Below are 286,256 nucleotides of genomic sequence, written 5' to 3'. Positions count from 1 at the left end.
CTTCCTACTGGTCTAGCCAGTAGGCTTAACTACATACTCCGTGGTCTTTTCTCTGCCCATTTCGACTTCTCTTAGCAATGTTCTGCACTCAGGAAGCTTCCCCTACCATCTGTCTCTCCCCATGACTCCCAAATTTGCCCCAATCTTCTCGGAGGCCCAGGCTTATCTGTCAGGACCACCTCTAGCTGAGGGTCTTATTAGCACTCTAAGGGAAACAGGTCCCAAAGGGCATTTCTTAGCTTTCCTAAGCTTACCTGAATTTCTTCCCCCTTCCCCCTTCCTCCAGTACACTCTGAGGGCAGGCGCTACTTTTTGTTTTTACTTTGTATTTTTTTACATGATACACTATCTACACACACATTATATATAAGATACTTAATAAATGCATTGTGTAAAATAAAAGGACTTCTCCCCTTCTTCCAAAAAAACCAAAAAAAACCAAACCAACAACAACCTGCTTTCCCCTCTCACTTTCTTGACGGCCCCTTGGTTCCCACATTCATAACCAGAGCACTCCCTCACGTCTCATATCCCATCAGCTGCCAAGCATCCCTCTCCTGTATCTATCTCCATAGCTACCACCTTAGATGCTGACCCTCCTGAAGACCAACCACAGCCACAACCGACCATAACAGGTAGGTCTCCCGAATCCATCCTGTCCCCCTGCAGGTGATTCAGTCTGCCACCTGCTGTTGTAAACAGTCATCCACAATAGATCACTTTGCTTAAGAAAAAATGAAAATCCCCAAATGGCCGTGGGTCCTCCTTACCAGCTGAGTAAAAGGCCTTCTTCCTAATGCTAGGATTTTTCCTCCTTTGGTTACCTTCAATAGATGCTGTTGGACTTCATGTGTATGGAGTGGTTTGTTTGTTGTCTCCCCCATTAGGCAACTACTTTATTTTTTTATGTCCTGGGCTTGGCACCTAGTGGGTACTTAAGAAATCTTATTATAGGACTCTATTATCACCTTTCCAGGCTTATTTATGTCATTCTTTTGTGTGTGTTCTCAACTCCAACCAAACTGAATCCCACTCCACCCCTGTACATATATATATATATACACACATATATGGATACAGAACAGATACAAAGTAATGATTTGCAGGAAGGGAGATACTATACAAGTTGGGAGGATGAGGAAAGCCTCATTCAGAAGGTGGCACTTGACCTCAAGCTTAAAGGAAATCAGGGATTACAAATCTTAGTTCAGAAAGAAGCCCAAGGGGGCAGCTGGGTGGCGCAGTGGATAGAGCACCAGCCTTGAATTCAGGAGGACCCAAGTTCAAATCTGATCTCAGACACTTAACACTTCCTAGCTGTGTGACCCTGGGCAAGTCCCTTAACCCCAGCCTCACAGAAAAAATAAAAAAGTCCAGACCTTGGGTGAGGGGGGAGTTTGTAAAAAGGCAAGGAGGTGGTAGATGGACTGTCATCCAGACCCCTGGTTTTTTTTCATATAAACTGGTTTCCATCCTATACTTCTGCAATTAGTGTATGACCCTCAGGATCGAACTTGACATTCATCTCTTTTTAAATTTCAAATATTTAGGGCCCTTAGATCTTCTGAGCTCAGTGGGGCATTCATCTCTTTTTAAATTTCAAATATTTAGGGCCCTTAGATCTTCTGAGCTCAGTGGGGCATTACATTATTTATTTTTAATTTTTAAAAATTTTATATGTATATAACCTATATTAGATTGCTTGCTATCTTGGGGAGGGAGGAAGGAAGGGAAAGAGAAAGAGAGGAGCTCAAAATCTTTCAAAGATAAATGTTGAAAACTATCTTTACATGTAATTGGAAAAATAGTACTAAATAAAAAAATCATAAAAAGGAAAAGTTTAAAAAATTGAGTTCTAAAGTCTCTTCCCCTACTCATTGAAAAGGCAGGGAAAAAATCAAGTGTACATGTGAAGTCAAACAAAACATTTCCACACTAGCCATGTTATAACCACAACAATAACCAAGGCAAGAAAAAGAAAATAAGAAAAGTATGCCTCAGTCTGTACACAGTGTTTTAAAAAAACTTTTTAGAGGTGACTAGCTTTTTTTTATCATGGGTCTTTTGGAATTGTCTTGGATGATCATACTGATCAGAGTAGCCAAGTCTTTCACAGTTGATTATTGTTAGAATACTGCTGTTACTGTGCACAATATTCTAGTTCTCCTCTATCCACTTTGCATCAGTTCATGGAAGTTTTCCCAGGCTTTTGTTCTGCAATCATCCTGCTCATCATTTCTTAAAGCAATATATATATATATATATATATATATATATATATATATATATTTTTTTTTTTATTGAAGCTTTTAATTTTCAAAACATATGCAAGGATAATTTTTCACCATCAACCCTTGCAAAATCTTGCATTGCAATTTCCCCTCCTCTTCCCCTCCCCACCTCTCCTAGATGGCAGGTAGTCCAATACATGTTAAACATGGTAAAAAAAATATTTGTAAATCCAATATAGGCATACTAATTTATACAATTATCTTGCATAGTGCAAAAATATTCATAATCATATTCATCATTCATATGATTATTCATAATCATATACCATAACTTGTTTATCCATTTCCTAATTGATGAGCATTCCCTCAATATCTAATTCTTTGCTGCCATAAAAAGAGGTGCTAAAATATTTTTTTAAATTTTCTGTTTATTTAAAAAAAGAATAGACAAAAAAGATGAAAAGCAAAATAAAACAAAACAAAGTAGAACATGGTCACGTGAACATCATGGAGGATTCAAAATATATAACAAATTTCCAGTTCAAGAAAGGACATGTAATTATAGAAGAAATTATATCCATGAGTGTCCAACTTTTCTTTGCTTCCTCGTTGGTTGTTCTTTTGTCCTCTGCTGGGTACTTTTTTGAGTTTATTCTTTTTTTCCTCTTTCATCCCCCCCTTTCTCCCAAGCTATCTATAGTTAAGCACAGATATATGTAATAGACACACACACACACACACACACACACATTCACATCCATCCACAGATCCACACACACATACATATATCTATGTAGACACATCTAGAGCAACAAATATACAAATCTACATATACTCAGACACACACACACACATATAGACACATGCAGTTACCCATAAGTAAACATGCATCTAAAAATATTAGTATGGCTGACATATATAATGTAGATTTCTCTCTTGATTGAATCTTTGTCTAAGATGAATGATTACTAGCCCTATTTTTTCCCCTAATAAATTCAACTCCTGATCCTATCTTCTTTCCTATCCCTCCTACCTCTTCTACTTTAATTCTGCTCCTTAACTTGTTTTGGTTTTCCTTAATCTCCCACCACCCATGGATCCCTCCCTGGTCTTCTTCTCCACCCTTTGCATCCTCCTCTGCTTACCCCTCCCTCCTTATTGCTTTATAGATTTTAGAAGTGCTATACCCTTCATGGTATATAGGTAGTATTACCTATTGAACCCATTGGCGATGTGAGTTGGTTTTTCAAACTACGAGCGAGCCCTCCTCCCCCCTTTAATGCCTCTGTATCTATTTTTCTTCTGCGCCTCATTTGTACCAATCTTTCTTTTGAGTTACCCAGTTGCTGATGTCAATCTTAAACACATGGTAGACATTTCCATGTAAAAAATATAATTTGTCTATGTTAAGTTCCTTGAAGTCAGTCTTGGATCCTGGCTCTTATACGTTAAATTTTCTATTGAGTTCAGGTTTGGTTGCAAGTTCATTGAATGTCCCCTCCCCAGTTTCCTGCTTTCCTTCTAATTTGGGCTTCATTGCTTTTGTTTATGTGAAACCCTTTTAATTTCAGGTAATTAAAATTATCCATTTCACTTCCTCTATCTCTTGTTTGATTATAAACTCTTCCTTTATCCTTAGAGCTTACAGCTAAAAATTTCCCCATTCCCCCAATTTTAGCAGGGACTTTTAAAGAGGTCTGGCTCAGCCAGTTGGGCTTATTGCTCCTCAAATGGCAGTACTCTTGTGAGCTGTGCTGACGGGTTCTAGAGTCTCCCTTAGCTGCCTTCCAGGGCATTAGTGATTTCCGAGGTTTCAATTCTCCAAGTACAGGCTCCTGATCTGGGCAAGGGCAGGGATACTGGAGAGGGGAAAAGTGAGGGAATAGAAGTTTTAGAGCAAGAGACAGGGCAGAGGAAGGGATCTGGGTCAGTCAAGAAGCCCAGTGAGCTCTCGTCTGCCATATGTAGTCTTACCACTGGGTGGCATATGGAACTCAGTTATTTGCTCCATCTGCCCCTACCTAACACTTGGGTGCTCTTGATGGGCACTGAGTTAGTTCAGTTGGGATGGAGCTGGTGGGGACAGCTTCAGGGATAAGGGACAGCTTCAGGGACAGGGGATAACCTAGATAAGGAGGCAGGAGACATTTGTTTTTGGATCCTGGGACTTCTCCTTTCTGAAGTGGCAGCTTCTTTTCAAGGACCCTCTCCCTGCTGTCTCAGGTACTTTACAGGTGTGTGTGTGTGGGGGGCAGTTTAGGCTGCTAAGGGCTAAGCTCCTCCATCCTGACCTGAAGATAATAAAGCTGATGTTCTCTGAAGAGTCTGGTCCATTGGCTGAATAAATGAAGCAACAAATGCAAAAACATCATAAATGCAGAAGATACAAGGATGATCCCTACTGTCCATGACCTTCTGTGCTTACGAGAGAGAGAGAACATCCAGAAGGGAAACGAATGGGGGCCGAGGAAGGCACTTTGGTGGGGAGAGCCAAAGGAATCATGACTGGGGCCATGAAGGAGTGGGAGCATGGCCTCTCCAGGCAGCAACAATGATCAGGATTCCAGATCCTGGGATGGGGAGGAAGGAAGGAGAGAAGGGGAAGAAAAGGATACTCACAAAGGGGCAGATAGAGGAGGTGGTAGGAGAGTTAGGAGTAAAGCCAGGCCTTTTTTTTTTTTTTTTTTTTAAATTGTGGTCTAGGAGAGTCAGTGAGGAAAGCAGGGTCCCAGGGTGGTTGGTAAGGATCTAACTGGGGAGGGTGGGAAGTGGCTTAGTCTCTTTGAACCAGCCTCAGCCAAAGCCTTATCCCCACAAAGATGAGCAAGGAAACAGGTATTGAGATTTGAGGGCACTCTGTTTTCAGAAGAGAAGGAAGGAAACAAGCATTTATTAAGTACCTAGTATGTGCCAGGTATTATGCCAGTTACTTTCTAAATATAAGCTCATTTAATCTTCACAGCAACCCTGTGAAGTAGGTGCTATTACAATCCCCATTTTGCAGTTGAGAAAAGGGAGACAAACACATAAAGTGACTTGCTTAGGGTCACTCAACTAATAAATACCTGAGGTTGGATTTGAACTCAGGTCTTCCTAACTCCTTGCCAGCCTGTCTGTCCCTCGCTTAGCTCTGTCTCCTCTGACAGTAAGGGATACCCAGTTGTGGCTGCCTGATCCCCAAGCCTCAAGATGGGACTCCCAGAGGCCCCATTTCCTCCCTCCTCTCCATGTCTCTTCCTTATCCTCCACCCAGAGGGACTTGGTGGTTTCTGACTTTCCCTGACCTATAGTGAGACTTCCTGAGGGCCTATTTAAAGTCCCCACAACCTTAAGATAGTTGGCTGCTCCAGGCATGGGCGAGAAGAACTGAAGGAGGCTATGAGCATGGCTCCCCAGGAAGCCTCCAGAACAGGGCCCAGCTCCCTGGGGCTCAGCCTGCTCCTGCTTCTGCTGCATCCAAGCCCTGAAGGCATCAGTGGACACTCAGCCTCTCTGCCACCCGGCTGCCTGATGATGGTAAGGCTGACTCTTTCGTGCCCGTGGTCCCTGCCCTTCCTGGGTCAGCCAGGGATGGAAAACCAGGAGGATTGGGGTGAGGATCCCTTGGAGCACATACAGTGTAGGGGGAAATCTGCCTTGTAGCCCTTTGGAGAACAAGAATTCTGGGAAGAAGCCTTGTTTGCTCTGGGACTGGGGTGGGGTTCCTGCCTTAGGTGAAAAGTTAATCCCATCCTTGACAGATTACTTTCAAGTGTCCAAAGAGCATTACCTCATTCAAGTCTCACAACTTCCAGATGAGGAAACTGAGGCTCAAGGTATAGGAGTAACTTGCCCAGAGTCACAGTGAGTGTCAGAAGTGGAATCTGAAGTGACTCTAGTTTTAGCACTCCGGGCACTAGGTGGCACTACCTCTCCTAGGCCTGCTTCCTCTTGGGCCTCAGGAGGCTCCTACAGCAAACCTGGGTTCCTTCCTCCATCCTTCTTCCATTTCTCCTCCATCCTTCCTCCATCCTTCTTCCATTCCTCCTCCATTCCTCCTCTATCTCTCCTCCATTCCTCCTCTATCTCTCCTCCATTCCTCCTCCATCCTTCCTCCATTCCTCCTCTATCTCTCCTCCATTTCTCCTCCATCCCTCCTCCATTCCGGCAGTTGTTCACTAAGGTACTGGAAAACATCCCATTCATGAAACCTTTCTTATGGGAGAGAGCAACATGCATTTGCAGGGGGCTTTGAGATTTCCAAAACACTTCAAGTGTCTCCTTCAACCCGCCTGGCTCTGTGCTAGGCACTCAGGGGAGTAGAGGAAAAAAAAAATCAAAAATCTTCTTCCTGCCCTCAAGAAGTCTGTGATCTTGCTGGTGAGCCCAGGTACACACACAGAACCACCGAGTCAGTGTCAAATGGCAGGAGTCCTCGTAGAGGACATCTCAGAGAAGGACTGCTTTGAGCTGAGCTTTGAAGGACGTGTGGGACTTGGGAGCAGGGAGAGAGGGCCAACGTAGGGGCAAATAGTTGGGAAAGAGCTTGGTGGCCTCAAGGAGACCACCTTGGCAGAAGCAGAGCGTGGATGGCAGCAAAAGGGAAGGGCCGACCCCACGGTCAGCCTATTGAATTCTGGGCTGAGAATTTGACAGATGAGGCTTTGGGCCTCGTCCTGAGCAGAGGTGCCTCTGGTTCTTCTGAAGTTGGGCCAACTAAGCTAGGAAAGGCCCTAGCAGGCTGGCAAAACAGCCCCATGATGGCTAGAGGATTCACAGTCACCTTCCCACTGGCTTCCTTCTGGGGGGACTGCCCCAGCAACTCTCCCAGCCATCTCCTCAGCCAGAGCAGGGCTTCTTGAACTTTTTTATTCAATGACCCCTTTTCACCTAAGAATTTTTTCTGTGATCCTGGTTAGGTATGTGACCTTATGCTACCTCAGTTTCATAGCACTGACGTGCAAATCAAACATGCACTCGTAACAGATCGCAATTTCCTGACCCCCACGTTCAGGGGTCCCCCAGGATGGGGTCACAAACCATAGCAATTGGCTTGGGGGGGAGGGGGCCCATAGTCCATGTCAATGAAACTGTGGATCCTTGGAGGATCCTTGGGGAAACCAGAGGCCAGCCCCAAGGGGGCACCAGGGCTGCCCCCAAAGCTGGTTTCTGCTTCCACTGCCCTTCTCCCTCTAGCCGTCAAGGTCAACTGTCAAAGGGGGCAGCCTTTGTCCAGATGAGGTGGCAAGCAGTCACCAACCTGGGGGAGTCATCATGTTCAGCATGGCAGAAAAACTGGGCTCAGCAATTCATCTCCAGCTTCTGAACCACGCAAGGTCAAAGGGGAGCGCCAAAAGGAGGTTCTTGGGCAGTGATGAGAACTCATTCTTATCACACCAGCCCCCTCGATTAGGCCCCAAAGGCCGGCCCAGCCCCTTTCCCTCGGACCCGCAGTCTTGGACCCCTTCATCCAGTGCCCCATCCAGGTGGCCTTCCCTGGCTTTGCCAAGTCTGAACAGCAGCAACAGGACTGATAAGGCCAGCTCACATTTCTGAGCACGAGTATGTTTACAGATGAGGAAAGTGGGCTCTAAAAGCCGGCCTGGCTTGCCAGGGTTGCTCAGCTAGGGAGTGCCTCAGCCAGGCCTGCACCCCCAGCCTTTGGACTCCAGGCTCAGGGCCTTATCCATCGCTGCACATCCTCGGCTGGCCTGTGCTCAGCTCTGCCTCTTCTGAGCCAACTTGAGGGTCTGCCAGGAAGCAAGGGGACCAGGAGCAGCCTTGAAGTCCTTTCTCACCACTGGCCCTGCATAGAAGGAGGGAAAAGCTGACCCCCTGCCCCCTACCCCCCATCCCCGGCCCTGTCTCTATCCCCTCAGATCCTCAGGACTTCTTCTCTTCCAGGGCCTGCTGAAGGCATCCTGCCAGGGCCTGGGCCTTCGCACATTCCCAGCAGCATTGCCTTTAACCATAGCGCATCTTGACCTCTCTCACAACCACTTGCGAGTCCTACAGGACAATGCCACGAGAGAACAGCCAAATCTGCGTCACCTGGACCTCCGGGGGAACCAGCTAGAGGGGCTCACCCCGGACTCCCTGCTGCCCCTGCGCCGGCTCCACGCCCTCATTCTGGCGGGCAACTCCTTGAACCGGCGTTACATGTCCAACAGCCAGGCACTATGGCCTCTGCGCCACCTGCGGTTCTTGGACCTTTCCGCCAATCGCCTGGAGAGTGACATGATCTCCTCTTACGTGGCCAATCGCAGCTCCTTGTGGAGCCTGGATCTCTCCAACAATCTCATCACCCGCCTGGCACGCAGTACCTTCCTGGGCTCCCCCAAATTGCTGGACATTGACCTCAGTGACAACTACATCCTGCAAATAGAAGCTGGGGCTTTTGAAGGCTTGCTGCAGCTGCGGGAACTCTCCCTAGCTAGAAACTCCCTGCACTGCATCTCAGATTTCAGCCTCAGGGCCCTGCGGAGACTCAATCTGAGCTTCAATGCCCTGCAGTTCTTTGCCACTGACGAGGGAAATGGGAGCTACCAGCTCCAGGTGCTGGACCTGAGCCACAATCAGCTGAGGGCCATGCCGGCGCCTTTAGCCCTGCCCCATCTCCATCATCTCAACCTCTCAGACAACCACCTGTCCTCCCTAGGGCCTCACAGCCCGCCCTCACCTCAGGACGCCGGCCCTTGGGAGCCAGAGAGGGTGCCGAACCAGAGTGCCTCTGACCCAGCAGCCAACCTGCCTGAGCTCACTGACCTTGACCTCAGTAGGAACCAACTGGACAGGCTTCCAGTGGGCTTCCTTAGCCACCTGTCTGCTCTCCAGAGACTCAGCATGGCCTGGAACTGTCTCCAGAACATGTCAGTTCAGCAGCCCAGCCCTGGGCCACCTCTTCTGTCTCTGAGGTCTCTGGATCTCCAGGGGAATCAGATTCAAACTTTTCCAAGCTGGGTCTTTGAAATCCTGCCCAGTCTCAAAGCCTTGGATTTGGGAGACAATGAAGTGCAGCTATGCCCGAGGCCTGAGGCGGGCCAGGATGGGCCCTTCCAGAGGCTCCGGCAGCCCTTCGGCTCTGCCTTCCACCTGAAGCACCTGAGCCTGAGCAAAAATGGGCTGAGGCAGCTGTGTGCCACCCGGTTTGCCCCTGCACTCTTGTTCTCTCTCGATCTCTCGGGCAACACAGGACTAGCGCTGGGCCCCGGTGACTTCTGGGGCCTGCAGCATTCCTTGCACGAGCTCTCCCTTCGAGGGAACGGCATGGCAAGCGCCCATCTGGGGCTCCCCTGCCTTTGGGAACTGCAAGTCTTGGACCTCTCGGACAATCAGCTGGCTAGCCTGCCCCGGAGCCTCAACTGTTCCCCATCTCTGCATAGCTTGGACCTGCGCAGAAACCTCCTCCAGGCCTTGGACACGGAGGTCCTGGGTGCCCACCTTAGGTCTGTGTTCATTGCAGGCAACCCCTTTCTCTGCTGTAGCTTGGGCTGGCTGGCTACTTTGGCCAGTGCCAACGTGAGCGTACCAGACTCAGAGGAAGCCTGGTGTGTGTACCCAGGCGGGGAGCGGGGCTCCAGGGTGCCCCTGGCCAGGGATCACAGTCACCTCTGTAACCGGTGGCAGTGGCGGGGCACTCAGGCTGGGTGGGTGCTTCTGGCTGTCATTGGCCTGTTCCTCAGCAGCTGTGGAGCGACCACCCTGCTGCAAAATAGTCAGAGGCTGCCTTGGGCCTTGCAGCTTAGGAAGAGTTGGGCCCGCCCAAAGCCAGAGCCAGAAGATAAGCCCACTTTGGGTAGGGAGAGTGTGGTAGAGAGAAGGGAGCCAGAGCAGAAGTAGAGGCAGGCAGGAAAGGCTCATGAAGATCAGCAATACAGGCTGCTTCCTGTTCCTGTCCACACTTATTTATCTCCCTTGTCACACTGAAGGCCTCCAAGGGATCAAATTGGAGCCTTCATTTGAGCTCTTGTATATCCGGTGAGCCCCCTAACACAAATGCTTCTGGGAGGGCTGGGAGACCCTCTGGAGGATGACGTGAGTTCCCACTAAATCTAGCTGATCAGAAACCCTCTAGACCCATTCAGAAACTCATTCTTGCTTGGTTCTTTGGAGCGTTGCTTGGTTCTTGGGACCCTTACCACCGAAGCCAAGTTCAGTCTTGGAGAGAAGAGGGGTTCTCTTTGGTTCCTCCCCTCCCATCCCAGAAGCCTCAGAACGGGCTCAGTTTAGGGACTCTGCAGAAAAAACACACAAAACATTCCAAAGGGTCCTCGGCTCCCTCTAAGCACTCAGACTAATCGGACACCGAACACGAGATGACTGCAGATCACAAAAGCTTCCCAGGAGCCCCCAAAACGGGGCAATCTCTTCCTCCCTCCCTGACGAGTCTCACCCTGGCCAGAGTCCTATATGGTCTCACATTATACAGAGCTTCCTCAAAAGGGAAAAGCATATTGTCCCCCTTTCTGTACTCCTCCCACTTCAGAAAGCAGAAGTTGCTGGAGCTGCTGGAGAACTGAGGCTCCAGCTTGCAGTGAGCCCCAGATCTTGAGCCTAATAGTGCTTCTGTAAGTTTAAGGTTCCCCACACCCCAACTGAGAAGACTTTGTCCTTAGCGTTGCTCCAGTCTCCATAGCTGGTGGCAGGAGGGGAGAGGGGCCAAGTCAGAGGTTTTTTGCGTCTCTATATCATGGCTTTGTCCCTTGCTCCCCTTTCAGCTCCAGGATGACCCCCATGGTTATCCTATATCTTCTCTTGGTTCAAGTCAGTCAATCAGCATTTATTTACATATTGACAAGAAATAAAAATATTTACGTATTTACAATAAACATTTATTTATACCACTATTTCCATAGTGTCCATTATGTGTCAGAGAGATAAAACCAGCAGGCCTTGGATTGGATCGGGCAGATGAGAGAGAAGTGAGGAACTGAGGATGCTACCCGGGTTATGAGCCTGGGTGACCAAGGCAGCAGCCATGGAGAACTTAGGAAGAGAGAGGCAATGAGATCTGTTTGGGATAGGTTGAGTTTAAGATACCTATGGGTGAGGGCAGCTAGGTGGCGCAGTGGATGGAGCACCAGTCCTGAAGGCAGGAGGACCTGAGTTCAAATTTGACCTCAGACACTTAATACTTCCTGGCTCCATCTCTTCCCTCTCGAGAAAGAAGTACCCCCTTGGTCAGAAATACCCAGAAGCTTTGGGAGTTCTCTTCTCATTTAGCGGCTCCTCTGTTAGATGAAGTGGCTCCCCTTGCATTTCAGAGTCTCAGCTGCCAACTCTGGGGTAGAGATGCTTTTGAGGAGGAGTAGGGGAACCCAGTTACCAAATGGGTTCCCCACTGACCTTGGGAGTAGCCAAGGGGATTTGGTTTATGGAGATAAACAGACTGGCCTGTTAAAATCAATTAACTGCAAACATTTATTAGGCACCCATTGTATGCCATGCACTGTTTGAGGCACTGGCAAAAGAAACGGCACCTACAGCCAAGGAGCTGACATTCTAATGAGGGAGACAACAAGGGCATCAGGCAGCCCTCCATCCGCTCCTGTGAGCCCTGTCTCCCAGGATGTGTGTGTGTGCGTGCGTGTGTGTGCGTGTGTGTGCGTGTGCGCGTGCGTGCGTGTGTGTGTGTATCCATATCCAGTACACAGCCATATGTACATCTCTTCCATATACAGTGGCTGGGAGACTCCATGCCTCTGGTGCCCAGGCTGTGTCTCCACCCCATGGCTCCGAGCCACAGTCTTCATTTGCCAAGGAGAAAGAGGTCCGAGCTGCTCAGTTGTCCCTGTCTGTCTTCCTGCATTTGCACGTATTCCCACCTCTCTGTCTCTCCTCACCCCATCGATTCAGTCCAGACAAGTGAGGCGGCAGCTGCTGCCCCCATGCCTAGCCTCTTGGGGGTTCTCTGGTGCCCTTCTCATAGAATCACAGAACATCAGTTAGGGTTGGAAGGGACGTCGCCATCTGCCCGGAGCCTGACATTCTGGATGAGGGGGAAGCCTTCGGGCCAGTCTCAGACCTTAGGGCAGAGCAGAGATCTCTTAGTCACCCAAACCCACCTTGGACTTTTGATGGGCTCTCAGAGCTCATTGACGTCAGAAAATTCACACCAAAGGGGAGGCCGCGGGGAGCAAGGTAAATTTGTAATCCCACAGATTGTATACTGTGGCAGCTCTCCAGAAGGCTGAATGTTGCCAGGGATCTCATCTAGGTTCAGTGTCAGGAAAACTTGCTTAACAACAAGAGCTATGGCAAAGTAGAGGGGACTGCTGGGAAGGGGCTGGGGGTGGGGTCTTCCAGCAGAGAATGAATGCCATTTTGTTGGATATCGTTGGGTAAAGGGGATTCTTATTTGGGTCGGGACCGGACAAGATATGACCACCGAGGCTCTGCCAGCTCTGGGATTCAGGGATTGGCCAGTCTCGATTTAAAAAGACCTCTGGCAATGGAAGTGTAGACAAAACCCACATTTATGGTGATTGGGGAAGTGTCCACTGAAAACAGCAAGTCTTCTAGTTTCTGTGTGTGAATCTTAAAAGGGTTTAACATGGGCACCCTAGAGTCCTTGGTACCTCAAATTGGCTGTCCCCAGAATCATGGCCCCTTGTCCAGGATCATCTCTTTTACTTTTTTTTTTTTGCTGAGGCACTTGGGGTTAAGTGACTTGCCCAGGGTCACACCGCTAGGAAGTGTTAAATGTCTGAGACCAGATTTGAAGTCAGGGCCTCCTGACTTCAGGGCTGGTGCTCTATTCATTGAGCCACCTAGCTGCCCCATTTCTTTCCCTCTTAATTCAGGCTCAGGAAACTTTCAAGAGTCAGTAAGGCCTGACAGCCAGCAGTCTTTTTCCTCTTACGGAACTAGGCTCCTTGATGATGAAGCTCTGCTCCAGATCAAGTTCTCCCCCTCCCCCCCAGGATTAGTTGGCTGCTTCCTCTGGTTCTTTCCAGGCACGTTGGTCTTGCATGTCTGCAGCTGCCTTCAGATCCCCCTTCTCTTCCATTTTGTCATTTAGGTTGCCTCTTAAGGGGCCTTTGGGGAGGGCTCCACCCTTGAGAATAAGAAGTGACCTAGAAGGAAGGACACTGGAGCTGCCTTTCCCTATCATGAGCCTGTCTGGCCCCACCAACTGTGGGACCTCAATGCTTCCATGGCCTAAGATTTGCAAGCAGGGACCCCAGTGTGGGTGTTTCTGACCGAGACCTCCAGAGAGAAGAAGCGAAACCCTGGAGAATTCTAGCCTCTTAGAGGTCAACTATGGGGATGATTTGGGAATCTACTAGTCCAGCCCTCACCTCTCTCTTGATTTCCAGTCTCCCATCTCTGGCCATCTCACACTGCAGAGCTGCTGTGGTTCCCTGTTGCATATCAAGTCCCCGTGGAACATCTTTGTTGGGTGTTCCCCACCCTGTGCAGCAGCACCTTTTCCCATGCAGCTGCTCCATGGACTCCTGCTCCAGCTACATTGGACACCTCTGCCTCCTGCATTTGGCACTCCCCCCAGTCCCTTTCTGCTTAGTTCCCTGTGCCTGCAATAGATTTTTTTCCCTCCTCTGGTGAATCTGTCTCCCATCTTTGAGAGCTCCAGCAGGAAGGCTTCCCTCAGTCGCTATGGTCCGTAGCTCCCCCCGGCTCCTTCTGTGGCCCTCCTTAGCCTATGAAAGCATGTATTGGAGTGATTGCTGGCTCTCTTGGCTCCTCTGGGTGAGAAGAGATGCTGCCTTTCTTAGGATGGGATGTGGTTCTCTAGGCCATATAGGCTAGATTTGGAATTCTATATAACCTAGGCTATATAGGCCTTATAGGCTAGATCTGGAGATCTGTATAGCCTAGGCTATATAGGCCTTGTAGGCTAGATCTGGAGATCTGTATAGCCTAGGCTATATAGGCCTTATAGTCTAGATCTGGAGATCTGTATAGCCTAGGCTATATAGGCCGGATAGGCTAGATCTGGAGATCTGTATAGCCTAGGCTATATAGGCCGGATAGGCTAGATCTGGAGATCTGTATAGCCTAGGCTATATAGGCCTTATAGGCTAGATCTTGAGATCTGTATAGCCTAGGCTATATAGGCCGGATAGGCTAGATCTGGAGATCTGTATAGCCCAGGCTATATAGGCCGGATAGGCTAGATCTGGAGATCTGTATAGCCTAGGCTATATAGGCCTTATAGGCTAGATCTGGAGATCTGTATAGCCTAGGCTATATAGGCCTTATAGGCTAGATCTGGAGATCTACATAGCCTAGGCTATATAGGCCTTATAGGCTAGATCTGGAGATCTGTATAGCCTAGGCTATATAGGCCGGATAGGCTAGATCTGGAGATCTGTATAGCCTAGGCTATATAGGCCGGATAGGCTAGATCTGGAGATCTGTATAGCCTAGGCTATATAGGCCTTGTAGGCTAGATCTGGAGATCTGTATAGCCTAGGCTATATAGGCCTTGTAGGCTAGATCTGGAGATCTGTATAGCCTAGGCTATATAGGCCTTGTAGGCTAGATCTGGAGATCTACATAGCCTAGGCTATATAGGCCGGATAGGCTAGATCTGGAGATCTACATAGCCTAGGCTATATAGGCCGGATAGGCTAGATCTGGAGTTCTACATAGCCTAGGCTACATAGGCCTTATAGGCTAGATCTGGAGATCTGTATAGCCTAGGCTATATAGGCCGGATTGGCTAGATCTGGAGATGTACATAGCCTAGGCTATATAGGCCTTATAGTCTAGATCTGGAGATCTGTATAGCCTAGGCTATATAGGCCTTATAGGCTAGATCTGGAGATCTGTATAGCCTAGGCTATATAGGCCTTGTAGGCTAGATCTGGAGATCTACATAGCCTAGGCTATATAGGCCGGATAGGCTAGATCTGGAGATCTACATAGCCTAGGCTATATAGGCCGGATAGGCTAGATCTGGAGTTCTACATAGCCTAGGCTATATAGGCCTTATAGGCTAGACCTGGAGATCTGTATAGCCTAGGCTATATAGGCCGGATAGGCTAGATCTGGAGATCTGTATAGCCTAGGCTATATAGCCCTTATAGGCTAGATCTGGAGATCTGTATAGCCTAGGCTATATAGGCCTTATAGGCTAGATCTGGAGATCTGTATAGCCTAGGCTATATAGGCCTTGTAGGCTAGATATGGAGATCTGTATAGCCTAGGCTATATAGGCCTTATAGTCTAGATCTGGAGATCTGTATAGCCTAGGCTATATAGGCCGGATAGGCTAGATTTGGAGATCTGTATAGCCTAGGCTATATAGGCCGGATAGGCTAGATCTGGAGATCTGTATAGCCTAGGCTATATAGGCCTTATAGGCTAGATCTTGAGATCTGTATACCCTAGGCTATATAGGCCGGATAGGCTAGATCTGGAGATCTGTATAGCCTAGGCTATATAGGCCGGATAGGCTAGATCTGGAGATCTGTATAGCCTAGGCTATATAGGCCGGATAGGCTAGATCTGGAGATCTGTATAGCCTAGGCTATATAGGCCTTGTAGGCTAGATCTGGAGATCTGTATAGCCTAGGCTATATAGGCCTTGTAGGCTAGATCTGGAGATCTGTATAGCCTAGGCTATATAGGCCTTGTAGGCTAGATCTGGAGATCTACATAGCCTAGGCTATATAGGCCGGATAGGCTAGATCTGGAGATCTACATAGCCTAGGCTATATAGGCCTTATAGGCTAGATCTGGAGATCTGTATAGCCTAGGCTATATAGGCCGGATAGGATAGATCTGGAGATCTGTATAGCCTAGGCTATATAGGCCTTATAGTCTAGATCTGGAGATCTGTATAGCCTAGGCTATATCGGCTGGATAGGCTAGATCTGGAGATCTGTATAGCCTAGGCTATATAGGCCTTATAGGCTAGAACTTGAGATCTGTATAGCCTAGGCTATATAGGCCGGATAGGCTAGATCTGGAGATCTGTATAGCCTAGGCTATATAGGCCGGATAGGCTAGATCTGAAGATCTGTATAGCCTAGGCTATATAGGCCGGATAGGCTAGATCTGGAGATCTGTATAGCCTAGGCTATATAGGCCGGATAGGCTAGATCTGGAGATCTGTATAGCCTAGGCTATATAGGCCTTGTAGGCTAGATCTGGAGATCTGTATAGCCTAGGCTATATAGGCCTTGTAGGCTAGATCTGGAGATCTGTATAGCCTAGGCTATATAGGCCTTGTAGGCTAGATCTGGAGATCTACATAGCCTAGGCTATATAGGCCGGATAGGCTAGATCTGGAGATCTACATAGCCTAGGCTATATAGGCCTTATAGGCTAGATCTGGAGATCTGTATAGCCTAGGCTATATAGGCCGGATAGGCTAGATCTGGAGATCTGTATAGCCTAGGCTATATAGGCCTTATAGTCTAGATCTGGAGATCTGTATAGCCTAGGCTATATCGGCTGGATAGGCTAGATCTGGAGATATGTACAGCCTAGGCTATATAGGCCTTATAGGCTAGAACTTGAGATCTGTATAGCCTAGGCTATATAGGCCTTATAGGCTAGATCTGGAGATCTGTATAGCCTAGGGTATATCGGCCGGATAGGCTAGATCTGGAGATCTGTATAGCCTAGGCTATATAGGCCTTATAGGCTAGATCTTGAGATCTGTATAGCCTAGGCTATATAGGCCTTGTAGGCTAGATCTGGAGATCTGTAGAGCCTAGGCTATATAGGCCGGATAGGCTAGATCTGAAGATCTGTATAGCCTAGGCTATATAGGCCGGATAGGCTAGATCTGGAGATCTGTATAGCCTAGGCTATATAGGCCTTGTAGGCTAGATCTGGAGATCTGTATAGCCTAGGCTATATAGGCCTTGTAGGCTAGATCTGGAGATCTACATAGCCTAGGCTATATAGGCTGGATAGGCTAGATCTGGAGATCTACATAGCCTAGGCTATATAGGCCTTATAGGCTAGATCTGGAGATCTGTATAGCCTAGGCTATATAGGCCGGATAGGCTAGATCTGGAGTTCTACATAGCCTAGGCTATATAGGCCTTATAGGCTAGATCTGGAGATCTACATAGCCTAGGCTATATAGGCCTTATAGGCTAGATCTGGAGATCTATATAGCCTAGGCTATATAGGCCGGATAGGCTAGATCTGGAGATCTGTATAGCCTAGGCTATATAGGCCGGATAGGCTAGATCTGGAGATCTGTATAGCCTAGGCTATATAGGCCTTGTAGGCTAGATCTGGAGATCTACATAGCCTAGGCTATATAGGCCGGATAGGCTAGATCTGGAGATATACATAGCCTAGGCTATATAGGCCTTATAGGCTAGATCTGGAGATCTGTATAGCCTAGGCTATATAGGCCGGATAGGCTAGATCTGGAGTTCTACATAGCCTAGGCTATATAGGCCTTATAGGCTAGATCTGGAGATCTACATAGCCTAGGCTATATAGGCCTTATAGGCTAGATCTGGAGATCTACATAGCCTAGGCTATATAGGCCTTATAGGCTAGATCTGGAGATCTACATAGCCTAGGCTATATAGGCCGGATAGGCTAGATCTGGAGATCTGTATAGCCTAGGCTATATAGGCCGGATAGGCTAGATCTGGAGATCTGTATAGCCTAGGCTATATAGGCCTCGTAGGCTAGATCTGGAGATCTGTATAGCCTAGGCTATATAGGCCTCGTAGGCTAGATCTGGAGATCTGTATAGCCTAGGCTATATAGGCCTCGTAGGCTAGATCTGGAGATCTGTATAGCCTAGGCTATATAGGCCTCGTAGGCTAGATCTGGAGATCTGTATAGCCCAGGCTATATAGGCCTCGTAGGCTAGATCTGGAGATCTGTATAGCCCAGGCTATATAGGCCTTGTAGGCTAGATCTGGAGATCTGTATAGCCCAGGCTATATAGGCCGGATAGGCTAGATCTGGAGATCTGTATAGCCTAGGCTATATAGGCCTTGTAGGCTAGATCTGGAGATCTGTATAGCCTAGGCTATATAGGCCTTGTAGGCTAGATCTGGAGATCTGTATAGCCTAGGCTATATAGGCCTTGTAGGCTAGATCTGGAGATCTGTATAGCCTAGGCTATATAGGCCGGATAGGCTAGATCTGGAGATCTGTATAGCCTAGGCTATATAGGCCGGATAGGCTAGATCTGGAGATCTGTATAGCCTAGGCTATATAGGCCGGATAGGCTAGATCTGGAGATCTGTATAGCCTAGGCTATATAGGCCTTGTAGGCTAGATCTGGAGATCTGTAGAGCCTAGGCTATATAGGCCTTGTAGGCTAGATCTGGAGATCTGTATAGCCTAGGCTATATAGGCCTTGTAGGCTAGATCTGGAGATCTGTATAGCCTAGGCTATATAGGCCGGATAGGCTAGATCTGGAGATCTGTATAGCCTAGGCTATATAGGCCGGATAGGCTAGATCTGGAGATCTGTATAGCCTAGGCTATATAGGCCGGATAGGCTAGATCTGGAGATCTGTATAGCCTAGGCTATATAGGCCTTGTAGGCTAGATCTGGAGATCTGTAGAGCCTAGGCTATATAGGCCTTATAGGCTACATCTGGAGATCTGTATAGCCTAGGCTATATAGGCCGGATAGGCTAGATCTGGAGATCTACATAGCCTAGGCTATATAGGCCGGATAGGCTAGATCTCGAGATCTACATAGCCTAGGCTATATAGGCCGGATAGGCTAGATCTCGAGATCTGTATAGCCTAGGCTATATAGGCCGGATAGGCTAGATCTGGAGATCTGTAGAGCCTAGGCTATATAGGCCGGATAGGCTAGATCTGGAGATCTGTATAGCCTAGGCTATATAGGCCGGATAGGCTAGATCTGGAGATCTGTATAGCCTAGGCTATATAGGCCGGATAGGCTAGATCTGGAGATCTGTATAGCCTAGGCTATATAGGCCTTGTAGGCTAGATCTGGAGATCTGTATAACCTAGGCTATATAGGCCTTGTAGGCTAGATCTGGAGATCTGTATAGCCTAGGCTATATAGGCCTTGTAGGCTAGATCTGGAGATCTGTATAGCCTAGGCTATATAGGCCGGATAGGCTAGATCTGGAGATCTGTATAGCCTAGGCTATATAGGCCTTATAGGCTAGATCTGGAGATCTGTATAGCCTAGGCTATATAGGCTGTATAGGCTAGATCTGGAGACCTAGCCTTCCAGTGGCCAGCACAGGGCTCTGGAAACAGCTGGCACCTACTAAGTGTTTGTGGAATTGGCTTTTGTTGAAAGTCCCAGCCCCCAGCTCAGCTCTCCGAGACACCCGAGGCACCGAGGCTCTGAGAGCTTGTTCTCCTGCCCGCTTTTATGAGACAAGGCTGACAGCAGCTTCTGGAGTTTGGGGCTCTCTTTCCTGCACTAATTGGTAGAGTGCCACTGGGGGCTGCTTGAGAGACAATTTTCTGAAAAGCAGGCATCTCTAGCCTGTCAGCTCTTGCCTCCCACAGCCTGTTCTGTCTCTGCTATGGGTCTCCCTGGGGTGGGCTGCAGACATGGAAGGGAGGGTTCTACAACATTTGGAGTCATAATGAAGCACCTCAAAGACTGTTTCTCTTCCTCCTCAGTGTAACTCCTTCCTACTCAGCTTTCCACCCCCTTCATACAGTGTTTGTGTACCTGGAATCATTTCTTGGTTGGCAGATGCGACTGTAGAAAATACGGCGGCACAGTGGGCAGATAGCCTGAGACCTGGGATGGAATCGTTGCTCTGCTCCTGAGTTGTGGCTCTGGGACCTTGGGCAAACTGCTTAAACTTTCTGGCCTTCAGTTTCCCCATCTGTAAAATGGAGTTGAAATGACTTGTACCCCTAATCTCACAGGGGGGTTATGAACAAAGGGCCAGAAACAGGAAAACTGGCTTCCGGTGGGAACAAACACCTGGCGTCCAGGTCACTGCCCTGGATGACCCTGGCAAGTTTGTTTCTCTCCTTGTGCCTCAGTTGCCTTCTTTTTCACATGAAGGGCTTGGACTAAATGGCTTTAGAGCTGGAGAGCTGTAATCCTATGATCCCTGGCCACATATTTAGGGAAGCCGGTGGGAAATCTTCCTGAGGTTATTCCAGTCAAAGGGCATTTCTACAATCTCTCTCTACATATCCCAGTGTCTGGGGTTGAACATTTGTCCACTCCCAAGTTCCAGCTGTCTCTGGCTGCTCTGTCCCTGGCCCTTTGGGACTCTCAGGATGCAAAGGGGAGTGAGAGACCTGAGTTCACTCCTGCTCATCCCTGGTGTTTGCTGTGGACTTGGCAGAATGGACGGAGTCAGGAAGACCTGGGTCTGAATCCTGCCTCACATACTGACTAGCTGAGTGACTCTGGGCAAGGCAGTTAAGCTCTTTGGGCTGCCTCAGTTTCTTCCTATGGAAAATGAGGGATTGAGTTTGCTGTTCTCTAAGGTTCCATCTAGTTCTAAGTCTATGATCCTTTGCTCTCATGGGCTGGATGGCTTCTGGGCCACAGCATCACCAGATGGGTAGGTATCTGTCTGTCAGAGGGCATCCTGGGGCTGCTCTACCCACTGGGTGCCAGTGTCCAAGCTAGTTCTTTGCCCAGCTTCCCAGCCAGTCAACAGGCATTAATTAACCATTTGTCAAGAGCCGATGATACAAAGACAAAAGAAACCCCCCCTTGCTTAGGAACACAGAGAGCTAAGTACGTACAAGGTATAGACAGGGTGACTAGAAGGCAATTTCAAAGGAAAGGCCTGAGCAATGTAGCAGGAGGGGGTGGGGAGGTATAGTGCCAGGAAGGCCTCTGCACAAGGTGGGATTCGAACTGAGTCTTGAAGGAAGCCACAAAACTGAGGGGAGGGCTTGGAGAATGAGAGACAGCCAATTGAAAATGTACAGGCAGATTCTGAAGTGCATTTTGGAGTCATGTCCAAAGCACTCTCAAACTGGGCACACCTTTGAGCCGGCAGTTTCACTACTGGGCCTGTATCCCAAAGAGATCTTAAAGGAGGAAAAGGGACCCACACGTGCAAAAATGTCTGTAGCAGGCCTTTGTTTAGTGGCAAGGAACTGGAACCGGAGTGGATGCCCATCAGTTGGGGAATGGCTGAATAAGTGATGGCATACGAATGGAATGGAATATTATTGTTTTAGAAGAAAGAATGATTAGGTGGATTTCAGGAAAAAAAAAATCTTGAAAAGACTTACATAAGCTGATGCTCAATGCAGTGAGAAGACCCAGGAGATCATTGTACACGGCAACAGCAACAGTGTTCAGTGATCAACTTTGATGGACCTAGCTTTTCTCAGTGATCTAGTGATCCAAGACAATTGCAAAAGACTTGAGGTGGAAAATCCTGTCCACACCCAGAGAAAGAACTATGGAGTCTGAATGCAGATAGAAGCAGATTATTTCCATTTGTTTTTTTTTTCCTTTTTCATGGTTTTCTCCTTTTGTTCTGATTTTTTCCCCAACATAACTAATGTGGCGATATGTTTAATATGACTGTACGTGCATAATACTATCAGATTTGTTGCTGTCTTGGGGAGTGGAGAAGGGATGGAGGGAGGGAGAAAAAAATTTAGAACTCAAAATCTTATCAAAGTGGATGTTGACAACTATCTGTACGTGTAATTAGAAAAAAAATCAAATACTATTAAGTGGGGAAAAGAATGAAAAAAGAAGAAAATGCACAGGTAAGAGATGAAGGGTTGTGTTAAAGGAATGGCAAGGAAGTCAGCATCATTGGATTGTAGAATGGAAGTAGGATGCAAGAAGACTGAAAAAGTAGGCAAGGGTGAGGCTTTCAAAGCTCAGAGTCTTTTCTGTCTGAGCTTGAGTGAGAGGGAGCCCCTGCAGTGAACTCCTGTGCTTTAGGAAACTCTTGTTGACAGCTGAGTGGACAGTAGGCCTGGAGTGGGGAGAGACTTCAGGCAGGCCCACCGGTAGCTTGGAAGAGGGAAGAGGTTGGGAGCAGGAGGAGATCGGGAGTTGGGCTTTGTGGCCTGGAAGATCCCAAGGGGCTGTCTGGTCTGAGATGTCCAATAGATGGTTAGGAATACCAGACTGGAACTCAGCCATGAAGTTTGAGCTGCAGAGGTAGACAGGAAATGATCGGTAAATTCAAGGGAATGGACGAGATCACCAGCAAAAGTGTAGAGAGAGAAAAGAGGAGGGCACAGGATAGAACCTCCTTATTGGCCGTGACCTGGAAGAAGATCCAGCAGAGGAAAATGAGAAGGAATGGCCAGATGGGTAGGAGAATCAGGAGCCAGCAATAGAGACTGATTGGAGATGGGGACCTCACATTTAGCCATGAAAGGGAAATGGATAATAGAAGCCAACAGCTAACGGCGAGAGATCAAGTGTCCAACATTTTTTTTTTTTTAATTGTTCCTTGTTTTGGGACAACTCAGAATCCCGGAGGATCTCACTTTTACTTAACCCTGGAAAGACTAGGATGATTGCTAGATCTTTCCCACATCCCCCTGGTGCATTGATGGCTGAGGCTCATGTCCTCATTTTAATTGAAAAGACAGGAAGAGGGACATTCTTCAGGTCACAAGACTCTTGACCTCAAGATATTCTAAACCTCCCCTTGAGTCAAGCAGTCCTTCTGGTCAACTAGTCTTTGACCAGACTAATCAACTAACTAGTTGACCAACTGGTCAACTAATTTGGCCTGCCATTGATCCCTTTGGTGGGATTGTATGCCAATCAGTAGCCAAGGTCAGAGGAATCTAGAGATGGGGGCCACAATCAAGGTTGTGGCTCCAACTGAAGCTGGAATTAGGAAGAACTGGGTTCCAGTCTTGCCTCAGCTAGACTAGTTGTGTGATCCTGGGAAACCCTCAGTTTCCTCATCAGTAAAGTGGAGCTAACAAACAGTCCCTATCTCAGAGAGCCGAATGTGATGAGAGATAGAAAGTTCTTTCCAAACTTTATAGGACCTTGGGAGTGCTGGGAGAAGCAGCAGCAATAGCAGTAGCAACAGCAGCACTAGTAATCATGGCAGTAGTAGCAGTCCAGGCCTTCCTCACCTCTCGCCTCTATTATTGCAGAAACAGCTGCCACCACCAGTAGCAACAGTAACAACAACAGAGGAACAACAACAGGTAGCTGGGTGGTTCATTGATTAGAGCACTGGGCCTGGAGTCAGGAAGACCGGACTTCAAATCTAGCGCCAGGTTATGTCCTGATTGCTTGACCCAGGATAAACCAGTTAATGTGTTGACCTCAGTTTTCTCACCTGCAAAATGGGGCTAATCTCACCTACCTTCCTTGTGAGGATGAAATGAGATCATATTTATAAAAGGGCACCTGGCCTTAGCACATATAACTGCTTGTTTCCTCTCCCAATAACTTCTTCATTGAACTCCCTGCCTCAAATCTCTCTCCATTTCAGTCTATACATTTTCTTGCCAAAGGCATTTTCCTTTAGCACAGATCTGACCACAATGAAAGAGTGACTCTGAGTGAGGATGCAAACCTGAGTCTTGACTCCAATTCAGTGTCCTAACCACTGAACCACCTAGCTGCCCAAGTCATTTCCCTATTCAACCAACCCCAGTGACTCCCAATTGCACGAAGGACAAAATGGAAACTCTTCCGTTTAGCTCTCAAAGTCCTTCCCAACCTGGTCCCAAGCTCCCTTTCCAGTCTCCCCTCCTGTACACTGTGATGCATCCTCACGGGCCTGATCTGATCATAGCCTCCATCTCCCACCTCCATGCCTTTGCAGTGGCCATCCCCCCTGACTAGCATGGCCTCCCTCCTCCCCTCCTGGAATCCCTCTCTTCCTTAAGAGGCAGCTCAGGGACTATCCACTGCAGCAACACATAGCTAACTTGAGTCTAGCTGGATGACTGGGGCCAAGTCATTTTACTTTCTCTCAGCTTCAGTTCCCTTATTTGTAAAAAGGTGCAACGACAGCACTTACTTCCCACATTGTTGGTACTTTGCAAACCTTCAGGTACCATAGCAATACTCAGTATGACTTCCTGGAGTGCTTTGGGGCTCGCTCTGTGCCCTGATCCCCTGTGCAGGAAGAAACATTGTTGTCATCTCTTTGTTCTTTCCAACTTGGAAGGGGAGAAGCTCAGTATTATCTCTTTCAGAATTCCAGTTTTAATTTTTTTTTTTATTTTGATGAGCTTTTCAGATATATTGTCATAGTTATTGGATATCTTGTTCTCTGGATACACTTTTTTTCCCTCCAGATACACTTACTTGTTTTCTGGATACACTTGTTTGTTTTCTGGATACACTTATTTGTTTGACCGATACACTTATTTGTTTTCTGGATACACTGATTTGTTTTCTGGATACACTTATTTGTTTTACCGATACACTTATTTATTTTCTGGATATACTTTCCTTTCTGGCTTTTGGTAACAGTTTCTCTTGCTTCTTATCTTACTTTTTTTTTTAATAGCTTTTTATTTACCAGATATATGTATGGGTAATTTTTCAGCATTGACAATTGCCAAACCTTCTGTTCCAACTTTTCCCCTCCTTCCCTCCATCCCCTCCCCCAGATGGCAGATTGATCAATACATGTTAAATATGTTAAAGTATAAGTTAAAGATAATATATGTAGACATGTCCAAACAGTTATTTTGCTGCACAAGAAGAATTGGACTTTGAAATAAAGTAAAATTAACCTGAGAAGGAAATCCAAAATGCAGGCGGACAAAAATAGAGGGATTGGGAATGCTATACAGTGGTTCACACTCGTTTCCCAGAGTTCTTTTGCTGGGAGACCTCCTTGTTCTACTCCCTAATTATAGGCGTTTCTCAGAAGTTTTATCCTGCCAGCTTCTCTTCTCTCTGTGAATCAAGGCTTCTTAATCTGGAGTCCATGTACGTAAAAATATTTTTATAACTTGATTTCATTGCAGCAAGATAACTATAAATATGTATACATATATTGGCTTTAACATGTATTTCAATATATTTAACATGTATGGGACTCCCTGTCCATCTAGGGGAGGGAGTGGGGGGAAGGAGGGGAAATTTTGGAACAGGTTTTGGAAGGGTCAATGTTGGAAAATTACCCATGCATATGTTTTGTAAATAAAAAGCTATAATAAAAATAAATGTTTTATATTTTGAACATATTTAACCTGTATGGGACTACCTGCCATCTAGGGGAGGGAATGGGGGGAAGGAAGGGAAATTTTGGAACAGAAGGCTTTGCAAGGGTCAAGGTTGAAAAATTACCCATGTATATATCTTGTAAATAAAAATCGTAAATTAAAACAAACAAACAAACAAACAAACAAAACCAACTTGATTTCAATATACATAATCCTGTGTATTTTACTATCTCCATTTAAAATCATTGTTTTGAGAACGGGTTCATAACTTTCACCAAATGGCAGAAGGGGTCTAGGACATAACATACCCTCTCTCTACCATCTTTCCTGATAAGTTCTTCAGCTCCCAGTGGATTTAACTATGATAATTATGCAGATGACTCCCAGTTCTATATAACTTGTCCCAGAATATCTCCTGAGTTTAATCCTAGATCACCAGTTGCCTATTGGACATCTCAAACTAGATCCCCCCTCCCCCATCCTCCCTCTTCCAAACATCAGAGACACAACTTTCCTTCCAGGCTCCCAGAGGGTTAACCTCAGTATTGCCCTGGAGTCCTTGTTCTTCCCACCCCACATTTCCGGTCAGTTGCCCAAGCTTGCTGTGTCTAACTCTGCGATATCTTTCCATCTGCACCTTTCTCTCTATTCATGCAGCTCCCATCTTATTGCAGGCTCTCCACAACAGCCCCCTAATTAGGAGTCCTGCCAGCCTCAAGTTTGTCACTATTCCACTCCAGCTTACACAGTTCCACCAAAGTGATTTTCCTTGGTTCAGGTTTGACCATGTGACTCCCCTCCTCAATAAACTTCAGTGGCTTCTTATTGCCCTTGGGATAAAATATAAACTTCTCTAGCTTTTAAAGCCACCCTACAAGCTGGCCTCCACCAATCACGATGCTCCTCCTGCACAATTTGATCCAACCAAGCTGGCGATCTCTTTGTTCCTTACGTGTAAATCTCCCCGGTCCATTTCTGTGCCTTTGCACTGGTTCTTCCTTATCCCCTCCCCTTCACCACCAGCCCAGGGAGTCCCTCTGTCCTTCTGTAATGCAGCTCAAACCTCAGCTTTAGCATGATGGCTTTCCTGTTTCCCTCCAAATGTAGTTAGCTCCGATTTTGACCATCTTGCCTTTCTTTGCACTTATTTGCTTGACATTTATGCTGACTTCTTTGTGTATTTGCTGTCTCTTTTATTCAAATGTCAGCTCACTGTGAGGAGAGATTGCTTTCTTCTTCAGACTTGTATTCCAGTGTCTAGCACGGTGTCTGGTGCATGGTAGGAGCTTACTAAATGCTTATTATGTATACATATATTGTATTTAACATATACTTTAACACATTTAACATGTATGGGACTGCCTGCCATCTGGGGAGGGGGTGGAGGGAAGGATGGGAAAAGTTGGAATCGAAGTGTTTGCAAGGTTCAGTGTTGAAAAATTACCCTGCATATGTCTTGTCAATAAAAAGCTATAATTAAAAAAATGCTTATTGATTGATTGATTTTCTTGGTTCTGGTTATTTCTCTGTGCATCAGTTTAAATTCAAATCCAGATGTTCCTAGATTTCTACAAATTCTTCACATCCCTCATTTCTTATTTCACAACAACTTGACATTACATGTATACTATAATTTGTTCAACTGGGACCCAAGCAATGAACATTCACTTTGTTTTGTGTCAGGTTTGGTTTTTCTATCATGAAATGTCACTTTGAATATTTTGAATCACTCTTTGGAATCACTTTTGTTTCAGCCTTTCACCTGCAATCTGCCTATGTATCCATTTTCTCCTTAATACATTTTATGGCTAACTTTTGTTTTTATATGGACCAAATTTCCTCCTCTATTCCTCTACTCCCATTCCTAGAGCAAATACATTATTTTAAAGAAAGATAAAAAGGGAAAAAAGTAGAATTCGTTAATATATGTTTTTAAAAATCTAACAATATTTATATATGTTCCACATCTGGTTCTCTTCTCCCCATGTTTGCAAAGGAGTATTTAGGTGCGTGCGTGTGTGTGTGTGTGTGTGTGTGTGTGTGTGTGTGTTCTCATATATCCTCCTGGTGGATGGATTTATATTCTGTAGTCTTATAGCATTCATTTTGATGGCTTTATGGTGATCTTTCCATTTCTATTGTAGTCACTGTGGCTGCTGCTTTCTTGGCTCTGTTGTCTTCCCTTTGCATCAGTTCACAGAAGTGTTTTTATGATATTTGGTTCTTATAGCAGAGTTATATTCCATTACGTTCACGTACCACAATTTGTACTGCCATTCTTCAATCGATGGGAATATACTTTCTTTCCTGTTCTTTCTACTACAAAAAGTGCTGTTATAAATATATATATGGAACCTTCATTTTTTATTAATGACCTCCTTGGACTATGTGCCTTGCAGCAAAATTTCTGGGCCAAAGGGTCTGGGTATTTTTGCTACCCTTTTAAAATTTTTCTTTTTTATTATAGCTTTTTATGGACAACATATGCATGGGTAATTTTTCAACATTGACCCTTGCAAAAACTTCTGTTCCAACTTTTCCCCTCCTTCCCTTCACCCCCTCCCCTAGATTTGCCACACTTTTTATAATTTCATATTGCTTTCCAAAAATGGCTGTCCTGATTCGCAACTCTACAAACACTCTATCAGCCTATCTTTCTACAACCCTTCCAACACTGACTATTTCCATCTTTTGTCATCTTTGTCACCTTGCCGGCTTGGACATAAAACCTCAAGGTTGTCTTGATGTGTCCATTGGTGATTTCACTCTTCCTTTCACCTGATAAGAATTTGCAATTCTTCTTTTGACAAGTGTTTGTTCCTATCCTTTGACCACTGGTATATTGAGGAACGATTTATGGTCTTAAATATTTCCGTTAGGTGCTTCCACGTCTTAGATGCCAAATCTTTCATCGAGAGACTGTTCTAAATGTTCTTTTCCCTGCAACTTCTTCCTTCTTTACCTAAGATGCAGTAATTTTGTTTGTGCAGAAGCTGTTTCATTTCATATAATCAAAAAGATCTTTTCTCTTTTTCTAATTGCCTCAATTCCTTTTTTCGGTTGAACTTCATCTCCTGACCACAGTTCGGAAAGGTAGGTGGTTCGTTCCTTTTCTAACGTTTTCAGTCATATTGTCTTTATGATTCAGTGTGTGTATTCATTTTGAATTTGTCGTAGGATACGGCAGAAGCTATTGTTGCAAATCGAATTTCTGCCAGGCTGCTTTCCAGTTTTCCCAGTAATTCTTCTCAAATAGGGAATTCTTTCCTGAGTCACTTGTGTGTCTTTATTTCATTGACCCCTGGGTGATTAAGTTCCATTATTTCTGACTCTCTCCAGTCAAGAATATTCCATAACTGTACGTTTCGATTGTTTAACCAATACCAAAAGGTTTTGAAGACTGCTGCTTTAGAATATGATTGAGTCTAGAAATACTATTCTCTCTTTTCCCATCATTTCCATTGATATGTTTGATCTTTTATTCCTTCAAATGAATTTTGTGATTTTTTCATCAGGTTCTATAAATCATCCCTTGGACAGTTTGATGGATATAGCATTAAAACTCTAAGTTAACTTTGGGCGTTTGTTATTTTCATTATAGCTACATGGTCCAGTCGTGAGTACTGTACTCAGTATTTTCCCCCTCTAAACAAAGAATTGAGGCAATTAGAAAAAGAGAAAAGATCGTTTTGATTATAGGAAATGAAAAATTTTCATGGGAATTTTCAAAGTGCTTCCTTTTCAAGCTTATTTCATTCCCAGTAAACTCCTAGGAGATAGTTAGGACAGGGGCTAGAATGCCCATTTTATAGAGGAGACGACTGAAGCTCGGGGAGTCATGGGGAGCACAGAATTCTGCCTCTGGAAGGGATCTGGGACATCATTTTGGTCAGCAAGAATCAGAGCACCTGTTCTGAGTCAAAGTTCAAATAATCCCTCCTTGAATCGCGTTCTCTCAAGTGCCTAAACTTTCTCAAGTTAGTATGGTAAGGACTGTTCGATGTTGGATTAATTTTAGCTTTGCCACTATGGACCTACTGTGTGTCCAGAACTAGAGCACACCCGGTCTGAGGGATTTAAAGCCTGTACAACTCCTGCTCTGAAGTCCTCTGGCTCATTTGCTCTCAACAAGAATGGGGTGCAGGGGCAGTATGATTGCGGTGCGTTTGGAGGCTGAGGATTTGGCTTCAAGCGGGGGCCTGGTGGGGAGAGGCTTGACTAAGTTCTTCCAGCTTGTGTGAGCTTGGCCAAATCTCTTCCTCTCTCTGAGACTCAGTTTACTTATCTGAAAGCTGAGGAGAGTAACCTGATGGTTGCCTTAGTTTCCTTCCATCTGTGGCTCCTCTAGGGAGGGGAACAGAAAAGGGGCAGTCCCTTCCCCCCCCCCCGTACCCCCTCTGGTTTGTTCTTCTCAGACTTGTTGTTCTGACTAGTGAGTTCTGGAGCAAAGGCTCTGAGAAAAAGGCAGTGGGTACAAGTGTTAAGTCACCCAGTCTCTCACGATGGACTCGCCAAGGAACAGACTTTGGTTTCATCATCTGTGCTGAGGAGAGAATAATGCTGGCAGCCTCATGCTACAACGAGGCCACAGTGTGTGTGTGTGTGGGGGGGGGGGGGGCTGGCAGAGCATGTGACCTGCTTTCTAGTCCCCGCTCACTCTGCTGTCTTGGGCACATGACTCCATCAGCTACCTTGCCTGGGAAAGGAAGGAGTTGGATCAGCCGATTTCAAAAGGCCTTTCTGATCCCAGCGTCCCTTGGTTCTGTCAGATCCATAAGCTGCAGCTATCTCTTTGCCAGGAGTCACAGTCCCCCAGCTGCCCTGGCATTTCCACCCCCGTGGCTCAAGGCCTCAAATCTCACTCTTTCCTAACTCCTGCTGCTCTTGGAGGAGGGCCGAGGCAGCAACCTCTGGGGCCTGGGCTGAGCTTGGTCTCTTATCAGTCAGCCTCTGCTCCATTCACCTTTATTCTGGCCTGGCCGTGGGGTCTGTCCATGCCCTCTGGAACAGTCTACCCACTTCCAGTGCTGCTGTGGATGTGCAGTAGGTCACTAGAGACAGTCTTGCAGCTCGTGGCCCTCTTCCCTCCCTGCCTTCACCCGGTCTGCTCTAAGGCTCCATCCCATCAATGGAAATGGGCTGGAGTAGCCGAGATGCCATCTTCTGGACTCAAGGCCAGGTGCCCTCCCCCTTCCCTCCCCCATAATCTTTATACCAGCTGAGTGAGAAAGGAGGAAATGAAAAGGTCTGAGCTTGGAAAGGCGTTTGCTCTGTGGCTAGGACAGGCCAAGTGAAGACACTGCCAGGGGCTAACTAAATGGAACGTGGATGTTCCTGAAGCTGGATTTTCTCACAGATCGCCTCTCGGATTCATGCTGCCTCTCCCCCACCCCACTCTCAGTCTGGGGAGGGCCTCTCAGAGGTCTTGTCTTCTGGCCTGAATTATTTTCGTTGACTAATTCCCAGGGGAGTGATTCATCGCCGTGGGATGCTTTCCTTGGCCAAGGAACACTCCACCTCCGCATTCCTAGGGTTCCAGGCTCCCCTCCAAACCCAGCAGCCCTGATTTCATTCCCCTGTTTAGTGAATGGCAAAGGCCGGGTCTCTTGACAATGTTGGTGAGTCGGAATTTGCCTTCAGAAGAAGGAAGATCATCCCTGAGACTCTCCAATGGAAAGGGCCAGGGTGGGAGAATGGCCCTGGGGAGATGGGAAAAGGGAGCATGGCCCCCCCAGCTTTACCCACAAAGCTTCCTCCTTTTGCTGTCTATTGCTGATGGTCCTGGAGCACGTGGGGATGGCCCTTTACGTGAGGCTCCTTGTTGGGTCATCGCAACGGCCATGTGAGGAAAGTTGCACGTGCTGATGTGAAGCAGATGGGTGGCAGGGAGGGGCTTCGGCCCATGCCTTTCTGATTTCGGGCCCCCTTCGAAGCTGGCTTTACCCTCAGCAATCACTTGAAGAAGCCAGAGTAATTACAGGGCAACCCACTTGTCTTGGGCTTGAGTTTAATTCACATTTGGACCTTGGGGCCCTGCGAGGCCCCGGTTACCTAGTCACATTTGCAGTGGGGAGGGCATCCATGAAGAAAAACGTAGAGTTCCTGTCAAGTCCTGGAATAGCTGAGTGTAGTGACTGTTGGGGAGATGGAGGGGGCTCTCCACGGGGGGTAAACCTTCTTGGCTTGGCTCCTGAGGGGCAGGGCATGCCCTGGAAGCCCAGAACGGTCTGTGGCACATGGGAGCCAGAGTGCAAGTCTGCCAAATGACCTCTTGCGGGCCTGTGGCTGTGCTGTGGAACCACTGGTGCATAGAGATCTGGAAGAAGTCATGTAACTGAGCTAAGCTGGCCTACTGCAGGTTTCTGGCCCTTCTCCTCCCCCCCCTTCCCCAAATTATTTTTCCCAAACTGGTTCTCAGACCTACTTCCCATGGTCGCTGTTCCAAACTTCCATCTCCTCAAACTCCATCTTTATTCCCCCGCCCCATTCTCTCAGCTGAGGGGCTCTTCTCATGAGCCGATGAGCCAGTTCAGGCCATTTCCCATGAGTCCCTCTGCTTTCCTTTTCTATGTACCATAAGCTCTCTTTTTTTTTAAAAAAATTATTTTTTATTATAACTTTTTATTTACCAGATATATGCATGGGTAATTTTTCAGCATTTACCCTTGCAAAACCTTCTGTTCCAACTTTTCCTCTCCTTCCCCCCCCTCCCCTAGATGGCAGGCTGTCCCGTACATGTTAAACATGTTAAAGTAGATGTTAAATGCAATCTATACCATAAGCTCTTGACATCATCTCCCATTCTCTTCTCCTTGCCAGTCCAGTGAATTCAGACAGGGCTCTGAAGAAACAAGCCCGGCCCCTTCTGTCTTCTTCAGCGGATTGCCCCCACCCATCTCCCTCTCTGTGTCTCTCTCATCTTCGTTCCTCCCTGTGCTCTCGTTTCTTCTCTGATGTCTCTCCTGCTCTGAAAACAAAGCCTCCTTAGGCCCTGGCATCCCAAGAGTCACTCTGAGATTTCTGCTCTCACTTCCTAGAAAAAAAAAAAAAAAAAAAAAAAAAGAAAGCCTCCGGTGTTCTTCATTTTCCCAACTCCTTCATTTCCTACTGTCTCCTCCTCTCCCATCTGAGAGAAGTTTTTAAAGACCAAAAAAAGGTTCACTCCCAAACCTCTTAAGATTATAAGCAACATTCTCCCCCAGAGGCCTCCTGCTTTTGCAGAGAAGAGGCAGGAAGAGCCTACTCCTTTTTCTGCTTTAGGGCCAGAGTTCAGTTTCGATTGTTGTGTTGTTGTTCAGTCCCCCGGTATCATCGTGCCTGGTGTTTGCCTGGTCCACACCAGCTCCTGGCTTTCTCTGCTTCTACACGTTCATCACAACTATCGCTTCTTCCTTTTTCTGGCATTCCTCTTGCCTCTCCCCCCAGACTTACTCTGAAATACCCAGAACCCTCTCTACCTTGGAAGCTCCAGGGGCCCCTGCTTTTGATTAGCTGCTTCCTGCAGAAAGCTCCAGTTGAAGGAGGATGCCCAGGGCACATGTTCGTTCCTCTCTAAGCTACACTCTTCTCCCCCACTTTCTTCATCGGGCCCTAGACTAGTACCTCTAGTCCCCCCATCTTCCTTTTGGGTTGGCACCCCATTAAAATGCCAACTCCTTGAGGTCAGGGATCCTCGAGCTTAGCATGGGTGCCCGGCTCCTAGTAACCCTTTAATCACCACTTTTTGGATTCGCTGACTGGGTCTGGGCCAGAAATTAGCTAACCTGTCTCTCGTTGTTGGCCATCTCTTTTGCTCCCACAGAAAGTGCCAGGAGAAATATTACAGTGCTTTGTGGAGCTTTGCTTTGTGCCAAGCACATCTTACACGCCAGATCAGATGAACTTTGTGCAGTTCTCCCCTTTGCTGAGCTCTCTGCAGCCTTTGACCCCATCAATCACCTTCTTCTCCCAGAGACTGTTTTCCCTTTAGGTTTTTCTACCACTGCCTCTTGTTTGCCCCCCTCCTTGTCCAGCTGTTCCTTCTCCATCTTGTTTTTGGAACTTCATGTCCGTCTTGCCCACTGACTGTGGGAGTCCCTAAAGACTGGGTCTTGGGCCAGCTTTAAAAGCAGAACTGGGGAGTACCTGCTTGACAAGTATTCACTGAGAGGATTGCGAAAGTTGCTCTAATACCTTAAGGCCTTCAGGCTCTGAGCTTGGATAGGCCAAAAAGGTAAGTAACTCTTCTCTCTCCAGACCAAGAATAAAAAGTTGGCATTTAGACCATCAAAAGTTCAGATTACTCATAATCTTCTCTTGTCCCACTCTAAAAGGACTCCATGAACTTTCAGTTCTCATCCCTGTGCAAGCTAGCGTCCCTTCCGAGGGCCGGGCCTGCACCCCCCACTGCCTGGTGGCCATCTTGACCTGGGTGGACTGCAGCCATCTCAAACTCAACAAATTCAAACCCAAGCTCTTTTGCCTTTCCCAAACCCCTTCTGTCCCTAAATCGCCCCGCTCCTATTGAGGGTCCCACAATCTTCCCAGACCCTCAGGTTCATGACCTAGGGATCCTCCTTAACAGCTCACTGTCTTTCACCCACCATAGGCAATCGCAGTTTCATCTCTGCAGTACCTCCCAAATACGCCTCTTTCTCTCTCCAATGCTGCCGCTGCTCTGATACAAGCTCTTATCACGTCATATGGAGAATTTTGCCATAAGCTGCTGGGTGTGGGAGACTGCATTTGCTTCAGGTCTCTCTCCACCTCAGTCTGTAGAGCCTCCACTGGTCATCAGAGGGACCTTGCCATAGACTGCTGAGTGTGTGGGGGCTCCATTTGCTTCAGGTCTCTCTCCATTCCAGTCTGTAGAGCCTCCATCAGTCATCAAAGGGATCTTGCCGTGGACTGCCGAGTGTACGTGGGGTCCATTTGCTTCAGGTCTCTCTCCATCCCAGTCTGTAGAGCCTCCACTGGTCATCAGAGGGACCTTGCCATAGATTGCTGAATGTGGGGGGCTCCATTTGCTTCAGGTCTCTCTCTATCCCAGTCTGTAGAGCCTCCACTGGTCATCAGAGGGGCCTTGCCATAGACTGCTGAGTGTGGGGGGGGCTCCATTTGCTTCAGATCTCTCTCCACCCCAGTCTCCATCAGTCTTCAAAGTGATCTCCCAAAGTGACCGATTCTTCCTTACTCAGCAAACTCCAGTGTCTCCCTATTAGCTCCAGGATCACAGACTTTCCTTTTCTTTTGTTTTTTGGATTATAAAGCTTCCCCTAGCCTCCACATGTCTTTCTGGACTTACAGAGCCCACTCTCTGGACCCTTTCATATTCCCTATCATCTAGAGAGTCTGGCCTTCTTATTCCTGCTTGTTATTCCTCTTCCATTCTCACTGCGTCTTCTTAAATCCTTAGTCTACTTCAAGATGCTCAAGCGCTGCCTCCTTCTGTGAAGCCTTTTCCTCTTGGCCCTTCCCCACTCTGCTGTGGATCTGTAGACCTTCCGAATCCAGCTTTAGAGGGCTCTCTGCATACGCCATACTCAGATGGAAGCCCCGTTCCCCGCCCATCTTTGGAGCCCAGGGCTTAGGAAAGTGGCAGCCCAGAGGCAGATCTTCCCCAGATGCTTGATGTTCTTGTATGTTTGAAGAGCAATCTTCCTTCACTGAATAAGGAAATAAGGAAAAATTTGGAACACAAGGTTTTACAAGGGTCATTGTTGAAAAATTATCCACATATATGTCTTGAAAATAAAAAGTTTTAATAAAAATAAAAAAGAACTGCTTTGGCTACATCCCATAAAAAATAAAATAAAATACATTAAGAGAATATGTGTGTCCCAAGGCTTGGTCTGCTTTTGCTTCTTACTGGATTTCCAAATGAACAGCTTTGGGAATGGAATAGGATCACAGGATTGGGACTGGAGAAGGGCCCTTCGTAGTCACTCAGATCAAGACGTCACTCAGATCAAGGCCCTTGTTTTCCGGAGGCTCAAAGAAAGGAAGATTCGTCCGATGCCATTGGAGTTATCCGTCTCTCCATTCATCAGCAAGAACTTCAGAAGGGCTACCCATGTGCTAGGCGTTGTGCTCCTGTCTTTTTACTCCGGCACAGTGAGCCACCCTTTTTTGCTAACAGATTGAACATCCCACTCTCGCTCCCACGGCTATGGCAAACTTTCTTGTTTCTGCTCAATTGGGAGCAAATGCCATAGACTGAATTTCTCTTCTCCCTCCGTGTGCTCTCATGTGGTGACCTCCTCAGCTCTCCTGCGGTAGATTCTCCCCACTAAGCAAATGATTTCCAGGGCTACTTAGCCAGTCCTAACCTCTCTCGGAGCTCCAGTCTTGCATGTCCAACTGCCTGGCGGACATCTCGGAGTGAAAATCCTGCCAACATATGCAGGACCATAAACACGAAATGTCTTTTTCTTTTCTCCAAACCTTCCCTCTCATGATCCTCCCAATCACTGGAGCCCATAGCCTCACTGGGCCTCTTGATCCCTCTCTCTTCCTCTCCTTTCTCTATTCCTATAGCTGCCACACCGGGGCAGACCTTTATCAGTTCTCTGCTGGACTATTGTGGTCCAGTTGGTCTCTCCTGCACTCAGTTGCCAAAGAGCTTTTCTTAAAGGGCTGATGGGGTTCTTTCCCCCCTCACGGTGAGTTCCAGGGGCTCCCTGCCTCCCTCGGGAGATCTCCCGTCTTTGGGTCAGCCTCCAAAGCTCTTCACTATCACACCCCTTTGGACTTGTTCAATCTTCTTACACTTCCCTGCCCTCTAGGTATATGATGGGCTCGCTTGCTGTTCCATGTCTCCTTGCCTCACCTTTGCAATGACTGTGCCCTGTGCTTGACGTGCCCACTCTTCTCACCTCGACCTCTCAGCTTTCTTCTGTGGTTTGGCTCAAGTGCCACCTTGTGCAAGAGGCCTTTGCTAGTCCTTTGAGATCGCCTGCTTTGTACTCTGTATCTTGTACAGAACCAGTTATTTACACCCAGCCTCCAGTCTCACCCTACAATGTGAGCTTCTTGAGCATAAGGACTGTGTCTTTGCCGTTCTTTGTCTTTTCAGAAGCGAGCATAGTGCCTGGCACACAGTAGGTGTTTCACATGTGCTTAAAGACAGACAAAATGCTGTGGATACAAAGAAAGGCCCAGACTCTGGGGCTGGCCTCCTAATGGGGAATGTGGCATTCAGCCAAGTGGGTGAGCTCCCCAAACCTCTCCTGACTCAGAAAGGAGACTCGGCAAAAGACTGACGTGCGCAGGGAAGTCTCATTTGGTTCCCTCCTCCTCCCCTCCAGGGGAGTAGATGAGAAAAAGCACATCACACAGCTAGAACTCGCCATCTGGAACTCCCTTCTTTGTGGTCACCTGAGCTGGGGGAGAGGGCCACGAGGAGAATCTGCTTCCTCCTGCCCTGCACTGACACTCAGTCCCAGTGACCCTTCCCTTTGAACAAATAATTGTAGTGGAGCAAAACCAATTAGCCCATTGGCGGTGTGTGAAAAGATGTGCTTCTTGCCTGACCGAATTCAGAGGGCAGGAGCTCGCTCTGGGTGTCAGCGCCCTTGGTTGCTGCCCTGGTGAGAGCTCAGTACAATCCCCAGGTCCCCCCGGGGCCTCTGGGATCAAATATAGCCTTTTCTGCTCTGCAGGTAAAGCCCCTTCCAACATAGCTCAAAGCTGTCTTGCCAGACTTCCTTCCTTACTCTTTGCTCTAGTCAAACTGACCTTTTCTTTATTCCCTACACACTGTATCGCAAGCCTTGGCTCCCCTTTAAGAGCGATCGGAGAAAGTGGCACTGAGCCTGGCACTCTAAAACAGAGTGGCCCAAGACCGGAGCTATTTGTGGGGAGCAGTTCATTCTAGCTCACTAACCCTTTCCAAGATGGAGGAAAAGAGTGCCTGGTCTCCAGAAAGCCTCCTCCGGAGGCCTTTCTGGCCCTCTTTCCCCCTCCTTTCCTCACAGGCAAACCAGGTCACGGATCCTATCTCTTCTCCCACCCTTGCACCTTCTTTGAGAACTCTTGCGAACTTGTACATCTTACGGGTGGGCACCCCCCCCCCCCATACCTTATGCTTTGTATTTCTTTAGAGTTTCTATATACTTCGAGAGCCATAACCGGCTCTTCTTTGCCGGCGTAGATCATTCTCCTTGGAGCTGCCTCCACTATCTTCACTCCTTGTTGTCTCTGATGTTTTCTGCAAGGTGAGAGATCTGTTACGATCGTCATGGCCAATGGCGGGCCGGGGAGAATAAAGAAATCCCCTGATATACTCTGGGAGAGCTGCAAGAGAGACCCCAAAAGCTGACCGTCTCTTAGGAACCAGTTCCTTTCTCCTCTACACTCCCAGTCCTTCACGTTGTCTCCAGAACTGGTGGGTTAACAGGGATAATATAGCCAGGAATATAGCCCCCCAATCAGTATCCCTCAGTTTAGCGTGATTCCACAGGGGTAGTGATTAGAGTGATATATTTATCTATTAATATACATTTAGTCAACTACAATTACTTATATTGATACAGATTTGACACACTTTATATTTAGGGATAATTGCACAAGAGAGATTCTTTCTTATAATAGGCCCCAGACTTGAAACTCCAGGCCCAAAGTTCACTAGCTTGTTACGGTCAAGTTCACTTAGCTAACCACAAGAATAGGGGAGCTTTTGGCCTGTAAGACCAGTACCACTGTGGGGGAGAGGACCGCAGGACTTCAGCCCTCCACCCTCTTTTGCTTAATCTCTGTGACCTAGTCCAGTGTGGGTGACACAAAAAGTCCCTCCTTCCCCCAACCTATTTTTGTCCCTCTGGACCAGCCCCTTGGGGAGGGGCCATCTTATGATCACTTAGTCAGTGAGATGACCCTTACCTTGCTCATCTTGTGATCACCTGTGCCGATGCATCATGTTTGGCTCTCCAAGAGCAAGATCTATCAACTCATCTCATGTATTTTACTTTGCCCCTTCTGTATCCCTGGGTAGCAAACACTATAAAACTAAGACCTTAGAGGGAAGGGGGTATCTCAGAGCATGAGGAAGATCACTCTGTTAGAGGGAGCCATGGACCCTTTGGTAAAGTGACACTGGCTTGGAGCTCTGCCTTAGTTTCCTTTAGTGTAGTTTGGGACCTCTGGGTGGGATAAACCAAGAGGCTTCAGAGACCCAGAGAGAGCCCTTGGGAGGCAGGGAAGACAAAAGGAGGTCAGCCAACTCCAACCTGGAGACCGTGTGTGTCGAGCCCAGGGAGTCCCTGGCCCCGACTGGGCCACCAGACCCAGCCGGGCCCTGGCAGAGCTGGCGGGGCTCTCAGGATCTGGACCTCAAGCAGCCTGATGTCTTTGGTCTGTTCCCATCAGGCAACGGGTCCTTTGTTCTTATCTTTACAGTCATTTTGCAGCCCATTTTCTGAAATTCACTGTTGCTTTGTGCTGCAGCTAGCCTGCTGCTCCAGGAATCACCTAGATTTGTTCCTGGATTCATTTGCATATCAAAGGCTTCAACATGTTTTTCTTTTTCAGTGGAAATGTTTGGAAATGATGAGAAGGATAAAGACCATACACACACACACACACACACACACACACACACACACACACACACACACAGAGTTTTCTTTGTTCAAATATTCCTATTTTAGCTGGGTGGAAGATTCTGATATGAAACCTAATTTCTTTTGATTTTTGATAAACTACATTCTAGCCTTTTCTGTCTTTTCTTACATTCACTGAACAATATTTTGCAATTAAGATCAGGGTTCCTTGATAAGAGAGTTTTCATTTGTTTGCAAATCTTCCTAAGTCTAGCGTTGGAACACAATATGTCTGGATGCCTTGGACTGACACTTCCTCTGGCGGCATCTGATGAATTCTACCACTCTGTCCTCTGTCCTCTGAGTTTGTTTTTGGCCAGGCAATTGGGGTTAACTGACTCGCCCAGGGTCACACAGCTAAGAAGTGTCAAGGGTGCGAGGCTTGATTTGAACTCAGGAGCTCTCCTGACTTTAGGCTCCATCTACTGCACCATCTAGCTGCCCCCTGTTCCGTGTTCTTAATACTTCTGGGAAATTTCTCCTGGGCATAAGGAGCCTGCTTCTGGGAGATTAGCGATGATGTGTAATTAAAATGCCTCGGAGACACACTGGAGCAGGTGTAAACATTCCATGACTGGTTCAGATTTGCTAGCCAAAGGAAAGCCTTTTTGAGCAGCTTTGGAGTTGAGATTGGGGGTGACTTCACTAACGACCCACTCTTCAGAAATTCTGTTAGACTCCTTTGATTTTAGGTGCAGGGAGAGCAGCGAACCAGCTTCCCGATGGCTGGGTTTTATAGCCACTTCAACATCAATACCCCAAGGAACAAGGAATGACTTCTGAAACCCAGCCCAACAGTAGCTGGGAGAAGAAACTGACATCATCAGTGGCTGCAGTCGTGACAAGGGAGTCTCCTTGAAGGAGTTTTAGAGAGTATGGGGGCTCCCTTGTCATTTGGACGTAAACTTGGTGGAACAGATGCTTTGTAGGAACTGAGTCAAGCTTGGACCAGCTTTCCCCAGAGAACTAAGAGGGTTGGGGAGAGTGGGGCCCAGGTGCTGAGAAAGTGCTCGTATCTTGGTTTGGGTTGTACCTTCCCTGCAAATATCCCCGTGTAAAAATTAATTGATGTTAATGGAACCGAGCTGCTGGTTACTGACATCTGATGGCGAAAGGGGAGGTCAGGGGAAGAGGGAGAGCGCCAGCAGTTAGCGGCGGCATAGAAAGATTCCCACAGGGACCACGGTGAGGGCACATGGGAGCCAGGATTGACTTTGCTGAGTAAGATTTCCTGAAAAATGAGATTTGGACTCTATTTGTATGTTATTTGCACTCAATTCTTGGCTATCTCCTAATCAGCTTAGCCCCCAGACCAGAATCTAAACCCTCGCTGACTTAACCCTTTTTTGCCTAGAACTCTTGCCAGGGACCTGCTGTCCTGTGGGTGGCTGCCTCCATTGCTCATTCTGTCTAGACCTGGGCTTTCACTCTAGTTATTTTGTTTCCAACCAACAATCCATGTTCCTGTGGCCCTACTTCTTCAGATTTCCAGTTCTTTGAGCATAATCAAATTGCTTCTATCATTACTCATGGAAAGAGTGGAATAATCTTCTCCCTGGTGGTTCCCCTCACTCTACTAGCAACTTGCAAACCAAAACATTCCTCTGTGCCCACTTCTCCCCTCTGGGGGTCATGTTTCTCAATTAGAGTGTAAGCTCTCAGAGGCAGGGGTTGATCTGCTTTTCTATTTGTATCCCCCACCTTACCATCGTGTTTGGCTCTCAGTGAGAGGTAAAGAAAGCTTTTGGATTGATCCCTTCTACCGACCTTCTCTCCCAGGCTGTGCCTCCTAGTCCTATCGCGTTCATTTGGAAAATTGTCAAGACTTCAGTCGCCATCATTTTGAGTTTGGTTCACAACACATTTTCTCCCTTTGGATTGTGGGATTGTCAGCCTCCCATTTTCCTTTCTCTCTCCCGTGCCTTTGTTCTCCACCCCCACTCCAGTGCTATGGATTTTCACAGTAATATTGATGGGCTGTGGGAGGTGAATCCCCAAAACATATCGGGGTTTGGGGCTGGTTGTCATGAGGTGACTCAGAAAGAATTTGTAGGCTCAGACTATTTCTTAATCGAGAGGCAAAAATTCCAGTTCACGATTGGCAGTGGGACCAAAAAGGGAGTTAAGCCATTAGCAAGAGGAAAGACTCAGGCCAAGTTCCCTAGTGGAATTAATGACAATTAATCACAATGAACAAGGGGCATGACACTGAAAGGCGGGCAAAGTTCTTAGAGAACTTATTGTCATAAGGCAGGAAGTTCCCTGATGAAGCAGCCATTGTGATACTTAGTAAGTGGGCTAAGTTCCTAAAAGGAGTTGGCAAAGAAGGGTTCTTTTGTAGGAGAAAAATAACCTCCAGAGTTGCTATCTATGGCTTGGTCTTCTGACTGTGTTTAATTATGGGGTCATGATCATTTTCAAATGGAGGAAGGAGTTTGATAAGGAATCCAACAAGGGCTCACTGCCACAAAGGCCTGCTTAAGAGCAACAGAATCATTGCCCTTCCCTGCTAGCCTCCGAGAGTAGCTGTGAGAATTCATCTAGAGCCCCCTCACTTAAATTCAACGAAAGCCTTCTCCTCTCACTGGCCCCACCCCGGCCCCAAACCTAGTTTCCAAGATACTGGGATTTTATTCACCTCATCAATATCATACCATGTCATTTTGTACCCATGCTATCCATGGATGTCAGAAGACTTGGATTCAGATCCTACCTCTGCTACATAGTAGCTTAGTTTCTCCTGGGCAAGTCATTGAATCTCTTTGAGCCTCGGTTTCCCTGTCTATCAAACGGGAATCATAATACCTGTATAGTACCTGCTTCACAGGGCTCCAATTCTGTGAACTTTAAAGTTCTGAGTAGTTTCTGATGAGGGTGACGATGATGTAATGTCCCATCTGCCTTAATTTCCTTTAAAGTTGTTTTTTTTTTTTTTTTTTAATCCAATTGGATGTGTGGTGCTATATTCGCCTTCATTTTGGGGCTGTTGTTGAACGGAATTTATTTTTCTTTCTAGCCGCTTCTCTTTGGACCTTTTAATCCATCATCTAGGTCCATTGTGCTGGAGGGCTTTCTTTTCTGCTTACTCATTTCCTTGTCCTTTCCGCCTCCTTATCTGAGGAGATTCTCATTTGTGGTTCTTTGGTCGCTCCCATTCTTCTCTAGTTTCCTCCTTTTCTTTCTTTCTTTTTTTAAAACGGAGGGTCATTGATCTCTATTCTTGCAGAGGATATTGAGGGGCTAGGCTCTTATCTCGCCTCAAACTTCATCATCTCCCGGAACTTCACAAGCCTGCTCCTTTCATGGCCTTAGCTTTCTTAATTGCAACAGGAGAATGAATCTCCGAGCCAGCGCTGAGCATTGTGAGAGAGTCCCGGTTCCAATTTCTGGACCTCTGGGGATCTGAGGAACTATGCGATTTCACCTGGGCTTTCCCAGCCTGCCTCACATGGGGGAAAGGCTCTAGGCTACACGTGTGGGCCATCCCCTCTGGACAGTGGGTAGTGGCAGAGACGTGGGAAAGCCCCGGCAAGGGAGACACTTGCCCTTGGGACTAAATCTGAAGGGTGGAAAACAGCTGGAACCTATGCTCTAGCCAAGGTATCGGCACAGGGTGGAAAGAAAGTGGCAGTTTATCTAGTGGGAGTTGGTGGGACCTGGGCCTGGGCTCCAAGAAGTGGGATGAATGAATGCAGAGGTCTGCCAAAGCCTGGGCTTGAACCCATCAGAGGAAAGGGAGCCGAGCCCAGAAAATGACACAGGCGCTGGCTCCACCACTGCCACAAACCAACTAGCAGGGCATTCTGTGAAATGCCTCTGAAGCTTGGTCCCAGAGTAGAGTCAGGAGAAGAAAGTGGCTACTCCCTCTCCTTGGAGGAGCCGGGGTTGGGGGGGGGCATGTGTGGGGGAGGCCCATGTGTGTGTGTGGGAGGTCACTGTGGAGGAGCCCATGTGTGGAGGGGGGGCTACTGTGGAGGAGTCCATGTGCTGAGGGGGGCCACATCTGGACTTTGCTCCCATTTTTGGACTTTCTCGACATATTGATCAATTTTGCTGATTTTATTCTCTTTTTCTTGTTCTTTTTCCATTACAAGTACTGTTTGTTATATAGATGGCTCTCTGAGGGGGAGGGAGAAAGACACCTGGAGAAATTCTGATGATGTAAAAAAAAAAAATAAAAAAAGACCAAGCCAGCAAACAGTTCTTCAAAAAACTGAAAATCAGCCCTTATCATACTTGCCCTTAGATAGAGGGGGCTCCCAAACGATAGCACTGGGAGAAGAAAGCCCATTGTCTGCTTCTCAAATTTCTTCCCAGTGTTCCAGTGGCCGGCCTTTGGCTCCTCTCCTCAGCTGCCTACCCCCTGCCCCCACCCCGGCCCAGGCTCCTTTCAGAAACCCTGCCGGTTACTCTAACCCTGACCGGAAATGCTCAATTTGCACTGGGTCATTGACTTGCTCTGACCTTGAGCCAAGTCCTTCCCATTTCTGGGTCTTTGCCACCTTCTCTGAAACTCACCTCCGAGGTCATCTTCCTCTCTAATATTCCCTAAGTAGCTCAGAGGGAAGCACATCACTCAGGTCAGCTAATACACGCTGGGCCCAGCTCTGGCTCCAGGAGGTCAGTTGGTTAGAGGGAAGAAATACAGAAGAGGCGGCCAGCTGGGTGGGGACATGACACCTGTGGATGGAGTGGCTCAGCCCGGCCAACTAGTGTTCCTGTTGGGTACAGCTCAGTAAAAGCACAGGCCGTGGGGGCCGGGGGGATATTCCATAGAGGAATTAGGGCTAACCTAGCCCTAGCCACTAGCCACTGCTCAGAAGCCCTCTGGGATTGAGTCTCTATAGCCTACTTGCCTGGCAGTCCAGGCCTTCCACAAGCTCACCCAGATCCTCTCATCCCACTCTGTCTCCTATACAGGCCGATCTCTTTTTTGTCCCACAAGCTCTGTGGCCTTCCGAACCTTCGCTTTTGCCAACCCCCCCCCCCCAATACCCTCCTTCATCGACTTTACTGGTTTTAAGTCTGGCCTTTTCAGTGAAGGCCCAACTCAAGTCCCATGGCCTCCAGAGAGTCACCGATTTTTCAGGCCACAGTGGTTTTCCCCGTACTTCCTGTCTCCTCAAATGTGGTGAGGGCAGAAGTCATGCTTTACATGCTTCTGTGTGTTCTCATCAGGATAGCCTAAAACAGCAGCCCTCTGCACGCACACACATGGACACACACACACACCCAGATACACACAAACACCACACACAGACATACACATACACACAAACACCACACAGACACACAGATACACACCCAAACACATAAAGACACAGACACACACAAACACACAAAGACAGACACACACAGAGACACAGAGGAATGAACCTTCTGGTGTGGGTGTGGGCAGCACGCCAGCCTCAGGAACTCCTCTCGGGGAGCCATCTTCCTGATCTAGCCCTTCCCCACTCCTTCCCTGGCCCTTCCTGGAGCCCGCCCCTGGCGGGGCCCCTCCCAGAAGTCTCTCTCCATAGCCAAAGGTGAAGACAGGGGCTGTCACAATTCCCAGTGGGGTTAAGCCATGTGAGGGGCAATGTTCAAGTAGGTAAAAGAGCAGGTGGGTGGGCAGGGTGAGCCTGTGGATGAGTCTGTGCATGTGTCCGTATGTATGTGGGAGTCCCTGCGAGTCCGGGAGAGTTGACACAGGGTGCGGAAGCCTGTGGTTCCAGCTGGGCATCAGTCGGCGCCGGCCAGCCCGGGCACTATGGGCTCCATCTCCAGGAAGGACCTGAAGGCGGCACTGGAGGTCTTTGCCATTTTCCAGTGGGCTCTGAGTGCCCTGCTCATTGGTGAGTCTGGTGCAGGCCAGGGGCCGTGGCTCCCACTGTGTGCACCCCGGGATGGATGGAAGGATGTGTGGCTGCGGCTGTGGGGACGACCCTGCGAGGGGGCGCTCGGGGAGGGGCGGCAGCTCCCACTGAACCGACGTCCCTTAGCTCTCCAGGAACGCGCGAGTGTGGGGAGCTGGAGCTGTGGGCGGTGGGACTCCTTTGGCAAAGGCACTAGGCAGCCACTAGCCCTGCAGCTCCGTGGTGGGCCAGAGGAGTGGCTTCAGGCTGCCCTCTAAGTCCGTAGCTCCCATGGCTAAGCATTTTCTTTTGGATAAATCCTTTAGAAGTGTGACTGGTCACTGTGGTGATCAGAGTTACTAAGTCTTTTGCAATTGATTATAATTTCCTTGCTATGGTATCACTTTATCCTTCTGATTCAGCTCACTTTGCTTTGCGTCCATTCAAACAAGTCCTCCCGGATTTCTCTGAACCCTGTTCCCTCCTCACAGCACAGCAGTACCCCCAGTGTTCCATCATGTTCATCCACCAGAACTTGTTAAACCGTTCCCCAAGTGGCGGGCAACCCCTCGTATTCATCCGCCACTACTTGCTCAGCCATCTCCCCACTAACCCTCATTTCACATTTCTTTGCTCTGAGTGTTTTTGTCCATATTTGTTTGTGCGTCCCATTTCTTTGGCCTCTGATCTCTTTGGGGTACAGGCTGCCACTGTTGCGGGGTAAAAAGGTAAGGTAAGGTAAAGGTAGGCCCAGTTTAATACCTTTGGGGCAAAGAACCAAGTCACTTTTCAGACTGGTTCAACAAGATCTCCGCTCCTCAGTCAGTGTCTCCGTTTCCCCACATCCCTTCTAGCTGTTGTCAGTTTCCCTTTCTGTTATCTTAGCCTTACTCTGACCTTACCGCTCCTCCCGGAACTTCATTGTGCGGGCCCTTTCCTCCTCACTTCTGCTTCGGAGCCTCCTGAATCCAGGTGCCCTTGGGTCATGAAACCTTCCTTGACCTACCTGACGGTAGCCCTTGCTCACTCACCCCTCAACTAGTTTTTCTTGAGCACTTGGGACCACACTTCCCCTCGGTAGAACACTAGATCTGTGGGCGCCAAAGCCCCCAAGAACTCATGATCAAGAATGGGCCAGTTTTCCTCTCAGCCATCCCTAGCTCCGAGCACGGAGGCTCTCTCAAACCTAGTGGAGACATCATAACTGGTGCTTGAAGTGGACCGAGTCCACTGAGGAATCAAAGGGGACTGGAGGCCAACAGGAGGTGGGCAAAAGAGGGAAGCAGGGGCCTCCACATCACTGAACTCCGTCCGAATCTCTGGCTGCTGGAACCTGAGAATCCACGTGGTTCTGGATGATTCTAGCTCCCCTTCCCCTTCCTCCCCTTGGCAAACCAGGTCTTTTCCCAGTCCCTGAGGATCCCCAGCAGCTTGCCTGGGTTTAGCCCTTCCTCTTGTTCCTTTTCCTCAAAGAGTGCTTGTAATATATCAGAGGGGAGACAGCCACGGCCTCCCCTCCTTCAGGGAGGCTGGAGGTGGGCTCCTTAGTCACAAGGGAATGCATGCTGGGAACACTGACATCTGGCCTTCGCCCTCAGGCTCAAACCTAACAGTTGTTGGGTGCCAGTGTGCTGGAGAATGAACGCACACTTGGAGTGGGTGTCTAGGTATGGGAGGGCAAGGCCCTGGCTCCGTTGGAGCAGGGGGGAAAGTGCTAGGGAGGTAGAAAAGCAGGGTTCAGATCTCGAATTCGGGCACTCCCTAGTTCAGATAGGTTAGTGCATCTTTCTGGGTCATAATGTCCAGAAATCCATTCTTGGTTCTAAAGTTCCTTCCCAGTTCTGACAGCTGGGTTCTAGGGTCCTCGGTCTGCCATTCTGACCCGGAGACCTCTGCTTCCCCGTTGTGTGCGCTCGTATGGCTGGTGCTGAAAGAGTCTGGCCACGTGTGCGTGTCAAGGTGTATGTGTATGAGAGTGAATGTGAGTGTGTGATTGGCCGGGGTGGTAGCCAATTAACCTTTTAATGCTTCGCTGTGGTTCCCCCAGTTTTATTTGTGGCCTTTTTCCACCTGTACCTGGTGGTATTCACGCCCTACTGGCAGCTGACCGGGCTCACGATTATGTGGCTGATTTTTGACTGGAAGACCCCTCAGCGAGGTAGGACCCTGTAGGGACCGTGGAGTCACTGGAATGGGGGAAAGGCCCCAGCATGGGCCAAGAGAACACAGGCAGCAAAGGGTGCTTGGTCCCAGCTAGGTCTCGTTTCCAGGGAGAAGGCACTTGGGGCTTGTAGTCAAAGGGCCTGGATTTAAGGCCCACTTCTGAGCTATAGCCCATGTGACCCCAAGCCACTTGGTTCATGTCTTTCAGCCTCCATTTGCTCTCCTGTAAAATGGGACCACTCATACTGATAGGGTGGTTGTGAGCACAGTGGGGCAAAAACTTCTGAGTGCTAAAGACCTGAGAACAAAGGCAGCTCCCCTTCTGCTGGTGGAAGCTGGCCAACAGCATGGGTTGGCTTTGACCATCTTCCGGAACGGGAAGTCCCGGTCCCCTCCCACTTCGGCCCTGCCCTCCCCAACTTCCTGGGAGCTGAAGGAGCAGGTTTGGGGAGGTTCTGGTGTATTTGCAGGTGGCCGGAGGTCAGACTGGGTGAGGGGCTGGTGGCTCTGGAAACAGTACAGAGATTACTTTCCACTCAAGGTGAGTAGCTCTCCACGGTGTAGCCTTGTCCTTTTGTGGCCAGCTCATCCTCCTTCCTTCCTGACTCAGTCTCTCCCTGTTTCCTAGCTGGTGAAGACTCACGAACTATCCCCCAGACACAATTACATCATTGCCAGCCACCCCCACGGGCTCTTGGCCCACAACTCTTTCTGCCACTTCGCCACTGAGGCCTCCGGCTTCTCCCGGATCTTCCCCGGCATCACCCCGTACATGCTTACCTTGGGAGCCTTCTTCTGGGTGCCCGTTCTCAGGGACTATGTGATGGCTTGTGGTGAGTTGCTTGGTGATCAATCCTTCACACAGGAGACAGTCTGAGAGGCTGGTGATTGGCTACAGGGCATGGGAGGGCAGATCCTTGTAGGCTCCTCTACAGGAAGGCCCCGCCCACGTCCTCACCAAATAGGGATTCACTTTCATCATCAGCTAGGAATATACAGACCCCTTCCCCCCACCCTGGGGATGCACGAAGACCCAAAGAGACAAAGAAATGGGGATGTGGCCGCGAGAGGGCCTCATCCTTAGCCCTCTTTTGGGCAAATGAGGCTCATGGGAAATAGGAATAATACATGGGCAGCTTCATCAACCTGAAAGCCCTGTCCGAACCATGCCAGCTATGGTACCCGGCGTGTGTATTAAAGACTTAGGTGAAGGCACATGTTTGTCATGAGATTAGAAGAGAAAGCTGGATGGCACGAGCCCCCTAGCGATCCCACCACTGGACTGGCCCCCATTAGGGAGCGTGGAGTAGGGACAGGTGTCCAGCTCTATACCGGAATCCGAAATGCAGAAGTTGGGCATGGGGGAGACTCTTCTTGACTGTAGGTTCTGAGGGGCTCGAACCGGCCAACTGGCATTCAGGACGCAGCCTGTTTGAGAAAGGGCATGGGCGGGCTGACTGGTCTTTACATGGAGAAGCGAGGCCAGGATGGCCGTCAAATCTGGAGCACTTGGGGAAAGTGGGCCCTGGGATGATGGGCACTGACCATTCTTTCTGAGCTTCTGAACTGGTGTGACTGGGGCATTTGGGTTTGGAGGCTTGGGGCTGGGCTGACTCCTAGAGGACCCGGACACCCCGAGATTCTGGGAGAAGAGATGTGTCTCTCTGGTCTCTTTACTCAGATGCCATTTTGGGCTGGGCCCCTCTGTCCATTCCAGATCAGAGCCCTTGACAACCCTGGGGAAAAGAACCTGCCCATTCTCCTGCCCCGGCTTTGGGGCAGCTGGGTGCAGATTTTTGTGGCCCTTCTGAGCTTCTCTGCCTTTTAGGAGCATGCTCTGTGGGCCAAGCCTCCATCGACTACCTGCTGACTGGCAACGGCTCGGGCAATGCTCTGGTGGTGGTGGTGGGAGGCCTGGCCGAGTGCCCTTATGCCAGGCCGGGCTTCTCCACGCTGGTCCTGAAGAAGCGGAAGGGCTTTGTGCGCATGGCCCTCCAGCACGGGTAGGTGGCCTGGCCTAGGGAGGACCTGGGGGGCCCAAGGAAGAACTTGGTGGAGCTCAGGGGATGAGACTGATTAGGTGACAACCGGTCTCATGGGGGGTTGTGGAAGGGGCTGGGGATGAGGGGACACAGTGAGCAGACTCTCCTACCCGGCTCTTGCTCCCAGCCATTGTTGGTGGGGGAAAACGGGAAGAACCCCAGGAGATGAACCTACCTCTGCTGGCAGGCCATTCCTGAGGGGCACCCCGGGCCCAGGCCAGACAGGGAAGGGCAGGGGAGGGGCTGGTGCTGCAGGGGGCCATTCTCACCCCTCCCTCCCTCCTCGACCTCTGATCTCCACAGGGTGGCCCTGGTCCCCACTTACTCCTTTGGAGAAAATGAAGTCTATGATCAGCACATCTTCACCCCCGGAGGTTGGATCAACCGCTTCCAGGAGTGGTTCCAGAGCCTGGTGCACGTCTACCCCTGCGCCTTCTATGGCCGGGGCTTCACCGAGAACTCCTGGGGCTTTCTGCCTTACCGGCGGCCCATCACCACCATCGGTGAGTCCCTTTTCTGGTGCCCCGACTGCCTCGCACCCCAGGCTCAGCCACAGAAGTGGGGTGGTGCCCACCCAGCTGGGCTGGTGTCGGACCCTAGTCCCCAGCTCCTGCCCGGGCTCCCCCAGGGGGATGGGCCCCATCCTGAGGCACAGAGAGGGCGCCATTGGTGTACAGAGAGGGAGCGGGCACTCTGGCAGAATGATGGATCCCTGAAATACTGAGTTCTTGGGGGCTTGAAAGCAGGGGGAGAGGAGTTATGCTGAGACAGAGCCCCTGGGCACAACATAGTTTCCTCCTCCAAAACCTAGGCCCTTTCCCACTCCAAATTCTGTCTGCTTTTGGTCCTCTGTCCTCCTCTCCTCTACGCCTTCTGTGCCCGCCCAATCCCGGCCCAAGCTTGGGAGAAACTTCTAGAAAGGACTCCCTTGGACCAGGGATGTCTATGACCTCTCAAAGTTAAAAGTTTAGAGAAACAGGGGCCTCCCGGGGTTCCTGGTCAGGCTAGGGGAAAGGGAGAGGAGAGGGAACAAAAGGAAGGCAGGGAAGGGAAGAGAAGGCAAGGGGAGGGAAGGCCTAGATTCAGGGCTTGAGGGCTAGGGTTCCTTCCAGGGAGGGAGGGATTCTGTTTTCATTTTCTGTTCTGGCAGTTGGGGAGCCCTTACCGGTCCCCAAGATCGAGAACCCGAGCCGGGACGTGGTGGACGAATACCACGCCCGGTATATCAAGGCCTTGCGGAAGCTGTTCGATGAGCACAAGGTCCAGTACGGGTTCCCAGAGACCCAGGAGCTGACGATTATCTGAAAGCCACCTGCCTGCCAGCGTCCTGGCGTAGGAGGGAGATGTGGAGGCAGCCGGCGAGAACATGCGTGGAGGGGAGCTGTGGGAGGACTTGGGGGACTCGGGGGACTTAGGGAGGGGCCAGACAGGGGCCGAGAGAGCCACGTGACCGTTTCCGTTCCTCACGCCTGACTCCTGAAGCTCCGACCTCGGGCTTATGGAGGCAGGGAAGCAGCATGCGGCCAGGCGAAGCCCGGGCAGCTCAGTAAGGAGCTCAGGGTTCTCTTGTGGGGGGTGGCAAACTCCTTCCCAGGGCCCAGCAAACCACTGGACAGCCAATAAAAAATGCCAACTGAAATGCAGTTCCATAAGTATTTATTAAGTGCCAAATACATGCCGGGGGCTGGGGGAGATACAAAGGTTTCCGGAGACATGGGGCCTGCCCTCACGGAGCTTCCAGTCTGGTAGGGGGAGAGGACACGGACACAGACAACTACCATATGCAAGAAAACGAATACAGGTGCATACGAGACATATAAAGTGCTACATGATCAGTGGAAGGAAAGATCATGTCTTAATGGGGGGGGGGGCAGAGGAAGCTTCCTGGAAGAGGCAGCCTTTTGAGGTGGGCCTTGAAAGACATTTACCAGAAGGAGCTCTTATGGGAGGACACTGCTGGCAGGGGCAATGGGAGCCACAGGGTCCCCAAGCCAAAATAAAGGCAACTGTTTGGGACGTCAAGGCAAATGCGTGAGAGGGAGCCGGTGGCAGCTTGAACTGGCCAATAGACTATCGAAGCCTCAAATGCCAGGCTTAGGAGCTCGGACTTAAACCTTCTTCGAAGAGTTTTGTGCAGTGGAGCGACAGCCATGCCGCTGTACCGGGGCAACCAATTTGGCCGTGGCACATACGGCGGGGGAGATGGGGAAGTACCCGGAAGCTAAGATGGAATGAAAAGCTGACCTTCGGACGGTCACAGTGGGGATGACAGCCAGTGACCGACGGGCAAACCCCAGACAAAATGTGCTGGGCTGGCCCGTGAGCACGACGGCACTAACAGACGTGGCGAAGGAAGAAAGGGGAGCGCTGCTTAGTCAGGCTCAGGTAGAGATGCTCCGGGACATAGGGCTCGGGTGCTTGGGAGAGAGAGCCTGCCGCATGGTCTCACAGCTTTTGGTCTAGGTGCCTGTGAAGAGGCTGAGGGCCAGAGCACAGGGGATCAAGGGAAGACAAAAAGGAATGGAGGGGGGGGCGTCAGAAAAAGGGAGACTCAAGGAAGCCACAGAGGCACCAGAAAACCAGAGTGGGCCGCAGTGTCAAAAAGAGCAGAAAACTAGAATGTTGGGAGAGGAAAGCTTGGGCACCGAGGCAACACTTCATAGAATTACCGAAGTTGGAAGGCAGCTTGGAGGTCAATAGTCATTGCAGATGGATTCAAGGAGGCCTTCTCCAACTTCTCTTTCCCAAAAGTGACCATCTGGATCAGCTTGCTGAGAGCCTCCATAGCCTCACCTTGGGACAGTTCCCATTGGTACTTTCCTGACATCAAGCCTAATCTCTCTCGTCTCTCTTCTGTCGCTCTCTGTCTCTCTGTCTCTGTCTCTCTCCTCACATGCACCCCACTCAGCTCTGTCCTCTGGGACCATGTAGAACAAGTTCAACTCAAACACAGCATTTGGGTACCTGTTACAGTCTGGGCGGCTCGATGGTTGGCACAGTGTCCAGTCTTCTTGTCACGGCCCCTCTAGCTTTTTCTTCCCAATCTCAGACTTAAAGCTGGAACTCGGGTCACTCAGCCGTGAGTCATTTTCTTTCTGCAGCTACAGATGCCCTTGCCACTGCCTGCCTTTATTCGGATTAGAAAATGATCCAAGCAAGCCCCCGATCCAGTGGCTTCTCTGCTTCTGCTAGAGCTCCTGCAGCTGTCTGAACCCTTGGAGTCTGCCATCGCTTTGACTTCAGGTTTCCGTACTAGGTTTGGGATAGTTCCAGAACTCGGTGATCTCATTCTTCCTTCTGTTCAACCGGCCTGGAGTCCATTCTGACTCTTCCATTTCTCCTTCTGGCCATCCTCATCCCAAAGCTTTCCGCCACGCTTCCTTCCCGTGCTTCTTGGCTTTCCTCACCAGAGCCTCCCGCCTTCTTGTTCTAGAGCGCCACTCCCCACCTTTGGTGGCTATTCCAATCCAGCCCATGGGGAACCTCAGTGCCCCCTCCAGGGTCCTGTTTGCCTCCTTGCATTAGGACCTCAGGGTCACTTTCCCACTTGCCCTTGGTGCCTTTGCATATAGACCTCCAAAGTTGGTCACTGGCTCTCTTCAGGAATATTGCTTCCCCGACTCACTAGCCCCCTTACCTATTCTTCCTCCTACACTCTACTTGCTACTCTTTCCACTCTCAAGTTTAGCATAAATAGATTAGAAACTTTTCGTTTTCTGTCTCCTTTTTGGCGTTGGGCCATCAGATTTCCAAGGCTCTTGGCGAATATAGTTTACTGGTTTGAGGGACATTTGATTCCCAGTGGAGAGCTCCCTGTTTCTTTATCTTAAGCCATGGCTCCCAAATCGCAATGCTACCCTTAGACACCACCATTTGTGGCAGCAAACTAGTCCCTATATGCTCTCCTTTCTTCCCACTCCCCTATTTGGAGGCAGCAGGGATGCTGAAACGCTCTTTGGGATTTTGCCCAGGACTTGGGTACCATGGGGCAGGCTTGCTCTATTCCTTGTGGGAGCCTTTGCCCACGTGGCCAGTGGTCTTTCCCTTACTCCACTGTCACATCCTTCTGCCCTCCAGTTCTTGGTTCAGTTTAGGATTCCTCTCTCTGTCTGGATTTATTTGTTTTTTCACTTGAAGCACTTCTTCCGATAACACTTCATAAACACTTCATTCTCTCGGCACCGGGAGACTGGAGATGGCCCTTTCACTTTCTCTCCTATGATGGAGACCATCTTGCACTTTGGTCGTCCGGGTTATCAACAGAAACACCTCCCACTGCTGGGAGCTGACAATTCTTCCTTGCCTTCAGTGCTTGCGTGAGGGGAGATCTTCAGGGCTTTAGCTCTTCCTTTCTAGTTCCTCTCTTGATTAGTTCTTGTGGCTTCCTCCCGTGGCCATACATACCTATTTGTCATACTGGGGGCTCCAGTGGCCTTTTCATTTTCGTTGGGCATTTTGACTCTGTCCTAAAGCGAACGGGATCCCACGAGCAGAAATCTAATTCTAGAACTCAATCTGTTTAGACGGTAGCCTGTCCCTGGTCATATCCTTGTGCATCCCTGGCTGTTTAGTTCTTTGTGACATGAGGACATCGTTGGAGACCTCAGAAAGAGCAGTTTCAGCAGGGCAGCCATTGTAGGCTCCTTGAGGTCAGGGACTGTCTTTTGCCTCTTTCTGTGTCTCTAGTGGCTGACACACAGCAGGTGCTTAATGAATATTTTTTGAGTGTCTGAAGCCATAAGGCAAAGGATTGGAGGAGACTCTAACCTTAGCACAATCCCCTGAAAAGCAATAATCAATCTGACCATGGCCTTCCCTTGTGTCTACCCATGGTTTTACCTCAAAATCATCTCACCTTCCATTCCAATAAACTCTGCTGACATTTATTAGGCACCTACTTATTGCAGGGCACCTGTGCTGAGGAGATACCAAAATGAAAAGGATGTTACGATTGCTGTCTGCGGATACCTCTTCAAATGCTCTGTCAAGCATCATTAGGCTCTGCTAGGAATACACAGAGTGGAAGAGAGAAAAGACTTGGTCTCTTCCATCCCGACAGACAGACCAAGGAGCAAAGAAGCAGATGTGGACTAGCCGAAAGCAGGATGGGTTGCACCTTGGGAGGTGCTGGGTCTCCTTCGTGGAAGGTCTTGGAGCAAGCTATTAGGATATTGCAGGCAAGAAGTGATGAGAACTTGGACTTTGGAAGTGGCAGTGGACACGAGGGGACGACTAGGAGAGAGACTGTGCAGATAACAAGGGACAGGACAGGGGGAGTGGGAAGGATGAGTTGAATATGACACCCAAATTTTGAATCTAGGTAAAGTGGGAGTTGGGAAGGGGCAGTCTAGCAGACAGGTCAAGCTGAATTTCCTCTTCCAGAAACCCAGCTGCTCTTCCCCCAGGAAGTTAGACTTGACTGACATTTCTTCTGAGATCCTTTCCATTTATTCTAGATCTTGTCAGCTTTCTTAGTACAAACATGTCTACTGGATTTGGGGCTCCCAGAGTTCCATATGAATGTAGGGTAGGAACCAATGAGAGCCTAGTAGCCCTAGGGCCTAATTGTGACAGTTTGTCACAATCACTTCCTCATGCCAGGGGACACGTCCACCATCTCACCCGTGGATTCCTTTTACAATTTTAATAAGGATTCGAGGCATGAAATAATGAAGAGCAAAATGAGCAGAGCCAAGAGAATATTGGATACTGTAACAGCAATAGTTTCTTTTTTCTTAAATAATGCAACTCTTGTATTTTTTTAACGTAAAACATTTCCTTATCAGTTATTTTGGACAAAGAGACTCGAAGAAAAGAAAAAAAAATGAAAGTAAGTGAAAAATAGCATGCTTTGGTCTATATTCAATCAATATCAGTACTTTCTCTGGAGGTAGATAGTAGGCTTCATCTTTAGTCCTTTGGGATTATCTCGGATCACCGTATTGCTGAGAATAGCTAAATCATTCACAGTTCATCAAACAATGTTGCCGTTACTTTACAATGTTCTCCTGTTTCTGTTCACATCACTCTGCATCAGTCTGTGTAAGTCTTTTCAGGCTTTTCTGAACTCTTTCTGCTTGTCCTTTCTTACAGCATAATAAGATTCAATCATAATCAGAAAACACAACTTGTTCAGCCGTTCCCCAATTGATGGCTATCCTTTGATTTCCAACTCATAGCCATCACAAAATGAGCTGGTAGAAATATGTTTGTACAAATAAGTCCTTCCCCCCTTTTGTGGATGTCTTCGGGATAGACATAGCAGTGGTATTACTGGATCAAAGGGTATACGTGATTTTATAGTCATTTGGGTAGAATTCCAAATTGCTCTCTAGAATGGCTGGAGCAGTTTATGACTTCACCATCAGTGCATCAGCATCCCTGTTTTCCCACATCCCCTCCCACATCCGTTTTCCTTATTTTTGTCATTTTAACTACTCTGATAGGTGTAAGTTGGTACCTCAGTTTTAATTTGCATTTCTCTGATCAATAGTGATTTGGAGCTATAGATAGCTTTGATTTCTTGTCTGGATATGTTCATATCCTTTGATCAATTGAGGAATGACTTGTATTTTGATAAATTTGACTTCATTCTCTCTCTATTTGAGAAATGAAGCCTATTTTGCAAAAAATCTCTTCGTTTTCTGCTTTTCTTATGATTTTGGTTGCATTGGTTTTGTTTGTGCAAAGCCTTTTTAATTTTATATAATCAAAATGATCTATTTTGCATTTTTTTAATGCTCTCTATATTTTCTTTGGTCCTAAATAATTCCCTTATCCATAAATGTGACAGATAAACTATTTCATGCTTTCTTAAAGCAATAGTGTTTTAAGAACACTTTGATGACTAACTCAATTTGAGTATTATAAATACTCAAATCAACTAAAAAGACTTGGGAAGGAAGATGCTATCTGCCTTCAAAGAAATGATAAGTAGAAGTATGGATAGTATCATTTTACTATATATATGTTTATATTCACACAAACACACACACACACACTCTTGTGCCTAATGATAGCTATCTCTAGGGTAGGGTGGGGTGGGGTGGGAGGGAAAAAAATAGAAAAAGGGCACAGCAGAAAATAAAAGAAAATTTAGCAGGAAGCAGAGGAACTTTGAAAATGATGTGCAGTACTTTTTTCTTCCCCCCCCCCCGCCCCCAAAAGCAAATAGTGTAAAGTGGAAATTCATGGTTTTATAGAGAATTCTCTTTTGATTCCGGGTACACAGAAATGTTGTCTTTTTTTTTTTTTTTTTTTTTTGTCTTTAGGTATTTAAGGTCAAAATGAACACTAATCAAAAAGGACTCAAGGTCATCACCCCACGTCTGTTAATACTCAGCCATTGGGCAGACTCAGTATCCTGTGCTTAGGAAAAGGCCCATTTGTATGTTGCTCAGGCCTGTACCCGGCCTTGCCTTGGAGGCGACCAAGTATGTGACGCTAAGAAAGGGCAGGGGGAAGGGGAGGATGGTAGCTCAGGGGCACCTTGCTTTCTGGGTCTTGGTGGCTAGGAGGGAACTCTATTCTCCTTTCCTCACAAAGTGGGAGTGGGGTAACAAGAAGACCTTGCACCTTTCACAGAGCAGGGGCCCAGTGGTTGGTGGGATCAGGGGCCGGTCCTTTTCAAACAAGTCCAACCTCTCATGGGGGGGAAATGCTTTTATTGGCCAAGAACAAACCATTCATTTACACAAACTTACAACCTGGCTTATATATACAGTATGTATACTTGATATACACAGAGTAGCTCCACCAAGCTGCAGTAAGGTTGTGCTCCCACACTTGGCATCTGCTGGGCGTACTTGGACCACCTGCACTGAGTCACAGAGATATCCTGGCCAAGTAAGAGGTTCCGGGTGCCCCAACCCTTCTTGGAGGGACCCCGTGGGGTTTGAAGAGCAGAGTGCAGAGACCTAGTACGTGGGCCTCCGCCCTCCTACAGAGGAGCAGAACCTCTCCTGGCTCCTGGATGGGGTGCGGCCCAGGCTCGGCTGCCATTAGCACCAGCACCAGCACCCTCCTGTTCCAAGCTCCTTCCCACAGCCTTGCACTGGTGCATCCAGACCCCAGCTTACACCAGCACCTCCGCCCTGAGCTCGACACCAAACTTGGGGGACAGGAAGATTTCGGAAGGTGGGGGGCGCTCCCTTTGGCCTATGTTGCCAGCTTGCTGTTGGGGAAGTAGAGGGCGGTGACCGGGACAAGACCTTGGACCGTGGGTCACCCTCCTGCATCCCCCTCCTGAACCCCCCAAGCTGGAAGACCAGCACTAGTTCAAGCCCCCTATAGAAAGGATTCAGTTTATGGGACCTTTGCCCCTTCTTCCCCTTTAGGTGCTAGTCTCTCCCGTGGGGATCCCGGGCCTTTCCTTCTGGGAGCCTAGCTCAGGGCAGACAGGAGTGCTCAGCTGACCTCTTTTCACTTGAATAAAGCTGAAACGGCTGCAACCCACATGGAGGTTACATCTCACTTTGGTTGAATAGCAGATTTATTAAAAATGGGTTAAATAAAACCTATATGGTGACTATTTATAACATGGCCCACAGAACCAAGGCCCATCTGGGTCTGGGTTGCTGTGAGCTAACAGAGCCAGAATCCTCAAGGAGGATGGGAAGTCCCAGTGAGGCTAATTTAACTTTCTTCTTGGGGCGTAGACAGGGCTGAGAAGGACTCCAAACCCACTGCACCAACCTCCCTGGCTCCACAGTCACTGAGGGTGGACGTACAAGAAGCTGCTTGGGCGTTAGCTGGACAAAGGAAGCCCCTCGAAGAAGGGCCCACTCCACGCTTGTTGATGGATCCTGGGACCCAGCACACAGGAGGCACTTCAAAAATGTGTGCCGGATCAATTGAAATCAGACGCGGCAGAAGCCGGCAGGACGATGAGGGGCCAAGCAGGGAGTCCTGGACACCTCTGGGCTCTGGACCATGCTGCTGGGACTGAGCTACAGCCTCTGCAGTCAGCTGGACAAGCCACATCCCATTTTTTGCCTTAGTGGTCATGATGTGAAAGTCAAAAGACCCTCAGGATCCATGGCGGGGTTGGGGGTGGGACGATGAGGCAGAGTGGGGATTTCAATCCGTCCTCTCGTCTTCCAGCCTTCGGGGAAAGTAAAGAGAGGGTCAGTGGGACGCATTTCTAACTTCTCCTAATTCCTTTGACCGTGAAGGAACTTCCAAACAATCCCACGGTCATGGGCCTCTCATGGATCATATCGGTCCCATCCATACTGCAAAGAGCATGTGGGCAGAGACTGTACCCCATCCTCCCCGGGGAGACAGCGCCTAGGTGCTCTTGACAGAGATCGCCTGGGGCACCCTATGCCATGTTGCACCCCATAGTTTGCGCTGAGAGAGAGGGAAGGGAGCCCCTTCCTGGCGTCTTACTCCCAATCCACCAGCTTCAGGAAGGTCTTTTAGGTCAGAGAATCTGGAGCTCTCCAAGGTGCTTTCCAGTGTCATCTCCACTTCTCTTCTGTGTCTCTCCTTGGACATCAAGTGGGGCCCTTTGGGCCTTCAGTGCCCTCATAGCCCACAGGAGGTAGACACATTCAGTTAGTGTGATGAGTCAGGAGCAGGGACCAGTAGCCCTGCTTGACCCAACACCAAGTGGACATAGGGTCTGAAGGTTAATGGCTCCCTTCTCTCGGTGCTCCCGGGCTGGCTTGTGCTACCTGGAAGTACTGGAGCTCTGAATTTCTTCAGTAGGTTTTTGGTGCCTTTCTCCTGTGGGCTGGCAATTTGAGAGGCCCACTTGGCTGCCCGAGCTGGGATAGAGTGAGCTCTCATATGTCCAGCCATCCAAGAGATTCCAATCGAGCTTTCCAGGAGGCAGGAGACCCACGCTGGGTTGGTGGCTGCAGGGCCCTTGGTCCAAAGGACGCAACTAGCTTCTGTGAGATGGTGGCAGCTCTTGCCACTTGGCCATAGAGACACAAGCCATGTGTCTATCACCGTTCAGCGGCCCCAGTGCAGGCTCTGCCCTGATGGAAGAGCCAGGCATGATGGGAGTGAGAGAAAAGCTTCAGCACATTCAAGAAGATGAAAGCCCCCAGCTTGGTGGACAGCCTTGGTCTGCTCCGGTTTATCCACAGGGCTAAGTAACTTAAGGGAATGGTTGTCACTGAGCAAGAGCGACTTTCTAGAAACCAGAGAATGACTAGCTGTGAACCTATAGTGGAGCTTCCTCAAAGCCCATTGGCTGCAAGCCTCGAAACCAGGTGAGGGAATCGAGGCCCTGAGGAGGCAAAGCAACTTGGCCAACATCCCATTTGTAGTAGGCAACAGAAGCATGATTTGAATCCAGTTCCCCTCCATCCAGGGCCAGTTTCCCTTCTACTCCCACTTAGGAGTCCTACTGTACTGCCTAGTCAATGCTCAGTTAGGGGGTCTTCTGGGAGCTGAAAACTAATGCGACTTCTGGGCCAGATCGTGGACGCCCTTGGGGGCCCGAGACTCAAGAGGGAGTCAGTGAGCCACTCTATTTAGTATCCACGTGGAACTCTGAGTTACTAGAGGCTTCTGGGCTAGTTCACATGAGTAAGGTTTAGCCTCTGGGATCCTTGGCCTTGAAGGGATGACCAGGAGTCAACTGGTCCAATCTCCGGCCAGCAGGCACCAGCTTCTAAGCAGAAGGAAAGCCTTTTGTGCGTTGTCACATCGAATGAGAAAAGCCTTGGTCTCAGGCTAAGAGCCCGATTCAATGGGAGTAGACTCTTTGGTTGGGAGAATGGGAGCCATGGCCAGGGTATAGAGATGGACTCTAGGGGTGTGTAGGGAAGCACGGCCCAATCTCAGGATGGTACTGAGAGCTGAGGATGGCTCTGGAAAGCGCGAAAAAGGCCATGGTCCCATCGGTGGCGCCCAGCCTGCAGTATGTGGGGTGGGGGGAGGAGCCGACTCCAGGACGGAGACTGAAAACCAAGGGAAGGCCTCCTCTCAGCCCAAGCAGGCAGCCACGATGGAGCCTGCAGGCTGTCAGAGCTGAGTAGCCGGCACAGCCTTCGGCCCATAACATGAGCACCCCTGTGGGCTGGTGGGATGCGGGGTGCCTGCTTTTGTTCCTTCACAGTGCATCTTGGCAAAGTCCCAGAAGCAGAGATTCAGAGGAGGAAAGCCATCTAGTACAAAGCCCTCATCTTGCAGATGGGAAAGTAAAGTCCACTGGAAAGGACCATGGGAGTCCCCTAGCCCAAGTGAGACCCAGAGATGCCGAGGAAGAGACTTGGCAAGCGGTAGAGGTGGGCGCCAAACTCAGAGTGCTAACGGGCCCATGCTCTCTGCCATAGTGACTCTTGCTGGTGCCCGGGGGCCCGAGGGCAAGGGTCCCAGCCGAAGGCCTCTTTGGCAGCTCCCTCCCTGGCTCTTGGCCCGGCTGGTTCCTGCCCTGAAGCGCTGGTGGGTTCTGAGTTCTGAAGGCCACAGACCTGTGGGTGACCCCTCATCCCAAACCTAGTGGCACCGAGTCTATGAAGATCTGCCTGGCCTTTCCAAGGCCAGCGCCCCACCCGCCGCCTCCCCCAGGTCCCAGCAGACCGGCTCGCCCGAAAGCCGCTAGTCAGGGAATAAATAGACTGTGAGCGACTGGCTCTCGCCCTCTCTCCCCTGTCTCTCCTCGGCCGGAATGCGCCTACGTTTCCGTCCAAAGCAGTGCAATGGTGGGGTGGCCCCAGGTGTCCTGGCCTCCCAGCCAAGGAGAGTCTAGGAGGCGGGGGCCTCGCCTAGCCGGATGGCTCCAAAGAACGTGCTGTGCTTGCTCATGTTTATGGAGATGTCGGCGTGCACCATCTTGACGGCGATCTTCTGGTGGGCCCTGAGGAGGCACACACCCGCCGTGTAGCACGTGTTGTAGTTGGTCTTGCCCGTCTCGATGCTCCGGGTGCACTGTAAGAAGGGCTTTTCATCCACCACCACCTCATAGCTGGCAAAGTCCGTGAAGTTGATGTAGTAAACCTAGGGGGAGAGGGGACAAGGAGGGGTGAGACGGGGCAGGGCTGTACGGGCGTCTTCCTGGAGGGAGAACCGGGCCCTGCCAGGCTGAGGGCTGGGCCGGGCCAGGCCGCCCAAGCCTTCTGAGGGCCTGGCTGGGACGGGCTAGAACAAGCCGCCCTAAGGCTTTGGAGGGCCGAGCTGCCAACACACAGGCAGGGCAGCACAATGTTTCTGGTCCTCCCTTTGGTAGCTCTGGGCTGACCACTGACTTGTTGTGTGATCTTAGGGAAATCACTTCCTGTCTCTGGGCCTCAGGTGCCTATCTGCAAAATGACAGGGCTAGAACGGCTAATCTCCCAGCTACCTGTGTCCAGCCCTGACAAGCCCAGGAGCTTCCTTTCACCCAGGGAAAGTTCCCTTGAGGCCAGTTGGGGGTGGGGGCTCCCCATGAGACTCTCTCCTCTAACGGCCCCTTGGACTTGCCTTGGGGTGTTCCCTTCCTAGTCTAGGCAGTGCAGACACCCCAGGGCAGCCCTTTGATGCTGATTTGAGGAAAGGAGGAGCCCCAGAGAGGCAGTCAGGCAGAGGAAATGTGGAGGCCAGGTTCTTGATTCTAGCTCTCAAGATGAACTTTCCCATCTTCTTCCTCTCCTCTCCTCCCTCCCCCTTTTCCCTCCACTTCCTTCCTTCCTTCCCTCCCTTCCTTTCTTCCTTCCTCTTTTCCTTCCTCCCTTCCTCCCTGCTTCCCTCTAACCCTTTCTTCCCTTCCTTCCTTCCTTCCTTCCTTCCTTCCTTCCTTCCTTCCTTCCTTCCTTCCTTCCTTCCTTCCTTCCTTCCTTCCTTCCTTCCTTCCTTCCTTCCTTCCTTCCTCCCTCCCTCCCTCTCTGTCTCTCTGCTCTGTTTCTGTCTGTCTCTGTCTCTGTCTCTGTCTCTGTCTCTGTCTCTCGCCCCTGCTTCCTGCTGGTCTGGTTTTGTAGAGGCCGTGGAGTTCAACAACAGAGGCTAAGTAAGTCCTCCTCCCTCTTCAGCCTCAGGCCCGGAAAACAAGTGCAGATCCATGACCCTGGTGGCCAGGCAGCTGAGCTCATGAGCATTTGTCCTTTTCCGTGGGCCCAGGTGAGAGCTGTCCAGGATTCACACGCCCACACTCTGGAAGGGGTAATAGACGGCCGTCCCATGGCAAAGACAGGCCTGGCTCTGCTTTAGTGCCAGGAGCAGGCCCAGAAGTGAAGGGCCGGGCATGGGGCCAGGCGGCAGCACCCTTCCTGGGGCTCTTCGGGAGCCGGCTGGCCGCTGGTTGAGGATGTTGTCAAAGGTGATCCCAGCTCGGACCAGCCGCTGTCTGCGGTCCCTCTGAATCTCGTGATTCCCCCAGCAGAGGAGTGGGTTCAGAACTCAGAACAGACCCCGGAGCCTGGCTGGGCCAGTCCTTTGAGCCCCTTCTCTGGCCGGGCTCCTCGTTACTCAGCTGCTCTAGCCATCTCTTGGTCTGGCACCCTAGAGGAAGCCCCAGCTCTAGGCTCTCTCACTTGTCCCAATAGAGACGCCTGAGGTGTGGGCAAAGAAAAAAAGGGGGGCTTCAAAGAGAGATGGGGAGGGGGGAAGGAGAGACAGAGATGGAGATGGGGAGAGGACCAAAGGGGAGAGAAAGGAGGTAGAGGGAGGGAGAGACAGAGACAGAGACACAAAGAGATGGAGACAGGGAAATAGACAAACCCCTTGAGGAAAGGGGTGGAAAGTGGCCAGAAAGGGCCCCAGGGTATCTTCCTGCTCTGTCCCAGCCTGAGTGCCCTTCAGACACAGGTCAAGCTAGGACAGGTGGGCACCCAGACGCCCTCGTGGCACCTCGCTGGGACACGGGCCGCAGCTTCCAGGATGCCACGTTCATTGTTGTGTGTCTGGGCCTGGCTGGCACACGGTAGCAGCCGCACACTCACCAGTCTAACATGTGGGCTCACTGAGGCAGAGCAGCCTTGGCGAGGGGGGCGGGCACCATGTTTCAGAGTCCCTCCCACAGACTGTTCAGAGAAAACCGCACTGTGGAGGCACCAGGGATTCCCCCCCCCCCTTGGTACATCAGGTCTGAGAGGGCCCGGAGCTCCTTCTTTAATCCGTTGTGGGATGGAACCCCAGGCCTTGCTGGCATACCAGGCTCATGGTGCAAGGCCATGGACTTAGGCCACGACATGCATGTGTGTGCACGCGCACACACACACACACAAGGATAAATACATGAAACAGACACGCACCTGTACCCACATCTGTGCCCGCCCACCCCCCCCAACTCCAGGAGAGGATGAAGCTGGCAGGCTGTGGAGGAGGGATGAAGGCACCATCGGAGGTTTCCATGGGCTGACGTGTGGGGGGGGGAGCCCTTGGGGACCTCGCTGCGGGGACCACTCTTGGGCCATCTACATGGCTCGCCAGACCTCTCTTCTCTTTGGTTCTTCCCTCCCCCAAAGAGTGCCACCTCCCTTCCCCAGTTGAGTTTCCCTCAAAGCCCAATGGTTACTCCGTGGCCTGCCGTGGCTGGCGCCACAGTGCCCCTCTGTGCCTGGTGTGGGATCTGCATTCTGCATCTAGGAAAGGAGTTGGGCCTAAGACCGTACTCACTTCTACCTGACTATAGATGAAGTAGGTGCCGTCCACCAGTACCTCCAGCTCCCCACTGCGGGGGTGCAGTTTAAACACCTTGGGGTTCATGGTGATGCGAGACCAGTCATTGAGTACTCCACCTGAAAGATCTCAGTATGAGAGAATGGCAGTCACTCAGTACATGTCAGAAAAACAGCACCGTCACCCAACCCACCACGGCCGCCCGACTCCCTCAGTTCCATCCTCTCCCTCAGAGGCACCACAAGGCCAGTGGGGACAGAGCGCCCAGCCCCGGGCTTCCTCCTCCTCCCCTCAGAGAGATCACTCCAAGGTCAAGTTCATACGGGGTGAGCCAGGCCTCTGGGGTCCACCATCTTCTCAGCTCTGAGACCTAAGTCTTTTGATTTGGAACCAGAGGACTTCGGATCTGATTCCCACTCAGCCTCCCCTTCGGAGCAGAGTGGCACCGGGCAGGCCCGGACCAGAGTCCCGCTGGAGCCTTCAGTCTCTTTGTTGAGAGGCAAACCAAGGAGGTCAAAGTGGATGATCTGTCAGGTTCCTGCTCGGGGATTCTCTTACTTTTGTGACTTCCTAAGAGGGATCTGAGAGCTGGGTCTTCCTTATCTTGGGGTGGGTTTATGTATGGGGGTGTGAGCTTCTGTGTGTGTGTGGGGTGTGTGTGTGTGTGTATGTGTGTGTGTATGTGTGTATGTGTATGTGTGTTTGCGTATGTGTATGTGTGTGTATATGTGTATATGTGTGTGTATATATGTGTGTATGTGTGTGTATATGTGTATGTGTATATGTGTGTGTGAGTGTGTATGTGTATGTGTGTGTATATGTGTGTGTATGTGTGTATGTGTATGTATATGTGTGTGTGTGTGTGTGTTTCCATAGCTTCCTAGATCTAGAACTAGATGAAACCCTGAAGATCATCTATTCCAATCCCTAGCCCCTCCCCATTTTACAGATGAGGAAACAGGCCTGTGCAATTGAAATGCCTCGTTTAGGCCACATGAAAACCAGGGCTCACCCTTCACTTGGCAACCCTCTTCCTCCTATGCTTTTCTAAGTAGGCCTATTGGTCCACGGGTGTTCATTAAGCACTTCTCCTATGTGTCAAGGCTGTGCCAAGGGATGGGGATGCGCTAAAGAGGGCCCTTGCCCTCAAGGGGGAAGCCAGCCTGCAGATCACTGCAGAAGGGCAGCCGGGGACAGAGCCCGGGCGGCCCCCACATCCCACAAACTTGGCTTTACGTGAGAATTCCCTGAAACTAGCTGACGAGAACATTGCTTGCTACCATCAGCCAAAGGAAGAGAGCCCCTGTGCGAGCGGGCCTTGCTAACTCCCCAAATGGGGCACGGCAGGAAGGGCATTGGACGGCAGCGGGCAGGTGTCTGCACTGAGGCCTTATGGGTGCCCCTCTTATGCAGGCTGAGTGAAGTGGGCAGGGGGCACATTCACTTGAGGTACAGATCCAGAGCTGTTTGTGGATGGAAGGTGGGCTCAGAATACAGGAAGAAACTAGAGATGGTGGGGGGGGGGCTTCTGGGAGAGGCTGGAGGAGGGAGGAAGGGGGAACTGGGGCTGAGAGCTGAAGTATGCTCAGGACCCAAAGGGGCAGTGAGGGGGAGAGCCTCCGGCTGCTTCTTCTGGCCAAGGAGCTTACGGAACCATAGAGATGATAGGTGCCCACTCTGCTCACTCATTTTGCCCCGACAGGGAGCTCGGGCCTGTTTCCTGGTGCCTCGGTGTGAGGGCGGCCCCCACTCCCTAAGACCTTCCCCACAGGAGGAAGAGCCTGGGGATTGCCTCTGGCCCTTCCTTCTACCCAGACCACTATCATTTGAAATAAGACTTCCCAAGCGGATGGGAAAATCCTTAGACTTCCTGTCCCTGGGGGCACCTTTTCCCAAAGCCTGTTGGCCAAGCTTCTCCCTGAGGACTGCTGGAAGAAAGGATTCTACCATCTGATTTTAGGGAGTTCACTGAGGGGGCCTCCTTATCTCATCTACTTGGGGACTGGGAGCTAGGTCCAAGGACCAATTCCAAGCCTCCGCCTGAAGCCTAGAGCAGGGCAGGCAGCTTGCCAGAAATGGCGCGGGGTGCTCTGAGGGCCAGGGAGCTGGCGCTGCTCAGAGATCTTCCCACCTCCTCCCCCTCTGGAAGCCTGGGGCCAGATGCCCCATGTGGAGAGAGCAGAGGAAGGGAAGTCCCCAGGCTAGGTCCTCCTCTGTCAAAGCAGAGAGGAATCCTCCTCCTTGGGGTGTTGCCCCAAAGACATGGGGAAAGTCAGAGAAGCCTGTGTGGGGCCCCCAGAGGTGGGTGGCGGGGCCTGCCGGAGCTCCTCGGGGAGGGGCTGGCTCACTGCTTCCCTCCAGCTCCGCCACTGGGACCTAAAGGCCTTCCTTCCAGCTAACATCACGTGGCTCTGTGGCGGCGTGTGCATGTGTGTGTTCCTGAATGTCTTGGGCAGGTGCAGCTCATGGGTTAGAGGAAGACCAAGGCCTGGGGGAGGAATTACTTCCCTGGGGAAGGAGGGAGAGGAGGAGGGCTGGGGGAGCTGGCCTCACCCAGAGCACCTCCTGAGATTCTTACCATTCTTCACTTGGATGGCAGAGCCTTGGCCTTGGAGATGCACCACGGCGGGCTGCAAGGGAGAGAAGGGCAGAGTGGATGCTGAGGGCTCATGGGCCGAACCTCCTGCACTCTCACCCCAGCCCCCTTTGTCTGGCCCAGAGGGAGGGTGAGGAGGGGCTGGTGGGGGAAGCTCGGAGAAGGAGGAGAAGGCTTCCTTCCACACGTGGCCAGACTCAATTGGCCACACAATGGGAAGGCATCTGTATTGGTGAAGCCCAGGTACTGCTGGGAAAGGCAGGAGGCCTTAGCATGGGGGCACCAGGGCTGCTCCCATCTGCTGAGGACCAAGGAAAGGCCCGCGAGGGCCACTCAGACACCTTGGACACTTCCCGCATTCGAGGTGGGGTGGCCCGGACAGGGATGAGTCCCCAAAGCCGTGGCTGCCCATTGGACTGGCATGGTTGGCACAGCAGCTGTGGCCTTGGCACTGCAGTCAGAAGACCCTGGGAGGCACCTTGGGCTCACCTTCTCATTGGGAGGGGAAGCTGAGGGAAGGAGGGGAAGGAGGGAAGGAAAGGAGTGAGGAGCAACCCCGGTTCTTGTCGCCCTCTGACTCACCTGGATCTCTCGAGCTCCAGCCTTGTCGGTTGCACCTGGAAGAGATAGCGGGGCTTCAGGTCGGTAGCGGCAGCCAGGCTAGCCTGCTTGGGCCCTAGTGGCAGCGCCAGTCCGACCTTCCTTCTGCCAGATGGCGGCTCCAGCAGCAGTTCCCTGGAGGGGAGCCCCCCTCCTTCCAGGCCCCACCAAAGAGCCGCCCTCAGGGCCCAGGGCTTAACAAATTTCCCAGGCCAGGAGCCTCAATGGCCACGCTTTGGGCAAGAGGAGCTGTGGGGGCCTAGACACTGAGGTTTGAGTCCCAGCTCCATCACTTACTAGTTCCAAGTCCCTGCTCCTCTCCAGGGACTCAGTTTCCTTCCCTGTTAAAATGACATTGCTGCTTGCCTTGACTGCCGTAGATTAGCCATGTTTAGTGGTGTGGAGGCCACCCAGCATCCCGTAGCTAGCACATTGTGGGCTTGATGGGGGAGGCTGGGGACAGGAGGCAGCTCCAATGAGCCCAGACAGAGCTCCCCATGAGCCTTCACTCACGGGAGGCCTCCATCACCGGGGAGACAGGGGAGATGCTGTGGGGATTCTCTTGGAGGCTTGGCCCTGCTCCTTCTCCAGGGGGAAAGGATCTCAGTTTCCACTCCCTGCCCATCCCTGACCACTTGCCAACTGCTTTTGCTTTTGGGGGCTGGCCAAGAAGCTTCTATTTTCATGGACCAAAATTCTGCTGGTAACCGGATCCAGCACAGCTTTGAGCTCCGCCATCCCCCACTCGGAGGCCACCCCGAAGCCCGCCATTCCCCATTCTGGGTGCTCAAACCCCTTCTAGCTTTCGGCAGGAGTCTTATCAGCATTTGGGACTCAAAGCTGCGAGTCCCTTTCTCTGCTGGGAAGCCTCAGGCACGTGGTCACACCGGAGCCAGATGCACAGAGAGGGCAGGAGGCCCCTGGTGGACAAGCCCCTTTACCCCCCAGGCTCAGGCAGCTCTGGTCAGCTTCTCCCCAAACGCCCCAAGCTGAGTGAAGGGCAAGAGGCTCCCGCACCCCCACTTCCTCACCACAGTTCCTCTGGCTACAGAGAGGGGAGACAGAGGCACTCACCTGAGGGGCCTTGCAACCCTGGGGGGCCTTGAGGCCCGGGGGGCCCAGGGGGGCCAGGAGGTCCCATGACTGTTGTGCCGGGGATGCCAGGGATTCCTGGGATGCCTGGAGGCCCCTGGGGGCCTGGAGGCCCAGGGGGTCCTGGGGGACCGTTTGGCCCAGGAGGGCCGGCCTTTTTTCCTGAGAAAACAAAAGCAAACCAAGATTTGACATCAGACCATTGTCGAGCATCTGGGGCAAACTGATACACTGCTGCCTTCTCCTTGGTCTCTGCCTCCCAATCTGTTACCCTTCTGGGGCCTCAGACAAGGCTCGGGGCAATGTGCCCACCTTCTGAAACTCAGGCAGGCGTGGGGCTGCTAACCCTTCATGGGCCTGAAAATCCCAAGGCAGTCTGGGAAAGCCAGCCTCCCTTTAAGTCTTGTCCGGGTTGTGCCTTTTTAGTCAGTCCACCACAATCTCAAGGTCTCCCACCCTTCAGCTCAGGCCTTCGAACATTTCTGCTCATGCCACACGAGGGAATGAAGTGGCTGGCTTGGAAGGCACGTGACAGGGGCTGGCCTGTGGGGGAGGGCAGAGCCAGGGCAGTTGGTGGGGCAGGGAAGCTGCAAAGCCAAAGCTAAAGCCTTGCTGGACGGGGCAGCTTCCGAGGGCAGACTCTCTGCCACGTTTACTCATCACAGAGGGTTTGCCTTTGGGCACGTGGCTGGAAGCTTCTGGCTCCCCGGGCCTCCTCCAGGGAGGCAGGCCTTGGGCAGCAGCATGTGGCATTGCTACAGAAGGGCCCTGCCACGGAGAAGCAGTCGCCTTGGGCCTCCCAGGCCTCGAAGAACCCTCGGCAGGGAGGCTGGGGGGAGGGGGGGGAATGACGACACTCTGCCTTTGGCATCCAGGATGCACTTTTGGAGCCTGGCTCGCTCTCTTTAGAGCTGGGGACCCTTGGGCAAGCCAATTTATCTCCCTCACCCTCAGTTTCTCCATGCTCAAAACGAGTGCACTAGATGAACTTCAACCCCCTTCATCTCCCAAATCCTATCTGCCCTGAGATGGCAATGCACGGAAAGCGTGCTTTGGAGTCTTTCTGGAGGAGCAGTGCGGCGCCCCTGGGCGAGGTGAGGAGGCGGTGGGAGAAGAGAGGCCCGTTCAGCTGCCAGCAGGTCAAAGGCAGCCAGGGACCGGGACTGGGATGGGGTTTGGTCTCCAATGCGAAAGGCATTGCATTTCTGGTCGGGACTAAATTTGGGGCCAGTCCGGCACTGATCAGTCACCAACTCTGGGCAATCCTGCATCTACAACATGTCTCACATTCGCCCCTTTCTCACTACTTGTGTGGCTACTGGCCTAGTCTGGGCTCAGGAAGCAGGAAGTCGGTGGGAAGGGCCTTGGAGCCAATGAGGACACCAAGACCTCTCAACCCCTCCCATCAAGGAGACCTCATCAGTGCCGGAGAAAATGTCCGGCCTGGTGTGACAGGGAACGGGGGACAGCTGAAAGATGGGAGCAAAGGTTTCAGCCTCTACCTGGCTCAGCAAGGAGGGTGCCCCTCCTGACCCTTTCTGCCTGGCCTAAAAAGTGGGCAGAGAAGTAAAGCCAAGAGTGGGAGTCAGAACAGACTGAGGCTTATGGTCAGTGGGGTGTTTTGGGAGGTGGCTGGCTTGCCACCGCCAAAGACCTTTGAGCAGAGTCTTTGATCACCGTGGAGAATCTGAGTTTCTAAGGTCCCTCTTGGCTGTGACATTCAATGTCACTAAGAGAAGAGGGAAAGCGCGGGAGCTAAGAAGCAAGGGGCATATGTGGAGGCAAGTCAGGGGCCTCACATGGCCTTTGCTTCCTGACTATGGGAAGAAAAACCCTGAAGAGTAAAGAGCAAGTGGGCAGAAAGGGAAAGTGAGGAAATAAGAGAGGAAGGGAACCCACAGTGCCTTAACTCAACAGGGACCTTGCCTTGAAGGGAATCTCACCAGGGAATCATTGCTTCTCTTGACTGGAGGGTGGCTTTCCGGAAAGGCCCTTGGGTTTCTCATGACTTAGTCTGGTTTAATGCTAGAAGTGCAGAGCCTGGAACATAATAGATGCTCAGCAGTGCTCGCTGATTGAGGGAGTCTACTGCAGTGGGGTCACGGCAATGACGCCGAAGATGGCCAAGGCCCAGCGGCCACCTTGGGAAGCTAATTATTGCATGTCACATAGGAGAAAATCATTCAGCCACACACACCAGAAAGAAAAGCAAATGAGGAGACCTTACCCTTTTTCTTGTTTTTAACTGGGCCTGCAAAGAGAAGAACAAAGAAATTAGAATCCCTTGATGTTCCCGGGGAGGGTCAAGGTTTCAAGGCCTCCAAGTCATGTGGCAAAGCCTTCACTTTGATCTTCCACCCACCCTGTGAAGGGGGGAGACGTCTCCCTGTCTCTGCAGCTCTTGATACTCTTGCTTCTCTTAGCTGCCCTGGTATTGCCCTCCCCTGCTTCCACTTCTCTCTGTTCCTTCTCGGGCTCAGATCATCATCCACTAACGGGCAGTTTCCCGCCACCTTCACCATAACTTGCTGCTCTAGTTTCCCCCTCACCTGCTGAGGTGCAGTTCTCCGTTACCATCTTCCACGTCCACAGACCCAGGCTCAGTTCTCTCCTGAACTCCGTTACCCACTGGACAGCTCCACCCGGCCATCTGCCAACATCTCAAAGCCCGCGTGCCCAAAAGGGGGACTCCTTATCTTCTCCCTCAAACTCATGTCTGTTGAAGATGCTACCATAGTCCCAGAAAGTCAGGTTTTATACCTATAAATGGGGGGGTGTCTTGGGGGGAGGGGGTTGAGAGTGGAAAAAGTCTAAGAAGCCCAGCTTTCTAGCATCCCTTCACATATGAGTTCGCTCCCCTCCCTGTTCCTTTCCCACTTCTCTCCACTCCCATCCTAGTGTAGGGCTCCTGGAGGGATCCTTGTCTGCCCCCAGGCTCCCCCTTCTCTAACCCAGCCCTTCTAACATCCCATCTTTGGTTAAAAACAAAAACAAATTTGAAAAACTAATTTACACTTTGTTTATCCTGAATGTAACCTCAATGTTTCCATCCAAACAGGGCTTGATATGAAAATGTGACCTTCTGTTATATAGTTTGTTCTGCAAGTGTGTTTGATATTTCACAGCACAAGCCTTGTTTGTTCCATATGCCCTTCTGAACTTCTTTCTCTCATTTGTGGTGTGAGTGTGTGTGTGTACGTGTGTGTGTGTGTGTGTGGGGGGTGTATGTGTGTGAGTGTGAGTGTGTGTGTGGTATGTGTGTGATGTGTGTGTATGTGTGTGTTGTGTGTGTGAGTGTGTGTGTGTTGTGTGTGTGAGTGTGTGTGTGTACGTGTGTGTGTGTGTTGTGTGTGTGTGGTGTGTGTGTGTGTTGTGTGTGTGTTGTGTGTGTGTGTGTTGTGTGTGTGTGAGTGTGTATGTGTGAGTGTGTGTGTGTTGTGTGTGTGTGTGTGTGTGTGTGGTGTGTGAGTGTATGTGTGTGTGTGTGTGTGTGTGTGTGTGTGTGTAGGGTTTAATGTGGACACGACTGGTGACAAGGGTCACCAACTGCCATTTGCCTATGGATTCAAAGAAAGCCTCATAGATGGAGGGATGGTTTCCCCAAGCCTGGGTTTACTTGGAGACTCTACCCCTTCTCCTCCAAAGCCTTTGGGCCCCAATATGGCCACCTAGCAAGAGTGGGCACAGGAAGGCTTCCTTCCTGCCCTACATGGCCTCCTTATAGCAGAATCTTGCCATATCTCAGGCCAAGGGCCGACGCCCTATCCACTGTGCCATCTAGCTGCCCCTTTGAGTCCATTCTTCACTTAGCAGTCCACGTCTTGCTAAAGTGCAGGTCTGCATCACCCCTTCATTCAATAAACACTGGTGACCTCTGGGATCAAATCGAAAATGCTCTGCCATTTATAGCCCTTCCCAGTGTCTCCAGACTCCTTCCACTCTATAGCCCTCACATCCCCCCCCACCCCACTGAGCACGGTCTCTGATGCAGTGACACCGGTTTCCCCGTGTCTCAAACAAACACTACACTCCATCCCCAGACTCTGGCCATTTTTACCGGTCATTCCCCATGACTGGAAGTCTCTCCCTCCTCATCTTTGCCCACCGGCTTCCTCCAAGTCCCAGTGAACCTTTCCTGATTGCCCTTTGACCCTCACACCGTCCCTCTGGTGATCATCCCCAATTTGTCCTTCCCGTAGCTTGCCCATATACAGCTGATCTCATCTGTTCCTCATGACAAACTGGCGTAGTAGGCAATGAGTTTCTCAGGATGCCCATTTGGAGACAGACTACCAAGGGACTTTGCTTAAGGTCAAGGATCAGAGCAAAGGCCCCGCTGACTTTGAGGCCGAGCTGCCACTCGCCTGGGAGAATGGGGCCCGATGCTTGAGAGAGGATTGTCATCTCCAGGGCAAAAAGAGGGCAGCGGCAGTTTCTTTGGCACATCGTGCTTTAATTTGTTAGTTATTATAAGAGGATGGATGATGGTAATCCATCCATGTGGGGAACACATGCCCGCCTAGGGTAATTTAGCAGAAGTGAATGGGCGCTTAAAAAGAAGTGTCAACAGTTTCACTGACAGTGAAGTCACAGACAATTTCGGGGAAATCACTTCTAAGGAAACCGATTCCAAGCGTTTCAGGGAACTTAGGCGATCCAACTCGCTTTTAGAATAGTCCCCACTTGGGGGACGGCCACTTTCTGAACGCAGAGACCTTTAGGATTTCTCCCTAAAGTCATGGGCGCGGCCAGGGAAAGCAAGAGAACGAAGCCCCAAAGGTGCCAGCGGCCCTGGTCCGAAGCCTGGGTGGGTTTTGTCCAGCGAGTCACTTGACCCCAGTGGACCTCAGTTTCCTCATGGATTTGTTGTAAGGAATGAGAGTGTGATTTTTAAGAGTGGGATCCTCTGGGTTTTTCTCTCACAGCCATTCCCAATGTCTCCCCCCTCCCATTCTCCCAATTAACTTTGTCCTTGTCAAAAGTGACTGAAAAGAAGGCCCCTGTTTTGCCCCTGGGACTGTCCACTTCTCCAGTAGGGAGAGGAGATGTGCTTCATCACATGTTCTTTGGGCCTGAGCTCGGGCCACTGTATTTAACCTGCTCCTTTTGTTTCGGTGGCTGTTGTCATGGTCCCTGGAGGTAGGGAGACCAGAGTTCACATCTGACCTTAGCTACTTAGTAGCTGTATGGCCTTGGGTAAGTTGCTTAACTTTGATTTGCCTCAGTTTCCTCATCTGTAAAATAACAGCATCTACTTGCGAAGGGTTGTTTGATGATCAAGTGAGGTCAGATTTGTAAAGCATTTAGCACAGTGTGGAGCATATAGTAGGACACACACACACACACACACACACACACACACACACACACACACACACACACATAGGCACGCAAAGGCTCGTTCCCTTCCTCTCCCCTTCTGTTCACTTCAGGCTGCATTAGATAAGGCAAGTCTTCACAAGTGTCTCTGGACTTCTCAAATGTTTGGTTTCTTCATGATGCCTTTATTGTCTCCCCTTGCTTTTGTTGCCACAAACGGCACTGCTGGGAATCTCTGGATTTTCATTGGGTCTTTCTTTTGCCTTTGACCTCCTTGGTGGGGACTTCCATCAAGGACATCGTCTCCACGGTTGGGTGACCAGGGCCACGCGCCGTCATCTGGAAGCCTTCAGCACACTCAGCTGCCTCTCTGGGACCTCTACAGTCTGTCCCAGCTCTGGCAAGTTCTTCCAAGGGCTGAACAGTCAGTTCAGTGGAGCTGTGGTGCTTCTCTTCCCTATTAGCGTCCCGGAGCCACAGGCTCAGACAAGGGTCTCACCACCTCATCGACTTCCTTCCAGCTAGTCAGGGAGAGGCAGCCTGGAGCGCAGGGAGGGAGGGAAGGAAGGGCTAGGGATGGAGGGGGCTGGCTGGCAGATGCTGGCAGTACTAGAATGGACTGAATTTTCATTTTCCAAAGGCCCCACAGTGAGCCCTCAGTTTCCATTCAGTCTCCAAGGCTGCTCTAACTCAGCACCATGTGAGTTCTAACCAAAGAAAGAGGTGAGGAGCCTAGGGATCTAGGCAGGATGGAATTCCATCGATTCCAAGAGGAACAAGGGAAGGAAAAGCACATGAGATGGCCCTGTCTGTGGCCCTAGGACAATACCCACAGCTCTGCCAGACAAGACCTGAGTGGGATGAGCCTTTTACACACTCACAAGAATACTTGTGATGTGGGAAATCATGGGGGTTTCGGTGGCCCTCCAGAGACGTCAAAGCGAAGGCTGATTCCCAGTGCCGGAGGCCCGGTCTAATTTGTGAAAGACTCGGGGCTCAGCTGCTGCACTACTTGCACAGCCCTGGCTAGTCCACGAGGCACGTTTTCCGCTTCTAGATTTATCCAGAAAGGCTGAGTGTGTGCTAAGGAAACTCCACTTGGAGCCAAGCCCCATTTTACGGGTGTAGTAGCACCTCAGCCAGCCCGGCCCACTCAATCCCTACACGTTATATCTTTAGGCCTCCCTGATGCAGATAGTCACCCTCATCTCGTCGCTCATGTCACGTTCCAGGTCCAACGAGAATCTCACAGTCTCTGAGATGGAAGGAACCTTAGACGGTCCCCAGTCTAACACCTATCTGAATGGGAAACCATGTGGCAGCTAAGTGGCACCACGGTGAATGGAGTGCTCACCCTGGAGTTCAAATCCAGCTCACACACTAGCTCAGTGACTCTGGGCAAATCACTTCACCACTAACTGCAGCACCTGCCTCTCAGGACTGCTGGCATGTCCCAATGGGTTTACGGAGGTGAAGCGCTTTGTTGTTGTTGTTTCCAGTTGTGTCTGACTATTTGGGACCCCATTTGGGGTTCTCTTGACCAAGACACTGGACCACTTTGCCATTTCCTTCTCTAGCTTCTTTTACAGGTAAGAAATGGAGGCAGGGGGCAGCTAGGTGGCGCAGTGGATGGAGCACCAGCCTTGAATTCAAGAGGACCCGAGTTCACATCTGCTCTGAGACACATAACACTTCCTAGCTGTGTGACCCTGGGCAAGTCACTTAACCCCAGCCTCAGGGGGAAAAAAAAAAAAAAGAAATGGAGGCAAACAGGGCTCAGGGACCTACCCGTGAATCATGTAACTGGTGAGTGTTTTAGACTGGATTTGAACTTAGGTCTTCCTGACCCCCAACCTGGCACTCTATTCCCCTGTGGCACCTCTTGAGACTTTCCAGACGAACTGCCATCCAGTCACGTTTACCCCATCTCAGAGCTCAGCAGTTGACTTTTTTTTTTTTTTTTTTTTTTAAAGCTACGTGTTGAATTGTATGTTTATCCCCAGTTAGTTTCAGCTTATGAGAACTGGCTCAAAATTCCATCTCGCTGAGAACTCTTGAGATTCCAACTCTTGTCATTCTGGGACAGCTGTGCAGAAAACAGCTGGGCCCAGAGTCCCCGAAGTGGGGGAAATGGACTTCCATTCTGGGGAACCTATGTTCCCAGGCTGGCCGGCCTCTGCCTTTGTTGGATCCCTGTGCCTCATTTTTTCCATGTAGTTCTCCTGATTGACTTAAAAATTATTTTTTCAAACCCTTATATAGAATGTCAATATACCCCAATTAAACTTGCTCAGTAATTTGCATTTAAATTACCTTAACTAATTTCAACCCCCTAAATGTCCTAATTAGTCAATCCATCAACAAGCACTGATTACAGGCATCTGATGGATGTACCGAGCCAGCATTGTGATCAGTGCACGGGCACACAAAGAAAAAGCGAAAATCAAGCTCCGGGTACAGAGAAGTAGCTTCTCATTCCCAGCCTTTTAAGTCTGCAGCTCACGAGTCTTTCCTGGTCATCTGCTCTCCCAGGTTTCCTCCATTCTGCTGCTTCTGTTATTGCTTTTTTGGTTTTAGATCCGGCATTATTGCCTCAAGGTAAATTCAGACTGCCTGTCAGTTTTCATTGCATTCTAATATCTGTTCCATGAATGTGTAAGTCAGGAAGCCCTGGAATCAAGTCACGTCTCAGGTACATCCTGAGAATGGGATTCTGGGCAGATTATCTCACATCTCAGTGTTCTGGGCAACTCTCTAAGACGATACACAACACACACACACACACACACACACACACACACACACACACACACACACACACAGAAGGTGTGGACCTGTTCTGGTAGAGATTGCCTCCCATTCGCCTGGCATCCATGCCCTTGTACAAGAGCACCATGATTTATTACTCACTCCCTATTAGGTATTAAAGTTGCTTGCAGTTTTTGGCAATTACAGATCACGTCACGAGGCTCTTTTGTTGTTGCCTAGTTTCTGATTGCCTTTGCAAAGCAGATTTTACCATGCTCTCATCTATTCCCGAAAACCAGAACAGAGAGGTCTAAGGCAGAAGTCTTTTTGTCACTGGCTGAGAGCAGTGCACCCCATGGCCTACCTTCCCAGTCCCTCAGACCCTGGCTTCTGCCCTCAGCGCACTTGGACTCACTCTCCTGATGCAGCACTCCTCTGGAGCAACAGCCTCCAAGAGCAGTTATCCAACTTCTGCATGAATACCTCCATTGATGGAAAAATCCCTACTTACTAAGGCAACTTATTCTAGTATGAGATCTGATCGTTAACTGATGGCCCACAAGTTTCTCTCACCCCAGCCGGCAACCCCGAATCTCTTAGGGAAGAGTTTGGGGGAGGAAGGAATCAGTGTCAGAGAATTGCCTCTGGAACCTCTCATACTTGGGTTAACAATCACTTGACTCAATATAAACTCCTGTCACTCAGATACGTACTTTGGAAATGGTCCAGGGCTCAACAGGACTGGGTGGAAAAAAATCATGTAGAGAAAGGGATTAAACCATTCTCAACCATTAACACCTTCATCTAATGCCAGATAGAAAAGCTTTGCTATGGGAGGTGAATCTTGACTAGTTCCGATGAAGAGCTGGTCATTAGCCAAAGTAACTGACCCTAGGAGTCATGGGAAGAAATCTTCGCTCAGAACTTAGCATCAATAAATATTCCCAAAGACTTCATCATAGGCAGTACCGTGACCAACCCCCCCCCCCAATACTAACTGAGCAGTCATAACGACCAATCCCTATGGTCACATTTCTATCTCATAATGGTCTAAGTACACGCTGAAGGTATCCTTGATGAAAGCAAGAGCTAGGAACAGGCAGGCTTAGAGCTACCAACACTTATGAACTCATAGTCACAGTTGAAATCTGAGGTCCTGCTCTGTCGAGTATTTAATCACAAATCAGTTTTGGCTATGGAAGAACAAAATACAATTTGAAAATCTCTTCTCCAAGCACACACTAAAATGATTCTAGCTAGCTAGACTTGGGTCTCCCCCTATTCGCCGAGGAGCTCCAGAAGAGCAGACACGACCTTGCTTTGCTCTCTGTATTGCCAGTGCTTGGCACAAAGTCAGCCTTTTAAGAACGCTCTTTCATTCATTTCTTCATGACAGATGGGATCCTGAAGGTCACCCTGCTCAATGATTTACTGAATATTGATGGAAAATGAGCTATAAAACAGAGATCTGTGCTCACCGAAGGTGTCTGCCCATTCTGTCATCAAGGATTTCCTTGGGGGGGGGAGTTCAAAGGCAAGAGAGATTTCCTAGAGATGGGAGGCTCTTCATGTGCTCCCAGAGTCTTGGGTCCAAACTAAAGGGATCCACGGTCCCTTGGAAGTCTTGGTTCAGTCCCAAAGACCAAATGGGCTGGACTGCAGTAGAAAGGCCCAGGGACACTGGGTGTTATGGCCATGCTAGGGTCATTATTTATGTGTGTGAGGTGACAACAGCATTGCAAACACCCCCTGGAAAGGGACTTCAGCCTCCAATGGCGAGCTTCTTCCTAGCCCTGTTCTTCAGCACCTTGTGCCCCGCCTCCCTCCTGCTTCCAGCCCCATAGTGACCTTTGGCGTTCTGAAGGGGCTGCTTTAGTTTGTTCTACTTGCATCAGGCACCAAAAATTGGTTCAAAATGTTCTCAGTTGCCTGCCACCCTGGGCAACACTGGGACTGTGGCTTTTGAGATTGCTAGGTGCCAATGTTTATTTCTCCCAAACCCTGGAGTCATCTGATTTCCTCCAGGATTCGAGGCTGACTCAGTGGAGTCTGCTCAAGAGCAGCCTAGATTTAGAAACTAGGAAATCCCAGGTTTCCTCTTTATAGACCAGAGTCTGTCATGAGATCTGGAACAAACAGCTGGAGGGAAATTCCCTCTTTCCAGACTGAGGACCTTGGAGATGCCGGATGGCCATGGGATGCTCTGCTGCTAGGCTCCCTGGACCGACAGCCTCACAAGGTTAGCATAGGCAGCACCCAACTTGCCCGTTTGATCAGGATTTTAGCTACAGACCTAATTATCCAAAAGCTATTTTTGACCCAAGTCTGCTCCGCCCAGCCCATCACCTCGACAATCCAAGGAATGAGGTCATCTTTATGTGTGTGTGAGAGAGCAACATCTGCTGCTAAGGTTCTTCCTGCACCCCTCCAGGCCCTGAGCACGATTCCACAGGCAAGAGCATCCACACAGGGACCGCAGGGGTTGGGCCAGCAGGAGAGAAGTCGGATTGCTCTTCCCGGGGTCAGAAACTCTGCGATGCTCCGAAGCTACACAACAAATGTGGAAGGGACCTCAGCCCCATCTGAGCTGGACCTGAAGAAAGTTTCCACACGGGTGGGCATCTGGCCACTTGGAGGCCTCCAAGGAAGGGACATCTAGCACCTCCCAAGGCAGCCCGGTCTCCTCTGGGATAGCATTTGTGCCCAGAAAGCCCCCTGCTTCCACCTCATTCTAGCCCCGGAACTGCATTCCTGACTTTGGAAGCCCTTTCCCCATGAGCCAGGGCATGGAGGATGCCAGTCCGGGAAGGACTCCTTTATGGCAACTCCCTCCACAAATGCAGAGCCTGACCCATCTGGGATTTAGTAGATAAATCCTAAGGAACTGCTTAAGGCATACAGATGTAAGTGATTCAACACTTCGAAGGGGCTTCGAAGGGATTATACAGAGCCCAACAACAGTCACATGATGGATGAATGAGAAGATAAAGATAATTTATCACAGAAGCTATAGCTGGAAGGGTTCTTAGAACAGAGACCACAAAATGTTCGAATTGGAAAAGGGTCTTGGATCAGAGAACATCAGAGCTGGGGTGGGGGAAGGCCTTTAGAACAGAGAATGCCAGGACCCAGAGAGACAGGGGCCTTAGAACAGGGTCTGTCAGAGTTGGGGCGGAGGCGGTTCAAACATGGATGCGAGAGAGAAGAAATGTTAGGTCAGATAATGTCACAGCTGTAGGCTTATCTCATCCAGTAATTGCTTTACAGATGGTGAGACTGAGGCACAGAGGGATGAAATAATGGGTTTGGGTCAGAAGTCAACCTCCAGGGCTTTTCTCCGCTCCAGCAGCCTCTCAGATTCCCTCCTGGATCCTTTTTCTAAGTTACTCAATGAACAGGAAGATTTCTGTGAGAAAGCCTCCCTTGGAATGCTATGGGGAGTCATCTCCGAAGAGCAACTGTCTTTCTGTGAAATCCGAGCATTAAATTATAGGATGTCTGTGGTCCTGGGCTTTGCAATGGCCCTCCTCAGATCCTGTGACTTCAGTCTCTTGAGTACCTTCTCACTGCCTGAAAAGCATGAGTTCTGGAGGCAGAACTCATGTGCAGGCCATGGTCACTCATAGCAACAGCACCTGTATTTGTAAATAGGGGCTTGATAGCTCTCTCAGGGGGTTGGACAGATTACAACCTGGGAGGGAACCAGACAGCTGAACTTCTGGGGTAGCTAGTAGACACAGGCCCATTCAGAACATGCTGTTTCCAAGGATTACTGTTCTGTTCTGTTTTCCTCCCTCCATTCTTGCCTTTCTCTCCCTTTCCCTTTGTTTCTTCTTTTTCCCTTATTTCCTTCCATTCTTTTCCTCCTTTCCCCCCTTTTTCTTCCTCTCTGTTCTTCTTGTGGTCCTTCCTCTCTCTCCATTTTCTTTTTTCCTTCCTTCCTCTCTGTCCCCTTATTTCCCTCCTTTCCTTTCTCTCCCCTTCTTCCTTCTCCTTCTCTTTTTTCCTTCTTTCTTCTTTGTCCCTCTCTCTTCATCTCCCTTCCTCTTTCCTCTGTGTCCCTTTTGACCTTCCTTCCTCTCTTCCTCCCTTTCTTTCTCTCCCCTCTCTTTTTTCCTTCCTTTCTTTGTCCCTCTTTTTTCCTCCCTCCCTCCCTCTCCCTCCCTCCCTCCCTCCCTTCCTCCCTTCCCTTCCCTTCCCTTTCCTTTCCTTCCTTCCTTCCTTCCTTCCTTCCTTCCTTCCTTCCTTCCTTCCTTCCTTCCTTCCTTCCTTCCTTCCTTCCTTCCTTCCTTCCTTCCTTCCCTCCCTCCCTTCCTTCCTCCCTCCCTTCCTCCCTTTCCTTCTTTCCTTCCTTCTTTCCTTCCTTCTTTCTTTCCTTCCCTCCCTCCCTCCCTCCCTCCCTCCCTCCCCTCCTCCCTTCCTTCCTTCCTTCCTCCCCTCCTCCCTTCCTTCCTTCCTTCCTTCCTTCCTTCCTTCCTTCCTTCCTTCCTTCCTTCCTTCCTTCCTTCCTTCCTTCCTTCCTTCCTTTCTTCCTCTCCCTCTTATCCCCTTCCCCTGCCTTCTTTTTGTTGAATAACTCATGGTGCAGCAGAGTAAGGTGCCATTTTCCTGTTCTCAAAAGCAAATCCTAAACCTCAGCAGGGGTTTCAGCTTTCCAGGAAAGATAGTTTCCAGAGTGGTTTTATGGGATTTTTGACATATGTTGTTTATAACCTTAATTTTTTTAAAATGAGCAAGTCCAATAAATCTGTTACCTACTAAGCAAATTTTGGTCTGGCTGCATATGGCCCCATTTTTATTTGAGACTGTAAAGGGAGTTTAGGAGATGGGTAAATGTTGTAGAGTTACTCATAGGCTTTGATGCTCTGACTGTGACTTTTCAAAGAGTGGCTTCTCCCCCTGTCTTCTCTCTCCTTCCCCACCATTCTTGTAAAAGGCACAAATTGGCATGTTTCACTTACTAGGCTGTTTAGCCAAAGACCAGAATGGCAGTTGCTCGAGTCACCAAAGCAAAGGGGAAGCAAGGAGGCAAAGAGATTGTGGGCTCTTGTTCAGCCCCTGTTCCCCTTCCCTCAAGCTCTGTAGGAGAGTCAACAGCTATTTATTAAGCATTTAGCATGTTCCAGGACCTATAGCTAAGCTTGCAATACTAAGAAAGGCAAAAATTCAGTCCTGGCCCTCAGGAAGCTTACAGTCTTATGGAGAAGACAGTGTTAAATAAGTAGATATGGAAGGTGAGATGACAGAGGAGATAGAAGGAAAGGAGGACTGGGAAAAGTCTTTTTTGGAAGGAGTCTTGAAGGAATCCAAAGATTCTAAGAGGTGGAGGTGAGGGGGCAGAACAATCTAGGCATGAGGCCTAGTCAGTACAAAGGCACTGAGACGTGAGATGGAATATTGTATGTAAGGAACAAGAAGTAGGCTGGTACAGGTAGAAAGGTAAAAAGGGGCTAGGTTGTAAAGGGCTTTCAATGAAAAAGAGAGGATTTCATATTTGATCCTGAAGGTAATAGGGTCTCACTAAACTCTTTGATCAAGGGAGTGACACTGTCAAACCTATACTTTAGCAAAATCACTTTAGTGTCAGAATGCAGGCTGAACTGGAGTAGGGAGAGACCCAAGGCAGGCAGAGCCCTGACAGCTGTTGCAATAGTACAGGTTTAAGGTGATGAGACCCTACATCAGGGTAAGGGCAGGGTCAGAGGACAGAAAGGGGAGTAGCTGAGAGATGCTGCAGAGGTGAAACGGACAAGATGCTGCAGAGGTGAAACGGACAAGAGGTGCTGCAGAGGTGAAAAGGACAAGATGCTGCAGAGGTGAAACAGACAAGAGGTGCTGCAGAGGTGAAACGGACAAGAGGTGCTGCAGAGGTGAAAAGGACAAGATGCTGCAGAGGTGAAACAGACAAGAGGTGCTGCAGAGGTGAAACGGACAAGATGCTGCAGAGGTGAAACGGACAAATCTTGGCAAAAGCTTGGCTATGGGAGGTGAGAGAGTAAAGAACCCAGGATAACTCTAGGTTGGGAGCCTGAGAGCCTGAGAGGATAGTGGTGTTCTCTGAAGTAACAGGGAGATTGAGAATGAGGAAAGGTTTGGAGAAAGATAATGAGATCTCTTTGGAGCACATCAAACTTGAGATGCCGATGGGATATCTAGTTTGAGATGTCCGAGAAGCAGGTGGAGACACGTGACTATATGGCTTGGTGGGGAGTCCAAGGCTGGATATATAGATCCAGAAATTATCTGCATAGATACAAGAACTGAAGCCCTATGAACTGATAAGTTGACCAAGTGAGCTGATAATAGAGTGAAAAGAGAAGCAAGCTGGTGACAAAACCTGGAGGGACAGCTACAACCTGGATAAACAGCTCACAAAGATAAAGAGACTGAAGACTCTTGCTTGGAACACCACACTTTCTGTATTCCAGTATTCCCCTTGCAGTCTAAAAGTCTTGTTCTCACTGGCATTTAAAGCTATTGCCTCCGCTTCCCCAATTTATTTTATTTAAAGAAATAGAATAAGAAAAAAGAAAAACAGAAAAGAAATACAAAACAAAATGGAACACTGTCATATGCCCAGCAGAATATCAGGAAGGATTCAAAATATATAACAATAAATACCTATTCAACAAAGTATATATATATATATATATATATATATATATATATATACTTAATATAGAAGAAATTATATCCATGAGTGTCCATCTTTTCTTTACTTCCTTGTAAATTGTTTTTCTCTGCTGTGCACTTTTTTTACTTTATTCTTTTTTCCTCCTTTCATCCTCCCCACCTCCAAGCAGGCTATATAGTTAAGAAAGTATATAGTTATATATACATATGTAGATATAAACACACACACACACACACACACACACACACACACACACACATATATCTTTCCTGTCCCTGCTGACTGTTTGCTTTAGTTTTGCTCCTAAGTTGCCTTGCTATTATTTAACCATGACTCCCTCTCTTGTCTTCTTTCCTTATCCTTTGCTTCCTTGTCCACCCATCCCTCCTCCTTTATTTCTTTATAGATTTTGGAGGGTGCTGTACCCTTCATAGTATTTATGCAGTGTTGCTTATTTAAACCATTCCCAATGTGAGTAGATTTTTAGAACTAATGATCTTCCCTCCCTCCTCTAATGCATCTGTGCCTGTTCTTCCTCTGCACTTCATTTGTATGACATAGTTACTATTTTTACCTTAACTCTGCCCTAATCTTTCTTTTGAGCTGCCATATTGTTGATATCAATCTTAAATATATGCAATAAATTTCCCATGGGGGGGAAAAACATAGACAATTTAACCACGTTGAATTCCTTGAAATTGATCTTTGATATCGGCTGTTCTATGTTAAATTTTCTATTAAGTTTGGGTTCGGTTGATAAAAAGTCCTGGAAATCTGCAAGTTCATTGAATGTTCATTGTTTTTATCATTCAAAATTATAGGTAATTTTGCTGGATGTGATATTTTTGATCACAGGCCTAGTTATTTTCATTGTCAGGAGATATGATTCCAAGACCTGCAGTCTTTTATTGTGGAAGCTGATAAGTCCTGTACAATTCTAATTATAGCTCAAATTGTATTCAAATTGGTTTTTTCCCCTTGTTTCTTGCAAAATGTTCTCTTTGATCTGGGAGTTTTGAAATTTGACAATAATGTTTCTTTGAGTTTTCCACAAAGGATGTTGTTGAAGTGGTGATGGGTAGATTTTTTTTTCTATTTCTACTTTCCCCTCATGTTCTATCACTCCAGGACAAGTTTCTTGCTTCTCTGCTTCTTGCTTTATTGTGTCAAGCTCCAGTTTTTGGTAATACCTTTTTTTAGGCAGTTCCATTATTTTTGTATTTTCTCTTCTTTATTCTCCAAATCTGTCATTTTTCTTATAAGATGTTTCACATTCTGTTCTATTTTTTCATTCTTTATAATCTATTTGTTTATTTCTTTGTCTTTCATAGCTTCACTGGCTTCCCCTTACCCAGTTCTAATTTTCAAAGAGTTATTTTTGTGTTTAAGACTCTGTATCTATTTTTCTAGTTGATTAACTTTTTTTTTCCACAATCTTCTTGTTTTTCTTGATTTTTTTTTTTAGTTTTTCCTCAACATCTGTCATTTGATTTTTGGAATTCTTTGCTGTAGACCATTTATTGGGTACTGCCAGTTTTTGAAGGAAGGTGTGACAATCAAACCTGGGCCTTTGGAAGATGATTTTGGCAGGAATGTGGGAAACAGGCTGGAGTGGGGATCTCTCTGCTGGCCTTTAATTTCCCATCTCCAGCTGGTTTTTGCATATCTCAAACTGGATGTCTTGTAGATATTTTCAACTCAACATGTCCAAAATTAAAACTAAACTAGGTATTTTGCCACCCTGCCCCAACTTCTTCCCTTCCTCCCAATTTCCTTATTACTGCCAAGGGCATGACCATTCTCTCACATACCCAAGCTCACAAGTGCCACCCTCAGCTCCTCACTCTCACTCGTCCCCCAATCCATCACCAAATCTTGTCATCTCTGCAAAATTGATAGTCTTTGTCCCTTTCAAACACCGCTCCAATGGGGAGGCAATTTCTCTCTGGAAAGATGTGGCCAAGAGCTGCCAGGGAGAAGATGGGCAGGGTCCGACCTGAACCCAGAGAAGTGACTCTCCCCTTCCCCCGCTATGAGATCACAACTCCAGCAGAGAGTACGGCAAACGTACTGGGCCACAGCACAACTGTCACTGAACAATGTTCCCACACTCATTTGGTTGGGGAGATAGAAGCCAGACCTCCCTCCTGACCACTGCTGGCCCTCGACACATTCTAGGCCCACAGCCAGGAGGCCCACACCCTTTCACTGTGATGTCTAGTCCTGGAGATGAGACAAGGAAGTCACTCCCACTTGGCCCTCTGTGCTCCATCTGGTGAAATCCCTGAAGCGTTAGGTCATAGGATCATAGATCCAGAGCTAGAGCGGATCATAGAGGTCAATGAATCCAATCTTCTCACTGTACAGAGGAGGAAAGTGGATGGAACTAAGGTTGCAGGGATACTCTCTTTCTGGCTCAGTTTCCCTTCGGGCTGGCCACCCCACTCCCTTCCAAAGGCAAGGCCGATGGGATCCATCACGGAATTCATTTGAAAAAACCATGGCTCCTGGTCGTTTACTTGGTCAATACCACATATTTAAATTGAATAACTGGAAGTGTCAAGTTACGCTTTTGTTTAACTTCGTTAGTTCTTAACACAAACCATCCTGCTGTTTTTCAGTCCCACCCCACTGAGATGAGCAGAAACGATGATTCAGGACTTGGAAAGAACTCTCCCTCCAGTAGCATAAATGCCGAGCTCTACCATCCAGCGGGAAGGATCCTAAGGACCCACATCCTGCTGGTATTTGGGGTTTGGGATCAGAAGATCAGCCCGGACAGACGAGGGCAGAAGGCTCGGAGCTAGTAACTGGCCAAGCCCAATGTTCCTCCCACTCCAGCACACTTTTTCCCACCCATTTAGTTCACCAATTTCCAGCCCACCAATCTAAAAGTCACTCATCATCTAGCTTCTTGATGGGATTTACTAGGTCTCAATTTTGTAGAGCATAAAAATCGCCTTCTGTAGACTCTGGCATGCATGTAACTCCAGCAGAGTTGGCTGGAAAGTGGGCCCCGTTTTCCGCCCGACCTCCATTTCTGAACGAGACGTGGAGTCCAAAACTTAAAAAATACAAAAGCTCTCAAGTGACTGCATTGAAAGGGGAGCAGGACCTTCTGAGAGACTACTGAGCATGCCGTGAGCTTGCCACTCTCAGGTAGCCTGCCGTTCTCCAACCCTGGACAAAAGAGAATCTCCAAGGCCTTTGTTGTCATCGTCATCGTTCTGGGGGGTCTTTTTGGCAAGGCAATTGGGGTCAAGCGACCGTCTCAGCCTTTGTATTTTAGTTTCCCCTTCCTTCTTCCATTCCATCTGAGCTAGGGGAACAGGGCTGCATCTCACCCATGAGCTATGTAAATAATTAGGTCGTGGGCTAGAGAAAAATTTAAAATTTGGCATATTGTGTCTGTTTGGCTTGCCTCTGTGTGCCCCTGCTGAATATCTGAGTATTTCCTTTTCTTTTAAATTTTTCTTTCTTTCTTTATTTGTTTTCTTTTTGCTGAGGCAATTGGGGTTAAGTGACTTGCCCAGGGTCACACAGCTAGGAAGTGTTCAGCCTCTGAAGTCACATCAGAACTCAGGTCCTCCTCCTGATTTGAGGGCTGATGTTCCATCCAGTGTGTCATCTAGCTACCCCCTTCTGCCCCCTTCCTAAGCCACACAGCTAGAAAGGGCCCTCTCCATATAACACCTCCATTACTTCCCGTCCCACTCACTTCTCTATCCTTTGTAATCTGCCTTTTAAGTGAACTGTTTGATTTGTCCTCCAATCACCAAAGACCTTTTTCTTACTTTTCCTCCAATTTGAGTTGTGTTGGGTTTTTGGTTGGGGAAAGTGGGGGAGGTCGGAGATGCTGCCTAGGAGAAAATGCCACACGTGAGCTGGGGTTTAAAAGATGGCAAAGAGAAAGAGGGAAGGCAATCTAGGCACAGGGGACCCGAGAGCCTTGAGAGAGCATCGGATCTGGCACTGAGTAGGTGCTTAATCCATATCCAAAGGCACAGAAGCAAGTGTGTTTGGGGGCTGAAAGTAGCTCATTCTGCCTGGAGTGTTCAGTTTGTGGAGGTAAATCATCTGGGCTCATGTTGGGAAGGGAGAGGAGACACAGGTTATGGAGGCCCTTGAAAGCCTGGCAGAAGAATCAGAGCTTTAGCTACCTCCTGGGTGACTGATGGGAAGGGTGACTAGGAAGAGGAAGGGAGACTGAACGTAGACACCTGCAGGAGTTCAAGTGCCTAGAAGGATCTGCACCAAGGAAGGGTGCTCCAAACAGGAAACAGGTCGTAAAGGGAAGTGGGGCTAGTGTGGGGTACACCGTGAAGGCTGATGTAAGAGCGTGTGGGGTATGCCGCAAGGGCCAAGGTGAAAATGGCTAGCGTGGGGTATGCCGTGAGGGCTGATGTAAGAATGGCAAAGGGAAGCAAGGAACGAATTCGAATTGAGGTTCATTAGGTAGTTGACTCGCGTGTCCTGGTTGACAGTTAGAAATATGGTGGTGATGCTCTTGGCGGAGAGGACGGATTTGATTGCAGATTCTCTTCTGCGGGGGTGGAAGCCTTGACAAGAAGAAGGATGCTGGCTAGCATATTCACATCAGGCCCAAGCTAAGCTATTAGTCAGTGGCTACTAGATAGTGAATGAAAAATACTGCAGCTATGGAGGAGAGAAGATGTGGTACCTGATTGGACGGGAGCAACGAACGAAGGAGAGGGCAGAGGAGAGATAACGCCAAGGTTAGACGCAGAGGAGACAGGATGAATGGCAGGGCCGTAGCCAGAGAAAGAAACGGCAGAATGAGGAATTGGTTTCTGGAGAACGAGATAATGAGTTTGGGTTTAGACATGCTGGGGGGAGAGGCAGGTGTCTGGCCTGTCGGCAGAAGGAGATGTGAGTCCGAGGCACGAACGTGAGGTCATCGGCACGGCAGGGTGACCAAAGTCATGGGAATGAATGAGCTACTGAGAGAGATGCTCAGAGGGCCAAGGACTGGATCTTGGGGACTGTGCGGGTGAAGGGGATGGGAATGGGAGGAGGAGACAATAAGCAAAGAGAACCAGGGGGAGCAGGGTCCACATACCCTGAGGAAACAAAACAAAACTTCCACACGCGGACAAATACGAAATTTGTGGGTGGGTAGGCAGCGATAGCTGGGGATCATAGAGAAAATGCGTTTTGTCTGAACTTGGCAGAATCTGGGCATTTCAAAGGCAAGTGAGACAGGAGCACATTCTAGGCACAAGGAAAGGGTGTAGGTAGCACCCTCTCCCTAGCACCCTCTAGGCACGGAGATGAGACCTAGGCTGCTGTATTCAAGGAATGGCATAAAGACCACTTTGTCTAGACTGGGAAGCGCCTGGAGTGGAGTAATCTGTCATGAGACTCACATCAGATGAGGAAGGGAGGGACGCCAGTAAGGTGCTTGTCGCAGTAGTCTAGGGCTGGTTGGAGAGCGAGGAGACCGCTGCTGGTGAAGGGCATTTCAAAGTTGTGGTTCTTAGCAAAGGTGCAATTCCAAGAAACGGCCTATGAGGTATGGCCTTATTGATCTCTGGCTGATGGGAGTCAAATGGACAAGGAAGTCAAAGAGCCCCGCGGTTCATGTTAGGAAAGGTCAACGTGAATACGGATGGCCCCAGGATGATGACACCAGAACAAGGGAGGAGGAAAATCCTGAACTAAAGTAAGTTGGGAGAGGACGGGGGGTGCAAGCAGCTCCCATGAAGGTTATTGAAGGAGCAGGCAGAATGAGATTGAGGCAGATCACAGGGAGGGCCTCCAAGTAGAGAGTGCTACAAGCAATATGTTGGGCGGCCGCATGAGAAAGCCCAGTTTGAGCTGTAATGAGGAAATGGAAGTAATGGTGGTTCCCAACCAAGCGACTGTTAGAAAGGCCCGGCGGAGCTAGGGGGACGAGGCAAGTGATGAGGATGTGTCACGGGGTCAGGGCCGCGCGGTGAGAATAGGTGACTGGGGCAATGGCTAAAACAGAAGCTGTGTGGTGGACGTGGTGGGCAGGCAGCCAGATGGAGTCTATTCCTGCCTCACTCCAGTCAAATGTTCACTTTCAAGCTTTCTCAAGGCCACTTCAACACCAGCACGAAGCAAAGCAGCCGATGTTGGCAAAGGAATGGTGTCTGGAATCCAGGCAAGAGGCAGCCCCCTTGGAATACCACAGGCTTTCAAGTTGCCATTTGTACAACTGGCACTCTACTGTTGATCTTCCGGTTGGTGCCATTGCCAACTCTGTTTACTAGTCACCCCACGTAAAACAGTCTTCTTGGCTTAATTGTCGTGGAGTAGTCTTTCTTCCCACTCCCACAAGCCAGTTTACTAAGTACCTTTAGAATCTGGCACCCTTACACTACAATGGGCTAGTCACACTACAGCAGGAACATACCTTTTATACGACTTGTGGGCAAATTACTTAGCCTTTATCTGCCTCAGTTTTCTCATCTGTAAATGGGGAAAATAATAGCATATACTTTGCAGGGTTGTTGTGAGGATCAAATGAGATCATATTTGTTAAAAAAAAAAAAGTGCACCACAAAGTGTCTGGCAAATAGTAGGTGCTCTATAAATGTTCATTCCCTTCTCTGCTCTACACATTACCCTTGCCATCAACAGATTCTGCCACCCAGTGCCCAGAGGATCGAAAAGGACCATGGGCCAAATACAATGATTAGAGGAGGAAAGCTAGTCTAGGTAGAACACCACAACCAGGTGCCTAAAGAGCTGTCCTAGGTGCTAGAAGAGACACTACCTTCAAGACAGTCCCCAAACTCCGGGAGATTCCAGTCTAGTAAGAGGAGATGATGTAAATAGAGAGCCCCATAATACCCCACACTGCATGATAATTGGAGTTAGAAAACTTCCCAGGAGGACGTGGTGGAGAAGACCTGCTAGAGTAGAGCTTTATACATCAGGAAGGGATTCCCCAAATAAGGATGGGTAAGGAGAACACTTCAGACATCTGGAGAAATGGGAAAAGAGATAACAAGTGAGGGGAAAGTACAGGACCTGTTAATGGGGAGGAGAATGGTCCAGTTTGCCTGGGACATAGCTCATTTGGAGGGGAGAAATAGGAGATAAGCCTAGAAAGGTAGGTTGGCTCAGCATCAGCAGGTGCTGATGTAGAGCTCAGTGTCTGTCCTCCCTCCTCCTATGGTTAAACGAGAAGGCCTCGGCCCTGGCCCACACTTGAGGCCTGAACAGTCTTGGGCTGTGGCAGAGACTCCAGGAGGGTGACTAGCTTCCAGGGGAACTGATGACGGCTCCGATGTTGGTAGGGCAGAGCAAAAAAGGACACGAGTGCCTTTCTTTGATAGTCAAGGGACAAGAATTCGAAAAGGTAGGCAAGGGTGAGCAAAGTAGAGAAAATAAAAGCCCTCAGTATCATCTTTCCAACTCATTCTATCCAGAACTGCTCTCAAGCCAGAGAGAAGTTCTTTTGATTGTGCTCTTCAGCTGCTCTCACGTCATGGCTAGGAAGAGTGGAGTCAATGGGCCCAGCTGGACATTGCATCCTTGTGGTTTCCACAAGCACCATTTGGGAAGCAGGGGCCACCAGGCCCTCTCATTGTTCCGCCCGCCATCCCCGTGACTTCCCAGACCCAAACTCCTCTTGGCACTCACTCCCCTCTACATACCACCACTTTCATTGCAATGTGGGCTCCCGGAGGGCAGGAGCTATTTTGTTTTTACGTATGCACCTCTGAGATGAAATACGATGTTTCACATGCAGGAAAAAACTTATTCAAAGCTTTTGATTTGTTCACCAATTCATTCAGGCACCCTTTTAGATGGAGGAGGCAGAAAAAGGCTATTCTCTCCATCTCAAGCATGAGCAACGGCGGGTTGACTGGATCATAAGCAAAGGCCCACTTAGCTACCTGTTGGTGGCAAACCTTAATAGCAGTGCTGAAGAGGAAACGGACAGCTTCCCTGATGCTTCCTAGGGCAGGAAAGTTAAATGATCGGCAGCATCAGAGCAACCCACTCGTACCCCCTGGCAGGGCACTTGACCACAGACCATGTCGGCACAGCAGCACGCACATGTGAGTCACTATTATAGCCAGTTTGCAAAATCTTTTCATGGACATCCACTCATTTGATCCTAACAGCTACCTTCGGAGAGAAGCAGGGCAGATTATTATTCCCATTATTTTCCAATTAATTTTTTTTTAATACCTAAACCTAACCTCTTTTGCCCACCTGGGAAAACTAAAAACAATACTGCAACAAAATCCAGAGTCCAGCAAAATGCACTCTTACGTCGGACATGATCCAAAGTGCTCGTGTCACTGCCGGTCTAATCTGTCACCTGTCAGGAGGTGGGTAGCATACTAAATCTTCAGGCCTTTGGAATCATGGGAGATCACTGCATTGATCAGAGTTCTTAAGTTTTTCTCTTTTTACCAATTTATTTGTTTTAAACTGAAATAGAAAATAGGAAAAGAAAAAAAAAAACACTGGTAGGTGCACAGCCAAACATAAGAGAGGATTCAAAATATAAAGCAATAGATTTCCATCTCAAGAAAGCCTACAGAATAAGTACTACACATTGTGTTCAGAGCTGTCCATCTTTTCTTTGTTTCCTTGTAGCTTTTCTTTTGTTCTCTGCTGGCCACTTTTGATCTATAACCATACATGGATATACACGAGTACATCCTTACACATATCTGCAGGATTGTACTATGCTTATTTCCCCTTGTCCTGTTTCAGTTTAGAGAATCAATCAAAAATCTACTTGAAACAGTTAACAGGTTTAGCAGGCTGGAGGATATAAAATAAACCCACACAAAACATCAGCCTCTCTGTGTTACTAACAAAGCCCCAGAAGCAAGAGATAGAGAAAGCTGAGCTAATATAATAAAAATGGTAATTCTACCGAAATTAATCTACTTCTTCAGTCCCATTCCTATCAAATTGCCCAAAAATCATTTTATAGAAGTAGCAAAAATAATAACAAAATTCATCTGGCAAAAGAAAAGGTCAAGAATATTATGAGAATTAATGAAAAAATGCAAAGGACAGTGACCTAGCAGTATCAAACCTAAAACCCTATTATAAAGCAGCAGTCATCAAAAGCATCTGGTACTGGATAAGAAAGAAATCGAGTGGTGGATGAGTAGAATAGGTTAGATAAATAGGATACGATAATCGATGATAATAGTAATCTACTGTTTGATAAATTCAAAGACTCCAGCTTCTGGAACAAGAACTCACTATTGGAGAAAAATTGCTGAGAACACTAGAAAATAATGTGTCAGTAACTCAGCATAGACCTCCAGCTCACACTCCATACCAAAATAAGATCAAAATGGGGTTAAAAAAATGATTTAGGCATAAAGGGTGATATTATGAGCAAATTGGGAGAGCAAGGGATAGTTTACCTATCAGATCTTTGGAGAAGGGAGGAATTTATGGTCAAAGAACTAGAGAACTGATGCTGCTTTAACGATCAGAGATTCTAAAACAGATGTCACCAGATGTCTCTCTTGAGGTGAACATGTTCAAGCCACTTTGAGAAACGTGCCAGCTGCTTCCAGGAGACCCGCGGGTACCCCAAGAGGCGAAGAAACAAGGGTGGAAGTTAGGCCCAATGAAGGGGATGGTCAAGAGCAATGGGAGAGCCAAGAACCGGGGCAGAGGGCTCTACTCCCTGCCTCCTGCAGCTCTCTCTACTTTGAACCTGGGGATGGTAGATTGGGGTTTTTCCTGGAGTCTTTCATGTTCCTATCTGTTAAGAGTAAAGGAATTGGGGCAGCTAGGTGGCGCAGTGGCCAGAATACCAGCCCTGAAGTCAGGAGGACCCGAGTTCAAATCTGACCTCAGCTGTGTGACCCTGGGCAAGTCACTTAACCCCAAATGCCTCAGCAGGGGGAAAAAAAAGTGCAAAGGGATTATTTTTCCCTATGGGCAATTAAGATTCACAGCTCGGGATTGGGGAGCCATCTCAAAGGACTCACCAATGAGATGGCTTCTTCTCTCTGGGAGCAGTTTTACCTTCACCTACCTTAGTTGGATCTCACTCTATAAACTGTGGCCTTCCCAGCAAGCTCTGCTCACCCCCAACATCTATCTCGACTCATGAGCTACACTCTGGGATCAAGCGATAGGCTGGATGGAAAATACTCAGCCGACACAAAGGCTGGATCATGGATTATGAACCTTCATCAGATGGGGGTGGGGTTTAGAAAACAGCTCTACTGACACTTACATCACGGAATGCCATCATCCAAAGGGATTTTTAAAGGCCTAGATTCCAACCCACCCTTTTGACAGATGAGGAAACTGAGGGACTGAGAGAAATGATGTGATATATTCTTCAGGTCAAAGAGCCAGCTAGGGGCATAGGTGAGACCGCAAACCAAATCTTGGGCCTTCCTCCATTCAGGGCACTCATCATTTGCGGACTGGACACTCCTCCCATTGGCTGTTCTCCAGCCAATCCTCCCCCATCAATCTGACTATGGTTCCGCAGGGCCTTTGTTCTAAGCACCTCTGGAGCCTGGCTCAATTCTGTGCCTCTCCGGTGCAGCTGGTGCCTCCAAGAAGGTTTCCCTTCACCTCAGGCTCTTTGGCTCCCTCATTTCAAATGGCAGCTGAAAAGAGGCTCGGTTTTTCACTTAAGACAGTCCTGCTGCATTGAAGGGTTCCGGGAGCACATGAATGGCTGACGTCCCTCTGAGACAACCCCTGGAAACCCGAGGGCTTTGGTGCAAACTCTGGGTGGGCCTCTTATGCCAAGGGGCACCCCCCTCGGGGGCCACCTGGCGCCAAGGGATGATGACCAAAGTAGCCGGAACTAAGAGCTAAGGTTGGGAGGCTTCCCCTCCCCCTCAGTGCCATCAAGGATTCAGGCACGTCATCCTGTTGGCACAGGACTCCAAACGTGTCCTTGGGAGACAGACACAGCCCACTGGCCACTTAATTTGCCAGCACCAAGGACGCAACGGGGCCAAACTGCCCGCCCACGCTGGCCAACCCGTGACCGCCTCCAGGTACCACGGAGCAGTCTGGGATCAATGAGTAATTATTGGACAAGAGATATGATTAATTGTGTGATGAAGTTCCTGTAGCCCACTCATTTATAGACCTCAGCTCAAGTGAGTCATGATGGAAAGTTTGCTCTCCTGTGTCCCAAGTGGCCTTGGGTGAGGGCCCAAACAAGTAGTGGCCACGGATGGGCCCCTGGCCCCTTGTTGCTAGGGAGAAGGCCGTCCTTGGCCCAGGAGGCTGAGCATGAGATCCTGAGAAGGGAACTTGGGCCACACCAAGCGGATAGCACCAATCCTGCCAGGGCATCCTGGGGGGGGGGGGCGGGGACTCTTACCGTCTGCTCCTTCACTGCTTTTGCTCCTCTTGCTACGCTGAGCATGTCTGCTTTCTTCTGCATTGGGGAGCTTTTCTTCAGGAAAGAAGAAATTCAGCAGGGCCAACTGCAAAGGGACAGAGGACACAAGAATGAGCTTGCAATGATGCCGGGCCAGACGCGGTCATGGGGTGAGGAACACAGCATCCCCCCCCCCCCCCCCCGCCCCACGCTAGACAGAAAGAGACGGTGAGCAAACTCAACTCAGATTTCCCCTCAGCATCAAGGCCGGAAACGGCGGAGCCAGAAGACGCATCCCTGACCTCGGCCACCTGGTGAGCCTCCCTGCCATTTTCTAAGCCTGCTGTCTCCTGGTCTTCACCGCCAATGGAAGCCCTCCTCATGCCTCCATGATTACTCGCCGGACTCTGTCGGCAGTATGGCCTCGCCTCACTGCAATGCTTCCCTCCCCTGTTCCCTGCTCCCTGGAAAACACCTGTGCCTCCCTCAAGGCCGGCCCAGCATCATGGCTCAAAACCTCTGGGGGCTCCTCAGTGAACAGGTTACTAGTGAGTCCCGGTAGACTCCTGGGCGATAGACGCTGCTTCTGCCTTGGCATCCGCAGAGCCTGGCACATGGCCCCACGGCCGGGATTCATCTGATCAGTTTGGGGTGGGCTGCACTTGGAGTCCAAACTCCTCTGGATATTTAAAGATCCCTTTTAACCCAAACACTGAACAAAGCCTCTGCCTTCAGGGGGCCTGCTCTTCACCCCCTGAGCCCTTTTCATCTCCCTCGGAGCAGCCTGATGCCTCCCTATTGCCTCCCCTGGCCTCCCGTGTGTCCCCTCTTCAAGCCTCCCACATGCCCCCTTCTCTGGGCCCCTCCTCTGGGCCTTGAGCACGTATCCTTTGCCTTGTGACTTGGGCCAAGAGCAAAGTTTCCTGTGTGAGCTCATGTTTGTGTGTGCACGTCTCATCTCCCTGGCTCCCTGAAGGCTGGGCTGGACCACAGTCGATGCCCATTCATAGCTTCCTCCTGGTGGTACCCCAAACCACGCGTGACTCCTGGGTGCCCCTGTGCTCCCCAGAGCTCCACTCTCTTCACTGCCAGCTGACTGGGATGGGCCATTTGCATTCTCAGGTCAGTTCGGAACAGCCAATGGCTCCAAAGGGGGGAAGGGATATGAGGAAGCTGGGGAACAGCCAACAAGTTCCCCAAGCGAGCTTCTGACCCTTGGGGAGCCCTTGGTCTCTGGACCAGGGAGGGCTCTTCAGCCCGAGGAAGGAGCGACTGTGGATGCCAAATGCAGTCCCATGAAACGGGACAGATCCAGCTGAGGTGCCAGGAGAGCCAGAAATGGAGGCCAGACATCCGGGCTGGCCCAAGCTGCTGTCTTAGGGCCGTACCACTGTCACAGTGGGTGGATTATTAGCCACGTGTTCCAGGGGAGGAAACTGAGGCTTGGAGTGGGTGAACAGATGGCCCCAACATCACCCAGAAGCAGGCAATGAACGGTTTGTTACATAAACACTACACGGCAGACACTCCTACTCTGGGATTATAAACAGGACTGTTGGCACAGAGCTCCAGGGGCCAGAGAGGGGAAGGGACTGGCTCAGGAGGACTTGGGCCTCCACACTCCCAGTCGAGAATCTTATATAATAGCAGACAGGCCAAACTTCCCAGAGGGCAAGAGTCCTGCGGTGTCCCAAGGTGGGATAGGCCAGAGGTTGGAGGTTGGATTTCTACCCACCTGTTAGGTCCGTGGGGGTCAGGGTGGGGGGGACGGGAGGAAGAGGACAGATTGGGGGTCGGCCCTCAGGTTAAGGAATATGCTCCCCTGAGAGCACAGCTCCCCCCTCCAAACACAAGGGGCTCATTGGGATCATTCATCCTCTATACTGTCTGAGGCCAGGACCGCTCATGTGGGAGGGTACTTTGGGTAGGCCTTCTGGATTCCCTCCAAAAGCAGGGGGAAGGAGCAAAAGGCCAGCTTGACCTCCTGCAGGAAGTGGCCCCCTCTGTGCAGGGCTCACAGCTGCCTCTCCCATCAGAGCCAGCAGGAGGGAAAGCCATCAGTGCTGAGAGGACCAGCTGCCCCCTGCCCGCCGCCCTGCATCCAACTGGCCTCCAGGGGCGGGTTAGAGGCTGGGAACCAAGCGGGAGGCCTAATTCCCAGGCTGGGAAGGAAGGAGGCAGCCGAAACGCCGGCCAATGCCGAGGATCCAGCTTGGGGGGAACAATCAGATTCTTCACAGTCCGTTCACTGCCTGTGCCGTTGTTTCCGAGGGCAAAATGGCAGGGCAGACACGGCCTGTTGTTGCACTTTCGCCAGAAAGGAGAGGCCCCGAGCTTCCCAGATGCCGAGACACTCCAAGAACCCAGGAGGCCTCAAGCTGACAGAGCAGCGCCGATGGGAGCTCATCTCCCCAGCCTGAAGGGGTGTCCTTCACCCCCGGCAGGCTGAAGCTTCCTCTGCAACGCCCAGTCCAGGGCATTTCTTGACTTTGACCGTCATCTGTCTGTCACATCCCTGGTCTGCCACCACACAGCATTGTGGCCAGGTGATGGACTGGGCTCAGCAATTGCAGGCAGGAGTGGGACCGGGCAGCGATACAGAGAGCCTTGAGCAAGCTACTTCCCTGCCTCGTGGCTGTGGCCCCCTCCTTCTTTCTGGAATGCAGCCTCAGTTTCCTCACCTCGGTTTCATGGCACCTGACTTGGCGCTGTCCAACACATAGGGCTGTCTGGCCTCAGCTCAGAACCTCACCCTGCAGGACCATCGTGAGGCCCGGGCCTACCCAAGGACCCTGGCCCAGGCGTCTGCTGGCTCCTTATCGGAGATGTGCCCAAGGACAAGGTTCCCGGAGTGGTGGCTCCACCAGCTCCTCTGGCCAGCGGGGCCTCCTTGTGGCCTTCCTTGCTGACCACACAGGGTATGGTGACGTGGATGAATCTGCCCAGCTGCCAACAGTACAGAACTGGTCTTGCTGCCAGTCACTTTGGCCTCCACGAGGGGGGCGCTCAGTGCTGGGCCCTGCCTACTTAGCCACCAAGTCTGGGTTCAGCAGAGGATGCTTCTTGATCCTCAGATGCAGGGGGCAAGCATGCTAGGCTTCTCTCGGGTGGGCCTGGAGTTGACTTTTATGATAAAGGTCCTGTGGAACGAGGGTGACGAGGCCATGAAGGCTGCTTAGCTCTAGGCTTGAAATGCACTTGAGTATTTTAGTGTCAGGCCTCTGCTGTCAGAGCCACCCAATGCCTCAGTCAGTGGTCTTTGTCTGAAAGGGACCATGGGACAGCTGCCAAAGCTCAGGCAGGAACCCTGCCAGGTCCTCCAGCAAGGGGACCGCCTCTGGGGACCAGGGCCCTGGGGTCAAAGAGGCAGGATTCTCACTTGGAGTACAAAAGACATAGACTTAGAAGATTTTGAGTATATTACAAACAAAGAAACTGAGGCTCCGAGAAAGATTTTTGTTCAGAGAAAGGGAACCCTACGGTTAATAAAAGCTGGAGTTAACACCAAGCCTCTGTGCCTAGCCACGTGCCTGCTTCTTAGATGGGTGCACTTGGAAGAAGACTGGCTCCCTTTGTTCATCGTTATTTAGAACCACAGCAGGCCTGAGATCCAAGGGCCCTCCTATGGCAGAGCTGATGAGCGAGAAGCCTCATTTCCAGGGCCAACCATGAAGAGGGACCCAGCGGGTGCTAAGGAGGCGGATCCAAGAAAGCATCTGTTTCCTTGTAGCCTCTGTACGAACATGTCCACTTGCTTTGGACGCTATTTAGAAAAGGCTCCAAGTAACTCAAGGTGGGTCTCTCTGTTCTGTGGGATCCCAAACCCCCCACGCTTGCCCGGGACACACTGGCAGCAAATAACAAAGGATACGGCACAAATTGGAGTCCTCTGCTGCCCAACCTAATGCTCTCTCCGCTCTGCCAAACATCCCAGGGCCAAAGCCACCACCTCCGTCCAGTTTGAGCTAAGAAAGTAGCTGTTCAGAGCACTTTCTCCAGGGGGGACGATGGCTGACAAGCCAATGGCTGTCAGTGGAGTCAGTGGGCTGCTCATTGGAGGGCTACTACCTATCCATGGATGGGGTCAGGTTCTAGCTGTAGTCATTTCAGCACCACCTGCAAGAGCAGCCTGCGTTTTTGGAAGTGCCCACCTCAGCTGGCAGCAGGGAGAAGAGAGAGAGGGAAACGAAAAGGAGCTGCCCCGCTACAACACCTAGGAGGGCAGGGTGAGGGGACAGGAGCACAGTAGGCCAGAGGGGGCCATGTGGCTGGTGGGTTGATTATAGTCAAACAAGATGGCAATAGTTGAGCTGAAAGAAGCTGGAGCCTAAATGGATGCCCATCCATTGGGGAATAGCTGCATAAGTTGTGGTGTATGGATGTGATGGAATATTATTGTTCTGTGAGAAATGAGCAGCAGGAGGATTTCAGAGAGGCCTGGAGGAAGTGATGCTGAGGGAAACGAGCAGGACCAGGAGATCATCGTACACGGCAACAGCAAGACTATGCCATGACCAATTCTGATGGACGAGGCCCTCTCCAACAATGAGGTGACTCAGACTCTGATGGTCTTGTGATGAAGAGAGCCACCTGCACCCCGAGAGAGGACTGTGGGAACTGAGTAGGGATCACAGCGTAACATTCTCACTCTTTCTGTTGTTCGTTTGCATTTTGTTTTTTCTCATTTTTTGCCTTTTTGATCTGATTTTTCTTGGGCAGCGAGCTAATCATATAAATATGTCTGCGGATATTGGATTTAACATTTATTTCTACCAGGTTTAACACACTGGATTATTTGCCATCTAGGGGAGGGGGTAGAGGAAGGGGGGAATTGGAATAGAAGGTTTTGCAAGGGTTAATGTTGAAAAATTATCCATGCATAGGTGTTGAAAATAAAATAGCTTTAATTTAAAAAAATCAGCCAAGCTGAGCTGAGCCTCCATTGGCTACCAGAGCCAGAGGTAGGTGCACGGAGGCCAGTGTAGAGTATGGAGGAACTAGAGGAAAAGCTGCATGGGAGGGTCCCTCATCAGAAGAACCAAACTGGAATCCAGGAGATACAAGGGGGGCAGAAAGGCCAAGACGGGGGCTTGGCAAAGCATGTCTCCTAGAACTTGGCAATGCAATTGGCAGGGACATGATGCACTTTCAGCCCAAGGGCTGGGCTGAGAACAGTCCCAGAGTTCAGGGCCCTAGGCAGGGACCCAAGGGGCCCCAGAGCTAGGCAGCTCTGTATAATAAACATGGTCAAAAGCCAAGCAAGCCAGGCAGGACATTGCACAGGGCACTGGGGGCGCCATATGCTCTAGAGCAGGCTCTTCCAGGACTACTTTGCCAGGACCACCGCCTAGGCAGACTCAAAACTGCTTGATTTCTGTTGTGGAGATAGTGTATGAGTGTGTGTGTGTGTGTGTGTGTGTGTGTGTGTGTGTGTGTGAACCCACATGCATTTGTATACCCATGTGGGTAGGACCTGGAATAATTAGAGTATGTGCCCCCACCCTGATTTCCAATACTGAAAACATGTATCCACGGGGCAAATATGAAGTGATGTAAGGAAAGGGCACCATTCGCCACGAGGGCTACATGTGGGGGAGGGAGGGCAGCGCTGTTGCCAGGCAGCCAGCCCAGGTTGCCTTGGAGACAAGGAGACGGTAACATAGGATCATAGATTTGATTGTATACAAGTACCTCTGGTGGGTTTGGGGGGGAAGGAGGAGGGCCGAGCGCCATATGGGGGGAATCATGTCTCGCTCTTCTGCCTGGCTCCTGCTTGCCTGACTCAACGATTCGACATTTAATGGGGGATGCAAAGATGGAGACCGTGTGAAGCTGACAAGCTAGGGAGGTGAGAAGGCAAAGTACACAACTCCCTCCTCATCAAGGCAGAATAGGATCAGTCAGAAGGGAAGGCCTGAGAAAGACGCAATGAGAAGCGTGGGCCGGGGCAGAGACAGCTTCATGAACCGAACTCGGGCCTTGAAAGACAGGGTTTTAACAGACCAAGGTGGGAGGCAGGAGAGCCAGCCTCTCATTAGTAAAGACACGGAGAGAAGTTGGCAGGACAGAAACTGGGGACTGACAACAATCCAGGCGGGCAAAGATGTCGGATACCAGAAGAGGAGGCTGGAGAGGAGAAGGGTGTGGGAGGCCCTTCAGGGGGAGGAATGGCAGCATTTAATGGCTAATGGCATACTGGGGTTGAGGGAGAAGAATGAGGCAAAGAATGAGGCAAAGAAGGCCATAAGGGACTGGGAGAAGGAACACAAAGGCAAGACCCCTGGTTGAAAAAGGGAAAATATGAGACTAGATGGGGCTCTGGGGGAAAGTAGATGCAGGCTTCCAACATTGAGTATTGTGAGCAGGCCACTGGGGACACGAAAACAGCCCCCATCCTCAGGGAGCTGATATTCTACTAGGAGAACGGAAAAGTACACCCAATCATCAGAACGCCTTGGGGTGGGGCCAAGGGGTCTGGAGGTAGCCCCTGACTAGAAGGAAAGGAAAGCTCCTAAGAAGCAGACATGGGACTCAGCCAGGGCAGAGTCACTAGAGGGAAGTAGTGAAGGCCATGAGTAGAGGCAACTCTTAACATTTTGGCAGTGAAGTGGAAAAGATATATGAGCTTGAGCGCTGCTGGTCTTAAGATCTGAACAAGACAGATGAGGAAACTGAGGTTCAGAGAGGGGAGCTAAGGGGAGGATTGGCCGGACCCCCGAAGCCCTCAGGACATGGGTGAGCTGTTAGCCTGAAGCCCAGCGAGGATGAATGAATTCCCTGAGTCTTCAGCCTTGCTCCAGAGCATCGAGTTCACTTCCGGGTGGCACGGCTCAGGAGGAATGCGCTAACACATTGTAGTGTGTGGGAAGGCAACCAGGAAGGGGAAGGGTCAAGTGTGATAGCCAGGATGCTTAGTCTGGGGAAGAGAACCCTTGGGGAGGATGGAGAGCCACAAGTTTGGCCCTTCAGAGCCCAGAGAGCAAAACCAAGAGATCAACTGAGGCTTGAGGTCCAAGAAAACCCCCTAACAATGAGAGCTGTCCCCAAGAGGGTGGAGCTGCCCGCTGGGCAGGTGGATGTGGCGCTTTAGGGTGTCGATGACGGATAAAGAGTAGACGTGAGCTAATTGGAGATCCTTGATGGGTGGTGGGCTACGGAAAGGTACACTGGGAAAGCTTCACACAGGAAGCAGCCCCTGAGCTGAGCCTTTAAGGCAGCTAAGGTTCCCACCAGGCAGCAGAGAGTTCTTTCATTTCCTGCACTCCTAACCACGACTGCCATTCCTGACTACACCCCAGTTTGGGGAGATCCATCCCACCTATAGATATGTCCCCACAGAGCTTGGTCTCCTCCGTCGTCAGCCTCCTCACATCTATGGACCTCCATCGGCACTCCATCTTAGCCATTAAAAGGGATGGCGGGCCATTACCCAGAAATGTGCCCCCTCCAAGATTCCGAACTCTGAAATGACTATCTCTAATCATGCAGTCTCATCTGTCTCCCTCCTAGGAAGCCTCCTCATCCTAATTCCATTTCTAGCCCTGCTTTACCTCCAGCCACCCTGATCTCCAGATCCTTTTCCATCTCTCGTCCTCCCAGGACACAGTCCCAGTTCTCTTCGCATTTTTGTCTCTTCCCAGTCTTGATCCGACAATTGGTTCTTTAAATCTCTTAGTCTCATTAATTCACAAAATGACAATCTTCAATCCTAGTTCTCTCCCTCCATCTGCCTTCTCCACCCTTAGTCCAGAAAGGAGTTGAGGCTCTAGCCCAACGAGGTCCACCCCAAATGGACCTGCTGCTAGAGAGTAATGCTTTTATTCTTCCCTAATTGGTTCCACTCCTTGGGGCAGCTGGTTCAAACCTAGTCCCCCCATCACCTCCTAGTTTAATCAGAAAATTGAGGACAGTCATTCTGAGTCCCCCATCAGTACTGGAAAATCTCTGTCACTCCTCCCCTCCTCCCCTTCATGCTTTGCCCCTTTCTGAAGAAGAGGTAGGTCCTTCTCCTAGATGACCCCTACCCCCATTTGTCCCTTTAATCCCAGCATTCCCTGTCTCCTCCGCATCATTCTCTCTTCAGTAACTTCCTACTGGCTCCTTCCCTGCTGCCAAATACCCAGTCCCTGCCCCTCCTTGAAGAAATCTTCACATGTTACTACCAACCTCTCAAGCCATCTTCCTAGGCTGGTCCAAACTCCCGACCCTCCCCCTTCTTCCCCTCCCCTCCCCCAAAGCAAGCCTGGCTATAATCTCAGCTTTGGACTTGGCTTGCTCCTTTCCTTAACTTCCCGAGCTGCTGGCTCGGAACCCAGCCATTCAACTGAAATGGGGCCCTCCCAGTTTACCTTCTCAGCTGCTGAGTCCTTTCCTAGCCCTCCTCTTCCTTGACCTCCCAAATAAGAGCTACTCTAATAGCTGCATTTTCCTGGGTGCTTTAAGATTTGCCAAAGCACTACTTGATCCTCCTCCAAATCCAGGGAAGTGAGTACTACTGTGGCCCTTTTACAGATGAGAAAACTGAGGCAGCAGAAGTTGGGCCTCTAGAACTCCCCCACCTCCTTCCGCACCTCTTCTTCCATTGAGTTCTACCAGCCCACTCTTTCTTGACCCTCCAAGATCCTTTTCGGTCTCCTGCCCTAAGCTCGGCCAGTCTCCAGAGCTTTGTCCTTGGGCCTTCTCTCGGGACCTCATTTGTTCCCAAGAGTTCAATATGCATATCACATGGATGGCTCCAGGCTGTGCCCTAATTTCTCCTCAGTACCCCATGGCTGACTGCTCAATGGTATCTCTTCCTTGTTAGGTTCTTACTAAGTGCTAATGAGATAATGAGATATTAGGTTCTTACTAAGTGCTAAGTCTTAGCAATTCTCTAGTTCCGGGCCTTTAGGGGAGTTTTACTCCTGTGAACTCCTGAGGAGGAGCTTGCATGCTTAGGAGGAGCAAATTCGTTGGTTGAAGTATTTTTTTCCCAGAAGCCCTTGCATGATCCCACGCCTATTCTCTGGGAGGATAAAAGAGGGCAGCTCTGGAGAGATGGAGAGTCTTGTCTGGGCCAGACTTGAGGCGGCTCTCTGGAGGAAGAAGTCTCTCCTCCAGAACAGAGAGCGATCGGCAGTCTCTGGAGACAACAGCACGTTACAAATTGGCGTCCACAACGTGGGGCCAGGACTTTTGCTTATCCTGACAAGGACTTAGTCTGAGCCCTTCAGAGGAGCTAGATCGGACCATAGCACTTCCTGGATGTCCCATAGGCCCCTCCAACTCAACAGGTCCAAAGTTGAATTCATTTTCTTTTCCACTAAATTTTCCTTCTTTATTTGAACTTCCTTATTTCTTTTTCTTTCATTTTCATACTGTATAATAGCTTTTGATTTTTCAAAATACATGCAAAGCCAGTCCTCAATATCCATCCACCCTTGCAAAGCGTCATGTTCTAAATTTCCCTGCCCATCTCCCTTATAATCCAATCCAGTTTAATATATGCAATTCTTCTATACATATTTCCACATTTATCATTCTGTGCAAGGAAAATCAGATCAAAAGGAAAAAAAAAGCAAGCAAGAAAAAAAACAAACAAGCAAACAACAACAAAAGGAGTGGAAATATGTTGTGATCCATATTCGGTACCCATAGACCTCTCTGGATGCAGACGGCAAGTCCATTGGAACTGGCCCAAATCACCTCATTGTTGAAAAGGGCCAAGTCCGTAGCAGTTGATCATGACACAATCTTGTTTAAACCTCTCTATTTCTGTCCCGAGTACTCCCATCCTTCCAATCAATCAGGTGTAGGACTTCAAAGCCATAACTCTAATTTCTTAATTGGGCTGTCACCCTTGCCCTCCACATCTCAGTCCAGCCTACAGCTGACTATATTCTTCCCAATTTTCCTACCTTTAAGATCAAATACAATCTGATCAGGAGAAGGCAGAGGCACCATGGGTAGTACCCGGCTCTGGCCCCAGCCACTGTGTAATTTACAGAGCTAATAAAAATCAAATGAATACTTTAATTATCATTAAAATGAAAACTTGAATTTCTTGAAGCACTCTTTGGGTTGTTTTTTCCTCTAGAATTCAAATGGAGATCACATTTTTGCATGTGTATATCCGTGTGTATGGATATGTGTGTGTGTGTGTGCGCGTGCGTGTGCGTGTGTGTATATATATATAGTTACAAAATTAGCATTCTATTCTTGGTTCATTGAAAGCATGTTTTAAAATTGCTCTATATTAAAGATTTAAATCAAGCACACAAATACCATCGGATCCCACCTTCTTTTCCCAGCCTTATTCCTCTCCCCACATTCTATATATTCCAGCCACACTGCTGGACACTCTCTGTCACTGAAATGCCTCCTTCTCTCCCCTTCAGCTCCCTGGCGTTTACTTCTCAGTGTACCTGCTCTATCCTCTGACTCTCCTCCCCCAATTTGCTACAGAGGAAGCACTGCTTTGTGGTCCCTAGAGAAGTGGGATGTTCCACCAGACAGAGAAGTAGCCTGAGAGCTCTCAAGATCCAAGTTCAATTTCTGTTGGGTGATATTGGCCAAGTCATTTAATCTCCAAGTGCCTCAGGACTGAGAAAAGGCCCTTAGATTCGGTCATGAGGACATCACTGATGACTTTGAAGAGAGCAGTTTAGGTGGAATGATGAGCTTGATAGTCAGTTGGAGAGAGAATCTGAAAAGGAAGTGGAAGCGCCAAAGCCAGAGAGCCTTCTCAAGGAGTTTGGCTATGAGGGGAAGGAGGGAGAAGCTGATATCTGGCAGGGATGGACAAATCCAGTAAAGGATTGGGGAGGCCCGGGGACAGGGATCTGGAGGGAGTGTAGAAAAGCGGCCGGCAGACAGAGAGAAACCAAGGACAAGGGTGAGGGTGGGGATGACAGAGGGGCCAAGCTGCTGGGGGAGATGGGATGGCCTTGGCTGGAAGAGAGACAGGGCTAATGGAAGAGAGTGGCAGAAAGTCCCGAGTGATGGGAGATGAGAAGCTGAAACAGCAGCTCATGGAGAAAGGCCAGGATCTCAGCTGATGGGGAGCTAGGGGAGGTGTGAGGAGGGATGAGGGCAAAATGAACTGTTGAAGATGTTCTGGAGCACCAGTTGTAACAAGTTTAGCAAAAGGCAGGTGGTCCCAGTGACCAAGAAACAAGAGCTCTGGAGAACTGGGAGCTGCCAACTTCACCAGTTACCGGTGAAAAGGACTATTCAAAGCACCTACATGGGCCATGCTATGTTGGTGCTTCAGCCAGTGTCAAGTGTGAACTCTGAACTCCCGAGCACTGGAGGAGAGAGAGCTGGAGCTGCTCCTCTCTGGCTGCTTGCCAGCACCTCCAAGTGAAGGATTGAAGAAGTGATCCAGAGGGAAAAGCAGAACAAATCCAAAGACACCAGAGGATCCCAGCCTGCCCCGGGAGGCTGGAGGACTCGCTCAGGGGATGAAAGAAGTTGATCAAAAATTAATTTACTCAGGAGGACCTGAGTTCAAATCTGGTCTCAGACACTTAACACTTCCTAGCTGTGTGACCCTAGGCAAGTCACTTAACAGGATTCAGGAAAAAAAAAAAAAAAAAAAAATTAATGTACTGGGGCAGCTAGGTGGCGCAGTGGAGAGAGCACCAGCCCTGAAGTCAGATGGACCTGAATTCAAATTTGATTTCAGACAATTAACACTTCCTGACTGTGTCACACCCGGTAAATCACTTAATCCCAATTGTTTCAGCCAAAAAAAAAAAAAAAAAAAAAAAAATACATGAAGAACCAGAGAAAGTAAAAATAAAAAACAAAAGACCAAAGGGGAAAAAAATATTTCAGGGTGCTTCCGTTATGGGCTGAACCTAGTAAAATTGAATGGAATGAGAGTCTACTCAAGTTTAGACCGGAGAGTCTCTGATCATTGTGACATCACCGCCAGGCACTGCAATAGGACTTCATTTGTTCCTTCCACAAGCTCTCCGGAACCCACCATGAGCGCAGTCTGAGCTGCACTAGTCACTGGGGTGAGACAGAAGAGGAGTTCTGGTCCTCAAAGAGCTTAGACTCTTGTGGGTGACCCGCCATTTAATACAAGCTTGAATTTCCCTCATACATACTCTTATGAGGATCCAAGAATGATAGAATTGAGATTGAAGACTTGGCTCTAGAGATACTGTTTTAGCTTTTGCATCATGGCAGCTTCCCAAATTGCTCAAGATCACACAGAGTCATGGGGGCAAACAGAAGTCAGGGGGCTTAAAAGAGGCAAAAACCTAGGGGATGGTTCATCTAAGGAGAGGTGTGTGCTGTTGTGTCTCAAGAAAGTGACTCTGAGATCAAGAAGTCAGTTGGTGGACTGGGAGCACCATAAGTTGCTGCTGGAGCAGGGGCCAAGTCCCTGGATGGCAGCGTTCCAAAGAGTGGACAATCATCATCAGGGAGAGAGGAGATTGGGCAGCAGATGTCTGGGCCCAAGGTCCAGGAAGCAAGCTGGAGAAGCCAGGCATTAGGGAGTCTGGGCCACAAGGGCAGGACCCTAGCCTCTCCTAGGCTGGAGGTACCAAGGACAGCTCAGCTCCTGTAAGGCTGAGCTCACCAAGGGCAGGACCCCGGGGGCCACCAAACATGCTTCAAAAACAAACCACCACTACAAACTTCTTTTGACTCTGATCCTTCCAAATTCTCATTCCATCTCTCTTCCCTTCTTCAGACTCTTGGGAAAGCACCTGTCTATGTGTCTGCTTTCACTTTCTCTCCCCCTTTTCAACTCTCTACAAACTGACTTCTTATCTCACCACTTCTCTCTCCAGTTACCAGTGATCCTGGCATTGCCAAATCCAAGGGCCTTTTCTCAATGCCCAGCATGCTTCACTTCTCTGCTGCTGTGGACACTAGAGATTACGCTCTCCATGCTGGGTTTTCTCTCCAAGTATTTGGATTCCTCTTCTTCTTCCTCAGGCCCCTTTGCCAAATTATTGTTTGTGTCCCATGCCCTAATCACTAGAGTCTCCTAGGGCTCTGTGTTGGGTTTTCTTCCCTTCTCTCAATGTTTTCTTATTTGGCGATCTTATCAGCAGCCATGGGTTCAGTAGTCACTTCTATGCAAATGATTCCAATCCAAGCCTCTTCCTGATCTCCAGGCTGACATTACTTGTTATGGCTTGGACATGCCAAACCCAACGTGGTCAAAGCCCCCCCCCCAACTATAAAACTTTGCTTACCTTTGACCCACCAATACCACTATTATGTCTGTATCCCAAAGAGATTTGCCAAAAGTAAAAAGGACCCCAAAATAGAAAAAATATTTATAGCAGATCTTTTAACTGTGGCAAAGAATTGGAAATCGAGGAGCTGCTCATTGATTGGGGAATGGCTGAACAAGTCGTGGTGTATGATTATGCTGGAATAAAAGAAATGATGAGCAGGATCGTTTCAGAAAAACCCAGCCGTAGGTAAACTAATGCAAAGTGAGGCGAGCAAAAAGAAAAGGGAGAAAATGATACACAATAGCAGACAATGATCAACCGTGAAAGACTTAGCTACTTTAATCAATATAATGATGTAAGACAAAAAAAGACCTCCAGAGAAAGAGCTGATGAACTCTGACTACAGATAAAAGTATACTCCTCCCCACCTCCACTCTGATCCAAGCCTCTTCCTGATCTCCAGGCTGACATGACTTGTTATGGCTTGGAAATGCCAAACCCAACGTGGTCAAAGCCCCCCAAAACTATAAAACTGTGCATACCTTTGTCCCAACAATACTACTGCTACGTCTATATCCCAAAGAGATTTACCAAAAGCGAAAAGGACCCCCAAATAAAAAATATGTATAGCAGATCTTTTAACGGTGGCAAAGAATCGGAAATCGAGGGGCTGCTCATTGATTGGGGAATGGCTGAACAAGTCATGGTGAATGATTATGCTGGAATAAAAGAAATGATGAGCAGGATCGTTTCAGAAAAACCCAGCCGTAGGTAAACTAATGCAAAGTGAGGCGAGCAAAAAGAAAAGGGAGAAAATGATACACAATAGCAGCAATATTGTAACAATGATCAACTGTGAAACTTAGCTACTTTGATCAATATAATGATCTAAGACAAAAAGAGCTCATGAAGAAAAATGTTTTCCACCCCCAGAGAAAGAGCTGATGAACTCTGACTACAGATAAAAGCAGACTCCTTCCCACCTCCACTTTCTTTATTTTTCTTTTTTGGCAACATGGCTAATAGAGAAATGTTTTGTTTGATTTCACGTGTATAATGCTTGCCTTCTCAATGGATGGGGGAAGGGCTGGAAAGAATTTGGAATTCAAAATTGAGAAAAAGGAAAAAAAATTATAGATCTTTTAAAAAGCATTTTTATCTTCCCTCAAGGGTGAGCTCAAGGGTCACTTTCTCGAGGAAGCCTTTCCACTCATCAAAAGATGCTAATCTATTTATACATTGTATCTCCTGGTAGAACATAAGTTGTTCGAGGGCAGGAGATATTTGGGGGTTTAAGTTTGTCTCTTCAGTATCTGCCATTGTTAGTGCTTTAAAAATGTTTGTTGGATTGGATGAAAAAATCAGCTAAGACCAGATTTGGTGGGGGTGTCCAAGCATCAGGATCCCAGCTGTTACAAGGATGAAGTTGTCATGGGTTGGGAGCCCTACAACTGCAAGACTAGCATCACCAGGGGCAAGACTAGTCATTGAAAGGTTGAGATCACCAAGGGCAGAGCAGGATCAGTGGGAACACTGGCGACATTAGAATAAGATCCGACCCAGAGAATGGGTTGAGGATGAGCCTCCTTCTGGTAAATAGAATGTAAATCCATTATTATAGTGAAAGGGATGAGAGGGCACAGATCCAGATAGGACACTACAGCAATGTGCCATCCAGCCAATCCTGAGCTAACCCAGTAACTACACCTTCCTCCTGCTGGATGGAGACACAAGACAACTGCTCAGGCAGCCTCGGAGCAGACCGGCATTGATTCGGTAGCTGGAACAGTTGAGTAAATTCTTTCAATGTGGCCGTTGATTAGAATCCAATGTTCGCGTGCATTTCTATAGAGATGGATTTTCCTCAGCGGAAAATTCTTGACTGGGGCTTATGTTCCTGACAGTGAGTGCAGAAAGCCCCATGCTGGGCACAGTTTCATAAATCTTTTCCAGAAAAAAATCTAAGCAGAACAGTTCACTATAAAAGAAATTAAGATTAAAATATAAACAAATGAAAATAAGTATGTCAATATAATGCAGTCATGAATCATTTATATGCAGATTCACTGCCTAATTCTTGATTCCAGAGACTCAAGGCCTTGGGCCATGGGCCATGGAGCAGTAAAGAAAAAAAGTCTCCCTCATACACTGATCTCTTTGAGAAAGCTACATGCCAAATGGTTCTTTGACTGACCTATGCTCTCCTTTAGCCAGCAAAATAGACCATTCTAGTTTGATGACTTCCTGGAACCAACTTCTTTTTACTCTGATACTTGGAAATGACTGGGGCTTCAATCACAACTTCCTTATCTTTTTTTTTTAATAATAGCTTTTTATTTTTTTCCAAATACATGCAAAGATAGTTTTCAACATTCACCCTTGCAAAACCTTGTGCTCTATATTTTTCTCCTTCCATTCCCTCTACCCCTACCCATAGATAGCAATTAATCCAATATAGGTTAAATGTGCAATTCTTCTAAATATATTTCCATATTGATCATGCTGCACAAGAAAAATCGGACCAAAAAGGAAAAAAAAAGAGAAAGAAAACAAGCAAGCAAACAACAAAAACAAAAAAGGTGAAAATCCTGTTGTGATTCATATTCAGTCCCCATAGTCCTTTCTCTGGTGCAGATGGCTCTCTTCCTGAGTCTACTGCAATTTAGCTTTTCTTATCTAGTTTTTGACTACAATCCTGGACAAGTTACTCAACCTCAATGGTAAAATGAGAGCTGGACCTTTCAACTTCAACCCCTTCAGTCACTTCTAGAGCTAAATCCATTTAGTCCACTCTGCTTGAAGTAAGAACCTCCTCAACATCAATAACAACTAGTCCCTAGAAGGATCCTGGGGTTCAGAGGAGCTCACTTTTGGACAGTATAGAATTGAAAAATGACCTTTCTGGGCCTTCTATCCACTATTCCAGGGCCAAGTAGACCAAGGTCACATGAAAGCCCTTCAAATATTTAAGGGAACAATCCTCTAGGCTTCTTTTTCTTCTCCAGGCTCAATATACCTAGTTCCTTTGAGCACCTCTCAAAGCCCCTTACTCTCTGTTGCCTTATTTTGGATACAGTTCAACTTGCCTCAAATTCAGACCTGACCTGCCAGCCATGGCTGGGCAAGGGAAGAGTAAAGTCGGCCCTCTCCCTCATCCCTGTCCATATTGTCCCTGCGTTTATGCCACATGCACTGGATCATTGAACTGACCTCCACTAAAACCCCCAGCCCCATTTTCCATGAACAGTTTGGGTGTTTGGTCATAGCTCCCTCTGTATCTTATCTAAAAAAATAAAGCAAGGAGCTTTCTCAAAAAAAACAAAAACTATCTGGTTCTGGCTAAGAAATAGAAAGGTAGATCGGTGAACAGAATAGACACACAATCTACAGCAGCAAATGAATATGGTTACCCAGTGTTTGCCAAGTGTAAAGATTGAAGTTTTGGGGATAAGAATTTATTATTTGGTAAAAATTGTTGGGAAAACTGGAAAGCAGTCAGGCAGAAATTGGGCACAGACCAATATCTTACACCATCTACCAACTTAAAGTCAAAATGGGTACATGAGCTAGACACGAAGAGAGCTATAATAAGAAAATCTGAAGAATATGAACCTATTACCTATCAGACTTATGGACAGCTGAACAATCTATGAAGAGGCAGTGCTGTGAGATATAAAATGGATCATTTTGATTATATTAAATTAAAAAGCTTTTGTGCAAATAAAACTAATGTAGGCAAGGTCAAAAGGGAAGCAGAAAACTGGGGGGGAATTTTTATAGACAGTTCCTCAGGTAGAGATCTCATATCTCAAATAAATGATAAAAGGGGAAAATGACAAATGTTGGAGGGGATATGGAAAAACTAGGACCTTTAGCTAATCCAACTATTTTTGAGAGAGATTTAGAATTATGTCCAAAGAGTTATTCAACTGCCTATACCATGATTGGGTCTGTTTATCAAAATGATTAGGTAAAATGGAAAAGAACCTACTTGCTCCAATATTGATAAACTATTTATAGAAGCTCTCTTTGTGGTGACAAAGAACTGAAAATTAGGGGGATACCCACCAACTGGGGAATGGCTAAACAAAGTGTGGAATATGTTCATGATCGAATATAACTCTGCTATAAGAAATGATCTCAATGACTTTAGAAAAGTATGGAGAGACTTCCACAAAATGATGAAGAATGAAATGAGCAGAACCAAGAGAACAGCGAATACAGTAATAAGCAATATTGTTTTAAGAACAACTTTGAACAACCAAGTCATTCTGTTATAATTACCCAAAGATCCTATTAAGGAAATGCTGTCTGAATCCAGAAAGGAATAATGCTGTGGTATAGGAAAGGAGGAGCTAGTTGATCCAGAAAAACATGGAAAGACTTGGACTTATGAAGGAAGATGCTATCTACTTTCAGACAAACAGAGGACAAGTGGAAATTAGCAAAATGCAGTCATATATTTGTATATGGTGCATGTGTATATATTTGTATATGTTTATAGATAGCTAGGCATGTATATATATATATATATATATATATATATATATATATATATATATATATACACATATATTCACACTTAATTGTATCCTTCCTTATGGTGGGGAGTAGAGGGAGGAGAAAAATAAAGAGTGAACAGTGGAAAACAATAAGAAAGCAAGGAAAAGCTGGGAAGCTCTGAAAGTAACATGTAATATTTATTATATAGGTTTTCTTGAAGTAGAAAGAGAACAGACTTCTCTTATAGTCTGCTGTTTACATGGAGATGTTCTTTTTTGCCTTTCTCATTTTGTATTTAAGTATTTTTTTTTGACACTTGAAATTTATTTTTATTCTTAAAATTAGGAAGTCAGAATAAATAATTTATAAATTCCTCTCAGGCTATACAATTTAAATTAGCTTGAAACTAATGAAATGGAACCTTATCAAGTTGTATTTAAGTATAAAGTAAAATAAAAAAAAAACTACCAAAAAGCTTTCTTAAATCTAGGTGTATTAGGTTTATATCACTGTTCTCAAGGTAAAGGAAAAGACTTCATTCACATCTACTATGTACAAGACACATAAGTGCCCAACACTGAGAATTTTTTAAAAAAATTTTTAATTAAAAAAATTAAGCTTTTTATTTTCAAAACATATGCATGGATAATTTGATAACATTGACCCTTGCATAGCCTTCTGTTTCAGATTTTCTCCTCCTTCCCTTGACCCCCTCTCCTAGATGACAAACAATTCAATATGTTAAACATGTTAAAATATATATTAAATCCAATATGTGGATTTGTGTAAACATATTTATACAATTCTCTTGCTGCAGATAAAAAAAGCAAGCAAATGAGTAAGAAAACAAAATGCAAATGAACAACAACAAAAAGAGTGAGAATGTTATGTTGTGGTCTACGCTCAATTCCCGACTCTCTGGGTGTAGATGGCTCTCTTCATCACAAGATCATTGGAACTGCCATCAATCATCTCATTGTTGGAAAGAGTCATGTCCATCCGAATTGATCATCATATAATATTGATGTTGACTAAGGCTTATCCACAGACCCTCCAGAGAGCTAGTCTGGACATTATAGTCACTAAATTGAAGAATAGGAGTAAGGAGTAATACTGGAAAGGGAGGGGATGGCTTATAAGGATTTTGAATGCCAGAGCATTTTTGTATATGATTCTGGAGGCACTAAGGAGCCACTGGAGTTTATTGAGTAGTAGGGGATGATATGATCAGACACCCAATTTAAGAAATTTTTTTCTTCACTTTTGGATATAATAGTGCAGCTAGGTGATGCTGCAGCGGATAATTGAAATCCAATCTCAGACCCTGGGCAAATCACTCTGTAAAACGAGCTGGAGAAGGCAACGGTAAACCACTACTGTATCATTGTGAAAAAAACCCCAAATGGGGTCCCGAAGAATCGGACCGACTGAAATGACTGAAAAGCAACGAGGATGATTCCTAGATTGTGAGCCGGAGGCATTGGGAGGATCATGGTGCTTTGGACAGTAACAGGGAAGTTTTGAAGCAGGGAGGGGGTGGGTAAAAGATAATGAGAGCCATATTTTGGCCATATTAAGATGTTTCCTGGACATCCAGTTTGAGATGTTTGTAAGGTTAGAGATGCAGAATTGAGGGTCAGCAGAGAGACTGAGGCAGGACAAATAGCTTGGGAGAGTCATAGGGAGTAATTAAATTCATGAGAGCTAAAGAAATCACCAAGTGAAGTTGTATGATGGGAGGAAAGAAGGTGGTCCAGGATAGAACCCCAAGGGGCACCTACGGTTAGAGGGCATGATCTGAAGGGGGAGTCAAAAATGGAGATCCAGCGTGGCCAGAGAGGAATGAGGAGAACCAGGAGAGGAAGGGTCCTGAAAACTCAGAAGAGAATATCAAGGGGCAGAGGGAGACCAGCGGTGGGAAAGGCTGCAGAGAGTATAAGGGGAATGAGAAGTAGATTTGGTAACTTTGGTGGAATTCAGGGCCAGGATGTGAAAAGGAGGTAAGGAAGTAAGAGGACAGAGAGCGGAGGCCCCCAGGTATAGACAGCATTTTCAAGGAGTTAGGTCAAGAGGCCTCGGTTGTCTTAATTATAGATATCTTAGATTGGGCAAAGTGGACTCCAAGCTCCCTTCTAGTTTTGCACTCATCTCGGACACGAGTACCAGTAATTTGTGGGGAGAGGCTGAAACAACCCTCACCGAGAACGTGGATTCTCCCCCTTGGGGGGTGTCCCACACAAACCATCAGACCGTACCCAAACAACCAGTGCCTTTTCGAGATCTTGGCTGGCTTCCACCATATGTGCTTTAGAAAGGTGAAGGGGGGGGGGGAGAGGGGATGGGGCAGGCTAGTCAAGCTTTTAGGGCCTTTTCTGCTCAAGAGTGTGGATCCTGAACCAGAGCAGAGGCTCTAGGGCTTCCATTGTAAGGAGAAGAAATCAAAGGTGTCATTTCATGAAGTCCCCTTCCTTCTGGACTTCCACGGTTCTCAGGAGAAACTAAGGGTAGGCTACAGTCGGAGCCTGAATTGGAAAGAGCCCAGTTTCTGGTCGCTTGGTTTTCACAGGAGAATTTGATGAATAACACTGGGCTTGAGGGCCTCCGATCTTAGCTATATGCAAATGGAAAGTCGCAGCCCCGTGACGGCAAAGCTCAATTCTGTGGGTTTTTCCATTTTCTTTTCCCAAGGATGCTTAAAATCCTACTGTTTGAATTCACAGGATTCTCAGAACAGGGAACGCAGAGAACGTCAGAGCTAACAGGGACCAATCTGGTGCCCCTTCGTTACTGCTCTTGTTTCCCAGGATCCATCCTTCCTCCCTTCCGGTGCACACGGAGCCTTTATTTTCTGTCTCTGACGTCCTTTGACCCAAAGACTGCTCTGTGAGAAATATGTGCCGCCCCTCCCACCTGCCCCGGAAGGTAAAGAAAGAAAGGACCAGCGTAGGCTGCAAGTCCTTAGAAGACGAGCACTGAAGCATGGGGAGTAGAAGGAGCAAATGGGTAGAAGGGTGTTAGCACACAGCATCATAAGGCTGGCTGGCCCAGTGCCAGCCAGGACAGGAAGGAGCCTTTCCTAGACTGGCAGGAGCTGCAGGCAAGTAGAGCTCATTCTCAATCCTGAGCGCCACCACAGGGCAGCCCAGCTCCAGGAGACGTGTCAGCAGCAGTGACTGTCCTGGGACTGCCATCCCCCCCAGAATGACCTGAGGCAGAGGGACTGTGGGTACCTCGGAGTGAGGAAGGAGGATCCCCAAGTCCATACTGTGCCCAGCCCGGCAAAAATCTTTCCCATACATTGCCTCATTTGATCTTCACCTCAACACTGGGAGGAAGGGGGTTTGAGGCTGAAACTCAGAGAGGTTAGGGGACTTGCCCACAAGTTGGGCAGTATCTGAGGCAGGATTTGAACTCAATACATCCTGATACCAGGTCCAGCACTCTACCCACAATTCCATGCTGCATCCCTGGATCTTCCCCCTCTCCTTCCCCTGGCTGTGTGCCCGTGCCATCTCCTAGTGACCCACAGGGCCACAGAGGGAGGCCCAGTGAAGCAGATCCCCAGTGGTGGCTAATGCTTTGCCATCACCGAGGTAGCACACGACTGGACAGCCAGATGGCAGGAGGAGGCAGACAGAGCTGAGAAGACCGTGGCTGGCCCCAGTCCTGCAGCCATCACGCCAAACCGATGCTACTGTTTTAAGCCTGGTGAGGAGGGCCAGAGAGGGGAAAGGCCCCTACCTGGAGCGTACTTAACAAATGCTTACTGGGGGCCAGTGGTGAGGGACAGAGAGAGGTCTTGTGCCCCCTTTTCTGAACGTTTCCCCCTTTGCAATGCTGGTGGGTTTCTTGTTTAGGAAAACAAGGCCAAGAATCATCCAGGATGAGGTTCTTGGGGTGGAGTGGGAGTCATGAGTTGTGGGGTAAGTTATGACCCTCATCAGCAAAGTCCTAGAGGCCATGAAATGTGGGAGCCTTGACCAGATGGGGGGACGTCCGGAGCCCCCTGTCCCCACTCTGGGCCCCACCAGCCTGCCTTGCTTCCTTAATCTTTTATGTAAAAAGCAAGGGAGGCCCCAAGCTAAAATGTCAATGTTACCTGGAGCTGGGAGGAGGGGGGGGGTGAAGATGAAGGACCTGATAAGTCGGTCAGGAGTCATTCCCTGGCAGGCCCTCAATGGGCATAGGAGAAATGAGTGGGGATGGGGATGGGGATGGGGGAGGGAAAGGGGGAAGAGGAGGGAAGGGGGAAAGAGGAGGAGGAGAAGGGAAGGGAGGGGAAGAGGTGGAGGGGGAAGAGGAGAAGAAGGGGAAGAGAGGAGGAGGAGAAGAAGAGGGAGAGGAGGAGAAGAGAGGGAAGAGAGGGGAAGGAAGAGAGGAGGAGGAAAGGGAGGAGGAAAAGAAGAGGAGGAAGGGGAGAAGAAGGGGAAGAGGAGGAGGAGAGGAGGAGGAAGGGGAAAAGGAGGAGGGGAAGAGAGGAGGAGGAGAAGAAGAGGGAGAGGAGGAGAAGAGAGGGAAGAGAGGGGAAGGAAGAGAGGAGGAGGAAAGGGAGGAGCAAAAGAAGAGGAGGAAGGGGAGAAGAAGGGGAAGAGGAGGAGGAGAGGAGGAGGAAGGGAAAAGGAGGAGGGGAAGAGAGGAGGAGGAGAAGAAGAGGGAGAGGAGGAGAAGAGAGGGAAGAGAGGGGAAGGAAGAGAGGAGGAGGAAAGGGAGGAGCAAAAGAAGAGGAGGAAGGGGAGAAGAAGGGGAAGAGGAGGAGGAGAGGAGGAGGAAGGGAAAAGGAGGAGGGGAAGAGAGGAGGAGGAGAAGAAGAGGGAGAGGAGGAGAAGAGAGGGAAGAGAGGGGAAGGAAGAGAGGAGGAGGAAAGGGAGGAGCAAAAGAAGAGGAGGAAGGGGAGAAGAAGGGGAAGAGGAGGAGGAGAGGAGGAGGAAGGGAAAAGGAGGAGGGGAAGAGAGGAGGAGGAGAAGAAGAGGGAGAGGAGGAGAAGAGAGGGAAGAGAGGGGAAGGAAGAGAGGAGGAGGAAAGGGAGGAGCAAAAGAAGAGGAGGAAGGGGAGAAGAAGGGGAAGAGGAGGAGGAGAGGAGGAGGAAGGGAAAAGGAGGAGGGGAAGAGAGGAGGAGGAGAAGAAGAGGGAGAGGAGGAGAAGAGAGGGAAGAGAGGGGAAGGAAGAGAGGAGGAGGAAAGGGAGGAGCAAAAGAAGAGGAGGAAGGGGAGAAGAAGGGGAAGAGAAGAAGAGGAGAGGAGGAGGAAGGGGAAAAGGAGGAGGGGAAGAGGGGGAAGAGGAGGAGGAGGGGGAGGAGGAGAAATCCTTCTCAAGTTCAGGTGGAGGCTTCACGCCCAGCCTAGGCATGTGTTGCTCTGCTCTGATTCACTTATTTCCCACATTAGAGCCCACGTGAAGGGACAGATCTCGAAGCACAATCGCAAATTTGATCTGCCAGAATCTGTACCTGTGGTCCTCAGCCTGCCGCCAGGGGGGTCGGGGATGGGCAGTGCGGGTGGAGGGGGGCCCTGTTAAAGTCGGGCCGAGCTAATCCTTGTCGAGCAGGGTCTCAGAACAAAGGGGCAGGGAAGGAAAGCTCGCACACAAAAGAAGCCGTTTTCACTGCAGTGACATGCAGAATCTGAGTTGGCAAGGTTCCCCAGTAATGCTCTGGAATGCTGGGATAGCACAATCGGCATTAGCCCAAATTACCTAGCCTGCAGTTACCCACAGACTAATTTGTTTTCTGAAGAGCTACATTCCAAAGTTTACTGAAATCAGGAACTGTACACACACACACACACACACACACACACACACACACACACGTGTATATGTTTGCTGCTGGCCTAGTCTTCGAGGCAATGGTGCCATGTCGTTCCCCCCAGATGTCTTACTGGGCACAGCAGGCGCCCATCCACTGTGACTAAAGGGGCCACGACCTGCCATGAATCCTCACTGCCTTCTCCTGCATCTCCTGGAAAAAACCTTAGTTGTGTACCCAGCATTTTGGCCACAGCCTCTCCAGCCAGATGGGAAACACCCAACAGGCTCGGGGAAAGATGGGCGTCCCCCAAACACCAGCCGAACAGCCGGCTGCTTCCCAGGACATGCAGCTCGGGCCAAAGGTCACACGATCACACGTTTGGGGCTGGGAGGGACTCGTGAGCTCATCTGCTGGATGAGGCAACGGTAAGGGCCCCAGAAGTTAACTGGCTAGGGAAGATTCAGACTCGGGCGCAACGCCCCGATTTTTCAATTCTGCCACTCTTGGGGTTTACCACCGGCTCCCTCAGGAGCCGCTCTCACTGTCTCATCGAGCTGAGTTTCCCCTGGAATCTCCATTCTGTTATTCCTTTGGGTAATTATAGCTTATTAGCCCTCGTTATATTCTCATGTTGCACACTAAACGATTCTCTTCTCTCCCTGGTGTTTACACCCTCAGACAGTTGCGTCCCCACCCCCTTCCCCCTTAGTCATCACTTACCTACGCTGGATAGACAGAGTTCTTTTCATCTTTGCTCATAAATCAATCCCTCCGGCCCCTTCATCATTTTTGCCAGTCTTCTCTGAACTCCCTCCAATTAATCTATATCTTTCTAGTTAATGAGTTTGGAGAAATTGAATAGTCCAGGTGTGATCTCAAGCATATTCCATGACCATATTTGTGAATGCACCCAGAGGTCTTTTCGTAGCTCAAATGCAGGAAGAGAAGCCGGGCCTTCCTGTCGACTTGCAGAACAGGCACGAGGGATGCGTTCTTTCATCTGGGATGGCTTTTCACCACTAGGCTGCCATTAGTGCCAAGCTCCCCAGGTTAACCAGCATCCTTTAAGTGGAAATTGATTTGGGAAGCGGGCACCCCGTGGGTACTTATGGGAAGAATAATATGAGCCCAAAAGGCAGAGTGGCTGTAGCCCCCTACGGCGCAGCATCAGGAGGTTGATGACAGTATCCCGAGTCCTCTGATGGGAAACCCAGAGAGGAGCCAGGGCTCTGGGTTGGTCTGGAGAAGAGGAGGATGGGGCGGCATTAAAAGTAGGCCCAGGAAAGTAGGTTTGCCCTGTTCTGATTTGCCTTCGAGAGTAGACCTGAGACTAATGGAAGGAAGTTTAAAGGTCAATGTGTTCAGCCATTCTGAAGAGGAACAGATAGCCTCCCGGGGGAGTGACTTGCCATCATTCAATACCTCCTATGGAGGAGAGGTCAAGTGGTACTCATCAAGGATGTGCTAGAGAGGGGAGCTGTTAGCTGGTACAGGCTGAACATCATGGCCTCCCAGATTTTATACTTTGGAATGTGAGGACTCGAAGCACCAGTGAAGGGAGCTAGAAAAGGGTGGGTGACAGGAACTGGAGAAGCGGGGTGCAGGGGAGGGGGCCTTCCAAGAAGGAGATAGCCCTCTTCTTCCTAGATACTGTCTCTCCAGCATCTCCATTCCCTCATGATCTCTCACTCCTTTGCTTCCCTTCTCTTCACAGACGGGGAGCCTTTGCGATGTCTCGAGGATCCCATCTGGCACCAGATGCTTGACAAGCAACCCTTGGCGAGTCACTTCACCTCTGTCGGCCTCAGTTTACTCAACTGTAAAATGGGGATCATAACAGCAAATACATCCCAGAGGAAGCATAGTTTTGTTAGCTGAAGCATGGAGAACAACTAAGGAGATAGGAGGTAGGGAGAGCAACCAGGAGGCTCTTATACCAGTCTGAGGGCTTGAGAGAGGGTCCAGAAGAAAAGTTTCCCAATTTGATCTCCTCATTCCTTCTTAGACACTACAGCGCCACCAGGGCAACAATTTTGCTGGCAACGGTTACTGACTGCAGAATTTTCTCTGAGGGCATCAGTGGTATATACAGACAGCCATCCTCCCATTACAAGGGTAAAGTGAGGCTGTGAGAATTTGAAAACTTAACCAGTGTTGCCCAGCTTCTGGTGGAGTCAGAATTCTAAGGCTGGCTTCACGATTTCAAGCCCAGGGTACTTTCTACTCTAACACACATGGTGCCACACTAGCTGCTGGGGTTACAAAGCAAAGAGTTAGCCTCTAGGAGCCCCATCTATAAACTGATGCGATCCAGAACCCCATTGTGAAAAGTTGCCTTTTCCCCTTTAGTCAAAGTCATGCCCCTGGATTTCTAGGGTTTGCAAACACGGGCACCTACCACGCTGTTACACTCACTTGCTTCCACAGATTGGCAGGATCACATACAAGGCCACTATGATGGATCCTAGCATCCAATCTCTCTATGGGAGCCAAAGAAACTCAAGGAAACCAGGCAAGAAATTGGTTCCGTAATCCCCACAGAGAATTCTGGATATGTGAGTGGGCCATCCAGAGGACAAAGCAGAAAGCCTGGGCAACTTGCAAGCTCCTCACTCTGTCACCTCCAGACTTGGCTTCCTCTCACCTCTTAAAGGTCTTTCTTGATGTCTTCCCTCGGAAGAACTAAGTGCCATATCTATTCCAAAATAGGATTCACAGGGTGTGCCCCCCCCCTTTAGCCAGCGAGCTCCTTGAGGGCTGGTGTCTTGTTTCGGCCTTTGCACCTCCAGCACTTAGCCCACTGCCTGCTCCACAGGATGTGAACTGCTGGGGAACTGACTCCACAGAATATTTTAGAATTTGGACTTCATCATCCTGTCTCCTTATGATAAATGGTCTCCTCAGAATTGTAACTATTCTTGGGTTTAGCCCATTTGGAGGAAAAGAAAGGCAGCTGTTCCTGGCGACCAGAAGATTTCCTGGGAAAGAGCCACAGTTAAGGAAAAGTCTTGGATCCAGGACACCTGGAAGGCACATCAGGGAGCAAGGAATAAGGACAACTAGGAGAGGAGTAGGAATTAGTGTTAGCCAAGAGAAGCAGGGATCTGTGGGAATTTGGAGCAATGACCGTCATACCAACTGATCAATCTTTACCTGGCCTGAACCCCAGTGATACCCTTCACTACCCTAGCTGCCCTTCTTTGGCTGATCTAGCTTCTGAAAATCTTTCCTAACATGGGAGCTCTTATCCCAGAGCAGGGAATGATGGGGGGCGGGGTGGAAATAGCATCGTTTCTCTCTTTCCTTTCAGAGGGAAGCTAAGGTCTGGCTACCATTGAGCTCTAGCTCCGCCTCTGCCAGTAAGAATATATTTGTGCATATTGTCTTTCTACCCAGGTTACTTATACCTTCGGAATCCAATTCTTACCGTACAACAAGAAATTTGGGTTTACACACATATATTATATCTAGGTTATACTGTAACACATTTAATATGTATGGGATTGCCGTCATCTAGGGGAGGGAGTAGAGGGAGAGAGGGAGGGAGAAATTTGGAAAAATGAATACAAGGGATAATGTTGTAAAAAAAAAAATTACCCATGCATATGTACTGTCAAAAAAATTTGTAATTACAAAAATTAATTAAAAATAGAATATATTTGTGCAACTATTCAATTGCCCCTTGGTTTGGTGCAACATTTGAGCCGGACAGTGAGACATTACCATTTGCAACTCAGCCAACACATCTGCTATTCTTCTGGGACTTGTGTTATCTACAAATTGCAAAAGCAAGTCATCTATCTGCCTTTAGACGAGTCACTGAAAAAAAATGCATCGGGTCAGGCACAGGTTACTGAGGCTGGCCCACAATGCTCTCTTTTCCTCATATCTTTTGGCCTCCCTGACTTCTGTGAAGTCTGAGATAAAGTCCTACTTTCTATGAGAAGCCTTTCCTGGTACTCCTTCATGCTAGTATTTGATTGGCTGCTAGGTGGCGCTGTGGCAGATAGCACATTGGACCTGGAGACAGCATAACTTGAGTTGATCTCTGTTCTCAGACACTTATTAGCCATGATCCTGGGCAAGTCACTAAACTTGTTTGCCTTAGTTTCCTCAACTATAAAATGGGGGTTGTAATAGCGCCTTCCACTCAGGGTTGTTGTGCAGATCCAATGAGTTCTTTCGGCTGTGGCACCAAGTGGCCACTCCCACCACAACTCTGTTCAAACAAGTTATAAGCAGAATAGCTGAGAGATTCTAGTATTGGCTGGGGGGGTGGGGGGACCAGGGAAAAGCCTCGTGCTACTGACTATATACCTCAGGTCAAAACCAATCCTTCTCTAGCCAAACTTCCCACTGAAGAAGAGGTTTCGAATGCCACGAGACTCCACTCCCGTGGCAAAGTGGCTAGAGCTGATTTTATTCCAGTGGAGATTTACGAGGCAGGGGGTCCACAGCTTCTACAAAAGCTGACTGAAAATGTCCAGGTTATATGGCGGGAGGAGGTTCTCTCCCAGGAGTTAAAGGATGTTTCCATTGTCCATCTCTATAAAGGTAAAGGGAATCAATTGTCCTGCGACAGTCACAGGGGAGTTTCTCTTGTAGGTTTTGCTGGCAAGATGCTTGCCAGCATCCTCATTAACAGGCTGATCTTTTACCTGGAAACTGGTCCTCTACCTGAGAGCTGGCATGGCTTCAGAAGGGGCCAAGGAATGGTCAGTATGGTGTTTGCTGCCTGACAGCTTGAAGAGAGATGTCCCAAGCGTAACCGAAATCTTACACAACTTTCATCAATCCAATGAAGGCTTTGGATACTGTTAACTAGGTGGGCTAGTGGAAGATTAGGGCCAAATCGGGTTGCCCAGAGAAGCCAGTTTCACAACGACACACTCGCACGGCTTCTAGACAACGGATGATGCTCTTGTGCTTTCCCAAAGGTAAATGGAGCGAAGCAGGGCTGTGCGCTCACTCCTGCGCTTTTTTGCACAATGTTTTCAGCAGTGTTGTCAGATGCCTTCAAAGAGGATGAAAAGAGCATTAAGGTCAGTTACTGCCCTCATGGGAAATGATTTCCCTTGAAAAAAATGACAAGCCGAGATCCAAGCAGAGGGATGGCTGGCGCGTGTGACTTTTTGTTCACAGATGATTGTGCACTCACTGCAGCCTGAGTCCTAGATGCCACAAAATATGGATCACTTGCCACCTCTTGCTAATTTTGCTTTGATAATCACCACCAAGGAAACAGAGGGCGTCCGGACACCTGCTTTGTGTAAGTCCTGAATGAGGAGAAAAACCTAGGACTGTGTAACAAGAGTCCTGGGCTCAAATCCTGACTCCAACACTGTGGCTTTGAGCCCATCATTTCCTCTTCCCTGGCTCTCAGCCTTCCCAACTTTGAAAAACGAGTCTAATATCTCCCATTCTTTCTCCTTTAGATGGACACTGCAACACACTACGGACAAGGAGGTTGGAGAGGGAGGATGTCCGCAGTGAAATAGTGAGTTTAAAAAAAAAAAGTGAGGCACGTTTGAGGCACTGTCCACAAGCTCAACTTCTCTCTTAGAGATGTCCCAAGACCCCAAGGAAGGGCCCCTGGCATGCTGCCTCTGTGACAGAATTCCAGGAAGAAATGGACAAGAGACACACAATTTCCAAGGCACATCTCAATGGATGAACGAATGGATGAAAGAACAAAGGAATGAATGGATGAAATAATGAATGAATGAATGAAGAGTGAAGGAAGAACTAAGACAATCCCTGGCCTGAGGAAGTATGAGATTACAAATGCGTAAGAATGTTTGTGGGAGCTCTTTGGAGTGGGGTTGTTTTAAGGACAATGCTTTGTAAAGAGGAAAGTGAGCAAGAGAAAGGTGAGCTAGGATCCTTTTTTTAAAGAGAAGGCAGTTTTAAGGTTCATCTACTACCAAGGTGAAAGTTAAAGGTGTGGGAGTTTGGAGTCATGGCAGTAAAGTTTGGGCTGTGGAGCTGTCCACATGGGCCAGTGCACACAGGCAAGTCCAGGGCCCACAACACAACCCCTTGAGGCCTTGAGGCAAGAATGGGCCCTTTTGGGAGGCCAAGATCACTGAGTCATCCTCTCTTGACTCCTCTGCCCTGCTGGTTCAAAGAATGCTATAAGTCTTTTTACGCAGGGTAAGATGGTTGCCCTGGAAGCGCTCTTAGGAGCTTCTCTCTTCAGACCCTCTGGATATAGCTGCTAGGGAAAATATAGCCATTTGGAGGTCCCCTGACCTTGGGGGGCTTCTGTTATAACAATCTGTCAGTGATTCTAAAGTCTTCTGGCTTTGGGATCTGTGATCCCGAGGGTCCCCCTCCCAACTTTGGAGTACTATTGGTTGGGCAATCTGTCCGTCAATGACTCTGTAAAAGTCTTCTGGCCTAGGAATGTAATAATATTTCTTCCCTTAGACTTTAGGGAAGATATATTAGGGATCCTGAGGCCCTCTGACCTCAGAGTGCTTTTGTTCTGACAATCTTGCCCGTCAGTGATTCTCAAGTCTTCTGGCCTTTGGATAGTCCTAGTATCAAATTCCTGAGACAATAGTGAATAGACCACTCCTCAGTTCTACCTCAAGGCCATAAAATGAGCAGATCAGTGACATGAAGAACTGCATCAAGGTGTCTCCTTTCTCTTGGTCTTTTGCTAAATTCTTTTCAAATTTAGCCCACTTCAATCAGGGTTGCCATGACAATCAACTTTGCCCCTTGACCTGGATATGGGTTCAAGCCTGCAAATTCTTTTGAGACACCTCATGACAGCAGCGGTCTGTGACCCCCAACCTTTTGGGGTCCCTTCCCAGTCTCCATACTCTCATTTGCCAGAAGAGAGACCTGAAGCCCAGAGGGGGCAGATATTGACCAAGGATGCAAGACTACCAAGCGGCAGATCTCTGGGAGTCCAGGTCAGCGCCCTGTCCCCTGCCTGTGGCTCCACTTCTAAAGGCATGGCGTTGCTTGGTTCCAACCTCAAAATGGCAGCGAGAGGCCAACAGATGCCTGCAAGTTTGACAGAGCGACGGCTCCTTGGGAAGTAAGAAGCTGCCAAGTTTCTCAGAACAGGGGGCTTAAGTTACCCCACTCCAATAATTACTGGATTTTCCTCCAAGATCCTGAAGTGGTAAGTCACTGGGCAAGGAGATGCCCAATATTGACATTCCTTCAGTATAAAATAAAAATAACCCAAGCAATGGAGATGAAATCCTTTAAAGAAGCAATTAAAACATCAACAGTTGTTAAACTACCAGATCAAACAGATTTTTTGAATGTTATAGCTTCAGAGGCGAAGGAGTTCTGCCTTTGCCCCAACATGCAATATTCCAAATTGGGAGCAGCTTTTGCTCCATCGCAGACACTTACAAGTGCTTCAACGTGTGGCTTGGCTCCGAGCAGGAATGTGCCAGGGAAGGGTCAGAAGGCCCAAAAGGCAGAGGCTAATGGCAGAGAATCAGTGATAACCAAGTGGCAGGGCCCCTGCTTTCGGAGCCGGGCTTTGGGCGCCTCCCACTCAGGAAGGTCGGGCCATGGTTCGGGAGAACTCTGTGAAGCTGCGAGCTCCTGACCTCTCCAAGGCCAGAACCCTCAACAAGACTCTTCTAGACTCACAGATGTCAGAGGCAGGACCTTACACTCGGTTGCAGGATACTGAAGGAAAATGTAGTCATTTGGACCCCAGGTCAATTGAGCTTCCCCCCCTGCCCCCCATGCCCTGAAACTTGGCAACTTCCCATTTTCCCAGGCAATGATCTCTCAGGATTGTTTGCGCATTCTTTGCAATTCATAGCACAGAGCAAGGCTTCTTAGTTTTCTGGGTGTCATGGAGCCCCAGGGCTATAGTCCTAGCCATGAAGTCCCTGGACCCTTTCTCAGAACCATATTTTGAAATGAAATATAAAATAAAAGCAATCAGACCACAAAGGAAGCTATTCTGTTGCAAATGATGATCAAAATTTAAAAAAATAAATAAATGTGTAGTTTGAATGAAAAGTCTCACCCTCGGAGAATCACCTTTCCCTGAACTTTTGGTTCTTGGGGCGGAGGGTAAGAACACCTGCTCAGGGAGGACATTAAGTATTCATCACAACATGGAGTCCTGACCAATGGCTGGTGCCTCGTGGCTCTGCCGTAGAGGCCACCGAGGTGAACTCCCTTACACTAGCCAAATGACAAAAGTGGGGAGCAGGAGGGCATTCAGAACCAAACTGCTGCAAACTGAGCAACGTACCAGGCGAGCAGACAATCTGAACACATTCCACTGAATTTCAGGCCCTTGCTAGTGGCGTGGGAATCGAGTCTTCATGGGATGAAAAGTAAAGGCAAGATCCAAGCTTCCTGGCCAGTTGAGGCTGCCATTGCACCCTGCCAAGTCAAAATCAAAACTCACGGCTGAGGTCCCTTGAGCCCTCACCCAATTTAAATCGCCATCAGAGACAAGAGCGTGGGCACCCGAACGAGGGAAGAGGAGCAAGAAAGACTGGCACATTGATAGTGCCCGCCTCGAGAAGCTTGTGGAAGATCACTCCGAGCTTTTTCATCCCTCTGAGGGGCGAATGCCCTGGTGTGGCACCCAGGGATTCCTTTCTCTTCCAAAAACCGTCGGCCTTCTAGCCAGCTGAGCTAACAGGGCCTTCAGCCATTTAGCTTGAGCCCTTCTTCGCTCGTTGGCTTCTTCTGTCTGGGTAATTAATTGCTGGTGCCAGGCCCTGGATGGCTTGTGTTCCACACAGGCCCATCCTTCTTGGAAAAGCGCCCGGTTCATGTCTGGGAAAACCCAGGCATCTTTATATACCAGCTCCTGAGCCCTGACCCAAAGAGTCACGGGCCTTCCTTCTTCCTGGTTGGGCATTTTGTCCCGAAGGCCGTTGTGTACCTATGTCTAAGGTAACTGCAGGCATGTGATGGGGGAAAGGGATCACTGTAAGTTGGGGGCAGTGGAGGAGGATAGGAAAATGAGCCAACAGTGAAAACCGAAGGAGGTGAAGGGCCCACAAACTTTTAGTGCTTAGTTTATCTAGAACCTGGTGGGATTGGGTGCCTCAAGGAACAAAGAGCAAGGGCTTTTTGTTCTAGATCAGGTCAGGATGAGGCTGGAGGAGGGCGTGCTTCCAGGCTGTGGGTGATTGGCAGAAGTCTTCCACACTGCCAGGTCTGTACCTTATCTCGTTGGGTCCTCCCAACAACCACAGAGGAAGGGCCTATTTCCACACCTCGGGAGATAAGAAAACTGAGCTGAGAGGCAATATGAGAAAAGCTGGCTACCACTCATTCTTTCTGCTTTCTTGAGTCAATTGTGCTGCTCTCCCTCCTCCTCGCTGCCAAGGATGAGCTGCCCAGTAAAGAAAGGACTCAGGGAGTGTCGAGCCCAATGAGCTCAGACAGACATTTCATGGGGCTTGGGTTTTTTAAGTTTACAGCTCTTATTTCTTAGGACCACTGCCAGCTTGCTTCTCAAAGACTCGTTCATCTGATTCTGTCCATGAAACCAGAGCGTCGCTTGGGCCAAGAGATAAAGGATTATCTCCCTACTGTCAGGTCTAGGGTGGCCATCCCTGACCTGGTCCAAAAAGAGGCAGCAGAGATGGGGAAAGAGAAGTGACTTGCTTACAGTCACATGGCCAGTTCCTAATTGGCTGAAACCTAGAGCTGCTGACGCGGAGCCTGGAGCGCTTAGTCTGTGCTGTGCTAAATTGGCCACAGCAGATTCTTGGGCACGTCTCAAACAAAAACCATTTCCGCGGGGCATAATGGAAGCAACCAAGGAAGGGCTGTGTGTGTATGTGCGTGTGTGTATGTGCGCGCGTGTGTGTGTGTGTGTGTGTGTGTGTGTATGCGCATGCGCATGAATTCTGGCTGCCATATACACACACATGCACCTGATGAAAAACCTCACTTCTTTCTAAATGCTGGGACCCTGCTCCCCACCAGGGAGATTCCCTGGGGAAAGTGCTGTGCGATAGTACAGCCCACTGGGTCCAGGCAGAAAGGACCCAAGAGTGTCCCAAAGATTGGAGGTCCAAGGCCACCCCAATCACAAGCCCTGCTCTCAAGGAGCTTCCAGGCTGGAGGGGCGAGAAAGACAACGAGGCGCGGAAGAGCACCATCTGCGCAACAGAGCTGGGGAGGCAAAATGGCTGTAGAGTTCGGACAGGGGCCGGCTAGCCTCGATCCTTTTTAGTTCTAAATCCATTTACCTCTGAGCTGATGAATAGAGAAGTTGGAGCCTGATTGGGGCTAACCTTTAATGCTGGGATCAGGACTTTAAGCTGGAGGTGGTAAGCAATGGGGAGCCATTGAAGGCTTTGACCTAATCAGAGCTAGTCATTAGGGCTTTCCCTACTCGGGCAGCTCTACGGACTTGGGGGTAGGCGGGCACGTCAAACAGGAGGCTATTCCCAGAGTTCCCAGAAAAAATGATGAGGGTCTCAGTTGGGTTAGTTGGAGTGGGAGTTGAGAGGAGGGCGTGTTCCTACTTTCCCATTGGTGATTTCAGGCCCACATTTCAGAGTTCGACTGAGTGAATCATCATAATGTGAGGGGAACCTGTCCAGTAGGAACAAGCCTGGAGCACCCACTTCTGGGCCTGGCTGGCGTTCTCGCAGCCAGATCTCATCTGCATTCCTGTCTCCAAGAGATGATTCCCTGCAGTCAACAAGACTATTATGCTAAAGAGATTTCCTGGGCAGATAGAGACGGAGACACTTTCGGTTGTTAGAGGGCCGGGCCATTTTCTGGGCCCCCAGCGTCTGTGGCTACCCCAAACAAAACCGGGCAAGCCGCTGGAGCTCGAACTGCCGTGGTTCTGCAGGCAGAAGCCCCGCCACAATAATGGGCTGCAGGAGGGACGCTGAGGGGAAGCAGGTACATGGCTCCAGGAAATCCACTAGGTGGCCATTCGAGGGCTGAGCTCCCCCTAAAAAAGCGGCAGCTCCCAGATTGCCAAAGGCCAAAGGTGAGGCAGCTGTGAGATGGTCCAAGGAGCCATGTTTGGGAGACCAGGGCCTTGCCTCCACCGGCTTCTCTGTGACACAGCGAATAAATCTCTTAGTCTTCTTGGCCCCTGTTTGCTGGCTTTAAAATGAGGAGGGTTGGATTAAAGTCCCTGCCAAGTCCAACTTGGAGACCCCCACAGAAGCTGCTCTGCAGATTCGTTTGGGCAGGGGAACGGGGCAGCCCCCCACTTCCCAGACTAGTTACCAGCCTCTCCCCCACTGAGCAGAGCCAGAATGTCTCTGGTTCTCAGAGAATCAGCTCTCTCCAACAATTCCTCAGCTTGGCTTCTCTGCGGGTGCCCTGACTCACTAGCAAAGGAATAGAGGCCTTATCCGTTCAGCCAATCAGAAGGCAGTGTCGGGCCTCTCCCCCTGCCCCAAGATCGGTATGTTTCACAGAGTAATGGCCGAGCTCCCCATGGAAGCAGGCAGGCACACTGAACTGGACTCACTGCTTCTTCTCTTGGCAGAGAATCAATAAAACAATCATTGGAAATCTCTAGCACACAGCTTCTCTCAGATTGAGGCTCCGAGCTACCTCACTCGGCTTCTCTCCCTGCACTTTGTTCCAGCTGTTTCCCAATTTCACTGTGTTCTCTCCCACCTCAGTGAGTTCACCAAGGCCAGGCCCCTTGTTTGACTACACTAGAGCTCGGCACAATGACATTCCAGAAAAGCGAGCTCCCGGTGGAAGAGGCTGAAGGAAAGGATGCTGGATTTACATTCAAATCCTGCTCCTACCACTTGCTGCTGTCTTATCTTGGGCAAATGACTTTCTCCTCCCTTCCGATTTGCTTCCCCCGGAAAAATAAGAGGATTGCACCAGATGACTCCTGTGACCTCCCCAATGACATGGGTTACCTACCTCCTTGCTGGAAGCTTTCTCAGCAGAAGCACTGCCTTGGTCCCCTTCTCTCCCTCCCCCAGATTCCCTTGGGTTCTACCCTACTTAGCTGGGTCCCTTTCTCCCCTCTACCTGTTCTCTCTCAGGTACCTTCACCCTTTCGGGAGAATGGCCCCTTGGGGCTAGCTGGGGGGGGTTGATGGACTTGCCTTTTCAGAATAAGTCATTTCAGTGCATCAAATAAACCCCAGGGTTCCCAAAGAAAACAAATCTACAGAAATGGCATTGAAGGATGGTTTTTTCACATAGTTAAAGCCCAGCTGAAGAAGCACCAAGAGGGGGAGGGTTGGCTTGTGCCTCTCTACAGCCCCAAGACTTGGAGACCCCAGGCAACCTAGAGCTGAGTAGCTCCGGCCACTTAAGGATGGATTCGTGGTCAGTCCAGCCCCTATCCATAGGAAATCCCAGAGGGTTCCTTTGGGTTTTTTGTCCCTCCCGACAGCACAGGGTTCGGCCTGGTATAGAAGTGGTTCGATTGCCTTGGGGTGAGGGTGCAGGAAGTTTGTTCTTGGGAAAAAGGCTCTCTTGGTTTGCTGTGGGTATGGGGTGGGGTAGAGGTAAGAGTAGAACAAAAATTCAGCAGTCTATTCAAGGAGTCAGGTAGCAGTTGTTCTGAATCAGGTGGCAGTCCTCAGCAGTTGCTCTGAATCAGGCGGCAGTCCTCAGCAGTTGCTCTGTACCCCTGCCCTTTAATTGCCCACCAACATCTGCCTGGGCTGCTCTCAGATGAGAGCCAGAGACACAGCCTGGAAGCACAGGGAGCCAGAAGACCCGGTTTGAATCCCAGTTACGTCACTTCCTACCTGGATGATCTTGGCAGGTTCCTCTCTCTCTGTCTTGGATTAAGATGGTCTCTGGGGACCTTGCCAGCTCTCCTTCCCCCATCCTTGGTCTTCTCAACTGGATGTGACTTACCAGGTCTTGGGTGCCATAGGCACACCCTTCAGGAAACCATCTCCATACCCAAAAAGCACTCTGGGGAAGAACTTGGCAGGCGACAGAAATAAATCTGACTTCCGTTCCCGGAACTGAGTGTCAAGTGTTTTGGCCCCCCGTGAATCAGGTTTAGTAGCCACAAAGATACTAAGCACAATCTGACCCAATCGTGAGGTGCCTGTAAAGCACAGAATCCAGCCTAATGAGGAAGTTGGAATGAAGGGCACGCGCTTTGCCGTAAGCAGAGGCGGCTGTGAATGGAAGCAGATCTCTGTGGCTGGGACCATGTTGTTTGGCCTGGCTGGGCCTCTGTTTCTCCTTTGGAAAAATGAAAGAAATTCTGAGGTCCCTCCTAGCTCTAAATCCATCTGATGATTATGGCACCAACAATCAATTCAGGGGCAAGGAACTTCAATGTGGCTGAGAGAAGCAGGACCTGTAAACTCATCTCTTCCTTTCTTTACCTTTTCCCAATCTTCCCTGTCCCTGGCTTCTCTACAGTCTCCGATACTGTGGTCTCTCCCCCGGCTATTTTTCCTCCTTTGGGTTTTCACTTTGCTCGCCTTTGCTGACGTCTCCTCCTGCCTCATCTCCCACGGATGCTTTCTCCTTAAAATTCTCCCATAGTTTTATAAATAAACTTTGTGAGGGGCAAAAAGTTTTAATCTATTCAAGCCCCAAAGCCACTCTTAAGATACCCTGCACATACATGTATATGTGCAGACGTGTAAGTACATGTGTCTATATACAGATATGTAAGCACATATCCAGGCATATATATATATATATATATATATATATATATATATATATATATATATATATATATATATACATAAGTATATATGGAGAAAGAAAACACAAAAACCCTATTTTGAGATGCCCATTCCTTATTTTTGTCAATTCAGGGCCCCACACAAATTGCAGTTGCTCTGAGGACTACTGAGGAGATGGAATCAACAAGAAGACTGGACAAGAGGCCTCCAAGGCGAGGTACGGGAGATGGACAGTTATCTAACAAAGGAAACCAGAAAGTCACAAGATGGGCAGACGGCCCGAGAGAGACGGAGAGAGGGAGGGCAGAGGGAAGGAGAGATGGAGAGAGAGGAGGGACCAAATATGTTGGAAAAGATGGGACAAGATGGCATCAAGTCTACAAATGGAAAGGTTGATTTTGGTGAGGAGATAGGTCATCCTATCAGCAGAAACTAGAATCAAGGAGAGATGATGTCAAGGGGTTTTGAGATCTATAATAGACAAGAAGAGGGGTAGATTTTATACATCAACCTCTATATTTAGAGATACAGATATTTCAACGAGTTGCACAGTAGTTAGAGTACTGAATTTGGAGTCAGGAAGATTTGAGGTTGAAACCTAACCTTTCACCCTCAGTTTCTTCATCTGCAAGATGGAGATAATAATAGCACCATCTCCTCAGGGTTGTACTGAGGATTGAATGAGATAACATACATAAATAAAGTGCTTTGCAAATCTTAAAGCTAGGAGGAGAGGAAGAGTATGCAAAAGGTATCTAAAGGAGGAGGTTGGAATATTGCAACATTGAGATAATTTGCTCAAGAGAACATCCATACTCTGTTTCTCTTTTAGAAAAATGAAAGAAATTCTGAGGTCCCTCCTAGCTCTAAATCCATCTGACAATTGTGGCACCGACAATCAATTCAGGGGCAAGGAACTTCAATGTGGCTGAGAGAAGCAGAACCTGTAAACTCATCTCTTCCTTTCTTTACCTTTTCCCAATCTTCCCTGTCCCTGGCTTCTCTCCCACCAGCACAAAATCTTGATTAGAATCATCTATACATGAATTAAGGGCATCCTTGATGAGGGCATTAGCAGTAGATCTTGCTGGATCCTCACAACAATCCTGAGAGGTATGTGTTTCCATTTTAGAGATAAGGAAATTGAGGCAGACAGAGATGAACTGTTGTCCAAGGTCCCAGTGCTTGTAAGTGTCTGAGGCCAGAATAAATAGGTTTTTGCAAACAATACTCTACAATGAGCCACATTTCTACCATCTTCCAATTAACTGAAGGATATAGAGAATAGAAGACCCTGCCACACTGATTGTTTGTAGATGATGAAAAATACTTGAAACAACGGAATGAAATGCCTTCCCTGTGGGATCCTCTATAAGGTGTCTTTTTCTGCACTTATACAATTATATGTTTATATGTGTGTGTGTGTGTATGTGTGTATAAAACATATCTATATCTATCTATCTATATAAAAAACACAACTGTATATATATGTATGTATGTATGTATACAGTTATACAGAGTTATTCAGGACTCCTTGGAAGATGCTACAACAAGAAGTTGTGTCCAACTCTCCATGACTCCATTTGGGGTTTTCCTGGCGAAAATACTGTAGTACTTTGTCATTTCCTTCTTTAGCTCATTTTTACAGATAAGGAAACTGAGGAAAACAGGATTAAGTGACTTGCCCAAGCTCACACAGCTAGTAAATATCCAGACCAGATTTGAATTCAGAAAAATGAGTCTTCCTGACTCCAGGCCTAGCACTCTATCCACTGCAGTACTTTCCACAACAGGAATGCCCCTGGTCAATGACCCTCTTATCATAGAGAGAGGGAGGGATCAGGGGAGTCATAAAACAGGGAGGTATCTGCTTGCCACAAGTAGCTGACACCATTATGGTGAAGATCCAAGGCAGAGCTGGTCCAGGACCAGGAGGGATGCCCTTTGGATGAGGACCAATTGATGCACTACTGCTCAGATTTTTTTCTACATGGCATATGGTAGTCACTCAATATTTGCTGAATCAAATGGAACATCAAGCCTCCAAACATTCAGGCATTCAACAAACATTGCTGAGTAATAGCTATACATTTGTTGTCTGTGGGAGGATAAAGATTAGCCAGATACACGTGTTGACTAGAGATCAATAGCCTTTCGTGTGTTGTCTTATCTCCCCAAATCTAAATGAGAGTTGACTAACACAGCAACCACATGTGAGTAGCAATGAGAAATGAGTTGAGCAGCAGCAGGAAAGAGCACTGGGGGGACAAAAATGGTCAGGAAAGGCTTCCTGTAAGCGCTGGACCTTGAGCTGGCCTTTGAAGAATGAGCAGCATTTGAACAGGCCAAAAGGAGGGAAAGGAAGAATATGGGATTTGGAAAGAAAAGCCGGGGAGGGCTGGGGGAAGAGAACAATGAACTCAACACCCACAAGAGGCAATGGGATACCTCCAGCCCTCTATTCCTCAAATATTTAAGATGCTGCTTAAGTGTTGATAGAATGTTCAAAGGCTTAAATCAATTTAACACTGGAGCAGAGAAGATTTTAAATCAAAGGCAAAATTCCCCAAGTATTACATCATTGTTGTTCACCCGGGACTAAGCCTCTCACAAATGATGGGAAATGATTGCTGCACGCCCTCGGATCTTCAAACACTGCTCCACAAAAGAGAAGATTCAGTTGTGACCCCTCAACCTAAGTCTACACCTGAACAAATGAAAAGGAGCACGACTTCTCCTTCCCCCAAGTTTTGACCGTGTCTGAGTCACTGGAGGTAGAAAGGCAGACGGCTCTGTGCTTGTGTGGCTGCCCAGCGACGAATATGAAAGTCTTGTTGGGCTCAATGGGGCTTCCTTTTCATGTTTTGTACTCACCCTCTGCCTTATGTCACTGTTTCTTTAACCCAACTAAATATGTCACATTTGGGACAAGACACTTCATCTTTCTGAGACATGTTCTTCCTCTGTGAAGTTCCTAAAATTGGAGGAGGACTTATGGGTAAACTAATCCAAGCTCCAAATCTTAATTACAATTTTATTAATCTATTTTTTAATTTTCAGAATTTCATATTTAGTATTTAATTGGGGGGGGTTAACTTGTTCATTGAGTTTTTTTTTTAGTTGCATGCCCAATTCATTGATCTTCTCTTTCTCTTATTCATGGAAGCATTATAAAATTTCCCCTAAGAAATGCTTTGACTGCATGTCATACATTTTTTTTACCTTTACTCTGTATGTATCTCTCTGCTTCACACATGTTTCTTGTACACAACATACTATAGGATTCTGGCTTTTAATTCAGTCAGCTATCCTCTTCCGTTTTATGGGAGAGTTCATCCCATTCACATTCACAGTTACATTGCTAACTCTATATTTGGTTCTTCTCAGTGATTCAGTGATCTAAAGCAATCCCAATAAACTCTGGATAGAAAAAAATGCCATTTGCATCCAGAAAAAGAACCAAGGAGATTGAATGTAAATCTACACATGCTATGTTTTTCTTTTTTGTTTTTTTTTTCTCTTCCACGGTTTTTCCCTTTTACTCAGATTTTTCTCTTCCAGCACGATTAATAAAGCAATGTGTATTAAAGATAAAAAAATGAAATGAAATAATAATTTTAAAAGTTACACATATCATCTTCCCATATAGGAATATAAATATTTTAACCTTTAAAAACATGATTTTTTTCTTCCCTTTTTGCCTTCTTATGCTTCTTTTGAGTTTTGTATTTAAAGATCAAATTTTCTGTTCAGTTCTGATCTTTTCATCAAAAATAATTGAAAATTGCCTATTTCATTAAATACCCATCTTTTCCCCTGAAAAAATGTAATTTTGTTCAAGTCTAAAATCTTGCAGAAGAGGAAACTAAGATTCAAGAAGGTAAAGTTTCTTGCCCACAGCAACACGTAGTCACTGAATTGGATGTGAACCTTGGACCTTATTCAACTGCACCAGGGTCTCTCTAGATAATTCCAGAAGGACTAGATAAAATGGAGTAAAAATGGACATAGAAGTGGAGGCTGATAAAGTGGGAGGCCAATGGAAAAGGAAAAATAATTCGGGTCTCCAAGTATGACAGCAGGACTTGGGTTGGAGAGGAAGACTGGGAGCTATGGAGTGAACTCCTAAGAAAGGAAGGAACATCATCTCCCTAAAGCCACCTCTCCTTTAGACTTGCCTATTGCTGTTGGCACACTCGCTACAACCTACATTATTCTTCCCTTGTTCTGACCTCTTCTCCAGTCCCAGAGATCTCTTTCTAACAGTTCCTCATTTTCTCCCTTCTGCAGCCACCACCTTACCACCTCTTAGCCAGATTATTTGAAGAATCTCCCAAGTGCTCTCTCTGATCTGTGTCTCTCTGTGTCGTTCCTCCACACAGAGATCCAAACCATGGATCCATCCATGGATACCTAACCAGGCTTTTTCTTCTGCTTCCAAACTAGAACTGATTACCCAGCTTCTAGGATCAAATGTCAACCCTCAACTTGGGAGTGAAGGGCCCCTTTCAATCTAGTTCCAACTTCTCCCTCCAGCCCTATTTCCCACAACTCCCCTTTCTATACCCCAGATCTTAGCCAAATTATACTACTAATTATGTAAATATAGATCGAAGCATACTATTTTCATTTTGGGTTTTTTCCTCATGGTTTTTTTCTTTTGTTCTGATTCTTTTTTCACAACGTGACTAATGTGGATATATAATTAATATAATTGTACACATATAACCTGTATCAGACTGCTTGTTGTGTTGGGAAAGAGGGAAGGAAGAAAAATTTGGAGCTCAAAATATTATAAAAATGAATGCTGAAAACTATCTTTACATGTAATTGAAAAAATACTAGTAGGTGAAAAAAATGTTCACTGAAATTAATCATTAAGGCAAATTTTATTTTATTTTATTTTTGAGGTTGGGGTTAAGTGACTTGCCCAGGGTTACACAGCTAGGAAGCGTTAAGTGTCTGAGATCAGATTTGAACTCGGGTCCTCCTGAATTCAAGGCTGGTGTTCTATCCACTGTGCCATCTAGCTGCCCCCTAAGGCAAATTTTAAAATATAAGTTTCTGCCATGCTTATTATCAACAAAATAAATTCTGTTTATATGGCATAAATCTTACATTGAACTGGCTCCAGAGAACAATCTTACATTCTAATAGCTCTAATGGAGAGAAAAAATTGTAACTGGGCATTATTTTCAGCCCTAGAAGGATAAACAAATAGTAACTTAGGCATTACTAATTGGTCTTCACCTTTGAGACAGAAGGCTTTATTTTTAACTGCTATCCTTCATTTTCCCATCATCTATACTTTTCAATAGATTCTTTCCTCTCCTAGAGATACACTCTTTATAACAAAGTATAAAACAAATTAATAATGAATTCACCAAAATTAACCAACACAACTATTGAGTTGGACAATATATGCAGTATTCCATGCTCATATCCCTGGCCTCTGCAAAGAGAACTGGCCAGTGCCTCCTTTCCCAGCTCTCTTGTTTGGGACCAAACTTGGCTATTCTCGTCTCCTGTTGTTTTGTTGCAAACATCATGGAGATTGTTTTCTGCTTCTTTCTGGTGACCTCAGATTGTACTGCTCCAGATGCTTCAAGTCAATGATTCTCTATAATCACTGTGTTCACTTCTTACAGCACAGAATTATTCTATGACCTAAACATTCTACAACTTGCTTAGCCACTCATTCCCTAACTGATGGCCATGTACTCTGTTTCCAATACTTTGCTCCTACAAAAAGTGACTGAAGAAATATTTTGGCACGATATGGAGGGTTTGTTTTTTTTTTTTTTTTTTTTTTGGTATCCCAGACTTCTTTGAGTTCTGCATCTCACAATGGACTCCCTGGGTAAAAAAAAATCATGAACATTTTAAGTAATGTTCTTAGCACAATTGCAAATTGTTTTCCAGAATGTTTGGACCAATCCATAGATCCACCAACAATGTAATAGTATGCCATGACGAGAGATAGTTTTTGATAGATAAATTCTCAGGAGATGGTTCCACTTGTATTTCTCAGTGCTTACTTGTAGCCATTGAGATACAAGGGTCCAGAGGGAAGTATTTTCATGATCTGCCTTCCTTAGGAATCTCATTCTCTTTTCTAGCACTGTCTTGTCTCTCTTTAAAAGAAATCTAACTTTGGGGAAGACCGATGTATGAATATAACGTTGATGGAACTGGGAATAGAAATTAATCTGGAAAACAGTTTGGAATTATGCAAGGAGAATCACCGAGCTGTTTGTACTCTTTGACCTAGGGATATCACTATTATCTCTCGTAGGAGATAATATCTCTAGGGATATCTCTAGTATCTCTCCCCAAGGAGGTCAGAGATGGAAAAGACCAATCAATACAAAAACACTCATAGCAGCAGACTATTATGGTAGTAAAACAAAACAAAACTGGAAACAAAGTAGAAGCCCTTAATTGGGGAAATTGCTGAGAAACTTGTGTTCATGGAATGCTATGGGACCAAAATGCCCTGCATCCCACCTCCCTAGGTCTCCACATGTATGCGTGAGCTCCTAGAAGAACAAGCAAAGGAACGAAATGCCAAAAGAAACAATGACACAAAAATCCCCGCAAGCCTGGGCAAACTCCTATAATGTGCTATAGAGAAAAGAAAGCAGAATGTGGAGTTTGAGATTAAAAGAAATGCGAAGAGCCCCCCAAAGACCACAAGTTTCTTTGCTGAGAGGTATCAGAAAGCAAGTGCTAGGCTGCTATGTGTTACTTGGTGGAGGGAAGCCAGCCTGGGCTTGTGAGGATGGTTACAGCTAGCCTGAGTGGGAAGTCTACATTTCAGGATGAGAACACTGAGAGATACAGGTGAGCGTGATAGCTGGGCCTGCAGCACTGTGGGACAAAAGGAGGCTCTGGACAGTTAAATCTAGATGGCAGAGGGTTGGTTTTAGAAGAAACCTGAAATTATGGAGTTAGAATGGACAAGTGTGGAAGCTGGGAGCCTCTGGGCTACCAAGGCTCACCATTTGGCACCTTCCCCTACTTGGTCATTTTGGTGGAAGGGAAGTGGATGGAATATGGGTTGTAGTAAGCGCTCCCCCTCCCCACACATAGTCGACAAACAACATGGAAAGCTGTAAGATAAATTTGTCTATTTTGCTTTCTCCAAATTTGAGATCAGCTTGAATTCATCTCTGGGTCTGTGATTTTGAAGGCAACCAAAAGAGACACTAGGAGAACCATCCCATAGAATCAACACCTCAGAGGGCATCTAGTCCAACCCACAGCCCAAACGAAATCCTCCCGACACCATCTCTGCCAGGTCATTTGGGTCTCCTTTAAAGACTTCCCATGACAGGAAATTTGCTACCTTCCAGACTGGTTCTCTTTGGCTCCAGAGGAAAGAATCACAAGCAAAGTTAATGGGGGAAAATGCTTCAAAGGGGCTACTTCATAACAGTAGCTGCTGTCCCCGAGTAGAATGGGCTGCTTTGAGAAGTAGTGAGCTCCCCATTCTCGGAGGTCTTCAGAGACTGGATGTTTCCTTGTTGGGTATGTGATGAATAGGGACTGGGCTAACCAGCTGCTGAAGTCCCTCCTAACTGGTCCATTGTGCCATTGGACAGCTTTCACTATCAGGAAGCATTCCCTTGTAACGAGTCCATCTCCCTGTTGGCAATTTCCATCTATCTCCCTTTCCAAGACATCCATCTCTCCGATTCAATTCACACAAACGTTACACTTCTTATCCTTTCATCTGTCTGGAAACAGCTCAGTCTCTTTTTCCATTTATTCTTCACTAGACTCAGTGACAACAGCACCGGAAACACCCCAGTTTGCCCGTACACTGAGTCACTCTCAAAGCCCTGTTTCACATCAAAGATGCTTAAGGGAAAAATTTTTTTTTCCCTCTTTCACTGTATGTGAGCTGAAATTCTCCTAGGAAATGAATGTGCTTCAGGCTAAGCCTTGGGCTTCTAAGAGAGGAGATCCACTGGAATACAATGTACTTTCTCCGGTGGATTTTATTAGCCCCATGAAGAGCCAAGTTTATGAGGTTACCAACTGGCGATAATTACTTCTTTTCCTTTCCCTCATTTCCTTTTTTTCTCAACTCACCAAGCCTAATAGTCCAGATTCTGTGAGAAGACAACAAAAGCCCAGAGAGAAGAGGGTCCTTCTGAGGTCACTTTGGGGAACAATAGTCCACAGCAGACTCAATGGTCTCAAGGGATCAGGAGGAAGGCCGGCCTTCTGACAGCTTCCAAGTTTCTCCACTTGAGGCCATTTTTCCATAGGGAAACAAATGTGCTTGCGGGACCTTGGAGATGAAAACAGATGTGAGGCTTTTTAGATAAACATCTGCCCCAGGAAAACATGTACAGAAACAGGGTGTGGCACAGGCTGCAGGCTTAGGACAAGATGGCTGCCGACTGCTTCTTTTCTTTCCCTCTCCTGTAACAAAGTGGGAATACCGTGGAGCAGGCCACAGTTCCTGGGAGGATGGGAGGCCTCTGCCATGACACCACTAAGTGGCAGCTGTCTGATGAGAACAGTGCCCAGAACCCCAAGAGTTTAACTGCACACTAAGAGAGCCCCTTCTTGCTGTTGGAACAGGCTAAGGGGCACCCTTCCTATGAGCAGGAAGCAAAACTCCCATGTCCTATCCTCCCGGGTCTCCACACGTGTCCATGGGTTCCTCTCTGAAGGCAGGAAGCAGCAGGAGCCAGGGCTAACAGGGAGAAGCTCGGGATTCAGATCCTACTACCTGTCTGAGTTTGAACAAGTCACTCAGCTTCCTCATCCTGTGGGTTCTCCATCCATAAAAGGAAAGAGTTAGATTAGAAGCTCCCAGAGATCCTTTCTAGCTCTCGATCGAGCATCTATTTGAGGCTGGTCATCTGCACTGGACATTTTGTTTTGTTGCCATGATAGGATTTCTTTTGCCAAAGAGAGCTCTTTTCTGATAGTTGCTGTGCTTTGCTTCAGCTTCAGTGGAGAGAGACACTTCCTACTGCACAGCTTTGCCTCCCTATCCTCAGAAGTGTTACTCTTCAAGGCTCAGTTCAAAGCCCACGTCCTCTGGCTATTTCTGGAGAGCACCTAGCTCTCCTTTTAAATTATAGTCTTTGAGAATAGGGGCTAGGCCCACCTTGTCTTGGTCTGCCCTCCCAGAGTACCCTGCACACAGTCAACACCCTTCAGAGCCCATCTGCTGGGCCAGACTCTCTGGGAAATGAACAAAAGGTACCACAAGCATGGAGAGAAAGAGACAGGCCAGGCAATTGCAGAGAACTCCAAGGCCCTTGCTGCATGGGAAGGGAAGCCCAGCCCACCAGCAGTGCTATCTGGTCTCTATGGACCCGGTCTCTATGGACAAGCAGAAGGGGCCCAACAAAATTAGAGGAGGGTCATGGAACTGGGAAGGGCCAGGGATAAGGGAGAGGATGGGCTGAGAGTCCTACCTCCTTCCCTTTGGCAAAAGGGAAGAACCTGCAGATGCTGAGTGTTACATGCACTGACAGATGTATTCCTGGGCTTGGACAGTCTTGTTTAATGGTTTTCCTTTATTATAAGTGAAGGTTCAATCAGCCGAGGGCAGGAGTAAGTAAGTATTCAAATATTTTTTAAATATGAAATTAAATTTGAAAGGTTTTTAAAATACGAAATTAAATCTGAAAAAAAGAAATATAAGCTAAGAGAATAATGAAGAGGATGTATGTCCATTGCTTTGCACATTTTAAAGGATGCTATCAATTGCAGCTAGTTGTATTAGTCAAAATAGGCATCTTTTTACAGGTAAAGATAATAAATATGTTGGAGGGGATGTGGGAAAACTGGGACACTGATGCATTGTTGGTGAAGTTGTGAATTGAGCCAACCATCCTGGAGAACAATCTGGAACTGTGTCCAAAGTTGATCCAGAATAGTTGATCCATCAGTGTCTCTACTGGGTTTGTATCCCAAAGAGATCTTAAAGGACAGAAAGGGATCCACATGTGCCAAAATGTCTGTGGCAGCCCTTTTTGTAGTGGCCAGAAACTAGAAATTGAGTGGACGCCCATCAGTTGAGGAACAGCTGAATAAATGAATGGATTACTACTGTTCTATGAGAAACGATCGGCAGGAGGATTTCAGAAAGGCCTGGGGAGACTTACATGAACTGATGCTGAGTGAAATGAGCAGGACCAGGAGATCATTATACATGACAACAAGAAGACTATGTGATGATGAAGTGTGATCAACTTGGCTATTTTTTTCAGCAATGAGGTGATTCAAAGCAGTATAGATAGACCCGAGAGGGAGAAAGCCTTCTGCATCCAGAGAGAAAACTATGGAGACTGCATGTGGATCAAAGTATAGTATTTTCACCTTTGTTGTTATTGTGGTTATTTGTTTGTTTTTTCCTCATTTTTTCTTTCTTTCCCCTTTTGATTTGATTTTTCTTGTGCAGTGTGACAAATACAGAAATATATTTAGAAGAACTGCAGGCGTTTAACCTATATTGGATTGCTTTGCTGACTAGGGGAGAAGGGAGATGGAGAGGGAAGGAAGAAAGTTTGGAACGCAAAGTTCTGCAAAGGTGAATGTTGAGAACTATCTTTTCAGGTATTTGGAAAAGTAAAAAGCTATTTGAAAAAAATAAGCATCTTTCTCGGATTAAGAGAAAGCAGAAAGTTGGAGGAATGCATTGTTTTTCTCTCTGTGTTCCAGGGCACCAAAGGAACTCCCCAGCTTTTTGTCTTCCTCTTCTTTCCCAGCTCTCAGCCCAAGGAAATAAAGGATAGGAAAGGGGAAAGACAGAGACAAGAAGTTGCGATGGGAGGCTAGCAAAAGGCATGAAGGAGCCAATAAGAGGGGCTGGGGTGAGGGAGCAGCAAAGGGTACATGAGACAGAGGGGAGGGGGAACTGGGTTAGAACTCCTAGAAGAGAGAACATCAGAAACGGAAGGGGCCCGAGATCCTGGAATGCTAATGCTGGAAGGGGCCCAAAATCATGGAATGCACGTTCTGGAAGGGGCCTTCGAGATGAGAAACTCCTTCTCCTTCAGCTTCCATATGAGGGAACGAAGACCCAAAGACAAGAAGTAACTCGCTCTGAGCATGATCCACCTTCAGGCTCTTGTCTAGACTATATACATGCTCCCAGTTGGCTGGCAAGGCGCACAGGCACATTACCGAGAGCTCACCAAAGCCAAGAGCTGGCAGATCTCCAATGACAACATTAGGAGAGCCGAGCATTTGGAAAGCCGTGCTTCTGTGGTCCGAGCATCTGTAGCCCTAGCTCCTGCCATTTCCCAGAGGCCTCTGTCCATCCAGGGGCACCTCTGCCAGCACTCAAGGCCATTTTCCCTCTGTTTGACCAAACGCCCACCAAGCTATCCGAGTTCTGCTGCTTCTTTGGCAAATATCATATTGAAACAGAAATGAATGCTGACCCTACTTTTCAATGGACCAAGGACCGTCTCCAAAAGGGCCATCCATAAGCAAAAGCCATTCAGTGCTCACTGGATGGGGGTCCTGAGAAAGGAGCTGCTCCTTTAGGGTCTCAAAGTTTCCTCACATGCAAAAGGAGGTTATGGGATTCTATTATCAAGTAGATATCAATCCAGTTGCATAAAAGGGAAACTTTCCTAAGTCTGAGCTGTCCAAACCAGAACATACTGCGTGGGGAGAGAGTAGAGACCGGCTACCCAGCTGGCAGTGAGAATGTAGAGAGGACTGACTTTACGTGGCAGCAGGGAAAGGGAATCACAGCAGCTTGGTTTAAATTCTACTTTGTGTCCCCCTCAAAGCCTCAGATTTGGAGGAACTGGAGGCAGGGGGTGAGGGACAAATGGCTTGGACTAGATTCTCTCAAACATGCTTTCCAGCTCTCAGTCTATAATCCTAAGTTCGTTCTAACTCTGACTCCATTCAAAGGTCCATCCTAGCTTGGATAGCCTTTGTCTGAGAGCCCCTCCCAGCTCTAATGGTCTATGTTCTAAAGCCCCTTCCATTTTCTAAAGCCCCTTCCAGCTCTGAAGTCTAGCTTCTAAAGCCCCTTCCTTGTTCTAAAGACCCTTCCAACTCTAATAATTATGTTCTAAAGTCCCTTCCAGTTCTGACAGTCTGTCTTAAAGCCCCTTCCATTTTCTAAAGCCCCTTCCAGCTCTGATAGTCTATGTTTTAAAGCCCCTTCCATTTTCTAAAGCCCCTTCCAGCTCTGATAGTCTATGTTTTAAAGCCCCTTCCATTTTCTAAAGCCCCTTCCAGCTCTGATAGTCTATGTTTTAAAGCCCCTTCCTTTTTCTAAAGCCCATCCCAATGCTGACAATCTGTTCTAAAACTCCTTCTATGTTCTAAAGCCTCTCCCAGCTCTGATAGTCTATGTTCTAAAGTCCTTATGAGCTCTACAATTCCTGGTTTTGATGACTCTCACTGGATGTCACGAGAGCATTTTGTACATTTTATTTATGTACTTTTTTTGGCCTTTCATGCAGCGCAGGTGTACATGGCTGCCAGAGTTCAAGATACTTGGGCTACTTTCTCCAGTTTTCATACTTCTGTACCTTGGATCTTGCTCAGCAGTGATGGCTACACCTTGCCCAATGAAGCATGGTCTCCCTCAGCAGCTGTGGGGGTGGGGGGACCCCGCAGATTCTGCTGGACACTGCTTGATGCCTTCCAAAGGATAAAAAATATCTCTATCCCAGATAAGCAGGTTTCAACACAAATGGCTTCTCGTCCTCATAAGGAAAACCAAGAGTCTTTTGGACTTCAAGAGAGACAATTAATGCCACCGAAAGAAAGGCGTTGTGCTGGGGTGGGAGTCCAAGGATAGAGTTAGGCCTGTCACCTTCGTCACCCAGAAACTGGGCTTAACTTTTCTGGGACCAAGTCTCTTTGTTTGTAATTGACCTAAATGACCACTAGGATCCCTTCAAACTTTATGAACTTATGAGAAATGAAAACTTAAGAGTAGGAAATAAGAAGTATCTTTTTGGAAAAACCAGTTCAGAAGGTGATTTTGAGGTCCCTCATTTCCAAATCAGCTTTTTACTCTTTTCATCACTAGTAAAAAGAAATGGGGGAAATGTAGCATTAAGAAAACAAAGGCGGGAAGAGGAAACTGGTGGGGAGGAGATGGAGAGGGAGCGGAGAGCTAATGGATGCACTCATCTCTCCAGACTGACTAAGTGATTGATCAGAAAATGCAATGCTGTCCCCTATCCCCCGCCAACACTTCAGAGAATGTGTGGGCTCATTGGAGCTAAAGAGTCTTGATGAAAAGACAGGCTTTTAGGGGGCTTATAAACAACATAAAGTGGCCGGATGGTAGAGTTAGCCAAAAATAGAAAGAAAAATCAAGAGAATTGAAGAAAAGGGGAGAAAAAATGAAGCCATCTTTAAAAGAGAGAATAGTCGAATCAAGTAAGTAGATGGCTTTGCTAAAGCCTGGGAAAATATAAATTGTTCCCATCAAAACAGCTGGTGTGGAAGTTCTGGAGCCATGCCCCCTTATGGGAGGAGAAGGTAGCCTCCAGGTCACCATGATTTCCAATTCCATCTCTGGAGCAAACACATTGCAGCAATTAATCAATCAATCCATTTTTACTTCTGTAGACTGATGGGAATAAAGGCAGAGGGTGCTAAGAATTCTACCGTTTTGTAGATTGTCAATGAACTTGAATTTGACTATTGACGCTCTTAATAGAGGATCCTTGTCCAGTGACCAGTTAGTGGATTGATAGCTGAAAGCACTGAATCATACCCATCTAAATGGAGGGAGGGTTCACTGGTTGTCCTTGGAGAGGCAAGGAAAGGAGTAGGCAGAGTGAGCTTTACTGCTCATCCAAAGACAACCAGAAACACTGTGTCATGGAACATGAGGCCATCTCACCCAGCAGTACAAATAAGAAAGATCTACAAACAGATCAGCATGGAAATCATTGTAGCTTATGTACCAATATGGGGGAACGAGATGGAAGGGATGGAAATTCTGGGAAGACTCTTCAAATTAAATAAACATACGCTCTGATGTTTGGGGACTTTAATGACAATATTTTGGGGGGAAGGAAAATGAGGAAAAACACATGGGAAAACGTGAGAAAAAGATGTATGGGGCAAAAAGATATATGGATGAAACCTGTGGTTTCAGATACAATCCACTTTTTCTGTTCTTCTTTTTTTAAGCACCAAATAACACTGTTATTGGTGTAGGAATTATTCCCTAACTAACTAGTTGTCTATGAACCACCAGATAGCACCTCCTCCATTGGAGATCACAATCAGAAAGAATGACCAGCACAGCAGCAGACAGACTGAATAAAAGTGCCCACAGAGGAAGAAATGGAGGTACAGAACGGCTAAGTGACTTATCCATTGTCACATAGCTAGTAAACTCTTAAAGGCACGATCTTGACCCGGGCCTTCTCGACTAAATCCAGAACACAATCAGAGACTCTCCAAATGAAAAAGGAGTCTCCGAGGTAGCCTAGTCACATCCTTTGCCTGATACCTCCACAAGTGGCCATCTTGTTAATGGTAAGGAGCTCACTCCCCACTGGGGGGGACTGCTCTCATGGTCAGGAAGGCATCCCCTTCAAGTTGTCCCCAGCCCCATGTCAGACAAGCAGCAAATGCTGTTGGACAAGATGTTTCGAGAGCACTAATCACCATCAGCCGGTGCAGCCAGATGTTTGTTTGGGCCCAGATGGCGGCCAGCTGTCTGACAGCTGCTCCATGCGAGCTCTTCCACTTGGGCTTTCCCAGCATCTATATCATGTAGGAAAGAAATCAAAAAGACTTTTTCCCCCTTAGGGGTGAAAGAAAAGGCAAAGGGGGTGAGGGGAATGCCACTGACAATAGATTTAAATTCTTAAAATTAAATGTAAAAGAAAAAGACAAAAATGGTTTTCGGTTCCTAGGGAGACAGACTGCTCATCTCAATCAAGTTTGACTGCTTCATAGAGACTTTCCAACTTGGAAGGGACCTAAAATAGGAATTGTTTTTCTTTGATCACGTCCCTCTGGGAAGCTCACTACCTACCAGGCAGCCCCACAATGGAGGGAAAGCTTTGCCAGGAAAGCAGCCCCCCACTCTTACAAGTTCTACCATCTGGGATCAAGCAGAACACACTTAAGCAACCTCCTTTCTACTTGTGTGCAGACAGTGTTTCGGACCCTGGTCCTGAGCCTTCTCTTCTCCAGCCACGACCAACAGCTCTAGTTTCTTTGACAGATCTGTCAGTCAACAAGCATTTCTTAAACTCTTTCTATGTACTAGGCATGGCGCTAAGCCCTAAGGATACAAAGAAAGGCAAAAGTCATTCCTTGCTCTCAAGTTCTCATTCTACAGAAGACAACTTGCAAACACAAAGGTATAAACATGCCGTCCATCATGTTCGGTGTTGTTTTTGTGGTCCCAAGACCTGGAGCGGGCTCTGGTGCACACTGCCTCAGATCAACTGCCTTAGAACTGAACAGCGAGGAGGCCAGTTAGATTACATATCTCTAGAAATCCTCTTATATTTAAATTACATAGGGGGCGTAGTCACATTTATATAAATATAAATGTGCATACATATATAGGATCAGTGCTTTCCTAGGGTTTTTTTCTTTTTACTTTTCAATGAACAAAAATTTGTTGTTGTTGTTGTTGTTGTTTTCTCTCTCCCACATCACCACCGATTGAAAAAGAAAACCAGAAGTTGTTGGTTTTTTAACGACTAAAACAAAATCCAATCAAAACAGATTCCTACACTGGCTAAAATATATGCCTCATTCTGCACTTTGAGTCTGCCACTTGTCTGCCAGGAGATAGGTAGCTTGATTGCTCATTGGTCCTCTGGAATTATGGGTAGACACTGCATTGGCCTGTCGTCCACAGTCTCAAATTCCCACCATGGCGATTTCTGAGAATATACGTGTCGTTCTCCATCTTGAGTCTCCTCTCTCATCCGTTCCTTGGAGTAATGGTTGGTGATGACACTGATGTTCTCATATCTGTCGGGGCCCTGATTCTACTCACTTCACTGTGAATCAGTTCATACAATTCTTCCCAGTTTTATGAAAAGCTTCCCTTTCATTTCTTTCGGTTCCAGATACTAGAATTCGTTCAGCCATCCTCAGGTCCATGGATGCCCCTTTTGTCTCTGGTTCTTTGACATTTTACAGAGAGCTGCTCGCTGTGTTCTTTGCTCTTTCTTTGGTCTTCTGAGGGTGAGGGCCAGCAGTGAGACTGCTTCATCTCAGTTTAGTGCAGAGGCCCCCTGGGGCCACAGAGAAGATTCATTTGAAGTTCCCTGGTTCCCATTCACTGTTCTTTCCATATCCCCAGCGACAGAATGCAAACTAGGCTATGCAAAACACAGGAGAAAAGGGTCATATACCAAGGGGGTATAAGGTTCCTGCACCTGCAGCCTCAGCACCTGGCAAAAACAGCATCTGGCACATAGTAGGTACTCGATAACCTCGGGTGAATTAAACGGAATTGAATCAGTGTGGGAGAAATCTCCGAGTTTCTTCAAATGAAAGAGTGGAACAAGATCGCTCGTAAAATCCAAACCCTAAGGCCTCTGAGTGTCAGGAAATGGGGTCCCACCTGGGGCTCTCCTGGGAGGAGCACATCTGCAGCAGACAGAGCTGGCTCCGGAGGGCTGGCGCCTTGGGGATGGGGAGAAAGTGCTCTTCTTCAATCAACTTTCTCCAGTGCCAGGATGGCCTGGGTGTGTCACAGAAGGCGGTCCCATCTGGGTGCCAGCTGTCCCTCATTACCAAAGCCACACAGAGCTTAAGAAATCAAGAGAAAAAGCAAAGACTACTGAATTAATTTGGTCATTTCTTTTTGTTTTTCCAAGTCCTGGAATCAATCCCCTCTTTCAGAGAGTCGCCGTGGCTACAGGGCTGGTGGAGGAGCCTAGCTCTGCTTTGCCTCATCCTGGTAGGGAGATGGTAAAGAGAGGCCCAAGCTTTGGTTCTGGAGCATGGACTTTTTGTCCCAGGCCCTTTGGAGGGCCTTTCAGTATCCCCTTCAAAGGGGTCTGCGGGCGACCCGGCTGCTCAAAGGCTCTGCCAATGGTGGGGGCAGAGGAGGGGCAATCTGGCTTCAGTTGGGGGAAGTAGCCAGAGATGGCATAGGGCCAATGATATGAGGAGGATCTCCTCAAGGAATTGGGCATGTCTAGCCTCGAAAAAAAGAAGGGGGGTGAAGGAGAGGGAAAGACCAAAAAGATGGTCCCACTCCTCAGGGATTAGCCTTGTTCTGCTTGGCCCCTGGAGGCAGAACCAGGAGCAAGAAAAGCCCGTTGTAGAGGCCTTGCTTTCATTTCAGGGTAAGGTGAGGATGGTGCCCCCAAGGAAAAGAAGCCGCTTAGGGAGGGGGGCCAACATGTAGGACAATTAGGACAAGGGTCTGCAGGTCCGGGTTGGGCTGAGAGACCCCCACATTCCCTACTTGTCTAGCCTGGGATTGAAGATCGACAGCCTGGCCCAGGACCGGTGGATGGGGTGGGAATGGGCAGAAGAGAAGAGTCCCCCAGCCAAAGCACCCTGGAGGGCCGGCAAGATTTGATCTGCTTTGGGTTTTCTCCTTGGCTCTCTGAAGCTCTTCCAACTTCAAATCTTGGGATTTGAAGGAAGCTATGACCATCCGTGTCAGTTTCTCTTGAGAGCTCATCTCCCTTCAAGACTCCTTTTGAGCGCCATACCCTCAGAGAGGGCCTCCCACGGTCCCCGAATTGTCAGCCCCTCCTCACAATCCCCTGAGCAAACCCTGGTATACTTCTGTCTGGGCAGCTGCTGTCCCCACCCATGGCAGAATGCAAGCTCCCCGAAGAACTTAGCATGGTGCCTGCCTGCCATCCACAAGGTACAAATGATGACCAGCATGACTCAAGGCCGGGATGGATTTACCACAGTATCTGGATTCCTGGGATGCAGGACAGCGTCTGGCACAGGGAAGGTGCTTAGGAAGTACTTGTTCCCAGCCTTGCCACTCACCCCAAGGTAAAGGCCGGGAAATGAACCTCTGGCCAGGTCAGCTTGACATTGGCCAATGGACCCGGCCAAGGCCGGCTTTAGCCATCAGCCTGCAAGAGGTACGCACGTGCCACTCCGTCTTCTTCGAGACACTGCCAAGTCAGAAGCACAGCTGGGCCATGGCCTCTTGATTCAAGGAGGCTTTGGACAGTGGTAAAACAAACCCTCTGCTATTAGGATCCAACTTCCTCCCAATTCTCCTCCTTTTCTGACCAGTTCTCCCGAGTCTCCTTTGCTGGGTCCTTATCTAGGTGGGGCCCGCTAAGCCACAGTGGGGCTCTGTCCTGGACCCTCTTCTCTCCTTCCTCTGTTATTTCTCTTGGGGATCTCCTCAGCTCCTCTGGATTCAATTACTACCTCTATGCAGCCTGTTCTCAGATCTCCTTATGTAGTTCTTTCTTTCTTTTTTTTTTTTTTTCCTGAGGCTGGGGTTAAGTGACTTGCCCAGGGTCACCCAGCTAGGAAGTGTTAAGTGTCTGAGACCAGATTTGAACATGGGTCCTCCTTATGTCGTTCTAACGGTTTTCCTGACCTGGAGTCCTGTATCAGCAAATGCCTCCTGGTCACCCTCCAGTGTTTTCCAGAGCCAATCAGCTGCATCGTCCTGTCAGTTTTACCTTCATGATGTCCCTCCAATACACATCCGTCTTCCTCTGACACCCCCAGTCCCCATCGTGGTGCAGGCCTTCATCAACTCATGTCTGGATTATTGCAATAGCAGCTAAGGGCTCTGCCTGCTTCAAGTCTCCCCCACCTCCTGTCTGACTTCCACCCAGCTGTCAAAGTGATCTTTCTTGAGCAGCAGTCTGACCGTGTCGCCCCCTATTTGATAAACTCCCTATTAATCCAGAATCAAAGAGAAAACCCCATGTTTGGCTTTCCCGCAGCCTTCCAACCTCCCTAATCTGATGAAGCTCCATCCCCTGTGTCTGGCCAGGAACATTCTCCCTCCTCATCTCCACTTCCATCTCATTGCAGGTTTTCTTCAAGTTCCAGCTGACATTCCCCTGCCCCCTCCCCCTCCAGCAAGCCTTTCCTGCTCAATCCACTGTTGATTAGCTCCATTTTATCCAGGATAGATCTTCTTGGCGTGTCCTTGGTTGCAGGTTGTCTCCACCATTAGACCATGAGCTCCTTGAGAGCAGGGCTAACTTTTACATGGTTTTTACATTTAATTTCATGTACTTTCTTCAATTACACATAAACAAAAAATTTTTTTATTTTATTAAAGCTTTTTTATTGACAAAACATATGCATGGGTAATTTTTCACCATTGACCTTTGCAAAACCTTCCGTTCCAACTTTTCCTCTCCTTCCCCCCACTCCCTCCCCCAGATGGCAGGTAGTCTAATACAGGTTAAATATGTTAAAGTAAAAAAAAAATTAACATGTTTTTTAAATGTAGGTACAAATTTTCTCCTCCCCTCCCCTTCCCACCTTCTTGAGAAGGCAAGCAATCTGATATCCATTAGTCAAGGTTTTTTTGCCTTTCTTCTAATTCCCAGTGCCTAATAGTACTAAGTAGGTACTTAAAAAGGCTTGTTGACGACTGACTGGCTAGTGCCAGTACCAAAGTCCTGGCAACAATCTGCTCTCTACTTGGAAGGCACAACCTTGGCAAATGTACACAACGAAAAGTTGAGATTTTTAAAAATTGTTACAGATTCTTTTAAACAATCTGGGTGTGTGTGTGTGTGTGTGTGTGTGTGTGTGTGTGTGTGTGTGTGTGTGTGTGTTTAAATCTGCTGCTTTTGTTTTTAAAAAGGTGTCTGTAAGGGCAGTTCAGTTAGAACAAGTCTGTTTGCCTTTCCTGCCCTGCCACTGCCTCTGACCTACAACTCACGCCCCCTGGCCCGATCTGTTCTTCTGGGGAATGTGAAAGGCACTCTCTCCAACCAGCCGGCCGTTGTCTATCCTGTGTGATAGAGCAAGGAGGCTCTGGATCCCTCCTAGGTTTTCTTTAGTCCATAATCGGGGCTCTTGCCATCCTGGGCTTGATCTCACTGGCTACATCATCCAATTCTGCAAAGACTCGGTGTGGTTCCCCCGCCTTTCCCTCCGAGGCATGGAACTGCAGTACTGGAGAGCACAGCATTGCGGGAGCAGAGGCTGTCTGTTCAAATCCCAGCTTTGCCCCTTCTCAGCTGTAGAAGCCAATGACTGCTCCAGGCTTTGAATCGATTGGCAAAATTGATCTGTAATGAACAGCCGCAGCTACACCCGGAGAAAGAACTCTGGGAAATGAGTGTGGACCACAACATAGCATTTCCACTCTTTCTGTTATTGTCTGCTTGCATTTTTGTCTCTCTTTCCAGGTCATTTTTACCTTCTTTCTAAATTTGATTTTTCTTGTGCAGCAAGAGAACTGTATAAATATGGATACATATATCGGATTTAACATACACTTTAACACGTTTAACATGTATGAGACTACCTGCCATCCAGGGGAGGGGGTGGAGCGAAGGAGGGGAAAAGTTGAAACAAATTTTGCAAGGATCAATGTTGAAAAATTACCCATGCATATGTTTTGTATATAAAAAGCTATAATAAAAAAAAAGTTTGAGAATCACTATTTAAAAAATCGATTGGCAAACATTTATTTAAGCAGGGGGCATCTGTGGTCTAGCCCCAGGTCTAGCTCAATATAAAGGCTCGGTGCCAAGTGCTAGGATGCAAAGACCAAACCAAAAGTCCCTGCCCTCAAGGAGCTTCCATTCCACTGAAGGGACAGAGGGGTAAACACAAGGTAATTACAGTGGCCAGCAGACTAGTTTATGTAGAGCACGTGCTCCATAAAATGGCGAGCCCTTAGAGAAGTAGAAGAGGTTTAAAAGGCCAGAATTTAATGTCCCCCAATCACAGAGAAGGAGCAAAGGCCCAGAGCTTCCTTGTCTATAAGATGGCAGCATTGGGCTGGATTGTGTCCAGTGCCATCTGAGATCTAATCCCACCCTCTTTACTGCATCTCAAGAGGCCGAGTGATCATGTGAAGAGGTCTCATGCAAGGGAGCCCAGTTCACCTCTCCCCAGGTATCCACCCTACTTTAGGATGGTGCTAATGGGGCTAGCTTTCTTCCAGTTCCCTCTGTACCTTGGCTCTCTACCCCACTCTAGCACTGGCCTCCAAGGCCATGCGGACAAAGTCCAATCCCTCTTCCACAGGAACGTACAGCCCTCAAGTCCTGTCTTTGTTCTCATCTCAGAGTCTGGGCTCATTTCTAAGAAAAGGAGCTTATGTGTTTGTAATATTTTTATAGACAGTGTTTTCCATACTACTGAGTTCTTTTTGTCTTTATAAGGGCCCTGGGCAATCTGTAGGACCAGTGCTATTTTCATTTTACAGGTGAAGAAACTGAAGCCAGGAGAGCCGACATCGTACAAGATCAGTGGTGGGCCTGGACCCGGCGCTTTAGCCTCCACACCCAAAATCCTAACCATGACGCCCAGACTGACTTTTATCAGCTGTAGGAAGAACAAGGGTTCTCGTAAAACAGAAGAATCTAACTCTGAGGGCTGGAAATGATCTAAAAGCTCATTTATTCTAAGCCCCTCATTTTACAGATGGGGAAACCATAGCCCAGAGAGCAGAAGGGCCATATCCAACTCTCTATCCAGAAACCATCAAAGAAAAGGATCCATATGTATGAAAAGATTTATAGCAGCTCTTTTCTTGGTGGCAAAGAACTGGAAACTTGAAGGGTTCCCATCAAATGGCTGCACAAAAGGTGAAGACAGCCCAAAAGGTTTTAGAAGAGAAAGTTGGCAAAGGACATCCATGGAAATGATGTGGTCTGCAAGGGATTAAGGGAGGACAGGGACGGTTCCATTTTTGTCTTCTCGTTCCTGGCTTCACACAAAGCAAGGGCAGAATTTGCTTGATTGATGAGAAGAGTTGCAGAAAGTAAACTAAAATGGAACCATTGCAGTAGAGATGGTTGCCTCTCTCAGAATTGCAGATTCTTGGCATTGGAAGAGACTTCATGAGCTACATAGCCCAACCTAGACAGGGACAGGAATCTAAACCATGATGTGCCTGAGAAGATTTGAAATTTGGCTATGGACAAGTTGGAATCATACCAGGAGAGATGACTTGGTTCGATATCAGGGGAACTATAAACATAATATGTAAATAACAAGAACCAAAAAACCCCATATATTTATATAAAATGATGGTTAACCAAATACAATACATATTCATGTTAAGAACACAAGAATCAGCACTTTCCTTAATGTGGTAAATAGCCTCTATCTAAAACCAAGAGCCAACGTAATTTGTAATGGAGAAAAGCTAGAGACCTTTCCAAAGAGGTCAAGGTGGAGCAAGGATGTCCATCGATTATCTTCACTTTTATTTGCTAGTAAAGGCTAGCTATACCATAGAGCAAGAAAAAAGAAGTATAATGAATGAGTGCAGGCCGAGGGAATGAGATTATTGCTTTTTGAAGATGATACAATAGTCTACTTTGAGAACTGTAGCAGTTGAACTAAAATTAATTGGAACATTAACTTCCACGAGGTAGTAGGATATAAAATAGTCACACAAACTATCAGTCTTTTTGTGCATTACCAACAAACCAGCAGGAAAAGATGAGATATTATATTCGGAATGACTACAACATGCATAAAATATTTGGAAGTCCATTCACCAAGACACACTGGAATCTATGCCACAACAACTACAAAATACTCTTTAGAGAGAGATCAACTGCTTACAGTTAGGCTATGTCACTATAATAAAAATGACAGTGCTACTTAATCCAGCTCTATGCCAAACTACTAAAAGGTTACTTTATAGAACTGGAAAAAAAACGAATCTGGAGGAACAAAGGCAAGAATCTCAAGAAAAACAACGAACAAAACAATTGGAAAAGAAGGAAATGTGTGAGCATCAGATCTCAAGCCATACTACAGAGCAGTAATTACAAAAACTCTTTATTATTGTGAAAATAAATTTAAAGAGTTGCTTGGTGGGACACAGTAAGAACACAAGATTCAGAAGCGAGCTAACATGGTAGCCTAGTGTTCCATAAACCAAAGACTTTAACTTTGCTCCAGTAGATTGATTATTTCACAAAACTGAGAAAACTGAAAATCAGCCTGGCAGAAATGAGCTTTAGAGCAACATCTCACACAATAAATCACAAAAGCTAAATATATACTATCACATCATAAAAAAATTAGAGAAAAAGGGAAGAAGATACCTTTCCCAACTCTGAATAGGGGAAGAGTTCTAACTCAAACCCGAATAAAGAAGATCACAGATGATAAAATATACAATTTTGATTATGTATGTGTGTTTAAACCTTAAAAGCTTATGCAAATAAAATGAATGAAGCTAAAAAGAGAAAGGATAGTGTTAACTCAAGGGAAAATCTTCGTAACAAGTTTCACTGATAAAGGTCTAATATCCGAGCTATGTAGGAAATGGATACAAATATATAAGAACAAGAACAATTCCAAGAGATAAAGAAAATGAAGAGACATTTCTTTCTATAGGTGTTTTTTAGTTTTATTTTTTCAATTAATAAGTATTCTAATTAATCCAACCCTCCCCTCTCCTGCTGAGCAATTAAAAAAAAATATTTCCCTCAATACACACCTACAAATCCCATATCAGCCCCCCCCCCCACACCTACCCATGTTAAGACCATCCCCTCTCTCACAGGCAGGAGAGAATGGCTCATCTCATTCTCATTCTTTTTGGCTTACCATTGCATGGGTCAGAGTTTTAAAATTTTGCAAGCTTGGTTTTCTCTATAATGTTGTTATAACTGTAGAAATGTTCTCCTAATTCTGCTCACTTCCCTTTGCATCAGTTCATAAAGGTCTTTCCAGTTTCCTCTGAGATTGACCACTTCATCATTTCTTATGGCACAATAATATTCTTTTATTTTTTTTATTAAAGCTTTTTTTTTTTATCGACAAGACATATGCATGGGTAATTTTTCAACACTGACCCTTGCAAAATCTTCTGTTCCATCTTTTCCCCTCCTTCCCACACCCCCTCCCCTAGATGGCAGGTACTCCAATACATGTTAAATATGTTAAAAATAAATGACAATTATATTGTATCTAAGTTATATTGTAACACATGTAAAATGTATGGGATTGCCTGTCATCGGGGGGAGGGAGTGGAGGGAGGGAGGGGATAATTTGGAAAAATGAATAAATAAAAAAAAAAGAATTTTGGGGAAATTTTGTAATCAAAAGAATAAAACTGGTACTTCTAACATTATCAAAAAAAATGATATTCTTTGACATTCATATGTAACAATTTATTTCGCCCATTTCCCAATTGGAAGACAATTGCTTAGTTTCTAATTTTTGGCTACCGCTAAAAGAGCTGCTGTAATTATTTTTGTACCCATAAATCATTGTTCTCTGTCTTTACTTTGGGGGTATCGGTCTTCAAATAGTATAAGTGAGTGTGCACATTCTAGCAACACTGAGGGCACCGTTTCCGATCGCTTTCCAGAACGGTTGGACCAATTTGCAGCTCCATCAACAGTGCCTTAGTGTGCCTGTTTTTCCCCAGCCCCTCCAACACTGGTCACTTCCCTCTTCTATCATCTTTGCCAGCCTGACAGGTGTGAAGTAGCACTTCAAAGGTGCCTTCATTTGCATCTCGAGTTATTGAAAGCATTTTTATATAAGGTTGCTGTTCACTTTAGATTTCTTCCTTTGAAAATTGCCTGTTTGTCTCCTTTGAGCATTTATCTATGGGGAAATAGTTTCAGGCAATTTTTAGAAAAGGAAAGCAAGCTATCAACAATCATGTGAAAAAATGCTTTAAATCATTAAAATTCCACTTAGAAAGCCCTCCTTTCAAGCTGACTACCCATCGGGTCTGGCCATTCAATCAGTCCCGAATCCACTTAATGACGTGATTATTTAGCCCACATCTCTCCATCCTGGTGAGGAGAACAGCTTAAGAGGTTTTATTAAATGCTCAGATCACTCAAAGACAAGGCAAAACAGCTTCGAAGTACTCAAATTCCTATAGCACTTTGGAGTAATAAAGGACCGGATTTTTACAATTACCTTGAGGGCTACAAAATCTTAGCAGCAAATGGTCCAAAAAATAGGGGGGACTCACTAAATACAACCACTTTAGAACAATATTAAGTATCCCCTGAAAAAGATCACTGCCCATAAGCCCCCAAGCGGGCAGGCTTTCTAAAAGCTAGGTTTGAGGAATTAGACTCGGTTGGCCCCTTGCCATTTGCTGGCTTCTCCAGCACAAGAAAAATCAATGTAGCTGGATCCGGAAAACCTTCAAAAGGGTTGAGCTCTCTAGGGAGCAAAAGCCAAAACCCACACCTCATTTGAGAAGTCTCCAGACTAACCACGTTTTAGCTCAGTTGTGTGACTTTGGCAAGCCCCTCCCCTTGTCTATGGCTCAGTTTCTTCATCTGTAAAATGAAGCTTCAATGCTCCTTTAGGTCTCTTCTGTAATCTGGAAGAGGGATTAAAGGAAACTGAGAAAGAGCCTCAGAAGGTCATGGAGTCCAACCCACCCTTGATCAAAAATCCCGAGAGACTTTGGAACCTTCACTAAGTAGTTGTCAAGCAAAAGTTGGCCCCCCCGCGAAGCAAAGTAACGCTGGTGTTATCTCCATTCTAAAAATGGGACAAACTGAAGCACAAAGATCTTGCCCAGTTAGCGTCAAAGCTGGGACTCGAGCTCCCGTGTCTTCTGCCTCCAAGACCAGTCCTTCTTTCGCTGCCTCTTCCATTTTTGTTTATTGTATGAACGGGGCAGAGGAGGAGTGAGCTCACCCAACCGCCATTGATACTGCAAGTCCTCCAGGAAACTGGGCCTGAGGAAAGACCAGCGGAAAGGCCAGCAGACACAGCAGCCAAAGACTACGTTAGACCAAAGGGCTGGGACCAAGAGAGCTTTGAGGACCACAATGTGCTATGAACAGGGAGTCCCAGGCTGGGAGGAAGGGAGCCCAAGAGAGTAAGTGTGCAGGGCTCTGTTTTCCAGATGCCAGCTATGAAGAGCCACCACCACAGAGCTGGGGCCTATGAGGAAGGAGCCAGGTTTCAAACATGCTCCATGTTCTGCCTTTTATTCGTTCCGCATGTCAGTGTAAGGAGGAGACCTCCCTTTTGGAGGCAGCTTTAGGAGGGTAGAAGCCAGGATTCTGTGAGTTAAGGGAGCTGGCAGTGAGCAAACCAAAGTAGCAATGAGAGAGCGCTCATTAAAGAGTCCGGCTACTTACTGGAAGACAGGCGCGCTGACATGGTGAAGTTCGGAATGGCCTGTCGTAGGAATAATGTGGAATCGCACTAACCGAGCTGGGCGAGACCACGGCTCAAGACTGAGTAAAGAGTGGAAGGAAGAGCTTAGAGATACTAATCTATATGGGGGGGCGGCAAGGAGAGAAACCCAAAGGAAAGACAGAGACAGAGTCAGAGAGTCAAGAGAGACAGACAGATGGAGACAAAGACAAGAGTCACATAGACGGGACGGAGAGACAGACAGACAGATGGAGACAAAGACAAGAGTCACACAGACGGGACGGAGAGACAGGCAGACAGATGGAGACAAAGACAAGAGTCACACAGACGGGACGGAGAGACAGGCAGACAGATGGAGACAAAGACAAGAGTCACACAGACGGGACGGAGAGACAGGCAGACAGATGGAGACAAAGACAAGAGTCACACAGACGGGACGGAGAGACAGACAGACAGATGGAGACAAAGACAAGAGTCACACAGACGGGACGGAGAGACAGAGATAGTCAGAGTCCTAGCAAAGAACTGAAAGAAAAACGGACAGCCATTAACTAGGGAGTGCAGATATGGAAGCAATGAAAGCCAGAAGGCTCTGTGACTATTAAGAATTCAGAGACGCTCAGGCAACAGAGAACCAAAACATAAGAGGAACAACGGAAGAAGAACCGTTGATGTGACATCCACAGTAACGAGAAGGAACCTGACACCGAAAACTTTCAAAGCTCTGGTCAATGCAGCAACTGCAAAAGATGGATGGGAGCTCAGCTCTCAACAGCTGGCCAGGGGCTAGTGGGCCAGAGACGTCAACGGGGCCGGCCGGCCAGCTCCATATCTGACCTATGGGAAAGATTTGGTTTGACTTGAGGCATTTCTTTGTCCCGAGTCAGCAGAGTGGGGTTCTGTGAGGGGAAGAGCTACTGGGAATATGACGGTGATATTTTTTAAAGCACATCAATTAAACATTTTGAAAGGAAGCAGCCGTGAGGTTAGTGCTAAGGTGGTGGTCTCAGAAGACCCTAGGTCTATGCGCCCACCTTCATTTACAGAATGGAAGAAGTAGAGGGCATCTTTGGCTCGATCCACCTTCCTGCCATGAAAACAGGAAAGGCTCTGCTATCAGCCGTTCACACACACCTTCCACATCCTCAGGCTCCCCTTTCTGTGCCTAGCTCCCTTGGGAAGGACCAGCCAGGGCCTAGACAGTGGGGCCAGGGGTTGTTCCGGCTTCTTTTAGGACCCGGAGCCCGCCCCACATAACAGCCAGCTCCCTGCAGACCCTCCTCTTCCCTTCCCCTGACTTTGCGGCCCCAGGACAGGTCATCTCCCTCTCTCACCCCTATTCAGTACCAAGACTCCCCGCTACGTCAGTTCCTGCTTGCCAGCATATTTCATGCCATTTCCATACTTAATTATTATATTTCCACCATTTAATGATATTTTCCCATTTTCACACTCTCCCCCTCCTTGTTTTCATTTTGTATATCTTGGAACTTAGCCCTCCACAGCCTCTATCATTTTGGCCCCTGGGAATGAAGTTTCTGACAAGGAAATATGTTATCAGAACACATCCTTTTCATTAAGTATTTCTGTACAACAATAAGCAAGCTGGATGTCCCGGGGCACAGGTTAGACACGTGTGCCTCGCCTAAGCAAAAGCAGATTTTATGCAAAGATTCAGCATGGGATTCCTCCCAACAGCTGGCGCCCCTGATGGATTTAACACGGGGTGAGATTTACAGAAACGGGAATGGGGGCTACCTTGAACTTGGCAACGAGTCGCCAAGTCCACCTGGGGGAGGTCAGCCCTGTGACGGATCCCAATTCATTCATTCGCTTTATACTATCTAGAGGAGGGCCTTGGACAGGCAAAGTCTCATGGGAGGCTGGGCTGTGAGGAGCACCCAGTAGGCATTTAATACTGGTTGACCGACCGAAGAGAACAAAGAAGCAGAGAGCACGCTCTTTGCTCACCGCTGGGGAACTCACAGGTGGCTTCTTGGGGAGGGTAAAAGAGAGAAATCTGGGTCACAAAAAGATTTCAGGTGAGATAGAACGTGCTAAGGACCTTGGACAATCTGGAGAATTCACCTACAGGGAAAATTCTAGAACGGGGGCAACAGGCCAAAGTCAGAAAGCAAGCCTCTTTGGGCCCACAGGCTGACCTCTCTGAGCTTCACTGTACCCAGCAGGACATCAGCTCCCCAAGGAGGAATCAGCACGGAGAAGGAACTCAGTCTCTGTCCATTGAGTCCCTCATCATTCATACTTCCGTAGCATTCTGTGGCCACCAAGCCCTCCGTGAGGCAGGGGGGGACTTGGCTCTCACCTGACAGGTGAGGAAAATGGCTAGAAAAGGTCAGGCGGGTGACCTAGGTCACGTGATAAAAATGCCAAGGACAGAGCTTGACCCCCGCCCCCGAGACCCACTTTAGAGCTCTTGACCCTCTACCAGGCTGCTTCAGCAACCTGCTTAGGGCTTTCAGGGGAGAGACCAGAGAAGGATTTATGGGAAAAGATGGCATCTGAGCGGGGAAAGTGGGGGAGGGTTTCAGCAGGTTGAGACAGAGCCTGGGGAAGGGCATTCCAGGACCAGGGAGCCACGGGAGCAGATACCCAAGCAGGAGCGGGAGGGGGCAGAGCCCCAGAATCTCCTCTCATTCCAACCAGTCTGTACCTGAGCAACTTCCTGTAACTAGGGATCTGCCAGTCCTCCTCTTGGGACCTCCAGAGACGATAAATTCACTACCTCAGGGGCAGCCTTCCTCTAAGGGACCTCAAATGGCTAGGAAGTTAAAGCAGTAAAAATACTCACTTCTGGGGGGTGGGGTGGCGATGAGAGAGAGAGAAAAGGACCCAGAAAAGGCTGCACGGTAGAACCCAGAGCAAAAATCCCACAAGCCAGGGAGTGGCAAAAAGGAGCAATCTCAGACAGTCAATTAGGCCAGGCCAATTCAAATGCAACTAGCCAAAAGGCATTTAATTAAGGAGGGGCCCTAGATTCCGGGGAGATACAGACGGAAGAGAAGTAGCTCCCGCCCACCAGGAGCTCACTTGGATCTCACACACACACACACACACACACACACACACACACACACATAAACAAAAGAATGCAAATGTAATGGAAGGATGGGCAAAGAGGAAGACCCCAGGCAGGTTTCCAGTCAATTAGCCAATAAACATTTATTAAGCACCTACAAAGTATCCGAGAGGGAGGGGAGGGACACAAAAAGAGACAAAAGTCAGCCCCTGCCCTCAAGGAATTCACAATCTAATGCAAGTGAAAGGGCTGTAGGTGAGGAAAAAGTGGAGGGTTTAGGGGAGAAAGTAAGGAGTTCCTTTCCCTTTGGATATTTTGATAGTCTGGAGAGTTACAGTCTCCTGACTCCCTTACTCCATTGGCAGTTTGAGGAGTCTATAGGACATCAAAGTGGAGCCAAACAAAAAAGAAGCTATTAGATACTTAGGCTGGATGCAGATTTGGACGTCTTGGGCAGCAATGTCAAGTCAAGCAGCCATTGGTCATCTGAGGACCCGCTCTGACCCCTAGGAAAGCCATCCCCAACAAACTTTTACACTGAGTCAGTAACAGCACTCTCTCTTTCCTCAGCAATCTTATGGATGCAAATCACTAACCCAGACTGGTAGACGATTATATTATTATTATTATTATTATTATTATTATTATTATTATTATTATTATTATTAGATAGTAAACCTATTCTGCAGCTTCTTCAGGCCTTGATCAGCGCCCCCCCCCCATGCCTCCCTATGGATTTTTGTGGTAATCTTTCATTTTTCCATTCCCTGGACCAAACGCTAATGGCAGGGGAGTGTGAGCTAGGCTGCTGGTTCAGTTCTGGGGGGTCACAGAGTGAGTCCCAAAGGTTCTTGGTCCAATGTTGGGCTAGGTTATGTAAAAACAAAAGATGACAAGAAAAATCCCTTTCTTCAAAGGAATCTTCTCGCCAGACTTTCTAAAATCTGCTTACCCACATCTGCTACTACTAAGAACTACCCAACATTCAGCTCTTCCAGAGGTACCATAGAAGAGCTCTTCCCAAGGGCAAGTCTATACCTCAACAACTGGAGACGCTCCAGGGGAAAATTATTGTTTGGTTACCATGGGACTGGGGCCCCTTCTGCCATAGCTATAGGGGCTCCATGTTGGTGGAGAGCAGAGGGCCAGCAAAAGGCCTCTGCTGGCCCTCTGACCTTGAACAGCTGGCTTCTGCTGTCCCTCATTTGTAACAAGCACCTAAGACTTCGAAGGCCTGAATGTGTCCTGTGTCCTGCCAAGCTGGAAGGGCTCCAGATTGGGTCCTGGGGACTACATGGGTAAAGGGGTCCCTCCTTTAAGCCTCTGTTCCTCCTCTGTAAAATGAGGAGAGTGGACAAGATATTTCAATGACTGAGTTTAGCTCTGACCACTCTGATCCTGGGAAAAGAATGAATTATGGTTGGCCAAGGAAAGAGAGGCCCTTCCCCTGATAACTGGCCAGGGCAAAAAGGTCCCTTCCCGAAAAAGCTGCCTTGCTGCCTCAGATTCCTCTGCTCTCTGTCTAGTAGTATATACTGAGACCTTACCAGGAAGACACAGGAGTCTGGGTATTCTGGGGGATGATCTGCTAAAATCAGCAGAGAGGATCATTAAAAAAAAAAAAAACAAAACTCAGCTCTGTGGGATCGGGTTCCTCTCACACCTGAGATCCCCCCTTTGTCAGGCCCCTTTTGGCCCCCAAAAGCAAAAGAAAGCAAACTGTGGGAAAACTCTGTGGTCTGGCCCAATTCCGGAAGGCTGGTGCGTGGAGCTCCCCATCGAGGCAATCCCAGTGGGTCCAGGTGGAGTAAATCCCAAGACCGAGCGGCTGAATGTTTGCATTTAATAACTGAACCTCTTATCGAAATATTTAATAATTCACGTTCATTAGGCTGCCCAGAAGGCTGCAGCTGGGACCCTCTCTGAGCTCAATCCTGAACCACCATTCAATCTGGATGCTTCACTCTTCATCACAATCTTTTCCAACTGGATCAATCCTGACCGTGCTGAAGAGGGACAAGCTGAGCTCCCCCCCTTAGAGGCCATTTTTCATTCATCAATAAATATTTCATCCAGAAACGTTTCCTGATTGTCCAACATATGTCTGCTTCGGCACTAGGAGCTCTGGCTCACTCAAGAGGTGAGACAAAGAAACTCCAGACGCCTCAACAGCAGGAGGTTCAGCTAAATGGCCCAACTCAGCACTCATGGGGACCTCGGGGAGAGACCAACTGAGGCAGGCCACTGAGACTCCACCTCCTTTATATGAGTCACCCCACGATATTCCGGGCCTGCTCTGGTTAACTTTTTCCCTTCCAGCTCCGAATTCCCAACTCGAACTCTCTGGAATCAGGGGGAACAAGGAGAAACCTTAGCCGGGACGGCTCTTCGGATACTTGAAGACGAGTCTGCCAATTGCCATTCCTGCCCGAGTCTTCTCTTTCCAGGCGAAGTCCCATCCTTGCCCAAGCTTCTCGGCTAAGGATCTGGCCTCCATTTTCCTGAGTCAATGGGGGCCACTCACAGGGAGCTCCTTTCTACTGTCTTGTTCATCTCACAACCCCTTGGCATTAACTGTAACCCGAATCCCCTATCCTCTCCTTCATTATTCTAGTTTCAGATGGCAAGGCAGCCCTCCTCCTTGCCAAAATCAACATAAAGCCTTGATCCCATTATAGCCTCTCTTCTCCAGAAGCTCATCCCCTCCCTCATCCCCACTCTCTTACTAAATCTTCATTTCTCCCTTATTTTCTGACTTTTCCCCTGCTACATGTTTGTACCAGGTATCTCCCTGCCATCCTTAAAAGGCCACAAGCCGTCACCACTGGCTATGTGTTGACTGCTCTCTCCTTTCCTTCCCACAAGATAGAGTCAAGAAGATCTGCGTTCCAATTTGGCCTCAGACACTTATTAGTTGGGTGCCCTGTCTGCCTCAGTTTCCTCAACTGTAAAATAGGGGTAAGAATAGACCCCCCCAACTTGCAGGTCTGTGGTGAGGATCAAATAAAAGAATATTTGTAAAGAGCCCTTAGCACAGCACTATCTAAATGCTTATTTCCTTTCCTTCCCCTTCCCAGTTAAATTCCTTGAGCCGCCATCTGCGATCCTTGCCTGTAATTGCACTCTCTTCTAAAGTCTCTGTAGGCCAGTTCCTGACCTCATCATCCAAGCCAAAGCACTCCCTGCCAAGTCACCGATGATCTCTTCTTTGCCGACCTTGTGGCTTTTTCTTAGTGCTTAAGTCTTCTTGGCCTCTCTGTAGCCTTCACCACTATTGCTCACTCTCCCCAATACTATGCTCTCAAGGTTATAGCAAGGAGGATTGCTCCTGCTTGAATGCAATGCCATCTCCTCCACTAACTAACTTCTCATTCCTAACCGTGTTTGTTCCCCCCAAAACTCCCCTGGGCCCTCTTCTTTTTCCATGCTTTCTTGCAAGTTCCAGGAGTTCAATCATAATCATGATGCAGTTGATTCCCAGATGCAACTATCCAGACTTCCGAACATGCCGAAGTTTCTATCATGCTTAGAATAAATAAATAAACAAACCCTTCCTGAATGAACACTAGCCGGCCTGCAAACTACAGCTCCATATCTTGTCTCTCCAGAGTGCCAGGACTGCATCACCAACTGCCTACTGAACAGTGAAGTGCGTGCCCAGGAGGCTTCTCCGATTCAGCATCTAAGACAGAACTCCTAACTTCCCTCCCACCCACGTATCTTAGTTTCAAACTTCCCTATTTCTTTAAAGTCACCACCATCCATTCAGTTACCCATCATCCCCAATTCTTTCCTTTCCCTCAATTCACAGACTCCATCAGGTGACAAATCTTGGCATTTATACCTCCACAATATATCTCTCATTTATCCCCTTTCTCTCTAATCACCCATCAGGCATATCCCTAGTTCACTCTGCCTTTGAATGATTTCAATGAGCTCCTTATTGGGTCCCCAGCCACAAGGCCTTCCCCATTCTGATCTACCTGCCAATCAAGGGACTCTTCAACAAACTAAAGTTAATTTAAACACGTGTGTCTACGACTTAAAGCTCTCCCCAACCTCGGGATCCCTGACCCGCCTTTCCAGGCTTATTACGATACATTATACAATCCAGACAAACTGGTCCCACTTGCTGGCCCCCACACCCGATGCTCCATCTCCCCTCTCCAAGCTTTCACGTTGACATGCCCACCCTCCTCATTTCTACCTCGTGGAATCCCTGGGTATTTTCCCTGACTCAGTTCCAGAGACACGTTCAGCACAAGGTCTTTCTTTGTCCATTTTCCACCACTTCTACCCCCAACACCCAGCTGTTTCCATCTCTCCTTTTCTCAATAGTCCCTTGTAATGTGTTCTTAGTATTTCGTATGTATCCACACGTGTTCATATTGCCGGTCTCCCCTGGTAGGATGTCAGCACCTGGAAGACAGAGTCTGTTTCCTTTTGGCCTCACACAGAGTAGAGACTGGAGTCCTCGGCGATCTGATCGTTGCAGTGCTCCACCGGGATTCCGGAGAATCAGTGATGAAGAATGTTGCCCACCCCCCCCAAGAGGGAAGACAGACTCGTCCTTGGGACTAAGCACATTTGTAACAAAGATTTGGGTTTTCCCCCCCTCTTTTTTTTTTTGGTTTGGGAGGGGGGACAGTGGGGTATGAAGGAGAGAAAAGAAATGCTGCTTGATTACCAAAATAAAATAAAATAAAATAAAATTTAATGATAAAAACAAACAGCTTAACATAAATAAATGCATGTTGATTGAATCTCCTCACTTCCTTCAACTGATACTTGTATAGCATGCTTTCTACTTGCCCTCCCTGAGGACCTTCCTTGGACTGAACGCATGGCTCCAGACTAAGGCAGAGGTCAATGAGATACCCTCCCTCCCCCTTTCCTTTCTTCCTCCCTCCCTCCCCCCTTCCTTTTATTCTTCCTCCCTCCCTTCTTTCCTGTCTTTCTTCCTCCCACTCTCTCTCCCTCCCTCCCTTGTTACAGGTGTGTAGATGAGTCCAATTTTGGAGGTCCATACCAAGAGAATAGAGCACAAGATCTCACAGGTCCTACATAGGTCCAGTTCCAAGACAGAGACTGGCTCCAAAGCTACCTGGCACCCAATTTCTCACTCACAGCAACTGTTGCTGATCACCAGCTGCCATATGATGTTGCATGTGTCCACAAAAGCCCAGATCCCAGCTTCTAGAAGCTTGAGCTGCCATATCCCAATGATGACTCATAGGGAGGGTGTAGGCGACTAACCCTAACCCAGCTTGCATTTCCACAGGGGATTGGGTTTCTTAAAATGAAAGCCTTTGTTTTGAAATGTATTCTAATTAAATTTCAACTTATTAGATTCCCTCATCCTTTTCCATCCTTTTATCAAGACCACATTAGATCGAAATCCTGTCATCCACCATATTAGCTAATAAAGTCAGCTCCCTTTCATCTGCTAATCTCTCTCTCTTTCTGTCTCAGTCTCTCTCTGCACGCACCCACCCACACACACACACACACACACACACACACACACACACACGCATCTACCATTGCCTACATATGTACATATACACATATACATATACACACATACCCATCCAGTCCCCCAGCCAACACACATATACATGGATTGCCCATTTCCTTCATCCATCAAATTCACTGACAAAAATGTTGGCTAGAACAGCAACACATTCTTTGGGTACTCCGCTGCCTCTTCCTCTGACCTCCAGGTCTCCTCTGGCTCAGCTGAACCCGGAAAGGCAACGCGTTCTAATGGAATCAAGTGGGATCTGCATTCAAATCCCCCCCTGCCACTTGCTGCCCATACGGCCCTCTACCTTCGGCCTAGAAACCCCTTGAAGCTTCTGCCTCACCAGATTGCTGAGAGAGACCAAATGAGAGAACAAATGGAAGGAAAACAGGAGGCACTCCTCTTTCACGGGTTGGCTCTCTTCTTTGGCTCCTGTGACCAGTCAGCTCGGCTCCGGGATAATATCCCAAGAACTTTTCATGAAGTTTTGCAGAAATCTCACTACTCTGCATTTATGTCAGACCCCAACCCAAGGAAGGAGATGAGAACAGCGGGTATGCCAGAACCAGAGAAACGAATTGCCTTCTAGGGGACTGCTAGAACTGGGCATGGGTGCAGGGAATGGATTGCTGTGGGCAATCTCCAAAAGACTGGAAAGACAGTGAAAGAGGTGGAGACCACAGGATTGGAGAAAGGCAAACGAGGAACAGAAGAGTAAATGTGGGTAGAATGTAGTCCTTGGACTCCGGTATTGAAAGGGCTGCCATTTAGTGGAAGAATTGCTCTCGCTGGTTTGGGCCTCCTGTGGCTGTTCCTCACGCAGGAGGCTCCATCTGTCCACGCCAGGCATTTTTTCAGGCCGTTCCCCCATGCCTGGACCCCTCTCCCACCTCATCGACTCTCTTCATGGCTTCTTTCAAGATTTAGCTCACATGAGCCACATTACTCAAGGAACAAGACATGGCTCAAAAGCCACATTACTCGAGGGGCCTGTGCTGGCTTCTCCTCATAGGGACTACTTCCCGTTTCTTCATTCTATACATGGTATGTGTATAGTTGTTTGCATGTTTTCTCTCCCATTACAGTGAGAGCTCCTTGCGGGCAGGGACTGTCTCTTGCCTTTCTTTGTGTTCCCAAAGTCTAGCAAAGTGCCCAGAACACAAAATAGGTACTTAATAAATGCTTATTGACTTGAGCAAACAGGACTAGATAACTGCTGAGAGCTTTTTCAACTTCGAATCTCTGAGCCAATTCGATAAGCCATTTGTAAGGAAAAGGATTTGTAGCCATAAAGAAACAGGACGTGGGCCCAAGATTTTACAAGGAGAGGGAACTCCCAGCAAGAAAGAACTCCCTTTGATGCAGCACCTTCTCTGTAAGCTGCCTAACGCACTAAGCCAAGGAGTGCCTTGCCCTGGGGTTCTGGGGCCACGGGGCATCGGAGCAGGCCGTGTGTGCCTGTTTTTGTGTGCCTATAAGGGTCAGTGGCTTTAACATCAGACTCTCCTAGATCCAGAGCTGGAGGAGAACCCAGAGGATCCCTCTGTAGTCTTGGTCTCTGGCTCTGGCTCTCTCGCTCTCTCACTCAGAGGGGAAATGGCTCAGTCACAGACATAGAAGTAGTCAGCGGCAGAGCCAGGCCTTAACTGAGGCCTTCTAAGTCCAAGCACAGCAACCTTTCTATTGAATGAGAGGGAGGGAGAAAGGAGGGAGGAACTGAGAGACTAAAAGAAAGATGAAGGGGGAAAGAGTGGGAAGAAGGGAAAGAGAGAGAGAGACAGAGAGAGACAGAGAGACAGAGAGAGAGACAGAGAGACAGAGAGACACAGAGAGAGACAGAGACAGAGAGAGAGAGAAAGTGACAAAGACAAAGCCAGAAAGACAGAGACAGCTAAAGAGACAGAGTCAGACAGAGACAGAGAGACAGAGACAGAAAAGACAAGACAGAGAGGTAGAGCTAGAAACAGAGAGCTAAAGCCAGAGACAGAGAAAGACAGGGAGAGAATCAGAGAAAGAGAAAAGAGAGAGAGCACTCCCAAGTCCCAGGCAGGTTCACATCCCCACAAAGTGTCTGGACCGTGCCTTGTGCTACATCTTTGTGCAATCCCTTCATTTCGTACACTTCCCAAGAACATGCAGGCCTCTCATCCGAAACATTCCTTTCAACAAACCTCGCGTCCAACTTTGTCCCCAAGGCCTAGTTCACACTAAGCTGTTTCTGGCCCACAGCTGAGCCCAGTCCCCCAATTGTACGGGCAGAAGGTCCACAGAAAACATTCTTTGCCAGTAATCAAATCCCTCTGGTCTCCCAGAACAAAGGAAAGGTTGATGCACATGCTTTCCTGGACCATTACAGTGAATTCTTCAGGCTGAACTTTTTCACAGCTGGACAACCAGCAGTTCCCCTCAATTTCCTTGCTTGGAGCTAATGACATCAACTTTTCTCGATCTCTTAACTCAGCCTCCTTTAAAGAGGCTTTATCCCTGTCCTCCTACAGACACAAGCCGTATCCAGTTCAGGCCTCCGAATGAAAGGATTAGTCATTGGTCTCCCATCATCTTAAAATCCTCTTGGGGAAAAAATATCAGCCTGCCAGCTAGATGTAGTTTCAGTGTTCACAAAGTCCTGACTCTCTCTGTGGTCCATAGAACTGTCCCCATTTCACAGATGGAAAAAGGGAGGCCCAAGGACAAGAAGAAAAGTGATGCTCAAGACCACAGCGAGTAAATGCCAGGGCTGAGATTGGGCCCAGCCTCGGACACCCCCGTGCCACAGCTGTCAGCACACCTGCTGCACTCATCAAACACCCAGCATGCCGGGCTGAGGAGGTCAGAGTCACTCACTGAAGATGGCAGAAATTCCCATGAGTCTTTGCTCAAAAGTCCAGGCAGTTGACTCTGTCCTGCTGGGAAGGGGAAGGATCTTCTAAGGAGAAAAGGGCAGACCTGAAGCCTAGGGAGAGAGGGAGTGGAGCCGGTTGTTCCAGGCAAGAGCACTGGCCATAATTGGAGCTCCACTGAAGCACCAGCTTTCCCACGGCCACCTTTATCACCAGGAGCTAATAGAAAAGGGCTTATTTAGAACTAAAATGTGGCAATGAAGAATGATGGAGAGAGCCTTGGGTTTGAGCCAGGGTGTGCGGGAGCTAGCTCCTAAAAGCTGGTTGTTAAATTTTCAGTAGGAGCATTTATGCCGCACAATTGGGCAAATAATTCAAACTGGGACTTGATTTGTCTTGTTGAGGCACTAGGTGATGCTGCAGCAGATTGAGCATGGACTTGGAATCGGACCAAGTTCAAATTTGACCTCAGAAACTTACTAGCTCCGTGACCCTGGGTAACTCATTCTACCTCAGCTGAACTCTTGTGAGGATCAAGTGAAATAAGATCTGTAAAAAGCACTTAGCACAGTGACTGGCACATAGAAAGCACATATAAAAGCTTCTTCCTTTCCCCTTCCTCTTTCTCTACCGTGTCTACTCTTAAGAAAGTCATGGAAAAAAATGTTCATAATACAGATTTACTTTCAAGTGGGACCCTGGCATTTTCCCTCCTAGAAAGTGAGTTGTTAAATATTTACCAGATATTTACTAGCAACCTGACCTTAGCCAAGTCACTTTCCTTCTCTGAGCCTTAATTTCCTCTTCTGTGACATGGGATAACACAATCTGTAGAGCCTTTATCCTAGTTACTTGGGACAAATGTTGGGCACTGAGCAGAGAATGAGAACAGCTTAGAATTGTGGGAGAAGAGGGAACTTGAAATGGATGCTCTCAATTGTCTTAATAAAGCTGCTGAAGGCTCAAGGAAGAAAAAGAAATCTCTGAACAGCCTCAATAAGGAGAATCAAAGGACTGCATCCCTTCCTTGTGCCGTATCAACAAGGGCCCCATGGCGGGGCCAGATGGAGGACCCTGTGGAGGCCCTGGGGATCAAAAGGGAGGCTACACAACAGCCCAAGAGCATAAGCACAGGGGCTGGCAGTCTTGGGGATGGGATCCTGGTCTCGCTATGAAAGTCCAAACAGTCAGAGATCCCTGGAGTATTTGGAGGCTGTCCCATCACACTGCTTGATTACGCAAATCACTCAGTGTCCTCTTCTCCCATTTTTTTTTTTTTTTTTGCTGAGGTAACTGGGTTTAAGTGACTTGCCCAAGGTCACACAGCTGGGAAGTGTTAAGTATCTGAGGGCAGATTTGAACTCAGGTCCTCTTGACTTCAGGACTGGTGCTCTCTCCACTGCGCCCCCTAGCTGCCCTTACCCCATCTTTTTAACACACCCGCTGTTCTACTCTGGAACCCCAGCACCATACATCCTGAACCGATTAACCTGAGTGCCAGACTTCATTTGGCCCCAAATCTTATGGGATCCAGCCCAGGGTTCTACCCAGTCATGCTCCTTTGGAGTCTTGACTCAGCTATCAGCAGTGGAAGTTTGGTGTCCTCTGCATATGTGAGAAAGCTTCATCCAAGTCCCAGATAACAAATATCAAACAGCCCAGGATCAAGTGCAAACCCTGGGGGCCCATCACTGGAGAGTGCCTGCCCCACCACAAGGAACTATTAACCACTCCCTGGACTGTGGTCAGTCCGTTTGAAATCAGCCCAAGTGAATTCTCTTCTGGCCTCCATCTTTTCCACAAAAACACTATATGATATATATAAAACCTCGTCAGAAAAGGCAGTGAGATCTCGCAAGATATTGAACAGTATCCAGCCTTGGGAAAGAGCTACAGGTGAGGGATGTGCAGATTCCGGTCCATGGCCACAGAACATTATCACCCAGAAGTCTGAGCTTCTGGGCCCTGGCATGTCCTCTAAGTCTACTTAGGGCTCAAGCCAATGGCCCCCTTCCCCTTTGGCTACTTCCTTGGGGCCCATCTCCTCTGGCTCAGCCTTCGATTTCTTGGCAGCCAAGGCTCTTCCGGCTCCCTCTCCGCCCTCCCAAGAGCACAATTGCTTCAGAAGGATCTCCGATAGAAAGGGAGACCACCCAGAACGGGGCTCACCTATTGTTCTCCTTCCTTCCCGGAGGCGGTGGGCCAACTACTACCTGGCCCAGTAAGCTCCTCGGGGGAAAGGATTTGCGCCTTTGTTTGGCTTGGTGCAGTAGGGGCGCACTTACAGGCAGGCTGTCACCACTGCAGCTCTTCCAGGCTTTCCCTGGAATTAACCTGCTTGCCATGTGGCTCCCCGTGACTCGCCCTGAGGGCCTCTGGGGCAAATCAGCTACACGAATCCTGAAGAGGCTGAAAAGGAGCCGATGAGTCCGGCTCCTCTCCAACCCTGCTGCCTGTTCCCGGTGGGCCACCTCCAAGCTACAGGTGGTGACAAGGGGACAGCCAGGGCCGTGGCTGGCCTGCCAGCTCAAAACCAACCAAACCAAGTCCTCTTGGGACACACGCAAGGGAAGCTTCCAATTCCAAGGGGATGAGGGGGCTCGGCAGCACTCGAAATCCATTCATGCTTTGTGAGGGCTCCATTGAGAACAACTTCTTCCTAGTGGGGAGGCTGACTGCTCCCATGGAAAGCCTAAGAGACTATGTGCCAGTCACTGCCCTTCTCTAGAGTCTCAATCTAAAGAATGGGATCAGCTACGTGAAGTACCATTGGATTGCACCCTCATGATGGGCACGGAGGCCCTGGCACTTATCTCTCCACAGCTTCTCTCCCCTACACTCACCTGGGGACCACTGCCTTGGTTCAGGCCTTTGCTCCCCATCCCACTGCCTCCAGGCACCCCCTCTCACCTTCCCTCCCTCACAATTTGAGCATCACTTCCCTACTCAAGTTTTCCTGTCCCCTCTTGCCTCTCAGGTAAGGTGGGGATTCTTCAGTGGGCCATTTGAAGCACGTCACCGTCTGATTTCAAAGTCTCCTTGTGGGCGACTTTCCCGACACTCACTGTGCAGACAAGACAACTAAGACACGGAGGGGGTGGGGTGGGGAGGTGGAATGGTACTGGCCCAAATCGAAGTTTCTCATTTTCCAGAGAAAGGGATTGAAGTCCACAGAGGGGAAAGCACCCATGGAAGGTCACACGGCTTAGTCAGCAGGAAGCCCTAGATCTGAGCCGGGTTTCTGGGACTCCCGTTAATCACCAGCTGCTGGGAAGTGGCTGGTTATTTATGGGAAACCCAGAGGCTGCTAATCCAGCCCAGCTCCGAGACTCCTCATTCCTAGAAGAGCCGGCGATCATGCAATCGTATCCTCATCCAAGGCCGGGCACAAGAGATGAATGGCGCTTATTGTTGTGACTCGCAGGAAAGGGAGCCCGAGGCACCCAAAGGAGGCAGAAGGTAGGGGATCCTGGGCCTCAGGCTCATCTTCTGGGGAAATCAAAGGAGTAGGGCTCTGCAATGTCCATTCTGGCTTAGAATGCAACAAGCTCTCTCCTGCCTTCCTTCTCTCTCCCTCGGTCCCACCCTCCCTTTTTCCATCCCTCCATCCCACTCTCCCTCCCTCCGTCATGCCCTCCTTCCTTCCCTCTCTCCTTTTTTCTCTCTCTTCCTCCCTTCCTCCTTTCTTCCCTCCCAGGGTTGACTGGAGGTTCCAATCTGATCATGAATACCATTTGCAACAATAAAGTTCCATAGCCATGTGAACTGCCATGTGAGTGATTCTTTTTCATCAGTGCCCAAAAGAAGCAGGTGGTAAAGAAGAAAGAAGGGGCCCTGACTTCACGCTCCACTCGAACATATCCCCGTGACTACTAGCCGCATCAGCAGGGGCAGATCAGTCAGGGCAGCTCCCTGTGGATTTCCATGCAATCCTCAACCTGGTCCCCAGCCCTGTGGATGCTGAAAGTAGAAAGAAATTGGGGGGGGGGCAGAAGAGGATAGTTCCCACTTTTCCTGTGGGGCAGCAAGGGGAGAAAAAAAGTGCAGGTGAGCACAGGCATGCTGAGAACATTACTGTTCTTTTGTTCTGGCAGCTGGCGAATGAAAAAGCTCATTTTTACAGACCAACCAAAAGGGCCTGGGCCCAAGGGGAGGGGCCGCCCTCACAACCCTCTCCCCCCCCCCCAGGAGAGCATCCTCAAGCAGGCAGACGGCCACAGGCCCAGAGCTAGAACCGGCGGCCTTGGAGCTAGTCTGGCCCACTTCCTTTGCTTCAGAGAGAAACGTTTGGTCATACGTGCCAGTTTAGCCCCCAAGCACTTCTGGTATCTCCTGAGCACAAAGGACACAACAACGTCACAGTATTAAAGAAAGTCCTTTGTGACAGGACAGTGGAAAGAGCCTTCAGCCAGGGAAGTTATAACAGAAAGGGTTGGAGGAAAAATATGGGGTCCTCATTCCTCGGACTCCGATTACAAAGAGATTTCTCTACTGTGCTGGGCCGGGGTTCAAAAGCAGCCCTGACCACTAGGCTCCCAGACGAGTCACTTCACCCCTCTGAGGACCAATAGCCCCATTTCCCACCCGGGGAGGTGGGGAGAACCTGGGGGTCTCTCCTGCACTAAGGCATGGGTTTAAGAAGTACTCTAATGCTTCCCCACCCGCTTCCCACCATACAGGGCCCCCGGGACTTCGGCCACCCCTCCAAGAGCAGAGCACTAACTGCTGCCCTCGTCCACTTTGGGGGGCTCACAAAGCGGGGCCCGAGAAGCCTGGCTTTCTGTTCAGCAAAGGGGACAAAAAGTAACCTTAGCCGGGAATTCTAAGGACAAATGAGGCAAAATGAGATGTTCTTGTTAATGGGGAAAAAATGCACATAAAGCCCTGACGCCAATGCAGTTTTGAGTCACTTCTTTGGGGGAACAAAAGAGAGGCTTTTAGCTCAGCCAGTCTTCCTATGATCCAAGCCAGGATGACAAAGCTGAGAGTGAAAGCCCCAAAGGGCCAAGGCTGTTGTAAAATAGATCTGTTCAAAGGACATATTGTAAAGCCCATTGAATATCCGAGTATGTGAAAAGCACTTTTCAGAGAGGAAAAATCCCATTAGACTTTGTCAACAAAGAGAAATGGACATTCATTGATTTGGAGAGTTGGAGACAACCTTGGAGATGTCTCATCCAAGTCACAATTGAATTGAGGAAGCCAGCGAGACAGAGGGAAGGAAATGGCCTAAGGTCAGGCACATGTCACAGCCAACCAGGAACAGAAGTCAAGATCCCCCAGTTCCCAGGCTCAGATTCTGCCCTGGTGCTCAGTGCCGGATGACTCCAGGCGGCTTATTTAACTTCTCGGAGCTTCAGTTTCCCCTTGTGTCAAATTCTATGGAACGATATCTATTAAGGCCTTGCTATGTGGACAACATTTAAGAATACAGACACAGGAAAGCACTGAGTTCCTAGACTTCAGGAGGGGGGGAAGAGTTCTAAAGAGAAACAAAGACAAAGCACAGTCTAAGTCACAAAAGAAGGGAGGGAGAGAGGGTGAGGGAGAAGAGACATGGGGGAGTGGGGCTGGAGAGGGAAAATGGTGGAAGACCAGTAAAGAAGAAGGGGACATCTCAGCGGCTCCTCAGGAGGAAGCTGGGGATTCTATGACAGACAGGGGGAGGACGATAGATTTCAGACAATCTGGGAACCATGATCGTGCAAAGGCTCCGAAGTGGGAAACGGCTAGAACACAGAGCGTAGCAAGGGAAGCAATCTCAAGTAGCCCTGGAACAGCAGATGGGTTAAGTTCCTATTTCTTTTGTAATCAAAGGCAAGGGAGCCAGCTCATGGAGGGATTGTAAAATCCAAGACGGCAAGACAAGAGACGCTTGTTGAAGGGCTTTGGATTGGAAGGGGGTTACGAGATGATGAAATCTACATTTTAAGAATCTGCAATTTGTGCAGCCCCTTTGATCCAGCAGTGTCTCTACTGGGCCTGTATCCAAAAGAGATCATAAAAAAGGGAAAGGGACCCACATGTGCACAAATATTGGTAGCGGCCCTTTTTGTAGTGGCAAGAAACTGCAAAATGAGTGAATGCCCCTCATCTGGAGAATGGCTGAATAAGTGATGGGATAGGAGTGTCATGGAATATTATCGTTCTAGAACAAACCATCAGCAGGATGATTTCAGAGACGTCTGGAGGGACCAACGGGAAATGATGCTGAGGGGAGTGAGTAGAACCAAGAGAACATGGCACGCGACAACAACAAGATTATGCGATGATCGAGTCTGACGGACGTGGCTCTTTTCAACACTTAGGCGATTCAGGCCAGTTCCAATAGACCTGTGATGGACAGAACCATCTGCCCCCAGAGAGAGGCCTGTGGGGACTGAGTGCGGACCCCACTGGTATCTTCAGCTTTTTTGTTGTTGTTTGCTTGCATTTTGTTTTCTTTCTCCTTTGTTTTTCCTTTTTGATCTGATTTTTCTCGTGCAGCATGATAACTGGGGAATACATATAGAAGAACGGCACTCGTCTAACATCTACTGGATTACTTGCCATTTAGGGGAGAATGTGGGGATGGAAAGGAGGGAGAAAAAAATTTTGAAATACCAGGCTTTGCAAGGGTGAATGTTGAAAACCATTTATGCACATGTTTTGAAAAGAAAAAGCTTTATTAAAAAGAAAAAAAAAAAGAATTTGCAATTTGAAGAGGTGAATGTGACAAAACTAACAGGGCAGGTGATTTGGCTACAAGGCATGAGGCAGACAGAAGACTCAAGCTTGCAGAGTTGAGCAAATGAAAAAAAATTGGTGCTCAAAAGAAACAGGGAAGTTTGAAGGAGGGAGAGATCTGGGAGGAAACCCAGTGTCATTTTAGATACCTCAGATGTTCAGATGGAGAAATCAGATACGGTGACAGGAGAGAGGCAGTCAAGAGAGAATTGGATTTGTAGAGATGGGAGTTATCTGCATCCAGAGGCTGGCTGACCCTGCGGTAGCTCATTTCCAAGGGAAAGAGAAGAACGCCTGGAACAGACCTCAGGAGGATGACGATATCTCTAAGCCAACCTCACGACACTCGTGGATGTTCCAACTTCTTGTAAGTTCTAAGCAGGGAAGAAACTGTGCACAGGAAGTGGTCAAATGAAAGGAAGCTCCCTACATAAGGCACAAACCCTCTTGTTATAGATGAAAAGGCTCCTCTGGCCTCAGTGACAGCTCCCACCTCTGACAAGGGGTGAGCTTCTTTCCCCTGACTAACATTGAAGGGAAATTCAGGGCTCCTTTCTGCCCAGGTGCCAGTTAACACGTGAGCAACAGCCTTGGGCTTAACCCTCCCAAGTGGGGCTGGAAGACCCAGAGGAGGAGGGCCACCACAGAGAAAGGCAGAGGAGAGAGGCGTCACACTGGAGAGAAGACGGCCTTGTTTACATCCCCGAACCACCCGCCCTTCCCTTGCTTCCAGAGATGACTGAAGTCAAGGGGCAAAAGGGTGAAGGAATTACTAGACCAAGCAGGAACCGGCAGCAAGGGGCAACAGGGAACAGAGCTCCGATAAGCTAGAAAACAACCTTGCCCTGCCCTGGTCATGTGAGTCACGTGGACTGTGCAGGAGTCGGGGAGAGGAGCTGGCTCAAGAGAATCGATTCTTTGCTACTTGGGTGGCACAACATACAGGGGACATGGAGGGTGAGGCCCTCCAGAAGAAGGTGGTCACCTTTAGTGATGGGGACACACACTGCAGGAGACCTAAGTCTCAGAGACCTCCCGGGGCGGGGACGGGAGTGCAAACCCACAAGCTAGGGACAAAAGCACCATTTCTGGGCACGGCTGCCAAGGGATTTGTTTTCTTTGACCATGCTTCTTTGTTAAAGGGTTTGCTTAGGTCTTATTTTGCTTGGTTTTTTCCCCAGTGGAGGAAATAAAAGGGAGGGGAAATACCTGCTAAACTGGGGGAGGGGGGAACATTAATAACATTTTATAAAAACACTGTTGCAGCTTTCTATGGGCTATGGGCAGCTATCCTATAGCTTATATCTCGTTAGCTTCAGCCCTTGCGGAAGAGCCGAGGGTATTTTTACTTTTGTTGTGAAGCTCTAGACACGAGAGTGATATGCTGGGAAATGAGGGCCGAGACCACACAAGCCAAAGGGAGTGATTTGTGAGAAGTTCTCAGGATTGAAGTAAATCTCTCAAATCCAGAGCTTCGAGTTCTGGATTACAACTTCTATAAATGTCAGTCACTGCCATCCCCGTGGGGTGGGACTAGGAACTCGGGAGCCCACCCCCCCCTTAGTTCTCTCCTTTCTTTCTGCAATAAAACATTTTGCACACCCCAAAACGTGTCTCTTTTGCAAGGTACCGGCACTGACTTTTTCGAGGCTCTAAAGGGAGCAGGAGAAGAGCCTGAACCGACAGCCGAGGGGGAATGGGGCAGCACTTCTGGAAAAGCTCAAGGGCCGACTCCAGATCTGGCTTCTGTAGTTGAGAGTTCCTTCCTAAAGTCTCAACATTTGGGGGATCTTCTGATATGACAATCAGCTCCCAACAATCCAGCTGTGACAACTGCCTTTGAGCATTAGCTGGGTCCTGGGGGCTTAAGCTTCTCACTTAAATGGACCCCTCCTAAAAGACTCCAAGAGCTTACAAGCCCTATGGGCTGCTTCCCTCCATCCCTGAAATCCCCTGTTCCCCCCCGCCCCCGCCTCAGGGTCTTCATCTTCTGTGGCACCCACGAGGCCCCCAGCCTGTCCTCCCCATCTGTTATTCCTCCCGCTGGCTGCTCCTTTTCCAATCATTTCTGCCCTTCATGGTGACTCGTCTGGCACTTATCACGCACGAGTCATTGCCGGGGATGTGTGACAGTCTGCTGACGCCCACTCGCCATGCATTTCCCCCTGCCCTTTGGGTCACCCCCACTTTTGATTGTTCTGATGATATTGTGGTGCGCCATGATTCACAGCTATATAGCAGCCCCCAGAGACTCTCAGAGTTAAAAAAGAGAGGTTTGGACGGAAATGAACAGCTTGGGATTGTGAACAATTTCCCAAATTCAATCTAGCTCATTCTCTCTTCTTCCAGTTCAATTCTGGGCCCAGCTCACAGTCCATCTGTAGCATCTGTCAAAGATCTATGTACTCATCAGTCCTCAATGGGCTGCTCACCCAACTGCAGAGGACGACAGGCAGGGGAGAAGCTTCCCAGAATGCCAATTTATCCGCCGGATCCTTGTGACTGACTCTTGGTAAAAAGTCAGTGGGGAAAAGCGAGTCTGATTTGCTCAGCTGGGAGGAGCCACCATTCCCAAATGGTTCGACTATAAGAACTGGTCTGACGGCAAACAAAACGAAGATAAGTCACAGTCCGTGTCAGAGACAGAAACAAAATGCCAGTGCCTAGGGAGCTGCCATCTTGATTTACAAGGCAGAGGGCCTGGGCAGCCTGGGCTCTGCTGCTAACGAGGTCTAAGACTCCAGTAGGATTCCACTGGCAAATGAGGGGAAGAAATAGATGCTCTCTGAGTGATCTAGCTCTGGAATTCTGGGACCGCAGCTAGACCTCCTCGATACTTATCTCCACCTGACAACATGTCTGTTCCTCCCAACCACGTCAAGGTCTCACCTGACATTCACAGGGAAGAAGATGAGTCTCCAGCCCCGATAATGCCATTCAAGTACTTGCGATGTCCCTGTAATTTCTTGGGGGGTTCAAATCTTAGTGCTAGCTGGAAGCTTTGAGGTTATGGAATCCCACCCTTGTACTAGTGTGAATTCATTTCTTCACTTGCATTTTGTAGAAAGATTTTTGACTCCGCCCTTTCAATGGCTACCCCAGAGTGTGACACTCACTTTCACGGTCAGCTGGATCCCCTCCTGCTGTCGGACATTTTACATTCTCGGCAAATTGGACCACTCTCGGATTCTCTTCCTCCTGGTCCCGGCTCCATCTCTGTGCCTAGAACAGGCCCCCCCTCCATCTCTGTGCCTAGAACAGGCCCCCCCCTCCATCTCTGTGCCTAGAACAGGCCCCCCCTCCATCTCTGTGCCTAGAACAGGCCCCCCCTCCATCTCTGTGCCTAGAACAGGCCCCCCCCTCCATCTCTGTGCCTAGAACAGGCCCCCCCTCCATCTCTGTGCCTAGAACAGGCCCCCCCTCCATCTCTGTGCCTAGAACAGGCCCCCCCCTCCATCTCTGTGCCTAGAACAGGCCCCCCCCTCCATCTCTGTGCCTAGAACAGGCCCCCCCTCCATCTCTGTGCCTAGAACAGGCCTCCCCCCACCCCAGCCACATCTATCTAGTGAAGTCCTTTCCTGCCTTGAAGGCCCAGTTGGATAGCACTTCTTAGTCCTTGGGCATGGCCCCCTAGGTGAAAGTGATCTGCTAGGCCTTCTCCTTTGTGCTGATCTTGGTGTTTCTTCTAGCTGGGTCCTGCAGGCCCCTGGCCCTTGTTTTTTCCCATTCCGCCCCGAGGCCTGGCCCACAGCAGGTGTTTGAGAAACACTTGTCACATTGAACTCTGTTCCCAGCCTTTGCCATGGACCTTGGAGGCTCAAAGAGGGATAAAACCCTGGAGAGAAAAGCCCCTTCCTTGGCAGGGGCGGAAGCCTGACCCTGGACACAAAGAGCTCTCAGCACTAATGCTCACATCGAGGCCCTCCATTTGGGGGCAAGGCTGCGAGCATGTCCTCAGCACACCAAATGAAGGCAGAGAAGCCGGTCAAGTGAGGGCTCTGCCAACAGCCCTGGAGCCAACAGCAGCCGCCTTTATCAGACGCATGCAGGGCCCCTGGGAAATGGTCCTGAGAGCATTCCATTGTGGCCTCCAAATTCAGGCTCTCATCAAAATGACTCTATCTCCCAGAACATGGAGCTGAAGTCCATTGATTCGGACCAGATGGAAGCGAGAACCATTTCAAAAGCTGGCCCATTTAACCATTTCCAGAACTCGAGAAGCTGGAAATGGGCCAGCAGCCCTGCAAATGCCCACCTGCCCACAGAAGACCAGATGCAGCCTGCCCAGCCCTCGAGACAAGAGGCCCTGGGTGGGAATCGGCAGCCTGCCGCTGCCACTGAGCAGACGAGGGACCTGGGAGATATGCCAGGTCCCGCTAAGGCTCAGTTTTGGCTTTCGACAAGGACAACGTGGATTGCCCTACCTGCCCTGCTGACCTAACCAGGGAACGTCAGAAGAGAAGGGGCATCGTATCCCAGTGCCGACTCTGCTAGGGCGTTGGGTTAAGGTGCCGGTGGAAATGAAATGCCCAGACCTGGGCTTGTTGTCTTTGGCTAGGGCACTGCTATCTCTGTTGAGAGAAAATCTGGCTCAAGGAAACCTAGAGCAAACTGTGGAAAGGGTACGCAGCAGCCTGTCCTTCTGCGGGCTGTTCTTTGAGCCTCAATTGGGGTGGGCAAGAGGTACCCATTGGTATGGGTTTGTCTTTGCCCCTCCCAAGACATTTCTCACGCTGGGCCAGAGTGCCCCAAAGAGCCAGTAATTCAAACCCTGGAAAGGTCTCAGATCTGATACTTGTGAGAGAGGATCCAACGAGATGATAGTTGGCAGTGGGCTTTGGCACACCAGCCAATGGGAAAGGAGATTTTTTAAAATCCGGGCTCCAGGCAGACCAAAGCACCGATGGCAGCGCCACATCTGGGAATGAGGTTTAGCCCTGAGGAGTCAGCCTCCCAACCATCTTGGGAGGCCGGGAGTGCACAGCTCACCAGTTTCCCTTTCCACTGAGGTTTCCAGAGGCGACCCGTCCAAAGCTCACACAGCTCTCACAGGGCAGAGAACAAACCCCTAATGGGCTTGGCCAAGCACTGGGCCGGACAATGGGGATGTGATGAAGGAAGAAAAGCAAAAACTGCTGCCCTCCTGGGAGAAGACACCAACGTGGAACTGTCTGTGAGGGAGGTGAAATTAGCAGCATGGAGGGGAGTCGGGGAAGGCTCCTGGTGGACAACGCCCCAAAACTAAAGGAGGCTCAGGATTCTAGCAGGCCGAGGGGAGGGGTAAAGAGTGCCCATCACAAAGAGTGAGGACAAGAAGGCACTGGTGACAGACTGGCCTCCCCTTCCAAGAACTTAGCAAAAAAGCTCAGGCTTGAGGTGCAGTAGGAAAGGACCTAGAGGACAGATGGGGCACAAAGAAGCAGCAGGTGGAAGGTGAGGTCCAAGCAGTTGGCCCCCAACAGCCAGCACAGGAAATGAGGACCTGCAGCACCAGATGGGAGAGGCCCGATTTGGTCCACCACTGTCAGCCTCAACTTCCCTCAAGCTCAAGCTTCAGCTCAAATCGCACCTTCTAGAGCAAGCTTTTCCTGATCTGCCTTAATCCTACTGGCTGGGTTCCTCTCCCCTTCACCTCCCATTCGTTAGGCCCCAGTCTTTTGCGGTCATTTGCGTGTTGGTTCCCCCATCAGATGGCTTGAGAATCCTTTCCAGAACGAGGATTGTCTTTTGTCCCTCTCTGTATCCCCAAGCTCAGCATGGTGCCCGGAGCCTAGGAAATGCTTCATAAATGCTCATTCAATAAAAATGTATTAATCACCAATGAGTTTCTCGGAGCCTCCACTCTGCATGGGGTCAGCTACCTCAGAGGGCCCGTCTCAGCCTTGTGAAGACACTGGTGACCCCTGTGGACTCCTTCCCTGAAACATGGTTTTAAACACTTGAAGAGAATGCGAAAACTCCACCAGAAGTGAGCAGAAGTAAAGATTCACTTTCTTCTCCCTCCGAGTTCACGGGTCCCCACAAAATCTCTCAGCTCTACAACAGGTAAACAATGAACTAGTTCGACCCATTGCCAAGAAAGCCTCCCCCCACCCCACCCCCAATGAAGTTGGGCAGCACAGGGGAGCAACTCCCTCCCTCAGCAGCCAGTCTGCTTGGGGATAGCTCTAAGTCCAGCAGCCCCACCCCCACTGCTCCCACTACCCTCGGCCACCTAGCAGAGCAAAAAGACGGTGCCTCCGAGCACTCTCTTCTCTGCCAAATCAAAGAATGGGATCCCAAAGCTAAGTCACCCTCTCCCCTCCAGATGCTCCCTTTCCATCTTGTCAATGGCCCTCCTAAATCGGGCCACCCGGAACTGAACATGAGACATTTGATATGGACCCAAAGTTTGAGAGCCAATTATTGATAAAGATTTCATAAATGCCAGGCATTGTGCTAAGTATCAGGGATACAAAAACAAAGAGAGAGAGAGAGAGAGAGAGAGAGAGAGAGAGAGAGAGAGAGAGAGAGAGAGAGAGAGAGAGAGAGAGAGAGAGAGAGAAGAAAGAGAGATGGAGACAGACAAGAGAGAGCAAGAGAGGAAGAAAGAAAGCCAGAGAGTGAGCAAGAGCGAGAGGAAGAAAGAAAGCCAGAGAATGAGTAAGAGCAAGAGGGAGAGAGAGAACAAGAGAAAGTGAGCGAGAGGAAGAAAGAGAGACAAAAGAGCAAGAGAGAGCGAGAGATCATTTCTTCCTATCTTCAAGGAGCATCAGCTCTAATTTAACTATATGGGCATCTTTAAAGTTCTTGAAATACAATAATTTCTAATTACCCTAATCTACAGCTCTTCTGCTGGTTCTAACAAGCATCCCGTGGGTGTTAATTAAGGATTTGCTTTAACTTAGAATTATGCTGGCCAGGTCCTCACAGATCAATACACACTGTTCAAAGAAATCATTTCCTGGGAGGCTTTGCTCTGAAATGGCAAAACATTCATTCATTCATGCATTCATTCATTCATGCATTCATTCAAAAGCTTTTCCTTAAGCTCTGAACTCTGCTGAGGCTCCTTGATGATGTGCAAGGACCCGAGGTTAAAGATGCTGAAAAGCGGCCTTTCTAAAGTACATTGGTGGGATATCACCTCAATGATACCGTCACTTCCTGTCTCTGGGACTCAGTTGCCTCCTCTGCACTGGAGAGTGGAAGTTGAATTAGGTAGCCTGGGTCCAGGTCTCGGCTCCTGTTCTGTAAAACGAGGGGCTTCCTGTGGCTCGGGCCCTCGGCTGCTCAGTGCCTTCGCTTTTGGGCTTTGGGGCACAGGAGCCGGAACTTCAGGGTCTGGCTGGGGCATCCTTGTCTGCTTTCACCAAGGAGGTTAGACAGGACTCTACCTCCAAGGCAGACACGCGACCATAGTCCTGTTTTGACAAGACTAGTCATAGCAATGATAGGGAGGAGCTAAGTAGCATTTTAAGGCTTGCAAAGTCATTTACATAGCGTATCCCATTTGATCTTTATAGCAACCCTGGGAGATAGTGGCTGTTATTATCCCCATATAACAGATGAAGAAACAGCAGGTTGGGATGAGAGGTTAAGTGACTTGCCTAGGGTCACCCAGCTCAGTTAGTGACTTAGGACAATTTTGAACCCTGCTCTTAGCTGATTTCAATTCCAGCTCTCTCCCTTTGATGAGACTTTGCTTCTTGGGGGGGGGGGGCACACCACAAAGGGAGAAAGAAAATCTGCTGGAAAAGGGGGAGTTTCTCAGCAATCACTTCTTTCCCCATGGGCAAGAAGCCCAGCACTACAACTCTTAGTGGGCTAAGGAGGCTTAAGTAAGTAGCCGTCTCATGGATTCTGGGACAGGGAAAAAGGCAAGCTCTTTGGAAGGCTGAACATGTACCTGGTGAAGCAGGCAGGGGAGACAGCCCGGCATCATGGGTGACAGGAAGACCAGGGCCAAATCTGGTCTCTGCTACTTGTGCTAGTCACATGACATGGGCGAGGTCATTTCTTCTTTCTGTAAAATGAGGGACTTGGGCTAAAAGGTGTCCAAAGTCCATCCAATCGCATTCTGGGAATAATCAAGGACCTCTAAGGAATAGAAGAGGGAAACCTTGTACAGACATGCAACTCAAGCATGTGAGCTGAAAATGGAGCAGGAGGTCAGCCATGGGAGGACCACTGCCACGGGAGCTGCCAAGCAGTCCAGACTCTAAGAACCGATGACCCAGCCTGATGCTTTACTTATTATGTGGAAGTCAGAGCCGAGGGCCAGGGAGGTGCCTGTGGAGCAGGGATTCACTCACTGAGTTGGGGGCAGGCCTTGTGGTGCTGTCCTATCGCATCCTAATGTCTCTCGGAGACACAATGCCCCCTGGGAAAATGGGCGGGGAAACTTCCCTGGCAGCCCAGAACAGCACCAAAAAGCAGTGGCTGTTTTACAGAGAGATGGAGGTGGTCCTAGCACTAAGTACCATATCTCTGTGTGAGGCAGGAATCGGGTGGGGGATGGGAGGCTACCACAGGTGACAAGGGCTGTGCGAGGGGACAAGAGGGGAGAGATTGTGGAAGGGTCTGGAAGGAGAAAAGAAGTGACCTAGCAATGGATAGCACGTGGGAGGTGAGGAAGAGGGAAGGGCCCAACCTAGTTCTGAGGTTGTCAATGTGGTTGACTGGCCAGATTGCAGGAAACACCAAAGAAAGCCCTGAGTTTTGAGGATGGCTGAATTTAGGGGAGAATAGTTCTGTCTTAGACATGTTGAGTTGGAGACGCCTCTGAGGCATCAGGGTGGAAGAGAGTCCCCCAATTCTGACCAGTTAAGAAGCCCAGCTCAGAGAAGGGGTAACGGGTGAAGTTCCCGCCGGGTACCCAAGCCAAACCTGATTGTGAGTCAAGAAAGTCGGGCCCGCCTAAGTCCCCGTGGGGCAATAATGACGGGAGACCAGAAGCCAGCACAATGACTGCTAATTCCTTCAATGGACCTGCCACTCCAGCAGATGATGGATTGATGGCGCTCCAAGGGCTGAACACGCTCCTGAGCCGTGCCAGATTACCGAAGGCACCAGTTCGAGGCTTCTCCCGCCAAGCGGTTGTCAACTGAAAAGCACTGTTATGATGCATGCAAATGGTTACTAGGTTGGGAAGTTAGATTCCACTGTCAACTGACTCATTGCAGTAGCTGGCATGAGCCTTGGGTTTTTTCCCCCTCGCTAAGAGACTTTGTGGCAGGCTCCAATGGAGTCATTCCCATTTTGGAAGAACGGAAGAGAAAGAATGGGGGACCGAACCAAGCAACAGGGCCGGCATCAGACCTACGGCAATGTCACCGATGGGGTGGTGAGCGACCAACCAGCCAGAGACTCGACGCTTTTTGAGGAAGCTGCGGGTCCAGTTTTACCACACTAAAGCAGAGCGGGGAAGGATCTCGGGGGCTACTCATTTAATGTGGCTCGGACCAGAATTCCTTGACAGCGTTCCCAATAGAGGGCCATTGAGCCTGTGCTTGAAGTCCTCAGACGAGCAGGGAGCTCATTACCTTGTGGGGCAAGGTTCCCCTTTTGGATACACCACCAGCCTCTTTCTTGCCTCTCGGCAGCTCCCCCCACCACACTCTCCCAGTGCTCCCGGTCCTGCCCTCCGGGGCCCAGCCGAACAAGTCAAAACTCTCTTGCCTGTGTTTTAAAGCTAGCTAGCATTCCTGTCCTTCCCCTCCCCACCTCTAATTCCACTGACCTTCTCCCACCTCTGGGACTTTGCCCACTGTTCCTCCTGCCCAGAGCCCCCTCCCTCATTCCCTCCTTGTCTCGGAACCCCAAGTTTCATCCATGGCTCAGCTCGAGTGCCGCAGCTTTCTGGAGGTCTCTCCAGATGCCCTTCCCGATGCCCCCGGGAGTGAGGACTTCATCTACCCTCCGACACCTTTGTATTCAGTCCATCCCCCGTATTTACTTCTAGATCTTCCTATTAGAATAGCAGCTTGTGGACAGCAAAGGCTGTCTTAAAGTTGTCCCTTCTATCCCCAATATTGGGCCCCATGCCTGGCTCACAGTGGGCGCTTAATAAATGCTTGCCGATGTGTCCGATCCCTCACGTGGCCTAGTCTCTAGTCCTTTTACCAACCTGGCTGCCCTCCTCTTGACATACTCCGGCTCGTCAAAGACATCTGTCAAATGTGGCACCCAGAGCTGAACCCGACAGGGGCCCATCAGCTTTCCCGGAGGCGCCATCCCCCCAAAGCAATTTGTTCCATTTCTACCGACTCGTGACACGATTACACAGCCAGAGCAGTGTGCCAATTTCCATTCCCTTCGATGGAGTTATAATCGAAGACAGAAGGACAGCACAGAGACAACATACAGACGGTGCACGATCCCACAGGGAAACACGGACGACGGGAAAAGGAGGGACTTCAAGCACCTGGAGATGCTGGGACAAACCCGTCTTGGAGCAGTGAGGATGGGGTAACCCTTCTAGGTCAGGAAAGCACAATGGAAGGTATAGGGTTTCCAGGGCTGCCAAAACAAAGGCAGGCCCAGGGGAGGGTAGTCTGGGCACAACTTAGAAAGACATGAAAATAAAGGAGGGGACCCTGAAGTGACTCCACCCTGACAAAAGAGGCCCAGGAGATGATGGGGAAAAAAGTTAGGTGTAAGTGCAGGATGAGGCTCTAGAAGGAGACCTCTGGTACAGGACTCAGGGCCCTTATTCCTTATTTCTACTGGACAAGTCCATCCTTCTGGGATGGACTAAAATGATTCTAATGTTCCCCCTTCCAAAGAGGATCCCAGAGCACTTTGCAAAGCCAGCACTCATATACAAACCACCCCTGGAGATAATTCCCCACTAAAACATCACCCTGAAAACCGAGTCCCCAAGAGCTGGATTTTGCCACTTCGTGGTGGATCAGGCCAAAAGGGAAACACAAATCTAGAGGCTTTTCAGATCAGTTTTTGAGCTAATAGAATCTAAATTCGTGGAGTTTGAGTTTCCCCACCCCAACAGCATTCTTCCCTTAAAGTTTAGCTGAGATAATTAGTGCCTGGAGTCGTCAAGACCCTCGTTTCCAAACCTTTCCGGAATGCTGGAACAACAGCTTGGATTCGGAGTCTCCCCAAGGGGAGGGTGGGGAGGGCAAGAAAGGTTGAAGCCCTGAAGAAAACACGTATCCTTAAGATTACATAATACTACCCAGAAGTAACTGAGTGATGGCAGAAAAAAATCCCAACGCATTCTGACATGCCTCTAATTAAGGACGTCTTCGGGAGGTTCCCAGCCATCCAACCTAAAGAATTCACCAAGATGGCAAGAAAAGATTATGCTCTCTAAAACAGCGGGGTGGGAGGGGGAAGAAGAATAAACTCTCAGGGGGCAAGCCGTTTCCCAACCTTCACGACTCGACATGGTTTCACTGGACACGAGAAACAGCAGGGAGACATTAGGGTGGACAATATTATATGTCCTAGTATATGCCCCTAGCCAAGTAAGACATGGTTTCTGGCTAGGGGGCTTAGCCTATCTGGTACTAGGACATTTGGAAAATAATTCAATATTCCCATTTCACAGAGGAGGAAACTGAAGTACAGAGAATCAAGTTAAAGCTCTAAGGGGACACTTGGACACCACAGAATCTGACTTCCTATTTTCAGTCAAAGGGAACCGAGACCCGAAGAAGGGAAGAGACTCGGGATCATAGGCTATCCAAAGTTTAAAAAAAAACAAACCCTTAGAGGTTACCTAACCAACTCCTTCGTCTGACTGAGATCAAGGGAGCTTACCCAATGACCTTCAGCTGGAGGGCAGCAGAACTGGGTCCTGAGCAGCCAGCTGGCCCAGAGCCCTTCACACACCCCCAGGTTCCACTCTGTCCCTTCTTCCTGGAGAAGGCTGGAACGCAATCCAAGCTCAGCCATATGCTACCCCAATCCTCCTCCAACATATCATGTAACACAAGATAAGTGATATGGATGGGAAATGATCCTCAGCGAGCAAAAACATTCCCAGCGTGTAGAAGCGAGCCAAGGAGCCACGAGAGAGAAGTATTTTGAAATATTTATGGATGGCTTACCAGGCAAGCTCATTTAGCACCTACACATCCGATAGAATCGTACAGTACTTGCGATTACTGCCCAGCACGTGCGACAGCACTGACACCGGAGCCAAAGAGCCAGCTGCGCTGCAGAATAATCTGAAAAGTGGCAATCTGAACGGACAAATCTGAGAAGTCAGTCGGCCGTGACCCAGTCTCAAAGAGCAGTCGTGTCCCTTCACTTCTCGACAGTCCAACCTTCCAAAGAGCACGGCACCGAATCGGTCAGCCTCTCTCAGACTCTGAGGGGCAGGCCGGGTGACTTGGGAAACCTGGCCACTCCATCACTGAGATGCTGGGCCTTCATCTCAAGCCCGTGTTTCTGGATCGGAGGAAGCAGGAAATGCGGTTACTGCTGCAAAATCGAGTCAGTTCAAGACAACAAATCTATCCTAAGTGTCTCTCATCACAAGATCTCTGTGCTAGATCCTGGATAAGAGAGAACATTTAGCTAAGACTCCAGAGATGAAGTGCACCACTTGGATCACAGCATTTTTTTGCTGAATAACCTGCAGTGGCTCCCTGTTGCCTCCGGGCTGAAATACAGATTCCTCACTTTGACAGCCTCTAACTTTTCTTGGCTTCCCGATGATCCTACATTTGGATCCAATGAGGTGGTTCACGCCACGTTCCCCATTTCATCTGTGGCCTCGGGCAGGTGCGAACCCGTGTCTGGATTGCACTTCCTCCTCGACTCTGCCTGTCCAAATCACCGTGTTCTCTCAACACCCACCTGAGCTGCCACCATGAGCCACCCCTCTCACCAGCTAGGAGAGCTCCTGGAGCTCCTTTGGTCCTAGTCTTGTTCTATTTGGTGGCTGACCTGAGAACACTCCTGCAGCCACCACTGTGACTGTGGACCCCCCCCCCCCTCCAGAGAACAGCACCGAGAAGATAAGGAATATGTGGTTCCCATGTGCAACCAGGCTAAGTCCCAAGCACGCCTTCCTTCATGCTCCATTAAAATCAGTCCCACCAGATTCAAAGCCTGAATTTTAAAATGTTGACAGTGACTCCCCTTCCTTATTCCGATTAGAAAACCGTGAATGGGAGACTGATTTATTACTTAAGGACCAGTTACAATTTTCCCCTGAACAGATTTAACAAATTTGTTCCACCTGCTCAATTATGGGCCCGGTGACTTTCTTGTGGTTTCCTTGAAGTTTTTTTTTTAGCCCAACCTCAAAGACTGTACTCCCACCAAAACACCGCACCACTGCTATGGTTAAGAGCCGCTCTAGGGGAGAGGCGGCTTTCATGTCAGCATCACCGAAAAACACAAGAAAGCTGGAGACGGTAACCCAGGAGGGGACCGTGCTGGACATGCCTTTGGGGAGGCATACTGACTCTGGGACGTGGGGGAAAAGTACTCGAGCCGGCCACCACAAACCCCAGGAAATGCCCCAGCTGCAGCAAGCACGCTGCCTTCTGGAGTCGGGCCTCTCACCAACACATGCCCCAAGCTGCCCCAGATGTCCACGAGAAGTCATCTGGCTTCACGGCACCTCGTGAAGCCTAGAGGAGGAAGGGATCTTGGGCATCTCCTAGGCCTACCCTCCTACTTGGTTTTTGAGAACTTCACTCGGGATCTTCTGTTTCTGGGAAACTCTGAGTATTCCCCTCTCCCCCAAGCCAGTAGGGTTGGGGGGCCTTGGAAGAAATGGCTAATTTCCATCATTACTTTTTCTTTCCAGTCAGCTCAGCCTCCAGGCACTTGACCCAAGTTCTCCAGCCACAAACTCTTTGAGGGCAAACATGGTACATCTGAGCTGTCCTCCCCCCCCAAGGGGGAGGGGGACTCTAAAGGTAATGGAAGCACCATCACTTGCAATGGCTCCAGGCCTGGGTGAATACAGCCACCCTTACTTCCTTTAGCTTTCCCCTGACCAGACTCTCACCAAAGAAAGGCATTTTCCTCATGTTGCCCAAGCAGAAGTAGGACCACTTTCTTTCCAGGCACATCCTGGTCACTGTTCACCTTAGCCATAATGTTACATCTGTCAATAGCCCGTGACGCACGAGCATTCATGAATTTGAGCCAGAGATCACTGAGTCATCATGTGACGAAGGAGGAAACCTGCTGAGATGGGGGAAGGGACCAGCCCATGATCACGTACCCAGTGGTGTGGTCAAAATTTGAACCCAAGTCCAATTCCAAAGCCACTAGATCCCACTTGTCCCTAGAGCACGCTACCTCGGGCAGGTACGACCTTACGTGAAACCTCGGGTGCCAAAAGCTTCTGATTTTTCCAGTGGGATCAATAGGAGAAGAGGATTGGTGCAAGCAGAATTTGCTTTTCAGCTACATCACTAGAATACAGCAAAGGCATTAAGCAGGGGCTACACAGTGGCAGGGAAGGAGCTTCTTTGTTAGGTTGGGAACCAAACCATGAGGCAAACATGTTCCCGGCTCTTCCCAGTGAACTCCTCCTGGATCTGTAGCATTTGTAATGAGAAATAATTAGAAGAGGAAAAAGGAGCGCCATACTAGTCATTCAACAAATTAGAAAGAAACTCAACTTGACAGAGTCAGTGGTCTGAACAGCCCCAAGATGGCCAAGAGGGAGGAAGCAGCTTAGTGAGCTCTGCTCTAAAGAGATAGAGACAAACCAAATCAAGCGACTCATTTGTCCATCCCAGCACAACACGGGGAGACACGTGGGGAGATCTGCGACACGAGGGATGGGGCAGTCCAGAACACTCCAGAGTCCAGGGCAAGAGGAAATTCCAAGACTCACACCAGTGGACCACAATGAGGACAAGCTTTATCCTTCCCAGAACCAGGTCAGATTAAGAAGAGGACCTGCTCAGATGCAGAGGATGTTCAGAAGGTAGCAACACAGAAGCAGATCCCAGGGTCAGAGCCCAGGTACAGAGCAGGATCTCATTTCCAGCATCTATCCCGGTCTACAGAGCAATAATCAAGGTAAGAGGCTTAGATTAAAGGGGAGCCTACAATTCCACAGAGCTTTCTAGCGGGGGGACGGCATCATCAGCAATTTATGTTGCTCAGACTGAAACCCAACCCAGAAACTTGAAAAGCTTAGATCAGGGGAGCAGCAATCAGCTTTTTCCCTAGATCAGACCACTTTAAGAAGCACTGAAAACTTGCAGGTTCCCGGCTGATTTGTTCCTGAGATCCTGAAACACAACCCTAAAGTATTTCAAGATAGCAGCAACAAGAACAGCCTAGACCTTCCCTCCAAAAGTGGCCAGAGACCAGTTATATCATCACATCTAAGTCAGGAAGCAGGCTGTAAAAATGGACACACACAAAAAGAAAACCACCATGAGGAGCTATCACGGTGTCAGAGACACAATAGATACAGATGCAGAAGAGAATGACTCCAAAAGATCTCAAAGTTTTTTTTATTAATTTTATAATTATAATTTTTTGACAGTACATATGCATGGGTAATTTTTTTTTTTACATTATCCCTTGTACTCACTTTTTTTCCGAATTTTCCCCTCCCTCTCTCTACCTCCTCCCCAAGATGACAGGCAATCCCATACATATTAAATGTAAAAACATCTCAAAGTTTGAGCACAAATTCCACTAGAATTCCTAGAAGAAGTGAAACAAGAATTAAAGAGATTTTTTTTTCCTAAATGGAATGAGAGCACTTGGGGAAAAATTAGAAAAGAAATGAGAGCTACTAAAGAGAGAATTAGAAATAGAAATGCCTTGGCCCAAGAGGTATAAAAGCCTTACCTAAGCAACAAACTTCCCGAAAACTAGAACAGACTAAATAGGAGCCAATGACTCTATGAGGTAGCAAGAAATACTAAAACAAAGTTAAAAGGCTGAAGGTATATTACAGCAAAAATAAATGACCCTAGAAAACAAATCGAGGAGAAAAAAAATTCTAAAATCACTGGACTACCTGAATGCTATGACCATTAAAAGAGCCTATATATCATGTTTCAAGAAAATACCCCGATGTCCTAGAACCAGAGGGCAAAATAGAAAATAAAAGAATCCACTGGTCAGTTCCTGAAAGAAACTTCAAAATGAAAGTTCTCAAGAACATTATAACCCAAATCCAGAGCTTCCAGGTCAAGTAAAAATATCATAAGTGGCCAGAAGGAAAGAATTTAAGTCCTGGGAAGCCACAATCAAGATCACACAACTTGGCTGTAGAACTCAGACCTGTAGAATGGATCTCTTCATGTGTGAGAGGACGATGATGAGGGTGGTGATGATACTGAGAGACAGTTGCTGTTCTCTGACCTCTCCACTGAGAGGCAGTTGCGTTCTTTGACCTTACTCCGCTTCCCTCAGCCTCCAATTCCATTTCCCAGTCCACAAGCAACACCTGTGTCAGTAAAGGCTGTTTTGCAAGCCTTCAGATGTTCACAGCTGTAGAGGCTCTCGGAGAAATGACCTGCCCCTTCACCTAGGTATGGTCCTTAACACTTAGCAGCCACCACTATAAAGAAGTGAAGAGCTTTGAATATGATATTTCAGAAAGAGAAAGATATGCAGCCCCAAATAACTTATTTAGAAAAAAACTAAGTATAATGCTAGAGTAGAGAGAAAATGGATCTTTAATGAAATATAGGCTTTTCATTCACTCCTGATGAGTTGCATCTCAAAGTTCCAACTCAAGAGTGAAGAGAAATATAAAAAGGTCAACATGACTGAACAATTATAAAGAACTAAACAAGACTAAGTTGCTTACATTCAAATATGAAGACAGGATAAATGTGTCGCTTCTGATCCTTATCATCATCCAGGGTTATAGAGGGAATTCAATAAGATAAGGCCCAGGAGAACTTTTGTGATGTCTGGATGATATTAAGGAAAGAGAAAGAGGAATACACTAGAGAAGGCAAAAGAAGTTAAGGGGAAAATATCTCACATAAGAAGACACGAGTAAACAAATAAGGAGGAGAGGCTAGAGAAGTGGCTGATACCTGAAACGTATTCTCCTCTGAACTGATCATAAGAAAAAAGAAGAGAGAGAAAGACAGACAGACAGGTGGGTGGGGGGGGGGGAAGAAGGAAGGAAGGAAGGATAACAGAAATTCATTTCACTCAACAGAGAAATAGGAGAGAAAGGAGAAAAGGCGAGGGATTTAAATGGAAGATAGATTAAGAGAGGGTTTAGTCTTTATTTTCTTATTTTCCAAATACATATAAAGAGTGTTTTCAACATTCATTTTGGTAAGACTTTGTGTTCCAAATTTTCTCTCTCTTCCTCCCTCCCTTACTTCCCCCCTTCCCAAGACAGCGAGCAATCTGATATAGGTTAAATATGTGCAATCCTTTTAAACATATTTCCGTATTTGTCATGTTGTGTAAGAAAAATCAGACCAAAAGGGGAAAAACCATAAGAAAGAAAAAGCAAACAAACCAAAAAAGGTGAAAATGGTCTGCTTCTATCTGCAGTCAGTCTCCATAGTTCCTCCTCTAGATGTGGATGACATTTTCCATCCCAAATCTATGGGAATTATCTTGGATAACCGCATTGCTGAGAAGAGCCAAATCTATCATAGCCGAGGGTCACGTCATCTTGTTGTTACTGGGTACACTGTTCTCATTTTAGAGAGGAGGAAACTGAGGCTGGGAGAAGAAAAATCACTTGCCCAAGACTGCAGAGGGAGAAGGTAGCAGACCAGATTCTTTCCACTGACTTGTGGGGGGATCTGGCATCTGAAGGATCTTGAAAACTTGGGTAGGCTCCCCCAGACATGACAAAATACCCAATATAATACAATCTAATTTTTAATACACAAAAGACTCTCCACAAACCAGCAGAAGGGCCCATAGCAGCCTACTGCGTCAGGCCCAGAAGGTCACAATCCTGCTTGTCCCTTTACCCCACTCACATAGCCTCTCTCCTAGCTAAGGCCTTTGCTTCCCAGAACTCCCCTCTCCGAGTGATCCTTCACACAGCTACCAAGTCCATGCTCTAGAAACACCAATCTGGCCCTGCCTGTGCCCTCCTCCCAAACCTTCCCATTCTGTCCATTCCCAAGTAACTGGGCCACTCCTTGTCGGTCATGGGAAAGAAGAGCTAACTGACCCCGTGCCCAGAAAAATCTCCAAGGACCCCATCAAGGCTTCCCACAATGGTCAGTCCTTCAGGAGGAATCGACACAAGGGCACGAACAGGAAGGCAGGGAGGAGACCCGATCTGCCCCCACACCCACGGGATGCCAGTTGCCACCAAGTGTCAAATGGGAGATGCCTTCGTTCTCTACTCATCAGTCATGCTCAGAGTACTAACTGCCACATCCAAAGAAGAATCAATCTTCATTACCTCAGCAAGCTGGGAAGAGGAATCATGGCCAAGGAGTGGGCGTGAGCACCTGTGCAGGAGCTCAGGCCGAAGGGTGCCTGGGCAGGAGCTCCCAGTTAGAGCCACCTCCATTACAGGTCAGCCTGTAAAGTGACCTAAGTTCTGAGCAGCACCATTTTTGGAGATAAAGAAACTGTCCAAGAGGGAAAGGGAAGGATACTCAGGCCGGGGCTGCTTCCTCTCCACCAGCCAGACCTGCGCAACCAGCAGCATTACAGTGTTAGAGACTTTCCTTCTGAGAATTGCTGTGTATGCGTGTCAGCTGGTAGCGTGGACCCAGGAGGTAAAAGGGGGCTTGGCCTCTGAGGCACGAGGTTGCGTCTTACAGGTGTTTCCTTGAGATGGCGAGGGGGTGTGTCCTCTTGCTAGATCTTAGGATAGCACCAACTCCACGTGTCTCCGGGGAGCCACGTATGCGGTGCTGAGTGGGCTGGGCATGAGGTAATCCCAGAGGAGAGTAAATATAAATAACCCACCAGGAGTGGGAGATTACAGGGAACAGAGAAAGAGGGCCAGGGAGCTCTTATCCATGTGACAAAGGTATCCCCAATTTGGACCGGGATTGGAACAGTGTATCCGGTCTGGTGGTTGGTTGTTCACAACTCTACCAAATCTTGGTAAAGTTGCTACAGATCCATTCGAGGGTCCTCGTTTGTCTCACAGATGATCCTGGCAATCTTAGAGCAGATGCTTCCTTCCCAACAGGACGGAAATGATGTTTCCAGAGGCTTTTGAAGAAGAGGAGGCTGCTCTGGAGATGGTAATGGAGCTCACCAAACCCCCCCAGGCTGACATTGACACAGCAGACAAGCCACGCTCTGCCTCAGACTTGTGTCTGATCTCTATCACGCCACCTTTGTTCTACCAGATGACGTTCTGGCGTGGGCCGCGCTCCCGATGCCTTGCTGAAAAGGGACAGTCTTGAGGCTAAAATAGGCAGACAAAGCTGGAAGATGCACGTTTCAGACTTCGACACAAATTCATTTCCCAAGAGTTCGTCTCTTCAATTGTCCTGACAGCCCAAGAACTGATAAGGCAGAAAAAATCTATTAAAACATGAGCTAGAGGGGCCTGAATTTTCCAACCTGCTAAAGGAGGGGGTTGGTTTCAAGGTGCCCCCAACTCTGCCATTCTCTGCTTTTTCAAGATGAAATCACAGAAAGTCTCTTGGGCCCCTAGACTGCTCACTAGTCTTCTGCTCCGTGTATCAGCCCAGGCAGACTAGGAGACTGTAAAACCTTGTGTCACTTGCCTGGCTTCCCAGCCAATCACTGCTTTGGGATTTTGGCTCTTGTGTACACTGGGATAGTGTAAAAAGACTCTCGTCTCTCCAGGGCTGAATGGACAGTGGAAAGAGCCGTGACTTGGGGGGAGAGGAGCTGTATTCAAATCTTGGCTCTTTCGCTTATCTCCCATGACCATGGCAAAGCCACCCAGTTTACCTCTCATGGGATCCATTTCCTCATCTGTGTAATGGGTTCAAGAGCCTCTAGGTCTCATCTTCTATTTCAATGGCCAATCTTGAGTCTTCAAGACAGAAGAGCTGCTTTGTAGGAGACACTCTCCAAATCCTGCCCTTGGTGAGGGCTAGACTTTGGATGTGACGTCTCTGGTTTCTTCATGGTTGGGAATTCCAGTGTGGAAACTCCCAGCAAATGCAAATGAGTTGGGAACATCCTGGTATTTGCTAATGCCCAGGGGTGCTGGGAAGAGAAGCAACATGCTCAGGGCTGGGCAAGCAGGTACAACTTGAATTCAGATCATTTTCAGTCAGAGGCTAGAAGTCTGGGTGCTGAGCCACGCCACCTCAAGGCATGGGTCATCTCCTTTTAAGCAAGAGGACACCAGGGCCCAAAGGGCAAAATAATATTTGAACCCATGTCTTCAGGGGTCCAATGGCAGGGCTCTTTCCACTGAGATACGATGAAATTGACCTCCAAGGGCTGTATCCCAGGCAAAGTTGATCACTGTCATCCAGGAAATCTCTCTTCAAATGGCATCCAGTGGGCTCTGCCCTCCAGCCAATCACTAAGAGACATTTAGGGAGAGAGGACATTAAGGCCAGCTTGGTGTTGGCAGCAGAGAAAGGCCTAGTGAGAAACCACCCTGCCAGCTCCGGGGACTGGAGAAGAAACTGGCTGGGATCCTCCAAACAGCCCACACATCTGTCCTGCTGAGCCCCAGAGGGGCACAGAACATAGAGACGGTGTTCTAAATTTCTTCGCCCACCTCGAAGGGACTGCCCCAATCTGCCCTTCAAGCGGATGGGTCCATTTGTCGGGGCTGCTCCAGAGGAATCATCCCAAAGGCAAGGGGGAGACCCTGAGGCCCTCAGAGGCCCCTCCAAATGCGAATAGGCTGGTTTTCAGACTAGTCAATGTGAGAAAATACCCTACTGAGGCCAGCCTCTTCCCCGACCCAGGGTTTCACATCCAGTAGGTCTTCCCAGCTCCTGCCCTCTTCGGCTCCTTTCAGACTAGATCCTTTCATTGTTGGATTTCATTGCTGTGGGATTTGAGCCCAGCTTTTCCCGATTCTGAGGCCAGCTTCCGAGGTGCTATGCCTCCTGCCGTGACCCCTGGAATCGGGAAGAGAGCCCAGGTTCAAATTGTGCCTCTGATACCCGGGATCAGAATTTGGAAGTTGGAAGGGATGGGCCTTTGGAGTGGTACAATCTCACCCCTCATTTTCCTAGGTAAGGGACTTAAGGACAATACACAAGTCATTTAGCCTCTCAGAACCTCAGTTTCCTCAGCTGTTAAAAAAAAAAAAAAAAAGAAAAAAGAAAAGAAAAAGAAAAGCTAATAATTAGCATTGACCTCCAAAGGACAAGGAAATGGAACCTGTTTGTGTTACTGCAATTCTCTGTTTTGGGAGTTGTCCAAAATGTGGGAAATCACTGTTGAAACTCGAAAGCATGATGGAAATAGGAGAGTTCTCCCCCCACCCCCACCCTCGGCTCTGCCTCATCCAAATGGAGGCTCCGGCTAATGCACCTAATCCAATTCGAGGCTCCATTCACCCAATAAAGGAGCGAGGCACAACAAAGGACACTCTTTATCAAATAAACACTAACACAATTTAGAGCTGGCGGCTTTTCAATCAGTCAACATCTGGTCTATCATTGTCTCTTAGAAATGCTGCAAATGGAGCCGGTCCCAGAAAGTCATTTTTATGGGCTGCCTGCTGCACCCCACTTCAATTCTGGAAGATGTCGGAACACAGGAAAACCTCAGTTATCCAGAAAGGGGGGGGGAACCAAGTGATGTGTGCATAATCCCTGATTTTCCCCTTTAAACACAATCGTTTGGGGGCTTGCCTGGGTTTCGGCCCTCTGGACTCATGGCAGGATCCCAGGCTTAGAGTGCAAGTCCATTATTTCATACTGAAGGAAGCGGGCTGGGAGAGCCCCTGCCCAATGCCACACCGACCCCAAAACACTTGTCTGGGTACAGAGGGTCTGTGACGAAGAAGGTTAATTACCTGAGAGGTGAATGGAAATTAAGAGACGGGGGCTAATAAGCTCTTCTGTTTCAATGGCATTTTACGGGGAGCAAAGAACTTTACAGACTTTATCTCAGTGAAGCTTCAAAACCCCTAAAAAGGCAAGTGCCATTACTCCCATTTGTTGGATGACAAGACTGGGGGGAGGGGTGGTTGAATGACTTGACCAGTTAGCCAGCAAGTATCTGAGACCAGGATGAAATCCTGGTCCTCCTGACTCTGAGCCCCATGGTCCATTTCCTGGGCCACACGGCTTTTTCTAAGACCAAAAAACACAGAGAAGCAGAATTGTGTTGTTCTTGGTGACACAGAGGTATCCTAATAAAGTCTGGTTCCTTTAGTGGAAGACAGAGACGGCCTCAGGCTGCAAGGAGGCGGGGTTCGTTGTCTGCCTGTTGGGGGCTCCTCCAGATTCACTAGAGCATCATTTCCCTTCTTCTGAAAGCTGAAGCAGGCTCTGAGCAAAAGGCCCAGGGGTTTCGACAGCAGATGACTTGGGCCATTATGGACTTCAGATCCGCTGCTGCTGCTGCTGTTTGCCATCAGAAGCCTTTGGGTCCCCCCCACTCCTTCTCAGCTGTATTCATAGAGCAAAGACTGCCAACAGCTGAATTCCACTTAGGTGAAATACTGCTATATTTGGTTAAAACAAAAGGAGACCTGAACAAAAAATACCAACTAACTCCCCGTTCCCATCCCTGCTCTTTACTAAAACTAAAAGCAGTTTTATGATCTGGCACGGAGTCCATGAGCAGTTTGGGCGAGGTTCAATTAAAATGGATTTGCTTGTTAGGGAACCTCTGACAAAAGGCCGACTACTAACCTTTACATGGAAGATTTATGAAGCCTGTAACAGAAACTGCTGAGATTTGATCCTTGGAAATCGGAGCGAGGGTGTAAACAGGAGTCCTGACTCGAATCCCTTTCTTATCCCAACAGCTCATTTTGACTAAGCTTTAGTTTCCTGGCTTTAGAGGATGGCCCGGGGTGGAGCTGACATTTAAGGAGCCCTCAGATCTGTGCTCAGGGTCCGAAATCCTCTCCATTTCCCCCCAAAAGGCCCAATTCAAGCAAAAAAAAAAAAGGAAAATTTATGACAGAGCAATCCTGAGAGTGCAATTCTATTTTACAGATGAGGAAACTGAGGCTGAGAGGGCCTCGGGACTGTTCATCATTCTAGGCAGGGTCTCAAACCCAGTTCTAGCTACTCTGTCAGCTGCTTCACCAAGGGGGATTCAAAGGCAACCAAATGCTAATTGTGTTAAGTTTGGGGGTGGAAAAAAAGGCAGCAGATGGAAAGTTAGGAGCCTTGGGTGCTAGTCGTGGTGACTCTGGGGTAACTTCCTTCCTCTCTCTGGCTCAGGCCTTCCAAAACAGCCCATTCATGCCACCAAGAGAACCCAACTAAGGCCCAGTCTGCCTCTGCTCGGAGGGGACAAGAACAAAAGAAGGAAGGAAACAAGCGCTTAGAAAGTGCCTACTGTGTGCCAGGCACTGCACAAAACACTTGACATTCTCTCTCCCCTCCCCCCTACTCACTCCCAACCTTGCAGGGTTGCAGACAAGGGTGCCCTGACCTCCCCAGGCTCCCACAGGTGCCCCCTGTCTCTCTAACAAAGCCAATCCCCTTCCCCACGACAGCTGGCTGTCACCTTCTGCTCACTTCATCAGACCCAGGCTGCTCTCTTCCCCTCACCCCTGCTGCTTCTTTCCCACTGTCCTTCCTAAAGTGCATCTGGGAGGACTCTAGGCCCGGCCAGGGTGCAGGGCTCAGCCCAGAATGCCAGGGGCCCGTCCTGTCTCCATTAGTAACTGCTGCCTGTGATGACAGCATGGACTGCTGGAGTCATAACTCCTGGCCTCCAAGGGTCACCAAGCTAGCAAGTGGCTGAGCTGAGGGAATCTTTGGTCAAATAAACTGCTGACCCAGCCCCCCCCCTTCCCAGGGCCTCTCTCACCAAGATCTCACGGAGGCTTTGAACCCAAACATGGAACCTTCCACTTACCTTCACAAAGGCCATCTTATTCTGTTTGACCCATAGCCAATGTATTAACTGACCTCAAGAAATGTGTTAAATATACCGTCCAGTCTTTGATCCAAGTTACCAATACCAAATATTCAATAGTTCCAATCTACCTTCGTTTACTGATCAGCCATGTGACTGTGGGCAAGTCAATTTCCACCCGCCTGCCTCCATTTCCCCAACTGTAAGATGGGGATCATAAGAGCACAGATGACATCATCTTTGTGAAATTCTTCGCAAAGTGCCTAGCAGATTCCTTCCTTCCTTCCTTCCTTCCTTCCTTCCTTCCTTCCTTCCTTCCTTCCTTCCTTCCTTCCTTCCAACAGCACAGTCCTAGGCCACTGGAAACCTTTCCCACTGGCACAGACTCTTTGGGGGCAGTTTTTCAACTCTAGTACTTCTAAATCCACCAAATTTTGCATCCACATTTCACATTCTCTTCCACAAGAATAACATGAGAAGCTCCAGGCCTATTCATCCAGGATGAATATTCCTCCAATATTCATCCTATTCATCAGTCTCTCTGACCCAGCTCTTCCCAGGTCTCTCATTCACCCACTGACAATGTACCATTTTCTTCCCCAAACAAAGACCTGTCGGAATCGAACACAGTGCCAGGCACGTGGGAGCTAAAGAAAAGCTGGTTGATCTGTGCCTTATTGGCTACAGAGACACAATGAAGCACATCATCGACGCCCACCCCCAAAGGCGCCATGGCATCTGTCCTGGTGGGAGGGCACTGGGGGGCAGTGGGGCTCGTGACCGGCGATGGCTCTAAATAAGTCGGGTTAATAGCAGACCTGTCTCTCTTTGTTCTTAGGACATTACTGATTCCCACAAACACCTTCTTGGGCAGCTGAGCCTCAGCAGGAAACACTACCCCAGAGATCCTGCAATAATTTCTTCTTCACCACCTAAGGGAATAAGGTGCTAGAATTGGAGGGAGTTAATGCTCTTATTTATCTAGGGTTTTTTAGTTCCCATGACAACCCCATGAAGCAGGATAGCTGCAAAGATTAGCCTGATTTTAGAGACAAGAAAACGGATGCACAGAAGTAGAGTGACCTGTCCCAAGTCACGCAGCCCTGCACTGAGCTCTTTCCCCAGGATTAGCCAGCTAGGAGAGCGAGGAAGAAGTTACCAGCAGGGGCGCTGTGGAAGCACCTCAAGCCACATCCTGGGTGAGGGCCAAAGCAGGAACAAAGGTGTTTTGCAGGTGGGTTCAAGGGAGCAGGCCCTCAAATTGGAGGAGGGCACGTTAATTAGGGAGCCAGCAAGGCAGCCCCCTCCATTTCTACATCTCCTCCACCAAGGCTCAGAGCCCTCTGGGGAATATAGCCCTGGCCCTTGCCCACAGTAAGAGGGGGTTTTCTTGCAAGATTCTCCAGCCCACGGGGTCATCAAAGCAACCATTAAGAACGGTGGTCCCAATCGCTCACATGAAGAGTTTCCTCAGGCTGATGGGTATCTTGTTTCTTGGAAGATAGGTAGAGACTGACAAGAGCTCAACGTGCTTGTTGGCGGCTTTAAGAAAAAGTTAATTCTAAAATTATTTCCTGGACTAGTTCCACAGAGCCCAGAGGCAGAAAGTAGGAGCCAAGAATCATGAACTTTTTGTACACGGATGTTTTCTATTGGGATTCTTACAGCTTCAGGCCTGCTAACAAAGGCAGCAGGATTGGAGATGCCACAGTGGGCAAAATGCTCAGAGAATGGGAAGTGCTCGCGGCTTCCAAGGTCCAGCCGGCATCTGGTTAACTCAACCCAAAGCACCAAGCATTGATGAAGCTTAACCTACTGCGACCTATGTGCCAAGTGCTGGAGTAGGGAGGGGCCCCCCAAAACTAAAGGAGACGGTCTCTATGCTCGAGAAACTTCTATTCCACTGCTGCCCAGAGAGGAGGAAAACCGAAGCTCCGACGCCGGAGCTGCTGCTACCTCCTTGCTCTGGGAAGCTCTCGGCGTCTCTAAGATGAGGCTAGAATAGTGCGGGTCTCACGGGGCTGACATAAAGAAAGCTTTCTCTGGGGGTGGTTATTTGGGCACTTCTGGGTCCTGTCCAACTCTCCAGGACCCCACTTGGGGTTTTTACTGGCAAAGACGCTAAGTGGTTTGCCATTTCCTTCACCAGCTCATTTGACAGCCGAGAAAAGTGAGACAAACAGTGTCCTGACCTCAGGCTGACTTGCAGTTACTCAGATGTCATCAATGTCCTCTCAAGATCGAGGTCAGGAGTGAGCTCCTCCACCAGGCTCTCCTTGATTCTCTCCCCATGCCCCATGGCACCAAGAGCCCTCTGCCAGCATCCTCTGAGCCGGCTCTTACAAGATACGTAAAGAGCGCTGATAGGTCTTCTAAGAAGAGCATCTCCAGCCACTTAAGGCTTCCCCCAGACATTTGCTCACTCTACCTCCAAGCACACAGACCCACTCTAACCGAGCTAGCTTCCGACCCTCCTACACATCCCAGGATTTCCCACCGCGTGGCCATCGGCCTAGCTGGGTTCCCACATTTGTATCAATGGTTTGCATGAGAGGAAATAGTGTTTACCAAACTTGCAGATGACACAAAGCTGGAGGGAAGAGCTAATATGTTAGCTATATTTGGGTACAGGCAGGATCCCAAAACATCTGGACAGGCTACAAGGCTGGGCCAGATCTAGTAAAATGTACTATAATAGAGATAAATGGAATCATATACCAGGGCTCAACAAAATCAACCGTATAAATACAGGGATGGGAGAGGTTAAACACTAGTTTGTGGGAAAGATAGAGGAGCTTAATGAATCGAAAGCTCGGCATGAATCAATGGGACATCAGCATTTAAAAAAAATGGATGGGATCTTAGGCTGTGTTCACAGAGGCGCCAAGACTTGGGCTGCATGTGGGGAATACAAATCCAAGCAAAAAGCAAAACGGCTCCCATCCTCCAGGAGTTGGCATTCTAAAAGGGAGAAACAGCAATTAAAAGGAGGTTGAAAGGAGGTGGGAGGAGCCAGGAGTTCAGTTTGGGGGTCACACATTAGAAGGACCCTGCCAGGCCGGACTAAGCGCAGAAGAGGACAAGCAGAGTACAAAAGGCAGCTGAAGTGCCCAGGGGTGTCTGGCCTCGAGAAGATTAGGGAAACAAGTTTTGCCAGGGGCTCCTTCTCCCCTCTTCTCCAGCTTCTCTCTCTCAGATATCTTCTGCCACTACTACCTCCTTCACCTGTGTCTCCCATGAAGTGGTGGCCCTTCTCCTTCCTAAGGCCAATCCCTTTACACATGTACACGTGATCCTCATTCCATCCCATCTTTTGCAGCAGATTGCCTCCACATCACTGATCTCTCGCTTCTCCTGGTCCACTGGCTGCTTCCCTACTGCTTACAAACCCGCCCAAGTCTCCCCCCTCCTCAAAAACCACCGACCCGATTTCTCCATCTGCACAAGTGACATTCCCATTTCTCTTCTCCTCTTTGTGATTAAACGCCTCGAGAAGGCCATCTACACTAAGTGCTTCGGCTTCCTTTTCTCATCTCCCTTCCATCCAGCTTCACTGAAACCGCTCTCCACCCATTTAGCCATGACCTCTAATTGCCCAATCATTTTCTCCATTCTCATTTCCCAGACCTCTCTGCCAGCCTTGGAGACTGTCAATCACTTGCTTGGTGACACCCCTCCTCTCTCCGGGTTCTCTCTTCCCACCTGTCTGACACCTTAGTTTCCTTGGCTGGCTAATCCTCCAGGTCACACCCATGGGTGTCTTCTAGGGCTCTGTCCCTGGAGAATTTGGCGAACTGCCGATTTTTGTACTCTGAGCTAAGAATGGCTTTTGCATTTTTAAATAGTTTTATTGTATTGTAAAATGCAAACCCCATCCTTAGCTCACAGACTCTACAAAAACATGCAAGCAGACTGATGGTGATCTCATCAGCTCCCATGGTTTCAATTACATTTCCACACTGATGATTCTCAGATCTACTCCTTCGTTCCTAACCTCTCTCCTTACCTTCAGTCTCCCACCTTCAAAAGTTTCTTAGATGGCTCAAACTGGATGTGGCCTCCATATATTAAACTCTACAAGTGACTTCATTTTCTTTCCTCTTAAACTCTCTTCCCTTACAAACTTCCCCATTACTCTCGGTACCACTAGACCACTGTCTCCCTTTTCTCTAGACTCAAAATCCAGGCGTCATCCTTGACTCTTTTCCTTTTTCTATCATCTCCATATCCAGAGTTTCTGCCCTCTTATCATGTCTTGCATACACCCCTTTCCTGTCACCAGCCCTACCCTCATTACTTCACATCTGGACTAGTGCAACAGCCTTCTGTTTGGTCTCACCGCCACTATCTTACCCCATTCCCGCACTCAGTTATCTAATAAGCCCAACCAAGTTGTCGCCAAACTCCCACCTCTGGCCCTGTCCCCATCCCTACCCCCACCAATTCAAGAAATTCCAGTGGATCAAACCAAGATGGCAGAGCTCTCTGTCAACCCCCTCCAAATACCCTTAAATAATGACTAAGATTCTAGAGTGGCAGAACCCACAAAAAGATGGAGTGAAACCATTTTCCAGTCCAAGACAACTTAGAAAGTTGGTAGGAGAGGTCTGTTGCATCAGGATGAGAAGGAGTGGAGTCCAGCACAGACAGGGTACCAGGAAACCAGGAGCAGGCCTTGAGGCAACTGAATCAGTTTCCTGACCTCTCAGTCTCCATATGGTAAGGGGATGGAACAAGAAATCAGGAGATTTACAGGGGTTCCTTTTCTGGCGGCAGGGGGAGGACTCTGTGGCATTGCTTATATTTATATTTGGGTTGAAATCCTGGGTCTTAGTCCCAGCATTCCAGAGGAAAACTAGTGAGCAAGAGATCTTGTGGCAGCAGGGAAGCAAGGACCCTGGTCACAGTTCTAGGGTTGAAAATAGTGCTTCTGGTCACTCACAAACCAGTACATGCTACAGGAGAGTACTAAATGCACCTCTCCCTAGATCACAGCAGCTTGGAAAAACCAAAAACGTACAGATCTCCAGAATTACCTTGGAAAATGGCTGCACAAAAACCTAAAGCTCAAGAAAGTGCTTCCTCCACTTGGGACCCCAGTACAGACTAGAGTTAAAAGTCAAGAAATAGGCTGAAAAAATGTGCAAACAACAGAAAAAAAATTCTGACCATATAAAGTTAGTATAGTGATAAGGAAGCTCAAAACACACTCAGAAGAAGGCAAGAAAGTCAAAATTCCTGCATCCAAAGTCTCAAAAAAATTATGAATTGGCTTCCAGGCCATGGAAGAGTTCAAAAAAGATTTTTGAAAATCAAGTAAGAGAAGTAGAAGGAAAAAATGGGAAGAAAAATACAAGTGATGCCATAGAGTCATGAAAAAAAAAGTCAAAAGCTTAGTAAATGAGGCACAAAAAATACTGAAGAAGTATTTGACTACGGGAGAGAAGGAGAAAATTTGGAAATCAAAATTTTGGGGGGAAAAAGAACATTATAATTGCTTTTACACATGTTTGGGGAAAAAAACATTAAATAAAAAAAGAAACTCCAGTGGTTCCCCAACCCTAGAATTCAAATATACATATATATATATGTGTGTGTGTGTGTGTGTATGTATATATATATATATATATATATATATGTGTGTGTGTGTGTGTATGTATGTATATATATATATATATATATATATATATATATATATATATATGTATATATTCTCAGTTTGAAATTCAAAATTCTTCACAATTTGTCCCCCACCATGCACTCTGTGATTGGTGACACTGGCCAAATCCAGAATCCTGGAGGCACAGGTGAGGAATGAGAGCACTTCAGGCTTCTTCCCTTTCCAGCTACAATTCTATTTTCCATGATCCTCCCTAAAGCTAGTACCTGCCCTCTCTTGATTATCTCCCATTTTTCTCCTCCAAACCTTGTTTATACATAGTTGTTTCCATCTCCCCATTAGATTATAAGCTACTTGGGAGCAAGGACTGCCTTTTACCTTTCTTTGCTTCACTAACGCCTAAGGAAACAACATCTGACACGTGGTAGACGCTTAATAAAATGCTTATCGGACAGACAAAGATTTGAAAAGCTATCAGATGTAAGAAAGATTAGCCTAGGGCCCATTGTGGCAAAGAGCCCGATTAAGATTAAGGCTCGACAGTGTCTCAAAGGCAGAATAAGCTGCCTCAGACATAGCAGATTCCTCATCCTGAAAGGTATGCAAGCAGAGTGACTACTTGTGACTACTTGTCAGGCGTTCAGTAGAAGGGATTCCAAGTCAGAAGCTGATTGGACTAAGTGACCTCTGAGATATCTTCCAAATTAGTCTGATCCAATGATATTGAAGACCAACAACAGCAAGAGGGCTGTTTGCTGTGGTGACACAGAGGCAAATGCACTTCTGCACTTAAGATACCAGGATTCTAGTGCTATCCCAGCTTCTAACAAAGTGTGTAACCTCGTACAAGTCATCCATCGTACCTGCTTATGTCCTACTTCTCACTAGATAACCTTGAGCTCTTTTTGGAGCTCTTTTTCCAACTCTCATATTCTACAAAAGAGTTAAAGAACCATTATATGAAGGAATGATCGGCCAGGTTCTGTTTAGCCCCAGGTGGGCAGAAGTAGGGAAAAGAAGTGGCTAATTTGAACTCAATGCCAAGGTGGGCTTTCCCTGTCAAAATGGGCTATCAATAGTGAGCTCCCTCAAACTGGATTAAAGCCAAAGCCCAGCTGACCTCCAAGGTGCCTTCCAGCTCAAAGAGTTTAGGATTGTATGTTGCTGGCAAACCTCAACCCAAGGTCATAGAAACCTGTATCTAGAAATTTTCAAATGAGGGGACTTTATATGCATTGAAATCAATTCAATCCAGCTTAATCAAGCACTGTGATATAAAATGACAAAACCCCAAAGTTTTTCTCTTCCTCCCTTGAGAAGTCAAAAGTGTACTGAATATATATCTTCTTACCTAACAGAGAATTGATTCTGAGGCCTATTGTAGCTAGAGGGAGTTTGTCTTTTTCTCTTTAAGAGGCCCTCAGTGCTAGACCAGGACAAATATTTCAGTTAGAAAGGCTGTTACAGTCAGCGAGGAATGGTCTTGATTAGAGCATTTGAATCCCTCCCCGCCACCGACTCCAAAGCTGCCAAGTGTAAGAGACTGGCTGCCAAATGTCTCTCAGATTCATTCCCAAGAGTCAAATGATTAGGTTGTGACCTTGGAGTGGTCCTTGCCCTCCTGAGACCTCAGAATCCTCCCTCGGGAAAACGAGAGCATCGGACTAGATGATTCCAGGTGTTCCCTCTAGTTGTAAATCAGTGTGGACTGGGTTAAAGTCTTCAGTTTGAGAATGGACACCCGTCCCCCTCATTCCCTCCTCTTCAACCCCTCTCTCTCTTACGCGCTCGCGCACATTGGTGCGCGCGCGCACGCACACACACACACACAGAGGTTCCCAGCATACCTGAGATGTCAGAGCAAGATATTGAATTCTCTGGGTTGAAGGGGCCCATTGTGGCCATCCAATCTAGCCCTTTATTTTATAGAAGAGACCATGAAGGAGAACAAGAGTGATTCATCTAAAGCCATAGGGGCAATGAGTCTGCTGCAGACTTAGGGCTAAGGGAAGGAAATGAACATTTATGAAGCACCTACTATGTGCCAGGCCCTCTACCGATATTATTTCATTAAATCTAGCACCCAGAGACAAAATGTTGACCATTTTGGTCCTTTGGGACCAAAACAAAAGGGCTCAGACAATTCTGTTTGCCTTCAGAGGGATCAAGAATAGAAATTATAAAGAGGCAAGGTTTCAGCTTAACATAAGGAACATTTTGTTGATGAAAAAACTCTGTAAAAGCAGAATGCACACTGGGGGCCCCTCAAGAGAGGGCTTAAATAATGGAGGCTGCTCAAGCCACTGCTGGCTTGAAGATTCTATTTCCCAGCTCTCAGCAAAGGAAGTCAGGCTACTGTCTATGTGGTCCTGTTTTTCTTATTGTACAGAGTCAGATTCTCCCAGGCAACTTGCTCAACAGGCCAGTCAGGGCTCTGAACAGTTTCCATCATGAAAGCCTCCAGGAGGGACATAAATGAAAGTTCCCACAGACCCTCATTCAGCCATTCCTAAAAGCTCTTCTTTAGCATTAGTACCCCTCTAGTAACTCAGGCTCCTTCCACAGAGTTTGAAAGAATATGGGCCTCTTCAGTGGCTACCCCCCCACATCTGTGTCTGTCTCCCTCTCCCTCTTTTTCTTTCTGTCTTTCTCCCTCCTTCTCTCTCTTTCTCTCCCTCCCTCTTATTTCTCTCCCTTCCCCCCTCTTTCTTTCTTTCTTTCTCTCTCTCTCTGCCTCCTCCCCCCATACCTACCCACCCACCCACCCAATTTACTCTTCCGCCTTACATTTACTGTCCCCTTCTAGTATCTTTTGTCCAAATACCAAATGTTGCATTTTAGTCAGAGCTGAGAAAGCAAAAGAAGTATGAGCTGATGGGGGGGGGGGGGAGGCTCATTATTCAAATGACTCTTGTGTGTATCATGATGGGTTGAGAACCCTGAGATCTCAGGTCTAGGGTTGAAAAAAGGCCTTGAGAAGTCATCTGGCTCAACCTTCTCATGATGGGGAGCTGAAGCCCAGAAAGGAAAATGACATACGCAAGCTCATACAGGTTCTAACAAAGATTAAAGATAGCTTATCCATCAGAGGTCAGCTGTGAACCCAGGTCTCCATGTGCTCCCACATCACAGGCTTTTGGACTATTCGCCTCACATGTTTGCAAAACCCCGTGCTGTACCGAGGGCAGAGCAACCAATTCTCCATCCCAGAGAGCCAAACTTAGAGGAGACCAACAGCAGCTGCAAGATAAAGACCGAGCTGATCACTTAAGTCGGAAGCCTGTTTTTGATTTCCCTGGTCCTGTCATTCTATCAGTTTAGGAACTCTCTCTACCCAGGCAGCTGGGCACCTTCTCAATAATTTCCAGTATTAGAGAATCAGGAAGAAAAATGAGTTAATACCAGATGGCAGCCTGAGATGAAATCCTCCCTCGATTCCAACTGGTCCAAAATTCTTGGCCCTTGCCCCATGCAGTTTGGGGGAGCTGGTGATGAGTGGGGGGGCAGCTTTGACACTAGAATGGCTCTTTCCCCTCAATTCTGCCATAACTCTGGAGCTTAGATCATGAGGTCATAGCCTCCTGTCCCCTTCTCTCCTGGCAATGGCTTCAGCAGCTTTCAACTGGCACGTTCATTCCCTGGGCTCTAATACCTCTCACGAGACGCAATGCAAATGTAAGGGAATATTCTAAGGAACTGCTGCTGAGGACGAGGTGCAATAGGGGAAAGAACCAAGAGCCAGAGGCCCTGGTTCATGTGGCCGATGCTGACGTTTGCTGCTTCTCAGTTCACAGCCTCAGTTTCCCAGTTTGCTAAAATGGGAAGACTTGCCTTGCCTACCCCACTGGATAGTTAAATGAGAAATCACAATAAAGGGCTGGGGAGAAAGGAGGAGGAGGAGGAGGAGAAACAACAAAATGGCCTGGCTCTGCTTTCTGAGGCACTGATACAACATTGGGAGTGGAAGACAGGTGAGGGTTATCCTGCCAGTCTCTGGAAGGTAGTAGCTTTGGTCCCATATTTAGGGAAGAACTTACTAAGAGCTGATCATCCAAAAATAAAGCAGGCTGCCCCAAATCAGGTAATGAGCTCCCAGTGACCGAAGGAAAGACCAGATGACGGCTGAACAGGATAGCTGTAGATGAGGGATTCCCAATTTAAGGGACAGGGCTGGACTCGAGAGCTGCGGCCAAGGATCCATCGAGCTTATGGAGTGATTGGGAAGAACAACGATGGAGGACAGCTACTACGTGCAGAGAGTCATTTCCAAGGACCACACTAACAAGTCTCAACACTTCATAGGCACACTTCCCATAAAGAGCCCTAGTCAGAGGCGGCTTCATAACGCAGGATCTTATTCACTTTGCAAAGAATTCACCACGGGATTCCTGTAAAGGGTTAACTCTCTCTCTCTCTCATCCTCTCACGCCCCAGTGGACAATAATTGATTTTGCTTTTTAAAATTCAACTGAACAAACCGTGGGATATGAATGGAACGAAATCTCATTGCAGCACTCTGTTGTTGTTTAGTCATTTTTAATTGTGATTCTTCACAAGCCTTTTTGGGGTTTTATTGGCAGAGATCCTGGAGTATTTTGCCTTTTCCTTCTCCGGCTCATTTTACAGATGAGGAAACTGAGGCAAACAGGGTTAAGTAATTTGTCCACGGTGACATAGTGAGGTCACATTTGAACTCAGGCGTTCCTGACTTGAGACTGGGCACTACTCCACCCAGCCACTCAATTGTACCATAAGAAATATCAAATTAAGGGCAGCTAAGTAGTGCAGGGGATAGAGCACCAGCCCTGAAGTCAGGAGGACCTGAGTTCAAATCTGGCATCAGTCACTTAACATTTCCTAGCTGTGTGACCCTGGGCAAGTCACTTAACCCCAATTGCCTCAGCCAAAAAAAAAAAGGTCAAATTAGATGATTTTGGAGAACTGTGGGTTATACGAACTGATTCAGAGTGAAGTGAACAGAACCAGGACAATGACAACAACATTAAAAAAAAAAAAAACTTTGAAAGACTTAAGGACTCTGATCAATGGCCAAGCGTGTCTCCAGAGGACTGGTGACTAAAGCACAACCTGACAGGGAGATGATGGAATTAAGGTGGAAAAAGAGAAACGCATTTTTAGACTCGGACGCTTTGTGGCTTTGTTTTGCTTGAGTCTATTTGTGAGGCGGAGGTTTTGTTTGTTTGTTTGTTTGAATGGGAAGGGGGAATGTTGCAATAGGGTTGCCAAGAAAAAAGGGAACCATTACCAAACATGCACAGAAGAAAGTTCAGAAGGGAATACAGACAAGCAGGCTAATTTTGCAAGTTATACTGCATCGCTTTATTTTTTAAGGGAGTGGCATAAAGTGGAGGTTCACTGTTTCATAGACCTTTCTCTTTTTATGTTCTGCACGTACATGAAAATGCTCTTTCTTTTTGGTATTTAGATTCAGAAAAATTTTTTTTTTCAAATTGGGAACAAAGAATAAACTCATCGATTGGGGACACAGCTAAACAAAATGGTGAAATGTTAATGTACAATATAAAGTGATCAGGAATTGAGAGCAACATGGGGAGATTTGAATAAAGAGACAATCTACACAATGACCACAAGCAATAAGATGAAAAGAACACAAAAGAAGCCTGATGCTGAAAAACAAACACGAAGAAATATAGCACTGTCCTCTTGGCAAACAAGGACACCGTGTTCTCTTGATGATTTGGTCTTTGTTACGCTGGAACAAGCTGATGGGAAACGGAAGTCTCTGGAGCTCTCCTTCTCATGTCATTTTCCTAGGTGACTGGCTCGGATTCTTCTGAGCCAATGGAATAAAAATGGACTGAGGGGCAAGCTGCCCTAGCTTTTAATGGAGTTCTGATGTTTCCTGCCTTCCTACCTATTTAATTCTGAACGAGTCACTTCCCTTCTCATCCTGCATTTTCAATCTACAGAACAAGAGAGTCAGAGTTCCTGACTACCCAGAGAAATAACAAGATCTCTGGGTAAGACCTCGCCCCTCTCAGAGCCTTTGAAAAATGAGGGTGGACTAGATAGTTTCAGGTCCGAAATCCTATTATCCTCTGAGCAAAAAAACACGTCTCGCTGCTAAAGCTACAGCTATGTAAAGAAAAGCCAGGATCATCGGCCCCAGGCTCCATCCTTCTTCCTTAGTACATACAGTATAATGTCTAACCTTGTGACCTGTGCCAGTTGAGCAGTTCAAGGTCCCCTGAGGCTCACCAGCCCAAAGGAGAGATTTGCCCCCACTTCCTCTCCCTTCTGCTCCTTGCCAGTGGCTCTGCTTGTATTTTGCCAGCACTGAAGCTTCTTTGTCATAAAACCTCAGAATTGAACACAGAGCATCCCCAAGCCCCTCCCAGAACCGAAACACTCTAGAACACTTCTGACCAGGAGTCGCTATCCATCCCCCACTTGAAGAAACCCAACTTCTCCTTAGCCACATGACAAAATCACTCCAAATCACTAATAGAGAAATGCAAATTAAAGAAACTCTGTGATTCCAGCCCAGACTTGGCAAATTGGCAATGTTAACAAAAATGGAAGATGCCAAATGTTGAGGGGCTTAAATCACCCTTCCTGCTTCTAGCCCAGCTTCTGTAGCCTTCATGGGCTTCTAAGGGGGCTTGCCTTCCCCATCACCACCAGCAACTACTACTGATCCATTGTCACCAACCAAGAGCCTGGGAATGGCGGCATGCCCTAAACAACCAGCCTTCCTGCCTAGTCTGGAAATCCTCATGAAAAGAAAGTTATTCCCACGGAGAAGAGGCCCCCAAGTTCTTAGCCCTGTCCAATGGCTCAATGTCAGAAACTCATGATTTCATCAGTGGAAATGATATTAAAAAGACCTGAGCATCTGCTTTGCTGCTCCACCCTAAGGATCATGGGACCTTTACTTCCATGGGGCTTGCAGCTGAAACCTTCCCTAAGTGTTGTTCCTGCCCCCCCCCCCATCCCCACCCGGATAGAATGGAAGCTCGTTAAGGGCAGGGGCCATCTGACTATTGTGTTTGACTCAGCACATAGTGTGTGTGTGTGTGTGTGTGTGTGTGTGTGTGTGTGTGTGTGTATAGAGAGAGAGAACATACTTTTTTTTTTTTTTTTTTGCTGAAGCACTTGGGGTTAAGGGTGTTGCCCAGGGTCACACACCTAGGACGTGTTAAATGTTTCAGGTCACATTTGAACTCAGGTCCTCCTGACTTCAGGGCTGCTGCTCTGTCCATTGCATCACCTAGTTGCCCCAGAGAGAGCTGCAAAGAAGTTCAAACTAAGGGAGAGCTTATCAGTTGGGGAATGGTTTTTAACAAAAGATGCTACATGACTATAATGGGATACTATTGGATTATATAAGAAGTGATGAAAGATAGTTTTAGAGAAACCTGAGAAAACTAAAACCTACAAACAGATCCAGAGCAAAGTGAGAAGAAACAAGAGAACAATGTCTAGTTGATGAGCAACATTGTAAAAAGGAACAATTTTTAGAACTTCAGAATTCTGACTAGAGTGATGATCGGCCATAATTCCAGAAAACCAAGGCTGATGGCCAAGTGTGCTAGCTACCTCTTGACTGACAGGCAATGGACAAAATAGGGAGGATGTGCCACACATTGGTGGATGTGACCAACGTGGGAATTGCTCTGGCTTGACTGTGCCGAATTGTTGCAAAGATTTAGTTTTCCCTTTTTCCAGTGGAGGTTATGGGGAAAGGAGAAAAATATGGCTATATTGGAAAAACTAGCATTTAATTTTGTTAAAGAAAAAATGGAAAACAAGAAGTTTGGCTAGACCAAAGTCACTGAGTCCTGGAGGCAACAGATGTAGACAAAAGAAAAGGAAAAGGGAAAAGGGGAAAAGGAAAGGCAAAAGAGTTTTGCTGTGCCCTAAGAAATGGCCCACATGATGAAAATGGAGAAGCTTGGGAAGAACTGAAAGAACTGATACAGAAGGAAGGAAGCAATCTACATGATGATTCTGACCAGATAACCAAGAGAAAGGCAATTGACACAAACTAAGACCCTCTTTCCTGGAAGCAGGAAGCTACTTTTCCTGTTGTGGCACTGGATATTTTAAAATCAGCCGGAGTCAGGATAAGCAGAAGTCTTTATTCTTGGTCTTTTGGGCTCCCTGTCAGGGGATTAGATCTAGCAATCTCCATACCCCCTTCCTCTCTCTCCACCCCCAAAAGAATGATCCTGCCGGTCCTACTCCACCCTCTCATCTCTCTTTTCCTTCTTTGTCCACACCCACCACCAATGGAGCCAGCACAGAATAGTTGGGGAGGATCATTCTCTAAGCATATTGTCCAATTGGTAATTAGCCCTAAGTGCTGGTTACCTTGCATCTAGGTTAAATACATCAGCTCAGTTCTAGCCCTTTACATTTTCCCCCCTAAATGGAGGTACCAGGAAGAAGTGACCAATTAGAGGAAGGGGCTGCAAGAGTGTTCAAGCATGAGAAGGCTATAGAGGCACTGCTATCTTTTTAGGTTCCCAGGTCTGTGACCTTGCCATCCCTGTGATTCCTCTCTCCAGTAACCCACAGTTGCCAGATCCTATTGCTCCTAGCTCAGTCTCACTCACCTGGCACCTCTCTCTACTCACAAGGCCACCACCTCATCTCAGGCCCGTATCATCTGAGTTCTGTTTTGGAAGAGCTGAGTTTGAGCTGCCTAGAGAACATTCAGCTCAAGGTGTCCAAGCAGTGACGAGGGACTGAAGCACAACCAAGAGACTGAGATCCAGATCTGGGAAGCTATTGCATAGAAATGATCCCAACCAATGGGAGGCGACGAAGTCACCAAGTGAGAGAACGTGGGGAGAGCTGAGAACATAGCCCAGAATGGGGCCTTAAGGGACACCCGATTAGGAAGCATAACGTGAATGACAAACCACAGAGAGGATGAGGAGCAGTGAGACAGGGAGGAAGCGAACCAAGGGAAAGCCGTATCACAAAAACCCAGAGAAGGGCATCTGGGTATCCAGGAAGAAAGAATGATCAGCAGCACCAAATGCTACAGAAAAGCCAAGAAGGGGAAAGACTGAGAAAAGATCCTCTTAGCTATTAAAAGATTATTGGTGACTTGGGAAAGAAGCATTGCTGAGTGATGAGGTCGGACACTGGATTGCAACAGGCGGGGAGACTGAAAGAAGTAAACACAATGAATGTGGACTGCTCCTTGGCTATGATTTGGGAAGTGAATTGGGAAATATGAAAAGAAAGTGACTGAAACCTCGCTCTCCTTGGGCCAGAGATTCCACCAGTAAGCATATACCTCCAGGAGGCCAGAGGCAAGTCCCCCTATGTGCCCAAATAGTCCTAGCAGCACTTTTGGAGGGGAGCAAAGAACTGCAAACAAAGAAGACGCTCATCCACTGGGGAAGGCCTAAACAAACTGTGGGGTATGAAGGTAAAAGGAGCTTGCTGTGCCCTAAGAAATGGCCACCATGATGGAAATGGAGAAGCCTGGGAAGAACTGAAAGAATTGATCCGGAATGAAGTAAGCAATCTACAAGATGACTCCCACGTCAGAAACAATTGAGAGTGAGTGTTCCATGTGACTAATATGGAAATGGGTTTTGACCTCACAGGAATAAATCAATATCACATTGTTTGTAATGAAAAAAAAGTCAGAGGAAGGTGGTCTAAGTGTACCTGATTTAAAGCTATATTATAAAGCAACAGTCACCAAAACCATTTGGTATTGGCTAAGAAATAGACTAGTTGATCAGTGGCATAGGTTAGGTTCACAGGACAAGATAGTGAATAAAAATAGCAATCTAATCTTTGACAAACCCAAAGATCCCAAATTTTGGGATAAGAATTCATTATTTGACAAAAACTGCTGGGAAAACTGGAAATTAGTATGGCAGAAACTAGGCATGGACCCACATTTAACACCACATACTAAGATTAGATCAAAATGGGTCCAAGATTTAGGCATAAAGAACGAAATCATAAATAAATTGGAGGAACATGGGATGGTTTACCTCTCAGACTTGTGGAGGAGGAAGGAGTTTGTGTCCAAGGGAGAACTAGAGACCATTATTGATCACAAAATAGAACATTTTGATTACACCAAATTAAAAAGTTTCTGCACAAACAAAACTAATGCAAACAAGATTAGAAGGGAAGTAACAAATTGGGAAAAAATTTTTACAGTTAAAGGTTCTGATAAAGGCCTCATCTCCAAAATATACAGAGAATTGACTTTAATTTATAAGAAATCAAGCCATTCTCCAATTGATAAATGGTCAAAGGATATGAACAGACAATTTTCAGATGATGAAATTAAAACTATTTCCACTCATATGAAAGAGTGTTCCAAATCACTATTGATCAGAGAAATGCAAATTAAGACAACTCTGAGGTATCATTACACACCTGTCAGATTGGCTAAGATGACAGGAACAAATAACGATGAATGTTGGAGGGGCTGTGGGAAAACTGGGACACTGATGCATTGTTGGTGGAGTTGTGAAAGAATCCAACCATTCTGGAGAGCAATCTGGAATTATGCCCAAAAAGTTATCAAAATGTGCATACCCTTTGACCCAGCCATACTACTACTGGGCTTATACCCCAAGGAACTACTAGAGAAGGGAAAGGGTCCTGTATGTGCCAAAATGTTTGTGGCAGCCCTTTTCATAGTGGCTAGAAGTTGGAAGATGAATGGATGTCCATCAATTGGAGAATGGTTGGGTAAACTATGGTATATGAATGTTATGGAATATTATTGTTCTATAAGAAATGACCAACAGGAGAAATACAGAGAGGCTTGGAGAGACTTACATCAACTGATGCTGAGTGAAATGAGCAGAACCAGAAGATCATTATACACTTCAACAATGATACTGTACGAGGATGTATGCTGATGGAAGTGGATTTCTTCAACATAGAGAAGAACTAATCCAATTCCAATTGATTAATGATGGACAGAACCAGCTACATCCAGAAAAGGAACACTGGGAAATGAATGTAAACTGTTATTTTTACCTTCTGAATCCAATTCTTCCTGTGCAACAAAAAAATTCGGTTCTACACACATATATTGTATCTAAATTATACTGTAATATATTTAACATATATAAGACTGCTTGCCATCTGGGGGAGGGGGTTGGGGGAGGAAGGGAAAAAATCTGAATAGAAGTAAGTGCAAGGGATAATGTGGTAAAAAATTACCCATGCATATGTACTGTTAAAAAATGTTATAATTATAAAATAAAATAAAAAATTAAAAAAATAATAATATAATAAAAAAAAAAAAAAAAAAAAAAAAATATCACATTGTTTGCCTTGTCAGCTGTGGGAGGAAAGATGCGAATTTCAAACTCAACATTTGATTTTTTTACGTGTAATTATTTTATTTAATTTTTATATTAATGGTATATGAGTTTTCCCATTACAAGATGGTTTTCAACATTCATTTCTGCAAGATTTGAAGTTGCAATTTTTTTCTCCTTCCCTCCCCAAGATAGCAAGCAAACCAATATGGGTTATATACATACCATCAACTCCTGAATGTGCTTCCACACGAGGCACGTTGGGAAAGAAAAATCAGAACAAAAGTGGAAAACAACAACAAAAGAGTGAAAATATTTTGCTTCGATCCATGTTTGGTCTCCATAGTTCTTTCTCTGCACGTGGATAGCACTCTCTACCATAAGTCTACTGAAGTATCTTGGATCATTGTATTGCTGAGAAAAGCTAAGTCTGCCATAGTTCATCTCGTTTTTACTGTGCACAGTGTTCCCCTGGTTCTGCTCATTTCACTCAGCATCAGTTTGTGTAAGTCTTTCCGGGCTTTTCTGAAATGAGCCTGCTCTTCATTTCTTACAGAACAATAATATTGCATGGCATTCATATACCATCACTTATTCAGCCATTCCCTGATTGAGGGCATCCACTCAATTTTCAATTCCTTGCCACCAGAAAAAAGGGCTGCCACAAACGTTTTTGCCCATGTGGGTCCTTCTCCCTCTTTGATGATCTCTAAGATACAGACCCAGTAGTGAGACGGCTGGATCAAAGAGTATGCAAAAGTTTGGGCCTAGTTCCAGATTGCTCTCCAGAATGGTTGGGTCAGTTTGCAACTCCACTAACAATGCATCAGTGTCCCAGCTTTCCCACATCCCCTCCAACATTTATTGTTATCTTTGCTTGCCATCTTAGCCAATCTGAGAGGTATAAAGTGGTACCTCAGAGGGGTCAAGCTCATCGTTTTAGAGAATGAATGTTAAAAATATTTTAAAATGTCAATGAGAAATAGTTAATAAAAGAAATAAAAATATTTTAAGAGTTACAAAAAATCAATAGAGTCCCAAAGAAGAGACATGAGAAGCAGGGTCTATGTGAAATCAACACACTCATCCATTTTGCTGACTTCCCCCTCTTCATCCTCTTTTTCATCTTTTCCAAAATAACTCTTTGTTCTATGAGCTGTCTCTCTCAAAGTGGGGAGGGAGAAAATACAGGAAGAACTATAAGTGAGATAAAAACAAAATAACAATGTCTTGTTAAAAAGACAAAAACAAAGGAGAGCAGCATAAGGTGAGAGCTTGGAAGAGCCTCTTTCTCATCACCACCAAATTAAGTCTCTCCTCCCTCACTCATGCCCAGCTTTGTGCACTAGAAAGATTGCTCTTGGATCCAACATCCTAAGGAGAACAAGAAGAAAGAAGCAAGGAGAAGGAGGAGGAGGAGGAGGAGCCTAGGCTAGGGAGCCAGAGTTGTGCCTGCTCTATCACAGAGCAGATCACTCCCACACACAGCTTGAGACAAATAAACAAATCATTTAGTTTTCATCCTTAGCCAAGAACTAAAGAGTGCTCCTTGGGAGCTTCATGTGCCTCCGCACACACCTTCCTTGTCTTCCCTCACACCCAGTATCGGCTCTCACCAAGATAAAAGACCCAATACCCCTGGGAGTCCCCCTGGCCCTTCCGAAGATGCTCTCATGCTGGAGAAGACCACACACTTAAGCTAGATTTCCAGTTAATCACTTGCTGTCCTGGCTGACGCAAATTCCCAAATGGCCATGATCTCATGGATATGGACATTCCTTCCAGGGCTGCAGATCTTAGCCCACCCAGGCCTCCTCACACTGAGCCCTCCCGGTCTGTGTCCTCCCGCCCAGCAAGCTGGGGCCTTGCCTCGTGAGATCCCTGCAGACCAGGTGAGCACCTGGAGCTAGTGTGACCCTAGTGACAGATGCTCTCAGAGTCCACAGGGTAAGGTGGGGAGATGACATGGAAACAAATATGTTCAAAGGAGATCTGACTATGATAAATTGGAGATCATTTTAAAAAGAAAGAAATCATTAACACTAAGAGGGATTGGGAAAGGTTTCCTGCAGAAGGTGGGATGTAGGCTAGAAAATGAAGGAAGTCAGGGAAAGCAGGAGGTGGCAATGAGCATTTCGGGCAGGCAGCTCAGGGCAAAGGCCTGGAGGCAGGAAATGGAGGAATAGCAAAGAGTTCAGTATCCCTGGATCACAGAGTACATGATGAGGGAGAGGGATAGAAGAAGATACAAAGGTGCTGGGGAGTGGAGCCTTGGCCAGGCAATTGGAGGATTTTCCATTTGCTCCTAGAAGCCCTACGGAGCCCCTAGAGTTTATCGGGTAGGGGAATGAAATAGGCAGATGGGCACTTTAAGAGAATCAGTTCTAAGATCTCAGAAGGCAGGAACCTTGAGACTCTTGGTCCTTCATTTCTCCCATGGCACCTTGTGCAGAACGGCAATCCCAACTGTGCGGGATGAATACATACGGGGACCTGAAGCAGAGCTGGGGAAAACAAAGCCCTGAGCTGAAGTGAACACGGCCCCGAACAGTATTAGCACGGTCAACGAGCACTGTGCTGAGCTCCACACAAATGCAAGTAACAAGAGAGATGGTCATTGGCCAGGTAGGAAGGTGCCCAGGAAACAGAGGCCTGGCTCCTAGTTGCAGAGAAGTGCCTGACAGTGAATGTTTTAGGGTAGCAACTTCCTCCCCTATGCAAAGCTCAACCCGTTGACAATTTAGGGAATTGGATTTAGAGGGGGTACCCAAGTTCCAAGGGGTTCCGTGATTTGCCCTCCTCGAAGGCAGAAGTAGATTGCAGGTCTTTCTGACTCCCGTTTCCCACTATTCCATCACCCAACAATAACGATGATGATGATGGTAATGATGGCGACAATGACAATACCTAGCATTTATATGGTACTTTAAAGTTTTCAAAGAATTTATTTTCATTCTCACAATAACTCGGGGAGGTAGGTAGTATTATTATCCCCATTTCACAGATGGAGAAACTGAGGCAGACAGATGTTAAGGGACTTACTCAGAGTCACACAGCCAGAGAGTAGATTTAAATTCAGATCTTCTCGCCTTAGGTGCAGCTCTTTACAGAGTGGTACTACCCTCTATTGCCACAAGACAGGATAAGACCTGTGATTTCACCAGCGTAGGAAACCCCCTCTGTGAATGTAGGGCAGTACCTTCTCAACAACTTCCAGCTTAGACAACAGACTGGGGCCCTAAGAATTAGAGTGACTTGACCAGGGTCACAGAGTCAGCTGAGTGTCACAAGGGGGTCTTGACCTCAGAGCCTTTCGGCTTTAAGGACTGTTCATTGTCCAGTACTTCACACTGCTTCTCAGAGGATACAAGAAAACAAACAAACAAACAAACAAAAACTTTGGAAGCTAAAATGGCTGTATAGCATAGGGATCCTACTGACCCAGTTAGTAGACTGAAAGGGCAAGAGGGCGTCGATGTGCTTACACTGAATTATCAGGTCCCTAAGAACCTTACAGATATCTCCAGCTGGATGTTCAGTAGACATCTTAAATTCGACACGTTCAAAACTGACCTCGTTACCTCCCCCAATGCTGGAGAGGGAGGGCAGCACTAGCCTCCCATCCCTCAGGCTCCCAAACTCGGAGTCGTCCTGGGATCTCTCGCCCCGATCCCCCATGCAAGCTGTTGCCAAAGCTGGTTGAGTTCACCTTTGGAACAGCTCTCACAATGCCCCGACCCTGGCACAGGCCCTCACCTTTGGCAGTCTGTAGGTCAAATGTATGGGACTGCTATTTTGAGTAGCATCTAGACTACTGCAATAGTTGGGAAGGGCTGGCTGCCTCTAGGCTCTCCCTACTGCAATCCACCCTCCACTTGGCTCTATTAGCTTCCTAAAGCCCCCTACTCAATAACTCCAGTGGTTTCTCCAGCCTCCAGAATCAGATACAAAACGCTCTAGTTGGCTTTCAAGGTCCTTTATAACCTGCCCCCCTTCCCAGTTTTCTTCACCTTTACTCTCTGATACACACTCTTCAATCCAGTGACATGGAACCTCCTTGCTGTTCCACCCCCAAGACCCTCCATCTCCCAAATCTGGGCATTTTCACTAGTTGGTCACTGCCCCCCTGCCTGGAATGGCCTCTTCCTCAGCTCTGCCTCCTGGCTTTTCTAGCTGCCTTCACATCCCAGCTAAAATCCCTCCTTCTACAGGAAGCTTTTCCCAATCCCTCTTCATTCCAATGCCTTCCTCCTGTCGATTAGTTCCTAGTTATCTTGCATCTAGCTTGTTTGAAGTTAGCTGTCAGCATGTTGTCTCCCCCTTTAGACTGTGAACTTCTCCAGGGGTAGGGCTATTTTTTTTTTTTGCTTTTCTTTGTACTTAGAGTGTTTAGCATAGTGCTTGGCACACAATAGGTGCTTAATAAATGTCTATGAACTGACTGATTTTACTCATCTCTCCCAACCAGACTTAAGGGATGATACATAGGAGATGCCATATTGGGTCAGACCAAGGGGCGAGTATCTTGCCTAGCAGCTGTAAGTAATCAAGAGACATTTTGTAAGAAGAGGTAGCTACCTAAGCTTATCATGTGCAGGGGGGAGAAACATGCCCCATGCCCCATACCATCCCCACTTCCTGAATTCTTTGCCAGGTAGTTAACTCATCCATCCAATCTTTTTTTTTTTTTCTTTTTAATAAGAGCTTTTTATTTTCAAAATCCATGCAACAATAGTTTTCAAACATTCACCCTCGAAAAACCTAGTGTTCCAAATTTTTCTCCCTTTCTTTCCCCACCCTCCTTCCCTAGACAGCAATTAATCCAATATAGGTTAAACATGTGCGATTCTTCTAACTGTATTTTTCCAAATACCCTGCTGCACAAGAAACATCAGATCAAAAAGGAAAAAAAGGCAAGCGAACAAATAACAAAAAAAGGTGAAAATCCTATGTTGTGATCCACATTCAGTCCCTATAGTCCTCCCTCTGGAGGTAGATGGCTCTGTCCATCACAAGTCTGTAGGAATTGGCCTGAACCACCTCATTGTTGAAAAGAGCCAAGTTCATCAGAGTTGATCATCACCGAATCTTGTTGCCGTGTACAATGATTCTGCTCACTTCCCTTAGCATCAGTTCAGGTAAGTCTCTCCAGGTCTTTTTGCAATCATCCTGCCGATCGTTTCTTACAGAACAATAACATCCCATAACATTCAGAGATTGTAACTTATTCAACCATTCCCCAACTGCCGGGCATCCACTCAGTTCCTCGCCACTACATAAAGGGCTGCTGCAAATATTTTTGCACATGTGGGTCCTTTTCCCTTTTTTATGATCTGGGATACAGAGACACTGCTGGATCAAAGGATATGCACAGTTGGATGGCCCTTTGGGCATAGTTCCAAATTGCTTTCCAAAATGGTTCACCCATGCAATCTTTTACAAACTTCTCTATCCCATCTTTACCTATCCCACCTCTTGGAGTAATAGATGCTAAAGATAAAATTCTCAGCTACTCAAAATAGCAGTTCCATACATTTGACCTACAAACTTCAAAAGGTCTGTCCTAAACAGAGTCCCAGCAAGCCCCTCATCCTGTCTATACAATGCATAAATTCAGAGCTAGTCACGTTTCCTTTGAGCCCTGATCATTCCGAATTCGAGAGGCTTTGGCTTTGTAGTCTCTCCTTATACTAAAAATGCTCCAACCCCTCCCAGGCCCCAGCCATTTAGCGATCTTCTTTGGGAACATCTCCAGCTGTTGTGTCTTACTGGAAGGGCATTAGCAACCAGAAGCACCTCTGGTACCCTCCTCCTTCCCCCCCCCCCCAGTTTTGTACCAGGGGAAGATCATGTTTCCTGCTTTCCCATCATTGCCTGTATTCTTGGCCTTTGGGGCCCAGCAGGACACTGGGCCAGGAGCTTCAGACAACAGCCTACAATAGCTCCTAAAGCCTGGGTTGCAGCCAAGAACTCAGAGGCAATCATCTTATGTGGAGTTTGAAAGTATGTTGTTGGGGGAAAGTTTTTTGGATCTGGAATCACAGGATCAGGATTTCAGTCTCAGCTCTGCCCTTAATGCCTGGGAGACTTTAGGCAAGTCAATTACCTTCTCAGAGCTTCAGTTTCTCCCTCTATAAAATGAGGGGGTCTCTTCTAGCTCCAAGCCTCTGGTGCCTAAGTATATTACTTCATCATACACCGGTATCTGGTGTCTTCCTGAGATTTTCTAGGAGTTTCTCCCCCATTCATTTGTCTCTGCTACAAGGCATACTGGAATATGCACATTTCTCATCTTTCTCTCCCCAAGAGCCACTGCTGCCACAGCAGCTGTTTGTTTTGAAAAATAAAATATGAAAATCCGACCTATGCGGCCAGAACCCAAAAAGCTGTTTACTTCCCTATTTGTGAATCCATATCTGTCAGCACATACTATAATTATATATCCCAGTCCAGAAAGCAGAGGACACCCTAGAGCACCAAAAACTGGATCCAGAACTTCACAGGAGCCATTGGATTAGAAATGGATCAACTTGGACACTCACTGAAAACTCAAAGCATTGCCTTCAAGATCCACAGACGTTTACCTAAGCTAATGTTTAAAGGTGCCTGAGTTTTCCTGAGAGCATCAAAGTTTCAAGGAAAATGGGGAAGTTGCAGCTGAAATCAGTCCAGCTAACAAGATCCTCTCTCTGACCCTGAAAGGGGCACGCTAGCTTACTCAAGAGGAAGATCAAGTATTAGCGTGCTTGTGTCTGCAGCACACTAGTGAGAAAGACAGCATAGTTTCAGGCCTAAGAGGAAGGTAGAAGTAAACTTATGCAGGACGGTATGAAATGCTCTAGGACAACAGATAACCCAAACCCATCAGTCCCGGCTTCCTTTCTCCAAGAACAGAAGCTCCAGCAAGCCAATGTTCAGATATTCTGTTGATCAACAGACTATAAACATGGGATTGTCTATAATTTGGATGTCAAAAAGGATACTGAAGTCCTTTACCCTTCCATAATGGTTCAGTTACTAGAAAGGAAGGTTGAAGGAGGGGGAAGAAAGTTATTTAAAGGACCAAAATCTCAGTTATCATTTTGCCACAGTGTGTAAAGTTTCAAGCTTAGCAAGTTCACTTTTCTTGTCCTCTTTGATCAGCCCTTCTATAAGTTGGAGTCTGCTAGCAAAGCAAGAGAAGCTCCAAAGTAACTTCACAATCTCAACCAGAGAAAGTTTCAGCCTTAGAGTTTCAGCAACATTCAGTTTTCCTCAATGGTAATTAATGCTCAGCTCCACAGCCATGTGAATACATGCCCACCTGCACTCTTGACAGTAAGGTACTGAGTTCTTACATTTCGGAGAGAATGCCAGGGTCACCCTTGGCCTTTTAAGCACCTGACTGACCCCACTTGCCCCCTTCTTCCCAAGAGATCACAACATGAGTGCTCTACGATCAAGCCAGAAGTCTGTGTTACTGCATTTATTACACTTTACAAACAATTCCATTTCAATAGAATGGCTCTCCATGTACCCTCAAAGGGTTAATGATGAGGGGAGAAAAAAAGTAAGCTTTAAAAGTTGACCAGTTCAAACCAAACCCCCAGAAAGTTCATATATACATAATAGAGTTTCTTGCTAGACTGCCTCTGGCTCCTGTGGGGAGATCTCATTTCTTTAGCATGTGGCTACTGGACATCCCCCCTCCCATCCTCAGTCCCCAGAGACAAAGACAACACGCAACAAGGTGGAAGGGAAGTTCCCCCCCCCCCCAGACTTTAAAAATAGCTTGGAAGTAGAGAGCTCTTCCCATGCAATGACCCAGCTAGTATGGCTCTCAAATTGCAGGTAAAAACCAAATCATCTCACATGGTCTGACATGAAGTTGGTTAAAAAGTTACTTCCCTGAGGCACACAGTACTCACTTAAGCTGTTGGCAGCTGGCCGCTGCTGGCAGCCTTGTAGCTGCTCTTAGCAGTAGTAGTTGCCCTGAAGCATGAAGCTAACCAGTACCTCCAAGGGACCTGCCTCCACTCCCTGGTTAGTTCAACGACTTTGCCATTTGCTTTGCAACTGACTTAATGAGTTTGCCAGTTATTTTGTGATTGGACTGAGTTGCTTTCCAACTGACTTAGTTTTTTGGCCAGGTACTCTCTGACTAACTTAGTGAATTTTTTTCCCAAGTCCTCTGTGACTGACAGTGACAGTTACTTTTTCAGTTAACTGAGCTTCCTTAAATCAACTGACTTGAATTACTTTTCCAGTTGGGCTGTGACTTAATGAATTACTTTGAGTTACTTTGCCAGTTACTTTGTGATCGACTTTGTGATCGACTTTGTGATCGACTTTGCGATCAACTTTGTAACTTTGCCAGTTACTTTTTGACCAACTTTGTAAATTACTTTGCCAATTGCTTTGTGACCAACTTTATAAGTAATTCTGTAGGTTACTTTGTGATCAACTTATAAGTTACTTTTCCAGTTACTTGGTGACCAACTTTGTAAGTAACTTTACCAGTTACTTTGTCTATTACTTTGTGACGGACTTAAATGAGTTTTGTCAGTTATTTAGGGACTTGGGTACATTGGCAATTGTAGGCAGGGAGCAGGTGGGTAGCCCCCTTCCCTCCCTCCTTAGGTCGCCCTACAGGAGGGGTGACTCACCTGCTGCGGGTCCCCTGGGCCGGGGAGAAGTGGCGGTTTCCTGGGCTCGGGTTCGGGTGGTGGCAACAGCTGCTGCTGCTGCTGCTGCTGCTGCTGCTGCTGCTGCTGCTGCTGCTGCTGCTGCTGCTGTTGCTGCTGCTGTTGGAGTTGATGTGGCAGCTGCCCGCGTTGGCGGCGGCGGCGGGCGGCCAAGGAGTCCCGGGAGGCATCGACTGTAGCGTCGGGGGGTCCGGCGGGCGGCCCGGCGGGGGGCGGGGGGCGCGGCGAGCCTCGGCGGCTAACTCTCGCCTCAGCTCAGAGCGCAGTTCCAGGTAAGCAGCAGAGCGTCAGCAGGTGGAGGGCCAGCCGACAGCGCGAAGAAAGCCAGAAAGAGGCGGCAGCTGCTCCCGGCGCCCGCCAAAGTCGGGCCCCCGCGACAGCCGCAGCCCCGCTGGCTGGCCCGGCGGCGGCCCGGCCCGGTGACCGGCCCGCCGATTGGCCCGGGATCCCCTCGCGCCGTTGCCGCCTCTTGGGCGAAACCCATGGCCTCCGGGGGGCCTCCCGCACTTTTCGCACGCACGCACGCCCGTCAGTCCGCCCGGGAGGCCCGCGGGCCCCGCGCCGCCGCCGCCGCCGCCGCCGCCGCCGCCGCCGCCGCCGCCGCGTCTGCTCGCTTGGGCCGGCACTCTCGGAAGGAGCCCTGTCAGGCGCGTCTACTGAGCGGCCATGGGCCTGGGGCTCGGGGCATCCGCGGCCGCTGCACCTCGGACGCACACACGCACCGACGGACCGACGGACCGACGGACCGACAGACGGACGAGGCGGCTGCGGCGGCTGGGCGGGCCGGAGTGGGGAGCAGCCGCGTGTGCGGCCCCACTCCGCGGGAGGGGGGGGCGGGCGGAGGGAGGCGGGGGCGCGGCCTGTCCCCGCCCCGCAGCCTCGGAGCGACGGCTGCACTGCCCTATCGGCGCCGCCTCTCGGCGCCCGGCGCCCCGCCCCCTCACGACTCCACCCCAGCTCCTCGCTCAGGGGGCGGGGTCGGGCCGCGTGCGACCCCGCCCCAGACTGCTCGCTCCTCCCCCCGCTTCCCGCTTTTCCCGTTCCCGTTGGCGGGAGAGGCTGCCCTTCAGCTCGGGACCCCGCCTCCAGTTAACCCTTGGGCGCCTGCCAGGGGGAGGCTAGCCCCAACGAGTGGCGCTCTGGAAAGTCGAGCTCCGGTCCCGTGCCCGGTTCGGTCGCTAAGGGACAACAGGAGCTGGATCGCCCCTCGATTTCCCCTCGACGCTCCGTGCCTGCCCCGCACACAGCGGGCGCCAACTAAGTGCTCGCGGACCCCAATCTAGTGGAGAGCGAGCTTTGGGCGGAGAAAAGTTTGCTCGTCACCTCCCAGTGCCCCCACCTAACCCAGCGCAGCCCTTCTCGGTCGCTTTCTCCCTTCCAGGGATTTCACAGACCAAGTAATTAAAACAGTTATGGCTTTGGAATGAAACCTGCCAGCCAGGGCCGAGGTCCAAGCCGCAGGCAGCTGGCGCACCGACGAAGCCGGGACAGGAATCCCAGGAGCAGCCGCGGCCTGGGAGCCAAAGGCGGGGGGCGGGAGGGGGGGAGAGAAGAGAGAGGGAGGGGGGGACCACCACAGACACAGAACCCAGAAGGAACACAAGGGACCCAGTCTTGGGGCCAGCCCGAGGGAACTGCAGAGGGCCAGGGGCTGAGGGAGGCAGTCTGACAGAGACGGATACAGTGGGAGCCGGGCACCCGCTCCCGGGGCCAGCCCGAGGGGCCTGAGCTAGCCGTTCATTCATTCACTAGCACTCCCGGAGATTCTGGAAGGGGAGTGGATGGGGGCAGGACACTTCCTTTTACTAGGATGTGAGAATGCTGGCTGGAGCCACCAGGAAATCTGGATTTTCGCTCTCTCTCTGGCACTACCTACGTGAGCCTGAACGAATGCCTCCCCATCGCCCCCCCCTCCCCATTTCCTCATGGCGAAGTGAAGGCTCTGGGCTAACTAAGGTCTCTGAGGTCCCCTTCCAGCACGGACGGCTTAGCTCCTGGGGTCTTTCCAGAGCTCCACTCTATGTTCCCAGGTTCTGAAGTCCCACCGGCTTCTAAAGGTCAGTGACCAGCGAATCTCTTCGGAGCTAAGAGCTAAGCATGTCCCTTCTTGGGACAAATGGGGAAAGCTGATGGCCGGGAGGGAGCAGATCTTCCCAAAGGGGGGGGCGGGGTGGGGAGGGGAGAGTGGTCTAGGGACTCTGGCGCCTTCGTTTGCAGGCAGCTGTTATAGCCTTTACGCACCTCCCCACTCACTCCCCAGAGAAATCCCTGGGAGGGAGTTCAACAAGTCAGCCAAGAGTTCCAGATGTGCAGCTGGAGAATCCACAGCTGGCAGAATCTTTAACATTACACCAAACACAAGAAGGCAACAAACACACTGAAGTCAGACTTCCCCCTGAGCCCACGAGGGACGGTTGGAAGGGCAGATCCGAAGGTTTCCAAAAGTCACAGTTTTCTAGGGCTGGAGCTGAGTGGGCTGACCCGGAGTGGAAGAGGCAGCTCAGGTCATTGAAACGGAAAGAGCCGAGGGTTACAGTGAAAAGCTGCCTTAGCGTAGTAAAAAGAACCCTGCATCTGCAAAGGAGAACCCCTGAGCTCAGGTTTGGATCCTCACCCTTACAAGCTGTGTGACCCTGAACAACTCACTGCAACTGCAACTCTGTGCCTCAATTTCCTCATCTGTAAATGAGGCGGGGCTTGGACGAGATGATTTTAAAGGTCCCTCCCAGCTCTTAAATTCTATGCTCCTCATGTCCTTTCCTGCCCCCAGATTAGAATATACAGGTTTTATTTAATTATACCCCTGTTACAAATATAAAAATTGAGTCAGCCTGTAGATCCAATTGAAGGGGGGGAATGGCCTCCCAACGTCCCTCCTCACTCTTTTCGGCTCACAAGGGGATTTCGGCGATCGTCTCAAATGCCTGAAAGTGTCTGTCAAGTTGGTTGACCCGAACAAGCTCATTCACGGGACCGAAAACTGGAAGGAGCTTTTGCGCTCAGAGAGCTCTGGGGCCTGTCACCTTTTTGGCTTCCGTGGAGAAAATCCACAGGCATTTTAGTTCTAGGAGGGAAAGCTTTGGGCACTCAGATGAAGAAAATGATAGATCCCTTCTCAGGATGTTTTGAAATACATTAAACAAAATACAGAGGAATACGAGGAAACCAATTCTATTGCAATAATATTAACAGTGTATGAAAGAAAGAGAGAGAGAGAGAGAGAAAGAGAAGGAGAGGGAGGGAGGAAAGAAGGAAGGGAGGGAGGAAGGGAGGGAGGAAGGGAGGAAGGAAGGAAGGAGGAAAGGAAGGAAGGAAGGAAGGAGGAAAGGAAGGAAGGAAGGGAGGGAGGGAGGGAGGAAGGAGGAAAGGAAGGGAGGGAGGGAGGAAGGAAGGAAGGAAGGAAGGAAGGAAGGAAGGAAGGAAAATAAAGGAAGGGAGGGAGGAAGGAAGGAAGGAAGGAAGGAGGAAAGGAAGGAAGGAAGGAAGGAAAATAAAGGAAGGGAGGGAGGAAGGAAGGAAGGAAGGAAGGAAGGAAGGAAGGAAGGAAGGAGGAAAGGAAGGAAGGAAGGAAGGAAAATAAAGGAAGGGAGGGAGGAAGGGTTTCTAGACCCCAGTTTAAGAACCCTGAGATAATCCAACCTGTTCAGTTCCCAGTTGAGGTAACTAACACCCAGGGAGGATACTGACTTGTTAGTGGTGCTATGAGATCTACAACTGAATTGTCCTGACTTGCTAATTAGCACAAAGGAGATGGTGGTTGGACTAGCTGGGATGCCTCGTTGAATATGGATGGGTCTCAGACTCAGAAAGGATTCTGGAACATTTTCATAGGAAAGGCCCTTCCAAGAAACTTGCAAAGAGGTCAAAGGTTGCCTGAAGAGGAAATGGAAGCGAATTGCAGCCATTTCCTACCAGTATAACCCAGGGACCCTACAGGTCTCAAAATGTCATGCTGTGCCTCAGCATCATCAGGGTTCAAACACTACTGGTTTCTAGGGTCTCATCCCTTCAAATCCAGACATACCCAAGAAATTAGGGAGAGACTCAGGACTCAATATCCAAGACTTTTTCTAGAGACAGCCACAACACAGGAGAACACAAATATACAGGAAACGGTCTCAGATAAAGGAAACTCCAGAACTGCCCTCAACTTTTACAAGATGCCTGCATTCACACAGAGAGACAGAAAGACCGACAGGGACACGGGCATGGCAGGGGGAGGAATGGAGGTCTTAGGATAACGACAGATGTCTTTCTGCCCTCCCCCCTTAGGCCTGATTACTGGAGACCGGCCAAGCTGTCAGGGGAAAAGGAACAATTACCAAGCTCTTGTCTACAACCATTCCACAAAGATCTAGAAAACTTAGCAGACCTAATTAGCAAAGTTTTAAAAGCATAGTTATGCTTTTCATCATACCCAGGTTAGCCTAGAGATCTCACACAGAGAGATCAGGGGGAGGACTGGATAAAGGCCTGCCCACTGATGTGTACTAAGGTAGCAACTCCTAGATCCATTACAGAGAGCCCAAGAACCCCAGATCTTGTTCAGAGAGAAGGGACAGATGTGGAGTAGTAGCCTCGTCCCTCACTTCCCACTGCTGGGTCCTAAGTAGAGCAGACTGCATCTAGCATACAGTGTATAGAGCACTGAGCCTGGAGTCAAGAAATTAGGAAGTTCAAATCTCCTCTCAGACATTTGGGTGATCCTGGGCCAGTCATTTAAAATGGAGAACACATCTACATCCCAGTTTTCTTTTGGAATAAAATGAGATAATATTTCTAAAGCACTTGGCAAATCTTAAAGCACTATCTAAATGAAAGTATTTATTAAGTACCTATTTGTTAGGATTCCAAGGTGATAACTCAGGTTGTCTAAACAATTCTCTAGCTCAGAGTTCACATCTTTAGGAGTTTACACCTTTAAAGAAAAAGAGTTTACACCTTTCTCACCTTGTAATCCTAACAACCTACTAAGTACTAAGCCCTAGGAATCCAAACAGAAGACTCAAAAGATCCCTGTCCTTGAGGAACTCTCATTCTAATGAGGGAGAAAAGATTTAGGGAAAGTTCTAGCAGCAAGTCTGATGGAAGTAAAAGTCCCATGGTCCTTAGGGTGGAACAGCAGCACAGATGCTTAGGCCTTAATGTCATTTCCACTGATAAAATCGTTTCTAATGTGAAGGACTTTGGTGGCAAGGACTTTATTTTCTGGATCTTCCGGTTCTTTGTCTGAAGCATCTGCAGGAACTGTGAACTAGGCTGCATCTCTCCAGGGTTTGGTCCACAGGAGGATGACTGAAGGCTCAGGGGCTGGAGGCCTTGCCCTTCCCAAGGCTCTTGGGCTCAGGGTCCTGGGCTAGCTCCAGCAGGGTCTGAAGGAAGATGGTGGTCAAGAGGGTGGTTAGTAGTTTGACTGGCCTCCTGGCCTTCCCTTGGGTACTTTGCTCCTGCTTCTAGGCTGATTTGCCTGCCCTGAGTAGCAGCTGGTTGACTGTTAGTGGGGGTGGCTAGCCCCTCCTACACAGAAGTCACTTCCCCTCATGATGCCTGTAAGAACTGGGCTGGAAACAGAGACCATGGTCTACCTTAAAAGGTTCTGCCCCTCCCAGGTTTCCTGTGTCAATTTGTCCATTGGTGACAGATGGTCAGCGACTGTTGCTGCTGGTGATAAGGAAAGTGGATCCCCTCGTCTGCAGTGACTTCTCCCCTTCAGGGGCTGGGCTGAAGGGTCTGGGCATTTGGGGGGCAGTGTTATTCCCGGGACTCTTGGGCTCGCTCAGGACCCTGGGCTATCACTCTGGAGCCCTGAGAGGAGAGAGTGCTCACAGTGGTGGCGGCTATGGTTTGACTTGCTTGGCACACGCTGCCTCCCGGCTCTCCCTCAGGATGTTTCAGCAGCCCTGAGAATGGCTCTGAGTGGGGGGATGGCAGTCACCCATCCATGATATGGTAGTTGTCAAGTTCCTGTGAGAGGTGCTCTTTGTAAGAATAAATTAGTGTGGCTTCCAAGACGATGATGGAGAGAGCAGTCACAGGGGAGCCTGCCTCTTCAAATCTGCCTTTTAAAAAAAGCACAACTGACAGAAAACCTTGAAAGAAAATTTTCAACCATCAAAAATAATGAGCAAAACCAGGGAGAGCTCCGATCCGATGGAATAAAATAAAGGATTGAAAGAAACTGACAGAACATCAGAAAAAGCCTCAACTCGTGTCAAAAACAAAGCAAGGTCCTTGACACTCAATAAAGTGGATACCAAACACTGTGAAGGAACAAAGGGAAGAAATGTAATTAGGGGAAATAAAGAAGGAACTTTGTGCCACTAAATCATCTTGGAGAAGTTCTAAGCTGTAATTAGTCATTCTGGCTATGAGAGACAGACAGGCTTCAGGAGAGATCTTGAACCTTTAAACGAGGAGATACCTTGCAGGGAAGACAGAGAGTTCAGGTGCACCAGGAAGGCCACAACTGGGGATGGGGTGAGAGAGCCACTTACAGTGGAAAGAGTTGGGGCACGGGAGGAAGCGGGCCACCCCATAGCTTCCTATCTGAACTCATGTTTCTTGTTCCATTCTTCCCTGTCTACTGTTGTTCTTTTTTTTTTTTTAATTCATTTTTCCAAATTATCCCCTCCCTCCCTCCACTCCCTCCCCCCGATGACAGGCAATCCCATACATTTTACATATGTTACAATATAACCTAGATACAATATATGTGTGTAAATACCATTTTCTTGTTGCACATTAAGTATTAGCTTCCGAAGGTATAAGTAACCTGGGTAGATAGACAGTAGTGCTAACAGTTTACATTCGCTTCCCAGTGTTCCTTCTCTGGGTGTAGTTATTTCTGTCCATCATTGATCAACTGGAAGTGAGTTGGATCTTCTTTATGTTGAAGATTTCCACTTCCATCAGAATACGTCCTCATACAGTATTGTTGTTGAAGTGTATAGTGATCTTCTGGTTCTGCTCATTTCACTCAGCATACTGTTGTTCTTTTAAAGTCTGGTGCCCTAAAGGAGAGCCTTTATTCATTCGTTGTAGTTATAACTCTGGAGAAAATTGCAATGAAACTCCTCAGTTTGAATTGAAAAAATTAAAACACCTAAGAGAACAAAGAAAATACAATGATGATATTGGAAGAAGCAAAAGGAGCGCTATGTGAGTGTGGCATGTGGCAAGAGCCCTGAGTTGAAAGTCAGAGGACCCAGCTTTAAATGCCAGTTAGCTATTTGCTATCTATGTGTTTAATGGCCTCAGTTTCCTCCCCTGTCGAGTGAGGAGTGTGGATTTGATCTCTGAGCTGCCTGTCAGATGAAAATCCTCAAATTTTAGCATCCATCTAGCATCATCCCAGTGGACAGAGACTGGGAAGGCAGACAATGGAAAATGATGGATCTGGACTAAAAGAAGGACATCATCTCACTACCATGGTGCAAGAAATTATACAAGAAAAAAAAACTTTCTAGAAGTGTTGCAAAATAGGGGTGATGGTAGCAAATAATTGAAAAGAGACAAGATTCATATGACATTAACTCAGGAAGGAAAAACGAGTTGAACTAATCCAGATATAGAATTCTTCAATCTCAACATCACACAGTGAAAAGGGTGCTAAATGTGGGGTCAAATCTATCACTTTCCATCTTCACTTGGGTTGGACTTGTCAGTTCACTCCCTTGGGCTTCTGTGTCCATCTACCCCATGAAGCTGAAGGGGTTGGAATAAATTTCACAAATTCCTTCCATCACTAAGTCTATGATCCTATAATCTGATGAACTGAAACAAAGAGAAACTCCAACAGGCATAGTATGTGACCGCCCCTTCGCTGGAGTCAGTGCATGCAAAAATGAAAAAATGACTTGTATTCTTCCCACAATAAACTTCCCAAGGTGCCTGTGGGAAGCGTACACGGATAACAAGATGATAACTAGCTTTGATTTATTCTTCTGAAAACTGCCTGGATGTCCTTTGACTTTTTCAATTAGGAAGTGATCTGTATTCTTATAAATTTGATTTTGTTCTCTCTATATTTGAGAAATGGGGCCTTTATCAGAGAAACTTGTCAAAAACCTCCCCCACCCCAATTTTTCTGCTTCTCCTCTAATATTGGCTGCTTGGGATTTTTTTGTACAAAGCCTTTTTAATTTAATGTGATCAAAATTATCCATTTTACTTTCCATCTGATTTTTATCTCTTGTTTTGTTATAAATTCTTTTCTTGTCCATAGATTTAACAGTATTCTGTGTTCCCCTCATTTATTTATGTCTAAATCATGTATCTGTTTAAACCTTATTTTGATAAATTGATATGAGATGTTAGTCTGTATCTAGTTTCTGCCAAACTGCTTTCCAGTTTTCCTATCAGTTTTTGTCAAATAGTGAGTTCTTGTCCTAAAATCTCAGATCTCCAGATTTATCAAACATTAGATTACACTATGATCCTTTACACTGTAGTGTATTATGTACCTCATCTACTCCACTTATCCACCACTCTATTTTTTAGCCAGTACCAGAGAGTTCTGATGATTATTATTCTGTAATACATTTTGAAATCTGGAACTGCTAGTCCACCTTCCTTCACATTTTTTTTTTTTTTTGATTCCCTTGATATTCTTGATCTTTTGGGTTTTTTTTTTTTTTTCAGATGAATTTTGTTTTTATTTTTCTAGCCCTACTAAGTAATTTTTTTCTTTATCATTTCATTGGTGTGGTTCTAGATAAACAAATTAATTTAGGTGGAATTGTCATTTTTATCATATTTATTGGCTCAGTCTTCCAATGAATAATTAATATTCCTCCAACTGTTTAGATCCGTATTTGTGTGAAAAGTGTTTTGTGATTGTGTTTCTATTGTTCCAGGGTTTGTCTTGATAGGTAGACTCCCAAGTATTTTATATCTTCTATGGGTATTTTGAATGGAATAGTTTTCTTTCTATCTCTTGCTGCTGGATTTTGTTGGTAACATAGAATTTCTGTGAGTTTATTTTGTATCCTTCAACTTTGATAAAGTTGTTAATTGTTTCTAGTAGTTTTTAAAGCTAGTTCTCTAAGTATACTATCTTATCATCTACAAAGACTGATAGTTTTATTGCCTCATTGCCTATTCCCATTCCTTTAATGTCTTTTTCTTCTCTTATTGCCATAGCATTTTCTACATAATACTATTATTTAATAGTGACGATAATGAACATCTTTGCTTCACCCCGATCTCCCTGGGAAGGTTTCTAGCTTATTCCCATTACAGGTAACAAATGTTTGCTGATGGTTTTAGGGAGATACAACTTATTTTGAGGACAACTCCATTTATTCCTATGTTTTCCAATGTTTTCTTTTAACAGGTATTAAATTTGTCAAAGCTTTTTCTGCATCTATTCAGATAATCACATGATTTTTGTTGGTTTTGTTATTGACATGGCCAATTATATTGACGGTTTCCTTAATATTGAACTAGTTTTGCATTCCTGGTATAAATTCCACCTGGTCATAGTGTGGTATTTTTGTAGCATATTGCTATAATCTCCTTGCTAGCATTTTATTTAAAATTTGTGCGTCAATATTCATTAGGGAAATTGGTCCAGTTTTCTTTCTTTGTTTTTGTTCTTCCTGGTTTAGATATCAGCACTGTACTTGTGTTGCAAAAGGAATTTGGTAGGGCTCTTTCTTTGGCTATTTTTCCAAATACTCTACATAGTATTCAAATTAATTCTTTTTAAAACCATTAGTAGAATTCACTTGTGAATCCCTGTGATCCTGGGAATTTTTTCTTAGGAAGCTTACTAAGGATTTGTTTAGTTTCTTTATCTAAGATAAGGTTATTTGAACATTCTATTTCCTCTTCTGTTGATGTGGGCAATTTATATTTTTTCCATTTCATCCATTTCACTTAGATTGTCAGGTTTATTTGCATATAATTGGGCAAAATAGTTCCTAATAATTGCTTTAATTTATTCTTCATTAGTGTTCACCCTTTTCATTTTTTTGATACTATTTGGTTTTCCTCTTTCTGTTTTTAATCAAATTAACAAATGGTTTGTTTTATTGGATTTTTCTCATAAACCCAGCTCCCAGTTTTCTTTATTAATTTCTTTTTCTTTTAAAAAAATTAATCTATTTTTTCATTATATTTTAAGTTCTCAACTATCTCCTTCCCTCCCTCCCCACCTCAAAATAGAGAAGGTCACCATCTCTCTCTCTCTCTCTCTCTCTCTCTCTCTCTCTCTCTCTCTCTCTCTCTCTCTCTCTCTCTCTCTCTCTCTCTCTCTCTGTCACACACACATGTAAAACTATACAATGCATAGCTCTTTCTCTCGAGGTGGAAAGTATTTTCCTTCATAGGTCTTTTGTAGCTGATTTCAGTATTTATAATGTTCAGAATAACATAGTCATTCCTATTCTTTGAACAATATTGCTATTACTCTACAATATTCTCTTGGGTCTGCTCATTTCACTTTTCATTATTTCATGCAAGTCTTTACATGTTTTTCTAAAATTAATCTGCTATATCCACTCATATGAAAGTGTTCCAAATCACTACTGATCAGAGAAATGCAAATTAAGACAACTCTGAGATACCACTAAACACCTGTCAGATTGGCTAAGATGACAGGAACAAATAATGATGAATGTTGGAGGGGATGTGGGAAAACTGGGATACTGATTCATTGTTGGTGGAGTTGTGAAAGAATCCAACCATTCTGGAGAATAATTTGGAACTATGCCCAAAAAGTTATCAAACTATGCATACCCTTTGACCCAGCATTGCTGTTATTGGGCTTATATCCCAAAGAAATACTAAAGAGTGGAAAGGGACCTGTATGTGCCAAAATGTTTGTGGCAGCCCTTTTTGTAGTAGCTAGAAACTGGAAGATGAATGGATGTCCATCAATTGGAGAATGGTTGGGTAAATTATAGTATAGGAAGGTTATGGAATATTATTGCTCTGTAAGAAATGACCAGCAGGAGGAATACAGAGAGGCTTGGAGAGACTTACATCAACTGATGCTGAGTGAAATGAATAGAACCAGAAGATCGCTGTCCACTTCAATGCTGTATGAAGATGTATTGTGATGGAAGTGGAAATCTTCAACATAAAGAAGATCCAACTCACTTCCAGTTGATCAATGATGGACAGAAATAACTACACCCAGAGAGGGAACACTGGGAAGCGAATGTAAATTGTTAGCACTACTGTCTATGTACCCAGGTTACTTATACCTTCGGAAGCTAATAATTAATGTGCAACAAGAAAAATGGTATTTACACACATATATTGTATCTGGGTTATATTGTAACATATGTAAAATGTATGGGATTGCCTGTCATCGGGGGGAGGGAGTGGAGGGAGGGAGGGGATAATCTGGAAAAATGAATACAAGGGATAATATTATAAAAAAATTACTCATTCATATATACTGTGGAAAAAAATTCTAAATAAAAAAATAAATAAAATTAATCTGCTCATCATTTCATATAGAACAGTAGTATTCTATCACAACCATATAACGCAAATTGTTTAACCATTCCTCAGTTGATGAGCATCCCCTCAATCTCCAGTTCTTTGTCATCACAAAGAGAGCTGCTATAAATATTTTAGAATCTATAGGCTCCTTTCCTTTTTCCCTAATCACCCTGGGAAACAGATCTAATAGTGGTATTGCTAGGTCAAAGAGTTTTATAATTCTTTTGGACATAATTCCAGATTACCCTCCAAAATGGCTGGATCAACTCACAGATCACCAACGATGAATTAAAGTTCCAATTTTTCCACATCTTCTGCTTCCCTGTTGGGCAAAACTGATTTCTATAGCCAACTGAGTGTATATGTTATTCCCTCTAAGCCAGTTCTGATGAGAGTGAGGTTCAAGCATTACCTGCCACCTTTACATCTTTCCCTCCACTCTAAAAGTTCTTTCTTTTATACTTCTTTTATGTGAGACAACTAGCCTTATTCTTTCTATTCTTCCTTCTCCCAGAGTATCCCTCTTTCTCACCCCTTAATTTTATTTTTTGAAATCATTCCATCATAGTCGACTCATACCCATATCCTCTTTCTATTTATACTCCTTCTGACTGTGCTAATAATGATAAAATTCTTAGAAGTTACAAGTATAATTATCCCATGTAGGAACATAAACTGTCTAACCTTATTGAATCTCTTATTTCTCTTTCATGTTTGATTTTTTTATGCTTCTCTTGAGTCTTGTATTTAAAAGTCAAATGTTCTATTCAGCTCTGGTCTTTTCATCAGGAATGCTTGAAAGCCCACTATCTAATTAAGTGCCCATCCCTCTCCCCCCTCCCCCCGCAAGGATTATACTCAGTTTTGTTGGGTGGGTGATTCTTGGTTGCAATCCTAGCTCCTTCGCCCTCCAGAATATCATATTCCAAGCCCTTCACTCCATTAATGTTTTTCTCAATTCTATGTCCCTGGAGGTCTCCAAGCAGAGGCTGGATAAGTCCTTCATAGAGGGTATTACTATCCAGGAATAGGTTGGAGTTGACACCCCCTTCTGAGATCTATTTCATCTCTAAGATTCTAGTCTATTCAATGACTTAAAGGAAGTCAAGAGTTAGCTGTGGGGGAGGGAGAACTCTTCTACGGTAAGTGCAGAATAGCTGGGAATATTGCCTCCCCCCCCCCCCCAACTCCATATTCCCTGGATTAATTTAAAAGCATCAAGACCTTCCTTGTGAAAGTGGGGTCATGAATCGTGACTTACACTAATGTTATAATTACTCTCATGTGGGGACTCTTGGAATGTTTGGACCTTCCAAAGAGGGTCCTCATTCTTTAAAAAAATGACCACTTATTCTGTGGTGAGTCCTGAATTTCTTATGCCTTATTCTATAATTCATTATGAGTCTGTGATTTCATTCAATTCGTTCCAATTTACTAGGTGTCTATGAAGCATCCAGCCACTGGGGATAGATACCAAAGACCAAAGGGAGGCAGCTTGAGAAGCTGATAAACACACATTCACACACACGTGTGTATGTGTGTGTGTGTGTGTGTGTGTGTGTATAAACACTAAAAAGTTTGTCACCTTAACTTTGACAGCCACCATTCCATTCCGTTGACTCATATTGCCTCAAAAGCCTCCCAGATTTTTTTGCTGACCTTGCTCCCCCTTTCGTGCAATCCCTCATCCCCTGGCCCTTGGACTACTATCATGGCTGCTGGAGGTCTGCCTGTCTCAAGCCCTCTCCACTCCAATCCCTTCCAGTCCCCAATTGGCCCCCAAGGTCCTAAAGCTCAAGTCTGACCAGATAGCTGCTCTGCTCCAAATCTGTAAAATACCGTTTCTTACTTAACCCTATATGGATCCCACCCATGGGGCAGTCCCTAGCCACGGAAATTACTTCCGGGCCACTCAAACCTCCTGTTTGCACTGGGCTTGACTCATAAAAGGACCTTTACACAAATCCTTCAGTAACTTCTCATGGCCTGGAGGATAGAATCCAAACCCTTCACCCTGAGTGGAAGTCCGTGTTCTGGCTGGCTTCCACCTCCCTTTCTGATCTGATTTCCCATTAGTCCCCCTTCATGCAGTTTTCACTTGTCAAAATGACCTGCTAACTGTCTTGGTCCTCCATCTTTTCCTCTTCTCCTTCCTCTTGCTCAGCTACACCACATCCCATCCTTCAGCCTGGAAGAAAGCCCTGAAACAAATCATTGGTTTCTTTCAAGCCTTAGTTCAGGTGCCACTTCCTGCAGGATTTCCCCAGCTAAAAGGGTTCAGCTCTCACTTTCTCCCTCTCTCTCTCTCTCTCTTCTGACCTCCAACCTTGCACATCCAACTACCTCTTGGACATCTCTAGTAGTCATCAACTCAATATGTCCAAAACAGAACTCTTTCTTTCCCCCTAAACACTCCCCTCCTCTTATTTTTTTCCTTCGCTACAGAGGGCAACACCGTCCTCCCAGTTGCTCTGGCTTGAAACTTAGGAGTCATCTTGAACTCCTTTCTCCATCTCAGCTTCCACATCCAAGCGATTGCCAGGGTCTATGGATTTCACCTCTGGAGCATCTCTCAAACATACTCCCTTCTCTTCTCTCACACTGCCCTCTCTGCCAACAGGGAGCTGCTGAGGGCAACAGGCCCTCATTACCTCCTGCCTGGATTATTGCAATAACTGCTGGGGCAATAACATGCCAGCCTCAGGGGCTCTCTCTCCTCCAGTCCTTATTATGACCAAAGTGATTTTCCTAAAGTTTAGGTCTATCTCATCCCTTACTCTCTCTCTCTCTCTCTCTCTCTCTCTCTCTCTCTCTCTCTCTCTCTCTCTCTCTCAACTCTAGTGGCTCCCTATTGTCTCCTGGTCACAAAGAACATGCTCTCCTTGTCATTCAAAGCCCTTTATGACCAACCCCCTCCTATTTTCTGATATTACTATTTGATCTGATTGTTAGGTTCTTACTAAGTGCTAATGAGACAATGAGATATTGGGTTTTTACTAAGTGCTAAGTCGGTACTTAACAATTTTCTAGTTCTGGCCTTTCCTGGTAGTTTGACTTGTGAATTCCTGGGGAAGAGCTTGCGTGCTTGGGAGGAGCAAGCTCATTGGTTGAAGTGGTTCTTCCCAGAAGCCCTTGCATTATCCCACTCCCATTCTCTGGGAGGAGAAGGAGGGCAGCACTCCAGAGATGGTGAGTCTCTGCTTTAGACCAGGCTTGATGTGGCTCTCTGCAGGAAGGGAAGTCACTTCTCTGGACCGAGAGTTAATGGCAACTGTCTGGAGACAACAGCACGTTACAATTGGCGCCCAACGTGGGGCAAGGACTTTTCCTTATCCTGACAAGGACTTATTCTGAGCCCTTCAGAGGAGCTAGACTGGACCATCGCATCCAATGACACTGTCCTCCTGGGTGTTCCACAAACAAGACTTCCCCCCATCTTACAGCTCACAGCATTTTATCTGTGACCCCTGTCTGGAATGTTCTTCCTCCTACTCTGACTCCTGACCACATTGGCTTCCCTTAAGTCTCTGTCGGGTGAAAGATGAAATGACTGAGGGAACAAAGGTTTTATGTTCTTGGTTTATTAAAGCAATACTTGGCACTTACCCACCAAGGCAGGGCCAGGCCTCCTCAGCTTAGTCCTGGATCTGAACACAGGGAAACAGACTTTTATATACAAATAAGACCAATTAATTCAAAGAAAACTATTAACTGGGATACACAATTAGGTAATCTGATTTCTATTCAGTGGCAAGATTAGGCCCTTTCCCAGTTGGAAGACGGACAGGGTACAGGTGCAATTCCCTGAAATCCCAAAAGGAGAAGGTCCTTTCTCCTAGGTGTCTGTGAACATGGGATCAATGACTGGTGAGACTGATGAGGGCCAGTTTTCAGAGAACTTCAGGGTTGTTTGAGATGACCACTGTGAGGAAACTCCTTGCATCGATCATTGGGTCCAACCGGGCTTCTGGTCAGCACCAGGAGGTTCCTTGGTTAAACAGTTGGGGAGGTAGTCCAACTTCCCAGCCACATGGGTCCAGGTTTAAACAACACAATTAGGGTTTCTCCCAATTCCCACAGGTCTCACAAGTTGTCTCACTAGACAAAACTTGAACTAAACCCATAATTGAATAGAAACTAACTCCAGAACTGTCACAAGAGTCAGTGTGGTTCACTTAATTCTCACAATTAACCACTTGCTGTCCCTAATCCCCTCAATTTCCTGGAGTTCCAGATAAAATCCTATCTTCCACAACTCTTAATTCTAGTGTATTCCTTTTGTTAATTATTTCCTATTGATCCTGTATTTATCCAGCATTTGTCTCCCCCATTAGATTGTAAACTCCGGGGAAGGGAGTGTCACTTTTTGTATCTTCAGCACTTAGTCCAGTGCCTGCCATATAGCAGGAGCATAAGAAATGTTTATTGATTGATTTGGGAGAAATGAATGAATTTAAAGCTAAGCCTCCTAAAAAATGGCACATTTTGTGCCATTTTTATTTGGATGTAATATTTGAAATAGAGAACAGTTTTCTATGTGGCCATCAATCCCCTCCTTCCCCCTTACTCCCCCATGGGATGGTCATGGGATGGATTTTGAGAAGTTTTAAAATTTATCATTTCATTCTTCTCATCTTTTTCAATGGAGTTCATATAGAAATAATCCCAGGACAAATGCCTAGTCTCCTATTATCTTTTTCCATTTAATGTCATATGCATAATTGCTCAGGTAGATAAAAATAATCCCTTTGTAGCCGCATTAGACATTTAGTCATTGCATCATTATTGTTGTGATTGTTGTTATGATTAGGGCATAAACTCATCCAGACTAAAGTTTTGACTTGGTCTTTAAAGACCAATTAATAAATGCTTTTTACCTACTGACCCGTGCAGGTTCAAAGAGAGGAGTCCACCTTTAGTGAGTTTGAGTGCTCTCATAGAGCAGATTGGCTCAAACCCAAGGGCAGCCTTGAGGATTATATGACTCTTTGGAGAGAGAAGGAAGAAGGATTTTTTTTTTAACAGTTTGTAGGTTAGGGCAGGGCTTCTTGAACTTTTTCCATTCATAACCCCTTTTTGCCTGGACCTGGACATAAGCATAATATTCCCAAGGTAGATCTTGGATGGTATCGTAAGCAAAAAAAGAAGCTGCTAAAATTGAGCCCCATTCATATGAGGCCTTATAATCTGGGAGTTTACACTCTGCAACAGACTCAATGTACAAGTCACATCCTCAGAACAGCACAGCATGTCATCAGCTGTGTTAGAACGCGGGCAGGAGAGGACATGGGGCAATGCGAGAAGGAACTAGAGGAAAAGGGTAATAAAAAGTTACTGGAGGAGATGAGGAAAATGAAAGGGGCTTGGGGAATTGAGCCAGTTATTCAACAGACATTTATTTCTAATAGAGTTTTATGTATATCTTTTGGTTTGACAGAATCCAGATTTACATAACCCTTCTGCTACCCCAAGTTGCCCCTTATAATGAAGAATTTTTTTTTAATCAACAAGCAATTACTAAGCACTTACTATGTGCCAGGCATTGTGCCAAGTGCCGAAGGATACAAAGAGAGACAAAAACATGATCCTTATTCTGGAGTAGCTCCCATGGAGAACATGCAAACATACGATCCACAGAGTACAAAGGGAAGCTCATCTTTGGCCAAAGTGGGGGCAGAAAATGTCTGTGCAGATGGGGAGATCTGGGCTGGGTCTTGGAAGAAGCTCAAGTGACAATGTCCAGAATTCAGTGGAAAGGAGAAGAGTCAGCGGATGAGCATTTGGACCTCAGAAAACCTGCAAAGAGGAAAGTGGAAGTCAGCTGAGAAGGTGGGAAGGAGACAGGTTGGGAGGGGCTTGAAAATGCCAAAGAGAAACTCTTCTATTTGATCCCGAATATAATAGGGAGCCAGGAAAGTTGGGATAGATAGCCCCAGTTATATCAGGTGAGGATGCTTAAGAATGGAGAACCCTTAAGCATGTTTCTAGCCAAGAGGGAGGCAACCAGTAGGAGGGAGAGATTTAAGATTAGTGAAAGAGTGGGGATGGTAAGAGGAAAAATCTGTTGGAAAAGATGGGATGGAATGGGATGACTTTGCATGTAAAGGTGTTTTCTTTGGAAAGAAGAAGGGCCATCTCATGTGAGATAGGGAGAATGAGAGAGTGGCAAAAATCATCTGAATCAAGTGAGATGAAAAAGAGGGACCTCTTGGTAAATAGACTCATTTTTTTTTCAGTGAAATATATAGCTAAGTTCTCTGCCAAGAGGGTGGGGGGATGGTCAGAGGAGGTTTAAAGAAGGGTGAAAATGTTTGAAATACCCACAGTGATGAATGAGAGAATGAATAGATTAGAATGGGCCATATAAAAAGTTTGTCTTGTTGCAGTGAGGACCCAGGAGAGATTATGGAACAGAAATTTGTTGGGGGCCCAGGCAGCAAGGTTTCAAGATTTTTCTCCAGATCCGTTTTGAAGCACATGAAGCAGAGTGATGGCAGCAGATGGTGAAAATAATCCAAGTTTGGGGTTTAGCAAGCCAGGATAGCAATAGGATAAAGGGATCAGGTACTCAAGAGTAAATGATAATATAGAGATGAACTGGTTCTCTGAGGGACTGAGATAGAGAAGGGTAGGGAAGGAAGGAAGGAAGGAAGGAAGGAAGGAAGGAAGGAAGGAAGGAAGGAAGGAAGGAAGAGAGGAAGGAAGGAAGGAAGAAAGAAAGGAAGAGAGGAAGGAAGGAAGGAAGAAAGAAAGAGAAGAAGGAAGGAAGAAAGAAATGAAGAAAGAAAGAGAGGAAGGAAGGAAGAAAGAAATGAAGAAAGAAAGAGAGGAAGGAAGGAAGAAAGAAAGAAAGAGAAAGAAAGAAAGAGAAAGAAAGAGAGGAAGGAAGGAAGGAAGAAAGAAAGAGAAAGAAAGAGAGGAAGGAAGGAAGGAAGAAAGAAAGAGAAAGAAAGAGAGGAAGGAAGGAAGGAAGAAAGAGAAAGAAAGAGAGGAAGGAAGGAAGGAAGAAAGAGAAAGAAAGAGAGGAAGGAAGGAAGGAAGAAAGAAAGAGAAAGAAAGAGAGGAAGGAAGGAAGGAAGAAAGAAAGAGAAAGAAAGAGAGGAAGGAAGGAAGGAAGAAAGAAAGAGAAAGAAAGAGAGGAAGGAAGGAAGGAAGAAAGAAAGAGAAAGAAAGAGAGGAAGGAAGGAAGGAAGAAAGAAAGAGAAAGAAAGAGAGGAAGGAAGGAAGGAAGAAAGAAAGAGAAAGAAAGAGAGGAAGGAAGGAAGGAAGAAAGAAAGAGAAAGAAAGAGAGGAAGGAAGGAAGGAAGAAAGAAAGAGAAAGAAAGAGAGGAAGGAAGGAAGGAAGAAAGAAAGAGAAAGAAAGAGAGGAAGGAAGGAAGGAAGAAAGAAAGAGAAAGAAAGAGAGGAAGGAAGGAAGGAAGAAAGAAAGAGAAAGAAAGAGAGGAAGGAAGGAAGGAAGAAAGAAAGAGAAAGAAAGAGAGGAAGGAAGGAAGGAAGAAAGAAAGAGAAAGAAAGAGAGGAAGGAAGGAAGGAAGAAAGAAAGAGAAAGAAAGAGAGGAAGGAAGGAAGGAAGAAAGAAAGAGAAAGAAAGAGAGGAAGGAAGGAAGGAAGAAAGAAAGAGAGGAAGGAAGGAAGGAAGAAAGAAAGAGAAAGAAAGAGAGGAAGGAAGGAAGGAAAAATTTATTGTGTTTATATATGCTAGGCACTGTACTAAGCATTAAAAATACAAATACAAGTCAAAAACAAAACCAGTCCCTGTTCTTGAGAAGCTTATATTCTAATGGGGGAAAGATATCACAGAAAAGAACTCAAAAGTGGAGCTTTTGTGTGTATAAAAGTATCAAGAAGCCAGCAAGAGGACCAGGAGGGAATTAAGGCTGTCCTGGTTCCAGGAGGAACTCGCCTAAGGGAGAAGAGGGGAGATCTTACCGTGCGATTTTCCATGTTGAAAAAGGCAGGTGATGAGACTGTCCAAGAGCCTCCCTCAAGGCCCATTCTTATCTCAGTTGGTGATGTTGCATCCTTTGGGGGACAGAAGGACAACCTTCCTATCTATAGGCAGGAGCAGGTGGTGGTGTGGCTGGAAGCCTCCGGTCAGGAAATAGCAGGTAGCAGTCCGAGGTGGGCCCGGCCTTCTGAAGAAGTCCCAGGGGAATTGGGTTGACTTCTGGCAATCGGAGAAAGTCCAGAGTGAAAATTGAAGCCGGGACGTAGGTGAAGGGGTGAAAAAATGGAAGGGAAAAGAAGGGTGAGCGATAGACAATGAAGGATTGGCAGGGGAGAAAAGGAAGAGAGGGTGAATGAAGAGAAGATTGTGAGAATCACAGAGGGCAGGGAAACATTAACCCGGCTGTAGATTTAGAGCTGGAAGAAAGGGAAAGGTAGAGTGAGGGAGGGGCTGAGCCATGAGGGAGGAGGTCTCCTGTCCCTCCCCTAGACTTCCCTCCTGCAGGGTCTGGATTTGGGCACCCACATCTTTTCTCTCTTTCTATTCCCAACTGAGGCCCTCTTATTCCTCTTGGAGGAGCAGAGAGAGGAGTCCCTGTAGTCCTGCCCACACACATCTGTTCCTGACCTTCGGGGGACCCCAAAGCTCCAACTCCACTCATCGCACAGGAGACTGGCCCAGGCTGCCTTAGAGAGGGCTGCCCCATGCCAGTGGCCATCTGACCTATGCTGGAGTCAGTTCCCTGCCTATCTCTGTGTTGTCCTGCAACAAAGACCCATACCTCAGTGCTCCTCCTCCCTCCTCCATGATCCTAGCTTTCAGCTCCAGAACTGGTTCCCCCACCCCACTGGACTCTCCGAAAGGCTTCTCTTCCGGACTTCCCTCCGGTGACCAGGCTTCTCTGGGCCTGGCCTGCCCACCACGAGAGGCCCCAGGAGGCTTGTGCTTCCCTGCCCTCATGGGCGGCCCAGGCTTCCCCTCCTTCGCAAGCCCCAGGCCCCAGCCTAGGCTCCCCCCTTATGGGCCTCTCCTCCTGCAGCTGTTGTGCTGGGAATAAGCAGAGCAAGAAAATTATCACATGGATTAAAGGAAAGTTCAAGTTGGATGAGCACAACTTTCCCTGGGCAGGATTTCAGTTTCACTTTCTGCTCCAGAGCTGGAGTCCTTGCCCAGCGTTGCCATTGCCTACCTGTGGGGCTCAAGAGCCCTCTCCTTCCAGGTCTGGCCTGGAGCATTCCACTGGGGGGCTCCCATCTATGGCACCACCTTTCCTGCCAGTAGAAGGAACCCAGGAAGCTCAGAAGGCACAGAAGAGGCAGCCAAATGGGGCAAGGAGTCCAGGGCTTAGCTTGGCCTGACAGGAGTGAACCGTTCAGGCAAGGCAGCCCAAGCCCAGAACCAGGAGCTGGGAACTGGGAGTCTGGAGGTTAGCCCAGTCTCCAGCCTCCTCCTTGCTGTAGCCTACAATCTCCCCCTTGCTGTAGCCTCCAGCCTCCCTCTTGCTGTACCCTCCAGCCTCCCCTGGCAGTAGCAGTCTTGTAAATAAACATATCAAGTTGAGCAGTTATTTGGGAAGGGCTTCTGGGGAGGCTGAAGAGTTCGACTGAACCTCTGTTCCAATCCCCAGAGCTTCCCCAGAGCCCTGCTCAGGACTTGGGCCCCACATTGCCTGGGGAGGGTCCTGGGCCACAGAGTTCCAACTCTGCTCCTGTGAGGAGTCTTTACCTTCAGACTTCTTCCCTCCCTGGTGGCCCCTTCTCCGGGGCCTCCAGCTCCCAGATCTCCATGCATCCCCATCTGCTTCTCCTCTCCTTGCCCCATCAGGGCCTTTTCCTGTTCCCTGGTGGCTCCACCCTCTACTGTCTCCTTTTCTACTGTCCTTCCCCAGCTTGTGTCTCTTTCTTTCAGGGGGCCCCTATTTGCTCCCCTCTCTCAGTAAAAACCCTTTACTTTGGGCTTCTCTGGAAGCCTAGGCCCAGTCCCGATTCCAGTCCCCTCAGCTCAGCCTCTTGAAGCTCAGAGGAGCCGGCCCTTGGAGGTCAGCCGATCTAATTCTTCTCATCCGAAGTCGGGAGAGGGGAGCTGACTCACATAAGATCAGTCGTGGAGGAAGTGCAAGAGTGGGCTGGGGTCGCTGTTTCTAAAGCCAGGCTCTTTCCACTATACCGGGGGTTCTTGGCCTCCGCAGGGACCAGGGACTTAAATGGGAGGGGGGAATGGCCTCTTGATTTTCACTAATGTCTTAGAAAAATGGAGTACTTCCTTCCATTATAGATTTAAAAATCCGAAATCTTGTTTGGAGGGAGGCTCCATGGCCGCCAAAGGGATCTGGGATGCCCAAAAGGTGAAGAGCCCATGAAAAGACCAGCATGTCCTCTTGGAAAATGGTGGTGATTTTTTTGGAGCTAGTGCTGGATGGTGGGGGTGGCCAGGTGGGTGCAAGGAGAGGACAGCATCAGCTCTGCCACGGAGTCTGCTGGGCTTTTCTGGGCAGCCTGGTCACCTTCAGACTGACTGTCAGGGCAGGCCCTGGGGGCAGGGAAGGAACACTGGCTTTGGAAAGGGCCCCGCTGCTTTCCAGGCTGCCTCCACCACTTCGAGACCACAGTGTGGGTGCCATTTTGACTCTCAGTTTGTTCCTCTGGAGAGATGGGGATGTTAATACCTGTTGTGAGGAGAGCCTTCTGTAACTTTGAGAGCACTCAAGACACGGGAGCTTAGACACTCAGGGAACGATGAAGAGCTAGTCCATCAGGAAGTCCAGGACATTTACTCTGTGCTCTCCAGGACTGGGGTAAGAATGGGAACAATACTCTTGGATACAACACTGGGATGGCTCCCAGCCCCATCCTCCTCTGGTAGGGAGGAGCTAGGGTGAGTCTCCAAGTCTGACTCCAATAAAAATGGGTATCACTGCCTCTCAACTAGGGCAAATCCAAGAAGAGAACAGAGAAGGAGCCTGGGAAAGAGAGACCAGGAAAGGAGGTGAATGGCTAAGCCTAAATCCTGGCTGAGCCCATCTGCCTGGGCATCCCCTCCCTGCCACACATCTAGGCAGAGCCACACAGTGCTAGTCCCAAGGCACTGGGGCCCTGCTGGAAACCCTAGTTGGAGCTAGGCTGAGGATGGAGGTGGAGGGTTAGGTGAAGCTGGAAAAAGGAAGACAAAGCTCTTGACACCAGTTCCAACCACCAAGCTGGGAGTGCTGGCTCCTTTCTTCAGTGGGGGATTGCCAGCAGCGCTTTTTTTTTAAATTAATTTTATAATTATAACTTTTTTTTTGACAGTATATATGCATGGGTAATTTTTTACAACATTACCCCTTGCACTCACTTCTGTTCCGAATTTTCCCTCCTTCCCTCCACCCCCTCCCCTAGATGGCAGGCAGTCCCATACATGTTAAATGTGTTATAATATATCCTAGATACAATATATGTGTGCAGAACCGAATTTCTTGTTGCAGCAGAAGAATTGGATTCAGAAAGTAAAAATAACCTGGGAAGAAAAGCAAAAATGCAAACAGTTTACACTCATTTCCCAGTGTTCCTTCTCTGGGTGTAGCTGATTCTGCCCATCGTTGATCAATTGGAACTGAGTTAGATCTTCTCTTTGTTGAAAATATCCACTTCCATCAGAATACATCCTCATATAGTATTGTTGTTGAAGTGTATAATGATCTCTTTGTTCTGCTCATTTTACTCAGCATCAGTTCCTGTAAATCTCTCCAAGCCTTTCTGTATTCATCCTGCTGGTCATTTCTTACAGAGGAATAATATTCCATAACCTTCATATACCATTATTTACCCAACCATTCTCCAATGGATGGGCGTCCATTCATTTTCCAGTTTCTAGCCACTACAAAAAGGGCTGCCACAAACATTTTGGCACATGCAGGTCCCTTTCCCTTCTTTAGTATTTCTTTGGTATATAAGCCCAGTGTAGCACTGCTGTATCAAAGGGTATGCACAGTTTGATAATTTTGGATTTATCAATCACAGTTTGATAATTCCAGATTGCTCTGCAGAATGATTGGATTCTTTCACAACTCCACCAAAAATGTATCAGTGTCCCAGTTTTCCCACAGCCCCTCCAACATTCATTATTTGTTCCTGTCATCTTAGCCAATCTGACAGGTGTGTAGTGGTATCTCAGAGTTGTCTTAATTTGCATTTCTCTGATCACTAGTGATTTGGAACACTCTTTCATATGAGTGGAAATAATTTCAATTTCATCATCTGAAAATTGTCTGTTCATATCCTTTGACCATTTATCAACTGGAGAATGGTTTGAATTCTTATAAATTAGTCAGTTCTCTATATATTTTGGAAATGAGGCCTTTATCAGAACCTTTAACTGTAAAAATATTTTCCAGGTTTGTTATTTCCCTTCTAATCTTGTTTGCATTAGTTTTGTTTGTACAAAAGCCTTTTAATTTGATGTAATCAAAATTTTCCATTTTGTGATCAATAATGATCTCTAGTTCTTCTTTGGTCACAAATTCCTTCCTCCTCCACAAGTCTGAGAGGTAAACTATCCTATGTTCCTCTAATTTATTTATGATCTTGTTCTTTATGCCTAAATCATGGACCCATTTTGATCTTATCTTGGTATGTGGTGTTAAGTGTGGGTCCATGCCTAGTTTCTGCCATACTAGTTTCTAGTTTTCCTAGCAGTTTTTGTCAAATAATGAATTCTTATCTCAAAAGTTGGGATCTTTGGGTTTGTCAAACACTAGATTGCTATAATTGTTCACTATTTTGTCCTGTGAACATAACCTGTTCCACTGATCAACTAGTCTATTTCTTAGCCAATACCAAATGGTTTTGGTGCTGCTTTATAATATAGTTTTAGATCAGATACAGCTAGGCCACCTTCATTTGATTTTTTTTTCATTAATTCCCTTGAAATTCTCCACCTTTTGTTTTTCCATATGAATTTTGTTGTTATTTTTTTCTAGGTCATTAAAATAGTTTTTTGGGAGTCTGATTGGTATAGTACTAAATAAATAGATTAGTTTAGGGAGTATTGTCATCTTTATTTTATTTGCTCGGCCTATCCAAGAGCACTTAATGACTTTCCAATTATTTAAATTTGACTTTATTTTTGTGGCAAGTGTTTTGTAATTTTGCTCATATAATTCCTGACTTTCTTTTGGTAGATAGATTCCCAAATATTTTATGTTATTGACAGTTATTTTGAATGGAATTTCTCTTTGTATTTCTTGCTTTTGGATTTTGTTGGTGATGTATAAAAATGCTGAGGATTTATGTGGATCCATTTTGTATACTGCAACTTTGCTAAAGTTGTGAATTATTTCTAATAGCTTTTTAGCAGAATATTTGGGGTTCTCTAAATATACCATCATATCATCTGCAAAGAGTGATAGTTTGGTTTCCTCATTACCTATTCTAATTCCTTTAATCTCTTTCTCCACTCTTAATGCCGAGGTTAGCATTTCTAATACAATATTGAATAGTAATGGTGATAGTGGGCAACCTTGTTTCACTCCTGATCTTACTGGGAAAGGTTCTAGTTTATCTCCATTACATATGATGCTTACTGGTGGTTTTAAATATATGTTCCTGACTATTTTAAGGAATAGTCCATTTATTCCTATTCTCTCAAGTGTTTTTAGTAGGAATGGATGTTGGATTTTATCACATGCTTGTTCTGCATCTATTGAGATGATCATATGGTTTTTATTAATTTGATTATTAATATGGTTAATTATACTAAGTTTTCCTAATATTAAACCAGCCCTGCCTTCCTGGTATAAATCCTACTTGATAATGGTGTATTATCCTGGGGATGATTTTCTGTAGTCTTTTTACTAATATCTTATTTAAGATTTTAGCATCAATATTCATTAGGGAGATTGGTCTATAGTTTTCTTTCTCAGTTTTCAACCTACCTGGTTTAGGTATCAGTACCATGTGTGTGTCATAAAAGAAATTTGGTAGCACTCCTTCATTCCCTATTTTTTCAAATAGTTTATATAACATTGGGGATAATTGTTCTCTAACTGTGTGGTAGAATTCACATGTAAATCCATCTGGTCCTAGAGATTTTTTCTTAGGGAGTTGATTAATAGCTTGCTCTATTTCTTTTTCTGAAATGGGACTATTTAAGCAATTTACTTCCTCCTCTGTTAATATGGGAAGCCTATATTTTTGGAGGTAGTCATCCATTTCACCTAAGTTATCAAATTTATTGGCATAAAGTTGGGCAGTGTAACTCCTTATTATTGCTCTAATTTCCTCTTCATTGGTGGAAAGTTCCCCCTTTTCATTTGTAAGACTAACAATTTGATTTTCCTCTTTCCTTTTTCTGATCAAATTTACCAAAGGCTTATCTGTTTTATTGGTTTTTTCATAAAGCCAACTCTTAGTTTTATTTAGTAATTCAATAGTTTTTTTTTTTTACTTTCAATATTATTGATTTCTCCTTTTAATTTTAGAATTTTAAGTTTAGTATTTGATTGGGGGTTTTTACTTTGGTCTTTTTCTAGCTTTTTAAGTTGTAAGCCCAATTCATTGATCTTCTCTTTCTCTATTTTGTTCAAGTAAGCCTCTAAAGATATAAAATTTTCCCTTATTACCACTTTAGCTGCATCCCACAAATTTTGGTATGATGTCTGATTGTTGTCATTATCTTGAGTGAAATTATTAATTTTGTCTATAATTTGCTGTTTCACCCAATCATTCTTTAAGATGAGATTATTAAGTTTCCAATTACTTTTTGGTTTATTTACCCCTAACTTTTTGTTGAATGTAGTTTTTATTGCATTGTGATCTGAAAAGAAAGCCTGTACTATTTCTGCCTTCCTGCATTTAATTTTGGGATCTTTATGTCCTAATATATGGTCAATTTTTATATAGGTTCCATGAATTGCTGAGAAGAAAGTATTCTCCTTTCTATCACCATTCAGTTTTCTCCAAAGAACTATCATACCTAATTTTTCTAATATTCTATTTATCTCTTTAATTTCTTTCTTTTTGTTTTGTGTTTGATTTATCTAATTCTGAGAGTGCAAGGTTGAGATTTCCCACTGTTATAGTTTTGCTGTGCATTTCTTCTTGCAACTCTCTTAACTTCTCCTTTAGGAAATTAGATGCTATACCACTTGGTGCATATATGTTTAGTATTGATATTGCTTCATTGTCTATGCTACCCTTTAGCAAGATATAGTTTCCTTCCTTATCTCTTTTAATTAGATCAATTTTTCCTTTTGCTTGATCTGAGATAAGGATGGCTACCCCTGCTTTTTTGACTTCACCTGAAGCATAATAGATTCTGCTCCAGCCTTTTATCTTTACTCTGTATGTACTCCCTGCTTTAAATGTGTTTCCTATAAACAACATATTGTAGGGTTCTGACTTTTGTTCCAGACTCTGCTATCCACCTCTACTTTATGGGAGAGTTCATCTCATTCACATTTACAGTTAAAATGACTAATTCTGTATTTCCTGCCATCATACTATCCCCAGATTATGCTTTTTTTTTCCTTGCCCTCCCCCAACCCCTTCCCCAGTATTAAATTTATGGGTCCTATTTGCATCACACAACCCTCCCTCTTTAGTATCCCTCCCTCCTCCCTTTAAATCCCTTCCCCTTTTTTTCCGTACCCTTCCCTTATTACTCTTTTCCTTTTCCCTTTTTCTCTCCCACTTTTTAATGAGGTGAGAGAGAATGGTCAGGTAGGGGAGTGCTCTGGGAAATAGTTCCCCAAAGGAAGTGACTCAGGCCTGCAGCAGAGAGCTGAGGAGGTGCCCTGCTAAGAACCCCGCTGTGTGGATTAACGACTGCCCTCAGGCAAGAGGCTGAGTAGTGAAAGTGTCACTACCCCAATTCAAAGCCTGCAGGGGCTGTGGGTATTAGCAGCTGAGCAGCAATAGCCCTGAAAGGACCGGAAGTGTCTCTGCCTGGGAAGCACAGTCACTCTATGGAAGTTCTGTTGCCCCAGGCTGAGCCCCCCCACTGTGTAGATTAGAGACTGTCCCAGGGCTGCACCCTCCTGCAGTGTGGATTTGCAGCTGGCCTGGCCATGCTTCAGCCTGCAGTTGCCAGTTGCGCTGGTCTATTCTGAGTCACTTCCGGTTATGGGGTGGGGGTGGGTGGGTTAACAATCAGATCCTGTTAGGTTCTGGCGTTTTTAGAGTACCTTGTACCTCTGGCTCTAATCTCTCTGCTGGTCCCCTGCTTTACAATCAAGGCAAAGCAACCAGCCTATGGCAGAGTTGTTTCCACTGCTCTTCTAGCCACAGAGGCTATCCTTGTCTCTGGTCTGCTCAGAAAGCCAGACTTTCCTCTCTCCCTGCCTGTCACTGCTCTGTTCCTGCCCCTCAGGCCAAACCTGCTCTGGCGGTCCTCCAGATTATCTTCGGCTGGTAAGTCATTGTACCTTTAACTTTGTGAATTTCATCAGTCAAGCGCTATTTTTGAGGCTGAATTCAAAGATTGGTAGTGAGGGCATGAGAAGAGCTTAAAGAGTTGCGTGTCTTCTCCTCCATCTTCGCCAGCGGAGCTTTTGCAGCATGCTAGGCCCATGGCAGGCTCAAGCGACCAGCAGAGCAGACTTGATTAGGACACAGTTCAAGACCAGATCCAAAGACAGAAGTATGAGAGGGGATGCTCCAGTCCTCTGAGCTGGGGCCATCTGATGCCCTTCCTCACCAGAGGCTTTCAGGTCAAAGCCATAGACATTTACAAGGGCTCACTCCGGAGGGAGGGGTGCTCCATATGGGGAAGATACAGATTGAGAGAAGATACTACCCCTGCTCTTATGGACCCACCAAACCCAAACCTTAATTAAACCTTCAAGTTCCAAGTGTCACATCCTATGTGTGGAAATACTCTGGAATTACAGTCCCAATCCCATTCCCTCCATTCTCTCCCTCCTCCCCCCCTCCACCCTGTTTTTCAGGTCTCCAGAACTAGGCTGGAAGGTTCTAGGGTTCTAGGAGCCTCTATTGCAGTGAGTTCTAGCCACTAGTTCTCTCCTTTCCCCCCACCACCCTGTTTTTTTCAGGTCTCCAGAACTAGGCTGAGGTGTCTAGGGTTCTAGGAGCTCCCCTGAGCTAGTGGCTGTTTGGGTTATTGACTCAAGCCTCTATTCCAATGAGTTCTAATCACAAGTGCTTAGGGGCCCAGTTCGAATTAACTAATGAATATCAATTAGCTTTAATGAAGGACTATCCCCCCACCACCACCACCAAGGTTCAGAAAGCCCAGGAGCACAATTTTACCTCCCAGCACCCACTGCCTTGCTGACTCTCCCCCAAGTTCACTTACAAATTTGCCATACACAGCTTTTGGTCCAAGTGTTCTAGCTGTCTCTTGTTTGCCTTTGATCTCTGCTGAGTCCAAGAGGCTGCTGGGACTTTGTTTCTCACTGTCCAGCTTCTGATAAATCTCTGACTCCCAGACCTTTGAAGGTTTGTCATTCTGACCTTTCCAAGGTCACGAGAGGGGAGCCATCTTCAATAGTCCACCTAAAAGTAGGAAGAACAGACAACACAGAGGCAGCAGCAAGAGAGGGCCCAAGTCCTCATGGGCCACAGAGTCCTGAGGGAGTGGGGAGGGGAGAAGACAAATGCCTGAGGCCTCTCTGGCTGCCCAGGGCTTAGTCTTTGCCTCTGGTCTTGAACTCAGCCAGTTAAGAAGGAGCACCCATCTCCCTTTGGCTACTTAGGGCTTTTTGAATGCTCCTTGGAGCCATATTGGCCCATATGGCCAATGGACAGTTCGTAGTTACAGAATATCTGCTCAGGCTCTAAACTGGGAAGCATTGTGCCTTTCCAAAAGCCTCTTCCCTGTGGAAGATCAAAAAGCTCATCAGACATTTGGAGCCAGAAAGGACCTTTGAGGTTATCTGGTCTAACATCTCCATTTTACAGAATGGGAAACTGAGGCAAAGAGAGACTTCTTCTGGATTACCCACTTGTTAAGCCCCCAGTCTTTCATCTCCACATCTAGCCTTCCCTCCACCCCTGTTAGTTGAATCCCCCTCTCCAGATTGCGGGGCCTTGAATCCCAGGTGAGGGAGTTTGCATTTCCTGTCCTAGGGAGCCAATAAGGGCTTCTGAACCAGGGATACATTGTGAAGAGTCCTAATAGCATCAGCCTAAAGATGGCCCAGATCCACAAATTGTTTCACTGGCTTCTACCTCCCTTTTCCCACATCCCCCGCCCCCCAAAGAGAAGAAAGGCTGTGAAAGGGCATCTATTCACAAGCTAAGGACCAGAAGCAAATGGGGGGAATGAAGTGGAGCCAGATAGGAGTGAGAGAGAATGGGACAGTAGACATCTGGCTGAGGTGACCAGCCTTAGCAATCTGATCCGGAAGAGCCCTCAGTAAGGCCATTAAAGAAGAGCTGGAAATAGGAGGGTCAGGAAGCGGGGAGGGCCCTGTGTGGGGAGCCCACTGGGATGGTCAGGGAGAGGCTGCCTGGCCTTGTGAATGCGGCAGCTTTAGGCTCCCCCAGAGAATTTTCAACCCCCCCAGTTAGGTCACAGTGCCAGACCTGGCCATCTAGGAGTTCTAGGAGAATGAGAGCTGGATAGGAAACTGGGAGACAAGGAACAAAATGGAACTCCATGTGGTGCACTAGAGACGAATGTCAGAAACTGTTCCTCTGGGAGGCTGACAAAGGAGAAGCAGTACAGAACGGCAGCGTATTTTGTTGGTTTGTGATTAGTCGTAAACTGGGGTTGGGAAGCACTTTATTGTATTTTTACTCGATGAGGAAGGTGAGGCAGGGTTGAGCAGAGGAGGGAACAGGCTAAGAGAAGGAATGTGATTGATCCTAACTGCTTGAGACAGAGCTCAAACTTGGGGCTTCTGATTCCAGTGGGGTTTCCGCCATTTTCTGTTCTCTCCATCATATGTGAATTTGCGGAAAGAGCTCATGGAATCTCCTTTTCCAGAAGTCTTTAAAACCCGAATTAGTCTCTTGGCGAGAGATGTTGGACTTGGGGTCCTTAAGCCTACCCTGGCTATAGACCAATTTTTTGGAACTGGGTTTGAATATCTAACTTACTGGCTGTTCTGTCCTGGGCAAGTCAGTTCATCTCTCTCTGTCTCACTTTCTTCATCTGTAAAATGGCAATGATGATTGCATCTAGCTCACAGGGTTGATGCAAAGGTCAAATGAGATACTTCACATAAAGTGCTTGGCAAACCTTAAAGGGCTCTGCGATGACCATCGGGCTGACTTCAATGAGTGTAGACTAAATGATGCAGGGATGAGGCTCCTGACCAGGAGCCTGATGCTCTGATGTGTAAGGAAGGAGGTGGGCCACAAGGCAGACTGAGTCTGTACCTGTTGACTGTGGTCCCGTCCGGGAAGAGTCTGGGTCAGCATCTTGGCTCCTCTGCTTTCAGAAGAGTCCCCAGGGGTGGTGGTTGGTGGGGGGTCACTTCTAGTCTGATGAAAGGAGAGGATTACAGAGGACTCCTCCAGGACCTGGAGCCCTTCATGATCTCCCAGTCTCAGGGAAGATGGATGATCTAGACTAGAGTTAACTCCCATTCCCCATCCCTCCACGGGAGCACTCCATGGCCTCAAATCGAACCTTGATTGCTAGGCTGTGGGTCAGGGCTCCAGAACTTGAAGGAACCAAAAGTCTATCTTGTCTGCACATTTCATTTTCTCTCCAGTCCTATGGAAAACTGGTCATTCAAATTTAGCACTCTGGAGGGGTAGAATGGATGGCAGGACTCACTTCTGAGTCTAATAAATATTCTCAATACCCCCCCTCATCTTTCTTAAGTCTTGACAATCAACAACCACCAATCAAGCATTGCTTTTGATGGAACCCCAATTCTGTTCAGAACTGGAATACTGAGGTGAAAATATTTACCCCCCAAAATTAATGGACAATGGGAGCTGCTTCTGACAGCCCTGCTTCCACCCCCCTCCACCACATCTTTCACAGGGCATCTCACCTTGCCTTAATCCCCCCACTACAGCAAAGTCCCAACTGGGAGAATACTAGCATTGACCTCTAGCCTATCTCTGTAGCTTACAAAGTGTTCTCCCACAAGGCTAAGAAGTGGGCAGAGTTGGAGTGTGAAGTGATTTGTCCATTCTTGAAGCTCCCAAGTATCCCTGTTGGGCTGGACTTCAGCTCTCCTGACTCCAGGAATGGTCAATTTTCACTTACAGAGAAAAAAGCCATGGTCCTATAGGATGGAGCTTCCTGGGTCTTCCCTCCGCCTTCCTCTAGCCCTGGCCTAGCTGCTAGTTGGGCCAATGGACCCACGGACCTTTGTCTTCTGGGAGCAGGATGGAGCCCATTTTTAGGTAGAAGAGGGAGAGAGAAGCTCTGGGGAAGTGGGAACCTCCCAAGCCAGCCCACATCAGTCTGTGACATGGAGTAGGCCCATTGTAGACTGAAGCATGAGTAACTAAGTCAGCAAAGAGAGTGGGACTCCTGAGTGACTCGCCTGAACTGTCTCCCATGTCCCTTGCCCCCCAGGACTGGCCCTTTCCCTTGTTCTGTCTTGCCTTCTCTCCACTTCCCTGACCAGTCCCGGCTCCCCCTTCTGCTTTGTCCTCCCCCACAGACCTGGCTGCAGTCATTCACTCAGGGCTACGCAGGCCTAGAAATTATTGCCCCAGGGGCTCCCTAACTTGATCAAGACAAGCCAATTATCTACAATTTATGAGGCTCGATTGAAGTGAGTTCAGAAAACAGCAATGTATACAATTAAGGGACTGGAGGACCCAGCTTCTGGGGAAAGATGAAAGGCAGCTAGGTTTTCAGTGGCAGCGAAGGCCAGAGCTAAGGCCAAGGAAGGATGGAGCAGGTGCACAAACAGGAGAGCCAAAGGCCACTTGTCAGCTATCAGGCCCACCTCAGAAATCAGCAAATACAAAGCGGGGTGGAAGCCATTGTGTGGGTGATCCTTTAGACTTAATAAAGTGATGGAGAAAGTGAGACAAGGACAGATTCAACAACAAAAAAAAGGCTATTGTAGGTATCTTTTTCTGCTCCCCTCACTGCCCTTCCCAAGCTGGTTGTTAAACATTTACCAAGCACTGCTGGAGTCAGGGAGAAAGTCTGCCAGTTAGGGAGCAGTGTAACAGTGGGGAACACTTGGGTATCAGAGAGGGAAGAAAGAAAGGCAAAGAGAGAGGGAGGCAGGAAAGGAGGGAGGAAAGAAGGAATGCAGGGAGGGAGGGAAAAAAAGAGGATGGGAAGGAGGAAGGGAAGAAGGAAAGAAGCAGGGGAGGGAGGAAAGAAGTCAGGCAGGCAAGAAGGAAGGAAGGAAGAAAGGAAGGAAGGAACGAAGGAACAAAAGAAGGGAGGAAGGGAGGGAGAAAGGAAGGGAAGAAGGACTGATCCATTGGATGTCAGGCCTCCCAGAATCAAGCCTGGCCCTGTGAGCCCAGAGTCCTTGGGCAGCAGATAGATGAAAGCACAAAGACCGGGCCCAAGTTCTGTGCTGCATGGGGGGGTGGGGCAGGGTGGACATGATGCTTCCCCTGGGCCTCACTTGGAAGTCCCTGTCCTGATTAGCTCAGAAGGATCCTCAGGTCTGTTTGTCCAGACCAAAGTTCTTTCCTGAGCTTCAGCCTTGCATTTCCAAGTGCTTATGAGTCAGCCTGAATGGTACATCTCATCTTTTTTTTTTAATTTTTATTAATAGTTTTTATTTACCAGATATATGCATGGGTAATTTTACAACATTGACAATTGCCAAACCTTTTGTTCTAATTTTCCCCTCCTTCCCCCTCCCAAGATGGCAGATTGACCAATACATGTTAAATATGTTAAAGTATAAATGAAATACAATATATGGATACACATCCAAACAGTTGTTTTGCTGTACAAAAAGAATTGGACTTTGAAATAGTGTATAATTAGCCTGTGAAGGAAATGAAAAATGCAGGCAGACAAAAACAGAGGGATGGGGAATTCTATGTAGTGGTTCATAGTCATCTCCCAGAGTTCTTTCGCTGGGTGTAGCCGGTTCAGTTCCTTGCTGCTCTATTGGAACTGATTTGGTTCATCTCATTGTTGAAGAGGGCCACATCCATCAGAATTGATCCTCCTATAGTATTGTTGTTGAAGTATACAACGATCTCCTGATCCTGCTCATTTCACTCAGCATCAGTTCATATAAGTCTCTCCAGGCCTTTCTGAAAATCATGCTCTTGGTCATTTCTTATAGAACAATAATATTCCATAACATTCATATACCACAATTTATTCAGCCATTCTCCAATTGATGGGCATCCACTCAGTTTCCAGTTTCTGGCCACTATGAAAAGAGGTGCCACAAACATTCTTGCACATACAGGTCCCTTTCCCTTCTTTAAGATCTCTTTGGGATATAAGCCCAGTAGTAACACTGCTGGATCAAAGGGTATGCACAGTTGGATAACTTTTTGAGCATAGTTCCAAATTGCTCACCAGAATGACTAGATGTATTCACAATTCCACCAACAATGTATTGGTGCCCCTGTTTTCCCACATCCCCTCCAACATTGCTCATTATCTTTCCCTGTCATTGTAGCCAATCTGACAGGTGTGTAGTGGTATCTCAGAGTTGTCTTAATTTGCATTTCTCTGATTAATAATGACTTGGAACATCTTTTCATATGGCTAGAAACAGTTTCAATTTCTTCATCTGAGAATTGTCTGTTCATATCCTCTGACCATTTATCAGTTGGAGAATGGCTTGATTTCTTATAAATTAGAGTCAATTCTCTATTTTTTTTTTTTTTTTTTGGAAATGAGGCCTTTATCGGAACCTTTGACTGTAAAAATGTTTTCCCTTCTAATCTTGTCTGCATTAGTTTTGTTTGTACAAAAACTTTCCAATTTGATACAAGCAAAGTTTTCTACTTTGTGATCAATAATGATCTCTAGTTCTTCTTTGGACATAAAGTCATTCCTCTTCCACAGGTCTGAGAGGTAAACTATCCTATGTTCCTCTAATTTATTTATGGTCTCATTCTTTATTCCTAGGTCACAAACCCATTTTGACCTGATTTTGGTATACGGTATTAAGTATGGGTCAATGCCTGGTTTCTGCCATATTAATTTCCAATTTCCCCAGCAATTTTGAGCTCTTATCCCGAAAGCTGGGGTCTTTGGGTTTGTCAAACATTAGATTATTAAAGTTATTGATTATTTTGTCCTTTGGACCTAACCTATTCCACTGATCACCTAGTCTATTTCTTAGCCAATACCAAATGGTTTTGGTAACCGCTGCTTTATAATATAATTTTAGATCTGGTACAGTTAGGCCACCTTCATTTGATTTTTTTTTTCATTAATTGCCTTGAAATTCTTGACCTTTTGTTTTTCCATATGAACTTTGTTGTTATTTTCTCTAGGTCATTAAAATAGTTTTTTGGGAGTCTGATTGGTATAGTGCTAAATAAATAGATCAGTTTAGGTAATATTGTTATCTTTATTATATTTATGTGGCCTATCCAAGAGCATTTAATATTTTTACAATTGGTTAGATCAGACTTAATTTGTGTGGAAAATGTTTTGTAGTTTTGCTCACATAATTTCTGATTTTCCCTTGGCAGAAAGATTCTTAAATATTTTATATTATCGGTAGTTACTTTAAATAGAATTTCTCTTTGTAACTCTGTGGATTTTGTTAGTGACATATAAGAATGCTGATTATTTATGTGGGTTTATTTTGTATCCTGCAACTTTGCTAAAGGTGTGGATTATTTCTAATAGCTTTTTATTAGAATCTTTGGGGTTCTCTAAGTATACCATCAAATCATCAGCAAAGAGTGATAATTTGGCTTCCTTATTACCTACTCTAATTTCTTTAATTTCTTTCTTGACTCTTATTGCTGAGGCTAGTGTTTCTAATACAAGATTGAATAGTAATGGTGATAGGGGGCAACCTTGTTTCACTCCTGATCTTAATGGGAATGGTTGCAGTTTATCCCCATTACACATGATGTGTACTGATGGTTTTAAATAGCTGCTACTGATTATTTTAAGGAAAAGTCCATTTATTCCTATACTCTCAAATGTTTTTAATAGGAATGGATGTTGGATTTTATCACATGCTTTTTCTGCATCTATTGAGATGATCCTATGGTTTTTGTTAATTTGGTTATTAATATGGCAAATTATACTGATAGTTTTCCTAATATTGAACCAGCCCTGCATTCCTGGTATAAATCCTACTTGATCATGATGTATTATCTTGGGGATGGTACATCTCATCTTAAGCTCAAGGCATCCAGAGGTGAACTCAGGCCCTTTGCCCCCAACCATTCCCTTTTTCCAAACTCACTTTTCATTGTCAAGGGCCCCAGCAGCCTCCCATTCACCCAAAGCCTCCAGGTCATCCCCCGGTTTCTCACTCCCTCTCCCCTCCCATGGTCAATTGTCATTCCTCTCCTCTTGGCCACCTTCTCTCCTCTGACCCTGGCTGAGCCCTGGGCCTTCTCGCAGACTGCCAGTGGCTGCTGCCTGTTTGCCTCAAGTCTCTGGCCATCCTCTGCTTGGCTGTCCATCAGTCAGAGCTGCTCCCTATTGCCCCTGGCTTTTACAATCCTCCATAACTGCGCCCTCTCTACCCTTGGCAGCTCTATCCCCTGTGGCTCAGTGACACTGGCTGCCTTGATGTTCCTTCCCCAGGAAACCATCTCTCAATTCTGAGCATCTTGGCTTTCTTCTAAACCCCACCCCCTGCAGGAAGCCTTTTCTTATCTCTTGAGAAGCTGGTGCCTTTCCTCTGGTGATTGCCTCAGATTTATCTTGTATTTTCTCATTTGTACGCTGTTCCTTTTATGTCTCATTATACCAGGGTCTCCTTGATGAGAGACTCTCTTTTGCCTTTCTTTATATCTCAGTTCCTGTTATACAGTAGGTGCTTAATAAATGTTTATTGAGTGATTGATGGATTCCAGGTAAACTGGAATCCTCCTCAGCCTCCCCTTTCGTCACTTGGGTTTATGTTTCTGCTCAGGCCGTTTCCTTTGTTTGTAGAATGTTCTCCACCTTTGCCCAAAAGAATCCTTTGCTCCTTCCAATGCCCACTTTAGGTTTGTGTCCTGGTCAAGCCTGCCACAACTTACCCCAATTGCTAACTGTCTCTTTTTCCTGAAGTGACCCAGAGAGTAACTAGGAGTTTCAACTGAGTAGAGTAATATGATCAAAGCAACACAATGATCAAACAAGAAACAATTATTGGCCACCTCTGGGGGGGGGGGGAAACGTGGCAGCCTAGAGAAGCCCCAAGCCTGGGTTCCTTGAGGCCCATCAAGGAACAGGGAAGAGAGCTCCATGGCATTGGAGTGGAGGAAGGAAAGGAGAGAAGATCCCCATAGGGGATCAGAGGAGATCAGTGATGGTGACCCCCTCAAATTACAGACAAGGAAACAAACTGAGAAAAGGCAAGAGAGGAAGCCCAATGCCTTGGCAAGCAGGGTCTGCAGGACAGCTGAGTCCATAGAGCTGACCGGCTAGTCTAATCCCAAGTGTACACAGTAGGAGTTTGAGGCTTAGAGGAGAGAAGCATCTTGGGAAGGCAGATCTTCTTGGGTCAAATGCAACAGCCTGCTCTGTACCCTGCTCGTGCTCTGGCTTTCTTCCCTCCCACCCCAACCTTTGCCTCCCTGGACCAGTCCTTCTTAGGGACCCCCTTCCTGAAGACTCCGGGGGCAGAAAGGGCCTCCCTCGGACATCTCCGGGGCATCCGCCCAGAATCCCCCCCCCCTTCCCCAAGAATCGCGGAACGTCAGGGCACAGAGAGCCAGAGCCAGGAAGTTATCGTCAAGTTTGAGGATTTTATTTCTTTATGGGGTTAACAGGGAGCCGAGGAGCTTCCGTTCCCACCCCCCACCCCCCACCCCTCACCCCCACACAACAGAAACAGCAGTACACAGGTACACACCCACCCACACATACACACACAGACTGAACACAGAGTCGCGATATAAGAGTGAGGAGACAACTGAATTTTAGCAGGAGGGCAAAGGGCAGAGGGCAGGCAGTGGGCAGGCAGCGGCGGGGGACAAGGGGAGCTCTTCTTAACTGGCTCAGAAAATGAATATCACAGGGACTAGTGCAAAAAAGTCCTACTCATGAAGCACAGTGTAGAAAATGGCATTGGAGTCTGGCCAGCTTGGGTTCGAGGGAAGAAGCTGGGGGAAAGGGGGAGGGATGGCAGCTCACAAAGGAGGGGGCAAGTACAAAGGATGACATCAAGGTTGACTTTGGTGCCTTCTGGCCACCCCCACCCCACAATGGACAAGGACCTAGGCTAGTCTGAGCTGGGCACCTCCTGGGCACTTGGGGTGGGGGAGGAGGTGCTGTTGGTTTCCACAAGCCTATTGCCCTGGGATCTGCCTGCAGAGGGCACTTGGGAGGGCCTCCTGTGTCCTGGAGCCCCACTCCATCCTCCGTCTCAGTTCTTTGAGAAAAGCATCTCTGAGAGCTGGACAGCGGAGAGTGTCCAGGGCTGACTGAGCCCAGGGCTGAGCTACAGGATGTCAGAGCCTGTTGGGTGGTGGGAGAGGGGCAGCACTGTTGATGAGGAATGAAGGACCTAGAGCAGGGACCCAGGTGGGGCTTCACTAGGAGTCTGTTGGGGCTCCAACGCTGGGCTCTCCAGGTCAGCCTTGCACACCCAAGCCTCCCTCAGCCTGTCAGCTGAATCCAATCTCAGACTTCCTTCACTCCTCTCCACTCTAGACTTTAGTTCACAGGCCCCCTTACCCACAATCCTGCAATCCCCAGGCCCCTGACCAATGGCTCCCAGTATCAGCTCTCAGGGGTCCTGGAGGAGAGGCCTTCCCTGGCTGAGAACTGAACCCCTGCTCTGAAGGCAGCTGGAGTCACCCCGATCTCCAGCCCAGCCTCCTGGGCCTCCTTCCTCATTCACTGCTGCTCTCCTGGCCACCCTCCGCTGGCTCTCATGTGCCCCTTGAGTTGGCAGTTGGCACAAAGCCCTATTGAATCTGGTCTTTGGTAGGTCAGGTGGGAGGCTCCCCCGGGCAGGTCTTAGGTGTCAGTGGGAGTGCCAGGCCCCCCCTTCACTGAAGATTGGGATGGAGCTCAGGAGGGCTAGCTTGTGTGGGCCCCAGGCCTGCCCTCCGATGGGGAGTTGAGTTGGAAACGCCTGGCTAAGTCTTGGAGCTCTCTGGGGAAGAAGAGAGAGACCGTGGGAAAAGGGTTCAGGCAGCTGCTGTCTTACAGCCAAACAACTGCCCCCCCCTCAGTGAATCGGGTTTGAGCTGGTGCTGCAGCTGGGAGGGGGACAGAGACCTCCCCACAAGTGGGCAGGCCAGCCTCCCAGGCACCATGAATCCCAACTGTTCCTAGCCTCTTCCCCACACCAAAGATCTCTTCCCCCAACCCTCCCTGTTCCTACTGCCCCGAATCTACCTCCCTCCTCCCCCAGACTCGCTCCTACAGGAACTTTGCCCCTTGTCCCTCCTCAGCTCGGGCAGCGGGGTACAGTTGAGCTAGAGAAGCTGTTGGAGCCCTCACTCTGGAAGGAGGGTGCCAGGCATTGCCAGCTAAATCCAGGGAGTGTGGGCCGGGGGGGTTGGCGATGCAGGAAAAAAGGGTTTCCTGGGAACAGAAACCCGGTAGGGGAAGGGCCAGCTGCAGGCCCTGGGAGGAGGCTTAGGGAACAGCCAGCTCTGTTCCCCTCTTTTTGGCTTAGGCTCCCAGGAGGGTGCTGGCTGCTGCTCCCTGCCGCCTCCTCCTGTCAGAGCCCTCCCCCCCCCCCATTGGACTCGGGGAAGGCTAAGGGGGCTGGGCATCCCCCTTCCTCCCCTGGGAGGAGGACCCTGGGCAGGTATCTTCTCCCTCCCTCCCTCCGTGGGGGTCATTCTTCTCCGGATACGGCCTCTTCCAGGGCGGGCAGCACCTCTAGGCCCAGGTCGCCCGCCCTCTGGCTGCTGGAGAAGGTGGCCACGGTGTGCAGCAGCATGAGCACAAGGATGCAGAGGCGGATCCTGCTGGGGCTGAGGCAGGAGCCCCCCGAGACAGGCAGCAGTGGCGAGGAAGGCCTGTATACTGAGGCAGCCAGCAGATGGTGGTGGGAGAGGGGCAGCTGCTGGTGCTGGGAGGAGTCAGGGAACATTTGCCCCCCCCAGGAGGAGCCCTTGCTGGCCCCCAGAGAGGCACAGGGCTTCAAGTTCACCTCACAGCACTCGGCCTCCGATGGGCTCTGCGGGCTCTCCATCATGCCTGCCAACAGACAAGTGGGTAGCTGGGAAGTGTTTCCCAAAGCCCACGAACCCCGTCCTCCGTGCTTAGCTCTCCCTTTGCCCCTTAGTCTAAGGTGGGAATGGGGCGGGGGTACGGGGCGGGGCGGGGGAGAGGGGGCAGCCACCCGGTGAGTCCCTTGGTTGAGGTCCCGGCCCTGCTCCCGATCCAAGAATTTCCCTACCCTTGCCCGATGTTTTTCTCCCCCGACCCCAAGTAGCCTCAGTCCCCCCCTCCAGCCGGCACTCTGCATGCCCTCGGCTCTCCCCTCCCATCCACCTGGTGCCCTCCGTGCCCCTCCCCCCTGACCTGGACAGATGAAGCCGGGGAGCCCTCCATAGATCAGCTCATCATTGTCGGGGAGCATAAAGGGGCATTTGGTCTGCACCTCCAGGCAGTATTGCTTGCATGGCACCCGGGGATGGCAGTTCTGTTGGGTCACACTGAAGTACTCGGAGCACAGCCAGGCCTTGTAGACAGTCTGGGGAGAGAGGAGACAGTATCGCCCTCAGGAGCCATCCCTCCCCCAGCCTGAGCCTGTCCTGCCCTGGACAGAGACGTGCCCCCCCCCCCCGAGCCTCCCATGTGCAAGAGTTTGAGTAAGAGGTCCAGGAAATGGATTTCATGATTGGGGGAAGGGAGGGCTGGGGACCCATGTGCTGCCCCCTGGGTCCTTCTGGCTCTCATTCAGAAGATAATGCATTGTAGAGGCAGACATATCAGCGCCGAGAAGGACCTTAGAACGTTAGAGCTGGAAGGATAAGCTTGATGACCTTGGGCAAGCGACTTTACTTCTCTGCCTCAGTTACCTTCTCTGTAAAATGTAGGTTGAATCTGAGGTCCCTTCCAGCTCCAAATCTCCAATCTTAGAGAAGACCCCCTCCAAATGACAACCGGTTTCCTCAACTGTACAATAACTTGCCTGAGGTCACGCAGCTAATTAGTGGCAGAGTGGGCACCTAACAATCCTAGTCCCACCCGCCACGGGACCCTTGCCAGGAACCCAGCAGCCATACCCCATTGCCCCAGAAATGACAGTTGCCCAGGACGGTAAAGCTTCCTTGGGGGTAGCCCTTTTTTTTCTCTGCTTGTCTTTGTAACCCTGGTGTCTCACCCAGTACATGGCACACAGTAGGCAGTCAGTAAGTTTCTGTCAAGTAGACTTGAGCTGCCATATGTCAAGAGTCTGGGGAGAATGCATCAGGGGGAACGTATCACCAGGGCCACAGACCAAAGGGCTGGCGTGGCTTCCCAGGCCCGGCCATTGTGAACGCTCTCCCAGCTAGAGAAGCAAGCCCAGGGGCCCTTGGAGAACAAGGGAGAAGAGAGCTGAGGATGGAAAAAAGAAAGCAAAAGGAAGCTGGAGAAGGGCTGGAGAACTCCTCAACTACCCAGGAAGCAAGGGCTCAGATCCCAGGGCCTCCACCTTGAGGAGCTCAGTGCTAGCCATGTAGTTAAAAGAGAGAAAAGGAGAATCTTCAGGGTTTACCAAGGAAGCCCTGGGAGTATACTTAGCTGGGTGGAGCTGGGTATCCCCCTCCCCCTTCCAGCTCTCTCCCCCACTTCCAGCACCAATCAGGGCAAAGATTTAGGCTTTATGTCCACATTAGTGGTGGTGGTGGTGTGTGTGTGTGTGTGTGTGTGTGAGTGAAAGAGAGAAAGAGAGACTTTTTTGCTGGAAACAAAAGAGACTAAGAAGGAGCAACCACAGAGGGAGGAGGAGAAGCAGGTAAGCCAGAAAGAACAGAGCAGTCCACAGTGCCCAAGGCTGCTGAGGGATCAAGTGTAGGGACTGAGAAAAGGCCACCAGACCAGCCATGACTAACCCACTTGTGCCTTTATGGAGCAGTTTCATTTGAATGTTGAGGTTGAAGGCTGAGAACCAAGTGAAAAGGGAGAAAACAGAGGCCCAAAGTGGAGGCTCAATAGCATTCTATGACCTACTGACCTACCATGATGCTATGAGCCAAAGCCATTCAACCTGTGGCCCACATACGAAAATACTCTAGGAAACGACAAAGCCGAGCAACGAGAAGGCCCCGTTGTGCTCCGGCCTGACCTGCTATGGCAAAGGCAGTCCATGAGACCAGGAAGCAAGAGAGATCTGCCCCGGCCATCGCTTGCTTGTATTATGATGGCTAAAGCACTGAACTTTCAAAGCATCTTTTTCCATATCTGAAAAATGGGAATGACAACATAGAAAGGAATATTCTAATACTCTCTATAGTACCCCCAAAGAGCTTTAGTGAGTTTGGATGGATGGTGCTTTGTGGCTTCAGGGACAAAAGTAGTGTTAACTTGGGTTCGGAAAATCCCCTCCATAAGCAGGAGGGAAGGAAACATGTTTATTTAGCACCTGCTTTGTGATGGGCACTGTGCCAAGCACTTTTGACTAATATCAGCTCACTTGATCCTCACAATAGCCCTTCCAGGGAGGTGCTCTTATTATTCCCAAACTGAGACAAAAAGAGCTTGAGGGGAAAAAAAAAAAGAAAAAAAAGAAAAAGAAAAAGAAAAAGAAAGAAAAAAAGAAAAAAAATTAATTTTAAAAAGAGCTTGAGTTACCCACGTCACGTGGCTAGTAAAATGGTAAAGGCCAAATCTGAACTCAGGCCTTCCTGAGGCAGTACTCTATCTACTGCACCATCTGGCTGCCTCCAGGTAAAAGTACAAGAAAAATGGAGCATGGCTAGGAAGATCTGGGGATCTTAGTGGGCCACACAATGAGTCTGGTAGCCAAGAAATCGATAACCTGAACGGCGGCCTGGTGTCCAGAACTAGTGTGGTCAAAACTCGTGGTCCAGACACATCTGGGGTATTGTGGTCAGGTTTTGGCAGGCACCACCCACCCCTGAGAAAGGACGTTGGCAAGCTGAGAAAATTGAGCGGGACGTGACCAGAATGGTGAAGGGCCTTAAGACAAGGCCACAGGAGGACGGTCGATAGCATCTGGATGTGTTTAGCTTGGAGAAGAGAAGGGGAGGCAATGCCAGCAAAGGATGAAACTGTTGGCTTCAGGTACTTCAAGGGCTGGCCCGTGGAAGAGCATGAAAATTGGCCGAACTGGGGGAACCACATGCCAGTTGCAAAGACGCAGCTTCCGGCTTGGTGTTAGGACCAACTTCCTCCTAGCAGCGGCAGCTTCCTCCTGGAGGTCTTTGAAGGGAAGCGGGGTGCTCACTCCTCAATATGTCCTAGCGGGGATTCCCTTTGGGTCACGGTTGAACTAGAGAGTCAGGACCTTAAAGCCCTCCACAGATGCTGGCTGTTCTTAAAAAGGATGAAAACGGGAAGGTGGGGGACCCAGGAGGAAATAACCATCTCCTGCACTGCTTGTACCCTCCCCACCTCCCCCTGCGCCCCACTCCCCATCAGCGGTACCTTTGTGCCATTTGGCCTAGGATCTCTTAACTAGGGAAGGGGTTGAAACTGAAAGCAACCCCATTCTTGGGGGGGGCAGGGATAGAAGGGGAAAGAGCGCCCTCCTGTGGACTTTTGCTCATTGGAGTCAAAATAAGTTCAGGAAGTCAGGAATCTGGGTGGGGGGGTTATGATGTAAGGGCCCAAGATGAGAGCCCCCATTCCGTTTCTAGCACATACAAACACCCCATTTACATACCCATCTATTGCAGTAATACCTAGCATTTCTATAGCACCTACTATGTGCCAGGTACTGTACCGAGCGCTTTACAGATATCATCTCCTTTGATCCTCACAACAATCCTGGGAGGTAGGTGAAATTATTAGCCTCATTTTACAGATGGGAAAACTGATGCAGACAGAGGTTAACTGACTCGCCCAAGGTCACACAGTTAGTCAATATTGAGGCTGGATTTGAACTCATCTCCTTAACTCCAAGCCCAGAGCTCTATCCATGGTACCATGGAGCTGCTTCATAGTATTATTATTGTTATTATCATCATCCAATTTCTCCCTGAGTGTGTCTAGTGATGGAGAACTCATCTTCTCCCAAAGCAGTCCATTCCACTTTGGAATTGCTCAGAAAGTTAGGATTGGAATGGGCCCCTGCCCCTTTCCCCCTTTGCTCCTGGCTCTGGCCCCTAGGACCAAGCAGAAGGAAGATCGGTTCTCCAAACACTTGAAATGCTCTAAGCGGTGGGGATGCTTGCACTCCCTGCCTCTCAAGGCTACCGGGAGAACTTTGCAGCCATAACCACTTATCAAAATTGGACTTTTTTGTAATTAAAGAAAGACATCGTGTCTTCTCCCCTTCCCCTGAGTCTGCTCTTTTCCCAGTTAAAAATTCCCTGTCCCTTGGGGAGAGTCCAGTGGCTTGGTCTCCAGCACTTGTCTGCTCTATGGAGCTCTTCTGAGACCAGGAACTTTCCAAGAACTCTGGACACCTGCTTTTCCGGGGCCGTTCTTTCTGCCTCTAACTTTCCTCCCCGTTTTGCCATGTTTTGCTTTGGCTCGAATTCCTTACTGTTTTATTCCTTCATTGTTCTTCTTTTCAAGGTATCCATCCCTTTATTCAAGTTTTTCCAGTTACTGTTCATTCCAAGCCATCTATTTCCTTTCCAGTTTTTCCCTCACAATTCTAATTGTACTCATTTCTTCTTTTAGCTCTTTCATTAAGTCTTTTAATCAACAATTACCTGCCCTGGGTCAGGTGCTCGAGATACAAGACAAAAAAATCCAGAAGCAACTGATCAGGGCGGAAGACAGTTGGCCTATCATTTCCCTCATTCTAGGAGGCCGGGGTATGCTGGCACCTCACCGGGCTGCAGGATCCAGCCCATCTACCTCTTGCCCAATGCCAAGGGAGCTTGTTGGCATACAGAAGGGGGAATCCATCTCAGCAGAAAGGCCGACGGAAGAAGAGACTTACCTCCCCTTAGGTGCCAGCTTCTAGAGGAGCTGAATACCTATTGGAGGCTAGCATAACAGGGGTGGAAGGCACAGCGCCCCCTCTAGATTTAGGCTGGTGGGGGTGAGGCAGGGGATTTGAAGGGAGGAGAAGCTTGTGATCAACTGAATTGCAAAATTTCACTCTCCCTAGTTTTCTTTTTCCTTGGCATTTCCTGGGAAGAGAAAAGTGGAGGGGGATAGTCTGAGCTTCTAGTTCATCTTGCAATGGGGGCTTTGTGATCGATTTGACAGTTAACCTCAGTCTGGGCAACTGGAGAATCCACAGGGATTTGGCTTTCGTGGGTCCTAAGGCAATGACCTCTGGGTTTAGGGAAGCTCCACTCTGATCCATTAAAAAAAGGCTTGGATACCGCCCTCTCTCTCTCTACTGTTTTTTCTTCAGCAATTATATATACACGTCCACTAGTATATTATGGACATTATCGAACATGAGGCAAAGTAGACATTTCAAGGGGTGAGATAAAGATGAAATAACAATCTCTTCAAGTGAGTTTTTCAGGGCACACAAATACTTACAAAGAGGCCGGATTTTCATGAGGTCAGTGGGAATGAATGTTTCCCGATTTGTGAAACTTTTGCTTGAATTAGCTTTAGTTAGAGCCTTTCTAGCTCCAACCTTGTGACCTATTGATTGGAAGGGTTGATCTGAAGCGAGAGAAGCTGCATTTTCCAGGGCTTGCTAATCAGGATGACTCTGTGCTAATATCCCAAGGCATAACTAAAACCCAAGCAGGCTAGCTTCAACCCAGCCATTTGTGGATGGAAATCATTATTTCACATCCTCTTGCAGGTGATTGGGAATACTTGGGGTTGACTTCTTGGCAGACAGCTTTGGGCCATATTCTTAGTTTTAGCCACTAAGTGACTGATCAAGAGCTCATACCGGGAGCCAAAGCATCAGCCCTGAAGCTCCTGTGCTCCTTGTTTTGTCTTCCACCCACTGTTTGTTTCCGGTGGGCCCTGGTCCATTTTATGAAGGTGAGTCCAGGGCAAAGTGGATAAAGGCCATGCTGTTTCCCCTTTCCAAAGTTAAATGAACTGGGAATGGTTAGCCTGGAAAAGAAATTACTTTGAGGTTGGAGAGTCGGCTCAAGTCTTTCTCTGAGGAGCTGTTACAGAGTGGAATTAAGGTTACCCTGGCGGGGCTGCAAGATGGCGCCGTGGATAGAACACCACCCTGAAGTCAGGAGGACCTGAGTTAAAATCTGTCCTCAGATACTTAGCACTTCCTGATTGTGTGACCTTGGGCAAGTCACTTAACCCCTATTGCCTCAGGAAAAAGAAAAACAAAAAAAAAGGTTTGGCTGGTTCTGCTGGCTCCTCCTTCCCCAAGGCAGAACTACCTCTCCTTGGCCAACAGTCCCCTAGCTCTGGGAGCTCTTCAAGGTGGAGTCAGTCATGCTAGTGGCAGCCCAAAATTCCAGCCCTTGCCCATGTTCCTCCTGAAATTTTCCAGAGGGGAACCTACCAGCCTGGAGATGTACTTCTTCTCTCCTCACACTGGAAGGTTTAAGCATCGGTCCCTGTAATCCTAAGCCAGAACTTGGGCTCTGCAAAATCCTTTGACTATGTCGGTCCTTCCTCTGGGCCCCTGTTACCTCCCTGGACCAGCATCAATGGCGGGGAGGGGGTTGCTGGGAGATAGATGCGAAGGTATTATGGGAATAACTTCCTCACAATAAGAACCGTTCCAAAGTGGAGTCACTCCTTTACTGGAGATCTCCAAGCACAGGGCGCGTGCCCACTTGTGGAGGATGTCCAGAGGTGATTCCTGCTCAGGTAGGGCCCCTCTGGGTGCCTTCCCCACTCTGAGATCGTGTGCCACCGCCCTCTGCTCAGGGACAGCCAGCTCCTGGGGCTTAGGTCCCCACCTGAAGCTTCCCGGAGCTCAGCCCCAGCCCCAGTCCAGGGACTCAGTTCCCCCTCCCTCCATGGCAGCTGCATGGAAGCCTAATAAGTTTGTTCATCTGCTAACGGGCAAGGGGAGGCAGTGGGGGGATTAGTGGTAGCCTGCAGAAGGATATATAGCCTTTCTCTTAATTAGTCGACCCTCCCTCCTCTCTTGCCGAATCTTCACAATCCCCCCCATCCTTGGTCTCCATGGCAACTGACTGGGTGAGCAGATTGCCTGGGGAGGACACCAGGCCTGTGGGTGGAGAAGCAGGAACAGGCAAGGAGCTAATGAGGGGACTGGAAGAAGCAGGCTGCCTTTGGGCCGGCTCCAATTCCCCAGCTTGCTGCCACTACTGGTGCTCCAGTGTCCGCTGCCCCCATCACCACTGCTGTCCCTCTCACCGGCACAGTCGGAAGCCCTCCTCTCCCGCCCTGGGCACCGACGGCAGCTGAGACGAGGGCCAAGTCTTTACGAGAATGCCCCCCCCCCCCTGGGAGGAAAGAAAGTGGTCTAGTGTAGAGTACCAGATTTGGGCATCCAAGGACTTGGGCTTTCCATCTGGGCTCTGCTGCTTGCTGCCCGAGTGAACTTGGGCTAGCCCTTTCCCCATTGGCCTCAGTTTCTTTACCTGTAAAATGAGTGGGCTGAACAAGATGGCCTTCGAGGCTCCTTTTGGCCTTAAGTCTGTGAACCTATACGAAGACTCAGCCATCCCAAGGAACGTCCCCAGTTGCCAGGACTGAGGTATTCCGGGCCTTGTTTCCATTGGGTGTAGACCACCTGAGGGTCTTTTGCTCCCTAATACGTAGTGTGCTGCGGGCTCTAGGCAACCACAAGGAATCTTTCGATGTGAGTTGGCAATGGGTAAGGGAAGTGGAGGCCAGATTGTGGAAGATGCTGGCAGGTGGGCTGGTGTGGGAAGGCCGAGGTTAGCCAGCCTGCTCGCCTGAAATTCTCTAATGAGACATGTCACGGTAAAAGGTACACATGGTCTAGTCTACTCCCTCATTTTACAGAGGGGGGAAACTGAGGCTCCAAGAGAGGAAGGGGCTTGCCCAAAGTCCCATAGCTGTAAGTGATGGACCTGGGAACCCAGCTGTCTTTGGCTTTCCGATCAGTTGGTGACTTCTGACCTCTCGGAATAAGAGTTTGGGTGATTGTCTGAGGAGGAGGTAGAGAAGGTAAGCCACTTTTTGGTGTCCCAGAAGCGATCATCGCCCGGCTGGAGGAGGAAGATAGGGAGACGCTCTCTGGGCCCTCCCTGCTCGGAGGTGAGCCCTGACTCCCATGTGGGTACAGTGGTGGTAGTAGTTGGTGTGGGGGGGGTGTTCTGCTCTTAGCTGTCCGTTCTCTGCAGAGCTCCTTCTCCAGTCCAGCCTAGGCCCTGGCTCCTACAGCCCTGTTGCTATGGGAACCACGAAGTGGGAAAGCTGGGAGTAACTAGAAGAAACATCAATTAGCCCCAAAAGAAAGCTGAGAAGGCGATCGGGCCCTACCCCCACTCCTCTCTACTGTGCCATTCCACCTCAGTCCCTATGTTCTTCTGAGCCGATCGGAGATGGCAGGAGAATCCCTCCTTTCTGCCCCCACCCCAAATTTCTTCCCAGCTGGCCTTGGTCAAAGGGGACCTTTCCCCCAAGCTTAGAGCAGACACCAAAGAATACAACCTGACCCTCTTGCGACATACCTGACAAGCGGTCATCCAGCTTCTTCCTGAAGACCTCCAGCGATGGGGAAGCCCGAGGTGGCCCCCATGCCCAGAAAGTGCTCCCTCCTCATCTCCGACCCTCGCCATGGGCCGAGGATCACCTGAGAGCTGTCTCTCCCTCCCGCCCAAAGTATCCCTGGGTCATTCCTCCTGAGAAGCTCCTTGAGGGCAGGGACTGCTCTGATTGTGTCAAGTCCAATCCTTGGCACATAATGAATAAAAGCCTCTGAAGGAGGCCCGTTCCAGTTTGGGAAACCCTGGCCTTCTTTAGCGCCCCTTTGTGGCTCCCGGTTCCGCCCTCTGCGGCAACACGAATTTCTCTTCTACACGACTGTCCTTCACAAATGTGAAGGCAGGGATCGCCCCCGAGATTCTCCTGTTTGGTTAGTTAGCCGATCGACATTAAGTGCCTACTATGTGCTGGGAACACACACGGAGGCAAAAGACGGTTCCTATTCTCAAGGAGCTCGTGGCCTAAGATAAATAGATCATAAGCAAAGAAATATGCACGAACAAGCGCCAGACAGGAGAAATGGGCAGTAAGTAAAGGAGGGAAAGCACTAGAATTTAGTGGGGCTGGGAAAGGCTTCGTGGAGAAAATGAGGTTTTAATTGGGACTTAAAGGCTGCCAGAGAAACCAAGGAGTGGAGATGAGGAGGGAGCACGATCCAGACATGGGGGACAGCTGGAGAAAGTGTCTGGGGTCAGTAGATGGAGGATCCTGTTTGTGGAACAGACAGGAGGCCAGTATCATTGGACTGAAGAGCACGTGAGGGGAGCAAGGTGTTAGAAGACTGGAAAGGGAGCCGGGGGCCTCTGAATGCCAAGCACAGGCTTCCCTCTTCTTATGTAGTTTGTACTTTTTGTGCAAGCAAAACATCCCCAGTGACTGATCCCCTACGATCTGGCTTCCCGTGTCCACCCCCTGCCTGCGTACCTCCCCTGGACACATCCTATCTCCTCAGCTGCCGGTGCCTGCCACTACTCCTAACGTGGCCACCATGTTTCTGGGCTCTGGACACCATAACCATGATCTGCCCGAATCCTGGGAAGGACTGATAGTCCTAGCCAGTCAAGGAGCCTGTGGTTTCCCTGTTGGTTTGCCACCTACTTCCTGGAGCCTAACTCCTTTCTCACTGCGGGACCTCTGTTTCCTCATCTGACAAATGGGCACAATCACTCTCCTGATAATCTGAGGTCCTGAGACTTCTGATCAGTACCATTAGTTGCATGGGCGGTGGCAGCCCAACTGAGCAATATGCTTACACAACCCTGCCTCCAGTCCTTCTCCAGTTCATCCTCTGCATAGCTGTGAAATGAGGTATTCCCAAAAGGGCTGGTTGGACCGTGTCATTGCCCTGCTCCAGGAGCTGCAATAGCAGGTCATAGAAAGGCCCTCTCAGGTTGCCTACCCACAGTGCACCTTTCCAGGCTGATGACATCCCCTGGGTCCTCAAGCCAAATGGCCTACTAACTGATCTCTGTTCTTGACATCCCATGTTCCCCTTCCACATTCTGCAACAGGCTATCCCTTCCCCTTTTCTTTGCTCGCATTCTGAGCTCTATTCAAGGCAATTCCTGGCTTTCCTCCCCTGCCCCCCACGCTTTCCTCCTCTGCCCCCCACTGCCGGTCCTCATGGTATCGGATCATTTCTAAGGTGACTTTGAATTCTAGAATTCAATACGTGGGGGTCTTCTTCCACACTGCCTGACGTGCTCAAACAGCCAGACCACGGCAGCCTCCAGACCCCTCCAAGCCGCACCCAGAAGCACTAGAGCTACCTCTAGATTCTGTGGCTCTCAGTGGAGCCCCTTCTTGTAGTTGCCCTGCAGCAGCCTCAGACGGGGAGCACAAAAGACTCCCGCCCTCCCTTCTCAGTGTTTCTCCTCCCACTCCCCCCATCCCTCAGTATTCTTCCCTTTCCCATCTTTCCTTTAAAAAGCTGGGAAAGTTCCCCGGGGGAAAGATGCAGCCCCCGTCCCGGGATAAGAAATGAGGATGGCTGTCTGGGCCGGGGTGGACGACAGCAGAAGAGCTGGCACTGCGCAGCCAGGAGATAACGGCCCCTCTCACCCTAGTTGGGCTGGCTGAGCTAGGGACTCTCTGGAAGCATCAACTCCTCAATTAATGGATGGGTCTCAACACAATCCGGCAAAAACACAAGTGCAACCAAGTGGGACTGGCGGTCCCACTGTGATGAGAACGGCCACATCTCCAGGGGCAGCGGCCCGCGGGCCACCCACGCCCTCCCAATTGTGCTTCTAAGGAGCCCTAACTTCCCAGCAGACGTGAGCTGGAGGCAGCAGTGGAGACATGGGGAAGGTACCATTTGCCCACAGCATGGAGTGGGCAGGGAGCTAAGGATGCAGAAGGAAAAGGTTAAGAAAAAAGGAGTCAGACTTTGGGTAGGGGAGGAGCCAAGTCTCTGTTATGGATCTCCTGCTCAGAGTTGGGTTTCCCCATGGGGGTTGGTGCCTGCCCTCTCTTCTCAGGGTCCTCCCTCCTAGGTGGCACAGAGCAGTGTGAGCGGGAGCCCTCGGCCCACAAGCGGAGGTCCCGAAGGCCAGAAGTGGGAGACTCAAGTGCAAACGTGCCCCTGCCGTAGAGGGCTAGGCACGTGACCAACGGCAAACACTGGGGGAGGCTCAGTGACAGCCACATTCCCCGGAGCAGGATGCACCGGACAGGGAAGACACAAGTCAGAGACAGAAGGATCACAGGCCATAGATTTAGATGTTACCTTACTGCTCAGTCTTTAGCAGCTCTTTACTGCTTCACAGCAAAAGGCCTGGGCCTTGCATCCCAGGCCCCTCGCCGGCCCCCGTGTCTCCTGTTATCTACTCTATGCTACTCTGCTTCAAATGCCACTTCCCCTTCTCTGGGCCGCTGTGATAACGACCTTCCCACCTTGACCTCACAGAATAATTCTGTCTGTTATCTTTTCATTGTGTTTTCATACTATTGTCTACCACGCTTCCTCTGACTGTGTCCTATCTCCCTACCAAATTATAAGCTCTCTGAGGGCAGGTTCAACATCTTGTTTGAGCCTGGAATTCCACTACGTCCCTCAGAACTGAGTCGACATTTGCTGAAAGAATGAATGAACTCCAAAGAAGGGGATTTTGCGATCCACTCCAAGCCCCGCTCCTTGCCTTCGTCCCATACCGGTAGGTGGGCTGGGGCCGGGGTGGCAGCCCGAATGCATCTGGGCTCTAATCAAATTGTCTTCTGGGCCAAGATTAAAAGGAAGCCAGCATCCAGGAACTCGCAGTATCCTGCGCTGGCTGGGCCTCCTGAGAGTCCAAGAGAAGCTCAGCCCCAGGGGCCAAAGTCAGCACTAAGGACAGCTGCCCCCCCCATACACACATGTGTCCATACAATACATACACAGTGCAATACAATACACAGACACGCACACACCACACACATGTACACACCTCAACTTGCACACACACATGCAAGGCAACAATACATAGACATACAACTCACACGCACACATCTCATTTGCAGTGAAACATAGCACACACATGCACACACCACACACATATTGCACACACAGCACACAGATGCATGTGCACACACACCACACACACAGAGTACACAGACACATGTGACACAATATATGCACACACCACACACAGTGTGCTACATATGCACATATATGACACACACACACACACACAAATGCACACACACTCTTCTCCCCATTTGATCTCCATTACGGGGGAGGACAGTCAGGATCAAAGTCAGTCACGGCCGACATGATGGGCTGGGTGAAACAGAGTTGTAAACACCACCGGCGAAACCAACCAGATGATAGATAATTAAATGGCAAAGAAATAAATAGCCAGTGTGAGGCTCCTCAGCTAGGAAGTCATAAACTTGAGCCTGGCTTCAAGAGCTACAGGCCTGGAGAGCCCAGTCCCCTGCCTCGGGGTCAGGTCCTCCCCTTCTCTGCTAATCTACCTGGCCTTAGCCCGGAAGGCAGGAGCTGGACAGACTAGAGAGGGCTAGAGGCAGCCTGGCTAACCGAGAAAGCAACAGGTCCTGTCCCTCCTGGGGAAACGATGACATCAAGAGGGGCCTGGGAAGCAAGGATATGAAGAAGTGGGAGAGGGAGGCCGGGCACTGCTGAGTGCTACATCAAAGGCTCAGGAGAGATCAAAGTGTCAGCGCTGAGCTCTTAGAAATCAGTAAATAACCTTTCTCTCCTGATGATCCAAGCTCAGACCTGAGCACCATTACAATCGGATTCATTCCCACAGTGCCCCTTTGCCCCAACAGTCTTGGCCATTATTAGCCTCTGATTGGACTCCAGATTTCGATTCTCTCCCTCCTCTATCCATCCTCCCCGGAACTGCCCAAATCACTTTCTTAAAGCAAGTCACCCCCTTGCCCGGGAAGTCTCAGGAGCTCCTTAGAACGAGCAGTAAAAGAAAATACAAAGTCCTCCAGCCAGTATTCCTTCACAATCTGGCTCTCACCCACCACACATCATTTCCTCTCCCACATTCCAGCCAAATGACCCTGAGGGCTGTTTTCTACTCCCAATATTCCATTTCTCACCTCAGGGAGCGTGATCAAGTGGTCCTTCCTACCCCAAATGAATCCCTAATTTCATTCAAGGCCGACTTGAAGTGCCGCTTCCTCTAGGAGACAGCCATGGCGTGCCCTGCCCCCAGTCTTAGTGCTCCCCCCCAAGCTACTCCATGTGTGTAGGACACACGTGACACTTGCTTCACTTTGTCCATGTTTCACTCCGGTAAAATGTAAGCTCCCTGCAGGGAAGGATGGCTTGGCTTCTGTCTCCATCCCAGTTCCTGGCATGGTTTTGCATAGTAGGGGTTTAATAAATGCTTGGTGATATGTTTGTACAGAGAGTGAATTCCCTCTGTTCCAGAGGGAAGATGAAGCTTGTCCAGGGCCCAGACTGGGGTTGAGTATTCCTGCTGGCCAACTCCCAGCTCAGGCTCAAATAGAAGAATAGTATTAGAATCCCGAATGGGGGAACTCCAGGATATTTTATTTCCTCTCTTTAGTGTATCAAACCTGGCCCCATACCTAGGCAGAGATTTGGATGATCACCTTAAACCTTGCCATAACCTGAGCCACAAAAGACAGAACTTCTCAAGAGGTAGACCTGTGACTGGTCCAAGGTTCCTTGACCCTCAGAAATGTAAGAAATCTCCCCTAGGGGCAGCTAGGGGGCGCAGTGGATAGAGCACCAGCCTTGAATTCAGGAGGACCTGAGTTCAAATCTGCTCTCAGACACTTAACACTTCCTAGCTGTGTGACCCTGGGCAAGTCACTTAACCCCAGCCTCAAAAAAAAAAAAAAAAAAAATCTCCCCTGGTTCCTTTCTGAGTAAGAGGCTATTTAGAGCAAAGCTCCTGGGAATCTCTTTTGAGATATAAATTTGGAGTTTTGCCCACTGGTCCCAAGAATTTGGCACTTGTCTCTTGGTTTGGGGGACTTTCTATCTCTGTATCACCCCTTCGCTTTACTTTAACCAATTAAGACTTCCCTACTCCCCCCCCCCCAGAGGATCCACGTCTAGTGGTCACATAGAACAAATCATACTACTCAATCTTGTTTTCATTTGTGAAAAGCATCGCTAGTCAAGTAGACCTGGACAATGGAGAACAGTAATATCTAGAGTTCAGCAAAGTAGCCAAGAAAGACTCCCATGGTATCATGGGACCATTGAGATCACTGAGGGATCCTTGGGGACCAGATGAAGATATGGGGCCTGGATGATTACCCCCGAGGGGTTTCTCAGAGTGCCAGGCAGATCAGATCCCGGCGTGGGGGGAATCAGCTGACCATGTCCTGGGCCCCCTATTCAGGGCTACTAATTGGTTTTTTAATCAGTGATTTGGATGATGCCAAGGTGGCGCATATATACATATATATATTATACGAAACAAAACCTTGACAGGTTGAAACAATGAGGAGCTTGAAAGAATTAGCTGAACATTAGTAAGCATGAGTATAAAGTTCTGTACATGAGTTAAAGGGACAAAACCCTTTGAAATCAAAAACATGGTATAAGAGAGAATAGAAGAGGAAGTTTCAAAAGAATTAGGGAGATGGAAGTGGGCTACAAACAGTATGTGACAAGGCATTCATAATAGGCTACAATGACAGAAGAGTAGTGCCCCAAGGGAGAGGGGTGGTCATTTCCCTGTTCCCCTGCCCTGGCCAGATGGTGATCTGGTCTGGGAGCCCAGGAAGAAGACTGGCAAACCGGAGCACATCCGTGGTCAGAGGGGACTTCTCAGCTCTAGATTTAAGGGATTGAGATGGACTTCTCAGCTCTAGATTTAAGGGATTGAGATGGACTTCTCAGCTCTAGATTTAAGGGATTGAGATGGACTTCTCAGCTCTAGATTTAAGAGATTGAGATGGACTTCTTGGCTCTAGATTTAAGGACTGGGATGGACTTCTTGGTTCTAAGTTTAAGGACTGAGATGGACTTCTTGGTTCTAGGTTTAAGGACTGAGATGGACTTCTTGGTTCTAGGTTTAAGGACTGAGATGGACTTCTTGGCTCTAGATTTAAGGGACTGAGATGGACTTCTCGGCTCTAGGTTTAAGGGACTGGGATAGACTTCTCGGCTCTAGGTTTAACCATCTGAAATGGGCTTCTCTGGGTTTAAAAGGCTGAGTAGGAGTCTCAGTTCGTGATTTACAGAACTGAAATGTTTTCTGCTCTAGGATTCAAGACCTGCAATGGGCATTTCTGCTTTAGGTTTAAGGGGTTCAACTGGTGTCTCTATTTGAGGTTGAAGGAGCTAACATATCCTTAGCACTAGGCTTCAGGAGGGGAAATGGGCATCTCTGCTCTAGCTTTTGGGAGCAGAAATGGGCTTCTTGGTTCTAGCCTTAATATTTGAAAGGGAATTCTCTGCTCTGTCTCAGAGGGGTTGATATCAACGTCTCTGGTCTAGGCTGTAGTACTTAAAATGGACTGCTTGGCTCTAGGTTTAAGGATCTGAAATGGGCTTTTGGGCTCTAGTTGAACTAACTGAAGAGGGCTTCTCTGCTCTAGCTTCAAGGGGCTGAAATGGGCTTCTCCGTTCTAGATTTCAATAGATAAAATGGGTGCTCCTGTTCGAGGATTCAGGGGTAGAAAGAGGCTTCTCTGTTCTCCATTCCAGAAGCCAAAATGGGCTTCTCTACTCTAGGTTTATGGGGCCAAATGGGACTTTTCTGCTCTAGGCTTAAAAGGCTGAATTAGCATCTCTGTTCAAGGTTTCGGGAGTTGAAATAGGCATTTTGGCTCCAGTTAAGGACCTGAAATTGGCTTCTGTGTTCTACTCCCGGTTGTAGGAACTAAGATGGATTTCTTGACTAGTTTTAAGCAGCTAAAGTAGGCTTCTCTGCTCTAGGTTCAAAAGGCTCAACAGGCATCACCGTTTGACATTTAAGGATCTGAAATGGATTTTTCCAGTCTAGGTTTCAGGAAGTAAAATGGGGTTCTATGCTTGAGGTTTCAGGAGCAAAAGTGGGCTTTTCTGATTTGTTTCAGGAGCTGAAATGGGCTTCTAGATATATGGGGCTGAATGGGCTTCTCTGCTCTATATTTAAGAAGCTGAATTGACCTCTCTGTTCAAGATTTCAGGAGTTAAAATCAGCATCTCTGCTCTATGTTTTAAGGATATGGAATGGGCTTCTCCACCCTAGGTTTCAGGACTAGAAACAGGCTCTAGTGCTCTCTAGTCCAGGAGCTCCTCCTCTAGACTTTAAGAACTGAAATGGGTATCATTGTTCTAGGTTTAAGGAATTGAGCCTCTCTGCTTTAGGTTTAAGGGGCCGATATAGGCTTCTCTGCTCTAGGTTTAAAAAACAATCGTGTCTCTGTTCAAGGTTTCAGGAGATGAAATCGGTGCTTCTACTGTGTTTAAGGACCTAGAATCCCATTTTAGGTTTAATAACCTAAAATGGGATTCTCTGCTGTCTATTCCAGGAGCTGAAAGAGGCTTCTCTATTCCCGGTTTCCATGACTGAATCAAGATCTGTATTCAAGGGTTCATGAATTGAAATCGGCATCTCTGCTCTATTTCGAAGGATTGGAAATGAGCGTCTCTGCACTAGGTTTATGGGGTTGATTGGGCTTCTCTGCTCTAGGTTTATGGGGTGGATTGGGCTTCTCTGCTCTAGTTTTCAAATATTGAATTAGCCTCTTTGTTCAAAGATTCAGGAATTGAAATTGGCTTCTCTGCTGTATGTTTAAGGAGCTACAATGGGCTTTTCTGCTCTAGGCTTCAAGAACTGAAATGGCTCTCGATGTTCTAGGCTGAAGGAGTTGAAATGGGTCTCTCTGCTCTAGATTGAAGGGCTTCTCTGTTCTAGGTTTAAAAGATTGAACCAGCATCTCTATTCAAGTTTTCAGAAGCTGAAATTGATGTCTCTGCTCTTTGTTGAAAGATCTCAAATGGGTGTCTTTCTTCAAGGTTTTATAAGCTCAAATGGGCTTCACTGCTCTAGGTTTCAGGAGTAGAAATGAGCTTCTCTGCTCACCATTCCAAGAGGTGAAATGGGTTTCTCTACTCTAGATTTAGGGGGGCTTCTCTGTTCTAGGTTTCAAAGATTGAAGCTTCTCTGTTCTAAGTTTCAAAGATTGAACCAGTGTCTCTTTAAGGTTTCAGGAACTGAAGTCAGTGTCTCTCCTCTACATTTAAGCAGCTGAAATGAACTTCTCTGCTCTTCTTGCCAGGAGCTTAATTGGGCGTCTCTAAGTTTCAGGGGCCGCAATAGGGTTTTGAGTTCTAGTTTTATGTAGCTGAAGTGGGCTTCTGTGTTCTAGGTTTAAAAGACTGAAAAGGCATCCCTCTTCAAGGCTATAGGAATGGAAAGCAGCGTCTCTGTTCTTTTTCTAAGGAGCCGAATTGACGTCTCTACTCTGGGTTTCAAGAGCTGCAATGAACTTCTTGATTAGTTTTAAGTGGCTGAAGTGGGCTTCTGTGTTTTAGATGTAAAAGGCTGAAGAAGTGTTGCTGTTTGAGATCTAAGGACCTGAAGTGGGCTTCTAGTTTTCAAGAACTGAAATGGGCTTCTCTGCTCTAGGTTTCATGAGCTAAAATGGGTTTCTGTGCTGGAGGTTTCAAGAGCTGATACGTGCTTCTGGACTATAGGTTGCAGGAGGTGAACTGGGCTTTTCTGTTCTAGGAGCTGAAATAGGTGCCACAGTTCTAGGTTTAAAGGTCTGAAATGGACCTCTCTGCTTTCGTTTTATGGACTTCAAACAGGCATCTGTTCTCTAGTTTAAGGACCTGAAATGAGCCTCTCTAGTTTAGGTTTAAGGGGCTGATAGAGATTTCTCTGTTTTCTGTATATTGTGCTAAATAAGCTTCTCTGCTCTCCTCTTCAGGAGCTCAAATGGGCTTCTCTGCTCCGGGTTTCAGGAGCTGAAATGGGCTTCTTGACTCTAGGTTCAAGGATTTAAAATGGATTTCTCTGCTCTCCTTTCACGGTACTGAAAATGAGCTTCTCTGCTAGTTTTCAGAAGCTGAGATGGGCCTCTCTTCTCTAGATTTCAGGAGGTGAAATGGGCCTCTCTTCTCTAGATTTCAGGAGGTGAAATGGGTACCTCTGCTCAAGTTTTATGGAGTTGAAATCGGTATGTTTTCTTTAGGTTTCAGGACCTGAAATGGGATTCTTGAATCTAGTTTTAAGTACCTAAAGTGGTTTAGAAGGCTGAATAGGCCTTGCTGTTCAAGATTTAAGGACCTGAAATGGGCTTCTGAGCTCTAGTTTTCAGGAGCTAAAATGGGCTTCTTGGCTCTAGGTTTAACAATGTGAAATGAACTTCTCTGCTTTAGGTTTAAGGGTCTGAAATGAGCTTCTCTGTTCTAGGTTTCAAAGGCTAAATCAGCATCTTTGCTCAAGGTTTAAGGAGCTAAAATAAAATATTCTTGGCACCAGGCTTCAGAAAGTAGAATGGCCATTTCTGTTCTAGCTTTTAGGAACTGAAATGGCTTCTTGGTTCTAGGTTTCAGGAGCCTAAATGGGCTTCTCTGCATTAGCTTTAAAAGGCTGAATTGGCTTTGGTGTTCCAGGTTTCAGGAGCTGAAATCAATGTATCTCTGGTCTATGTTTAAGGATCTGCTTGAAGTTTAAGGGCTTGAAATAGGCTTTGGGGCTCTAGGTTTCAGGAGCTGAAATCAATGTATCTCTGGTCTATGTTTAAGGATCTGCTTGAAGTTTAAGGGCTTGAAACAGGCTTTGGGGCTCTAGGTTTCAGGAGCTGAAATGGGCTTTTGGTCTCAGTTTATGGAGCTGAAATGGGTTTCCGAGCTTTAAGGTTAAGGCGCTTTTCTCTGCTCTAGTTTTAAAAGGATGAATAGGTTTCTCCTTTTGGAGAAATGCGATTCTTGGCTCTAGCTTTCAGGATTAGAAATGCAGCTCTCTGCTCTAGACTACAGGAGGTGACATGGGCTTCTCTGCTCTGGGTTTCAGGAGCTGAAATTAATGTCTCAGCTTGAGGTTTTAGGAGCTGAAATGAGCTTCTTGGGTTCTAGGTTTCGACGAGCTGATACGGGCTTTTTGGCTATAGGCTTAAGGGTTTGACATGGCCTTCTCTGCTCTAGACTCCCGGAAGATTGCCCCTATTCTGAGCTGATATTCACCCTATGCAGCCCCTCCCTTGACTCTGGGTTCTGTCTGCCTTCTGAAGCCAAAGAAAGGGCCCAACTCTCCCACATGACTGTCCTTCTGATACTTTCCCACAATCCCCATTTGATCTCTACAGACCTGTAATGACAAGTAGAGTTGGAACAGTCAAGTTGCAAGAGAATTCCGAGTTCGCACGTGCCCTCACTTGCCAGTTGAAGACTCGGTCTGTTCTCCCCTAAAAGCTTTCCCACAGAGCTCCATTTCTTTGCTGGGACTCAGAAGGTGTGATTGGCAAGGCTGCCTTCCTGCTACTTAAGAGCTGAGACCATTTGACTCACGCCAGGCTTTCTTTTCCCCCCTCCCCCCTCTCTCTTCCCACCTCCCCCAGAGGTGGGCACATTTCATGGCTTCGGCCTGTCTTTGGTACAAACATGCCCTTCGTCCACGCCAAGATCCCCGAGTCTTGGAAAATAGCCCTTCAGGGGGGACCTACGAAGAGAGACAGGATCTCTGGGGAACCTCACCAGCAGCAATTCAAATGGAAAGGATCTATGGCAAGCCAAGCTCCATCTCAGCAACAGCAGATCTAGAAATTTGGCGTCCTAGTCCCTGGTGCGCCATCCTTTCTTGCCAGTCCTATTCACTGAACTATTCACAACTCTACAGGTGGTAACGGGGGCAGGGGGCAGGGATGGGAGGAGGTTGATATATCTTGCATTTCTAGTCTCACAGCATTGCAAAAACCTACACCATTCACTTCACCAGAAGGGGCGCCTCTTGGTCTCCCAAATGCAGCAGAAATCTCCAATACTTCAAGCCTCTACTTCTCTGATTGTCTCTTGGGATAGTGGTCAAGTCAATGCTAGCCAGATGGCTAAGTAAACTGTAGGAGGAGCCCTAATACAGCCAGCCTCCTACGGTCTGGTGCCTCCTTGCTAGAGGCTGGAAGGCACAAAGCCTTGACTTTCTTTTCTGGTCAACTGGCAAGTCTGGCACTGCCAAGTGACATCCTGAAACACTTCAGATGAAGGGAAGGATATTTATAGCCAGCTGCTTTTAGATTTTCCCCTTACCTGAAACGATTAACCTAAGGGATCCCTTTGGATCCTCCAATAATTGGCTAGTGCATTGGGAGCAGCACCAATTGCCTCAGTGAGGGCACTGGAGTCACATTCACAAAGGGTATCCCCTTCATCCATCCATCCATCCATCCACCCATCCATTCATCCATCCATCCACCCATCCATCCATCCATTCATCTATTCATTTATTCAAATAATATTTGATAAGTGACTATTATTGTAAATCCAAGACAAAAATCAAACCACCCCTAACCTAAAGGATTTCGATAGCTAGGAGACTATCACAGGCCAACAGCTAAATCGCCGTAGAGAGAATACAAATTGGAGGAGGACTAAGGAAGGTGGGGAGGGAGAGGATCAGGGATAGGGTTAGCTGGACCTTGAGGGAAACTTGAAACTACGAGGTAGAGGTGAAGAAGAAGTACATTTCAGACCTAGCATTACAAAGGCTCGGTGATGGGGGATAGCTCCCTTTGCACATGGCTTGTCTCTCTCCATCCCCATCAAGGCATCAGAGCTGCTGTTTGACAGCATCTTTGAGGCTTGTGAAACCTGGGGCAATTTTGAGATTCTTTAGAATGAATCCAGCCCTCTGCTTCCATCGTAAGCATTTGGGGGTCTGTGAGTTGGGCCTCTGACCCCATGCCTTGGAAGGAGCATTTGGCAGGAGGAAATCTGGGGAGGTGTCTATTGGATTCTGGGAGAATCCACATGCACACGTTTTGAATCACCATGGAAAGAACTGGAGAGAATTTGAACTCGAGGTGCGTAGAGTCAAGCCCAATGGCTTTATTTCCCAGCCAGGCAGCCAGCCGGATCTCCAGCAGCCATGGCCCAGACATGTCACAGGATTGCTTGAGGGTAGCTATGCCAGCACTTGCCATCATAGTTCCTGCCCTCCTGTGCAGATGGAAGTGGCCACCAAGAGCTTGTGAGCTTCATTCTGCACATTTCCCTACTTTCCCCTTCCAGGGAGAAACTTCTCTGCTCAGCCTAGAGTTCTCTTCGCCGGGATTCGTCTTTTGATGGAAGAGCTGCCCGTTTCTGCCTTTCTCTACCTCTGGGGTCTCGAGTTGGTAAAGGCCAGAGTGGCCACGGGCAGCTTATTGTCTTCAGACCCTTTGCTTGTCCCTCCCAAGGTCTCTATCATTAGTATGCCAGCAACGTCAACTTCCCAGGAGTCTCTCTGGGTTCCGATGGGCCCGTTTTCCTCACCAATCAGCTGAGTTGGCCTAAGGGGCAGAAAGTCTAAAGCCTGACACCGAGGGAGAGCCTAGACTTGAATGATGGATAACCTGCCACGTTAAATGCCACAAACGTAAGCTGGGACCTCTCTGGTTCCTACACATCTCTAGCACCAACCTATTCAGGCACCTGTGGGAAAACTGCCTCTGTCAACCTTCACGGCCCTCTCAAAGGCCCTGGCCCCCTCCCTACCTCTTTATGTCATCCTTTGTTCATTCAATAATCATTTCTCAAACTCTGGCTGGGTTCCAGACGCTCTGCTAGGTGCTGGGGATACAGACACAAGGACAAGCCGGTCCCTGCCTGCAAGGAGCACGTCCATCTCCTTGGTGTCACCGGCTGAATACAAACCTCTAATTCCAATGCCTATTTCTGCCAAATTTCCACTAGGGAAGCCTTATATTCTAGCTTTAGAACTGTTTTTCTTGACAGGAGGGGAAGACCTCAGGTGGCAGGGGAAACCTCTCTATGGTAGACCAGTACAGCTGGGGCAGGGGTGGGGTGGGGAGGAGGCAAAA

The 286,256-nt window shown here is 47.7% G+C and overlaps 4 protein-coding genes across 5 annotated transcripts in view; 2 read left to right on the top strand and 2 right to left on the bottom strand.

Annotated features, from left to right (window-relative positions):
- Nucleotides 1-5,526: 5,526 nt before the first annotated feature.
- On the top strand, nucleotides 5,527-11,056 carry LOC141548618 (transforming growth factor beta activator LRRC32-like). The gene is made up of 2 exons (XM_074277625.1): nucleotides 5,527-5,747; nucleotides 8,115-11,056. Exons 1-2 carry the CDS (start codon nucleotides 5,610-5,612, stop codon nucleotides 10,047-10,049), a joined length of 2,073 nt encoding a protein of 690 aa, XP_074133726.1. The 5' UTR covers nucleotides 5,527-5,609; the 3' UTR covers nucleotides 10,050-11,056.
- A 33,346-nt stretch (nucleotides 11,057-44,402) lies between these two features.
- AWAT2 (acyl-CoA wax alcohol acyltransferase 2) lies at nucleotides 44,403-50,526 on the top strand. Of its 2 annotated transcripts, XM_074277465.1 has the most exons (7): nucleotides 44,403-44,682; nucleotides 46,730-46,840; nucleotides 47,316-47,386; nucleotides 47,474-47,678; nucleotides 48,674-48,848; nucleotides 49,191-49,390; nucleotides 50,038-50,526. In XM_074277465.1, exons 1-7 carry the CDS (start codon nucleotides 44,598-44,600, stop codon nucleotides 50,190-50,192), a joined length of 1,002 nt encoding a protein of 333 aa, XP_074133566.1. In that variant the 5' UTR covers nucleotides 44,403-44,597; the 3' UTR covers nucleotides 50,193-50,526. The 2 variants fall into 2 exon arrangements, with proteins under 2 accessions (XP_074133566.1, XP_074133568.1); XM_074277467.1 differs by lacking the exon at nucleotides 46,730-46,840 and having other exon boundaries at nucleotides 44,444-44,682.
- Nucleotides 50,527-51,745: 1,219 nt separating this feature from the next.
- Nucleotides 51,746-225,173, bottom strand: EDA (ectodysplasin A). The gene is made up of 9 exons (XM_074277650.1): nucleotides 224,993-225,173; nucleotides 224,651-224,943; nucleotides 93,765-93,870; nucleotides 69,953-69,976; nucleotides 67,708-67,887; nucleotides 66,616-66,650; nucleotides 66,016-66,067; nucleotides 63,435-63,556; nucleotides 51,746-60,842 (listed from the first exon to the last, which is right to left on the bottom strand). The coding sequence occupies exons 1-9, from the start codon at nucleotides 225,171-225,173 to the stop codon at nucleotides 60,591-60,593; spliced, it is 1,245 nt and encodes a 414-aa protein (XP_074133751.1). The 3' UTR covers nucleotides 51,746-60,590.
- Nucleotides 225,174-263,454: 38,281 nt separating this feature from the next.
- The window catches only part of NALF2 (NALCN channel auxiliary factor 2), a 41,382-nt gene continuing 18,580 nt past the window's right edge, over nucleotides 263,455-286,256 (bottom strand). The window contains exons 2-3 of the mRNA XM_074278571.1: nucleotides 264,612-264,783; nucleotides 263,455-264,284 (exon numbers count right to left, since the gene is read on the bottom strand). Of these exons, the coding sequence (XP_074134672.1) occupies nucleotides 263,920-264,284; nucleotides 264,612-264,783 (537 nt within the window). The 3' untranslated portion in view covers nucleotides 263,455-263,919. The remainder of the gene's footprint in view (nucleotides 264,285-264,611; nucleotides 264,784-286,256) is intronic.

The sequence above is a fragment of the Sminthopsis crassicaudata genome, chromosome X, assembly GCF_048593235.1.
Source record: "Sminthopsis crassicaudata isolate SCR6 chromosome X, ASM4859323v1, whole genome shotgun sequence".
Lineage (NCBI taxonomy): Eukaryota > Metazoa > Chordata > Mammalia > Dasyuromorphia > Dasyuridae > Sminthopsis > Sminthopsis crassicaudata.
The sequence above is the reverse complement of the archived record's forward strand: the minus strand, read 5'-3'. Positions and strand labels throughout refer to the sequence as shown.

Bases quoted from the DNA above. Each gene is read 5' to 3' on its own strand.
- LOC141548618 (XM_074277625.1), top strand. From the start codon at position 5,610: ATGAGCATGGCTCCCCAGGAAGCCTCCAGAACAGGGCCCAGCTCCCTG. The intron at 5,748-8,114 runs GTAAGGCTGACT...CTTCTCTTCCAG, and splicing joins CACCCGGCTGCCTGATGATG to GGCCTGCTGAAGGCATCCTG.
- AWAT2 (XM_074277465.1), top strand. From the start codon at position 44,598: ATGGGCTCCATCTCCAGGAAGGACCTGAAGGCGGCACTGGAGGTCTTT. The intron at 44,683-46,729 runs GTGAGTCTGGTG...TGGTTCCCCCAG, and splicing joins TCTGAGTGCCCTGCTCATTG to TTTTATTTGTGGCCTTTTTC. The intron at 46,841-47,315 runs GTAGGACCCTGT...GTGTATTTGCAG, and splicing joins CTGGAAGACCCCTCAGCGAG to GTGGCCGGAGGTCAGACTGG.
- EDA (XM_074277650.1), bottom strand. From the start codon at position 225,173: ATGGGTTTCGCCCAAGAGGCGGCAACGGCGCGAGGGGATCCCGGGCCA. The intron at 224,944-224,992 runs GCCCTCCACCTG...CTGCGCTCTGAG, and splicing joins TTTCTTCGCGCTGTCGGCTG to CTGAGGCGAGAGTTAGCCGC. The intron at 69,977-93,764 runs GTAAGAGTCCCC...TTCTCTTTGCAG, and splicing joins AAGCAGTGAAGGAGCAGACG to GCCCAGTTAAAAACAAGAAA.